This window comes from Anabrus simplex, chromosome 3, assembly GCF_040414725.1.
Source record: "Anabrus simplex isolate iqAnaSimp1 chromosome 3, ASM4041472v1, whole genome shotgun sequence".
NCBI lineage: Eukaryota > Metazoa > Arthropoda > Insecta > Orthoptera > Tettigoniidae > Anabrus > Anabrus simplex.
The window spans coordinates 3,901,480-4,176,879 of record NC_090267.1 but is presented as its reverse complement, the minus strand read 5'-3'; the positions used below and the strand labels follow the sequence as shown (position 1 = coordinate 4,176,879).

The following is a 275,400-nucleotide window of genomic DNA, read 5'->3' as shown; positions in this document are numbered from 1 at the left end:
GTCTGTGTCTGGCCTGCTTCCAGGCGGCCGAGTATTCTACCCTACAGCGGGGTCCAAATGGCGTCGTTCCATTAGGTTGTCACATTCACCACGAGGCTACACTCTGCACACTATAACAGGGCAAACACAACTGAGGGAATATGGGGCTCAGGCACTGGCTGTATTTACCTTGCATTATGCCATTAGTCAAAGCAGGGAACACTCTTTCCGTATACAGAGAGAGTACTTAAGGTTGGTAGGTTCATATGTCATGCGATTTGCGGTCTATTTCCTGTTGCCCTGCTTACTCGTAACTTATGCTTAACTTTTGGACACTAGTATAGTAATGTAAGCAAGTACTTAGTGGTAGTTAGAAATATGTGTATACAAAAGTTACAGAAATGGAGGAGTGATAGTACTTAGCTATAATTAAACAGTAGAAGATTATTGGAGGGCGGTAAAAGAGTATATAAGGGTAGGTAATTTAAGTGTGTATTTAAGTGAAGTGAGGGAATTATGTATAAAGAGAAGTAAGTGTACAAGTGATTCGTGAGCAGGGACACTTGGACACAGAGCAGAGTTATTGTGTGCGAGTACTGCAGTGTATTACCGTTGTGCAATGATGTAATGATATAGAGCAATGTACAATGTACCTCAGCAAGCATATGCGAGGGAAGTTGGTTGAATCAGCAAATGGTCTTAGATAGACAAGATACGCTGATTCAACCAAGGTTTAACATGTATAGGCCCTATAACTTTTGCCATTTGCCGTGTGATCAGTCATGCAATTATTAACCAGCTGTTCATGCAATCCATTACTTAATTCATTCATAGGTCTGCTCTGTACAGACTTGTTATATAAATAAAGGATACAGTTTGCTTACGTGAAATAAATAAAGAGGCACTAAAAATGCCACAACAGTTTTTGCTGCTGATGATAATTTAAGCAAACCCATTGAGCACACATCCAGTGTAGACTGTACTCTGCCATACATTCCCCAACTTCCCATTAAACTAAGCCACATATTTTTCAATTGAACGTGGTACCATTAATGGTGGACTTTAAATAAGGTAAGTTTTCACTAGGATTGTCAACAGCCACATTCAATGGGAAGAATACATGCTCAAAGTTTCTGGAAATTATTTTGCTTTTAAACCATGATTACTACTGACTGACTCCAAAATTATAAAAATATGCATGCAGCATCATGAGAACTGAATAATTTCTACCGTATTCTAACAGACAGAACTAAGTCTTGCTCTTCAGAAATACTTTCAGAGTTTTACCCCAAACATACCAGTACACTTTGTACATCCTTAATATCAACTGGAAACTACAACTTAATTGGTACTTTCTATGGTGAAGGTTGCAAAGGTTCTTCCCATTGATATTTTCACTTAAATTCTTCATAGTAATAAGAACAAGAAATAGTATTATCCGTCAAGATAAGTGGAAAATATTTAAGTTTGAGAAATTTAAGGCAAATAAAAATCTGTAATTTAAAAGAACCAGAAACCACATATTAATGTAAAACTTCCATGTGCAAAAAAGGAAATATCCTGAAGTAGCAGATATATTTCACTTTATCCTGTGGGAGTGCAGCTCTCAGATGAGCCAAGATTTGACCAATGACAAAGCATCACCCATGTCAGCAGGAATATTAAATAAAAGAATAAATATTCAGGATGCTTGAAGCAAACCACAACTCACTCACTGCTCATCCAGCAAAGAAAGAATGAGCATTAAACTAACTTGACGGAAAAAGTAAGTAAGAAATGCAACTTAAATACTGAAGAACTTTTTAAGATTTTAGGAAACTAGTGACAAGCTTCTTGAAGAAGTGAAATTGAAGTTAAAGAAAACTGTCAATTTTTTTTTTTTTTTGAAATGATTGTGGCCTATTAAACAGGCACAGTCTGATAATGCATACGGGAGATAAAACTCCACAATGGAATTAATGCCCACCTAACAATTCCGAATGGAAATTCTATGTTCCCATGGAGGGAATTAAATATTTTTCCACCAATAGAGCATATCAAAAATCAGATCAAAAATTAATAGGCTTCTGATAAGTTCACCTGCATACACCTCAGCGTCTGTGGGTAGGGTCTGACACATCCCTCTCTGATGAGTCTAGTGTCAGACCTAAGACGAAACGCTGGTTAATAGAGCAAACGCCTGAAAAGCCTTACATCTAATTTTTGATATGCTCTATTGGTGGAAAAATATCTAATTCCCTCCATGGGAACTTAGAATTTCCATTCCTTGTATGATTCCTTCAATAAATGTAAACATCACTTATATTTTTCTTAACTAGCAGTACCCATTGTAAAGTACTTAGGTATTCATAATAGGATATCTTGCAGTTGATTTTGATGAGAAAGACTTTGGTAGAGGAAGGTGGTACAGTACTGTTGTACTGCACCCTGAAGATAATCTCTTGCTCTGAACAGAGAGTGGTACAGCCCACAAGTCTATTGTAAAAGGTCTAATTACGTTAAATTTTTAGAATGTAATATGTTATGTATTCCCTCTCTCAAGTAGATCTCACAAAATAGCTTTACCTCTTTTTCAACGTGCAACATTTTGCCCTCTGAAAGGTCAACTATAAAGTAAGTAAGTTAAAAGTAATTATACCCAGCAAGTTATGCATGACCTCCATCATAATGTTTAGTGATCCTTCAGAACAGTACTTCTGAGTATTTCAACTCAAGAAATAAATAGTAGTTTGAATATGCCTAAATGTGTTTATTCATGATTAAGTAAAGGATCTCAAATCTGTATCACATGTTCCTGTGTGTGTGTGTAGTCGATATAGGATTACTTATCAATATTACAAATGATAGTGTTATGGTGATGCTCATATCTTCCACTCTTTGCATTAAAATCCTGAAAACAATGATTGCTTAGTTCTGTGTAGTTATTTACCTATATATTGATTACATATTTCAAAACATTCTAAACCATTTTCTTTACAACAAGCCACAAACACATATCTTATCTAACTCACTACCACTGATATCACAACATTTGGGGCTGATGACCTAGATGTTAGGGCCCTTTAAACAACAAGCATCATCATCATATCACAACATTCTAAACTACTCATTACTAACTGAAATAACAACTGATTTTGATCTGGAACACTCAAAGCAGAATGTTCATAGTCACTTTAAATCATCTGTTGCATGATACTACACACTCAGTGACCTAGCTACTAGGTGTGCAAGACCACCCCTATTTAATTCACAAAAATCTAAAAATTGAAAGTTATTAGTCTTTGAGTGAATGAACTCCAGAATATTGCTGACTTAAATTATGGAATACATTGCAAACAACATTATCACCAGCATCAAATTCTATAGATTTTATGTGCAGCATAAAGCATCGACAAAATTCTGCCATCAGGTTCTGTTCTGTGTCGTGGCCTTGAAATGTAGCCAAGTTTTCTGTGGTTCATTACTCACTTCTTCCATACAGCTTTTCATCCATATCATCTTCGGTCTGCCTCTGGATGTGGTACCCTGGAGATTCAATTATAGCCCTTGTTTGTCAAGGAGATTTGTATTACTCCATAGTGTGTGCCTGATCCACTTTCATTTTCTGTATCGGATTTCAGTGTTGATAACAGTTTGCTTTGTCCTTTTCCACAGATCTGCATTTGAAATAACCTGCAGCCACCATATCGTCAGAATGTTACTCAGACATCTGTTTACAAAAGCCGTGAGGTTGCCCCTGGTTAGTTCCCACGTTTCACAACCATACAGTCGGACAGACTTGAGTTTGAAAGTTCACAACTCTGTATTAATAAGCAGCTTGATTGATTTCCATACAGGTTGCATTATTGCAAAGTTCCTTTTGCCTTACTGATTCTGTGTTGTGTGTTGGAGTCATCAGTCTGTAGACTGGCTTGATGCAGCTTCCATCCCACCCTATCCTGTGCAAACCTTTTCATTTCTACATAACTATTGCATCCTACATCTGCTCTAATCTGTTTGTCATATTCATACCTTGGTATACCCCTACCGTTCTGACCCCTACACTTCCTTCAAAAACCAACTGAACAAGTCCTGGGTATCTTAAGATGTGTCCTATCATTCTATCTCTTCTTGTTGTCAAATTTAGCCAAATCAATCTCCTCTCACCAATTCGATTCAGCATCTCTTTATTTGTGATTTGATCTATCCATCTCACCTTCAGCATTCTTCTGTAACACTGCATTTCAAAGCTTCTATTGTCTTTCTTTCTGAGCTAGTTATCGTCCATGTTTCACTTCCGTATAATACCACGCTCCAGATGAAAGTATTCAGAAACATCTTTTTAATTCCTATATCAATGTTTGAAGTGAGCCAATTTCTTTTCTTAAGGAAGCTCTTGAATTGCTTGTGCTACTCTGCATTCTTCTCAAGATCTTCTGCTGTCTCAGATAAAATAACAATATCATCGGCAAATCTCAAGGTTTTGATTTCCTCCCCTTGGATTGTGATTCCCTTTCCAAATTCCTCCTTGATTTCCTTTACTGCCCATTCTATGTAAACATTGAAAAGGAGCAGGAACAAACTGCAGCCTTGCCTCACTCCTTTCTGGATTGCTGCTGCTTTTGGAAAGCCCTCAATTCTTATCACTGCAGACTAATTTTTATACAACTTGTAGATAAATCTTCGTTCTCGGTATCTGATCCCCATCACCTTCAGGGTCCTTAATTCGGTCCTCTAAGATCAGACGTAATGTCAGGGTTTCTTCACGTGTACCTACATTTCTTCTAAAGCCAAATTGATCATCTCCCAACTCAGCTTCAACTTGTTTTTCCATTCTTCTGTAAATAATACATGTTAAAATTTTGCAGGCATGAAATGCTAAACTAATGGTGCAGTAGTTTTCACACTTGTCAGCACTGGCTTTCTTCGGAGTAGGTATAACTACATTCTGCCAAAAATCAGATGGCATTTATCCTGTCTCATACATCTTACACACTAAATGGAATAACCTTGCCATACTGGTTTCTCTTAAGGCAGTTAGTAATTCAGAGAGAATGCCATAAATTCCAGGTGCCTTGTTCCTCTTTAGGTCTCTCACAGCTCTGTCAAAATCTGACCCCAAAATGAGGTCTCCCATTTCATCAATATTAACAGCCGCTCCTTGCTCCAGAATCCCGACATCTACTTCTTTACCTTGATACAACTGTTGGATATATTTCTGCCATCTTTCTGCTTGACTTCTCTCCCTACAAGTGGCTTTCCATCTGAGCTGTTAATATTCATACACCTAGATTTCCTTTCTCCAAAGGTTTCCTTTCCAAGGACCATACAATCTTTGACATCCTTGCACTTCTCCTTCAGCCATTCTTCCTTAGCTACCTTGCACTTTCTATCCATTTCATTCTTTAATCGTTTGTATTCCATTCTACCCTGTTCATTTCTAGTATTCTTGTATTTTTGTCGATCATCAATCAGGTCTAGTATCTCGTGAGTTACCCACTAATTCATAGTTGATCTTTTCTTCCTTCCTAACATTTCTTCAGCAACCCTACTGACTTCATTCTACATGATTATCCACTCTTTCACTATTGTGTTTCCTTCAGCCTTTTCATTTAGTCCTTGTGCAACATGTTCCTTGAAACAATCCCCCATACTCTTTTCTTTCAATTTTTCTAGGGCCCATTTCCTTGCATTCCTTCCTTTCTTCAGTTTCATCAACTTCAGATGGCATTTCATGACTAACAGGTTGTGGTCAGAGTCCACGTCTACACCTTCGAAAGTTTTGCAATCCAACAACTGGTTTCTGAATCTCTGCTTAACAATAATGAAGTCTGTTTGATACTTTCCAGTGTCTCCAGATCTCGTCCACGTATAAAGCCGTTGTTTGCAGTGTTTGAACTGAGTATTATCAAGGTCTAAATTATGATCAGTGCAGAATTCAACCAGCCGACTTCCTCTTTCGCTCCTTTGTCCCATTACAAATTCTCCTACCGTATTACCTTCTCTTCCTTGGCCTACCACTGCATTCCAGTCTCCCGTCAGTATTAGATTCTCGTCACCTTTTACATATTGTATTAAATCTTCTATCTCTTCGTATATTCTTTCAATTTCCTCATCATCTTCATAACTAGTAGGCATATAGACCTGCACTATTATGGTGGGTATTGGTTTGGTGTTTATCTTGACGACAAAAATTCTTTTACTCTGCTAGTCGTAGTAGCTTACCTGCTGCCCTATTTTCTTATTCATTATTAAACCAACTCCTGCATTCCCCCTGTTTTATTTTGTGTTGATAATTCTCTAGTCGACTGACCAAAAGTCCTGTTCTTCCTGCCAACGTACTTCACTTGTACCAACTACATCTAACTTTAGTCTATCCACCTCCCTTTCAGATTCTCTAACCTACCACAACGATTCATACTTGTAACATTCCATGCTCTGTCTCGTACAATGTCATTATCCACCTTCCTGATGATTGCCCCTCTCATGTAGTCCCCACCAGGAGATCCGAATGTGGAACTAGTTTACCTCCGGAATACTTTACCCAGGAAGAAGCCATCATCAGTGCATCATGGATACAGAGAGAGGTGCATGTCCTCGGGAATTAGTTACGGCTGTAGTTTCCCATTGCTTTGAGCCGTGTAGCAGTATCATACAGCTAAGCCATGTTGATTATTAATACAAGGCCATATCAGTCAATCATCTGGACTGCTGCCCTTGCAACATCTGAAAGGCTGCTAACCCCTTTTGAATGAATCATTCGTTAGTCTGGTCTCTCAACAGATACCCATCCGATATGGCTGCACCTGCGGCTCGGCTAACGTTTTCATTGGGACACGCAAGCCTCCCCACCGTGGCGAGCTCACATGGTTTGCAGGGGATTCTATTCTTAGCATTATCTATAGTCTATATCTTCTAAGTGATCTGTTTGTCCACCCTTTTAACTCTGTTTTCCTCCAGTGTCTTTTCATCACAAGATGAAGTTCCATTCGGTGCAGCATCTGTGACAACAAACACACTTATTTTACACCAGGTGACTGGGATGGGATCAGTCAATGATCCTTGATTCTGGACCTGACAAGTGCAGTGTAATACATGTTTCTTAAAATGCTGCTAATTTCCTGCAGAATTCAGAACGTTTCCACACTTTTCCACATCTTTGTTTTCACAGTGCTGTCAGAGCCCCTCTTTGAGTCATTGAAACCTATCTGATAAGAGGAGTTCTGTGGATTGTTCCATGATGATTTGCAAGGCTATTTTTCTGGTCCATACATAAGTCGCCTTCTCTGAAACCTCCTTGATCCCTTGTCAGCTTTTGGACACATGCTGCTTGATGTGCTTTTGGAAAACTTGTGAGGGACCTTAATTGGGACAGGAAAATGACTGTTATCTTGCCACTTGATTCAGTTCATGGGATTTCCTTTTTTTTGGCAGCTTCATCAGCAGAAATTTCTTCCAGTCCATAGGTAGCTTTTGTGGTTCCACTGAATACTGGAAGCAGGATATCTGTAGAATTTCCACATTGGTCTTCACTGGATCTGTAGTAATGTGAAGCTTTAAAATTTTAAATTTGTTTGATGGCCTTGCTACTATTAAGAAATCCTGCTGGACCACCTCATTAATGAGTTTGGAGAGTTATAGTTGCTGGTAAGGAGGCCATGTTCCAGCAGTCTTTAGTCACCAGGTGATGGTCGCTCTCCACATCTCCTCCTTTCTTGCTTTTTCCATTGAATATAGGTACTTGCAGTTCTACTGATGGTGTCTTGATTTGATTGCCCATATTGTGGTCTGGGGAACCCAAAACACCTTCTGGTAATTCTTGTGAGGAAAAATGGAGCCACTGTCCATAACTGTATAGTTTGACACTGTTGTTATCAATCAATACTGATCTGCATTTAGGGCAGTCGCCCAGGTGGCAGATTCCCTATCTGTTGCTTTCCTAGCCTTTTCCGAAATGATTTCAAAGAAATTGGAAATTTATTGAACATCTCCCTTGGTAAGTTATTCCAGTCCCTAACTCCCCTTCCTATAAATGAATATTTGCCCCAGTTTGTCCTCTTGAATTCCAACTTTATCTTCATATTGTGATCTTTCCTACTTTTATAGACGCCATTCAAACCTATTCGTCTACTAATGTCATTCCACGCCATCTCTCCGCTGACAGCTCGGAACATACCACTTAGTTTCCCACTCTAGCATTCAAATCTGCGTTCATGACACAGGTGCCCTTCTCTTTACTTTGAACAGCGTTAAGTGCAGCTTGTTGTATAACTGATGTTTTCCTTTCTTCTCTCAATATTGCCAAGGAGTAGCACTTCACCCTTATAATTGGTCTCAGTCTCGATGAAAACCAAGCCACAGTGGCTTTTGCTGAGAATGGATAAAACTCTAGCAGACTCTTTCTTGCTTTGATTATAAGTAAAAGTCCAACTCCCTCGCTCTGCTGCTCTCTCCCTGAAAATAGCAGTGTTTCCCCTTCCTCAGTCCTTACTTCACCAAATGTGTTGAATATAGACTCACTTAGGCCCAGAATGACTAGCTGAAACCTCCTATGCCTCTTGTTACCTCCGTGAGTCTTCCTAGATGCCACATTGACCGCACATTCTATATTCCAACTTGAGGAGTTTCAGTTTTCATGTTGAGAGTTACCTCCTTATTATCCATTAGGTTTCTGTTTGTTCATGTTTTAGTAATAATGTTTTTCTAGTTGTGCAGGTTACTAAGCCATACATCCAAAACATATGGAGGAGTTGCTTCCTGCAGCATCAAAATCTCCATATTTTATGTACCTTCCCAAAGGCTGTAGAAACCCTCTTCTACCCCACCTTCAATGCAGTTGAGGTCTTTTCTCATAACCCTGGGTTGGAATGAATTTCACAAGCATAAACAGCACATTCTGGGACTTGTGGGCAGCATTGCTCTCCTCTCGACATGTAGTTGCATCTAAAGAGGGTTCCTACTATCAGTCACCTCAAGAGTCCATCATAATCTACTATCGCCTCAACATAATCATGCTAAAAAATCAATCAATCAGTTACTACTGATCTGCATTTAGGGTAGTCGCACAGGTGGCAGATTCCCTATATGTTGTTTTCCTAGCCTTCTCTTAAATGATTCCAAATAAATTAGAAATTTATAGAACATCTCCCTTGGTAAGTTATTCCAATCCCCAACTTCCCTTCCTATAAACGAATATTTGCCCCAATTTGTCCTCTTGAATTCCAACTTTATCTTCATATTGTGATCTTTCCTACGTTTAAAGACACCATCCAAACTTTTTCGTCTACTGATGTCCTCCCATGCCATCTCTCCACTGACAGCTCAGAACATACCACTTAGTCGAGCAGCTCGTCTCCTTTCTCCCAAGTCTTCCAAGCCCAAACTTCGCAACATTTTTGTAACGCTACTCTTTTGTCGGAAATTGCCCAGAAGAAACTGAGCTGCTTTTCTGTGGATTTTTTCCAGTTCTTGAATCAAGTAATCTTGGTGAAGGTCCCATACACTGGAACCATACTCTAGTTGGGGTCTCACCAGAGACAAATATGCTCTCTCCTTTACATCCTTACTACAACCCCTAAATACTCTCATAACCGTGTGCAGAGATCTGTACCCTTTATTTAGAATCATATTTATGTGATTACTGCAATGAAGATATTTCCTTATATTAATACCTAGGTATTTACAATGATCCCCAAAGGAAACTTTCACCCCATCAATGCAGTAATTAAAACTGAGAGGACTTTTCCTATTTGTGAAACTCACAACCTGACTTTTATTCCCATTTATCATCATACCATTGTCTATTGTCCATCTGACAACATTATCGAGGTCATTTTGCAGTTGCTCACAATTTTGTAACTTATTTATTACTCTGTACAGAATAACATCATCTGCAAAAAGCCTTATCACTCATTCCACTTCTTTACACATATCATTGATATATATAAGAAAACATTAAGGTCCAATAATACTGCCTTGAGGAATTCCCCTCTTAATTTTTACGGGGACAGATAAAGCTTCCCCTACTCTTAATTCTCAGAGTTCTGTTTTCTAGAAACAGAGCCACCCATTCAGTCACTCTTTTGTCAAGTCCAATTGCACTCATTTTTGCCAGTAGTCTTGCATGATCTACCCTATCAAATGCCTTAGACAGGTCAATAGCGATACAGTCCATTTGACATCCTGAATCCAGAATATCTGCTATATCTTGCTGGAATCCTACAAGTTGGGCTTCAGTGGAATAACCTTTCCTAAACCCAAACTGCCTTCTATCAAACCAGTTATTAATTTTGCAAACATGTCTTACATAATCAAAAAGAATGCTTTCCCAAAGCTGACATAAAATGCATGTATTTTCTCACAGCACTGGAGTGTGTATCGTAGAGATAGGATAGGAATGGTGGGAGGGGGAGTGTTCATTCTGGTGAAAGAAGAATTCGTAAGCTACAAAAAAGTTAAAGATGAGACACATGAAATTCTAGGTGTAAGGCTCATTTCTAAAGATAATAGGCAACTTGATATATTTGGAGTGTACAGATCGGGAAAGGGTAGCACTGATGCGGATTCGGAATTATTTGATAGGATAGTCAGCTATGTGGGAAACGACGTGGAAAGAAATGTGATTGTAGCGGGAGATCTGAATTTACCAGATGTAAATTGGGAAGGAAATGCGAACGACAGGAAGCATGACCAACAAATGGCAAATAAGTTAATATGGGAAGGACAGCTGATTCAGAAAGTGATGGAACCAACCAGAGGGAAAAATATCCTGGATGTGGTGCTGATAAAACCAGATGAGCTCTATAGGGAAACTGAAGTAATAGATGGTATTAGTGATCATGAAGCTGTTTTTGTGGTAGTTAAAAATAAATGTGATAGAAAGGAAGGTCTTAAAAGTAAGGCTGTTAGGCAGTACCATATGGCTGATAAAGCAGGCATGAGGCAGTTTCTAAAAAGTAACTATGATCAGTGGAAAACGGTAAATAAAAATGTAAACAGACTCTGGGATGGGTTTAAAGAAATTGTTGAGGAATGCGAAAACAGGTTTGTATCTTTAAGGGTGATAAGGAATGGTAAAGACCCACCTTATAATAATAGAGAAATAAAGAGACTAAGAAGGAGGTGCAGACTGGAAAGAAATAGAGTTAGAAATGGCTGTGGAAGTAAGGAGAAATTGAAGGAACTTACTAGAAAATTGAATCTAGCAAAGAAGGCAGCTAAGGATAACATGACGGCAAGCATAATTGGCAGTCATACAAATTTTAGTGAAAAATGGAAGGGTATGTATAGGTATTTTAAGGCAGAAACAGGTTCCAAGAAGGACATTCCAGGAATAATTAATGAACAAGGGGAGTGTGTATGTGAGGATCTTCAAAAGGCAGAAGTATTCAGTCAGCAGTATGTAGAGATTGTTGTTTACAAGGATAATGTCCAGGTAGAGGAGGAGACTAAGGCTAAAGAAGTAATAAAATTTACTTATGATAACAATGACATTTACAATAAGATACAAAAGTCGAAAACTAGAAAAGCGGCTGGAATTGATCAGATTTCTGGGGATATACTAAAGACAATGGGTTGGGATATAGTACCATATCTGAAGTACTTATTTGATTATTGTTTGGTCGGAGGAGCTATACCAGATGAATGGAGAGTTGCTATAGTAGCCCCTGTGTATAAAGGAAAGGGTGGTAGACATAAACCTGAAAATTACAGGCCAGTAAGTTTGACATGCATTGTATGTAAGCTTTGGGAAGGCATTCTTTCTGATTATATTAGACATGTTTGTGAAATTAATAACTGGTTCGATAGAAGGCAATTTGGTTTTAGGAGAGGTTAATCCACTGAAGCTCAACTTGTAGGATTCCAGCAAAATATAGCAAATATCTTGGATTCCGGAGGTCAAATGGACTGTATCGCGATTGACATGTCTAAAGCATTTGATAGGGTGGATCATGGGAGACTACTGGCAAAAATGAGTGCAATTGGACTAGACAAAAGAGTGACTGAATGGGTTGCTATATTTCTAGAAAATAGATCTCAGAGAATTAGAGTAGGTGAAGCTTTATCTGACCCTGTAATAATTAAGAGGGGAATTCTTTAAGGCAGTATTATCGGACCTTTATGTTTTCTTATATATATAAATGATATGAGTAAAGGAGTGGAATCGGAGGTAAGGCTTTTTGCGGATGATGTTATTCTCTATAGAGTGATAAATAAGTTACAAGATTGTGAGCAACTGCAACGTGACTTCGATAATGTTGTGAGGCAATGGTATGCTGATAAACGGGGTTAAAAGTCAGATTGTGAGTTTCATAAATAGGAAAAGTCCTATCAGTTTTAATTACTGCGTTGGTGGGGTGTAAGTTCCTTTTGGGGTCATTGTAAGTATCTAGGTGTTTTAATATAAGGAAAGATCTTCATTGGGGTAATCACATAAATGGGATTGTAAATAAAGGGTACCGATCTCTGCACATGGTTATGAGGGTGTTTATGGGTTGTAGTAAGGATGTAAAGGAGAGTGCATGTAAGTCACTGGTAAGACCCCAACTAGAGTATGGTTCCAGTGTATGGGACCCTCACCAGGATTACCTGATTCAAGAACTGGAAAAAATCCACAGAAAAGCAGCTGGATTTGTTCTGAGTGATTTCCGACAAAAGAGTAGCGTTACAAAAATGTTGCAATGTTTGGGTTGGAAAGAACTGAGAGAAAGAAGAAGAGCTGCTCGACTAAGTGGTATGTTCCGAGCTGTCAGCGGAGAGATGGCGTGGAATGACAATAGTAGACGAATAAGTTTAAATGGCGTTTATAAAAGTAGAAAAGATCTCAATATGAGGATAAAGTTGGAATTCAAGAGGACAAACTGGGGCAAATATTACATTTATAGGAAGGGGAGTTAGGGATTGGAATAACTTACCAAGGGAGATGTTCAATAAATTTCCAATTTCTTTGGGATTCACGAGTCACTTCGTGATTGTTTAAAGCATGAATCATCTAAGCCCTTTCAGTTCGACACTTTACGAAGCCGATTCTATCACTCTTATATTGCTGTTTGTACAGATCAGTCACTATAGTTCGTCTCCTTCAAACTCACACGACGGTAAAGTCCTAAGGTCGCACTTGTAACACTTAGAAAGTTTAACTGAATCACTCACGTGCTGTCATCAGCCGGGCAGAGTAAAGATCTCGAGTACAAATTCCACAGCTGGCCCGTACAACGTGGCAGCTGGGATACGAAGACACACACACTGTGCCAGCACGCTTCCTGGGACGGAGTGCGAGGCTTCAAATACAAGATTCTTAAATAACTCGGCTATTCTTCTGCCGATTTTCTTGAAATGGGGTACAGTATTACCTCTTATAAGGATCTACACGATCACGTGGTTAAAATTTTGGTCGGACATTCCAGTCTGGAGATAACAAAATGGAAGCAATGGAATGTTCGATCGTGACGTCACTTGGCCTTGGCTGGCTCCCCGCGGTGAGCGATCACCTGCCTCGCTGTCACAACCACTGCCGGAGCGCTCAGCGGTCTTTTCGAACACCAGCAGACGGGTGTTAACGCGAGATGCGTAAGAAATACTTTGACGTCGAATGTCGACAGGGCATTCCCTTTCCAGTATATATACTTACATAATATGAGTAAAGAAATGGAAGAAGAGCTAAGGCCTTCTGCTGATGATGTTATTCTGTATTGAGTAATAAACGAGGTACAATATCGTGATAAAATGCAAAATGACCTCAATAACGTTATGAGATTCAGGTTGTGAATTTTACAAGTGGGATAAGTCCTCTCAGTAATAATTACTGTGTTGATTGTATGAAAAGTCCTTACAGGGGTCATTGTAAGTACCTAGGTGTTAATATAAGAAAAGAACTTCATTGGGATAATCGCATAAAAGGGATTGTAAAGAACGGGTACAAATATCTGCTCATGGTTATGAGGTTATTTACGGGTTGTGTAAGGATGTAAAGGAGTGGATATATAAGTCTCTAGTCAGACCACAAATTAGGGTATGGTTCCAGTGTATGGGACCATCACCAGGATTACTTGATTCAAGAACTGTAAAAAATCCGAAGTAAAGCAGCTCGATTTCTTCTGTGTGATTTCTGACAAAAGAGCAGCGTTACAAAAAATGTTGCAAAGTTTGGGCTGGGAATACTTGGGAAAAAGAAGACGAGCTGCTCGACTAAGTGGTATGTTCCGAGCTCTTAGTGGAGAGATGGCGTGGAATGACATTTGTAGACGAATAAATATGAGTGGTTTCTTTAAAAGTAATATGGGAAATTAATGTTGAATTTAAGAAGACAAGTTTGGTGAAATATTGGTTTATAGGAAGTGGAGATGGGTTTCGGGATAGCGTACCACTGGATATGTTCAATGCATTTTCAAAATCTTTGAAATCATTTCAGAAGAGGCTAGGAAAACAACAGATAGGGAATCTGTCATCTGGGCGACTGCCATAAATGCAGATCAGTAGTGATTGATCTAGAAAGTATAAAGCTGTTGAAGAGAGAGCCTTTTTGATCGACGTTATTAGACTGAAAAGACACATTCCAGAGTGGTAATCCAGAAATTGTTTGCGTCAAATTTACTGAAGTCTCGGCAAGAGCTATTTGGCGTGGATAAATTGAATACAGGTACAGGAAGTCGTGACTAGAAAACCGGGAGCTGGTTCCTGTCCATATTCTGCTACCAAATCATTGCCGTTGGATGTGATTTTGTCGAGAGTGACATAGGAACTTGCAGCATGAACGGTTCAATTGAATGGAAGACAGTCGAATTTACAACCGTTGAACACATCACGTATGGTTTTGCTTTCAAATGTCCCAGTACCAAATTGCACACAATGGTCATTTTTTATAATAAGATAATAAGCAACTTGATGATTCTGCAGTGTATAGACCTGGAAAGGGTGGGACAGACCCTGATTCGGAATTATTTGATAAGGTAATCAGGTATTTGTGAGACGATATGGGGAGGAACGTGATTGGAGCGGGTGATCTAAATTTACCAAACGTCAACCGGAAAGGGGTTGTTAACGACAGCAAGCATGACCTACTAATGGCAAATAAGTAAATTTGGGAATGGCAGTTAAATGAGAATGTAATGGAACCAACTAGAGTGAAGAACATTCTGGACGTGGTGCTGGTAGTACAAGATGAGTTCTATACATAATTAAAAGTAATAGATGGTATTAGTGATGACAAAGCCGGTTTTTGTCATTGCTAAAAATAAATGTGATAGACAGGAAGCGCTTGAGAACGGTTGGCTGTTGAGAGAGCTCTTGCATTATTGTAGTGATAAAGTAGTGAAAACCTATTGAAATAGCTTAATTTTGTGTATATCTGATTCATTTAGTGCTGTTTATATAGTGGTGTTTAGTGCTTGTTGGTAGAAATTGGGAGTAGTGATATTTATTTAAATTTTGTAACAAGTAATTCAGTTGGTCTTCAGTAAATTACGTTTTCTACGTTAAGTAGGCTAGCTAGGTGTACCTTGTTTCGAATTTAGGTTTAGGAAATACTTTAGGTAGGTAATAATAACTTCAAAAATATTTGTAAGTATCTGTACGTTCGCTGGTTGTACTTACAAAGGCACATTATCATAAGGAATAGTACCGTAACTTCTGCAGCAACTTCTCCGGTATTTCGTATAGATATACGTCCAAACTATCGCGAAGGTAAAAATTTACTACATTAAAAAACACGATACGCCTGTAAACTTCCATTTAAAAAGAAGTTAAAGAGATTACACGGTAATAGTTAACAGTCGTTGTATTGTTATTGATTATTATCGTTCCTCATATTCAAATATTGCATTGTTGGCTACAGTCGTGAACAATGGGTGTAGTGTAGTCAAGTAAATATAAATAAAAATCAGCTGACCTTGTATTCCATTCATTTGTACTTCTGAGTAGGTAGTTAGTATCCGTAATTTATATTTCGCTCCCTCGATCTTTCATTATTCATGAGCGGTTAGCTAATAATAATAAAATTTATATATCCCAGTAATTGCACTTAAAGTCCCTGAAGTAGTAGTAGTTTTGATAGAAATATTTGAAAAATTATTGTAGACAACTTCGTATTTTTCAGTAGGCCTAATTAAGGACACTTTTTTTTCTCCGTCCCGTGGAGTAGGGAAAATAATAGTAATCCACCAGCTGTAATAAACACATAACCACATTTCAGTAGAATTGTAGTGAAGATAAGGTATAATATATTAGATAGTATCTTGCCAGTTATATTCGTGTTTTTCTTCGTGTACGGCAATCCTTTTGATACTTAAGCATTTAACCAAATGCAGTGTAGTGTAGTGTAGATACATTGTAGTATAGATACAGTATATTTAGATAGTGTCGTATCTTGCCTGCTATATTCGTGTGTTATTTTTCGTGTGTATCTGTTAGACCGTAATACTAATAATAATTTGTCTAAGCATTTAGCTTCGTTGGTAATCTTTGAGTACAGTAGTTCTTGCACATTTCATTTCTGTTGTGCTTAGTAGTGACATACGGTACGGTACCGGTATCGTAACTAGGATACGTCTGAAAGTAGTTTAAAAATTACTATAGTGTACTGTACAGTAGTATACGAATAATATCCTATTAGAATTTAGTGTGCTTATTTTATTATTGTAAAATATTTGTGTAGTACTGGTGTAGTAGAGGTATCCGTAGAAACAGTTACTAAAATACTGTTGTTGAAATTAGGATAGGCTTGATTGCAGTTTGGAATTGTGTAGTTCTTGTGTATTACTTTCGATATTCAGTAATTAACAGCAGTTTTTATCCTGTTAGGGTTTGTAGGATTTAAAAAAAATAGAGCACGACTAAGTAGTATTGTAGTGTAGTCGTATATTAATTACCTTATTGTTGTGTACTATCCCAGACAATATATCCCTCCGTTCACTTTTTTGCAAATAAGTTATTTTATTTTTAATTTAAAATTTTTTCCCCGTAAAGAATGGCTAAGGAGCGCGAGTGTACTTATTGTGGGTGTGGTGAGGCATTGAGGGGTATGAAGGAGGAGTTGGAAAGTTTGTGGGAGATAATTAGGATTCTCACAGAAGACAGGAAGGAAGATAGGACTCCCTCAAACAATGTACAGGTTACAGAATGTGTACAAGAGGGAGGGAAAGGAAAGGGAGGAGTTGTAGAAGACAGGTGGTCTAATGTTCTAAGGGGAAGGAGATTGCAGACTAAGGGCTCTATTCAGGATAAGAATTCAGGACAGGTGTCTGTGCGAAATCGGTACGAGTCACTCCAGGTAGAACAACAGAGGGAAGATGAGGGACAGGGAACTGTTGCTGAGATCCGTGGAAGTAGGAGGAAGGGGAAAGGTAGGAAAGGGAAATGTAGAGTAGAGGATAGGAAAAGACAGGTGGAACGGGGTCATGGGAAGGAGAAAAGGGAGGAGGAAGTAGCTTCTGCAGCTATCAAGAAAGATAGGGCTGACCAGGAGGGGAGGAGATCAAATGAGGTGGGTAGGGTTGAGGCTCTGGTCATGAGGGATTCCATCGTTAGATACGTGGGGAAAGTGTGTGGAGGAAAGGGAACCAAGGTAGAAAGTTATCCAGGAATTAGGTTGAGGCAGATGTTGGGGAAAGTAGAAGAGAGGGACGAGGGGAAGGAGAAGGTGGTAGTGTTTCACGTTGGTACCAACAACGTAAGGCAAGCTGATATAAGTACCAACATAGTTGGAGTTGTGTGGGATCTGGTAAATGCAGCACGGGTGAAGTTTAAGAAAGCGGAGATTGTTATTAGTGGAATACTGTGTAGGAGGGATACTGACTGGAGGGTGATTGGGGATTTAAATGACACTATGGAGTGGGTATGTGGGGAAACTGGGAGTGAAGTTTCTAGATCCAAATGGGTGGGTGGGAGATAGGGATCTGCGCTCGGATGGCCTTCATTTAAACCGCAGTGGTACGTATAAGTTAGGAAATTTGTTTGGAAGGGCAATAGGGAGGTACATTCAGGGAAACGGGATGGCCTAATGAGCGGTGATAAGGGAACAGGGAACTGAAAATCAAGTAGGGATGACATAAAATTGTTAGTGTTGAACTGTAGAAGTATTGTAAAGAAAGGAATAGAATTAAGTAATTTAATAGATATATATTTACCAGATATTGTAATAGGAGTTGAATCATGGCTGAGAAATGATATAATGGATGCAGAAATTTTCTCACGGCACTGGAGTGTGTATCGTAGAGATAGGATAGGAATGGTGGGAGGGGGAGTGTTCATTCTGGTGAAAGAAGAATTTGTAAGCTACGAAAAAGTTAAAGATGAGACACATGAAATTCTAGGTGTAAGGTTCATTTCTAAAGATAATAGGCAACTTGATATATTTGGAGTGTACAGATCGGGAAAGGGTAGCACTGACGCGGATTCGGAATTATTTGATAGGATAGTCAGCTATGTGGGAAACGACATGGAAAGAAATGTGATTGTAGCGGGAGATCTGATTTGCCAGATGTCAATTGGGAAGGAAATGCGAACGAGGAAGCATGACCAACAAATGGCAAATAAGTTAATATGGGAAGGAGAGCTGATTCAGAAAGTGATGGAACCAACCAGAGGGAAAAATATCCTGGATGTCGTGCTGATGAAACCAGATGAGCTCTATAGGGAAACTGAAGTAATAGATGGTATTAGTGATCATGAAGCTGTTTTTGCGGTAGTTAAAAATAAATGTGATAGAAAGGAAGGTCTTAAAAGTAGGACTGTTAGGCAGTACCATATGGCTGATAAAGAAGACATGAGGCAGTTTCTAAAAAGTAATTATGATCGGTGGAAAACGGTAAACAAAGATGTAAAAAGACTCTGGGATGGGTTTAAAGAAATTGTTGAGGAATGCGAAAACAGGTTTGTAACATTAAGGCTGGTAAGGAATGGTAAAGACCCACCTTATTATAATAGAGAAATAAAGAGACTAAGAAGGAGGTGCAGACTGGAAAGAAATAGAGTTAGAAATGGCTGTGGAAGTAAGGAGAAATTGAAGGAACTTACTAGAAAATTGAATCTAGCAAAGAAGGCAGCTAAGGATAACATGATGGCAAGCATAATTGGCAGTCATACAAATTTTAGTGAAAAATGGAAGGGTATGTATAGGTATTTTAAGGCAGAAACAGGTTCCAAGAAGGACATTCCAGGAATAATTAATGAACAAGGGGAGTGTGTATGTGAGGATCTTCAAAAGGCAGAAGTATTCAGTCAGCAGTATGTAAAGATTGTTGGTTACAAGGAAAATGTCGAGATAGAGGAGGGGACTAAGGCCAAAGAAGTAATAAAATTTACATATGATAACAATGACATTTACAATAAGATACAAAAGTTGAAAACTAGAAAAGCGGCTGGAATTGATCAATTTCTGGGGATATACTAAAGACAATGGGTTGGGATATAGTACCATATCTGAAGTACTTATTTGATTATTGTTTGGTCGGAGGAGCTATACCAGATGAATGGAGAATTGCTATAGTAGCCCCTGTGTATAAGGGAAAGGGTGATAGACATAAAGCTGAAAATTACAGGCCAGTAAGTTTGACATGCATTGTATGTAAGCTTTGGGAAGGCATTCTTTCTGATTATATTAGACATGTTTGTGAAACTAATAACTGGTTCGATAGAAGGCAATTCGGTTTTAGGAAGGGTTATTCCACTGAAGCTCAACTTGTAGGATTCCAGCAAGATATAGCAGATATCTTGGATTGTGGAGGTCAAATGGACTGTATCGCGATTGACCTGTCTAAAGCATTTGATAGGGTGGATCATGGGAGACTACTGGCAAAAATAAGTGCAATTGGACTAGACAAAAGAGTGACTGAATGGGTTGCTATATTTCTAGAAAATAGATCTCAGAGAGTTAGAGTAGGTGATGCTTTGTCTGACCCTGTAATAGTTGAGAGGGGAGTTCCTCAGGGCAGTGTTATCGGACCTTTATGTTTTCTTATATATATAAATGATATGAGTAAAGGAGTGGAATCGGAGGTAAGGCTTTTTGCGGATGATGTTATTCTCTATAGAGTGATAAATAAGTTACAAGATTGTGAGCAACTGCAACGTGACCTCGAAAATGTTGTGAGATGGACAGCAGGCAATGGTATGTTGATAAACGGGGTTAAAAGTCAGGTTGTGAGTTTCACAAATAGGAAAAGTCCTCTCAGTTTTAATTACTGCGTTGATGGGGTGAAAGTTCCTTTTGGGGATCATTGTAAGTATCTAGGTGTTAATATAAGGAAAGATCTTCATTGGGGTAATCACATAAATGGGATTGTAAATAAAGGGTACCGATCCCTGCACATGGTTATGAGGGTGTTTAGGGGTTGTAGTAAGGATGTAAAGGAGAGGGCATATAAGTCTCTGGTAAGACCCCAACTAGAGTATGGTTCCAGTGTATGGGACCCTCACCAGGATTACCTGATTCAAGAACTGGAAAAATCCAAAGAAAAGCAGCTCGATTTGATCTGAGTGATTTCCGACAAAAGAGTAGCGTTACAAAAATGTTGCAATGTTTGGGTTGGGAAGAACTGAGAGAAAGAAGAAGAGCTGCTCGACTAAGTGGTATGTTCCGTGCTGTCAGCGGAGAGATGGCGTGGAATGACATTAGTAGACGAATAAGTTTGAATGGCGTTTATAAAAGTAGGAAAGATCACAATATGAAGATAAAGTTGGAATTCAAGAGGATAAACTGGGGCAAATATTCATTTATAGGAAGGGGAGTTAGGGATTGGAATAACTTACCAAGGGAGATGTTCAATACATTTCCAATTTCTTTGAAATCATTTCGGAAAAGGCTAGGAAAGCAACAGATAGGGAATCTGCCACCTGGGTGACTGCCCTGAATGCAGATCAGTATTGTTTGATTGATTGAACAAGTTCCAAGAAGGACATTCCAGGAATCATCAATGAACAAGGGGAATGTTTATGCGAGGTTCTTAAATGCGCATAAGTGTTCGATATGCAGTATGTAAAATTGTTGGTTACAAGAATGATGTCCAGACAGAGGAGGTGACTAGTACTAGGGAAGTATTTAATTTTACCTGTGATAACAATGGCATTTATAATAAGATGCATAAGTTGGAAACTATAAAACAGCTGGAATTGATAAGTTTTCAGGGGATATACTAAAGACAAGATGTTTGGATATAGGAAGTATTTATTTGATTGATGTTTGTGATGCACGTTCGATTTTTAAATGTATTTATAAGTAAATAAACCAATGTTAAACACACAACATTTAATTTATTAACAAATTTACATGCGTGCTCTCATGTTTATTCTACTATTCTTTTCCTTTTCACTCTCTGCACTTAGTTATCGCGAAATCTTCAGTTCTATATTTTCTTTCATAGGGCCAGGACGCTACAGTTTTCTGCCCTGCCAGTAACAGTTACGATACTCTTTTTTTGCTATTGTCTTTACGTCGCACCGACACAGATAGGCCTTACGGCGACGATGGGACACTAAAGGCCTAGGACTGGGAAGGAAGCGGCCGTGGCCTTAATTAAGGTACAGCCCCAGCATTAGCCTGGTGTGAAAATGGGAAACCACGGAAAACCATCTTCAGGACTGCCGACAGTGGGGTTTGAACCCACTATGTCCCGAATACTGATACTAATTCTAGAGGCACTGTTATTCCAAATAAATTCCATTAAAATGAACAGTAACTGTGAAAAGAAAGCTAGTACTAGCAATATTCCGAATACGCCAAGTACACTTCAGCTTAGTCCAGAAAATACAGCACTCTCGTCCCCCGGCATGAGAAGTAGCTTCCTTTAATAGTTGCTGGCTGAGGATAACTGTCTTTTCTTGAAGCCAAAATAAATGCTGGCTTTAACCTATCTGCCCTTAATGCTGATAGTGAAGTGCTTACAATATCGTATGGAGGTTCGAGTGATTCCTTCACTAACACATGGGAAATACCGAAGAGAGCTTTATGAATGAAAACATTTTTGTTAAATTTGCTGCAGGGTGTGTTTGGTCCCAGTTGGTCCATATGTCGCCGCAAATCCGCGACAAAGGTTGCTGGATTGACATCTGAAGTTTTCTTCTCGAAGAATTCTCCAGGCAAGCGGATTGTGGTTCCGTAGACCATTTCTGCTAATGAATACGGAGAATCTTCTCTCGGTGCTGCCCTTAAACCAAGGAGGACTGTGGGAAGTGACTCTGTCCACCTTATGGTATTATAGGCTCTGCTTTTAGAGTTCTATGCAACGGCTCTATTTAGCCATTGGATAGTGGGTGGTATGGAGAGGTATGTTGTACTTTAGTTCCGCATACTGCAGCTAAACTTCTGAACAGTTCAGACTCAAACTGCTTGGCCTGGTCCGTAATAATGCAAGCTGGTATATCAAATCGAGCTATCCAGTTTGCATAAAATAATCTTGCGACTGTTTGGGCAGTATTTTTTATAATTGGATAACTTCCATCCAGCCACTGAATCTGTCGATACAAGTCAAACAATATATATATTCTTCAGATGGTGGAAGTGGTCCTAATATGTCCACAAGAACCATGCATAACTTCTCATCGGGTTCTTTCATTTGATCTACCGCTGATTTTATATTCCGCATAATCTTATTCTTCTGACAAGCTGTACAAGACTGTGTCCATTTCCGGACATCATTTTTGTATTAGGGCACATAATTTTTTATGTCACTTGTTTGATTAACAACTTGATGAGCTAAACTGTGGATTTGCTCGAAAATTTGAAAGCGGAATTGTTTAGGTCTGTAGGGTCAGATATTGCACGTTGAAGTGTCACAAAAAAGGGTGTTTCCTGAGGACAATTGCCATTGCTTGAAATCCAACGAATGATTTGTCTGAGTCAAGCTATTTAGTTCTTTATCATTCTGTTGATCTCTTTCCATTACTTCATAATCAGCTGCTGTAATTTCAGTCGGTCGTGACGTCGTATCAGCAAATATGTTATCTTTTCCACTAACATGTCGAATGTCTCGGTAGAAATTTATAACACCTACAGAAGTGTGAAATTCACGAACTGTTTCTGGTAGCTTAAAACCTCTTATAGCCATAATTTACTCTGGAACTGGCTTAGAGGCTTCAGGTGTTATGAGGTAACTCAAAAATTCAAGTTCCTGAACACCAACATTTATTCTCAAACCAAATTTAGATAGTCTGTCCAACACAAGGTTTTGATGTTCATAATGTTCTTCCTCTGACTTTGATGCGACAAGAATATCGTCAAGGTACCGAAACACGAATTCTAAACCCTGCAACACATCACTAATTAAGCGTTGAAAAGTTGATTGGGCATTGAGTAATCCGAAACTCATCATATTGAATTGGAACAATCCAAATGGCGTAATTATGGCAGTTTTCGGTTTCTCTTCTTCAGTCACTGGGATCTCGATAATTGCCTTGAATAAATCAATTTTAGAAAATAATTTTGCACCTCTCAAAATCTGTTGAAAGTCATCTATCCTAGAAATAGCATATCGGTCTGGAACAGTTCTATCATTCAAACGTCTGTAATCTTCACACCGTCTTACGTAACCATCGCTTTTGCTGACCATATGGAGTAGGCTTGCCCATTCTGATTTTGATGGTCGAATGACGCTGTTGTCTAACATGAACTGGAATTCCTGTTTGTTCTGAGAGAGATGTTGCGGATCCAGCTGCCTCGGTCTGGGAAAACCATTCGGTCCGTTCGTTGTAATACAGTGCTTAATATTGTGGGTCACTTAGCTGGGCACTGGGATTTGTTTCGTAATGCCACGATACTGTGTGCTTAGTGCTTCCACAGACAATACTCAAGGAATCTTTATTTGATACAGTCATCACTTCATCTGAGGTACCAATTTTTGTTATGCCACAAACAAATCTCCTTTTCTTCATGTCGACCAACAAATTGAACTGATTTAAAAATCATCTCCTAGTATTCCTTTCTTCACATCAGCAACAATGAATGGCCATCGAAACTGCCGGCGTAAGTCGAGATCAAGGTTCAAGACTTTCATACCTCCAGTTGAAATTGGAGTTCCTTTCGCAGCATATAATTTAAAACTGTTGTCTAATTTATCACCTTTGGATGCTGGAATAATAGAAACATCTGCTCCACTATCAACAAAAAACCAGTTCTTATCTTGCTAATATAGGCGGTGTTTGCGGCTCCTGTCTTGATTCTCAGCAGCAGAACCAACCGCTATGGTTACTCCCGATTGGAGTTTTCCAGTACACCCCACTGGCAAGGCTCCTTGCATTTATCAGGAACGCACTTCCTTCCTAATTCAAAATGGCAATAGCATAATTTACCGTTAGGATCGAATTTCCTCCTACTGCGACTCGAATTGCGGCCTCTGCTTGCAGATCTGCGACATGAGCTTCTGTTTCGGCTGCACCATCTTTCTGTTGACAATGTTGCTATTTGTTGCTGTAGCGGTGATATTTTAGCATCTAACTCTGTAACTCACGCACCTTTCGTAGATTCTCCGCCGACACTAAACGCTACGCTGCGAGGATTCATTTGTAGCATTTTGTCGCCCATGACGGCAACTCTGTCAAGGGATTCCTCACTTACAGCGAGGATGCTTTTTATTGAGTCGGGGAGTTTCTCTGGACAAAGAGTGCGAAGAACTTTGTCCTTAGTAACTCGCTCGGCTTATAATCTCCTCGCTCGATACCAGTAACGAACATCTTAATTCTTTTATCTTCACTTTCTTTTAAAACATCAAGCAGTCGCAGATTTACAGCAGAAGACTTCTTATCTCATTTCCGGTTACTATGTCCCGGATATTCTCCACATACTTCGGTTCCAGTTGGGCCATTAGGTAATTGAATTTCGTTTCTCCCCTAGTTATCTTATTTACGGCAAACTGCGCCTCCACCTGGCAGTACCATATATCTGGTTTCCCCGACCAGAATGGGGAATCTTAAGACTAACTTTATCAATATCACACGTTTTGCCTCAAGCTCACTTTCACTGTTACTTGCCGCGTTGGGATTATGTGCTGCCACTTACCGGTAACACTGAGGGATGGCAGAATCACGTCGTGGTCATTACTTGATGCACGTTGGATTTTCAAATGTATGTATAAGTAAATACACCAATGTTAAAAACACAACATTCAGTTTATTAAAAAATATACATGCGTGCTCTCATGTTTATTCTACTATTCTTCCTTCCCTTTTCACTCTCTGCCACGTTGATCTCGCGAAATCATCAGTTCTATTAGTTTCTATATTTTCTTTCATAGGGCCAAGACGCTACATTTGCATGAAGGAGCTATACCAAATGAATGGAAAGTGGCTATAATAGCTTTTCTGTACAACAGAAAGGATGATACTTACAAGACTGGAAATTACAGGCCACTCAGTTTGGCATTTGTTGCTTGTTGGCTTTGGTAAAGCATTCTTTCTTGATTATATTAGACATTTTTGTGAAATTAATCACTGGTTCGATATCAGGCAGTTCAAGTTTAGGAAAGCTTATTCCACTGAATACAATCTTGTAGGATATCAGCAGATATCTTGGATTCAGTACGGTAAGTCAAATGGACTGTATTGTGATTGTCCCATCTAAGATATTTGACAGGGTGGAACATGTGAGATTTCTGACAAGAAATGAGTGCAGTTGTTCTAGACTGACTGGGTGGCTATATTTCAAGAAAATTGAATTCTGAGAATTAGTGCAGGTGAAGCATTATTGGACCTTTATACTTTCTTATAAATATAAATGATGTAAGTATAGTACTAGAATCAGAGAGTCGTACTACAAGAATCATACCTGCAGGAAATGGGTACGAGATAGGGATGGGCGCGACTGAATCCGGGAATCGAGAGTGTCGACTCCATCGACTCCGAACACCGGGCTTGGTTCGCATGAAGTCTCGTGACTCCAAGTAAACCTGATGCGCATTGCGGGGCGGCTAGCATTAGAAGCGCGGAAATATCATGAATGTGTTTACTTATGTTCCCGCTGGGTATTGTGGCGAGCGTAATGGTGTAGTTGAAACAAAATCAAACCTGTCAAGTCAGAAAGTAGACCACGAGTATTTAATTTCACGTCCTTATTTGTCGTGATCAGGAAATTGATAAAGAGGTACTGATAGTAAAGCATTATGAACTGCACATGGAAGATGAAAATAAATCTAATATGGGTAAAGCCACTAACGTAATTTGACATAGATAAATATCCTGAAGATGGATTTCCGTGGTTTCCCATTTTCACACCAGGCAAATGCCGGGGCTGTACCTTAATTAAGGCCACGGCCGCTTCCTTCCAATTCCTAGGCCTTTCCTATCCCATCGTCGACATAACACATATCTGTGTCGGTGCGACGTAACGCAAATAGCAAAAAAATATCGTGTGGCTATTTCTAGCTGGGTGCAGCCTTGTAAGGTAGACCCTCCGATGAGGGTGGGCGGGGTCTGCCATGTGTAGGTAACTGCGTGTTATTGTGGTGGAGGGTAGTGTTATGTGTGGTGTGTTGGGGACAGCACAGACACCCAGTGCCCGAGCCATTGGAAATAACGAATGGTATAAAAGCCGTGACCCGGACGGGAATCAAACCCGGTACCCTCTGGCCTCTGAACGGAAGACCAGGACGGTGACCATTCAGCCAGCGAGTCGGACTAAAACAAACACTGTGGCGCATGTTTCACTTGGGAGAGTTAGGTATGCCTCCAGCTTCTTCTCACGTCACATGCTCTTCCAAACAGTAACCCTATGTGGAAAGATGTACTCACTCTTGCTTGTTTGCGTGGTGCTCGGTAGTGAGAGTACGAAAAGGAATGTGTTGGAACAAACAGTCCGGTGTTCGGACTCTCACAAAACTCTAATTTTGCTTTGCTTCTTTATTCACAGTACATACGTAAGTGACTACTCAACTGATTCAAGTGCAATCTCTGCAGAGTTTTGCACTAGTGAAACATATCATATCGCCCCAGGGACTGTGGAGGCGTTATATTTGAAAGACTTTGTTTGCGAGGTGGCAGACGAACGGCTTTGTTCTAGGCCGCGCCCTGAAAGAGCGGCTGGTAGCCAGGTTTGAATCGGACTGTGGTTTGAAAGTTTGAACGAGGCTGCGGGTGTGTCGCGGCGTCACCTAACGCGCGGCGAGTTTGAAGGGAGCCAATCGCGAGCTGTGAAAGCGAGTCCTACGGTCATGGTGTTGTTCCAAGAGAATTGCGCGGGATTGCTATAGTGCCGACCTGCTAGAAATATGGGAGAAATCTGATAGATAATCCGTGCTCCACGGTTTACATACGCCTTTTGGGTTGTAATTGAATTTAGACCTCTTTATCTGTTCATTAATCGGCTAACTTCAATCTATATATTTGAGTGGCAAGGTTCCAAAGATTGTGGACTTTGTATTGAGAAACCGGTTGAAACCTCGAGCCATAGTGGACTGGGCCACCCCCTCTTTTGAAAGACGGGTGGGTCCATAAAACCAACAGTGGCTTGGGGAAGCTTGGTCTTTCGTGAGTTGTCCGTGGTACAGAAGGTAGTCTCCACGCCAGTCGAGATCGCCATCTTTCTTTGTCCGATATCAAAGTGCTACAGTGACGGTATTTCTTTATGACTGCAATATGAATATTATGCACATAGAAGCGTACCCAGACTACATTAAAATGTATCGCCCTGGTGTGATTTACATTTAAATAATACGGGAGTTACAAGTCCGTATATGTACATTTACCGCTATACGTGTGACGCTTCGCTCTTACGCCGAGTGTGGTAGGTACCACGCATGTTTGAGGGCGATAGACCAAAGGGACGATAGCTGTGCATACCGGTATGATCACGTGAACTGACTAGCTGTGATACACGCCAACATTTCGGGTCGGTTTCGCGGACGCGGAGAAAACGTGTGCGATCGTATCGTAATTGCTCTTGCGTACGGACTGATCCGGGGCGTATTCCATGATGCTTCGATTCTGATCAAAGAATTATTTATATCCATGTATGTGTGTTAAGCAATATATGCTTAAATAACGTGCGCGTATGCAATTGAGCAAGTGAAGTGTTAACCTATTTTCCATTCATTGTAGGAGTGTTATCTTCAAGGACAATCATGGAAGCCACAAGTGTTATTCATCTATGTTGTGACGCCATGAAAGGTTATATGGTGGCTGAGTAATCTCCTGACGCAGCAGTTGTGCAGATGGTGTGAGGGCTGAAGACAACGAAGTTAAGTGGATATGTCAGATTTTTAAGCATGTGGATAACATTTGAGATCAGCTCAGTTTCATCCCATTCGAGTGTAATATTAACGGTATATATCAGTTTGCTAGAGCTGAGTCTTTATTTGTCAATTAAACAGTGGGAGATCCAGGGCAGCATGCATGCTAATGCCCTTATTATTGCTTTGATTCATGGTTAGTTTAGTTATGGGAAAAAGGGTTGTGAATAGGTAAAGTTAGGAGTGTGTGTGCATGAATATTTTATCTTTCAGAGCATTCCAAGGTACATGTGTTAAGTGTAAGGCAGGAAGGTAGTTTCATCATCTACGAGGCCAGACCGCCTTCTTATTGGGGGATAGTTATCAGTAAAGACAAGTGTAGGCCTCTTCGATTTTATTTGTGCGCGATTTCAGGTATATATTCGCTGCCTCGGGAACGCCACATCATCGTCGTTGGGTGGTTAAATTCTTTTAATGAGCAGAGACGACAGGAGATCGGGGTGGAAATAATGCGAGGGTTGAGAAAGGCTGAGATCGCCTGATATATGATGCAGAAGTCAGATAAGGATTTGAATGCCTGTGAGCATGGCAATGAAGGGATGTTAGTAGGGAAAGCTGCTTTATACAAGAATGGGCTTGGATATACCCGCAGAGTAAAGAGACAGAGTCGAGAATCGAACTCCCGAGCCGCTAAGACGGAAGGCCATGTGTGACGTCTTCTTTGAGAGCGATTTTTGCGGTATATGTATTGAAAGGTGAAGAAGAGATGTTTCTGATGTCGCAGAAAGTTTTATAAACGGGAGAAAAATTAGTTTACGTAATGAGGCAGCAGTATTTAAGAGACAAACCTCCTTTCGTTGTGCGAGCAAGTCTGGCTGGGATAGCCGTGAAGGAAGCAATTACTTTCACCCCGCCAAGTGTAAGCTGCACCCCGATCGCCTGGAGTCCTTTGCGAGGTAGTATGAAGCACGTTCTAGCTGTGTTCCGGTCCTATGAAAAGTGAAAGTTTCTACATGTCCAAGGGGGATGTCCTGACAGCCCGGCGGGAGGAGGGGGCGTGCCACTAATGACCTGGTGATGAGGAAGTGCTCTGACTGCATGTATATATTTTCTTTATATTGTAATTGTGCTGTTATTTTACAGGAGTTGTGTTTGTTTATTCATGTACCTTGTATGGGAGTGCCTTGTCGTGTTTGTTGTCAGCGTGTTGTGTCTTGATGAATTAATCTTTGTCTCTTAAATTTAGCCCGGAGCTAATTTTCTCTGGTGGTATGCAGCTTCAGGCTAGTTGTTTGCGACAGATCGGATCTGTCAGCAGAATCTGTGTAGTGTATAAGTTAGGATCCCTGGATTTTCCCTTATTAGGATTAATAATTTTGTATATGTAAATAGGTGTATTATGGAATGGAACTGGCGTGACTTTCTCTTGTCGAAGCATAGCTTATGGACGGACCCCTCGGGGAAATCGGCATATTCACTTGGCGGCGTTGCCTATAATTAACGACGTAGATCAGGCCAAGATTTAATATTTTGTTTGTATTTGGACCGACCTATTTCAGTAATGTAATGTGTAGTTATTTCTAATGAGCACGGCACATTATGCTTTTATTATGACAGTTCGCGTCATGTTTTATTGTATTTTGTGGAATTTCGTTAGCATGAATATTAATTTTGTGCTCTATTGAATAAATCTGCCTCTTATTCACAACAAATGCAACTGTTTCCCGTTCATATACACCACTGGTGATGTTTTTATAGAAGTTAGATTTTAGAGACCGAACGAACCACGATGCTCACCGACTCAGCCCGGCATATGTGATACTGATGGATGGGGACGGTTCACTAGAGTGCAGACAACAAAACAGAGAATTCTTCCTCGTTGGGAAAAAACTTGAAGACGTCGTCGTACATTGCCCTATTTTTCTCAGCCACGAATAGCAAAAGGACACATTGACTCCCAGGCGGGTGATTATTGTACGCTCAGGGGTGTAACGACAACAGCACACGCATCAGACTTGTACCGGGAGGTACACCTCAACTCCGCGCATTCAAAAGAAGCGCCTAAAAACTCTATCTAGCAAACAAAATGTGAAACAGCTACTGCGTGAAGTTGAGACGTTAATCAGAAGATGTCACCATGGAAGTATTGAGTAATTGTGTTATTGTGAAGTTGCCTAAACTGACTGGATTCATTTACTTTGTGTTTGTTTACTTTAAGAAGTTTGAACTTTCCCCCATAGATGTCATTACAAAAAATGAGATCATGCATTCTGGTATAAGGTGGAAGAACTTGTGATTTAAGGAAGTCTTGTGTTTCTACGTTTTCATAACTGAATCAATCTTGACTTATTTTTGGTTTGGCAACTCTTCTTTTTCATTCCGCCAGTTATGAATCTGGCCAATTAGAAATTTCTGTAATTATTTTTCAGCCTATCATAGGCTTCTTGTTGGTTTTTAAGTGTAACTGTTGATTCGGCCAATAAATTTGAGAGGGTGTGTCCGGATTAGTCCAGAATCCTCTCCAAACTTCACTTCGGGTATATAAGTTGCGCCTTTTCAAGTTTACTTGTTTCTTGGTAGCCGTATTTCTGAGAGTGTGCGTGTGTGTGTGTTAAGGCAGGAGGCGGGGCGCCTCATTCTTCGCCAGGCAGACCAACGGCCAAGGTAGTGACCATCAGTCTTATTTTTCTGTAGCTACCTTCGCAGACTTATACGAGGGGAGCAGTGGCGGCTCGTGAAAAAATCGTCCTACGTGCTACAAAAAACAAGCTAAATACGCTGTTTTAAATCTGCATATTGCCATGATGAACAACGCATACTTCAAACTTGGTAATAATACTATTACTACTAATAATCATAATAGAAATAATAATAATAATAATAATAATAATAATAATAATAATAATAATAATAATAATAATAATAATAATAATAATAATAATACAACTTTTCTCGCAATTTATTACTCAGAACAAACAAAAACAACATTAATTTGGAAGCGATGAATTCTTCGACAACTGTCTACGAGATAAATAATTCATTGAAGAAATATTGTTTTTACTAACCTAATGGCGCAACTTACATCAGTGCAAATAGAATCGTGGGAATATAGATCCCCACTAAGAACACTAATTTAATTTCGCTTTATATACACTGCAGTGGATAAATAATTTGATAAATCTTCGTATAAACTTTAGCACTACCGGTAACACAATGACAGGAAAAACACGCACCAGTAATATAACCGCGAGATTAAAAACTGCACAAAGCAACTGAAAGAGCTGCCAACTGATTCATTGAGACCTCCCCTATTAGGTTACCAGAGTAAATGTCCGGCTCCATGGCTAAATGGTTAGCGCGCTGGCCTTTTTGGTCACAGGGATCCCGGGTTCGATTCCCGGCAGGGTCTGGAATTTTAACCATCATTGGGTGTACGTGTTGTCGTCATCATCATTTCATCCTCATCACGACTCGCAGGTCGCCTACGGGTGTCAAATCAAAAGATCTGCATCTGGCGAGTCGAACATGTCCTCGGATACTTCCGGCACTAAAAGCCATACGCTATTTCATTTCACCAGAGTAAATTACATTGTAATGCGGGATAACATTTAGGGTCAGTCAAAGATTCTTTGACTCACCTACGAATTCCTTATTTTTGACACAAAAGGAAGATGGATATTTTAATAAGCATGTGTGAGATAGATTGCCTCCACTTACGCTTTACTTTCGAACCCAGACGATGCTACTCTCTAGTGGCAGATTCGCTTACCACGTTCAACATAAGCACGGCCGACTGGATCCCTCGCTGCGCCCCGGGTAGCAGGAAACATCGAGTAGTTCTACCCCCTTGCGGGAGAGGAAGTAACTATAGACGGGATCAGTGAAATTTGATCCCGGTTTACGGTATACTCCGCCGGCTAGGGGGAGTGTTGCAAGCTTGGCTGCGCCTGCGTATTGCTTCCTTCAGGCTACAGGCAAGGGCTCACTTCACATGAGCACGAGCCTTGTTCCCCGGGAGAACGGCGCTAGGTGTTCGACAGATCTCGTCCTGATTTTCACAAAACACAAATTCATATCGTACTCAAAACAACGAAAAGGCACCAGGATAATTGTACTGTACATAAATAATATTCCTTACAGTTCCAAGCTACGTGCTGGAGCCCGGTAGCACGTACTGACCGGCCGCCACTGGAGGGGAGGGTTCGAATTTATAACTATGTAACCAACCTTTTATTAAAGGTAAATTTTCCTTCGGCCAATGTAATATTTCATTAAGTCTTCACGGTAAATCGGGGACAGAGAGTGCGTTACCCTCTCGAGTTCCCCTTCAGCTTGGTTTGAGGTGAGTACGATTTCGTAACTGTTTATCTTTCCAGTAATGCATTAACTTAACTTTCTTTCGAGTCACCTCAGTAACTTGGGATTAGCCCCTGTATCAGCAGGCCGAGAGCCCAGTTAGAATTTTAGTCTTCATTATCTAGGATTGCAATTTGTGTTCGTGCCATTAATTTAACCCGTTCTTTTTCCACAAAGACCCAGTAGGTTGGGTACTAGATACCGCTGTGTAAAAGAAAAGTAAATTGTAAATTGTGCCTAGAGAAGCCAGATATCGTAGTTAATGTTGGAGAGCATGTAAGCTCTTTTCTAAGTTTCCTGTAATTGTGAGGGGTGCCTCGGGAATGCTTTCGGAGCAAAGGGCTCTTGAATTTGGGAGATTTCTATCTTTGTCTAAATAATACCGCTTTTGAAACTGTAAATTTGTAAACTAAGGGCTTGTAGCCCAAACTTGCTTGGGTTTTCCAATTCTTGTATCATGATTGCTATTTGTACGTGTCACCTAGTGAACAGCTTGTTAAGTTTTGATTTTAAGTTAAATATAACCTATGTTACAGTTTTAATTTAATTTTTGATATCGTAGATAGAGCCATTCAACCCAGCACCTCTTTTCACCTCTTTCTGCGATCCAATAAAACACTGACCACTACCATGGTGTTAACAGACACTCAGAACGCAGGGTATTGTATAAGTTCCTCGCAGGTTCCGTTCACTTTTCGACCTGTAGATGTCATGTGGGTAGCTACAACTTTTTTATCTGCATAAGTTGTAAGGAATATATTATAGACAATACTTGGTGAAAAATATGTTGTAATATTCCATTAGTAAATGAAAGTTGTTTATAATATGTGGTTCAAGTTCACGTTCGCGATTACTTAAGATTATTCCCTCAGAATATAATATTTTTATTTATCTTCTTCACCTTATTATTATTATAAAATAAAAGTTTCACCACAGAAACAATATTACTAACAGATAGAAGTAGGGCGTTATTATACAAATAAAAACCACACTAAGAGACCTCCAGACTGACGGCAAGCGGTGAATCCCATGGCCTTGGCAGAAGAAAACCTGCTACCCTTCCTCACTACTTGCTGTAGCGCTGCGCCGCCACGAGCGACATTCTCTGCGTATTTCCGCAGACAATTTTGTTAATAATTGAAGTATATATGCTGGCCCCGTGGTGTAGAGTTACCGTGTCTGCCTCTTACCGGGAGACTCCGGGTACGATTGTCGACCAGGTCAGGGATTTTTACCTGCATCTGAGTACTAGTTCGAGGTCTACTCAGCCTACGTGATAACAGTTGAGGAGCTATCTGACAGTGAGATGGCGGTCCTGGTCTAGGAAGCTAAGAATAACGGCAGAGAGGATCCGTCGAGCTGACCACACGAAACCCCGTAACCTGCAGGCCTTCGGGCTGAGCAGTGTTCGATTTGTAGGCCAAGGTCCTTCAGGGCTTTGAGCCGAGGGGTTTATGTTATTATTGATATTCTTATATTATTATTATTATTATTATTATTATTATTATTATTATTATTATTATCAATTGTTACGAGGTCTCTGTGGAATGGAGAGGTGTAAGAACCTACGGGCTTGAAAGCATGGACAGAGAAAGATGAGAGCATAATTTAAGACACTAACATTTGAAGTTTTATTTCTTTCCTTCTTATTTTTCTGATTTTAAAATTGATAAATCACAAAGAACATTTAAACTAGATTACGATGAGCTCGTCAGCACTTACAACATGGAGTCCTTTAACAATCAGCTACCATAGAAATGATTGTTGACACAGAGATGAGCTTTGTAGCTCAAACGTTACACAGTAGTATAATGGGACAGTTCTGCGGCCTCCTCCTCCCCCGCCCGCGGCGCGGGAAATTTGAATTTTGGCGGGAGATTTGAATTTGTATACAAAGCCACGTGCTTTTTGACAGCTGTCATCGACAACAACGCATCGCTAACCTCACTGCTGCCATCTTGACGGGCCTAAACCTCACTAGTGCCAACTTAACCTAACTAGCATGAGGTAAACAAAGCCACGTGTTTTTTGACAGCCACGTGCTTTTTGACAGACAACAACGCATCGCTAACCTCAGTACTGCCATCTTGAAAGACCTAAACCTTAGAGGTACCAACTTAACCTCACTAGCGCGTGGTAAACAAAGCCACGTGTTTTTTGACAGCCACGTGCTTTTTTGACAGATTTGTAAACAAAGCCACGTGTTTTTCGACAGCCACGTGCCTTTTGACAGACAACAACGCATCGCTAACCTCAGTACTGCCATCTTGACAGGCCTAAACCTTAGTAGTACCAACTTAACCTCACTAGCGCGTGGTAAACAAAGCCACGTGCTTTTTTGACAGCTGTCATCCGCCATCTTTAAACACTGTGCTGCCCTCTTGCGTCACCTGTCATCGGCAGTGCTGCCATCTTGGCGGGCCTAAACCTTAGTGCTACCAACTTAACCTCACTAGCGTGAGATAAACAAATCCACGTGCAGCTGTCATCCGCCATCTTTAATCACAGTGCTGCTCTCTTTAGCTACTTACCTTTGAAATGTGGTGGCGGATAATTTGAAAAATGCTTTTTGACAGCAGCCATCTTTGAGCACCGTGCTGCCCTCTCTAGCTACTTACCTTTGAAATGTGGTGGCGGTAAATTCCACGTGCTTTACAAACCCATACGATTTTCTGACAGCTGTCATCCGCCATCCTTAATCACAGTGCTGCCCGGTGGCGGCAAATTCCACGTGCTTTACAAATCAACAAACTTTTTTGACAGCTGTCAACCACCATCTTTAATCACCGTGCTGCCCTCTATGTGGTGGCGGTAAATTCCACGTGCTTTACAAACCTATATGCTTTTCTGACAGCTGTCATCCGCCATCTTTAATCCAGAGAGACCAGTGCTGCCCTCTTTGTGGTGGCGGGAAATTCCACGTGCTCTTGTTTGGAAACAAACTCACGTGCTTTTTTCTGACAGTTGTCATCCGCCATCTTGCATCACAAACCTCAGTGCTGCACTCTTTAGCTAGATGCCTTTGAAATGTGGTGGTGGCAATTTGAAAAATTATATGTGCTCTTGTTTGGAAACAAAGCCACGTGCTTTTTTGACAGCTGACATCTGCCATCTTTAATCAATAGAGCACTGTGCAGCTATCATGCGGGCAATTTCGACAGCTGTCATCCGCCATCTTTAATCCACAGAGCACCGTGCTGCCCTCTATGTAGTAGCGGGCAATTTGAAAAGTTCTGTTAGCTATCATCCGCCATCTTTAATCAAGAGAGCACCGTGCTGCCATCTTTAGCTAGATACCTTTGAAATGTGGTGGCGGCTATTTGAAAAATTCTATGTGCTCTTGTTTAGTAAACAAAGCCACGTGCTTTTTTGACAGCTGTCATCCACCATCTTTAATCAATAGAGCACTGTGCTGCTATCATGCGGACAATTTCGTCAGCTGTCATCCGCCATCTTTAATCCACAGTGCACCGTGCTGCCCTCTATGTAGTAGCGGGCAATTTGTAAAGTTCTGTTAGCTATCATCCGCCATCTTTAATCAAGAGAGCACCGTGCTACTATCTTTAGCTAGATACCTTTGAAATGTGGTGGCGGCAAATTGAAAAATTCTATGTGCTCTTGTTTAGTAAAAAAGCCACGTGCTTTTTTGACAGCTGTCATCCACCATCCTTAATCAATAGAGCACTGTGCTGCTATCATGCGGACAATTTCGTCAGCTGTCATCCGCCATCTTTAATCTACAGTGCACCGTGCTGCCCTCTATGTAGTAGCGGGCAATTTGAAAAGTTCTGTTAGCTGTCATCCGCCATCTTTAATCAAGAGAGCACCGTGCTGCCATCTTTAGCTAGATACCTTTGAAATGTGGTGGCGGCAAATTGAAAAATTCCACGTGCTCTTGTTTAGTAAACAAACTCACGCGCTTTTTTGTCAGTTGTCATCCGCCATCTTACATCGCAAACCTCAGTGCTACACTCTTTAGTTGAAAAATGGTGGCGGATAATTTAAAAAGAAAAATTCTACAGCAGCCATCTCTCGGCGCTAATTGCACAAGATGGTGGCTATACATGACTCTTTAAATGTGCTTATGCAAGATGGTCGCTATACATAGACGCCCTTGGGATGCTTACGCAAGATGGCGGTTATACATGGCTCCTTATGAGGGATGCTTGCGCAAGATGACGGTTGCTCTTATGAGGCGGCTTAAGGATCCTTGGCTAGAGACGCCCTAAGGATGCTTGCGCAAGATGGCGCATGCAAGATGGCGGCTATACATAGCTCCTTATGAGACAGCCAGTACTCAATACAACATGTGATCAGAACATTGATTGATGTGTTCAGAACACAAAATAAGTAGAATCGAACACTGTACTCGATACAACATGTGATTAAAACATTGTCTGGTGTGTTCAGAACACTGCATAAGTAGAATCGAACGCTGTACAACATGTTAGGGGATACCTTTGTTCTAAGAAGATCAGATTGAAACATAACAAGACTAGAATTGAACACTGCACTCGATACAACATGTAATCAGAACATTGATTGATGTGTTCAGATCACTAAACAAGTAGAACCGAACACTGTACAACATGTTAGGGGATACCTTTGTTTAGATTGAAACTAACAAGACTAGAATCGAACACTGCACTCGATGTCGTTACATGTGATCCGATACAACATGTTAGGTGATACCTTTGTTTAGATCGAAACATAGCAAGCCTAGAATCGAACACTGTAAGAACATTGTTTGATGTGTTCAGTACAACTTCAATGATTTACCTAGTGTAAAACACACACTGTGCACATATCGCATAGCTATCTCAAAATAAAAAAACACACTGTGCACATATCGCATAGCTAACACTTCAAATGATTTAAAATCTATACCGCGTAGCTAACTCGTTCATCGCACTGCTCAGACGCTTAGTAATTGCGAATACACTCATACGAAAATCAAGAAAGCACACTGCGTAGCGAACTCGCTCGGCTCACTCGCTTAGTAATTGCAACACTGATACACACACGGAGAAGAAAGTTCCGAGATAATACATACTTACATTTTTTTTAAGGGGGGTGAAAGATCATAAATTATATGTACACATGTTGTCTCCTCCAAGTTGTAAGATGAAATAGACGCAGTACTGCGAGTTTCCGCTCTAGCTGGTGAACGGAAGTAGCATGATATCTCAGCAAAAAATAATACGCGTGAGCTTGCAAGTCAGACACAATGATGGATACCGCGATTCAAATCCTGGCAACTTATGCCGTCGGGAAGGGCATCCGGCGAGCATCAAGCTGTAAATCCCCGATTCTTGACAGATTCTTAATCCGAGTTCTTTGACGTCAGGAAGGGCAACCGGGCGAAAACTATAGTGTATGATGTAAGAAGCTAGATACTGCTTGTTTTGCGTCAGGAAGGGCAACTCAACAAATTCTTGCGATTTAAAATCTTAGCCAGGAAGGGCATCCGGCTCTAGTGATACAGCGATTTAAAATCTAAGAAGAGCATCTAGCTGTAGATCTCCGATTCTCGACAGATTCTTAATCCGAGTTCTTTGACGTCAGGAAGGGCAACTGGTTGAAAACAATTATCGAACACGCATCGCGAAGGCAAGAGTGTGCAGCGATATGCATGATTAGACTTGCAGATTACGAAAGAAACATAACAAGACTTGAGTCTTAAAACAAATTCTTGCGATTTAAAATCTTAGTCAGGAAGGGCACCGGCAGTAAAACAATAGTTCGTGATACAGCGATTTAAAATCTAAGAAGAGCATCTAGCTGTAAAACCCCCGATTCTCGACAGATTCTTAATCCGAGTTCTTTGACGTCAGGAAGGGCAACCGGTTGAAAACAATTATCGAACACGCATCGCGAAGGCAAGAGTGTGCAGCGATATGCATGTTTAGACTTGCAGATTACGAAAGAAACATAACAAGACTTGAGTCTTAAAACAAATTCTTGCGATTTAAAATCTTAGTCAGGAAGGGCATCCGGCAGTAAAACAATAGTTCGTGATACAGCGATTTAAAATCTAAGAAGAGCATCTAGCTGTAAATCCCCCGATTCTCGACAGATTCTTAATCCGAGTTCTTTGACGTCAGGAAGGGCAACCGGTTGAAAACAATAGCGTATGATGTAAGAGCTTAGATACTACTAGTTTTGCGTCAGGAAGGACAACTAGTCTTAAAACAAAACAGATTCTTAATCCGAGTTCTTTGACGTCAGGAAGGGCAACCGGTTGAAAACTATAGTGTATGATGTAAGAGGTTAGATACTGCTAGTTTTGCGTCAGGAAGGACAACTCAACGAATTCTTGCGATTTAAAATCTGTAAAACACATTTTTATTCCCAAGAGAATCGAACCCGAGACTACCGGGTGAGAGGCATGCACACTGTAGGCTATGGATTTGTTCTACAGTCTTTGAAGTTGTATCGACGTAGTCATTCTGAGCGAGTGTGGAATGCATGTGTTAGCTGAAATTGTACACGTATCTTCCGGCTGTAGTAGTAACCTTGAACGAAGACACGGTGTGCTGATAAGCGCCTTGTAACTCACGAACGTCTTCTTAGCTGAGTAGCATTCAGCTCTTAACATATTATGATTGTACGGAGAGGATAAAACACAGTACTAATTAAGGTTGTAAAATATTCTGAAATAGTCCTCCTCTGTGGTGTAGTAGTTAGTGTGATTAGCTGCTACCCCGGAGGTCCGAGTTCGATTCTAGCCTACTCCTACTGAAGTAGCCAGCACAAGGCTTATTACCTCCATCCGACAGATGAATCACCATCAACGTCTTGTACTCAAAAATCATTTTCGAAGGAGTCTGCACAAGGTTTAACGCCCCCTATCAACAGCCCTTACTTAATGCTGGCTTTTTTGCACACCCCGCCTCTTAGATCATACACCATAGTTTTACGACCGGTTGCCCTTCCTGACTAGGATTTTAAATCGATAACTAGATATCCCGACATAGCCTACTCCTACTGAAGTAGCCAGCACAAGGCTTATTACCTCCATCCGACAGATGAATCACCATCAACGTCTTGTACTCAAAAATCATTTTCGAAGGAGTCTGCACTAGGTTTAACGCCCCCTATCAACAGCCCTTACTTAATGCTGGCTTTTTTGCACACCCCGCCTCTTTGATCATACACCATAGTTTTATACGACCGGTTGCCCCTTCCTGACTAGGATTTTAAATCGGTAACTAGATGTCCCGACATAGCCTACTCCTACCGAAGAAGCCTGCACACAGCTTATTGCCTCCATCCGACAGATGAATCACCCTCAACACTCTTCAATCATTCTCGCTACTTCGGAAGATAGCGGGTTCGAACTAGAAGCCGTGAAAAATAGCAAATGCTAGACGAGGGACCTGCGCGATCGTCATTACATGATCTAGCCGGATGCCCTTCCCGACGGCATAAGTTGCCAGGATTTGAATCGCGGTATCCATCATTGTGTCTGACTTGCAAGCTCACGCGTATTTTTTTTGCTGAGATATCATGCTACTTCCGTTCACCAGCTAGAGCGGAAACTCGCAGTACTGCGTCTATTTCATCTTACAACTTGGAGGAGACAACATGTGTACATATAATTTATGATCTTTCACCCCCCTTAAAAAACATGTAAGTATGTAGTATCTCGGAACATTCTTATCCGTGTGTGTATCAGTGTTGCAATTACTAAGCGAGTGAGCCGAGCGAGTTGGCTACGCAGTGTGCTTTCTTGATTTTCGTATGAGTGTATTTGCAATTACTAAGCGTCTGAGCAGTGCGATGAACGAGTTAGCTACGCAGTATAGATTTTAAATCATTTGAAGTGTTAGCTATGCGATATGTGCACAGTGTGTTTTTATTTTGAGATAGCTATGCGATATGTGCACAGTGTGTGTTTTACACTAGGTAAATCATTGAAGTTGTACTGAACACATCAAACAATGTTCTTACAGTGTTCGATTCTAGGCTTGCTATGTTTCAATCTAAACAAAGGTATCCCCTAACATGTTGTATCGGATCACATGTAACGACGAGTGCAGTGTTCGATTCTAGTCTTGTTAGTTTCAATCTAAACAAAGGTATCCCCTAACATGTTGTACAGTGTTCGGTTCTACTTGTTTAGTGATCTGAACACATCAATCAATGTTCTGATCACATGTAACGACATCGAGTGCAGTGTTCAATTCCAGTCTTGTTATGTTTCAATCTAAACAAAGGTATCCCCTAACATATTGTACAGTGTTAGGTTCTTAGGACAAAGGTATCCCCTAACATGTTGTATCGGATCACATGTTAAGGTTAACGACATCGAGTGCAGTGTTCGATTCTAGTCTTGTTAGTTTCAATCTAAACAAAGGTATCCCCTAACATGTTGTACAGTGTTCGGTTCTACTTGTTTAGTGATCTGAACACATCAATCAATGTTCTGATTACATGTTGTATCGAGTGCTGTGTTCAATTCTAGTCTTGTTATGTTTCAATCTAAACAAAGGTATCCCCTAACATGTTGTACAGTGTTCGGTTCTACTTGTTTAGTGATCTGAACACATCAATCATTGTTCTGATCACATGTAACGACATCGAGTGCAGTGTTCAATTCTAGTCTTGTTATGTTTCAATCTGATCTTCTTAGAACAAAGGTATCCCCTAACATGTTGTACAGCGTTCGATTCTACTTATGTAGTGTTCTGAACACACCAGACAATGTTTTAATCACATGTTGTATCGAGTACAGTGTTCGATTCTACTTATTTCGTGTTCTGAACACATCAATCAATGATCTGATCACATGTTGTATTGTGTACTGGCTGTCTCATAAGGAGCTATGTATAGCCGCCATCTTGCATGCGCCATCTTGGGCAAGCATCCTTAGGGCGTCTCTAGCCAAGGATCCTTAAGCCGCCTCATAAGAGCAACCGCCATCTTGCGCAAGCATCCCTCATAAGGAGCCATGTATAACCACTATCTTGCGTAAGCATCCCAAGGGCGTCTATGTATAGCGACCATCTTGCATAAGCACATTTAAAGAGTCATGTATAGCCACCATCTTGTGCAATTAGCGCCGAGAGATGGCTGCTGTAGATTTTTTCTTTTTAAATTATCCGCCACCATTTTTCAACTAAAGAGTGTGGCACTGAGGTTTGAGATGTAAGATGGCGGATGACAGCTGACAAAAAAGCACGTGAGTTTGTTTACTAAACAAGAGCACGTGGAATTTTTCAATTTGCCGCCACCACATTTCAAAGGTATCTAGCTAAAGATGGCAGCACGGTGCTCTCTTGATTAAAGATGGCGGATGACAGATAACAGAACTTTTCAAATTGCCCGCTACTACAAAGAGGGCAGCACGTTGCACTGTAGATTAAAGATGGCGGATGACAGCTGACGAAATTGTCCGCATGATAGCAGCACAGTGCTCTATTGATTAAAGATGGTGGATGACAGCTGTCAAAAAAGCACGTGGCTTTGTTTACTAAACAAGAGCACATAGAATTTTTCAAATTGCCGCCACCACATTTCAAAGGTATCTAGCTAAAGATGGCAGCACGGTGCTCTCTTGATTAAGGATGGCGGATGATAGCTAAGAGAACTTTTCAAATTGCCCGCTACTACATAGAGGGCAGCACGGTGCTCTGTGGATTAAAGATGGCGGATGACAGCTGACGAAATTGCCCGCATGATAGCAGCACAGTGCTCCATTGATTAAAGATGGCAGATGTCAGCTGTCAAAAAAGCACGTGGCTTTGTTTCCGAACAAGAGCACATGAATTTTTCAAATTGCCACCACCACATTTCAAAGGCATCTAGCTAAAGAGTGCAGCACTGAGGTTTGTGATGCAAGATGGCGGATGACAGCTGTCAGAAAAAAGCACGTGAGTTTGTTTCCAAACAAGAGCACGTGGAATTTCCCGCCACCACAAAGATGGCAGCACTGTTCTCTCTGGATTAAAGATGGCGGATGACAGCTGTCAGAAAAGCATATAGGTTTGTAAAGCACGTGGAATTTACCGCCACCACATTTCAAAGGTAAGTAGCTAAAGAGGGCAGCACGGTGATTTAAGATGGCGGTTGACAGCTGTCAAAAATGCATGTTGATTTGTTTCCAAACAAGAGCACGTGGAATTTCCCGCCACCACAAAGAGGGCAGCACTGTTCTCTCTGGATTAAAGATGGCGGATGACAGCTGTCAGAAAAGCATATAGGTTTTTAAAGCACGTGGAATTTACCGCCACCACATTTCAAAGGTAAGTAGCTAAAGAGGGCAGCACGGTGATTAAAGATGGCGGTTGACAGCTGTCAAAAATGCATGTTGATTTGTTTCCAAACAAGAGCACGTGGGATTTGCCGCCACCGGGCAGCTCTGTGATTAAAGATGGCGGATGACAGCTGTCAGAAAATCGCATGGGTTTGTAAAGCACGTGGAATTTACCGCCACCACATTTCAAAGGTAAGTAGCTAAAGAGGGCAGCACGGTGCTCAAAGATGACTGCTGTCAAAAAGCATTTTTCAAATTATCCGCCACCACATTTCAAAGGTAAGTAGCTAAAGAGAGCAGCACTGTGATTAAAGATGGCGGATGACAGCTGTCAGATAATCGCATGGGTTTGTAAAGCACGTGGAATTTACCGCCACCACATTTCAAAGGTAAGTAGCTAAAGAGGGCAGCACGGTGCTCAAAGATGGCTGCTGTCAAAAAGCATTTTTCAAATTATCCGCCACCACATTTCAAAGGTAAGTAGCTAAAGAGAGCAGCACTGTGATTAAAGATGGCGGATGACAGCTGCACGTGGATTTGTTTATCTCACGCTAGTGAGGTTAAGTTGGTAGCACTAAGGTTTAGGCCCGCCAAGATGGCAGCACTGCCGATGACAGGTGACGCAAGAGGGCAGCACAGTGTTTAAAGATGGCGGATGACAGCTGTCAAAAAAGCACGTGGCTTTGTTTACCACGCGCTAGTGAGGTTAAGTTGGTACTACTAAGGTTTAGGCCTGTCAAGATGGCAGTACTGAGGTTAGCGATGCGTTGTTGTCTGTCAAAAGGCACGTGGCTGTCGAAAAACACGTGGCTTTGTTTACAAATCTGTCAAAAAAGCACGTGGCTGTCAAAAAACACGTGGCTTTGTTTACCACGCGCTAGTGAGGTTAAGTTGGTACCTCTAAGGTTTAGGTCTGTCAAGATGGCAGTACTGAGGTTAGCGATGCGTTGTTGTCTGTCAAAAAGCACGTGGCTGTCAAAAAACACGTGGCTTTGTTTACCTCATGCTAGTTAGGTTAAGTTGGCACTAGTGAGGTTTAGGCCCGTCAAGATGGCAGCAGTGAGGTTAGCGATGCGTTGTTGTCGATGACAGCTGTCAAAAAGCACGTGGCTTTGTTTACAAATTCAAATCTCCCGCCAAAATTCAAATTTCCCGCCAGAATTCAAATTTCCCGCCAAAATTCAAATTTCCCGCGCCGCGGGCGGAGGAGGAGGCCGCAGAACTGTCCCATTATACTACTTTACACTACTTCAAAGAGCACTTTTCGTCCATTTAATTACAGTCTAGGAGACTGAGCTCTAATCCACATTCTACAACAGATTACTTTGAAAACAGTTCTTACTGTCTTTACCGTCTGATTCACAATTCACACTTAAAGCAGAGGCAACAAGTGGACAAGAGAAACGGTTTAAGAAATCGGCCATAAACAAAATGCTAAACCCTGTGTGGGCTTATGGCCTGAAGTTACAGAGGCTAAGAGGGTTATTAGATGGTAACAAACATTAAGTTCCAAAAATAGAGTTAACATTTAAAGTTTTGAAAAATCATAATCACGCCAATACCATATTGAGTGGGAATTAAAAGAGGGTTAACGAACTTTATTCCCTAAGTTACCATCTTTCCAAGCACAAATTCGAATAGAGTCCTCAGGCATGGCTGAAAATTACATTTATATTTAGAAATTTACATCAAGAAATAATTTAAAGACATTCCCCTCAAGTCAGCTTTCTGGTGCTATCACGTATTTGTAAGAGGTCTGCCATTACCTTGAGCTGGAGGGCCTTCCGACGGCGGGCAAGGCTTACCCCTGCCTCGACTAACGTATGCACTCTACACTGCAGCAGAGAAGAAGGCAATATGGCCCAAAAGCTCTCCGCTTTCATAGTTTAGGGGAAATTTCCAGATCTGTCTAGGCTTGTGGCCTGTACACGCCTACAACTTTGATTGGTTATCAAATATATGTACAAAATTTCCGATTGGCTAATACTTTCTGAAAGAAAGAGGCAATGCATTGCCGACAACTTCAGGACATAAGAAAGCAATTTACAAACACTTCAGGTTAACAAACATATATGATAGAAAGTTAACTGTCCATCCTCCCACCAGAGGGGGCACATAAGTCGACAGTAGAGACAACTGAAGGTTAAAGTTCAATACTCCTTCCAATACACAGTCCAGGGTTTACATCACAAATGACCTTCTAAAAGGCGCTCAGTTCAAATGCACGCAGAAAATGTACGCCTGGTACTATAACAATACCGTTAAAATAATAAAGATAATCATAATCATAATAATAATTGTAATAATAGAAGATAAGGATTTTTGCGGAGATTTTTTCTGTATAGAGTAATAAATAAGTTACACGCTTGTGAGCGACTGCAGAAAGACGTGAGACGGACAGTAGTCAATGTCTAGTTGTGAGTTTCACTCATAGGAAAAGTCCCCTAAGTTTAATTACTGCGTTGACGGAGTGAAAGTTCCTTACGAGAATCTTTGTACGCACCTAGGTATTAATGTAGGGAAATATCTTTATTGGCGTAATCACATAAACGGGATGTAAATAAAGGTTACAAATCTTTGCACATGGTTATGAGGGTATTTAGTGGTTGCAGTAAGGATGTGAAGGAGAGGGCATGTAAGTCTCTAGTAAGACCCCAACTAGAGTATGGTTCCAGTGTATGGGATCCTCACCAGGATTACTTGATTCAAGAACTGGAAAAATCCAAAGAAAAGCCGCTCGATTTGTTCTGGGTGATTTCCGACAGAAGAGTAGCGTTACAAAATTGTTGCAAAGTTTGAGCTGGGAAGACTTGGGAGAAAGGAGACGAGCTGCTCGACTAAGTGGTATGTTCTGAGCTGTCAGTGGAGAGATGGCGTGGAGTGACATCTGTAGACGTATAAGTTTGAGTGGTGTCTTTAAAAGTAGGAAAGATCACAATATGAAGATCACGTTGGAATTAATGAGGAATATTCTTCCCTTTAGTTGGTTCCATCACTTTCTGAATAAGATGCATTTCCCATATTGTCTTATTTGCCGTTTGTTGGTCACGCCTCCTATCGTTCGCATTACCTTCCCAACTGACATTTGGTAAATTGAGATCACCCGCTACAATCACGTTCCTTTCCTTATTGTTTCCCACATAGCTGATTATCTTATCAAACAATTCTGAATCAGCGTCTGCGCTACCCTTTCCCGGTCTGTACACTCGAAAGACCGCAAGTTGCCTATTATCTTTAGAGATAAGCCTTACACCTAGAAATGAAATGTCGTATGGCTTTTAGTGCCGGGATATCCTAGGACGGGTTCGGCTCGCCAGGTGCAGGTCTTTCTATTTGACTTCCGTAGGCGACCTGCGCGCCGTCATGAGGATGAAATGATAATGAAGACAACACATACACCCAACTCCCGTGCCATTGGAATTAACCAATTATGGTTAAAATCCCCGACCCGGCCGGGAATCGAACCCGGGACCCTCTGAACCGATGGCCAGTATGCTGACCGTTCAGCCAACGAGTCGGACCTTCACCTAGTATTTCATGTTCTTTGTGACGTTTAACTTTCTCAGTACCTAGATAATAATATAAGGAATAATCTTCAGTGAGTTAACCATATTAACGAGGTTGTTAAAGAGCGTTGAAGATCTCTTTATATGCTTATGAGAGAATTTAGGGGTTATAGTAATGATGTAATGATGTAAAGGGGAGGGTGTATAAGTCTCTGCTATGACCGTAATTAGAGTATAATTCCTGTGTATGTTGATACGAGATCTGGAGAAGATCCAAAGGATTTGTTCTTGGTGATTTCTGATAGAGGAGTAGTGTTATGAAAATGTTGCAAACTTGGACTGAGAAGTCTTAGGTGTAATGAGACGAGATGCTCGACTACATGGTATGTTCGAGTAAGCTTAGGCATAGCTTTTAAAGGTAAGGGCCAAATACGACGAGCAGGTGCCTGGACTGTATTTTCAGGTATGGGCTGGATCTGTCTCATCCTTGGCTTTAAGATTATGAAAGTGACTGAGGTACGAGCGATGCTAGTAATGCCATTCCTTTCACAGTCACTTCCTGCTATGAACGGTGTGAAAATGTTGCTGAAAGGGGTGGTTGATGCATGGTTGGCAGCTTGCTATGTAATAGCAACTTCTGCTCAGTGAGGAAAGCAACATTCATCTCCTTAGTAGTCCTCTTCAGTGTTGCCTAGGCCATCTATGGCAGCTAATGGTACAGCTGTTGAGGACTGAATCAGAGTCAAGGGAAATGTTTGATAAATATCGAAGTTCTTTGGAAACGTTTAAGGAAAAGCTACCTGTAGCCTAGGTGAGCAATTGGTAGGGAAGGTCAATGATTGATTAAATCGTCCAGTTTTTATCCAGGGTTTCGTATCAATCAATCAATCAATCAATCAATCAATCAATCAATCAATCAATCAATCAATCAATCAATCAATCAATCAATCAATCAATCAATCAATCAATCAATCAATCAATCAATCAATCAATCAATCAATCAATCAATCAATCCCGATCTGTATTTAGGGCAGTCGCACAGGCGGCAGATTCCGTGTCGCTTTCCTAACCTTTCCTTAAAGGAGTGCAAATAAATTGGAAATTTATTGAACATCTCCCTCGGTAAGTTTTTCCAATCTTTAACTCCCCTTCCTCTAAATGAATATTTGCCCGAATTTGTCTTCTTGAATTCCAACTTTATTTTCATATTGTGATCTTTCCTACTTATAAAGACACCACTCAAACTTATTCTCTACAGATATTGCATGAGTGGTCACACATGGTACATGAAAGGAAATAATTCAATATTCATTCTGTCAAAGGGAAGTCTTACAGCGTCTCTTTCGTGTACGTTTCGTGTATCTCTGCGCCTGCTTAGAGGAAGCGCGGTGCAGTCAAAGCAACACTAGCACTGCCTGGCGCCAACGCCTATTAAATGCCAGAAAGGACTCACTTCATCACTGCCTTCGTGATATACAGGCCGTACTGTAGAAAGCGCGCCAAGCCCATCAGCTGATCAATTGAGGCGAGCTATGCGAACTTTACAAATTGTACTTGTGAATTTAATCCATAAGGATTGGGGGCATTCTTTAGATAACTGTGGCTGTTGAGAGACAGAAATGTATATTTAAGTATATCGCATGATTTTTCTTTAAATATATCACATCCGAATTTACGTAAACAGCTGTTATTAATATAATGAGACCTCATAGTTTAGGTTAGGTGTGGTATCTTCAAGTGGTGAGTAATGTAAATTTAAGGGACGTAATTCTTCTCGTGAAAATTATTCATTTAATTGTTATTGTATAATACGTTCTTGTGGAAACATAATGTGCTGCAAATTTAAATACAGTGTGTGAATGTTCGCAGTTGCCACAATGCTAAGAACTTGTGTGTACCATGGCAAAATACAACTATACAAACCGATATACATCAATATTTTTTTTTCTTCGTATGAGGGCAGGTTACCATTATGAGAAAGGAAAATTCCAACGGAAAAGAATACCTCTTACGTACAATAAAGGAGTATGTTTCACTAATTTTCCAGAGCTGATGATGAGTTCGGCTTTTGACTTTCTCGTAACACAGTTTTACAGCGGGGCGTTTTATTGTTGATACAGACCAAGTATAAAAGTGGACAGTAACCAACTGAACCTACAAATGGTTATTTCTTGGGTTAGAAAGGTTGAGTATGCGCTGCCTTTTCTCCCCATATTTTATGCGAGTAAAAACAATTCCTAGGCAATTTCCTTGAGTGTGGGAAGTAACTAATTGATATTTGGGATAAATTCCTCGAAGGATAGTGCCAGATGTGTCACAAAATAAACAAGAAAAATACTGTACATCTAGAGGTATGGAAGCAAATACTGTTATCATGATTGTATCAGAAATAAATTCGGGCACAACTCTCAATAATATGATTGATTAGAAAAAATTATTACAACATTCTGTCTCAACTCAACTCTACACTCAACAACACATTGCGCCATTACTCAGCACAAGAAAAATATCACAATTTTAGTCATGGAGTAAATATAAATTTAGCACGGTTTCAGTGCGAGAAGGTTGGCGACACAATTCTGGATAAAACAACTGAATAATCTAAAAAACACTACCATAGATATGAAAAATACTACACACACTACGAACTGTTTTTCTCATCATGTCAAAAATTTAATGCAGATTTTCGTTCATTGTTGGCTGCCATATTGAATATAGTCGGAAGAAAAACAAGCTCCTCAAATAAATACCGAAACTAGTAATTACGCAAACTAATCTTGTGAAAATAACTTTCCAACATCTTTAACATCTAGACACGGTTGTGCTGTGCTCGCTGTGTCGCTTTGCTTTCTAATGCTCGCTATCACCTCGTGCCCGTTGAACTGTGTTTACAGAACTGTTCTTTCAGTGTGACTGTATTGAATAATAGTATTATATAGACACGTGCACATAAGGGATTAGTGTTACCTGTGAGTGGGGACGAGGGTCCCCGGGACTTAGTGAGGATGGAGGAATCATCAGACGGTGGCCTAGGTACTCTATCTAACCATAATTCACTTAGCTCAGCTATAGGTACCGCACTAAACTTGTGCTATTCAGACGGACCGTTAAGTGATGTAGACCAAATACCTTCTCAAATATCTACACTACGTAAACGTGGTCTCCCGGACGAGCGTCCTGATTACTGGAATGAAGAGGGCCTAAGTGTGAAGAAGCTATCAGTGTCAATAAGTGCCAGTGAAAATTCTCATGAACATCGAACTAGCTGCCCAATTCCGCCAGCCCCATCTGTGCAGCCTGTGCAGTTGAATACGTCCCAGCATACAGCTAGCCAGCTTGCTCCAAGTCAACAGGTACGAAGCAGCGCTTAGCATGAGAGGTCCGTTCATAGTGTATGCTGAACATAAACCCGATGAGGCAGGTGCGGCAACTAAACATATCGGCCGGTTACATCCAATGTCCGTGGGAAAGTGTATTAGGGCCTTAATTCCAGACATGCGTACTTCTATAATGAACATTACTACAAAGGGACGTAATAGGGTTCAAATAGAACTTTCTTCCGCTACCTGTGCAAACAGGCTTGCTCAGTTACAATCCCCCTCACTCAGTCTTTACATACCAAGGCATCTAACGGTGAAGACAGGTCTTATTCGTGCAGTAGATACGTCCTTCTCATAGGAAGAATTACTTTCAGAAATTCAGTCAAATAAGAAAATATTAGAAGTACATCGCTTTCACCGTAAACTTGTGCGAGACGGACAGACTGTACTAGTGCCTCGGCAACTGTTGCGTGTTGTATTTGAAGGTCGCACTTTACCTCCTTACGTGTATATATTTAACACTCGGTGTGGTGTAGAACCGTACGTCCAGAATGTAACCCTTTGCTACCAATGTCTTAAATACGGCCACGTAAATAAACAGTGTCGTAGCAAAGCACGCTGTGCATGCTGCGGCGACAGTCACATCACTGCAGATTGCCTTACTCCAGGTCCGCTTAAATGTATTTACTGCTCTGGCCCTCATCGTGCAGATGATCGATCCTGTCCAGAATACGAACGACAGCATAGGATTAAATATAATATGGCCCATTTAAATATCACCATTGAGCAAGCACTCGAAATGGAATCTACAAGCACATATGCTAAAACTGTGATGCAAAATAACACTCCTCCAGCAAGTATATCCTATCATAAGGAATTTCCATCCCTTCGTTTCCCTGCACGTGGGCCACTTCCCACCAATAACCTTTCCAACTCTTCTTTCCCTAGTACCTCTAAGGTGTCCTCTCGTTTTACACCCAACCGTCCTTCCACCCCAAAGTCTAGAGTTCCAGTTCACAACCAGTGGAAAACATACTACAATGGACAGCGTTCTCCTGCCAACTCCACTGGACCTATATACCCTACACAACAAGTTCAACCAAGTCAACAGCCTCAAACAACATCACAGGCTCTACCTACAACTCCACTGCTTGAAAACATTGTCCAGTTTATTTTGACGCTTAAAAACACGGCCTCCTCGGAAATTGATCCCTCTCATATACGTGACGTTATTTGATCACTTTTGAATCAGAATAACCATGGATACCGCACATCAACTGAATAAAATAATACAGTGGAACTGTCACTCAATACGAGCACATAAACTTAGCCTTCAGACTCTACTGCGAGATTACTCCATTTCAATGTGTGTAGTTAGTGAGACCTGGCTGAAGGATACTACCCCCTTTCAGCATCCAGGCTACAATTTTATAAGAAGTGATCGTGGTGATGGTTATGGAGGGGTTGGAATTCTCCTCCAGAAGAACATCATTTATGATCAAGTAACTCTTAATCTTCGAGGGTCTAAATTGGAAACATGTGCCATCAAGGTTAACTACAGGGGTTCACCGTTAACTATTGTTTCCGTATACCGATCATCTAACCAACTGGTATCTGTTCACGAACTGCGTCGACACTTTTCCCAACTTTCACAGCCTGTACTTATCTTCGGAGACTTCAACTCGCACCACTTGAATTGGGGAAGTTCTTCTACTGACTCACATGGAATACAACTCATGGGTGTAGCTGAAGAAGGAAACTTAGTGCTACTGAATGATGGGTCCCCTACCCGAATTTCCCCACCTAATCAAGCTCCTTCGGCTGTAGATGTTACTTTTGCATCTCCTTCAATAGCACTCGACTTCTCCTGGCAGGTTCTACAGGACACTCTAGGATCTGAACACTTTCCAATAGTATTAACATCGACTAATACATCAACCATTCCTCATACCATCTACCCAACATATCGTTGGAAAATTCGACAAGCTGACTGGGCAAGTTACAAGGAGGCAATAGATCTCATCCTGGAAGAATACCACGAAACGAATGACATTGTCAGAGACTACGAAACATTCTGCGATTCCATTAATCGAGCAGCCTGCCTTGCAATTCCACAGAATAGACCATATGCATACAGCAAACGACCTCCAACTCCCTGATGGGATAACAAATGTCAAGCTGCGCTGCATGACAGGCGTGTGGCACTCCATCATTATAAACAGGATGCTTCTGAAGCTAATTTCCTCACCGTACAACAAACTCAAGCGAAAGCAAAACGCTTATTCAAGCTTAAAAAGCGTCAGGGTTGGCGCCAATATTCTACTTCTCTCAACTCATCTATCTCTCCTGCTACGATGTGGCGGAATATTCGTCGTTTCCGAAACTCACAGAACTGCCCTCAGTTTACATCTACATGTACGATACCAATAAAAGAGGACATCCTGAGAAAAATGGCCCCTCCTTCAGCTCATATAGGTTATTTTCCACGCAATGGCCATGTAGATAATTTCCATCCACTACTTCGTCCATTTGAATTTCAAGAACTTATTAAAGCCTTGAAAACGAGTAATAATACTTCCCCAGGCCCAGATAACATCCATTACCCAATGTTACTCAACATGTCTAGTGATGAACATAAGAAACTACTTAAGCTGATGAACAGGATGTGGTTTCAAAGAGTGCATCCTCCGTCATTTAAACTTATTCGTCTGGTACCATTATTGAAGAATGGGAAAAATCCACGACTGTCTTCATCCTATCGCTCACTGTCCTTGATATCCTGCTTGTACAAGACTATGGAAAGGATGATTAAGCATCGATTAGAATGGTGGGTAGAGCATCACAAGCTGCTACCACCTCAACAAATGGGTTTTCGACGAGGGAAAGGTACAATAGATACACTTGTACATCTAATTACAGACATCCAACTTGGTATGAGCAATAACAATTACGTTGTGGCATTGTACACTGATCTGTCTTCTGCGTATGACAACGTGCTTATTCCCATCTTAGAAGACAAATTACGCTTCCTACATCTCCCAGAGGACTTTATTGGGAACCTCAGTTGCCTTCTACAAGATAGACATCTCATTATGTTTCACAATGGCACGACAATTGGTCCTCGAATGACATGCCAAGGTCTTCCACAAGGCTCTATATTGTGTCCGTTGCTTTTTAACATATACACAGCAGACCTCACATCAGGCGCGGTTCTGCCTTTAGGTCACATGGTCACGTGCCCCTCCACCGATTAAAACTATTATAAATCAGAACAACATTATGCACGATTACTGTCACGACCACCTTCAGTGAGTTCAAGAGACTATGATTCACCACGGTTGTTCTTGTTCTAGCAGCCCTGGACTAAACTAGGCAACATTGTACAGGTCTAATCCCGGATGGGACCGACTCGTTCTTATACCTGAACATCATCCCCTCATTCTGCGAGCTGTGTGGGGTGAAGGGGTTATGGCAAATTCCATTGACCAGGTCACAGTATTTCTACGACGTGACACTTCAGCGCTATATCGTATTTTCACGGCCGACTGGATACCTCGCTGCGCTCCTTATACCGGCCTTGACAATCGCTTGTGAAGCCCAGCATAAAGCTGTAATTGGAAAGTTTCACCATAATGCCGCTGGAGCGCTGGCCTACTACCCATTGACAGGATGCTGTATACCGCAAATTGCCGCATTTCCAGTTTTATTTTTTGGTTTTGCTGTCGTAAATGTTAGCAAAGTGTTCGCAATGAGGTGCTTGTTGGCTTGATAATGAAATCTGATAGTTATGCGCTAGTGAGTTTATTTTTTATTGTGTAGTGTGGTGATTATATTTTTTTAAATTGTGTTTACAAATCTTGAAATTTGAGACATTCTTGTGCACCTTTTCGTACTTCGAGCAGAAATTTTATGGAAACAAGAACAAAGTGATTTCTCGCTGTAACTTCGTCCTGAACAAGGATTTTAATTTTTGTGCTCATTCGTTTTTTAATGGTGTGTTGATTTGCTTCTCTTTAACTGTGTTAGAAAATATTCGAATATATATTGCTGTGTGCCTTTTTTGTATTCCGAACAGGAAAAAAAGCAAAGGGACACTATCATTTTACGAATTCTCTGTAGACCAGGACAAAACTACGTCTTAGTTTTCCGTTTCTATGTCGGATATTTACCTTCGTTCTTTCTTTCTCTTTTCTTACTCTGTTTACTCCTCCAGCGTTGGCTTTTCTCTCGGACTCAGTGAGGGATCCCACCTCTACCACCTCAAGGGTAGTATCGTGGAGCGTGAGACTGCGGGTCGGGGATACAACTGGGAAGGATGACCAGTACCTCGCCCAGGCGGCCGCAACTTCTATGCTGAACAGGGGCCTTGTGTCGGGGATGGGAAGATTGGAAAGCATATCCAAGGAAGAGGGAAGGCATCAGCCGTGGCCTTAAGTTAGTTACCATCCCGGCATTTTCTTGGAGGAGAAGTGGGAAACTATGGGAAACCACTTCGAGGATGTCTGAGGTGGGAATCGATACCACCCTCTACACAGTTGACCTCCCAAGGCTGAGTGGACCCCGTTCCAGCCTTAGTACCACTTTTGAAATTTCGTGGCAGGGCCAGGAATCCAACCCGGGCCTCCCTGAGTGGCCGCTAATCATTTTTACCCATGAATTTTCTTTCATAGAATAATCCTTTAGGCGGTGTCGTATTTGCTATATGACAGCAACACAACACATTTTTGTTCAAGATAATCTGAACTTTAACATTTAAACATTGACAAGTAAGAATCACTACTGCTATGACGGTAAGGCCAGCGTATGAAGTGTTGTTACCTGAGCAATGGGGCCGATGACCTAGATGTTAGGCCCCTTTAGACAACAAGCATCATCATCATCATCATCATCATCATCATCATCATCATCATCATCATCATCATCGAGCAGAGAACAGTTTACATTTTATTTACTCAAAATAGTTTTCACTCACTGAATTTTTATTTAAAATCCTTCTTCTTTCGCTATTTGTTTTACGTCGCACCGACACAGATAGGTCTTATGACGCCGGTGGAATAGGAAAGAGCTAGCAGTGGTAAGGAATCGGCCGTGGCCTTAATTGAGGTACAGCCTGATGTGAAAATGGGAAACCACGGAAAACCGTCTCCAGAGCTGCCGACAGTGGGGTTCGAACCCACTATCTCCCGGATGCAAGCTCACAGCTCCACGCCGCACGGCAAACTTGTTCTACCCTACTGCATTTCAAGTAAAATTTATTTTCTGAATTTAGCATGGCCAGCTTGCCCGGTATTTAATATTCTAGTGAAAGGTATGAATGAAATATAATCTGAAACTATATATATTGAAATTAACATTTAAACATGTTTGAGTCAAAATATTTATGTTATGGATACAACGAATATGGAAAAAGTAAGACTCTTATGTTTTGTCCAGCCCCTTCCTGAGAGCAGCGCTTGAAAAGAATTTTAAAACTCTAATTGAACAATGACTCTTAATCTCAATATTAACATCAGAAGACAAAGGCATTGTGGTAAGTTCTGCTATGTATCTAAATACCATGGTAATAAAAACGATTACTATTATTCCTCACAATTAAGGAACGTCAGTTGGACTACTCCATCCTCCGCAGTTTCATTTCACGACGTTGTTTTGGCACATATCAATGAAAGTAGCCTTTAGGATTAATCATTTTAACAATATTAGTCAATGTAACATACTATTTTATTCCCTAAATTAAGATACATCGGCAATCAGAGTCAATATCAGAACGTCAGCTGGACTAAGTCATCTCCCCGCAGTTTCATTTCACGACATCATTTTGGCAAATATCAACGAAAGTAACCTTTAAGATTAATCATTTTAACAGTATTAACCCATGTAATATTCTCCATAACTCTAAATTACGATAAATCGGCAACCAAAGTCAATATATTTTCCATAAAGAAGTATGCATTTCTACCGCAAATAGGTCGGCCGCCAGCGCCACGTGTCGAGTTGTGTAACTACTCCGATTACAGTACGTGGACCCGATTGTCAAGGCCGGTAAGGAGCTAGCTAGAGCGACGCATCAAGTCGGCCGTGGTATTTTCAACTTACTTCTCCCACAGCCTACTAGATAGCACCCAGCTACACTTTCTTGTCGGCATATGTTTAATTAACGCGCTCAAAAGCAAACCTATGCTTACCTTGTACGTCTGTTAGATTAATAGTGTCCATCCGTGTCGATGTTCATTGTAAGTCTGAAAAGTGTGTGAATATTAGTGTGATGTATCTGAGTGTATTCCTGTGCGAGCGTACGTGTTTTTAAAATGAATCAAGTGAGCTACTTACAAACAAATTCTCTTAATTACGAAAACAGATTATTAGCTAAAGAAATGGGCCGACCAAGGCCAGAGCTTAGCATAAATCAAGTTTTCAAAGATAAAAATAGAACCTACAATCGCAGTTTTAATAAGAACGTGTACGAAAAGTAGGAATGGCTGTGTGGTTGTCCAATAAGTGATTCGCTGTTTTGCTTCCCGTGTATATTATTCGGCGGAGAAGAAACATGGACAAAAACGGGAGTGAAAGACTTAAAACATCTACCAGAAAAGAGCAAGAAACATTGTTTGTCGAAAACACATTTAGATAACGAAATGAGTTTTGCCGTATGGGGCAAGGCTGACATCAGGTTGCAACTCGATGATGGATATAGGGTGTCTATCCGAAAGCACAACGAGCTTGTAGACAAAAATAGATATATTTTGTCGCGTATCATTGATGCTATTAAATTTTGTGGGGAATTTGAGTTGGCTTTGCGTGGTCATGACGAGAAAGAGGATTCAGATAACCCTGGTGTTTTTAAAGGACTGATTAATTACACCGCTGCTCTTGACAATGTTTTGAAAGACCACTTAGAAAATTCAAGTGTGTTTAAGGGAACATCCAAGGCCGTTCAAAATGAACTTTTGGAAGCAATGTTGGCTGTTTGTAAGGAACATATGGTATCATAAATAGGAGATGTAGACTTTTTATCCATCCAGGCTGATTAAACTACAGACAATTCATGCAGAACACTTTTATCAATAATTTTGAGGTACCAGATCGAAGGGAAATTGTTTGAAAGGTTCTGGGGTTATTTTGGGATCAGTGATAGAAGTGCCGGTGGTGTAGCAGCGACAATTCTTGAACAGTTGCGTGAAATTGGAGTAGAAAAATTCCCTGAAAAATTAGTCTGTCAAACATATGATGGAGCATCAGTTATGAGCGGTCAGAATGGCGGGGTTCAGTGTTTTGTCAAAGAAAAATATCCCAACGCAAATTATATTCACTGCTACGCTCATCAAGGCAATCTTATTCTTCAGAAAGCGACATCTTCATCCTCGCACAGCAGAATATTTTTTCAGGACTTGCAAGGTATAGGGACTTTTTTTTTCAAGATCTCCGAAAAGAATGGATTACCTGATCGAGTCAGTTCATAAGAAGTTAGGCAGTGTTCCACCTACACGATGGTATTTTCAACATCGCACTCTGAACACTGTTTATGAACATCGTGATAATTTGCTAAAATGTTTCGAAGATATCAGAGACCATGAAACAAGTGACAGGAAATCTTTCACTGAAGCTACGGGATTTGTTCGAACTCTGAATGATCCTCAGTTCACCTACTGGCTTAATTTCTATCACAAGATTATGCCACATGTTGCAATATTCTTTGATTGCATTCAGAAAAGAGACACTGATGCTGTGAAGATGAGAGAGTTTGTCACAAATTTTGTTAATGCGATAGCCAATGTTCGCCAACTGTACGAAACGGAAGAAAGCCTTTCAACAGAGCCACTTAGAAAACGACAATGCGTTGATCATGCAAACAGTTCAACCAATAGGCTGGCAGCCGTGGAAGTTTGTGATGTTATTATAAGTAGCATCAATGGTAGATTTCAGTTCACTGATCATCTGTGTGCATCTAAGCTTTTTTTCATAGATAACTTTCCGCAGTACTGCAATTCATTCCCTGAACATGACTTCCAGACGACCCTGAAGCTGTATCCTGCGATAAACGGTCCAAAATTGAGAACCGAATTAGAAGTGTTGTACAGTCGTGAAGATCTTCGCTGTGCATTCGGTGCTTTGCCTCTTTTGCAATTTTTCTATGAAAATGGAATGACACGAACATTTTCCGAGTGTATGATTGTTAATTGTCACCATAACAATGACGACTGTTGAATCTGAACGGTCATTCTCCACTCTGTAAAGAATAAAGACATTTTTGCGAAGTTCCATGGGAATGAGAGGTTGAATTCACTGGCGATGTTATCGTTCGAGAAGAAGATGGTACATTCCATACCGGACTTCAATAATCGAGTAACTGAAGAATTTGCTACTGCCAAAGACAGGAGAATCGAGCTGATATACAAGATTAAGATTAATTTAATTGATTTAATTGATTCCTAGTGTTCCTGATATGTTGAATGTGCCCCACCCATTTTTATCATCACGAGCCGCCACTGCCTCACATCTATATTTTCTCCTGAGATTCAAGTTCTTCAGTATGCTGATGATATTTGCATTTATACAGAAGCTGAATCCTTGGACAAGTGTCAAGAACAGATGACAGTTGTCATGAGGACTTTCACTCCTTGGCTTCATAACCATGGATTAACGATATCTGCAGGAAAATCAGCAGTCTCTATCTACACTCGACATTCGAGACCCCCACTGGACACGATTCATCTGGGTTCCTACTTATTTCCCTACAAGGTGGTGGTGCCTTATCTAGGACTTCTCATCGATTACAAATTGACATGGTCTCCACATATTCATCATGTGCTCCATAAGTGTGATATTTCAGTCAATATCTTACGAGCCATTAGCGGCTCTTGGTGGGGCTGTGACCCGAAAATTACGCTGCAGCTGTACAGAAGTTTGATTCGACCTCTCCTGGATTATGGAAGTGGATGCTTTGCTACGGCTTCCAAAACATTGTTAACTAAACTAGACAAATGTCAGTATAAGGCCCTTAGACTCTGCATAGGAGCAATGCAGACTACACCTACAAATGCTCTGCTACTTGAAACACTCGAACCTCCTCTCCATCTACGAAGGCAGTATCTAGCGGGGAAATATATTTTCAAACTTTTTCAATACAGGAATTCTCCAATACTTCACAAGATATCCAAGCTGACTACCCTAGTACTGACTTCACGCTACTGGAGAAAGAAACGTCAACCGATCCTAGTGGATGAATTTACCAATCTCAGTGGTTGCAGACGTATTATAAGCACTACAGATACCCATCCCAGTTTTGACTATTATTAAGAAACTGGATATTCGACTAGAAACATCATTTGAGATCACTGTGAATTGTAACGATGTCAGTCTGAAACGTTATCTGGCAGAATGGCCACACGCCCGACACATCTACACAGATGTATCAAAGGACTGTAATACAGTGGGTAGCGCCTATATCGATGTCCAATCCGCCAGTTGTGGTAAATTCAAGCTACCTCCGACAGCATCTATATTTACGGCTGAGCTTAGAGCCATTTTGGGGGCCCTCGAATACGCTGCAAATCTTCCTGAGCGGTTGATTGTGGTGTTGTCTGATTCTAGATCAGCACTGCAGAGTCTACAAACCATTAACTCACGGACATCATCCTTGATTCTCGTACACGAGATTATTGCACAGGTACATCGACTTGAGACACAGGGGAAGAAAGTTTCATTTGTGTGGGTAAAAGCCCATGTAGGAATCCCAGGCAATGAGCTAGCAGACAAAGCAGCACGATCTGCTGCCACTGAAGGCCAACAGACCTACACGACAGTTCCAGCATCGGATTACACCTCCTTGCTTCGTCGATGGCAATTGACGGCGTGGAACAACGAGTGGCATGATACCTCCCAACAACGCGGAAAACACTATGCCACTATCCATCCAGATATTCCAAACGTTCTTTGGCACCATCAGCGTCCCTATTCGCGTCAATTCAGCAGAGCAATCGCAAGAATGAAGTTTCATCATGGTTGTTTCCCTCAACATCTGCACAAAATCCAAGTACTACGATCTCCCTTCTGTTCATGTTCAGCTGATACAGTTGCCGATCTTAATCATATATTCTTTGGATGTCCACACCATTTTGTACGCACTACTTGCCTACTTCAAAATTTATTGGCATTGGGATACCAATTACCTCCTATTCTTTCGTCAATTCTCCACAAAAGTGATCAATCTGCTTACTTTGAGTTATATGCATTTCTTTCGGACATTGGACTGCGAATCTAAGTCCTTCATCTAACATCGAACTTACCCTATAGTACTACAACACTTCTACCTTCTTCTGATCCACGGCCTAGTCACGCGTACCACTGGATGTCCTCATAGGCCTTCTGATGAGAAGACGAATCCATCTCTCCTGTGTTCGAGCAATAAATAAATTAAAACGTTTCCTATAAAAATCCCTTCCATTCATAATTCACTGGCTGAGTGGGCTTCGACCCGAATGCCAAAAAAAAAAATAATTTAAATGACACTCAATACAGAAGTAAAAATATTAATTCCAATACCTCCCCTTGTCATAAAAATTTGACCACAAACACAAATAAAAAAATAAGCAACATACATAGATAAACATGTGGACACTAATCAACAAGTCCTAACAAGTTCCTAAATTTAGAAGTTCCCTCCCCTGACAATACCTTTGTGAAAACGTCTGCCACGTATTCATCTGATGGTACACACACAAACTTTACCAATCCCTTGGCCACAATGTCCTTTACAAACAAATAGCGAACATCCATATGTTTAGTTTTCTCAGACACAACATGAGTTGAGCTCACATGTATAGCACCTTCTTTATCACAAAGAATTAGAATTGGCACTTTAACATAATTACAATCATCAAACTCATTGAAAAAATTATGCAACCACAACATTTCCTTTGTGCACACCACCATTGATACAAACTCAGCCTCCACAGTTGAAGTGGCAACATTCTGTTGTTTCTTACTAGACCATATAACTGGACAACCAGCAAATTTGCACACATACCCAGAAATAGATTTCCTGTCCTCAGAGTTAGCATAATCAGCATCGCAATAAACATTCACTGAATCATCACTAGCTTTGTAGCATAATTTCACACCTCTTGTTTTCTTCAGATATCTAAACACCTTCTTTATTCTTTGTCAATCTTTAACGCTAAGGTTTTGAGAGTACTGGCTCAACTTGCAGACCGCACAGGAAATGTCTGGTCTTGTATTGTTGGCTATATAAAGTAGATTGCCTACAGCCTTTTGATACAAAGTCTGTTTACATCTATCAGCCTCCCCTGAAATCCTCTTGTCCCCTACATCCAACGGAGCAACACATCCTTTGGCATTTTCTAAGTTATACTCGTGTATCAGATTACGAATGTATTTGCACTGATAAACATACACCGCAATTTTGGTTACAGTCATAGACATTGATAAAAACTCTTAATTTGCCCAAGATCCTTGAAGTCTAGATAGCGACACAACTCTGACTTAAACCACTCCAAAACTTCTGCAATACCAGTAGCTACCCTATCATCAACATACACTCCAACTAGCATGTTTTTACCGAAGTACACACATGGTTCACAAACAGATCTCTTAAGACCGACTGACGTCAAGACACCATCAAAACAAATGTTCCAGTCCTTTGAACTTTGGTGTAAACCATACATGCTTTTCTTTAACTTGTAGACACAGTTGGGTTTTCTTTCAAAACCACTTGGTTGCTCCACAAACACTTCCTCCTTAATGTTACTCTTTAGAAATGCCGCATCTACATCATAATGTTCAATATTCCAACCTTTGACAACCGCAAGAGCAATCAGGATTCTGACAGTCTGACGCCTAAAAAGAGGACTATAAGTATCATTATAATCAACACCTTCTACCTGCTTATAACTTAAAGCTACAAGCCTAGCCCTGTAAATGTTCTCATTATAATCAAGTCCTTCTTTGATTCTGAACACCCATTTTGTCCCAATAATATTCTTTTCCTTTGGTCTCTCTACCAATTCTCAACACTCATTTTTCTCAAAATTACTTAGCTCCTTCTCCATTGCTGATTTCCATTTTTCACATTCAGGACCAATCAAAGCTTCCTTGGCACTCTTTGGTAAACTGTCAGTTACAGCAGACCAACATGTAAATTACTTCCAATGCAACCCACACACTCTCGTCTGTTTCTGATTCTCTGTGACCTACGTAGTTCAGGAATTATGGGTTCTTCCTGCACTTCAGCATTGGTGTTATTCACACTGATTTTAGGACCTATGTCTGACTCATCAGTTCTGTGCACCAAGTCATACTCATTATCACAGTCAAACAAACTTAGATCTACGACCAATGGTTTCTCACATGACTTAACAGGTAACACAGTAGCAGGTCCTTCCTTAGTTTTCATGGGAAACACTCTTTCCTCAAATACTACATTTCTGGACAACACAACACACTTGTTTTCCAAGTCCCAGAGCCTATAACCTCTTATATTGTCAGGATAGCCCCCAAAATACACATTCCTTTGCTCTAGACTCTAATTTCTCAGCTTTGTTATGTTCCTCATATGCCCAGGCACGACATCCAAATACTCTCATTCTACAAATGTTCTCATCAGACAATTTTTTGTTAAACCACAACTCATAGGGTACACTGTTTTCAATATCACCTATTCTTAATGTAACAGGCAGTATAGATCGCCTCACCCCAAAAATTCAAAGGCATACCTGCATTCAATAACGTACACCGAACTAAATTCAGAAGCTGTTGATTCAGCCTCTCTGCCACTCCCATTTGCTGATGTTCTCCTGGTGATGATAATGATGATGCTTGTTGTTTAAAGGGGCCTAACATCGAGGTCATCGGCCCCTTTGGTACGAAATGTAATAACAAAAATTTCAAATTCATCCACTGACCAAAATAAAATAAAAAATATCATGAAGAATGAATGGACGGACACGAACCTTACAAAAACAAAAACAAACAAACAAACAAACAAAAAAAAAGCAGTGGATCAGACGCAAAAGAAAGGTAGTTAATTAGAGTATTACTGTAAAGTAGAACCATGGTATTTGTCATGTTGGAGTACTAATCAAAAGTAGCGAAGACTCACGGTGTTCCACACAAGATGGTACTACTCACAAGTATTGCAATTCGTACAGGGAACGCAGACCTATGGTGTTTCTCACACAATGGCGCCACTCATAGCCAACGCAAACCGATGAGGTGGTGGTGGTGGTGGTGGTGGTGATTATTGTTTTAAGAGGAAGTACAACTGGGCAACCATCCTCACAAACCGATGAGGTTCCTCACCTAGGTGTACTAGTCACGGGCGCCGGTATTCCCGTGGTGTTCCTCACATAGTGGGTACCACTCACAGGCAACGCTGACCCACGGTGTTGCTCACATGGGTACGACGCACGGGTACTGGAAACCACCAGGCCAGGCTTTTTACTGCAACTAATCACAAACCTATTTCGTACCAATTTAGTGATACTACACGCAAGTACATGCAACCCACAGTGCATAGTAGATAATAATTGTGGCATTAGTTTAATATTTAATACCATTTTGAGATGGTATTAATCATCATCATCATATTCATCATCATCATCATCTGTTTACCCTCCAGGTTCGGTTTTTCCCTCGGACTCAGCGAGGGATCCCACCTCTACCGCTTCAAGAGCAGTGTCCTGGAGCTTCAGACTCTTGGTCGGGGGATACAACTGGGGAGTATGACCAGTACTTCACCCAGGCGGCCTCACCTGCTATGGGGAACAGGGGCCTTGTAGGGGGATGGGAAGATTGGAAGGGATAGGCAAGGATGAGGGAAGGAAGCGGCCGTGGCCTTAAGTTAGGTACCATCCCGGCATTCGCCTGGAGGTGAAGTGGGAACCACGGAAAACCACTTCGAGGATGGCTGAGGTGGGAATCGAACCCACCTCTACTCAGTTGACCTCCCCAGGCAGACTGGACCCCGTTCAAGCCCTCGTACCACTTTTCAAATTTCGTGGCAGAGCCGGGAATCGAACCCGGACCTCCGGGGATGGCAGCTAATCACGCTAACCACTACACCACAGAGGCGGACTCTTTGAAATTACTGGTGATAAAAATAAGCAAAATGCAAATTTTGCGGTCGCATTTACGCGACGGGTGGTGGCGTATCAAATTTGTGGGATTATATCAAGAGGCATCACAACGACGAAATGAGCAGGTCGACTTCTCCAGCAGAAAGCAACATGGATATGTTGTGAGAAAAGGGCATTGAATTTACGTTGCCATACCAATAACGTATTTCAACGTGCCGCGACATTACACTCACTCGGTAGTTTACTCGGTACTACCGGGTTATGACGTCACAACAACTGCTCCGCTCCGCTCCGTCCCCGCCACTAGTCTGACAATCAACATAGCTGCCTGTCATCAGCGCTCCCTGCTTGAAGCAAGTTGATAAGGGGCAGCCATGTTAACGGTTGTCAAAACAAAGCTAATTGGCGCGAGAGCATATGTTGAGGTGACAGGGAGATCGTGCATGCCAGTTTAATTCCCTAAGTTTTAAGAAGTGAAAACATAGATTCTCGCTTTCAAGAATGCCAGCCGTAAGCTCAGCGTATGGTTGTACTAATCGGAGTAATAAAACCAAGGATATATAGTACTTTAAGTATTATCCGCACACTTTATCTTGGTGCATTTGTGTACGGGTGTGAGGAGTAAGGAGGGAGCTGTCCCGGTATCGATAGTGCTGCCTGGTGCTGCCAACTGAATTAAAATGAAATCTGAATTGAATCGAAAATATGATCGATCGATATGACATTTCTAAACCGTTATCATCTTAAGCCAACAACTATGTCACATACACATTATATAACATTATAAAACATTTCTCGATGTGAATCTTGTTCCTAGCATGAATTCTATACTTTGGCTTTGTTGTGTAAACAACAACAGTGCTAGTACGTAAAGTGTACGCCAGATGTCGCACAACGATGCTTAAGCGATTCATAGTTTGTGTCTCAAAGGTTGCCAGTACGAATCTCGAAGATCGCCGAGGTCGACCGATTCAGCACTAGGGTGTAAATGCACCAAGATAAAGTGTGCGGATAATAAGTATTACTGAATTATAGCCGAGATTCCTTTTTGTAATTTCTGTTTGTAATGAAATCTATTTTATTGTTTACTTAGCGAAAGTACGGATAGCCAAGGTAATTATTTGTCGAATTTTGTTTTAGATTTCGTTTAAAGAACAAGGAATTAACGGAACAATGCGTTGTGAGGGCGAAAAGAGATAAATAGTATCCCACTCAATTCAGTTGCTTATGCTCTGTACATTTCCAGCCCTATTTAATTTTCATTCACATTTACAAATAAAGGAAATGGAGCGCCCACAACCAAGAAAACGTAACCACAAAAAAAAACAAAAAAAAAAAAAACCACTTATTTCGTTCAAACGTACACTAAGTATGGTAAATACAGTATTTTACTGCTATTTTTGAAATGTATACAGCCTTTATTGTAGACGTCTGTTGCCTTGGTTTTTAAAACTATGCCACACTTCATAATGGACAACTTTCAAGCTTACCTTTCAGCTAGTAATCCCAGTATGATATGGTAAAGGGAGAAACATGATATCCCCCCTATATTATAATAAATATTTACACTAAACGATTATTGTGGTAAAGTATTCATGGGCTGCCTCTGTGGTGTACTGGTTAGCGAGAGCAGCTGCCACCCCTGGAAGCCCGGGTTCGATTCCCGGCTCCGCCACGAAATTTGAAAAGGGGCACGAGGGCTGGAACGTGATTCTATCAGCCTGGGGAGGTCAACTAAGTAGAAGTGGGTTCGACTCCCACCTCAGCCATCCTCGAAGTGATTTTCCGTGGTTTCCCACTTCTCATCCAGACAAATGCCGGGATGGTACCTAACTTAAGGCCACGGCCGCTTCCTTCTCCCCCGCAACAGCATAGCAGGTTCAGCCCTTCCTCACAGTTATATCCCCCGACCCAATGTCTCACGCTCCAGAATACTGTCCTTGAGGTGGTAGAGGTGGGATCCGTCGCTGAGTCCGTGGGAAAAACCAACCCGGGAGGGTAAACAGATTAAGAAAGGAACACAGTACTAATGAGGATGCAATAATTTAAAAAATATGAACAGAATGAGGCTGTAACCTATTATAGGTCCCTATGATTTTAAGGCTTCCTGTCAAATATTTATGTCCATCGTTTTTATTCAATTTTTTTTTTTGCTAGGGGTTTTACGTCGCACCGACACAGATAGGTTTTATGGCGACGATAGGATAGGAAAGGCCTAGGAGTTGGAAGGAAGCGGTCGTGGCCTTAATTAAGGTACAGCCCCAGCATTTGCCTGGTGTGAAAATGGGAAACCACGGAAAACCATCTTCAGGGCTGCCGATAGTGGGATTCGAACCTACTATCTCCCGGGTGCAAGCTCACAGCCGCGCGCGCCTCTACGCGCACGGCCAACTCGCCCGGTTATTCTAATTTACGCTTAACCACAACAGCCAAGCAGGGTAACGCTCTTGTTCCGATTTCGAGGCCTATCCGTACGTCACTGTGCGATGATTTCGAACTACCCTACAATCAACTGATCGTGATGTTGGCTTCGTGCCGCAATATGATGAAGTGGCGGTATTCGCTTTAATGCTTCATGCCATCGGCAACGGTCTTTAATTCTCCCCCAGTGATTCTAAAATGCGTATTTTCTAAACTTTTCGTCATTTAAAGGTCATGCCCCCTTGCTTGTGTGACCACAGGAAACATGGCGGACTTTCGTTCTATTAGCTTCACCCAGGCAGCGCTTCCGCCTCTCTATGTTATTCTAGCTCGTTGGTGATAAAACACTTGAAAATGTAAAATTGTATTTTTAAGTTTTAAAGTGTAGGGAGTAGCGCTAGTTTGGTTTCGAAATGGTTGGATTGTTGTTTAATGTTCATGTTCAATTTTTTTGTATTGTTTGAATTGGTCATATCGCAATAGTTTGCTCACTTTTCTTTCGCAGACTGTGCTATTTCTCTTCGATTTCCTTCAAGTAATTGAGATTATATCTATTTGAAACTCTGTTCACAACCTTTAATATAGGCCTACTGTTGATAAAGTTGGAATACTGTAGCCAGCCTCCTACATCACAACGAAGAACTTAACATCGTACGGCACCTCTTACAAAATCAGGTAAGTTTTATTGCCCAACACATATTTTCATACAATAACATTTTTTAAAAAATACCGGTTTTGATGTTTCTTTCACCGTTTGAAAGATAATAATTCCCAGTTATGTAGGCTATGTGTCATCCGGGATTCCCTCGAGAACCGTGATTTAACGAAGAATGGCAGCAACAGAAACTGCTTATAGCGAATACATGTTAGGTACTGTCACGCTATGTTTTAAGTGGCTCATGTGAATCAAATGAGAGGAAAACATACGCTCGCTACCTTTAAAATTGAATACGCTCCTATTGAACAGAGAAGCACACCAAATATACCTGAAATTCGATTTCCTAGAAAATAGTTTATACAACCTTTCTACATATCTCAATAGTTTTCTAGAGAAAACTCAGGCCGATGACCTTAGATGTTGGCCCCTTTTAAACAACAAGCATCATCATAGAGAAAACTCTTTTGCTGTGGTTTTGGTGGTTGTCTTACCCTTGGTTTCTCATGTAAAAACTATCTGAGATTTGGCGAGCATACAACTGGTACATTTGATTAATGTAGAGGCTACTTACTATTACAGTGTATCTTAAGGGTATCCTGCAGGGAAATGGAATGAAGGCCAAGTCATAGGAAAATGTACATTTGGGAACCCTAAAAGTGAATACCCTTCCTACGTACTTATTCTATTAAATAATGGAGTCAGGGAGTGTACTTAGAATTCTATTCCCTAGAAAAATGTTCCTAAGTAGTTCCTGAAAAACATACATTTATATGTTTTATTTTCACATCACCTTTTAGGCAGCCATGTAGTAAAAGAAAATGTGAAGCAAGTCAGAGGAAAACATTTGCCACAGGCTCTTAAAAGTGAATGAGCTGCCTGAACAGTTAGTTCCTACTGTACACTGGAGTAGAGCAGGTATACTTAAAATTTTATTCGCCAGAAAAGAGCTAATATGAATTTTCTTCATAACTGAAATAATTTCACAGAAAATAATGTTTCTGTTTTGGTGCATACTTTTGACGTTTGGAGTGTTGTGTCATTACGTTGATGAATAAAATGACACACAGGATGGCAGAAGCTGTATTATTTAATTTGAGAACTGCTGCACATATTTGTGTGAGATTCACTGCACCCACTTACCCTCTCATCCTTTTTTTTTTTTTTACTTTTTGCAGTAACCAGGTGCAAACCATGTCATGTTGGGTTCCACGTGATGCCATACGGCGGCACACAGGTCTTGAAATCAGAGTTGGTGTGACACCATATGGTGGCACAGCAGAGTTTTGGGCGATGTGCTGTAGAAAATCAGCTGTGACATCTATGCGCGTAAAACTGGTACTGCATGAAGTGCGAACTACAGGGTCTATTCCTGCTATTTATTGCTACTATGTGCCACCATATGGCGCCACAGTATTCTTCCATAACCACTGACTGGCCCGTGATCATTCTTACATGTGAAAGCACCCCAGGTATTGTTTTTTTCCTCATTTACGTGCGAATTATCATTTGGTTTGTATAGCTGTGCAAAAATATAAAGAAATGGAAGATATTGGCAATATTCTTGGTAGAAATGGTGACTTACCAAGAAGAGAATTAGTGAATTGGATATTTGTGAATTACTTATGGATTCTGATGGAGAGAAAGATGTAAGTGTTGATGACAGTGAGTATAACGCTAGTGACGATGAGTGCCCTGACAGCATGATGAATGTATCGAGTGATGTGGAAGACAGTTATCACATTATAGGTGGGGATGATGCTGGTGCAAGTGGTGTACACAATCATGTGAACAATGATGACTGAGGTCCGTGTGTAGGGACACAGAAAGATATTCCATTTACAAGCCAGGAGCATCTAAATCTTCAAATTGATACTTCTTCAGCCACAGGAGCACGCACATCAAGAATTTTGAATCGGTCTACAACTAAACCTCAAAAAGAATAAAGAGCAGACCGATGGCCACATGACCCTTTTAGTCACCTTTTACGATGGGCAGGGATTACCTGTGGATTTATTCACCTCTTGCCATCCACAGGTGGTCCAACAGATGGTACCAAACCACAATCTGTGTCCGCGCCTAGCTCGCCCCTTTTCAGTTGCCTCTTACGACAGGCAGGGTATACCGGGGGTGTATACTTCATCTGTGTCCCCCACCCACAGGGGGTAACAATATGTAATGTAATATAAGGACTTGTTTTGCATTTCAGCAGGTTTTTGTAAATATTGTGTTAGTTTGAATTATCACATAAATTTGACATATTTTAAATTTGTGTTGTACATTCCATTTAAAACATCAAAAAATTCTGTGACACCGTATGGCATCACGCTATATTTTATGCTTAGAAAAAATTGATGTGACACCATATGGCGTCACACATGACCTTGGTGTGATGAGATAAAGTTTACTTAGTACATCATATTAATATATCCCAAGATTATATAAACAGCCTACAAGACATATAATTGCTGTGGCACTAGCGGAATGCTATTGAAATTTATGCCTGGCACCAGTGGAATAGTGTGCTACAATCGGCTTGGCACTCAACATGATATACCAACTGAATCTGTTTCAATTCAAGGACAGTATACTAACGCCACTTGTGAGTCTCTCATATTTTGAATGCTTTTGATTGGAAAGAACTTGAATGGATTAAACAAATGATAAAACAAACATAGGAAAACACTCGGTCAGCTATCACAGCATGGAGGTTTACTGCAACATACATCACTAGTATAATATAACATTAGATTGTTTAACATCCATTAAGTCACAGCCTTCCAGATTCTTAACATTCTCCAAGTTATTTTGACAAATTTTAGTGATATGTCTTGGGAACATACTGTTCTTTAGAGAACCGTGTTACACTATATTTATATGCAGGCTGATTATCCCATATATATTCCATTATTAAAACATGAATATTAATCATTTATAAATTTTGCTTTGAATTTGTACTTACAGAGAAACATTAAAAACACTCCCTTGTGTGTGTTAATAGTCTGGTTACGTTGGTTTTCTGTCCTTGAGTGTACACACATGGCACATGTTTGGGAAAACAACGGAGACAGTCTTTCTGAGGTCATAAAAAGGCAGGTGTGGAGTGAGTGTCTGCCATTGTTATGACAACTGCTGAACTCAATTGTGACTTGCAGTAGGCAAGGGGGCCTGCCATTACAATGAAACTTCTCTCACTGGGGCTTTGCATAAGAAACGGCATATGGCAATTTTCCCATTGTGTTTCTGGGGTAATGCTAAGAGCTATGCAATTTAATAAATTCTTTCAACATGTACACTACTTCACCTAGAATTCCTTAGTGAGGCATGGGCACATCAGCTAGTAACATTATAGGGAAGTGAAAATTATTTAAATCTTACATGGAAATCCTTTTAGACGTGAGACGTGTTCATTACGATGTCCTGGGATTCATCATCCTGCCCCCAGAAGTACATTTAGTTTTATAGCCTGATGAAATGTAACATGCACCATTCTCCAATGCTGAATTAGCTACTAGCATTGTTATTGACTAATAATCAGATATAATGTCATTCCCAGCAATGATGGGAAATACCTTCCATTTCTTACTTGGGAAGCATAAGAGCATAGTAAATAGGACCTATCTTTGCACATCCAGGCCAATCTCTGCCATGAGAACAGTGGCCCTTTTGGGACAACACTCTCTGCAGGATGTTTTCTGTCCACACACCAAGAAAAAAGGTCATTTAGTCATTTTCCTACACTTAATAATGTACATCAATCATCTTGTCCCTACTTCCTAATTAATTTACCTTAATGACACAGACCTAAGTGCAGGAACATGGCGTCATATGGCAGAACTTACTTCATTGATAACAAATGTAATCTGTATGATCTGAGGAGCACACCAACTCGCCCTGAAAATAAAACTCCAGGTCACTACACATCATAGGAATGGTTCAGGAGTCTAGCAAAGAGTTTGAAATTTCCAGGTAGCTGGTTTTTAATGTCTGTACGCTGAGGTGGGAAATATTAATTTGGGAGGGTAATACCAATGCCCTGTTTTTTATAATGCAGTAGACTTCTTTTACACTAATGTATACTCTGTAAAGTACATATCCACCCATAGAAGATGCAATAAGTTCTAGGAAGAACCTGGTTTCATTTACTAATAGTTAGCATATGCCTTTTAATGCCAGTATAGTCAGGGGACGTGTTGGGTTTGCCTTGTGGAGGTCTTTTGTTAACCGTATATTCCGAGGACTTGTTTGGCTCACCTTGTGGAGGTTTCTTATTGCAGGTATGTTCTGAGGACATACATTAATTCAATACGGAACCCATAATGAAGTTTATAACCTTGAATGTTCTGAGGACATGTTGGGATCGGCTTGTGGAGGTCTTTTGTTGCTGGTATATTAAGAGGACATGTTCGGCTCACATTGTGGAGGTCTCATATTGCCAATATAGTCTGAGGACATGTTCAGCTCACCTTATGGAGGTGTTTTATTGCTGGTATAGTCTGAGGACATGGACGGCTCGCCTTGTGGAGGTCTCTCGTTACTGGTAGTGTCCAAGGACATGTACGGTTCGCCTCGTGGAGGTCTCTTATTGCTGGTAGTGTCCAAGGACATGTTCGGCTCACCTTGTGGAGGTCTCTGGTTGCTGGTAGTGTCTAAGGGCATGTTCGGTTCGCCTCGTGGAGGTCTCTTATTGCTGGTAGTGTCCAAGGACATGTTCGGCTCACCTTGTGGAGGTCTCTGGTTGCTGGTAGTGTCTAAGGACATGTTCGGCTCGCTTTGTGGAGGTGTCTTATTGTTGGTATAGTCTGAGGACATGGACGGCTCGCCTTGTGGAGGTCTCTGATTACTGGTAGTGTCCAAGGACATGTACGGTTCGCCTCGTGGAGGTCTCTTATTGCTGGTAGTGTCCAAGGACATGTTCGGCTCACCTTGTGGAGGTCTCTGGTTGCTGGTAGTGTCTAAGGACATGTTCGGCTCGCCTTGTGGAGATCTCTTATTGCTGGTGGTGTCCAAGGACATGTTCGGCTCACATTGTGGAGGTCTCTTATTGCTGGTATAGTCTGAGGACATGGACGGCTCGCCTTGTGGAGGTCTCTGGTTGCTGGTAGTGTCCAAGGACATGTTTGAATTGCCTTGTGGATGTCTATTATTGCCGGTAGTGTCCAAGGACATGTTCGGCTCGCCTTGTGGAGGTCTCTTATTGCTGGTGGTGTCCAAGGACATGTTCGGCTCACCTTGTGGAGGTCTCTTATTGCTGGTATAGTCTGAGGACATGGACGGCTTGCCTTGTGGAGGTCTCTGGTTGCTGGTAGTGTCTAAGGACATTTTCGGATTGCCTTGTGGAGGTCTCTGGTTGCTGGTAGTGCCCGAGGACATGTACAGTTCGCCTTATGGAGGTCTCTGGTTGCTGGTAGTGTCTAAGGACATGTTTGGATTGCCTTGTGGATGTCTATTATTGCCGGTAGTGTCTAAAGACATGTTCGGCTCACCTCGTGGAGGTCTCTTATTTCTGGTATAGTCTGAGGACATGGACGGCTCGCCTTGTGGAGGTCTCTGGTTGCTGGTAGTGTCTAAGGACATGTTTGGATTGCCTTGTGAAAGTCTCTTATTGCCGGTAGTGTCTAAAGACATGTTCAGCTCACCTCGTGGAGGTCTCTTATTGCTGGTATAGTCTGAGGACATGGACGGCTCGCCTTGTGGAGGTCTCTGGTTGCTGGTAGTGTCCAAGGACATGTACGGTTCGCCTTATGGAGGTCTCTGGTTGCTGGTAGTGTCTAAGGACATGTTCGGATTGCCTTGTCAGGTCTCTGGTTGCTGGTAGTGCCCGAGGACATGTACGGTTCGCCTTATGGAGGTCTCTGGTTGCTGGTAGTGTCTAAGGACATGTTTGGATTGCCTTGTGGATGTCTATTATTGCCGGTAGTGTCCAAGGACATGTTTGGCTTGCATCGTGGAGGTGCTTTTGTTTCATCCTATGGACACCCTCTGGGTGTAGGTATGTGAGAGTGCAACCCGGTGTCAGCTCATAGCCTCCTCCTGTCATTAATAATACCCAGGTGTCTGCTCAGAGCTTAGCATCACCATCCAAAGGATGAATCATTGACAACAGTGTTATAGCCATCACCCCATCCTTAAAATTAAAGAAAATTTTGATGATCTGACATCTTGTAGAAATGTACACTCATACAATACACAGAGAAGGAATAATTTGGATTTACCATACGTTAGATTGAAAAAGACACAAGAAAGTTATAGATATACCATACCGTGGCCCAACAGCCCCAAAGGGCCATGGCCTCCAAGCGACCACTGTTCAGCCTGAAGGCCTGCAGATTACGAGGTTTTCATGTGGTCAGCATGATGAATCCTCACGGGTGTTATTTTTCGCTCTCTAGACTGTGATCGCTATCTCACCGTCAGGCAACTCCTGAATTGTAATCATGTAGGCTGAGTGGACCTAGTAAAAGCCCTCGAATACAGGTAAAAATCCCTGGCCTAGCCGGGGGTCGAACCTTGGGGCCTCAAGTTAAGAGGCAGGCATGCTTTCCACTATACCATGGGGCCTGCAAATTATAGATATAATGGAATTAAATTATTCAATAAACTATCTACCAAATGGAATGATATGCCCTTAACTAAGTTCAAAACATATCTAAAAAGGCTGATATTAAACAGGTTTTACTCACTAAGTTATCTGAATTTGAAGAAAAAGTAACATCATTTTCAAGTGGCGAATATCAAAGTCAGCACCTTCCTAACAGGTAGGTAAGACTGGTAGTTATGATTAGCTCCACGGTTACTATTCAATAGCCAAATAGCCCAAAGTGTCATGATAAGCTTTTATTTTACTTTTTAGTGTATATATACCTTGTATGTGCAGTGCTCTCATTAATGACAATTAGATGTATTTATATTTTTAAATCTGTAATTGATAAAATGTATCTGACTTTGTATGTTGCAGCTGTATGTTGTCTAGCAGCATTAAACTGTATTATTATTATTATTATTATTATTATTATTATTATTATTATTATTATTATTATTATTATTATTGGTATTATTATAACACTGCAGAGAAGTTTAGAACTGAACCCAGACTTCTTATATGCAATCTTGTGAATTAGTAATTGAATACTACCACTTCTCGTAACCAAGTTTCTGATGGTGAAACTTTTTCCATCAGCAGGACTTGAACCACCTGGGACAGTGTCAGACAGTAGGAATAATCATGGCCTCTATGTGGGCAGTTTACTAATGGTGTATTAAAAACAAACCAAACCTCATGGCACTACAGCCCTTGAAGGGCCTTGGCCTACCAAGCGACCGCTGCTCAGCCCGAAGGCCTACAGATTACGAGGTGTCGTGTGGTCAGCACGACAATTCCTCTCGGCCGTTATTCTTGGCTTTCTAGACTGGGGCCACTATCTCACCATCTGATAGCTCCTGAATTCTAATCACATAGGCTGAGTGGACCTCAAACCAGCCCTCAGGTCCAGTTAAAAATCCCTGACCTGTCTGGGAATCGAACCCGGGGCCTCCGGGTAAGAGGCAGGCACGCTACCCACGCCACGGGGCCGGCAGTGGTGTATTACTAAAGAAAAATATTGCTTTAGAAAACTAAAATGCATTTCAGAGTATTGTAATAGGCAATTCAAAATAACATTAAAATCAGAAGTGATGTGGCAACAAGAATAGCTTATAAAAGGTATGTACTACCAGTAGAACAAGGTATATAAGATAGTAAAACATTTCTTTGGCTTATGTAAGTAAGAAAAACGTATGGGGGCCGATGACCTTAGAAGTTAGGCTGCTTTAAACAGCAAGCATCATTATCATAAAACGTATGGTATTTTCATTGTGTTAAAATACTGCAGTGATATATTAGAGCTCTGGGAATGATTTCTTTTGGATTTTATTAGATGTGTTTGTGAAAATACCAACTGGTTGAATAGAGGGCAGTTTTGGTTTCAGAAAAGTTACCTCAGTGATTTGAGCCTCACCGTCATAATCTACTAAAGGCCTTGTCACTGTAGTCACATCTGGCTATCTTCTGCTAGCCTCTTCATGTTGCTATATGAACCATAGGCCAGTTCATCAATAGAATTCCTGCTGTATGATGTTCTTCATTGTATCCTGTGTCTCTTTCCCAGTACTTTACCTTTGATGACTGTTCGGAGAAGAGATTCATGTCTCAGTACGTGTCCAAGGAACTTTGTTTTTCTCTTTTTAATTGTGTTCAGTAAACATCAGTCCTGTGTTATGTTTAGGTCATTTGTGTTTTTATCCATGGAACTTGTTTCTCCAAGACCACATTTCTGCAGCCTCAAGTTTTGTATAACCTGGACATTAGGGAAACAGGAAGAACAAAACTTGAGGATTTGATCCTCTATTGGGTGGCTGGAGAGAGTTGGGCGCATCCTCCTCACAAGGCAGTATTGTTGCAACTTTGTATTCCTATGCAAATAGAAGATATGAGGAAAGAATTAGAATCAGGTGTAAGGCCTTTTGTAGCTGACATTATTCTGTAGAGAGTAGTAAATATGACATGGTTTTGAGGTGGACAGCCTGAATAATCCTGGCCATTAGTGAGGGTTAACTTCTGATGTAATAAGAAAAACAAAATTATGAAAAGAAAGCACATTTCAGAGTATTGTAAATGTAATGAAAAGTCATTCTTTAAGTTACACCTAGGAGAAGAGTCTTGTTGATTGGTTGTTAATGTCTAGCAAGGATCACCCTAATTACTTCAGTGTTGGGAAGTAAAAGTATTTGAATTACAAGTAATGATTATTTTCAGAGCAATCTTTACTCATAATTTACTTCTAAAAATAAAATTGTAAGCATTACATTTTAGTAAGCAATAAGCATTGCTCAGGAGTTGGGCATCTTTGGAATCCCAGCGGTCGCAATGTGTCATGACAAGGACGTACGCTCATTCGTTTACTCACAGGTTATTTTGTACTACAAGGTTGAGATTACTGGGCAACCATCATCTATTAGCACTAATGTCTGACACCTGGAAAGTCAAGATATCAACAAAAGAAACAAAAGGGCTCCCCAGGCTTCAAGAAACCTAATAACTTTAGGGTCAGAAAAGAACAAGTATTAACCAAGAGAGGTCGGATAGGAAATATTTAACACAGGGAAGTGGAAGCAATGCAAGACTCAGCTAGTGGAACTGTGGTCACCAACCCACACTCCCAAGTTGAGAGACCCTGGTCCCACTTATGACAGGCAGGGGATACCATGGATGTTTTTCTACCACCCCCACTCACAGCAGTTACCTGGCTGAGAATGTGACAGTGAAGGGTTAAAGAATTTCTATTTTCCTATCTGAATATTTGAATTAGTTATCATGAAAACACGAATGTGACTTGCGAACTTTGCTTCAGAGTTTGTTTGGTCTCACCTGCTGGTGGTAGACACTTAGTCCATATGGTATAAAGCACAAAAGAGAGTATTGCCAGTTTGTTTGCAAACTTGGGTACCATTCAATCCCATGTGAAAAACTGTCAGTGATTCCTTAAAGGACTTGCATTCTGTGAATTACATCATAATCGTAATGTTACAGATTACATGTTGAAAAAATAATATTAATAGGGGCTTGCACCAAGTTTAATTGATATAAGAACTGGAAAAGAGCCAACTTTTTCTTGGTGGGCTCTGAAGACTTGGGAGTAAGGAGATGAGATGGTCGAGCAAGTGCATTCAGGGCAAATATTTCAGGTACCCTGTGGGAATCAACATCTATATCATCTGATGGCCAGGCAGGCATCAATTTTTGGTATTGAGACAGTCTTTCATAGTGTTTTGGCACTGCCGGTGGCTCCAAGTAGCCTATGCAGTGGCCTTCACTGTATGCACTAGCCATGTTTCTTGGTAGGTGTGCTATTTACCAACTTATGAGCCCAACTTAGCACACTGGGGTGAAACGCTGGCAACCAGGATTGAGTTACCTGGAAAATTTATAATGTCCAATAACCTACCATTTTATCCATGGAATTTACTCATTCATGACAAATAATTCAGATTCCCTATGGGAATCAACATCTATATCATAAGTGGTATGTTCCAGTCTGTCTGTGGAGAGATGGCGTGGAATGCTGCTAGTAGATGATTAAGTAAGAGTGGAGCTTTCAAAGGTAGGAATGATAATATGGTGATGAAGTTAGAATTCAAATGGACAAATTGGTTCAAATATTCATTTATTGTTGTAGTTTGTGAAAGGAAGGCACTAGTTAACAAATCATAGAATCAGCCCTAAATGCAAATCAGTGCTGACTGATTGATGAATAACAAGGGATAATGCAGAAGTATTTGCAAATTTGTTATATTTGGTAAATTCTCCAGATATTGCATGATGTTTGTCTGACCAGCCATGTGCTAATACAATCTGATCATCAGCGCCATAACCATAAAGGACTTTGGAATGATGATAAAAAGAAAAGTCAGTGAAAGTCATCCACAGGGCAGATCATGTATCACCTTATGTAATAAAATGTTGTATGGACCTACGTAGGTACCTCCTTCTCTTCGGTTACAATTTAATTTTCAAAACATCAACATTTACATCCTTGTGTAAAGTGTCTTAAGTTTGCCCAATATTTCAATCAGGTTAATCAGTCCAATTAATTGTCTGTATTGATGGGTGTGGCAAAGGTATATTATAGAATTAGTACATAAGAACTGCAGGGTCAAGTAAACTGCATGGGTTTCCTTCAGATTGATTTACAGTTAGAAATGGGGACAACTGAACAAGAGACTGTGTGTTTTCGGTCAAGTGGCAGCCCTGAAAATGGTGTTCAGTGTTTTCCCAATTTCACCTCATGCAAATGCTGGGGCTGTACCTTCATTAAGGCCAGGGTTGCTTCCTTCCTGCTCTTGGCCTTTTCCTACCCATCCTCGCCATAAGACCCATCAGTGTTGGTGCAACATATAGCAAATTGTAAACTTCATGCAGTCGGAACCAATCAGACAGATGTTATATTCTTTGATTTTGAGAAGGCTTTTGACAAAATTAATCATGATGTGTCTGAATAAATTAAATGAGATGATGTGTTTTCTCTGTTGCTGTCTGAGGAGGGTGGGGAATAATACATATGAGGAACATTCAGCTTAAACGTATATAGTAGGTAACATTCAATTGAAATTTTCTCACTTTTCACAGGGTCTTCTTAGCTAAACTTCTGCATGCATCATTCTGAAATCACCATAAACTTATGTGATTATATTTATTTTACAAAATAAATATTGTCAAGATAGTTTTTGCATGTTACAAATTTTGCAAATATTTTCACACACCACCACCATTTTCTCTTGTCATACAAATATTTAGTTTTGTTTTATTAATTAATTATTGTACATAGTCGAAAATAAATGAGGAATAAAATAAATTAAGGCCTTTGAAAGTATTCTTTCTAAGATATTTTTAAGACAATATTTCATGTTTTCCATTTCTGAAATGTTTTCATGATATATTTTTAAAAATAATTTCTATCAATGATACTATTACAAAATTTATTCAGTTTATAAAATCCTAGAATAGAAGTAAAATACAGTTTTTTTGCTATATCTTTGAAACTTTTTATGTTATACAGAAATCTGTTTTCAAAAATGCTAATTGTTGTAAACGAAATTACAGCAAAATGAAAAACTCATCCCTTGTGAATGTATGATTCATTCTTATTAGGTTCTATAGGCTTTCCAATGAAAGTATATGTCTATGAGATTCAGATTCCATGTAAATCTGGATGTCCTGTGGCTATGAGCATAATATCAACAGTCATGTGGACTGATGAACCTAACAATAATATTAGTAATAATAATATGTTCCTGGCTCATGTTTCAGTGGATCTATTTAACATCCCTTGCTCTATTTAAAACTACACAAGCTTTGTGAAATGGACTTGCAAGTAACTATCAAAGAGGAACCAGTCTGCCTCGAGGAAACAGGAAATACTTCACCTGTAAGTATCAATCCAGATAATTTTATGTTGATTAGATTTTAACCATCAGCAGTCGATCAAGTTGACTGGTTGTGTATCAGTTATTGAGAAAATATATCAGCATATTGCTATGTATTCTAAACTATCAGTTCCCACTGATCTGCATTTAAGGCAGTCACCCAGGTGGCAGATTCCCTATCAGTTGTTTTCCTAAATGATTGCAAAGAAATGGGAAATATATTGATCATCTCCCTTGATAAATTATTCCAGTCCCTTGTTCCCCTTCCTGTAAATTAACATTTGCCCCAATTAATCCTGTTGAATTCCAACTTTATCTTCATATTGCCCCCTTTTTCCCGGTCCAGCTCAGTCTGCACACGAGGGAACATGGGATGTCCGTCTTTAGGGGCAATTAAAAGGGGTATGATTGACGACCAAAGAAGCCACGGATTTACATTTATTACATGAGCCATCTTTAAACTATAATTACAAAACCTTCATGCTGACTCCAAATTTTAACATTTCATGTCGACAATATTGGATCTGACTGCACAATTGATCTGGAATTGTTCTTCAGTTCCGTAGGCAAAAGATTATCCGCTATAAAAATAACAAAATCAAAATTAGGCCTCCACTGGCTCCAAAAATCAAACTATTGAGGAAATGTTGTCCTGACATAATCATTTCCTAACAAAATCACTCTATCTACTTCCTCATGTGTACAAACTAACGCAGACTGTCAGTCAACCACGTGGAGAATAACTTGTTTAAATTCTTGTTATTAATTATTAATTTCCATTACTGCTCCAATCTAGGTAATTGTTAGCTACATTAATCAGTTAACATACTTCTGGCAAGTTATGCCATGACTCCAATAATTAAGAAATTACTTAACATTGGTAATTAATCAATTCCCTAATTGAAGATTAATTATGTCATGATTTGACTTTAAGATCACTGATAATTTTAAGGATAAAATCCCTATTCGTGGATTATTCACTACTAAAACCTTATTCATGACTACACACATTCTCATCTAATAATCGTTTGTTGACTTGAAATGATTTACTTTAAATTAAACTTTTTTACTCATTAAATTTTATAAGCCTACTTTAAATTTCCAGATAGTCAGCTCTTACATGGTTAAATCATTGCCTTTATAATTGAAAAAAAGATCTTTCCTCATATATTTAAATTCATTGGCTTCAAATCCTATCACTAGAGTTATTTAACGGCAATAAATGTTGAAATAAACACTTCCACAACAAGAATTTGACCAATACAACGCTCGAATACTCTACATCATTACGGTGAATGCATGATCAGACTACAACACAATGCACAAATTTCTTATCTGAAAATATAACTATCTACACCACTCATTCATTCACACAGAGGATACATGACAAATTTTATATACATATTATTTACAATCAAATCCTAGTCGAGGTATTATTCCTTAGTGATTTGTAGTACTAATTGGGGTTACCAGAATTGAATAGACGACCTTTGAGTCCATGAAGCTGTTCGGCAATATGCATGACACATGATTGAATTTAGGTGATCACTTGAAATAAAGTAACCATAATATTTCGACGGCGATCGATATGAATTAGATGCAACTATAGGATCTGACAGGAAAATATTCATCACCACCATCAGGTTAGGTAATGACTTGAATTGACAAACACATGGCCAGTAACTTTAAGTAAGTTGCTGCTAATCACAGATCATATTATTATGGAGAGAGGATGTTTCACCCGTTCTACAACACATACTTCATTGAATTTTTCATGGGTGCGGAGTCGAAGAAACTGGGTTTTATCATCAAGGATCAGTATCGTGAATTCATCTGAGAGGCAGACCTAAAATATACAATGCCAGTGTAAGAAAGTATCTTATATCATGAGAACACAAGAAATTGCATGTACAATTTTACAGACCTCATTCCAATCTTTCTCTGGCCAATTTTTGTGATCCGTAGCCCACTGAAGCCTGGTTGGTTTCATAGCAGTTGTTAAGTTAAGTAAGGAATGCGGAGTACTTAGTAATAAGAAGCCGAGTGAAAAATTGCATGAAATCCGTTGTTATTCCCTGTTTAACAAGTATTTGCCTTTTTGAAGAGCAAAGCTGTAATATTTTCCATTGTTAGTTCTACAGCTTGTCCATTCATGAGTTATTTATTCTTTTGAGACTGCTAGATATATCAAGAGGTTGGCAAGTCCTGAAATAGTGTCGTGTCATTGTTGGTAAGCCTGGAACTTCAGCACTATTGGCGCGCAAGTTGTGTATTACTATTGTCCGTTGATGTCCTATAGTTATTGTGGTCTATTGGTTCTCTTGTAATGTTTGTAACTACAAGTTACTTTTACAGTAAGGAATGCGGAGTACTTAGTAATAAGAAGCCGAGTGAAAAATTGCATGAAATCCGTTGTTATTCCCTGTTTAGGGATTCTAACCTACAAATTGAGACGGGGAAGCATTGTGACATAACTCTTCGTAAGAAAGCCATAATTTCTACATTATTGCCCCACTATCAGTATAAGCAATGGCAGATTGCATCAATCGTGGGGGTTTCACAGTCATCGGTGAGAGATATCGCCAAAAAATGAAAACAAGCACACCTCTTGACTCATGTCGCAGAGGTCGGTGGGGCAGAAAAAGGATAACTTCACCCAGAATTGACAGAATAATTTGAAATTATGCAACACAAATTTGTCTTACACCTGCTAAAGTGTTAACCAATAAACTTTGGAATGCTGGGATTGCTTTATCGCAAAGAACTTTTGAGCGGCGTTTCAAAGAGATGGATCTGAAGTGCCACCACCCTTTAAAGAAACCGAACTTAACAACTGCTATGAAACCAACCAGGCTTCAGTGGGCTACGGATCACAAAAATTGGCCAGAGAAAGATTGGAATGAGGTCTGTAAAATTGTACATGCAATTTCTTGTGTTCTCATGATATAAGATACTTTCTTACACTGGCATTGTATATTTTAGGTCTGCCTCTCAGATGAATTCACGATACTGATCCTTGATGATAAAACCCAGTTTGTTCGACTCCGCACCCATGAAAAATTCAATGAAGTATGTGTTGTAGAACGGGTGAAACATCCTCTCTCCATAATAATATGATCTGTGATTAGCAGCAAGGGTAATGGCCCTCTGTATATTATTCAAGGCACAATGGGGAAGGATCAGTACGAGCTGGTGATAAGGAACAAACTTTTGCCTCAAGTCTCAGAATGGTTCCCGAAAAATTATTTTACCTCCATGCATGAATCAGCACCATGCCACAAGGCTAAATCGGTAACAGCGTTCGTACAGAATCAAAAAATTCATGTATTGGACTGGCCAGTCAACTCGCCTGACATGAATCCAATAGAAAATATTTGGAAGGCACTGAAAAAAGAAATGACCAAACAAGGTGTCATTACAAGCAAGAACATGCTCCTGGAAAGACTTAATAAGGTTTGGAACAGCCCATATATGGAGGGACAGGCAAGAAAATGCATTACGAGTATGCCAAGAAGGGTCTCTGCACTGCTTGTGGCTACGGGTGGCTTCACAAAATACTAAGCGTTTGATCATTACAAAGACAATTGTAGTTAAAAACTGTTTTTTGTGTGGAAAATGGTAAATAGAATATGTGAAATACAAATGAAATAAGATAATGCATGAAATATTCCCAGAAATATATTTATTTTGCCAAAATGTTAGCAAATCCATGTATTTTCAATCTGAGTAAAATAATTTGGCAGACTACTGTAGTATCACAACACAGTGTTCCCAAGACACATGCTTCTAAATAACTGTAATTTAATCCCACAGCATCCACCAATATTCCAGGTAAATTCAACATTAAGAGCACAATAACTTCATTCACAAGAATAATCAATTATCATTTATGCTTACGACCTTTAATTTAGCCTTTAACCCGGTCTTGTAATTGGAGTTTATTATTATAATTAATGATTACTAAATCTATCGTTGAACTCAAAATAAATCTGAAATTGAGAAGACATCTTCTTGCCAAAGTCTCGAATGACACGTAGATGAATCTTAAGTCAATTCAGTGCTTTGGAATAACACTCCATCCAATCTCATAATCCCAAAATATCATATTACTGGTTGAACTCAATGTTAAGTGAATGGTGAATTATTTTTAAGCTTCAATTAAGGTTAGGCATAGATTGGAAAATATTCTGAAGACTAACTATGTCTAACTACAGCAATAGAATGTCAAAGCTCAGTCATGGATGTAACTAACCCACCATTACCTCGAGAATAGGATGTGTGAAAATATCACTAAATATGTCAAAATTAAGCAAAAATACAAATTAAGGAAGAGAGATCATCTAGTTTCTACATAGGTGGAACAGAAATGTTTCAAGATGGTATTTAAATTTTATGATGGGTTCAATTCTCAATCAACACCTCCATTATGTCAGCACGTCAAAGTTAGAGGTGCCTCACACGTTTAGTACTTCAAGGTGGCAGGAAGGTTGATGTCCCACAATGATCTTGATGTTCCTCTTGAAGTGGTGAAGTGCATATTGAAGAGGTGACGATTCCTGTTGAATAGCTGCATTCTTCACGTACATATTTGAACGGTAACAATAACTGACACAATAGAATTTTAGTATATTTTTAGCCAAGTAATATTCACTGAATTAATGAACACAGCACATAACTGAAGGCTTGACGTTCGTATAAAATAATTAGGAGTTATTTTCTTAAATTAGATGATTTAGAAGATAACTCATTGTGTTAAAGTAAGTTAATGTTTGTGTTAAAAATGTAACAAAGTCCTCGTTGAATTTAGCAAGATGCAGTCCAGTAAGCAATCATAGGAGTACGTAATCTGCTCAAAGCCTAGTAGAATAATAATAGCAGAAACTTCAGAGTGTAAGCATTTATGAGTAGAAGAATATAGGAATATAAGATCAGAAGAGTAGAAGAATAAAAAGTATAAGAATATATGAGAGTGATTTATTATCTGCAAAATTTTTTATAACCTTTGGCTCGGAAGTGACAAGTCATTGGTTCACTGGGCCACTGTAATTTTCTCGGATTATTCTAGGCATGTTGGCAAGCGCTCAGCTGTGCACAAGCGCAGTGCCTTGCTTTGAGAATCCAGTTTGTCATCTGATGAATAGGCTGGCTTGATCGAAAATTGTCACGCCAATCAATACTTAGCTCAAACAACTTGTTATATGCTGGGAAGACTTGATGTTAATAAACTCTAACCCCTTCACACTGAATCAAATGATTTATGTTGGCTCACAAGTAAATATTAATCGGTCGCCAAACTTGTCGGGCACATTTCTCCCTTGGTTGGAGAATAATTTTTACAGTAGGGTAAATAATGATGTATCTGTCTCTGTTTAGTATTTTTCCTGCAAATTAGGAGTAAGTGCTGCACATTTATAGTGTTAACTTGACACAGCTGCTTGTTCCCTTGGTTCTAACTTCTCGCTAGGAGCGCGGCTCCTCAACATGCTGTCTCATAAGTTCAGACATCTGTCTATAAATTTCCTCAGCATGTCTACCAGTTATCATACGAATGTTATATGTGGTTTCCGGGACTCTCCCTCAGCGGATGATTTTCTTTTCTAAACATATGTTTACCTGACCGCTTGTTCTCTATTTAGGTGAATGGTAGACCTTTAAATTATCCGCGTTGTGGACCGCTTCATAAGACTTGTCCAAGATTTGAATCCTGTAAGAATTATTGCCAAATAACTTGATAATCTTGTAAGGTCCAACAAACAATGGTGCGAACTTAGCGTATATCTTACTGGTTGGTTCGGACATAGTTGGTTTCTTGAGTAGAACGTTCTCATTTAACCTGAGAGATCGATGGAATTTCCTTTCTCGTACCCTTCCTTGTCTTCTTTCAGCATGGTGCTTTGGAGATTTAATGGCATTTTCAATAATCTCAAGTGGAGTCTGTTTTGGAGTACTGGGACAAGAAATAATGCTATCCCACGGTCTCACAGCATATTGGTTAAAATACAGCACTGAGGGAATCAGAGAGGTGGCTTCGTGTCTTATGCCATTGGAACATTCCATAATAATAGCAAGTACATCCACCCATTTCCAATATGCATCTCCACAAAATATCCGGCAAAACTTTGTGAATTCCTACATCACGCATTCCACTGGATTACTAGATGAATGCCGGACTGCGTTCAAGGTGTGCTTAATATTTAGCTGGATCATTGCCCATTTGAACTCTTCTGAAGTGAATTGAGGACCATGATCTGTTAAAAGCGCTCCAGGTTTCCCGATGTGAGGGATGATGATGTGAGTGATTCTCCTCAGAACTGATATAGAGTTCACCTTCTGGATAGGATACAATGTTACATACTTAGAAGTGGGGATCTGGCCAAATAAAGCAATTGCATACAACTCTCTTGGCCCAGATGGTAGAATTAATGTAGGATTCTGCTGTAACAGATGGGAACTTGCTTTGACCCTCTGACAAGTGTCACACGTCCTCACGGTGTTCTTCACAAATATCCTTAACTCTTCCCATGTATTTGATTCTTGGATGGTTTCAATGGTCTTATCCACACCACCATGAACCGTAATTCGATGTGTGTGCCAAGATAATGGTCCGTGAAGTTTAAATGGAATTACAATCTTTAATTTCAGCTTAGCGGAATCTACAATTGTATAAAGTGTTCCATTGAAGTATCTACCTGCCTTTGAATTTTCCTGTGTTCCGGTTCGGCTGGAGTAAGCCTGTTTTCAAGGAAATTAATAACAGACCGCAGTTTAGAGTCTCTTCTCTGCGCTTGTCGAAGATAACGAAGCTTACGTAGGAATTTATGGTCTTCTGGTACTAGCTCAATTTGATGAATACCAAGAGCTTCAGAATTTGGATTCCTGCTTAGACAATCTGTCAAATGATTATTCTTCCCTGAACATTGTTCCAGTTGCAGGTTGAATTGTTGTACAAAGAATGTCAATCTGAAAACTCGTTCGAAAGCCATAGTAGTCTTAAGCATAAAAGTTCAGGCATGTTGTCCGGCTACATGGCTAAATGGTTAGCATGCTGGACTTTGGTCACAGGGGTCCCGGGTTCGATTCCCGGCAGGGGCGGGAATTTTAACCTTAATTGTTTAATTTCGCTGTCACGGGGGCTGGGTGTATATGTCGTCTTCATCCTCATTTTATTCTCATCACGACACGCAGGTCGCCTAAGGGAGTCAAATCAAAAGACCTGCATCTGGCGAGCCGAACTTGTCCTCGGACACTCGCGGCACTAAAAGCCATACGCCATTTCATTTCAGGCTTGTTGATCGGTTCTGATTATGATGGGAAATCTATAGCTTAATTTCTGCCAGTACTTAAGAGCATGTACGATTGACAGCATCTCCAATTCAGTGACAGTAGTGTTTTTCATGTTTCCGGGTTTTCCTGTTAACAAGTTGTCTCCTTTGGGTCCACTTCTTGAAACAACACAGCCCCAATTCCTCCGTCTGGAGAATAAAGGGTTTAGTAAAATCCGAATATCCTAGTTTAATGTTGTTTAACAGCATCTCCTTTGCTTGATCAGATTCAGCATTCCATTTACATCTGTTCCCTTTCCTCAGTAACTCTTGTAGTGGAGCAGCTGTCTGGGTATATTGCGGCCAGTTGTTCGCAAAATTGAATTGTCTCACCTGTTTAACCCGAATCGGCTTAGGGAAGTTATTGATGGCTTCGATCTTAATAGGATTTGGTCTCACTCCATTGCCATCGATGATATGTTCCAAGAAGAGTATCTCAAACTTACAGAAATTATATTTATTCAGATTGACATGGAAGCCTGCATCTGATAAGTTCTTCATAAGTTTCTGTAGCTTTACATGGTGCTCCACTAATGTTTCCGTGGTTATTAACAAATCCTCTATGTACTGGGTAGTGAAACCCTTTACCTCATCAGTTAAACATCGATCACGCGCCCTGATGAGTGCGGCACCAGCGTTACGTAATCTGAAAGCTCATCTGCGGAAAACGTACATCTGTTAGTTGTACACGAACCTCGTGAGAAGCCTGGATTTTTCTTCCAACATGATGTGGTAGGGCAAGGAAGTGAACTCGAATGAAGAGAAGTACTTCATGCCCTTAAATTTACGAATGACGTCGATAATATTAGGAGCCTGTTCAATCTCCGGGATTAGTTTTTCGTTGAAGGCACGCGCATCCAAACATACACGTAGTGATCCATCCGGATTAGAAACTACTACTAAGAATTAATAAATGGGTTTCGGGCTTTCATGATAGTTCCGTCCCTTTCCATCTCCTCAATGATCTTGCCTACGCTGGAGTTATATTTCTCTGGTGTCGGATAAGGTTTCTTCTTGAACGGCAACCAGTCAGTCACAAGAAGTGAATATTTGAAACTTGGAATTACGTTAGGTTTGGAATCGAAAAAGTTGTTATATTTCCACAATAAATTTAGAGTAGAGTTCGATCCGCATCTGTTCCGATAGCTTACCTTCACTTTGTTTGAATTAAGTCGAAAGGATGTGTACCATTCTCGCCCTGTTCTGAAATTATATCCATGGCCATAACAATTTCTTCGGAGACAATCTGGTCTTCAGTTTCCCTCAGAGATAAGGCGTTTAGATCTCTATAAAAGGAATGTTGATCATCTAGCTCTAAAGTATTGAATACATCGGTTTCAGACGAGTCAGTTTTCTTGAAATCAACTGAGTTTAATTTCATATCGACCTTGGCCTGGTATGTCATTAAGAAGTCAGCCCTAAGGTAATATTAAATTTAATATTCTTCATAGCCATAAATGTATGGGAAAATTTTGTATTCAAGATCTCAATATCTAGGAATGTTTGCTGTTTACAGGAAACTCATTTGTCGGGGATAATACCTTTAATTTTCACATGAGATACCGGAATGATTGGTATATCATTTCTACTTTGCAAGTCCCTTAAGAATGATGTCGAGATCACGCTGATAGTCGACGCAGTGTCTATCAAACATTTGAATTTTACTTGTGCTGAATTGATAGGTAGAATAGGTGAAGCTTCATGGTGGAGTTGTTCTGTTTCCTCCAATAAGTCCTCTGCCTTCGTCATCCAGGAATCCACCTCCACGACGATCCATTCATAGCGTCGGTCATTTACCGTCCTAGGATTCGAACTATCTTCTAATTCAACTCAATTTTTAATGGCACTTTGATTGTGTACGTTTCTCGCTTGATTTGGACATTGTGCTTTTAGCCTTTCTTCATTATATTGTAAGCTTTCCGCTCCCATAATATCAAGACTGGTGTCCTGGTAATGGATTGCACTTCTCCATTTCTCCTTCTCTTGCTTCTTATTCTGGAGATCCTTCACATAACGTAATATTTCTTTTTCTTGCTGGTCTCTCTCTCTCTCTCTCTCTCTCTCTCTCGGTTGGCGGTAGTTCCGTTTACTTCTCTATTCTCTACTGTTGTCCAAGTAGGGTCTTGCTCTGTTATTCCTACGTGAATTTTCATTTCCCCTGTTTCTGTTGCGATGGACTGGTGAACGATCGCGAGGTGAATTTCTAGTGTCACGGTTGCTTCTCCTGATTCTCCCTTGGTTAGTTGAGGTGTTCGTTCATCGTTATTAATTGTTGTCGCCTGATGAACTTGTGGTTCTGAGATGCCAGTACTACGGACTGGTTCTAATTGTCTTAACGTCGCTTCGGCCTGAACAGCTGTCTGCACATTTGAGGCAATCATAATCCGTAGTACGTCCGCCGGTAGTTGATGAATTGTGACTTTCACTACTTCTTGTTCAGGTGGAGGGGAGTCTAATTCTCTGAGTTTCCTCAATTGACTTGAAAAGAAGTTTGAATATTTAGTAGGCATCGAAGATGCGTCCTTTCGGGGGTATAGCTCAGTCTTCCGGTTGTGCTGAACGTCACTATTCCAGTACTTTTCCAAGAACGCCTTTTTAACCCTTCGAAATCTTCGAAAGGGAACCTAAATGCCATAAACCAGGTATGAATTGAGTTTTCCAGTATCGTTCAGTGACTCGAATTTGTCTCTGGCGGTATTTTAGCGTCGCAAAAATAATCCTGCAACTCGTTAATAAAGCTTTTAGGATCTTAGAAGTGAAGCTTTCACGGTGTGAAGAATTATTTAATTTATTTTCCGGGTTGAACCGTGTTGTACCAGCATGTGTAAGACTGAAATATCACACCAAGAACCGACGGACTGACCGTATTCTTCACGAAACCAGCATAAAACTCCTCAGAGAACGGATCATTGACACAAGACAGACTCTGGACTACCTCAACAATAAATTATTTCATCTCCACCTGCAACTTGCCAGCACTCTGTCGCTCAATGATTGGACCACGTTAGACAGCATTAGCAACACACAATCCCAGCGTACACTGGAACTAGCCACTGCCAAGCAAAACAAGAAATTCAACCGCCTCTTACAAAACAGAAACCGAAACCACCTGCTCCACTGAAGAAGAATGTAATAGTAAACCTCACAGACAAGCCACTCAGTGAACCCACTACCTCCGTCTTGAGAAAAGGACTCAACTACGCAGTAACTCCGAATAGTATACCGGTAGAAGAAATAATTAGCAAAGTAGAAATTGCAATCCGGCACCTTCCTACCGAATCTGCAGAGGAGATCAGACAGGATATATCATGTCTACTGAGATCCGCAAAGCCGCCGCCATCCAGTTTGACTAAAGAAGAAATTCATGCCCTAAAAACACTACGTCAAGATACGGAAACAATTATCCTACCCGCAGATAAACGCAACGCTACGGGGATAATGACACGCACAGACTACACTCGGAAAATAGAACAATTACTCACCGATTCTACATACAGGAAAATTAGGAACCCTACCAACCGCATTAAGAACAAACTCCACACACTAGTAAAAAATTCCAGTATCCCAGCCGAAATACAGAAGAAACTGATATCCTCGGACCCGATACCTCCAAAATTGTATGGCCTGCCTAAAATCCACAAAGAAGGCATACCTCTGCGACCTATCGTGAGCGCTATAGGCTCTCCCACGCACGAGATCGCCCGTTACCTAGCTGGACTACTTCAGCCACATACAGGAAACACTGAAACCTACGTGAAGGACTCCCGACCTTTCATCCAGCTCCTTAAGGACCAATCAATTGAAAGTACGGACCTATTAGTAAGCTTTGACGTCACGTCACTTTTCACCAAGGTGCCGCTAACAGAAGTATTTCCGCTATTAGATCAGAAACTTCCAGAAGACCTGTCAACACTAGCTAAAGAATGCCTTAGCGCCACTTATTTCTATTTCAACGGGGAGTTCTACGAACAGACAGAAGGGGCCGCGATGGGGTCGCCACTCTCTCCAATAATAACAAACATGTATATGGAACACTTCGAACAGAAAGCCTTAGCTACATCTGCCCTGAAACCGAAATGTTTTCTGCGTTTTGTGGACGACACTTTTGTAATCTGGCCTCACGGGAGCAATAACCTACAGCTATTTCTCGACCATCTCAACTCCATACACGTAAATTTTCAGTTCACCATGGAAATAGAAGTAGACGGAAAAGTACCGTTCCTGGATGTGCTAGTAATACGTAACCCCAATGGGACGCTGAGTCGCGCAGTATACAGGAAACCCACTCACACAGACAGGTACCTACACGCCTCGTCTCATCATCACCCATCACAAAAGCAGGCTGTCCTAACATCACTAGTGAACAGGGCCATAGCGATATCTGACGCAGAGCACCTCGAGGAAGAAAAAGAACACCTCACGGAAACCCTTAGGAAAAATGGCTACTCGCTCAATAACATCCGACGAGTCTTTAAAAAATCAGAAGAGAAGAAAGAAAAGACCGCCGCAGGAGAAAACAACGGGAAAGAAGAACTGACCCGCCAGAAAACAGCGACACTGCCATACATTAAAAACACTACAGACAGGATCGGCAAGATACTGGACAAATACAACATAAAAACTATCTATAAACCTCACCGTAAGCTAGCCCGTTATCTACCACCAGTAAAAGAAACAATAGAATTACAGGCCCCTGGAGTGTATCACATTGAATGTAGCTGCGGAGCTTGTTATGTAGGTGAGACAAAACGTCTGATCTCCACCCGCCTAAAAGAACATATCCGTCACACCAAGAACCAAAACACAGATATTTCAGCAGTAGCCAAGCATTCCTACGAAACTAGGCACGGAATATCATTTCACAAGACCAAGATCCTAGCAGCTATCCCTTGGAATCTGGAAAGGAAAATCCGCGAGGCTATCGAAATCAAGAAACATCCGAATAACATAAATTTAGAAGAAGGATACAAAATCAGTAATTCTTGGATGCCCATCATTCATAGTTTAAGACATACAGACCACAACATAAACACACGGGCCACAACCCCATTACATAACAGCGCGGGCAAGCCCCCGCTACCTGGCTGTGACATAAACTTTCCAGAAGCCTCGCGAGACAGCCAGGGCTTACGTCAGCCAGATAGGCTAGGATATAAAAGGCCAAGATCAAGGCCACTCTAGTAGTGTAAATTCTGCCTGGGAGACTGATTACCTCGGATCGAGTAGGGGTATTTCAGTCGCCTTGACAAAGAATACTGCAATGTATTCGAAACGTCGGCAAACTGTACGTGATATGCGTACAAGTACAACACGGTTCAACCCGGAAAATAAATTAAATAAAGCTTTAGGAGTTACTCCGCACGCGTTATTGAAATTTTTCAGTTGGTCTTCCTGGAGTCGGATGATGTTGATAATTTGTGTATGACGGGTGGTGTTTAATTGCGAAGCATTATTCAATATTCCTGGGGAAATGTTAACTGGATTTGTTCTGTTTGGTTCTAGGGTTGCACATGGGTTGAAATATGAGCAGTCCCCTCTAGGAGAGCTTGTTTCTCGAGTAGTGAGTGTATCAGTGTACTTGTGCTCTCATTCTGGATTTTTAACAAGTGCATTTTGTGAGCTAGTTCCTTAATTCCGTCGATATATACTTTCCTACTTTCGTCAGTGGTTTCTCTTCAACTCTCACCTTCTGAATTTCTTTTACGAGAGTCGATTGTTATAGATCTTATTTCATGTTGAGAGCCTCGTAAAAGTAATCAAACCGTTGTGAGCTACTGGTTTGGGCAGTTTTTAGTCCTTCGAGAATACTTTGCTCGAATTGTTTCAGATTCTCGTTAAGACCGATGAACTTTTCCGCCCAAGTCGAATTTGCGGCTGCCAAGTCCGAAATATTATCATCAATTTTCCCTTCGTCATTCTGGAAGGATTGTTCGACCTCGGTCTTGTGTTTATCTGTTGTCATTAGACTGTCTTGCTGAGCATGCGCTAATCGTTTACTAAATTCGTTTGACATGTCCGCCATCAATATTCTCCTGTACTTCATTTTTCATGCTCGCAAAATCACCAAATCACTCTCTACTGATGCTAACCGGCCACTTTTGAAGTTTTTCGATATTCTCATCATTTTGTTGCTGAATATCGTTTAACATTACATTGAGAGTTTTACAGATATTGTCGTTAAGTGAGTCTTCGATATTGTTTTGTGTCTCACTGAACCTGTTACTGAGTTGGCCTCAGGGACTCTGAACTTTGGAGCGTGGGTTGGCGACCACGGGGTCCTCAGCTGAGTCCTGGCATTGCTTCCACTTACTTGGGCCAGGCTCCTCACTTTCATCTATCCTATCCGACCTCCCTTGGTCAACTCTTGTTATTTTCCGACCCCGACGCTATTAGGTTTGCGAGGGCTAGGGAGTCTCTCATTTTCACGCCCTTCGTCGCCCTTGTGTTTCTTTGACCGATAACTTCATTTTTCGAAGTGTCGGATCCCTTCCATTTTTCCCTCTGATTAGTGTTATATAGAGGATGGTTGCCGAGTTGTACTTCCTCTTCAAACAATAATCACCACCACCACCTGTTACTGAGTGTTTTTTCGAGATGGTTTTTTGTCTCATTAAATCTCTTTTCTATATTATCTTGATTAGCCATAAGATTTTCAGTAAGGTTAGCTATTGCCCCCTGCGTTCTCCTCTCCATCTCTACCAATAATTTTTCGAGATGCTCCATATTTCACAAAATTTAAATGACTGAGTGGCGTTTCTATCCTGAGAGGATGTCTGATTAGGACTAGGCAGTATCGAGAATCCAGCCCATCTAGTAGTAAAAGCAATGATTATGTTATCTTCGTGAAATTTTCTCAGAACAATTTATTTATTTATTTATTTATTTATTTATTTATTTATTTATTTATTTATGTTTGTGAATATCTGACTAACTAACTTTACTGTAACATCACAAATAATTCCAAAAAAGAAAAATATTTCTAGGCATCAGCAAGAATTCCTATTCAGTAAACCCCACAAATACTAACAAAAACTAGTGCTTATGTCAGCCACAAAAATGTGGGCAATAAATGTCTCAAAATCAACCTGGAATATAATTGCTTCGATGATCTTGTCATTGCCATAACACTGGACAGCACAAGATCAATCCTAGATTCGGAAAGCCATTTTAAAACCTGGAAAGGTTTCAAAATCGAGCCCCACGTTCGGATAACCCATTTTAAATGCATCGTTCTTCCGGGTCCAGCTCAGCCTGCACACGGGCGAACACAAAGTGGGCCGTTCGTTCACGGGATGTCCGTCTTTCGAAGCATTTGAAGGGGGTATGTTTGACGACCAAGGAAGCCACAGGTTTTACATTTATTACATAAGCCATCTTTAAAATATAATTACAAAACATTCGTGCTGACTCCAAAATATATTTCACGTAGACAATATTGGATCTTACTGTACAATTGATCTGGTATTGTTATTCAGTTCCCTAGGCAAAGGATTAACCACTGTAAAAATAACGAAATCAAAATTAGGCCTCCAATGGCTGTGAAATAAAATAATTGAGGAAACGTTGTCCTGGCATAAACAATTCCTAACAAAAAATCACTCTATCTACTTCCTCATGTGTACAAACTAACGCAGACTGTCAGTCAACCACGTGGTGAATATCTTGTTTAAATTCTTGTTATTAATTATTTCCATTACTGCTCCAATCTAGGTAATTGCTAGCTACATTAATCAGTTAACATACTTCTGGCAAGTTATGCCATGACTCCAATAATTAAGAAATTACTTAACATTGGTAATTAATCAATTCCCTAATTGAAGATTAATTATGTCATGATTTGACTTTAAAATCACTGATAATTTTAAGGATAAAATCCCTATTCGTGGATTATTCACTACTAAAACCTTATTCATGACTACACACATTCTCATCTGATAATCGTATGTTGACTTGAAATGATTTACTTTAAATTAAAATTTTTACTCATTAAATTTTATAAGCCTACTTTAAATTTCCAGATAGTCAGCTCTTACATGGTTAAATCATTGCCTTTATAATTGAAAAAAGATCTTTCCTCGTATATTTAAATTCATTGGCTTCAAATCCTATCACTAGAGTTATTTAACGGCAATAAATGTTGAAATAAACACTTCCACAACAAGAATTTGACCAATACAACGCTCGAATACTCTACATCATTACGGTGAATGCATGATCAGACTACAACACAATGCACAAATTTCTTATCTGAAAATATAACTATCTACACCACTCATTCATTCACGCAGAGGATGCATGAAAACATTTTGATATACATTATTTACAATCAAATCCTAGTTTAGTTATTACTTAATGATTTTACGTCCTAATCGGTGTTACCTGAATCGAATAGACGACCTTTGACATGCTGGGCAATGTGCATGACACATGATTGAATTTAGGTAATCACTTGAAAGAAAGTAACCATAATATTTCGACGGTGATCGATCTGAATTAGATGCAACTCTACGATCTGATAGTAAAATAATCATCACCACCATCTGGTTGGTTAACGACTTGAATTGACAAACACGTGGCCAGTAACTTTAATTAATTTAGTGTTATTCTCACTTCAAAATGACACTCAAGCGTGCACCAATTTAATATCAGAAGACAGTGTCCCAAGACACATGCTTCGAAATAACTGTAATTTAATTCCACAGGATCCACCAATATTCCAGTCATATTCAACATTAAGAGCACAATAACTTCATTTATGCTTACGACCTTTAATTTGGTCTTTAACCCGGTCTTGTAATTGGAAATTATTTTTATAATTAATGATTCTTAAATCTATGATTTAACTTAAAATAAATCTGGAATTCAGATGACATCATCTTGGCAAAATCTCGAATGATGTACAGATCAATTTTAAGTCAATCCAATGCAATGGAACAACACTCCATTCAATCTCATAATTCCAAAATGTCATGATTACTGGTTGAATTTATTGTTAAGCGAATGGTGAATTATTTTTAAGCTTCAATTAAGTTTAGGCATACATTAGAAATTATTCCGAGGAATGTCAAAGCTCAATCATGCATGTAACTAATGTAGCATTACCTCGAGAATAGGAAGTGTGAAAATATCACTAAATATGACAACATTTAGCAAAAATACGAATTAAAGAAAAGAGATAATCTAGTTTCTAAATAGATAGAACAAAAAGTTTCAAAATGATACGTAGATTTTACGATGGGGTTTAATTCTCGATCAGCGCCTCCATTATTTCATCGTGTCCATCCTCTCGATGTTAGAGGTGCCTCACACGTTTAGTACTTCAAGGTGGCAGGAAGGTTGATGTCCCACAATGATCTTGATGTTCCTCTTGAAGTGTGAAGTGCATATTGAAGAGGTGACGATTCCTGTTGAATAGCTGCATTTTTCACGTACATATTTGAACGGTAACAATAACTGACACAATAGAAGTTTAGTATATTTTTAGCCAAGTAATATTCACTGAATTAATGAACACAACACATAACTGAAGGCTTGACGTTCGTATAAAATAATGTGGAATAATTGTGATAAATTAGATGATTTAAAAGATCACTCGTGGTAAAGTAAGTTAATGTTTGTGTTGAAAATGTAACGAAGTCCTCGTTGAAATTAGCAAGATGCAGTCCAGTAAGCAATCGTAGGAGTACGTAATCTGCTCAAAGCCTAGTAGAATAATAATAGCAGAAACTTCAGAGCGTAAGCATATAAGGGTAGAAAGATATAAGAATATAAGAGAGCGATTTAATATCTCCGAAATATTTTATAACCTCTGACTCGGAGGTGTGTTCGTGGCTTGACAGGTCATTGGTTCACTCGGCCACTTTGATTGGCTCGGATTATTCTAGATTTTTTGGCGAGCGCTCAGCTGTGCACAAGCGCAGTACCTTGCTTTGAGAATCCTGTTTGTCACGTGGTGAACAGCCTGACTCGATCGAAAATTGGCACGCCAATCAATACTTATCTCCGCCATAACTCGTCATACAACTTTTTATATGCGGGAAGCCTTGATGTTAATAAACCTTAATCCCTTCACGCTAAATTAAATTATTTATTTTTTCTCACAAGTAAATATTAAATGATCGCCATGGTACTAAAACATTCAAAGGTAGATACTCGTAAAGGCATAACTGAAGCATCAGTTGAATTATTGTAGAAGAAGTGGCCCTTTGTACCAGGAGGAAATATTGTCAGAGACCTTGTCGAGAAATGTCAGTAGATGCTGGGATAATGTTCTGTGTTTGTTGAAAGTTGTTAGTTGTTATCTACCGTTTTCTTGGTAGCCGCCTTTCTGTTGGCTCTGAGTATCGTACTGTAACTGTGTTCACTACCGCCTCTGAAATTGGTAATAGCTTGAGACCTGCAAGTGAAATAGAAGTACAATTCAAACAGTAACCAGTATCTTCTGTGGGTACGCATTCGCGAGTTATGAATATATCGTGTGTGTTCCGCTGATTCTGATCCACAACAGAAGGACGAATATTTAGTGGCCCTAGACCCTTAATCTAATGAAGCACAGGGCGGAACAAATACTTGCGCGTAGGGTAAGCCAAATATAGCCTAGCATTAGAATCAATATTGTGTATTCGTGCACGCAAAAGTGGTGAAGAGGAGATCTTAATCCACAGCATGATTGTAGACTTTTCCAGGCACGAGAAGAAGACAACAATGGCTGTACGTGGAGTCAGCTCCAGGACAAGTTAACTTTCACGCATCCCTGTCATGATGTGCTAAGCAATCGTGACGCAGCGGAAATTTGATCTGTGGTGAATGACAGCTAGTTGCAAATGATAAGTAGGATGTCCACTTAAACATGTTTCCGGAAAGACTAGTATATTAGGATAGAGAACATTTCAATCTGTTGTTAATTAAATGTAAGCCAGATTGGCAAAAGTCTTGTTCAAGTTTATTTAACGTTAGATGTTCGGCCAGGGTTGATGTGCATGCTATAGCCCATGTGCTGTGCGTGTATGTATATATATAATATATATATGTATTAGCCAGATGGGAAAAGGGAAAATGTTAGGAAAACTGTAGTTGGATTTATTTGTTTGTCTACTGCATTTATGTTTTCCTTTGTGTGTCTTTCTTAGAGATATTGTGGATAGAGTTCTTTAAAATGTTAAACGGGCTATATGCCCGCTGTGTTGAATAAAATTCGGAATCTTGTTACGATAAATATCTAGGATGATTTTTCTCTAATGCACACTGCAAGGATAATTTCAGTGCCTACAAGATGTGAAGTGACAATAAATCCACCATTGGGTCATTTTGGGATCACTTGCATTGGGAAGAAGGCAGGTTCGGGAAGATGAGGGTTCTCGAACCAATGATATGTGATGTGGAAGGCCAGTGATGCCATGCGGTATTTAAGAGGGCTGATTTTATATGACAAAGGCAATTGTGCTGAGATATTTACTGGGAGGACTGATTTAAAATGCATTGTGAACGGAGTCTGTGTTTAGCTTGAGTATGCCCAGGCTGTCCGTTTGTAATGGTGAGAGAATGAAGAAAGAAAGTCGGCCACCCCAACAAGTGAATAAGCTCCCGGGTAGCCAGCTTTAGTAATGAGCCTCTCCGTGAAGATGAAATTCAAGGTCGTGTTATGTCCCGTGATCCATGTCGCCCTTACCTGTCGGAGTTCGTTTTGGTTTCCCAACAGCTGATCAACCCAACAGCATGTACCTCAAGTGACGGACGATTGTCTCTGTTGTAGATGGAAGCCTGCGTTGCCTGCAAACGTCGGGTTCGACCCCCGATATCTCTTTGATGTGTATGTTTTGTGTGTGTGTATTTTGTCTGCAGTTTTGTGCTATTTATGTGTGTGTTTTTGCTGGTTATTATATGTCCTGTGTTGTTTTAATTAAGGGATTATCAGCTCGATAGCTGAGTTTTGTTGGGAACAAGTTCGGCGTGGTATAATTTGCATATGGGTGCAGACTCATACAGTAGAATCAGTGTTACCTTTAAGATATATAAGGGAGCCTCCCTGTGCCAAAGTGCTTAGTTATTTGTGTCCGAATATGTCGGAATGTAAATATAGAGTGATAGATGTTTGTACTAGTGTAATAGTATTTCCGAAACATCAAATGAATGTCTTTATATTAATGCCTGCTGGCAAAATGGACTTTGACACTTATCTGGTGCAACTACAAAATGATTACGTAGCACGGATCAATTCTCAATGTAAATAGGCTGTTTAACTTTGGTTTTTGGGTCGTTGCCCACATTTCCGTTTAGCTTTCCACGTTTGTTGTCACGTTATTTCATTTATGCACGTATCGCAGTTTTACGACCGATTTGGGGTTAGTATTTTAATTTTTGTTCTTGGTTTTTCAACTAGTATAGACCATATCTCTGTTTTTGCACCAATCAATCATTCTACCCCTTATATAATTTCTCATTTCAATATATGCCTCCATTTCTCCTGTCCATGTACTCATTAGTATAAGTTTATTTAGGGATTTTATTTCGCCCATTTTCGGACAGCACCATGTGCTCTACCCCCCTGAGTTAGTCGGATTTCAGGACAGGACATGGTGCAATAATGTAGTCTGTTTGATACCTTCCAATGTCTCAGGTCTCTTCTAGGTATACAGCCGTCCTTTGTGGTGTTTGAACCAAGTATTAGCAAGGAAAAAGTTATTTTGAGTATAGAATTAAACCAGATTTGACACATTTGACCATTTTCGGTTTAATTTGTCAAATCTGAATATGCCAGCCAGGCAAAACGGTTAATAAATTTAAGAATGTCATAATCAAGATTTCCAACATTTCTAAAGATGTCTCAAAAAATGCTTCACACACAATTTATTTCTAAACACCTAACATCTTTTCAGGGGGAAGGTAAATAAAACTCAGATTAATGTTAATCAGATTTTGCTCAGAAAAGAAATTAATTTTTTGTACTTCAAAAACTGAAGTGAATAATACACTTTATGAACTACGTTTGAAGATAACGAAAGAAATACCCGCCTTAGTATGGGACTCGGCCTAAGTTAATATAAAACATTAATGTTCACTTACTAAAGAGAAAACAGACAACATTGGATAATAAATATGACAGATTACTTGGGGAAAAGTAATAAACATTTCAATTCGACAACCGATTGAAAGAATATTGAATACACATTTTACTCACCAGTCAGAAATTTTACCATAGTCAAGTTTAATAAAAAGAAATAATAATTTTTAAAAAAGGTCTAAAACATAACTGGCATTACACTAAGAAAGAAATGATACAGAAAGAGGTAGTGAAAATTGTAGCAGAAACTGAACTGGCTATAACCAACAGGAAGCGGCCAGGTGTGAGGCAAAGAAAAACTATCCAAAATAATTGAATATGAGGAGGTAAATTTCGACAAGACACATAATAATGATGATGATGATGATGCTTGTTATTTTAAGGGGCCTAACATGGAAGGTCATCAGCCCCTAAAGACATAATAATGTACAACATATTAATAAGAAAATTAAAGAGACTGAGATATTAATAACCAAAGCGGATAAGGGCAATACCACCGTCTTATTACATAAAGAAGTTTATATTAAGAGAACAACAGATTTTAAAAACAATAATTTTAAGGTGTTTAAAATACATCCAGTCAGTAGAATGCAAAAGAAACTGAAGAAAATCTTAAATGAAACTAATTTTCTACTCGATGCTAAAGATATAAAAGGATTGATGACTATGAACCCAGGAATGCCCACTCTATGAGCACAGCCAAAAATCCATAAAGAGAATATACCGATCATGCCAGTGGTAAATTAAAAAAAGTCTGACCTACAAAATTGCACAATTTATACAAAAATGTCCTAAGAAACATTTTTAGGTTCAATAGTAAACCTAATTAACTAATATCTTGTAGTAGAACATCACACTGTTGTATTCCAACATACCAACAACATCATAAGAAATAATCTATTTCAACACAGTGGATTAAATAAAGTAGAAATCAAAGAATTCACATGAATTATAACTTTCACGTTGGAGAATAACTTCTCATTTGATAATATAATTTACAAACAAGGAAAGGTGGTAGCAATGGGCTCACCTGTGTCAGGCATTTTATCAAATATTTCTAAGGATCACCTGGATTTCAGTAAGATTGTAGATATAATACAAGGGTTAGAGCTGTGGCTGAGATATGTGGATGATATTTTTATCATTATTAATGAACAAATACTAAAGCCAAAAGAACTATTGGATATTTGAAATAACATTGGGAAGCATATTAAATTGACGTTAGATTCAGAGAAGAACAAATCTTTAAATTACCTTGATATAATAATCTCAAAGCAGAATAACCACTTTGAATTCCGAATGTATAGAAAGACAATACAAAGCAATACAATAATTGGAAAGGATTCCAACCACCCAGGACAGCACAAGAAGGCCACTTTTTATAGTTTAATTAATGGGGTGATAACCACACCACCTCCAGAAGCAGGACGTAAAAAAGAAACCAAACTAATTTATGATATAGCCAAAGGCAATGGTTACACAGGAAATGTCAATAAAATCAAGAATAAAATCAGCAACAAACTACAAACACTTCTCAAAAAACAGAAAGAAGAGAAAAAATGTTAGTATTCACATATAGGAACAGGCATTAATTCGATCTGTCTAACACTTTCAAGAATTTTGATATTGAAATAGCATACCAAACTAATAATAATATAAGGTTTTTGCAAATTCAAGTAATATTAACACAGGCAATCAATTCAGTAAATGAGGGGTATACACACTGATGCATCACAACACATTGGACAATCGGGAATAAATTTATCAGTTAGATGTAAAGAACATATCTAACACCAAAATGTATGGGATAAGCGAACATATGCACGAAAATAATCATTCATTTACCAGCATAGAACAAGACATGAAATTAATACATTCGACAAATAAAGGGAAATATATGGACGTCCTGGAGAAATCGGAAATATACTTAGAACAGACACAAAATATAGACAATAATTTAAATGAACATTTTAATGAAGAAAATCCATTATTTAAGTTTTGTAACCAATATGTGAAAAGAAAGAAAAGGGTAAATAGATAACAACAATTGTAACTTCTTAGCCCACACCCCTCCCCTCCTCTCCGCTTGTAGCCTTATGTTACCGCAACATACGTACTAGTAAGTGTTTCACTGGCGAGCGGGAATGCTTCCTCCGCTTCAACAATTTATGTCAGTTCAATTGCTTTCATACTTAAATAATAGTTTTGCACCTGTTTTAGTCCATTTAACTTAGTTTTTCTTATTTTAGTATAAGAAGAACAAATTCAAGGACTTGACTGGAGGTTTGATCCACTCTGGTTAAAATCCAGTCCAACAACAGCAAGGCACGACTTCATCTGGCCTGATATAATTAATTACACAATTAAATCCTAAAATGTTATTTAATTTAATGATAATCAGTTTTCCTAGAAATGGTTTTAACAGTAACAAGGTGAAGATTTTAAATCCAGTAGTATGATAGTTGTTTTTAAATGGGCCTACAACAGAACAGACAGTAACAAGAAACATTTTATCTTTAGCCGACTCTTCTAAGAAATCCATCTGAAGTTTTAATACATATTTGAAAGTGTTTAACAACATAAGAAAAAACAGTTAAACTATTTATAAGTGTTTTAAGGTGTTCTACTATGTTTTAATGTGTTGCATCATCAAGAAATGGACAGTGTGTGTATGATGTTTTATGTAAAATACAATAATGTTAGATCTCGAGATATGGGAATGTTGATATTGATGTAGAAATCGCTGATGAAGGGAAACATGTACGTGTGAAATGTTGTATAAAATCAGATATTGATAATATATTGACGGGACGGACCAATCACCCATTGTAGATTATATAAAGAAATCAACCAGCTGACTTCCTCTTTCGTTCCTTGGTCCCAGTCCGAATATTCCTACTGTATTACCTTATCTTCCTTGGCCTACCACTGCATTCCAGTCTCCCATCACAATTAGATTCTTATCATCTTTCTTCATATTGTATTTATCTCTTCATGTATTCTTTTGATTTTCTCTTCATCCACTGAACTAGTAGGCATATAGACCTGCACTGTTGTGGTGAATATCTTGACAAGAATAATTCTTTCACTATGCCTGTCATAGTAGCTTACCCGCTGCCCTGTTTTCTTATTGATTATTAAACGAACTCTTGCATTTCCTTGTTTGATTTTATGTTGATAATTCTGTAGTTGCCTGACCAAAAATCCTATTCTTCCTGTCAGCGTACTTCACTTATACCAGCTACATCTAACTTTAGTCTATCCATCTCCCTTTTTCAGATTCCACCTCCCACAACAATCAAACATCTAACATTCCATGATCTGACTCAAAGAATGTCAGTATCCATCTTCCCGATGATCGCCTCACTTGTGCAGTCCCCACCCGGAGATCTGAATGGGGGACTATTTTACCTCCCGAATATTTTACCCGGGAGGAAGCCATTATCAGTACTTCATTAATACAGAGAGAGCTACATGTCCTCAGGAGTTAGTTACGGCTGTAGTTTCCCATTGCTTTCAGCCGTTTAGCAGTATTAACACAGCTAAGCCATGTAGGGTACTATTACAAGGCCATATCTGTCAAATCATCTAGACTGTCGCCCTTGCAGCTTTCAAAAGGCTGCTACTCCCCTTTTGACGAACCATTCATTAGTCTGGTGTCTTGACAGTTACTCATCCGATATGGTTGCACCTGTGGCTCGGCTATCTGCTTCATTTGGACGCACAAGATTCCCCACCGTGGCGACGTCACATGGTTCGCAGGGGAGGGGAACAAAGATAGGAGCACATAAACGCAGCGATGGGATGGTAAAGAAAAATGGATGGCATTGCGTGGAGGTTTTCTTTCTCACTGAACTCCCTTCATGTGCTGTCCTGTTATATATATCCTGTTACATGTTCCTGTTCTTGCTCCCACCTCTCAATGTTATTACAACTTGATTTGATACTTGTTCCTTCCTTTTCAGTCTTATATTCTTAAATATCGAAAGATAATATATCAATTGTAAAATTACAACATTTATTTTATCAGGTTTTTTCTTTATTAATATATTTTTATTCTTGTTACATCTTCATGTTATTTTTCTTAAACCATTTTCCTTATTTATAGCCTGCTGAAGACATCAAACATGAAGTCAAAATAGAAGAACGGACAGTTGATCAACTGGTCCCATGTGTCAAAATAGAAAACAAGTAAGTAGCTTAATTAGATTGTACACCCCTGAAATTGTTCACTAGCTCTCTCTGGAGATCAGTGGAAGAGTGCCCATCACCGGATCCCAAGATCACCAGTTCAGACACAGCTGAGGTAGTCTGAATTTTACAGGGGGATTAAAGTAGTATAATTGGACAGTTCTGCGGCCTCCTCCCGCGGGAAATTTGAATTCTGGCGCGAAATTTGAATTTTGGTGGGAAATTTGAATTTTGGCAGGAGATTTGAATTTGTAAACAAAGCCACGTGCTTTTTGACAGCTGTCATCGACAACAACGCATCGCTAACCTCACTGCTGCAATCTTGACGGGCCTAAACCTCAGTAGTGCCAACTTAACCTAACTAGCGTGAGGTAAACAAAGCCACGTGTTTTTTGACAGCCACGTGCTTTTTGACACACAACAACGCATCGCTAACCTCAGTACTGCCATCTTGACGGACCTAAACCTTAGTGTTACCAACTTAACCTTACTAGCGCGTGGTAAACAAAGCCACGTGCTTTTTGACAGCCACGTGCTTTTTTGACAGCTGTCATCCGCCATCTTTAAACCACAGAGCACTGTGCTGCCCTCTTTATCGTAGTAGATGTAAAATTCGTCACCTGTCATCGGCAGTGCTGCCATCTTGGCGGGCCTAAACCTTAGTGCTACCATCTTAACCTCACTAGCGTGAGATAAACAAATCCACGTGCAGCTGTCATCCGCCATCTTTAATCCAGAGAGCATCGTGCTGCCATCTTTAGCTACTTACCGTTGAAATGTGGTACGTCACAGCTGTCATCCGCCATCTTGCATCCGAAACCTCAGTGCTGCACTCTATGTAGTGGCGGCAAATTCCACGTGCTCTTGTTTGGAAACAAAGCCACGTGCACCTGTCATCCGCCATCTTTAATCCAGAGAGCACCGTGCTGCCCTCTTTAGCTACTTACCTTTGAAATGTGGTACATCACAGCTGTCATCCGCCATCTTGCATCGCAAACCTCAGTGCTGCACTCTATGTAGTGGCGGCAAATTCCACGTGCTCTTGTTTGGAAACAAAGCCACGTGCAGCTGTCATCCGCCATCTTTAAGCACCGTGCTGCCCTCTTTAGCTACTTACCTTTGAAATGTGGTACGTCACAGCTGTCATCCGCCATCTTGCATCGCAAACCTCAGTGCTGCACTCTTTAGCTAGATACCTTTGAAATGTAGCGGCGGCAATTTCTTTATGCCCCTGTTCGGAAACAAAGCCACGTGCAGCTATCATCCGCTATCTTTAATCTAGAGAGCACCGTGCTGCGCTCTATGTGGTGGTGGTAAATTCTACGTGCTTTACAAACCCATGTGCTTTTCTGACAGGCAGAGAGCACCGTGCTGCCCTCTTTGTGCCGGTGACAAATTCTACGTGCTTTTTGACAGCTGTCATCCGCCATCTTTAATCCAGCGAGAACAGTGCTGCAATATTTAGTTGAAATGTGGTGGCGGCAAATTCCACGTGCTCTTGTTTGGAAACAAAGCCATGTGCTTTTTTGACAGCTGTCATCCGCCATCTTGAATCAACAGAGCACCGTGCTGCGGGCAATTTCGTCAGCTGTCATCCGCCATCTTTAATCTACAGAACACCGTGCTACCCTCTTTATGGCTACTACCTTAAGCACGTAGTAGCGGGCAATTTGAAAAGTTCTGTTAGCTATCATCCGCCATCTTTAATCAAGAGAGCACCGTGCCGCCCTCTTTAGCTAGATACCTTTGAAATGTGGTGGTGTAAATTTCACGCGCTCTTGTTTGGAAACAAACTCACGTGCTTTTTTGACAGCTACCATCCGCCCTGCTCTCTGTAGTAGCGGGTAATTTGAAAAGTTCTGTTAGCTGTTATACGCCATCTTTAATCAAGAGAGCACCGTGCTGCCATCTTTAGCTGAACTGTGGTGGAGGCAAATTCCACGTGCTCTTGTTTAGTAAACAAACTCACGCGCTTTTTGTCAGCTGTCATCCGCCATCTTACATCGCAAACCTCAGTGCTACACTCTTTAGTTGAAAAATGGTGGCGGATAATTTAAAAAGAAAAATTCTACAGCAGCCATCTCTCGACGTTAATTGCACAAGATGGTGGCTATACATGACTCCTTAAAGGTGCTTATGCAAGATGATCGCTATACTAGACGCCCTTGGGATGCTTGCGCAAGATGGCGGTTGCTCTTATGAGGCGGCTTAAGCATCCTTGCACAAGATGACTAGAGACGCCCTAAGGATGCTTGCGTTAGATGGTGGATGCAAGATGGCGGCTATACATAGCTCCTTATGAGACAGCCAGTACTCGATACAACATGTGATCAGAACATTGATTGATGTGTTCAGAACACAAAATAAGTGATCAAGACTAGAATCGAACACTGTACTCGATACAACATGTGATTAAAACATTGTCTGGTGTGTTCAGAACACTACATAAGTAGAATCGAACGCTGTACAACATGTTAGGGGATACCTTTGTTCTAAGAAGATCAGATTGAAACATAACAAGACTAGAATTGAACACTGCACTCGATGTCGTTAACCTTAACATGTGATCAGAACATTGATTGATGTGTTCAGATCACTAAACAAGTTGAACCGAATACTGTACAACATGTTAGGGGGGATACATTTGTTCTAAGAAAATTAGATTGCAACATAACAAGACTAGAATCGAACACTGCACTCGATGTCGTTAACCTTAACATGTGATCCGATACAACATGTTAGGGGATACCTTTGTTTTAAGAAAATTAGGTTGAAGCATAGCAAGACTAGAATTGAACACTGTAAGAACATTGAAGTACAACTTCAATGATTTACCTAGTGTAAAACACACACTGTGCACATATCGCATAGCTATCTCGCCTATCACGAAAATCAAAAACACACTGTGCACATATCGCATAGCTAACTCGGCAACACTTCAAATGATTTGCTTAGTTCGAAAATAAAAAATCTATACCGCGTAGCTAACTTGTTCATCGCACTGCTAAGACGCTTAGTAATTGCAAATACACTGATATATGTCATACGAATATCAAGAAAGCACACTGCGTAGTCAACTCGCTCGGGTCACTCGCTTAGTAATTGCAACACTGATACACACACGGATATTAATGTTCCAAGATACTACATACTTACATGTTAAAAAAATAGGGGGATGAAAGATCATAAATTATATGTACACATGTTGTCTCCTCCAAGTTGTAAGACGAAATAGACGCAGTACTGCGAGTTTCCGCTCTAGCTAGCGAACGGAAGTAGCATGATATCTCAGCAAAAAATAATACGCGTGAGCTTGCAAATCAGACACAATTATGGATACCGCGATTCACATCCTGGCAACTAATGCCGTCAGGAAGGGTATCCGGCTAGATCATGTTATGACGATCGCGCAGGTCCTCCTCGCCTAGCATTTGCTATTTTTTACGGCTTCTAGTTCGAACCCGCTCTCTTCCGAAGTAGCGAGAATGATTGAAGAGTGTTGAGGGTGATTCATTTGTCGGATGGAGGCGTTAAGCTGTGTGCAGGCTTCTTCGGTAGGAGTAGGCATGTGCCGGTACCGCGGCATCTAGTTATCCATTTAAAATCCTAGTCAGGAGGGGTAGCCGGTCGTAAAAATATGGTGTATCATCTAAGAGGCGGGGTGTGCAAAAAAGCCAGCAATAAGTAAGGGCTGTTGATGGGGACGTTAAACCTTGTGCAGACTCCTTCGAAAATGATTTTGAGTACAAGATGTTGATGGTGATTCATCTGTCGGATGGAGGCAATAAGCCTTGTGCAGGCTTCTTCCGTAGGAGTAGGCTATGTGCCGGTACCGGGATATCTAGGTATAAAACCCGCTACAACAAATTTATCGCGTATACTGCGATTTAAAATCCCGGTGTGTGCAAAAAAGCCAGCAATAAGTAGGGGCTGTTGATAGGGGGGCGTTAAACCTTGTGCAGGCTCCTTCGAAAATGATTTTGAGTACAAGACGTTGATGGTGATTCATCTGTCGGATGGGGGCAATAAGCCTTGTGCAGGCTTCTTCGGTAGGAGTAGGCTATGTGCCGGTACCGGGATATCTAGTTATAAAACCCGCTATAACAAATTTATCGTGCATACTGCGATTTAAAATCCTAGTCAGGAAGGGCAACCGGTCGTAAAACTATGGTGTATGATCTAAGAGGCGGGGTGTGCAAAAAAGCCAGCATTAAGTAAGGGCTGTTGATGGGGACGTTAAACTTTATGCAGACTCCTTCGAAAATGATTATAAGTACAAGAGTGTTGAGGGTGATTCATTTGTCGGATGGAGGCGTTAAGCTGTGTGCAGGCTTCTTCGGTAGGAGTAGGCTATGTGCCGGTACCAGGATATCAAGTTTTAAAACCCGCTACAACAAATTTATCGCATATACTGCGATTTAAAATCCTAGTCAGGAAGGGCAACCGGTCGTAAAACTATGGTGTATGATCTAAGAGGCGGGTGTGCAAAAACAGCTAGCGTTAAGTAAGGCCTGTTGATGGAGAGGTGTTAAAATTTGTACAGGCTCCTTCATCAGGAGAAGCCTACATGCCGGTGCCGTGCAGCCTCTTTCGATAGGAGTAGGCTATATGCTAGCACTGTGTGTTTTAACCTCTCCGTACAATCATAATATGTTAGGAGCTTACACGGGCTAAATGGTACACAGCTAAGAAGACGTTCGTGAGTTACAAGTCGCTTATCAGCACACCGTGTCTTCGTTCAAGGTTAGTGGAGCCGGAAGATGCGTATACAATTTCAGCTAACACATGCATTCCGCAACTCGCTCTGAATGACTGCACCGATACAACTTCAAAGATAGTGTTCTATGCAGTAGAACAAAAAATGTAACCCGTTCCTAAAGCTTAACACTGTAAATGTTTGAAGCTCCCGTTTTTACATGTAGATGTGGTTCCTAACGTAACAGGACCGGGATTAAAAATATGTTTTACAGCCAGGATTTACAGCTAGATGCTCTTCTTAGATTTTAAATAGCTGTATCATGAACTATTGTTCTACATCCGGATGCCCTTCCTGACGCAAAACTAAGATTTTAAATCGCAAGAATTTGTTTTAAGACTAGTTGCCCTTCCTGACGCAAAACTAGCAGTATCTAGCCTCTTACATCATACACAATTGTTTTCGACCGGTTGCCCTTCCTGACGTCAAAGAACTCGGATTAAGAATCTGTTTTACAACTTCTAACACGAGAATCGGGGATTTACAGCTAGATGCTCTTCTTAGATTTTAAATCGCTGTATCATGAACTATTGTTTTACAGCCGGATGCCCTTCCTGACGCAAAACTAAGATTTTAAATCGCAAGAATTTGTTTTAAGACTAGTTGCCCTTCCTGACGCAAAACTAGCAGTATCTAGCCTCTTACATCATACACTATTGTTTTCGACCGGTTGCCCTTCCTGACGTCAAAGAACTCGGATTAAGAATCAGTTATACAACTTCTAACACGAGATTCGGGGATTTACAGCTAGTTGCTCTTCTTAGATTTTAAATCGCTGTATCACGAACTATTGTTTTACAGCCGGATGCCCTTCCTGACGCAAAACTAAGATTTTAAATCGCAAGAATTTGTTTTAAGACTAGTTGCCGTTCCTGACGCAAAACTAGCAGTATCTAGCATCTTACATCATACGCTATTGTTTTCGACCGGTTGCCCTTCCTGACGTCAAAGAACTAGGATTAAGAATCTGTTTGACAACTTCTAACACGAGAATCGGGGATTTACAGCTAGATGCTCTTCTTAGATTTTAAATCGCTGTATCACGAACTATTGTTTTACAGCCGGATGCCCTTCCTGACGCAAAACTAAGATTTTAAATCGCAAGAATTTGTTTTAAGAATAGTTGCCGTTCCTGACGCAAAACTAGCAGTATCTAGCCTCTTACATCATACACTATTGTTTTCGACCGGTTGCCCTTCCTGACGTCAAATAACTCGGATTAAGAATCTGTTTGACAACTTCTAACACGAGAATCGGGGATTTACAGCTAGATGCTCTTCTTAGATTTTAAATCGCTGTATCACGAACTATTGTTTTACAGCCGGATGCCCTTCCTGACGCAAAACTAAGATTTTAAATCGCAAGAATTTGTTTTAAGTCTAGTTGCCGTTCCTGACGCAAAACTAGCAGTATCTAGCCTCTTACATCATACACTATTGTTTTCGACCGGTTGCCCTTCCTGACGTCAAAGAACTCGGATTAAGAATCTGTTTGACAACTTCTAACACGAGAATCGGGGATTTACAGCTAGATGGTCTTCTTAGATTTTAAATCGCTGTATCACGAACTGTTGTTTTACAGCCGGATGCCCTTCCTGACGCAAAACTAAGATTTTAAATCGCAAGAATTTGTTTTAAGACTAGTTGCCTTTTCCTGACGCAAAACTAGCAGTATCTAGCCTCTTACATCATACACTATTGTTTTCGACAGGTTGCCCTTCCTGACGTCAAAGAACTCGGATTAAGAATCTGTTTTACAACTTCTAACACGAGATTCGGGGATTTATAGCTAGATGCTCTTCTTAGATTTTAAATCGCTGTATCACGAACTATTGTTTTACAGCCGGATGCCCTTCCTGACGCAAAACTAAGATTTTAAATCGCAAGAATTTGTTTTAAGACTAGTTGCCGTTCCTGACGCAAAACTAGCAGTATCTAGCCTCTTACATCATACACTATTGTTTTCGACCGGTTGCCCTTCCTGACGTCAAAGAACTCGGATTAAGAATCTGTTTTACAACTTCTAACACGAGAATCGGGGATTTACAGCTAGATGCACTTCTTAGATTTTAAATCACTGTATCGTGAACTATTGTTTTACAGCCGGATGCCCTTCCTGACGCAAAACTAAGATTTTAAATCGCAAGAATTTGTTTTAAGACTAGTTGCCCTTCCTGACGCAAAACTGGCAGTGTCTAGCCTCTTACATCATACACTATTGTTTTCGACCGGTTGCCCTTCCTGACGTCAAAGAACTCGGATTAAGAATCTGTTTACAACTTCTAACACGAGAATCGGGGATTTACAGCTAGATGCTCTTCTTAGATTTTAAATCACTGTATCACGAACTATTGTTTTACAGCTGGATGCCCTTCCTGTCGCAAAACTAAGATTTTAAATCGAAAGAATTTGTTTTAAGACTAGTTGCCGTTCCTGACGCAAAACTAGCAGTATCTAGTCTCTTACATCATACACTATTGTTTTCAACCGGATGCCCTTCCTGACGTCAAAGAACTCGGATTAAGAATCTGTTTACAACTTCTAACACGAGAATCGGGGATTTACAGCTAGATGCACTTCTTGGATTTTCAATCACTGTATCGTGAACTATTGTTTTACAGCTGGATGCCCTTCCTGACGCAAAACTAAGATTTTAAATCGCAAGAATTTGTTTTAAGACAAGTTGCCCTTCCTGACGCAAAACTGGTAGTATCTAGCCTCTTACATCATACACTATTGTTTTCAACCGGTTGCCCTTCCTGACGTCAAAGAACTAGGATTAAGAATCTGTTTTACAACTTCTAACACGAGAATCGGGGATTTACAGCTAGATGCACTTCTTAGATTTTAAATCACTGTATCGTGAACTATTGTTTTACAGCCGGATGCCCTTCCTAACGCAAAACTAAGATTTTAATTCGCAAGAATTTGTTTTAAGACTAGTTGTCCTTCCTGACGCAAAACTAGCAGTATCTAGCCTCTTACATCATACACTATTGTTTTCGACCGGTTGCCCTTCCTGACGTCAAAGAAATGGGATTAAGAATGTTTTACAACAAGTTGCTCTTTCTAACATGAGAATCGGGGATTTACAGCTAGATGCTCTTCTTAGATATTTGAATCGCGGTATCCATCATTGTGTCTGACTTGCAAGCTCACGCGTATTATTTTTTGCTGAGATATCATGCTACTTCCGTTCGCTAGCTGGAGCGGAAACTCGCAGTACTGCGTCTATTTCGTCTTACAACTTGGAGGAGACAACATGTGTACATATAATTTATGATCTTTCATCCCTCTATTTTTTTAACATGTAAGTATGTAGTATCTCGGAACATTCTTATCCGTGTGTGTATTAGTGTTGCAATTACTAAGCGAGTGACCCGAGCGAGGTGGCTACGCAGTGTGCTTTCTTGATTTTCGTATGACATATATATCAGTGTATTTGCAATTACTAAGCGTCTTAGCAGTGCGATGAATGAGTTAGCTACTAGGTATAGATTTTTTTATTTTCGTACTAAGCAAATCATTTGAATTGTTGCCGAGTTAGCTATGCGATATGTGCACAGTGTGATTTTGATTTTCGTGATAGGCGAGATAGCTATGCGATATGTGCACAGTGTGTGTTTTACACTAGGTAAATCATTGAAGTTGTACTTCAATGTTCTTACAGTGTTCGATTCTAGTCTTGCTATGCTTCAGTCTAATTTTCTTAGAACAAAGCTATCCCCTAACATGTTGTATCGGATCACATGTTAAGGTTAACGACATCGAGTGCAGTGTTCGATTCTGGTCTTGTAATGTTTCAATCTGATCTTCTTAGAACAAAGGTATCCCCTAACATGTTGTACAGTGTTCGGTTCTACTTGTTTAGTGATCTGAACACATCAATCAGTGTTCTGATCACATGTTAAGGTTAATGACATCGAGTGCTGTGTTCAATTCTAGTCTTGTTATGTTTCAATCTGATCTTCTTAGAACAAAGGTATCCCCTGACATGTTGTACAGTGTTCGGCTCTACTCGTTTAGTGATCTGAACACGTCGATCAATGTTCTGATCACATGTTAAGGTTAACGACATCGAGTGTAGTGTTCGATTCTAGTCTTGTTATGTTGCAATCTAGTTTTCTTAGAACATAGGTATCCCTCCTAACATGTTGTACAGTGTTCGGTTCAACTTGTTTAGTGATCTGAACACATCAATCAATGTTCTGATCACATGTTAAGGTTAACGACATCGAGTGCAGTGTTCAATTCTAGTCTTGTTATGTTTCAATCTGATCTTCTTAGAACAAAGGTATCCCCTAACATGTTGTACAGCGTTCGATTCTACTTATGTAGTGTTCTGAACACACCAGACAATGTTTTAATCACATGTTGTATCGAGTACAGTGTTCGATTCTAGTCTTGATCACTTATTTTGTGTTCTGAACACATCAATCAATGTTCTGATCACATGTTGTATCGAGTACTGGCTGTCTCATAAGGAGCTATGTATAGCCGCCATCTTGCATCCACCATCTAACGCAAGCATCCTTAGGGCGTCTCTAGTCATCTTGTGCAAGGATGCTTAAGCCGCCTCAAAAGAACAACCGCCATCTTGCGCAAGCATCCCAAGGGCGTCTATGTATAGCGATCATCTTGCATAAGCACCTTTAAGGAGTCATGTATAGCCACCATCTTGTGCAATTAAGGTCGAGAGATGGCTGCTGTAGAATTTTTCTTTTTAAATTATCCGCCACCATTTTTCAACTAAAGAGTGTAGCACTGAGGTTTGCGATGTAAGATGGCGGATGACAGCTGACAAAAAGCGCGTGAGTTTGTTTACTAAACAAGAGCACGTGGAATTTGCCGCCACCACAGTTCAGCTAAAGATGGCAGCACGGTGCTCTCTTGATTAAAGATGGCGTATAACAGCTAACAGAACTTTTCAAATTACACGCTACTGCGTGCTTAAGGTAGTAGCCATAAAGAGGGCAGCACGGTGTTCTGTAGATTAAAGATGGCGGATGACAGCTGACGAAATTGCCCGCAACACGGTGCTCTGTTGATTCAAGATGGCGGATGACAGCTGTCAAAAAGCACGTAGAATTTGTCACCGGCACAAAGAGGGCACACCGTGCTCTCTGCCTGTCAGAAAAGCACATGGGTTTGTAAAGCACGTAGAATTTACCACCACCACATAGGGGGCAGCACGGTGCTCTCTAGATTAAAGATAGCGGATGATAGCTGCACGTGGCTTTGTTTCCGAACAGGGGCATAAAGAAATTGCCGCCGCTACATTTCAAAGGTATCTAGCTAAAGAGTGCAGCACTGAGGTTTGCGATGCAAGATGGCGGATGACAGCTGTGACGTACCACATTTCAAAGGTAAGTAGCTAAAGGGGGCAGCACGGTGCTTAAAGATGGCGGATGACAGCTGCACGTCTCTTTGTTTCCAAACAAGAGCACGTGGAATTTGCCGCCACTACATAGAGTGCAGCACTGAGGTTTGCGATGCAAGATGGCGGATGACAGCTGTGATGTACCACATTTCAAAGGTAAGTAGCTAAAGAGGGCAGCACGGTGCTCTCTGGATTAAAGATTGCGGATGACAGGTGCACGTGGCTTTGTTTCCAAACAAGAGCACGTGGAATTTGCCGCCACTACATAGAGTGCAGCACTGAGGTTTCGGATGCAAGATGGCGGATGACAGCTGTGACGTACCACATTTCAAAGGTAAGTAGCTAAAGAGGGCAGCACGATGCTCTCCGGATTAAAGATGGCGGATGACAGCTGCACGTGGATTTGTTTATCTCACGCTAGTGAGGTTAAGTTGGTAGCACTAAGGTTTAGGCCCGCCAAGATGGTAGCACTGCCGATGACAGGTGACGAATTTTACATCTACTACGATAATGAGGGTAGCACAGTGCTCTGTGGTTTAAAGATGGCGGATGACAGCTGTCAAAAAGGACGTGGCTGTCATAAAGCACGTGGCTTTGTTTACCACGCGCTAGTTAGGTTAAGTTGGTACCACTAAGGTTTAGGTCCGTCAAGATGGCAGTACTGAGGTTAGCGATCGTTGTTGTCTGTCAAAAAGCACGTGGCTGTCAAAAAACACGTGGCTTTGTTTACCTCACACTAGTTAGTTTACAAATTCAAATCTCCCACCAAAATTCAAATTTCCCGCCAAAATTCAAATTTCCCGCCAAGATTCAAATTTCCCGCGGGAGGAGGCCGCAGAACTGTCCAATTATACTACTGATTAACACTTCATGCTGTACATTATCAGTGTGAAAAAAATAATTAAGACTCTGGAGTAGAAAGAGATTCAGGTCACTGACATGTAGAGTGACAGGCAGTTAGTGAGATAGCCTCTATGTGATATTTGAGGCTATTATTATTATTATTAGCTGTTCACCATGCTCAGGATTGATGTTTGATCTATGGAAGTAGGTATTGTTTCATTTTAATACTTTCTCACATTTAATTTCTCAAGAAGCTGCTTTCTAATGAGTAGCACCAATCAAACTCATAACCTGCATGGATCAACTTGCTTGCCGTGGATCTCATAAAGCTAGAAAACAGCTGTAAGGAAGAGCATTTCTGTCCTGGTCTTCCTTCCCACACAAAGGGAAAGGTGTCATTCATTAGGAGGTGTGTACACCTGCTGATAGATGGCTGAAGGTCTGAGAGGTGTTGGTGAGTGAAAAGAAGCCATCAAGATGACAATTCATCACTGCTGTTAGAATTGCACCTGGCAAGTCCCACTGTGATTATGTAACATTTGCATATGTGTTAGCTTCTTGCTAATACAGTGAATCACTGCATAATTTGAAGCACCAAAATGCAAGATCTGAGATTGCTGTCTCTATAAGGGAAGAAGATTTTCTTGTTCACAAAGAAGACCATAGTGCAAGTCGTATCTGCATGATGGTTGTCAACCCTGATAGGAGAATGGGTACTATCAGAGACCCAAGTGTACGAAGAGAATCATACCTCCAATAACCATTACATGTGCACACAGAGAAATGCTCCACATATAATGCAACAGTTCCTTACTAAAAGCGGAAGCATCAACATGACATCATTAAGGTTATAGGTTAAATGGGGGTGTGAGAGGTAAGATCCTTTGTTCTTCACAATGTTCTCTAAGAACTTCCATCTGGATAGTGCCCTTGTTCTAGGAATTGCAATCACTTCCCTCATAGGCTTAACTGCTATGTTATGAACTCTAAACTACAATGATTTTTAATGATTTTCCTAACTCTCTTATTTTTAAATTACAAAATCATGATATTCAATATTGAATTTGGTTATCCATGCACGGCCAGAGCATATTGTTTCTTCTGAAGCAATAAATTAAAAAATTCTTGAAATGAAATATGTTGGAAATATTTAATATTAGTACTGTATGTTAAATTATTACAGTTCAGTGGACGCCGCTTATTATGATCACTCTCACGCACAGATAATTTGATAACATTAACCGATTGATAACAGTAGCTGAAAAAAATAAATGAAAGGTAGCCTACTGCATTTATTCGTAACCTACATGCACTACAATGAAACAGATACCGGTACACTGCACTGCAATACTGTTAACTGTTTTCAGCTATGTGAAATGGTCTCTAATAATTGTTGTTTGCTTCTGGTTGTCTCAAAAGTCCATTAATTAATCTTTCATATTCGTAATGTTTTTGCAAGTCCACTGACTTACGCCAAACCCCTCTTTGCAAGATGTCCAGCGCCTGTCGCATTTCATCATTTGTTGGTGTTCGGGAAGTTTCGGCAACATCGTCATCATCAGCATCACTATCTTCTGCTCCGTGTTCTTCACTTCTCCTATCTAATTCTGCAGAAGTAAATGCTTTTATTATCATTCTTCTTCTTCTTATTATTATTATTATTATTATTGTTACCGTGTTTTTGCGGTAGGTAGAGGTGAAAGAAGGTGCGGGCTTGAACGGGTCTCAAACTACGGAATCAAAGTTAATGTAAAATTTAACAAGGTTATATTTTCTTTTCAAAATTAAGAAATAACAAGCACGGCAGGTACAGAGTAGCAAGGCAACAAAAGGTGCAATTACAGTATTTACAGTATTTGGGCTTCGAGGCCCGAATTCACACTTCTAGGGCAATTAGCCCAACTTTACTCCAAAATAAGTTTTAACAGAGGGGCAGAAAACCCCATTCATGCTCAGGAGCACTTGCTCCAAACTACACAGAAAAGCCTCCTCGAGGCATACAACCCTCAATTTTCAAAAAAAGAGCCACACGCTCTCAAACTTTAAGCCTCTCAAAGGCCACACCAAACTCCACCTTCAAGTTGTCCTCTCAGGACATAGACACAGGGGTAAAATACCCAACCTACTGAGGTCTATTAAGTGAGAAAAGGATTAATTACATGACCTCTAAAATAACAGCTTGAGAGGAGGCGATCCGCCCTCCTAATACCTTTTGCTAAAAACCTAACCTGGCTCTAGGCCGCTAATGCAAGGGCTAATCCCATACTAAAGAGGTGACTTATGGAAGGAAACAATTTACCTTACATTAAGGAAGAATCGGTTGAGAGAAATAAGTTCACCTCAAAGCAATATGAGTGGGAGCTCGAGAGGGTTAAGCACTCTCTATCCCGATATGCAGTTTAAAAGATAGAATAGATACTAAGTGTCTTTACATTTTAAGGAAGGTTACATTATGGAAAAACTTCGGACCCGCCCCGAGAGTTAAACTGCTGAGCTAGCAAAGGAAGGAGTTATTAATCGGCCATTACCTTGTTGTTGACCGCTGCCGAAGAAAGAGGCGCTTCCCGCCCCCTGCTATGTACTTTACACACTAAAAGATGGAACAGAAGTGGCGCAGAGACCCAAAAATCAGCAGTTTATATACTCTCGCGGAAAGTTCGAGGCGTTTCAGGGAAGAAAACACCCGCCCACAATCACTTTATTGGTTAGGGGTAAGCAGCATATTCAAGTTGGGGGAAGATACATCAGATTGGTCAGAAATTAAGTAAAGAAATTCGGGATTGGCTAAATTCAAAACAAGGGGAAAGAAAGGGTTATACAGCCAAGTTAAACAATAACAGAAAGAAATTTAACAAGGAACAAACTTTTGAAATAAAAATTTCTCCAAAAAACAGTTCTTTCACTTCGCACTAGGGTGCACCATTGTAGTTCTTCGGTAGTGTCCTCTAGAAGAGAATGTTCACACTTCTTACTACAGGCAAAACAAAAATACATCGAAAACGACCCGGTTCAGAAACTTCAAAATTTCCAAGTAGTGACATCTTCTGAGAAACTTGAAAATTAGCACATTAGATAAAGTTCAGACTTCCTCCAGTAGGGGAGTTTCAACTGGCACAAAGTTTGAATTAGCGACGTTGAGGTGTACCGCCCGTTACAATTATTATTATTGTTATTAAGTGTGTGCTGATACGACTGTATATATCAATAATAATAATAATAATAATAAAAAAATAATTACGTCAGCACTGTCAAAATGGCTTTGATATTATAACAAGCAAATGCCTCCTGTTTTGCATCAGTAATGATGAACTCATCTGTGTTCATCCATTCCTGAAATTCATCTTCCATTGAGCCTGTTCGACAAAGTTCAACATTCTCCTCTACTTCTGGCAACTCTCTTAAAAATCCCCCATGCCGGAAACAGTTCCTTATTGTATGTGCTGAGACAGACATGGCTAGAAGATGCAGGACATCGAGAAGGCTGCCTGTTTTGGCAAGGGCGTTGGCACTAGTTTTCTAAGATTCTTGTGCGCATTTCGTGGCGATAATACGTTTTCATGGTGTGAATGATTCCTTGATCGCGTGGTTGAATGAATGAAGTCGTTGTTGCCAGTAAGAAAACCATACTGATGTTCTTGAGCTCACAATTCACAATGTGTGCTGCACAGTTGTCAACCAGCCTATTATCCCAACTTTAGTAGCCATCAGGGCAGTCATCCATGCGTTACAGTTGGAATGATAGTCCACTGGAAACTTATTGATGCCTTTAAAGCAACGTGGGTTCTTATGTTTCCCAATCACTAACAGTCTTTTCTTTTTAGCAGACATACTCACATAGCAAAACTGTTACTCATTACTTGGAGGTTTTACAGCCTTTAGCACTTTCATTTTTGATTGATTGATTGATTGAGTGAGTGATTGATGTTCGTTGTTTAAAGGTCAAGGTCATCAGCTCACTTTCATAAGTAAGTGTGTTCAGGCAAGGCCCGATAATACAGTGCAGTCTCATCAGCATTATGCACATGCTCGGGAGGGAATTCAGAAGCAATTTTAGGCCACTCTACTATCCATCTCTCAGCAGCGACACAATCAGTGTTGTTCTGCTCACCTCGCATTCGTTTCTACATTGGATTTTCCCGTTTCTTCCAAGACAGGCACAGTGTGAAAACGGGTTTTAAAAAGTAGGGAGCGTTTTCTTTGTGTGCACTCTGCTCGCATACTTCAGAACAAAATCCTTGAAAACAAACGTGATAAGATAACATAAACCGAATTCATGATCACAATAAATGGAAGATTTTCAATGCTTCAGTATTTGTCCGTAGGGGACTTCATGAAAGTGATTATATAATACTGTACCGGTAACGGCGGTACAGACTAAGCCCCGTTATGAAAATCTTAAACTTACGTGTTATGCTCCGGTCCGCTTACGAAGAACTGACCGGGCAGCGAGCACCAGCTGCGCGCGTGTGACGTAGTGAGCAGATGACGTCACAGCATGCCTCGCTGCACTACGAAGCCTGGATTGATGCAGAATGTTCTACAAGTTTCGGATCAAATATAAATACGTGCTGCTTCGCTCAGCAGATCAGAGTGTGTCAGTGTGTCAGTGTGTGTTACAGCTTGTTATAGTGAGCAGCAGTGCGCTGCAGAATGTGATACCAGTTTGCGGCCGGGATTTCTATAAGCACATTAGACTGTAATATTCGCACCGTCAGTTCGCGGGTGTGGTAACCGAACGTGAAGCCGCTGCTAAGTTTCAAGTTCGTGGACTTTAATATAGTCATGCTGAATGTGGACTTATTCAGATTTCCTTATATTGTGATAACCTTTTACTCCGATAGGACGTGAGGTGAATTGTGTATCGTCTGGACATTATTTATTGACTGTTACTCTATACGAGTGTCCAAGACCCGCAAATATCTTCGAGTGTTCGAAATTGAAATTTGATGGACTTAAAACTGATTGCTCCTTGCCGAGGACTCGATACTTTAAGTTATAAACTGTGTTTAATCCAAATTTAAATTACCAATCCGTAAATTGTGTCGACATTTTTGAACTGTGCAGGAGTGAACAGCGCATCTCCATTTTAATGAACAGTGCATTTCTACTCTAATGAACAGTGTATTTCAATTCTGGGCACCTTTAGTTTATGAACAGTCAAACCAAGGACTGTCAGTACTCAGTTAATTTCGTCTTTTGGTTTCAACACGTGAACGAGTTTGATTCACGAGCGGAACATCTTTATTTCATTTAAATTGAACAGTGCTTCAATGAACTTCCTTCACGTTGTCATAGGTGCAACAAACTTTAAGTAACTTTAAACTGGACAATTAGTTCCGAGTGGACTTTATTTTGTGAATGTTTCTTTCACTTGACACGTGATAAAGTTAAGTGACATTTCACCGAGATATTTTGTGTTTGGACTTTGTCAAAAGCATTTATAAACACTCTATCATCTGTGCAGAAGCAGCCGTTGCACTAACTCGCCCCAGAGCTGAACGATGTTCATTTATGTTCACCATTTACAAGGACTACCTCGACGCCATGGATCTTCAAAGCACCGAATAGATCTTCTAGAACTTCCATCGGGGGACGAATGGTGGTTCGTCGCTATGGAATGTGGAGCTGCCGGAATCCAAGGACATCGCCAGCCATAGGTCAAGGAACGTTTTCGACTGTATATACTGTACAGAGGTGATATTAATTTAAATTTTTTAATAAACGCTGAAACAAAAGTTTTTAGGATTTCTTTTAAACAAAACCCTCTCCCTCTGTATGCACTTCAGCGACTGGTACACGCCCTGCGTCTCATCTCTACCAAAGTACCAAATTTACTGTTACAGAGGAGAGGGGTAGAAATTGGCGCCCCAGTCGTATCGGGGCCGATTTGGAGTGCAGTAAAATTAGAAATTAGCGCTTCAGCAATATCAGAACTTAATTATGAGTGCAGTAGACATTAAATTGACACTTAACCATTCTAGACTCAATGTTGAAGTACTAGTAATAATTAAGAAGTGCAGTGATAGACAAAATCGCACTAAATCGTGTGACTTAGTAATTTAATTCAGATACATTTCCAGTGCTTTATGTGGAATAACTATTAATATTACAGTGAACTTTCTAACAAGATTTAACTTCTCCATAATAAGAAGTGTTATCAATGATATGGGATCATTTTTGTGTGTTAAATGTCTTGGAAATTTTTCTCTTTGAATGACTTTGAACATGAACTTTTAACCATTGGACAATAATGGTGATATCTGAATTTTTTTCAAGTGATTTATGATTTTCTTGTTACTTGATTTAAATGCATTACCATCAAAATGGAAAATATTTTAGCTGCTATTGAAGCTCTTAAGATTAGCTTAAATGAACGTATCGCCAAATCGCATGCTCAAGTAGGTGCTGATTTACAAGCTCGTATTACCGAGGCTAATGCCGCAACTGCTCAAGTAGGTGCTGATTTACAAGCTCGTATTACCGAGGCTAATGCCGCAACTGCTCAATTAGGTGCTGATTTACAAGCTCGTATTAACGAGGCTAATGCCGTAACTGCTCAATTAGGTACTACTTTAGAATCTCGTATTAATGAGATTAACACTCGTATCAATGAGACCAGTACCGCAACTGCAGCCAAAGTCGTATCACACAAGTAACTAAAGTAATTAATACCAAGTTTACCGAAGTTAATGCTAATTTGGAAAATAGGCTTACTAAAGCTGGTTCTGAGATTGAAAAACGCTTCTCAGAAACTAATGCGAAGATTAATTCTAAGTTTACGGAAATAAACGAACGCCTCACCCGTGACTTAGAAACAGTAAAACAGGACCTTAAACTACAAATAGTTGAAGACTTAAAAGCTTCTTTTCCTACCTCACATCAATTGATTAAGGAAGTTGAAAGCTTAAAGGCAGAATTCAAAGAATCTCATGGTCAGTTATCACAGGCACAAGCAAAAATAGCCTCTATTCAGGATAACATCCATGAATCTTTTAAGACTAACTTTCAGAAAATAAGTAATGAGGTTAATTTACTTAAGACAAGGCAGGAGGAAACAGATAAGCATGTAAAAAATCAATTAGATAGCGCACATACTCAAATCATTCGCATAGGCCGCGATGTAAATGAAGTGAAGCAGGACCTCGAAAAGGAAGTCCAGAGTGTGGAAAACTCCATCCGTGGGCAAGTTAAGACTATCAAGGTCGAATTGCAAGGAAAAATAGAGACGATTGATAATAGAATCTCTCAGGTGGAGAAGGAGGTGTCTACACACCAGTGTCAAGGGTCTAGTGGAGATACTTCTAGCATTTCCACAGTCTTAAAATTATCAGACGATAAACCTGCAAAATTTTCCGGAAAGGAAGAGTACACAGCGAAAGAATTCCTTCTCAATATTGAAGAGTACTTTCAAGAGAATAAAGTACGATCCGATCATCAATTGAGGATAGCTTCTAGATTATTGGAGGGGAAAGCACTAAATTGGTACACAGCATTTAAATTTAACATTAAAACCTATGATGAGTTCAAGGAAGCCTTGTTGAAGAGGTTTTGGAATTCGGAAATTCAGCATTTGATTAAGTTACAATTATACTCTAGGAGATACAACACAGCTATTAATTCTTCACGATATTCTGATTTCCTCATTTCCCAATTAAAGAAGATGCAGTTCTTTGATCCTCCTTTGCCAGAACAGGAGTTAATACAGGTAATAACTTTACAATTTCCGGCGCATGTACAAGAAATTCTTGTGGCAGCCAATGTTCAAGACCTAGAACAACTTGATGATTTATTAAGGAAACTTGACACTGCACATACACAAAATCTACCTAGGGCTACTAAGACGAAAGAGGTTGCAACTAACCATGTCGAAGTTAATAACCCGCCGAGATCGAATCCCGAATCCCGTGAGGAAGTAGAACCACGGAGAGATCCGTTATCTCATTTCCGACGATTCAGGAGACGTCCATACAGGCAAAGTGCGCCTTATAGACGTAATCAAACGTGGAAGAAACCTACCGAATCACTTACTCGAGATAGAGATTCGCCGAGAGCCGAGATCGAAAAAAGATGGAGAGAAACTCGCGAATATATCCAGAATCGAAACCGGGATGAAGGATTACCTGGCGCTACCTCTTTAGAATATCAAGAGCATGCCAGAAGACAGAACACGACGCCTGCGACCAACCTCGAATCGACAGGCGCAATTAAAAAAAAAACTTCGACAACACAACAATAAGATTGCCTGAAAACTGTAGTAGAGGGGAAATAATTTGTGTCACTAATATTAATTACTGGTACTTGGATGACTCAGATCTCTTGTATGAAGATCCCACTCCTACAACACCGAAGGTCCAACGAAGCCTTCCAGTTATTAATATTACTTTGGATACCCTTTACGTAACTGCCTTAATTGATTCTGGAGCTCAAGCTTCGTTAATGTCTGAGAGGTTAATTGAAATGTTGAAGGGAGGAGAAGACATGTTATTGATACCAGTCGCACAGATTAAAATTAAAGGGATAGTACCGGACAAGCATATCAAATGTAAATTTCAAGCTTTTGTTACATTTGACATTGAAGGTGTCCAGTTCGAGCATATATTCCTAGTTATTTCGCCGATGAAATTCAACGTCATCCTAGGGTCAGATTTCCTAGCCAAGTATGGGGGAATCATTGATTATCCTGCCAACGTCATACGATTTTTTAATATCGACTCTGTAGAGTTGCAGCTGGTAGACTGTAATAATTTGAAGTGCCAAGGTCTGGGTACCCCATTCATAGAAACCGGAGGCAAGATGAGCGATGCTTTGCCTGCCGATGAAATAGATTGCGAAGAGGGTAGACCCGGTCAAGAGGGACCCGTCGAGGGCCAGAAAGTGCCCATTTTTGAGGATATATTCGACGAAGGTCGTGATCACTTCATATTTCTCACCAGTGCGGCTGAAAGCCTAGAGTTCGATTCCCGCGTGGCAGAAGCAACTCGACAAATATTTGAGAAATTCCCTGAAGTTTTTGATGACAAACCAGGCGTTATTAGAGATTTTGAATACCAATTGAATGTCAAGGACACCTCTCCTTATAAAAAACGGCCCTATCCAGTTCCTGAGAAGTACCGAGAAGAAGCCAGGACTGTGATAAAGGAAATGGAAAATAATGGTATCATTTCTAAATGTGTCACTCCGTATCTAAATCCCTTGGCTATTGATAAGAAAACCAGCTGTTTCACATCCCGAACTTCGCATTTATGCAAAGTTTTGCCCGCTTTATGTAGGACCATATAGGATTGCAGAGGTTCTCGAGAACGGGGCATACAAAATTAATAAACTGGATGGAAGCATCGAGGGTATTTACAATGCAGCCAACCTAAAGAAATATTTCAGGAGAGAATATCATTAAAAGAAAATCCTATTGAATTTTCTTTTCCCCAGGAGGAGGGGGAGATGTACCGGTAACGGCGGTACAGACTAAGCCCCGTTATGAAAATCTTAAACTTACGTGTTATGCTCCGGTCCGCTTACGAAGAACTGACCGGGCAGCGAGCACCAGCTGCGCGCGTGTGACGTAGTGAGCAGATGACGTCACAGCATGCCTCGCTGCACTACGAAGCCTGGATTGATGCAGAATGTTCTACAAGTTTCGGATCAAATATAAATACGTGCTGCTTCGCTCAGCAGATCAGAGTGTGTCAGTGTGTCAGTGTGTGTTACAGCTTGTTATAGTGAGCAGCAGTGCGCTGCAGAATGTGATACCAGTTTGCGGCCGGGATTTCTATAAGCACGTTAGACTGTAATATTCGCACCGTCAGTTCGCGGGTGTGGTAACCGAACGTGAAGCCGCTGCTAAGTTTCAAGTTCGTGGACTTTAATATAGTCATGCTGAATGTGGACTTATTCAGATTTCCTTATATTGTGACAACCTTTTACTCCGATAGGACGTGAGGTGAATTGTGTATCGTCTGGACATTATTTATTGACTGTTACTCTATACGAGTGTCCAAGACCCGCAAATATCTTCGAGTGTTCGAAATTGAAATTTGATGGACTTAAAACTGATTGCTCCTTGCCGAGGACTCGATACTTTAAGTTATAAACTGTGTTTAATCCAAATTTAAATTACCAATCCGTAAATTGTGTCGACATTTTTGAACTGTGCAGGAGTGAACAGCGCATCTCCATTTTAATGAACAGTGCATTTCTACTCTAATGAACAGTGTATTTCAATTCTGGGCACCTTTAGTTTATGAACAGTCAAACCAAGGACTGTCAGTACTCAGTTAATTTCGTCTTTTGGTTTCAACACGTGAACGAGTTTGATTCACGAGCGGAACATCTTTATTTCATTTAAATTGAACAGTGCTTCAATGAACTTCCTTCACGTTGTCATAGGTGCAACAAACTTTAAGTAACTTTAAACTGGACAATTAGTTCCGAGTGGACTTTATTTTGTGAATGTTTCTTTCACTTGACACGTGATAAAGTTAAGTGACATTTCACCGAGATATTTTGTGTTTGGACTTTGTCAAAAGCATTTATAAACACTCTATCATCTGTGCAGAAGCAGCCGTTGCACTAACTCGCCCCAGAGCTGAACGATGTTCATTTATGTTCACCATTTACAAGGACTACCTCGACGCCATGGATCTTCAAAGCACCGAATAGATCTTCTAGAACTTCCATCGGGGGACGAATGGTGGTTCGTCGCTATGGAATGTGGAGCTGCCGGAATCCAAGGACATCGCCAGCCATAGGTCAAGGAACGTTTTCGACTGTATATACTGTACAGAGGTGATATTAATTTAAATTTTTTAATAAACTCTGAAACAAAAGTTTTTAGGATTTCTTTTAAACAAAACCCTCTCCCTCTGTATGCACTTCAGCGACTGGTACACGCCCTGCGTCTCATCTCTACCAAAGTACCAAATTTACTGTTACAATACGGTTGATAACATTATCCGTGATTACAATAAACGGCGCCCACTGTATTTACTTGTACACTGCTCTGCAAAACTTAAGGATGAGGAGATGAATGAAAGTGTGGTAACATGTTCCAGATATCTCACACACGTGCATAGAAACCTGGCATGATGTCAGCGCGACCAGGCAGTTGAAGGAATGGGACAAGACAGCGTGAGTCAAACAGCGAGCTGCTATTGTGTACTGTGGAATTATTCATTACAGCATGGCCCGGAGACAAAATTTGGATGAGTTCAAACGGGGAAGAATCATCGGGAAACGAAGTGTGACAAATGTTGCCTACGAGTTTGGTATTGCTCACAGCATTCCGAACCACCTGAATGAGAGAAGGTGGTCGATGATGATGACTACATAGTTCAGCAACCAAGAAGGGATTCACATCAAACAGCGGGTTCAATTGCAGCCAATCTCACACTCCTCAGTTGTAAGGTGACTGCATGTGGGTGGTCTCTTCGTCCGATGACTATTACGTTGTGTTCCATTAACACCCGCACATCGGCGATGGTGGACCGACGAGGAGCGGGGTCACGTGCTCTTCTGAGATGAGAGCAGATTCAGTCTGAGTACACTCATCTAGCAAGAGGGAGAACACGTAATGCATCCAGGAACATTTTGGTGGTCGAAGTGTTATGGTGCTGTGAGGCATACTGACTTCCAAATCTTTGAATGGGATACACTCACCAGTCAATGTTATTGTGACAGTGTATTGCTTCCCCATGTATGTCTTTTCAGGGGTGCATTCAGCCCTGATGTAATTTTTATGGAAGACAATGCACGACGGCATCGAACAGCGCAGGTGGAGGAGCTCTTGGAATGAGAGGATGTTCGGCAAATGGACTGGCCTTCCCATTTCCCCATCTTAAATTCCATTGAGCACGTGTGGGACATATTGCAGCACGTCCACTGTGCTGCTGGAGGAATGGAACACCCTACCACAAGAACTCCTCACCAGTCTTGGGGCCAGCATGGAAACCTGTCGCTGTCTGTGGTGATCTCGCACCCTGTTAAGAACCATGTCCCTTCTTTTGTGATGTCCATTGACTGACGTATAATTTGTTGTCTCTGTATAAAAGTGTCATTTATTTTTCTGTCATCACATATTCCTTTCAATTGCCCACAGTATCATACTGTAGCAGTTCTATGTATGGTTCAAGTTTCATCGAGTTACATGACTTTGCAGTGACACAACCTGCAAAAGTTAGTTTTCTCCTAAAGTTTTGCACAGCAGTGTATATTATAATGCACTGTTTAGAAATATTTTCCTCTTTGTAACTTTCACTTTTGTATTAAGACAGAGTAACATTCGCTTAACTACAAAAATCTGTATATTCTTTTATCGTAAGGAATTAAAACTGCTGGATGATGCGATATTGCACCAGCATGCATAATCATCAGGGCATTTGCATAGCACCAGAGTCTTTATCTTTGCAGCATAATGCCAATTCAAAAGCATTTGTAGCACCTGAATGTGACACCAGGTTCTCCTGCTTCACTACCTGTATCTTCAGAATTGCTATTGGGTAGAAGCTCTTCCTCAGAGACAGTTTCTTTGTCACTGAAATTGATGACCATTGATGTTGACTGCTTTGAGTATTGAAGGCAACTTTTCCCTGCATCTTTGCATCCCAGAATTTCTTGAACAAATTGTAGGCTATCATAATTGTTCTTTGTTTTAACGCTAGAACGGCAGAGAATCTGACATTCCTAGAACAGCGGTAAGGGGTCATTTTGGCCCATCATAAGAAATGCTTGGAAACATTCAAAATAGAACACAATAAAACATGTAGTTTCTTGTACTGGGTTTTCACAACTTTATTTTACACATAAGAACATGACATTAGTGTATGCACCTTTTATATTACTGATGGGCACATGAGTAATCACACAACTGTACCATGTTTCTGTTTCTCTAAGGAGTTTTCACAAAATTAACCAATTGAACACCTTTTCTTAGTCAGTCGTTCACATTGCTACAATTATACATTTTCAGTAATTCTTTAGGCAAATTATAAACATGCTAAACACATTTTGCACACACAACTTCTATTTTTCGTGCACTTTTTCCGCACACTGCTTTGAGGCACTTGTTGCCTTTACAGAGACCAACTTGGCATTTCTTCCGCTTTTTAGATGGACACTGTCCCACAGCCTCCTCCTGTTGTTGTCGTTGTTGCCCTTGCTCATCCTGCCTTGTTAGTTCACTTGCCAGCTGTAGGATGAACTTCTTCCGCTTTATCTTCCTACCCTACATGCCTCTACATGACCCAAGCATTGATAGCTCTTAGATCTAGGATATTGTAAAAGACATGCATTGGCCACATCCTGCATGCACCCTTGGTGATATATATATACTTATGACATTTGGTCAACCACTCAGGCGTATTTGTCGTGAATTGGGTAAATATTCACTTGGTTTTGCTGGGGAGTCATTTTTCATCGACTGTAATATTTTCACTTGGGCAGTAACAGTGAAGGCAATTTTCCACGAATTTGTCCCAGATTTCAGAAACAAGAATGATCTTGTTAGCTGGCAGGTGCTCAGCTCAGGTTGATTTCTTGTCGAAACGGAGGAATCTAGGAAGCTCGAGAAATCTATTTGTTGACATTGTTTCCTTCATGAATTGCTGTCCATAAGGACGCGACCCTAGCTCATCCACAGACACACCTTTCGAACACAGGACACCGCGGGTATACATGATGGCAATCATAGCCTCCAACTTCTCGAATGACATGGTCCCGTCCATGAGGTTCATTCTGAGCATTTAATTCTGTGTGTCATTTCATTAGACAAAGCACCAATTCATCAAAGAGGAGACGAAAGTCACTAATGGGAGAGTCGTAAATTCGGTGAAAAGAATATGTTGTGGGACCTCTCCGCTCCCTCAGGACGTTCACTGAAGCCTGCCTTCCAGATGAAAAGTTTGAATCCAAGACCTGCCACTCCGTTCCATCTCGGGCAACCATCTTCACTGCTGAAACACCTAATTGAGAGTGAGACATTTGTGGCGAGTTCAGAGATAGATGAGCATTTTGAACATCTCCTGCAGATAATTCATCCTGTGTCTCATTGTGATCTTCGTCCTCACTAGTCTCTCTTGTCTCAAGCAAAAAATCACCAACATCTGAATTTTCTAACATACGAGACACCTCGTCAGCAGAAAGACGATCGTAGCACGACATACCTGTAAGAAGAACACTTTCTAAATAATGAGATATATACAATAATCCCACTAACCAGAACACTCATCTGACAGTAATAATGTTATTTGCTTCCCGTTCTACTAACTACTCTTTTACGGTTTTCGGAGATGCCGAGGTGCCAGAATTTTGTCCCACAGGAGATCTTTTAAATGCCAGTAAATCTGCAGACATGAGGCTGATGTATTTGAGCACCTTCAAATACAACCAAACGTGCCAAGTTGGGGTCAGAAGGCCAGTGCCTCAACTGTCTGAGCCACTCAGCCCAGCTCATCTGACAGTAAGAGCTCAACAATACTAATAATCTTGGCCGGATACACACAGTGCAATAAGTAATATTGTACAAGTGTCAAAATGACCCCTCCGGGGTATGCTATATCAGCATGAAAATGAAAATATTTTGCTGGGTGCGATACATCACCATGAATGGGACGAAAAAGAATGAAAAGTCAAGATATTTGAAGAGAAATTATACAAGAGTGCACACGTTATTAAAGAAAAATTGACAGTAGGTGTCATTTTGACCCCTTCTGCTGTTCTAGTGTTGATGGACAGTGTTTCTTACATCATCAAATGTTTGCTACAATTATCCCAAGCATCAGTAGATGACATCCTGTCCTCTTGCACATCTCAATCAAAAGTTTTGGAGATTGTTAGGAAAAAGATGCCTGTTTTTGTCTCCATTCACTAGCTGCTTATTCAAAGGATGAACTGGAGCTTCGTCAATTGTCAATTAGGAGTACCTTAACTTTCGAGTGGGGTATTCTGTTTTGTATTTTGAACCTTCTAATTGAGGAAAGAAATTTTTCCTTAAACCAGTCCTTAAACAGAACACAGTTCATCCAAGCTTTGATTTGACTTCTGTAATAAACAAGGAGAGATTTCATGTCCCTTTTATTTAGGGTTTGTGGAATTGCAGACTTTCAATTAGTACAAGCAGAAATGTATTTTTTTCCATGGCATTGCTGCAGGCTAAAAGAGTGAGACATGCACCTTGGCGTTGGTGCAGATGACTCATCTTGGGAAGGAAAGTGTTTTGTGCTTTGAAATTCAGTTCAGTCTCATCAGCACTCTAAATTAGATGTGGTGAGTAATTTTCTGACAAATTAATTCTGCAAATTCTCGTAAGTATTCTTCCAGGATGGCTACATCAGCTGTAATTTCTCTTCATGAATCATTAATTGCTGGATCATGTGCCTACTTTCCAACGATCTAACCAACCATTCCTAGCAGCAGGAAATGATGGAATATCATTAATAACTTTGTTGAGCTATAGAGGATTTTCTTGAAAAGATGTGCTGCGAATATGAACATGTTGTCTTTCTTGAGTAAACAACAAGAAAGTTGCTTTGTAAAGTTTACCTTGCATAGACACGGGTTGTGGCATTGTTCCAATCATCTTTTACTTACTGTTACAAAAATTTTCAGGTTTTTTTTTCCAGTCACTGACAGGGGCTTTCAAGTCCCAAATTCACTAACACGTTGTTGCACTTTCTCCCCTGCATTGTCATTGACAGTTTTTAGTTTCTTCTTTTAATGGAAATGACCTGTATTTCTTTCTGCTGGTAATTTTACTCTACGATATGACACAAACCTCTGTATTCAGTTACTTTAACACTTTACTCGTCTCGGCTACCGGTAGCAAACTCTCTGCTGTACTGCAGATACTCCTATAGTTCATGTGATCGGCTACCATCTACCGATCGCTGCACTCACACTCATAACTTTCACTCTCCTTTCTCATCATTACGCTACGTTGCCAAGTGGCTCTGACAATTTACTCTTAGAGTATTTTTGGGATATTCTGAGCAACTGCAGACTTAATTAGTTCAGATTCCCATGTGTCTAGTATATGTGGAAATAAGTTTCTTATGTTGAGATAAATTATGTTAGATTCAGATTGCAGTAATGTTCATCTCGACCATTTAAAAGATCATAACTCTATTCATCATCTTCATGATGGATGTTTGATGAGTGTAGTGGATCACACTGAACCCTGACAGTCTGCATGCTAGGTGTCTGTGCTGATCATCCCTATCTACACCACTGGTACACACAAGTCTTTTGACTTGTTTCAAGCACTCCATGCTATATTATCTTGTGTAAAATCAGTTATTAATAACAATAAAAGCAAATATTAAAACAGTTTAAGAAAAAGTTTGTCAGAGCAAAAACAAGAATCTTGAGGTTAAAGCCAGGGTATATTCAGGTCCTTCAGCTTATGCTGATTGTAAGAAATCTCCAAATGATGGTGGGGATTTAGTGGCTAAACACAATCAATCAATTAATCATCAATGATTGTCATTTAAGACTGTTGCCTAAATGGCAGATTCCCTATCAGTTTTTTACCTAGCTTTTTTTTTAAACATCTTCAAAGAACTGGGGAATTTATTGAACATTTCCCTTGATATTTTATTCCAGTCCCCTACTCCTCATCCTGTAAATGAATATTTGCCCCTATTTCTCTTTTTGAATTCCAACTTGATGATCTTTCCTACTTTAAAATCTGTGCTCTTTGTTTATTTATGTCATTCCATGCCAACTCTCCACTGACAGCTCATTCCTACACTCATCTGTGACGAGGATCCTCTCCCACCTGTACCGGTGCTGTAGGCAGGGATGATAGCCGCAGATTACATAGCATGCTGATTCATATCATGGTGCAGATGGTTTGTTATGTAATCTCGGGGGTTCCTGAGGACCTAAAACAGGAGGTATCTGCTCTGAATGAAAAAAGGACCATTATGACATTAATTTAATAATTATTATTGTGATCACAATTCTATATGGATCAAAACCATGAAGTTTATGTCCTATGATCTATCATGTTCCCCCATCACTTGGGCCACAGTTTGAACAGACAGCCTTTACTCATGCATTGTCGCAATGTGGATCCAGTCAAATGGTGTGGAAGCCCTACAAGGCATGTGGCCATCTAGTTCTGCGTGAAATTATCCAGTAGTTGGAGCGCTTCATGGCACGAGTGTTTCGTTGCCCATGAGAGTACGTACCGGTGTGTGTGTCTACGTTCTTCTGTGCTGTTAAAGCTTACACAAATCAAAAAACATACTCTAAGAAATAACCATGGAGCCTGAATAACTGCAAAGAGTGGCAAGGTGCAACTCTGAGAGATTTTATGTAAATTGTGTATTGTGGCATTATTATGATGTGCTCAGGATCTTTGAAACAGGAACTATTGCTGATATATAGGCCTGTATGCTGGATTAATGCTAAATTGCAAGGATTACTCATCTCCCTTGATTTTGTAGTCCGTTCACCCGTTGTTTAAGGGCCTTTTCTTCAGGCAGCATAATGACCTTCTATACTGTTTGAAGGAACGCCACATCCATTGATGTATTCCTTGGCAGCACTGAACTCGTGATGAGCTTCCATCACAAGACTCACAGCAGTAGTTGGTTACCTTCCCTCACAGTTACAGTAGTTCTTTTTTCATTGCACATGTTAAATTGATATCAGAAGTCATTTTTTTATAATCATAGCTTTCTTCTTCATAAACTGCATTTTATGCCATTTCAGTTCAGGAATTTCTGTTACAACTCAGGATTTTTTAAAAGTAGTTATGCTCAAATGCGAGTGATGGATTTGGCTGATTTAGTTAATGCTACAATACAGGCAGCACAATCATATCATCGTTAAGTACAGGATATTGAATCATTGTATTATCCAGATATCACTGTAGGTAATGTCTCAGTCACAGAAATTATTATTTATTGGTGACAAAAGGTCCCATGAGCCTCTGGCTCGTGATAGGGACAATACAGTACATACTTTTTTCAGGCGACACAATAATTACATTTCATATACAATAGCTTTTTCTGTAAAGTGACAAGTACATTTTTGGATAACTAAGACATTGCCATTTTCTTTTTAGATGGTAGGATCATAGTTTTTCAGAAGTATATTCAGATATTGCATGGCTGTAATATATTAAATATGGACAATATATATATATATATTATTGTATTGAATAAAGCAAGTTATACAGAGATTATATTAAGATATCTGTAAAAGAGTTATATTCCTTCAGTTTTTTCTTAAAACATATAACTGATTTAGAGTTCTTTATAACAGGAGGCAACACATTGTATTCCCTAAACATTCTATGATGATTCTATACCTTTCACTCCATACTTTACTGAATAAGAGTGAGAGGGATATACCGTTAATGATCCTCTAGTTTCATATCCATGAATTTCACTAAAATGGGAGAAGTTAACAGTAGAATGGGTTAATTTCCTGTCTAGCTTATAAAGACTGCTGATGAAAATGCAATTTGTTTATGGAATGGCAGAATATTTGACTCTGAAAAAACTTCATGTGACGGTTTGAGGAAGGGGAATCCATACATGATTTTGATGGCTCTTTTCTGTAGGATTTCCAAATTATTAATGTAATCTTTCTTACATCTTCCCCAAATAAAGCGTGTGTATGTTAGTTGTGGGTGGATCATTGCATAATATATTCCCTTCAATTGTTGATGAGAAAAATTACTGAATCTTAATCTGTGCATTATTCCTATCAAAGGGGTAATTTTGCTGATTACATAATCAGTATGGCTTTTCCAGGAAAGTGTTGAGTCTAATATTATGCCAAGATACTTAGCCGAGTTGACTCGCTCTATTACTTGGTCCTTTAGGGTAACAGTGTTAGCTGCTGTGATCTTATGGGCTGTTTTATGAAAGATTAAGTATTTTGTTTTAGTCACATTTATGATCATTTTTGAGATAAAGCCCAGTACGATAACTTATCCAAGTCACAATTTATATCTTCCATAATTTGTGTTTCACATAGTCCTTTGTAAGTTATTGAGATATCATCAGCAAATACTTTACATTTTCCCCTTAGTGTTAAAGATTGTATGTCATTAATATAAATCAAAAAATAGAATAGGACCTAGTACTGAGCCCTGCGGTACTCCTGTTTTTGTTTGCTGCTTAGAACTTTTAGTATCGTTAATCATCACATATTGTGTTCGGTTTGATAAATAATTTTGGAACCATTTGTGTGCTAAACCCCTAATTGCTGCTAATTTTAACTTGTTCAGAAGTATTTTGTGGTCAACCAGGTCAAATGCTTTTTTAAGTTCTATGAGTAGCCCTGCTGCTAATTTATTTTCATCTAAGGTCTTTTGAACATCTATTACTGTATCAAATACAGCATTATCAGTTCCTATATTTGGGAGAAACCCATATTGATTATTGGGAAAGTAATTAGTTTTACACAGAAAATTTACCAATCTAATTTTTACTACCATTTCTATGAGTTTCCCAATTGCAGATAATGTACTAATTGGTCTGTAATTGGATGGATCTGTGTTATCTCCTGATTTTAAAATAGGTACAATTCTGGCATATTTGAGTAATTGGGGTATTTCTCCACTGAGAATTGAACGGTTAATAATTTCCACAATATATGGTACTAAACTTTCAACACAGGTTTTGAACATGACATTGGTTATTTCATCTTCTGTTAAATTATTTTTATTTTTTAGAGAAGTGATAATTTTGAACACTTCACATTCATCAGTTGGAGACATGAAAATACTATTAGTTTGACTTTCAGCTGTCCAACTGCCATGAACTTGCTCATGTTCAGGAAGACCTTTTCTTATATTTTCAGCTACGTTAACATATAGTTCATTTAGATTATTGCATATTTCCTCTGTGTTTGTAATGCTGACATCATTTACCACCAGATGGCTGATTTCATGTTTATGTCCAAGCTTCCTATTTAACACTTCATTGACTACATACCATGTTTCTTTTTGGTTTTTGCAATTCTGTAATATGTGTTCATAATACCTTTTTTGTAACTCTCTCTTCAATTTGGTTATTTTATTACTGATTCTTTTGTACTCTTCAATTACTTCCGCAGAGGGGTTTTTACTTTAGTTTTTGAAAACAGTGAGTCTTCGATGTGAATCAGTGTTAGTAATTCTTGGGTAACCCAAGGTTTTAGGGGAATGTCTTTGGGGTTCTTTCTTTTTATTGAAATTCAGCTGGTTTCAATTCCTGTGCTAATATACTCAATAAATTTATTATAATAAGTGTTTATATCCATTTCCTCACAGTTCAATTTATTTTGTAGGATATACTGATTTAATTTGTTGTAATTTACAAATTGCTTATCACTATCTTTGACTAGAAATTTCACATACCAGTAGGTAGTGATCACTTAAGTTATTTGTTATATTGAATACATGACATTTTTTACTACTATTTGTGACAAGTATGTGATCAATTAATGTGGAGGTTGTTTTCGTTACTCTAGTTGGGTATTTGTTATTACATGTTATATAGCCGTAAGTTGTTATTAAATTGTCATACAAAATTCTGTTTCTGGAGGTTGAAAGCAAGTCTATATTTGTTTCTCCATGCATTATTGAAGTATGCCCTGAACTACTATTTAGGACATTTTCTAGATCAAACATAAAACTTGGCGAGTTACTTTCCTGTGGGTTATAAATGGTAATGATTTCATATCTTTGATTTCCTTTTGTAATCATGACTTACAGTATGCTATGAGATTTATTTATTTCATTTATGACATTGCTTTTCCATTTATTTGAAACATAAAGCGAAACACCCCCACCTATCTGCTCCCTTACCACATGATGAGAAGTGTAGTTTTTTATTCCAAAAGCGTGGGTTAGTTTGTTGGTTAACCAATTTTCAGAGATTGCAAGAATATCTACTTCTTTAATCTGATCTAAGATAATTTGGATATCATCAAATTTATTTTTCGGGACCGGGCGGGTTGGCCGTGCGCGTTGAGGCGCGCGGCTGTGAGCTTGCATCCGGGAGATAGTAGGTTCGAATCCCACTATCGGCAGCCCTGTAGATGGTTTTCCGTGGTTTCCCATTTTCACACCAGGCAAATGCTGGGGCTGTACCTTAATTAAGGCCACGGCCGCTTCCTTCCAACTCCTAGGCCTTTCCTATCCCATCGTCGCCATAAGACCTATCTGTGTCGGAGCGACGTAAAGCCCCTAGCAAAAAAAAAAAAATATTTTTCATGCTTTGTGCATTTATGTGTAGGCCTTTCAAATCACATGATCTACTTTCTAAAACTATCTTTAATATAATTATTTTGGGTTTCACATTTAAATTCGTCTACTATAAGAAATTTGTTTTCAGGATCCATGTTTGGTTATGTAAGGACAAAAATTTGAAATTAACAAAAAAAAAAAGCTTGGAATTGAAGCGGGTACAACACAAGGAAAGGTTACCTCGTTGTTTCTAGATCAGCTGGAGTGAGCAAGTTCATGCAGAACTTCAGGATTTGCCACTAGCCTCGAAGGACCGTCCTGGAACTTACGGATATACACTTTACAGTCCCTGACCCATGTGCCAAATATTTTCCCCTGTTGCCGTAGCTCGCGGCATATTTTGGCTAGGGTCTCATTCCTAGGCGTTAAGTGCTCGTTGATATAGATGTTGTTAACCGAACTATATCCGATTTCGTTCGTTTTAGTGTCTTTTTTGTCATCTGCTACTGAGGATTTCTTCTTTCTTCCATTGATTAACAAACTTGACGATGATAGGTTGTGGTCCAGGTTTCTGTGTGCAGCGTGAATATCTTCGGGCTGTATATCGACTCCCAGCGCCTTGCCAACTTCAGCCTTGCCAATCATATGACCAAAAAGAATTTTGACTTTGGAAGAGAAACAGCGAGGTTAGATGAGTAGTTTGATCATGAACCACTGTTACTTTCCTCTACACAAAACCAAATCATTGTGTGGGCTTACCTTCTGGACAATTCTCTGGGAAAGTGAAATCAAGCGATGATATTTTTAAGTTGTAACAAATATGTTCCTTTTACTTAGAAAAAGCATTCTCTAAATTATTGTAAAATAGAGATTTCTTTACATTTTTAATAATATTGCACCCTTTGTGTCAGGGTGACCACAGTTATTTTCCCAACTAGTCAGATAAACGTCTCAGGGTATCTATGTTTCAAGAAAAATGGTTAATTTTTCTATAATTCCGTTTAACGTGCGTCCAAAGAGAAATAGTGACACCCTACGCAGTTCAAAATTCCGTAATTCAACGCTCAATTGTGAACTCTGCATACGTGTACATCAATCAACATTTCCTAAGACATATCCGCTTATCGGGTACCTTATTCACTAAATACAACCACAGTCTATCACTACAAATGAGAACTCATTCAATTATATAAAACATAATCAAGAAACATATTTATTATATTACTGAGACTCGCGAAAGAAATGGTTAAATGTCAAAATAAGTTCGTGAACTTTCAGTCATTAACCTAATAAAACAAGTAGTTTAACTTCTGAATCAATAATTTTAAGTCAGCGCTGGCTTATTTCTAATCTAAGTTTGCATATCACAACATTCTGGGTTGAGTATTCCTGAAATGAATTCACATTCTGCTTCATCTTCCTATCAAAACTTAAGTCTGGTCGTTTATGTACACAAGTACATAATCTTCTGACCAAAGTCAAAGTTCAGTATTTCAATAAATAATTCTATAACTTGCGGTGTTAACTATTCACCATCATCAAAAATGTTACCATTACAGTATTCATATCATTGTAAGAATGATCTGAATTTCAATAAAAGTGTCCTGAATTCTAATATCAATGATCGACAACTGGACGGATCCTTCATCTCTGGTAGCTCAGGTTGAGTGACCTCCTCCTCTCGGGTCGGGTGGTTTTAACTGCCAGGACGACATCTCTCTTCAGGTTGGTCTATGCCGATTTAGCAAGCCATCATTTCCTCAGGAATACAGTCGATTATATACATCAATTCAGAAACATATGTATTCATTATGGTTCTGTGAAGTTTTAGTATTTATCGTTGATAACTGTATATATATTTGCTAGCCTTCTTCTGCAGAAATATTTTCTTTTTCCTTGAGGCCAGTAGACTATTATTTGCTTCGTCTAATCGTATATTCAAAGTTAGCTTATTTTCCTTTGGGAAGTGTAATTTTCCAATGACCGCCTCTTTATTTACGATATCGTTGCTATTATTTTCTCCTGTTGTAGTTCAATCTCCAGCTCTCGCGTCTCGGTCAATCCTTTGCTTCAAGACGATTAGTGTATGAGTATCCGGACAAACTTTTCCGAATTTCCGGGGTTTATATCCTCCTTACTGTATTTCAGGGTTTAGCACTTCGTTTCCTTCAATATTACCGTTGTCTCAACTTAATATTCTCGTTAGAAACTATCAATCTTGCTTAATTCTTGAGAGCTTTGTTCAGCACGTCTTGTCGTTACGAAGTCAATTTTTTAAGTAAGTTTTTATAATAATCCGTTCGATCCTTCTTATTTTTTAAAAAACAATTCAGTCGATTCTACTCTGTTGTTCATTGCCTTCATAGTGGTAAATTTAAATCAGTCATGGCCTTCTAACATACATAAATATCGATACTCTGCTACACATTCCTTTGCCTTGGCTGGTCTCTACCTTCCGTAGGCGCCATTTTGGAATACGTCCAGTAAATGCATCGGGTACAATATATATAAGAAACATTTTTAAAAAGTCATTTCAGAAGAAATTGACCTTTTAAGTGCTGATTTACGAGCTGACTGTTTGGTACCACAGTGCTGAGTTTTTGCATTTGTATGTAAAAAAATTGTAGACGCCTCAATTTTTAACATATCAGTGGGGTGATTAGCTTAAAATGTTAATAAATGCTAGTTCTTTATAAATCAAATGCAAATGGGAAATCCTACACTTATATTCAATATTATTTTGAGAGAAGTCAAAGTTACACTTTTGTGCCCACGCGTACACCATTTTTATACAAAGTTGAGAGCCCAAAATAAAGGATTTCCCAAATCTGTAGGCAACTGATACATGTAACTTCTTAGAAGTACATAAGTTGATATTTTAAAATACTTTCTAAACCTGGATTGTGGTAAAAGTTAAATGTTTCCTACTGTTTGTTTGTGATGCCGATTTGTTCAACTATCTGCACCAACTCCACTGGCACAAAAGTTTTTAAAAAACAATTTTTTTTCAAATTGTCATCAAACACTACTTGGACCTCAGAGTCTGTGACAGTTACTTGAAAGTCTGGCAGAGAAAAATCATCCATCCACCATGAAAATAGTAATGGAATAGCTTTTGAACTCACCGTGTTTATCTTATTTTGTTTAGAAGCAGGCTCTGTTACTCTCTCACATACAATACTTTCAGCACTCTCTGTATCATTCTCACTTTCAAAATCACTTGACTATTCATTAAAATCATCTCCATCAACAGTGTCTGCTGTGGATAATAACTGAAAGTTTCTTTGATCTGAAATAACATCGCTACAAGGGCAACTGGATTGTTGTTCCGGCATTGTTGTTAACATCCCAGGTCAACTCCACAGACATCTACAAAAAGCTATGTAAGTTAAATCCTGAAGCTTTAATCTGTAATCCATTTGTTCTACATAATGCCCAACAGATGGCAGAATATGTGAGAGATCAAATTGGCACGTGACAATGAACCGAGAAACTAAAAAATTTAAAGTTCTCGCGGACCAGCTATAGACTGGCGTAGCAGTGCTGGACCGGCCACGTCAGCCTGTCTATAGGCGGCGTAGTACTCATCGGGTTAAGAAAATGTTAATTTTTACTTCATTTAAAACATCTATATATGTCTAAGTTATATACAATTTTTTTTACGTATGAATGCAAAATCTCAGCACTGTGGTACCAAACAGTCAGCTGGTAATTCAGCACTTAAAAGATTAATTTCCTCTGAAATGACTTTCTTAAAATGTTTCTTATATAGATTATTAAAAAATATAAAGAAATCTCTATTTTTACAATAATTTAGAGAATGCTTTTTCTAAGTAAAAGGAACATATTTGTTACAACTTATAAATATCATCACTTGATTTTACTTTCCCAGAGAATTGTCAAGAAGGTAAGCCCACACAATGGTTTGTTTTGTGTAGAGGAAAGTAAGAGTGGTTCATGATCAAACTACTCATGTGTAATAGTTTCCCCTGGTAAGTCCACTTACATCGCTAAATAATGTGTCATTTTCAGTGTCCCATGATACACCGAGAACAGGAACAACATTTTAGCTCTCGCTTGAGGATTGACCTAATTTGTGTGCCATTACCCAGTTTGTAAGCTCAAATTTTCTGGAGTGGCTTCCTTCACGAACTTACTAACAGATTCTTCAGATTTGAGGCTGGTTATACAGTCATCAACATGAAATGCGTACTTCCAAATAACAGCAGTCTATCTGAGTTCTCTGAAGCGTGGTTTAGATCATGAGTGATGGTAGCATCTAATAGAAAGGGAGCTGATGAAACTCGAAACACTATACAATGGAGCATCAACATTGCTCCACCACATGAACTTGAAGAAATCCCTGTCACTGGATGATAGACTAATATACAAACATGCCTTCTTAATTTCAGCACTTATACCAATGGCATGCTTCTTCAACTGAATGAGTACCCTTGGAATTACCTCAGTTAAGTTTCACCCCTTCTCTGGGCAATCATTCAACAAACTCCCCTCGTGGTACTTAGCTGAAGCATCAAAAACTCGGATTATGTAATCTGGCTACTAGGCTTAGTTACATGCTGTTGCAGTTAGGAATGTCCCTTTCCTCACATTCAGGAATTGGCCTGGCTGTAATTTGCCCAGTAGAGAGGAATTAACGCCCTTCCTTTCACCTCTTATCTGATGCCTTTTTACAGTTTCATTGAAAAACAAAATGGTATCGGTAACTTCATAGCTTCTGCTTCACTAAAACCTTTATCTAAATTCCAAAAGCCTGATAATTCCAAGGTGCAGTTGGATGTTAAGTTGGTCAGCAGTTTATTCAGATTCTTCCCTCGGTCTTGTAAGGTCTAACCCGATTTTATCTGAATCGCTACCAGTGTTCCATCCATCTGCACATAGGGACTGGTCATAAACAGTCCTGAAATGTCAGCACCTATCAGCATCTTATGTCTGGTGGATTCTTCCCCATATCAGAGGGAATCATGTTTTCTCCCTAAGCTTAGGATACAGGTCTTGGCTTTCCACCCTAGATACATAACCACAATTTTGTGCCTGATCCAGAACACTTAAAGATCCATAAAATTTACCATCCACACATCGGGCAATTGTATCATGAATATTCAGCGTTTGTTGATTGGTTTCAACTCCTCCCAAAGAGACTATGGCTTAATATCTCCTTCCCAGATGGCTTCATATCATGCTGCCCCACATCTTTGGAAATGTAGGACCTTTGTACTCCACTGTCAAAAGGGATACGTTTCCTTAAATGTACCGTTAAGCACAGCTTCAACCATCACTGTCTGTATAAAAGTAGCACCTGATTTCTGAACCACGAGTGTTTGAGACTCTCCACTCTTTTCTTGAAGAGATTCAAAACTTCAGCTTTTGGACTGCATGATTATTTCTGGGCACATAATAGTTAAAGAACATCATTCCTCGCACATGTTTTGGCACTATGACCAGACTTTAAGCATAAGAGACAACAGTTTTTCTTCTCAAGTAAACGTTTTTCCTGATCATATAACATAGCTCTAGCTTTAAATAACAGTCTGCCTCAGCATGTGAAGTCATGTCGCACCACAAAAATTAAACAACATGCTGCTTAGAATCACTAGAAAAGATACATGCTGCAGTGGGTACTTTTTCTCATAAATCTCTCAGACTTAACTCTGATACACTCATGGCCAGAAATACTACTGTGAGCTAACTGCAGGTGATCTTCACTCTCAAGTTCAAGTTTCAAATACTGTATTAAGTTAGATAAGCCATCACTAGCATCACAAATTTCAGTTCTAGTGACAATTTATGCTCTTTTCCATGCCCTCAAAATGTCCTCAGCTGAGGCTGATTCCACCAGCAGATATGTCATGGCAGCATATTTATCTCTTATTACTCTTAATGTTTCTAAAGCTCTGTGTTGGGTCGTACAAATGGTTCAAATTCATGGTTTTGTTATCTGCAGCTTGAATCATTAGTAAACCAAGCAATTTGCGGACATATGTTTGTCACGGGCAAACTTTCTACGAGTTCTCTAGCACTTGATCCTGGTACTATAGTCTGGATTGAATACTGGAACTTATCCTCATCAGCTATAGATGTATCATCATCCATCTTGCGAAACTATTCCTAGAATCATAACCCATTTCTGACATTGCCATCAAATGCTGGTAACTCCATTTTTTTTGCTAGTTGCTTTATATCGCACCGACGCAGATAGGTCGTATGGTGACGATAATTCCAGTTTGGGTAGTTGTCAGTTTCTTATTGGAGAGCTAGAGAAAATGCTAGGTGTGTTACTTTCAGGTTTAATATTTAATGATTCAATAAATATGTTCTCTTACCTCTTCCTTCCTGTTATCCATCTGTTTGTACTCTTCAGCTGTTTTATATTCTTTCTCACATACCTTCTCCCCGAAATTTTCACCTGCAAATAATAAATCTTAAACACTTTCTTCTGTTTTGAGGAAATGTAATGCATCCAGCTTCCATTGACCGTGTCAATTCTCTAATGACTATAGCAGGGGCTTTGGTTCCACCTAATCATTGCCAATTACTATTATATTATGTATAAATCTGTACATATGGAAATAGTTTTGACCCAAGAGTTGGGTCATCGTCAGTCATTTAACATAACCTTAAGGGGGAACGTCAATCAATATACATGTACATGGAAAATACCATACATCTCCAGTACTGCAATTCACATACACATAAAAATTGACAGGCCTATTACTAGTTCAATTAGCTACAAATTCTGCTATTTTCAGATTTCTATCCCATAATTTCGAGTTTATATTGAAATTCCCCATTTTAAGTTTGAATACCAACGTATGTACCTTCTTTCAAGAAACCTTCAAATAAAATTTTCTGAACATTGAATTTAATCTCACCTATAGTGTTTAAACAAATGGGCACAGGGATATTTTTCTTGGAATAATATCAACGTTTGTTTCAAACATTTTAAAATTTTGCATTAAAAATCAGTGAAAAATACTTAACAAATGCCTTTTAAAATGTCATTTTATCAGATATACCATTTCTGTTGCAGTACAGTGTAGTTGATTAAGTGTAAAGAATTTCATTCAGCTATCTTTCATATTGCTGGAAAAACAGGAACCTTTGTTTAAAAAATGGAAGTACTGAAAATCATAAATGGAGGTTTGTCATTCACAAAACTCTATTTATTGAGGAAAAATTATCCAGGTCTGCAGTCCTTGTCTTCTTCTTCTGCTCTTCTCTTTTCACCCCTCTTTTGTTGCCTTCTTTCTTTCATTCCAGCCAAAACTTCAGTTTAGGCTGCAGCAACGCGTATTTGGTCAAGAGTTCTGAAGATGTGGCATGTGCAGACTCCATTCTTGAGGCCCATATTTTGAATTGTATTAATTCTTCTTTCATTTCTATCATTGTGGACAAGAACAGCATAATATGAGGTAAATTTGATAGTGGTGAAGGCACAAAAGGTGATTGTAGGACATCCTACTCATATCATTGAGTTCAGGGATTCATTGGGATTTTGTGTCTTTCCACAGAAACATTGGCAGAGAAGACTGGGATATCAAACAGTGTTGGTAAACCAGCTTCACTGTTAACAAAACTGGTTCTGCTACACTTTGTGACTAGATGTCAACCAACTTAAATCCACCATATTCTTTGAGTTCATCACTGTAATAATTTGTCACTTTCCAGGTGTTTCTTCAGCTTAGATTTAGATGCACTTAGAGGTCTGAAGGTACCACATTGATATTTATGTCACTTCCAGGTTCATATTTTATCCTGGGTACATTATTGATCAGAGATTTCTTGTGTTTCCTAAAAATTCTGTTTCTTCTAAGCATATTAGCTGTTGCCATGAACACTGCTCAGATAAACAATCAACACTACGTAGCAAGTCACATGGCAACCACAGAGATGTCAACTAAACCAATACTCGTGCCAGTTTCACAGCGTTGTAAATCATAAACACAGTCATTGTGAACTTTACAGTCATGTTGTAGTTTTCCCTTGCAGTATGGAATTCAGTTAGTATACACGGATAAATATAAATAAATACAAGAAGTGGGCGTGGTTTATGTGCATCATCAGCTTTAAATTGTTTAGAGATTTAATTCACATTCCAAACTTTGGGAATATAATCTAAAGGCTAAAGGGGCCCATAGACGTACAATATTCCTGCGCAATATCGGGGTTTGTGCAATATAATTGATAGTCTGTATTTAATATTGAAGGGTTGTGCAATATATTGTACGAAATCAAAAGAGTTTGAAATATAGTGCGCAAATCGCAATATACTGTGTCGTGTGTTGGCAATATTGTGCAATATCGCGTCCTCTCGCCAGTTGGTATCAACAAGTGGGGGAGAACGTATCGTGATGGCAGAGAAACAGGTAGTGAAGAAGTTATTTTGGAGTTTATCGAAGCCTTTCGGCTCTATGGGACGTTAAGAGCAAAGATTACAGTAATCGCGTTAAAAAAGTGAACAGAACGAGATGCTTATTAAGAAATATCGCGATAAATACCCGAACGCCGACAGGCAAGAAGTTTTATCAGTTCTCTGCGTACAAACTTCCGGAAGGATGTGAAACCGCATCTTGATACAGAAAAGAGTGTTCATGGACTGACTCTACATTGCCACGCATATTGTACGTCTATGACCCCTTTTGCACAATATATTGCACAACCTGCAATATTATCTCCACACGATTCTATTTATTGCACAAACCCGATTGTTGAGCAATAATATTGTACGTCTGTGGGCAGCTAACAGTATATTGTACAATCCAATTTGCGCAATAATATTGCACGTCTATGGGCCCCTTAAGCAACAGAATATGGGAATTTAAAAAAATCTGTAATTTGGCGTATTTCATTGACTAGAAGTGAAAATTTGTGATCCTAGTGATGGCTTATCTAAGTTCCTGAAGCTTGAAGAGCGCCTGCATTTAGCTCCCAGTGACTATATCTGTGTTAGGTCTGAGAGCATTATAGGGGAAAACAGTACCGACTGTATGCACCATGCTGTTATCAGCAAAATATTTGACCATGTTTTTGAATGTACGTATTGCACCCGTCCCCTCCCTAAATGGCACCGGCATGGAATCTACAGGGTCGCACATGGGTCAAGAAGAATGAAATAAATAGGCGCTGAACTAAAGTAAACTTAAAGGCGTACAGGGGAGGAGAAGCGGGGCATACATAACTAAAATGAGAACACATTCGAATTAAAATATTTAACTCACAAACCGGTTTATTCAACCTTAATGATGATGGGAAATGGCGCATTAAATAACACGAATGAATTACATTAAAATTTATAAATGTTTGTTGTGACTTGTTATGTGAACATCTGTCCGTTATGCTTGATAGAAATGAGTACGTTGATCGCGAAGCGGTGTATCGTGACATGTAGCGAATGGTAATTTTATCATAACACTGAGGCTATATTATCACTAACACATAAAACTAACATGCACCCGACAACACGTCTGAGCAATCCCTATTCTAATGAAGACCTAGATTCCCCAATGAAATGACGTAAAAGAAAATACACACATATGATACAACATCTGGGTTCGAACCGACCCTCGCTATTATAGACATCGCCAAGCTGATGGACAGAACCACCACTGACCTTATTTACAACCACACATGACATAAAGAACACATGAATCATACATGATATGCAACAAAATACGTAAAGGCACTTTGATCTTTCTTCTCACGCTGTATGCCTCCTATGCCTACGTTGAGCATCGAACTGACAACCTCTTGCGATGAAGGCAGGGTCCTGTAATCCCTATCTATATTATACTCGAACAATTAACAATGATTCATTGGCAAACATCATTATCGGCCGAGTCGCTTGTTAATACAGTAAATACACTGCTCTGGCGTGTTAGGTAAATCACATACTTCCCCGTTCAAAGAAGCCAACTTCTCTTTAACAGCAATGTCCCTCCTTCCTCAGCTTACGGGACACCCGAACAAAACGACACACAACTGGGGCAAGGTCAGACGGCCGCGTCCGCCACCCCAAGGGTCAACAGCCCACATAACACGCGTGACATTCCCTTTTCAAAGGAAACAGTAACACTTCACTCGGAAGTACGTCTACAATAAACTGCGGTCTCAAAGACTCGCGCAAATCACCTTGAATTCAACGCATATTTACCCAACAGTATCACGTCATTTTCACAACGCGACTCCGGTATTACAATGCTAATCTTTGCCCGATCACTACTACTATTATTATTATTATTATTATTATTATTATTATTATTATTATTATTATTATTATTATTATTCCTGCCGTCCTACATGGCTTACCCGCTACATTAATTATACATGGTCATCGTGCGGAATCTATTCAGCAATTACAACACAATTAAGTGCTCGCGCGGCAATTAACATCTGATTACTGACTGCTAATTAATCGATGGTCAGCACATGGTTACTTTATCGTCACACGGCAGTACATTAATTAATTAATTAATATTCACACGGATTGATATTTGACACACGCATTATGATCACTTCCTGGTAAATTTAATCACATAATCAATTTAATCATATCACTTCCTATCTAAGTATTTCAAAGGGTGGGGTTTTTGGCTGTCAGTTCGGCCGCTGAGCCTCGTAGTTACGTGCCCTACGCACTGTAGTACTTACCGTTTTACTTGCCATGCACTTATCAAATTAATGATCACTCTAATTAATACCTACTCTCACTGCACTCCCCTAAACTGATTACTCCTGGTCTTCTGAGGCCAATAAACAAACAGAATCTCCCAAGAAAAAAATAATTGAATAAATCTCTACCCCATGCAAAGCTAAAGTATTATATTCCCTAAATTATTTATAATCAATTACTCAGACCTGTCGTCGTTTTCCTAAACTAAGAATTAACAACTACGCGCCCATTTCGGCGCTCTATTTCAACAGGACTACATCTTTAATCTCTTATAGCGCCAGTTTACAATAAAAATTTCTCATCCCCTCTATGCATGCCAGATATTGAAACTTTTTACTCATCTCTATCACATGATGACACCTTCGTCAGCTCAGGAGGTCCATCCTGAGCTTACTCCTGGTCCATGGGCACCGCGATGATTACTTCCATTTCCATTCCATCTTGAAGTTGAAGATCCATTGTTCGATGCTGGTGGAGCCGCTGGCAGTTAATCCTGTACACACACAACGTCACTGTTTAATTCACACTCTGGTTAACAGCGTTCACTGTGAACGTCCGGTCACGATCTCGTAAGCGACTACGTAGTCCGCGGTTCAGTACCGAATCTCGTCTATCTCTCGGCCACTATTCAGTCTGCTGCTACGTAAGATTGTTATACTATAGTAATGATAATAATATTACTTTACACATCACGGTTTTATAAAAAGGTTAACACTGGCGTCACAGAGACCAAACTATACACTGTTTATGCGAATTCTATTATTTCACTTAAAATGGGAGTTAACTTCACTTGAACAAAGAACTAACGAGGGCTTAACCGAGCACAGCTTCGCCGTCGATGAGCCGCTAGCCACGAATGACGCTCGTCCCTTACTGCAGTGGTTTTTACAAGGGAGCGATACCCCTTCCACTCATTTGTGTATCGCCTATTCACGGCATACTCGAGGTATAATAGTACGGCTAATCGGTGACCAATATTTAGTTGATGCGATTGAGACATAACCATTCAATTATCCTTCGATGGATCTCCTTCAATTAATTAAAATCTGTCCGCTTCCCCCTCCTTGCGTGGTGAACTCCCTTCTTCGAGGACGTGTCATGAGACTAACCAGATGGCCCAGTACTTTTCCACACAGTATTCTTTCTTCTTCTGAAAGTTATCAAGAAAAGGGACATTAAACACTCTAAATAAATGTCCCAGTGACATTTCTCCCTTTTAAATCGGGAGACGACTCCATAATTTGAGTTTCATTAATTTTCTGGATCGTAGGTAATTAAGTTGGCTAGTCCGAGTCCAAGATGGCTCCTATATTTCGTTTCGAAAAAGTTGGTTTCCCCTCGTTCTCTGAGTCTTAAGGAGGGATGACTTTTCTCGAGTGATGTCACGGGGAATCCCCATTCATAACCCCTCCCGGGTCTAAGTTGGCTTGGCTTCCTCTCCGGGCCCCCGCTACACAAAGGATAATACTGCGCAATAAGTCGCAGACAAAGAAATCTCGTAGAATAATTTTTAAAGGACACAATTTATCTATCTCAGTGGTATGAATATTAATTAGTTTCGGTATTACCTCTATCAATGATATGAATATTAATCAGTTTCAGCATTATTTCCCTTAAATAGCATTGCGTGTATAATTACGAAGATCAATATCAACCAAAGGTCCTTGGATCATGCCCCTGTCGGGTTCAGTATTGCCACAAGTATGTTTCCAATTCAGTGTTTTGGATATGCTATCATGATTACAGTCGGCCGCCAGATATGTTTTAGAGTTTATAAACATCATATTATTATGTGTGTTCCCAGTTGGATTGAAAGTAATGTTAAATAGCTGATGATGTGTGCATAATACAATAGTTTGGGTATTGGACTGATGGAACCAAAATCTATCATTATGGAATGTGAAACTAATCTGCTTTGACTTAAAAATGTTTGCTTTCTCTTTAATTTCTCTTAAGCCCTGTCATGGTCACCAGATGGAGATTCTACAAATTATAGAGAAAACGCACAAATTTTACATCGAATCACACAGTGGACAACCATTTTATTACACTCAAAAACAGAACAAAAACAGGCCATCTTGGCAAAAACAAAACCAAAGAAATTAAAAAGAGTAGAGATAATAGTATTGTACCATTTCATTGCCCTGATTATATTGAAATGAGTTGTTATGGCGCCAATGTTTGCCATGCATCGTAATAAAATGACAAAGATTACATAGTGGAGAAATACATTAGAAGAAAGTACAGACATACAGAATTAAATAGGCCACGATTATGTTATAATAAATGTACAGACATATAGAATTAAAGAAGCCGTGAATGTGTCGAAAAGAATAGAGACTTAACGAATCAAGTAAGCCATGGTCAATAAGTAAGACATTCAGACCTATAGAATCCACGCGGCCGTGATTAAGAAAAATGCAGAATATTTTAAATTGTTAAAATGGCAAAGTGAACAATCACATTTTACGTTGAGTATCAGAACGAAGTTTTCACGCGAGATTCCACATGTAAAGAAGGAGGAAGCTGTTTTACGGAAGATGATTTGATGAATAATTGGAAGAATGAATAATATTATAAAGATATTATGCCAATTCCCAAATAAATATCAAGGTTATCAAGGGTAAAAACTAAAAGGAGAAGAAGAGTTAAGCTATCGGAGACCAAGGCTCGGATTGAAAATTAACACGAGTTACATAGAGGAAAATAAAATATCGAAAACTCAAAGTACATTTATGTCAAACTAGAAATTATCTAAAGTACTTTACAAGTCTTATAACTGGAGATTTTTATTGAATTTTGATGGAATAACCTGCTTGAAAAATAGAAAATAGACACAGGAAAATTCGTTGTGTAACTGAATTGTGGAACTAATGACGATGTTAAATATGTTTTTATCGCATGTATACGACGGCATCGAGATGAGCAACTAAGCCGAAGATGGGGTTGACAACTGATGGACACCGACCAGCTGTTTCTGCAAGCCCGAAACTGGTAACCACTGCCCATATATGACGCAGCCATCACCTCGACCCAGGGGACCAAAAAAGATCGAGTTGGAATCCAGCCCAGTCCAGTAGCGCGAGCAGATATAAACTAAGTTCCATGTAGTTGTATCTATTGAAAGTAACCATATATATTTAACTTTGAGAAGTAGTGCGTTGCATGTTAGTAATGTGATTTTAAAAGGTCGACATTTATATGTTCGAGAATTGATTTTAATGTACAGTGTCCTCACAAAGAAATTATTATAATTGTTTTAAAACCATGGATGTAGGTAGTCTTCGATTACGTAAGTCAACATTCATATGTAGGGATGCTTATAGTCAATTGTGGAGAGATTTGAAAACGATACTTCGATTAATGGCAAAGAAAAGTGCTATACATAATGTGATTTAATCCAGCTATAATGCGGAATGGAAATAGATGGTTTCATAGGATATTAAGACTTGGTTATCGCCAGATCGTCACTGCATATAAGTAAATACGAGGTGGTGGTGGTGATTATTGTTTTAAGAGGAAGTGCAACTAGGCAACCATCCTCTATATAACACTAATCAGAGGGAAAAATGGAAGGGGTCCGACACTTCGAAAAATGAAGATATCGGCCAAAGGAAGACAAGGGCCACGAAGGGCGTGAAAATGAAAGACTCCCTAGCCCTCGCAAACCTAATAGCGTCGGGGTCGGAAAAGAACAAGAGTTGACCAAGAGAGGTCGGATAGGATAGATGAAAGTGAGGAGCCTGGCACTAGTAAGTGGAAGCAATGCCAGGACTCAGCTGAGGGCCCCGTGGTCGCCAACCCACGCTCCGAAGCTCAGAGCCCCTGGGGCAAGTAAATACGAGCCTGATACATTCATACATGTATTTCTTTTACAGGAAAAGAGTGATTATTTGTATTTGAATAGAAATTAAACCCATTGATGCATCTTTGTCATATGATAATGGAATATTGCAATGATACACCGCTAAAGGAGAAATGATTGATATTTATATGTGTAATTAAGAGTACATACGACGTAATGATGAGATTATAGGTATGAATATTCTGAAGGATATATTTGTTGATATGACTATGTGTAGTTATAATGTTTACGATTAGAATATGATGAGAGATATGTATTTATGATTTATTGGTGGTAATTATGCGACATAATACTAACCATAGGTTATAGTTGTGATTGCGGCATGATTTTAGTAGTGGCATAGGATGTTTTGGGTTGATAAGATATTCATAAGGTGAAATAGTTACAGAATCCGTAGGCTGATAACTATATACAGTCATCAAATTAAATTTCCAAATAATAAATATGAAGGTGTAAACCTGATATCTTCTAAGAGAATTTCACATGTTGTACTAAGTCCTGTTTGATTTATGTCGAAGCCACGTTTTGATGGGAGAAAGCATCTTCATAATTTGAGTTTCTGCCATTGACAAGTAGATAATTATCACCAGCGGTGTTCTCTATAATTCCGTGATTTAGTGATTGAATTTAAATGCGATTGTGAATCTTGGTAGATGTAAGACCTGTTAGGATAATGATTAGAATTTATCAGACGATTCCTACATGCATTTTAGGAAATAATACCCATATATTTATCCAGTAACAGGCGAAACTTGTTGATTTTTTTATTTATCGGAATATTATAAGAATACCCATTTGAAGCGATGACATTTGGAACTTTGCTTTTTCTGCTAGGGTTACAATTGAAATCAAGCAAGGATATAAGAGAAGATTAATGACTTGATGAGAGGATAAATAAGCACTTTTGACTTTATTCACACTTTTGATTTTATTCATACTCTTGATTGTATTCGTATTTTTTTAAAATTTTCTTGACACTTTGATTTGTTACTTAATGAGATGATAATTGTGATAAATGATCCTTCGTAAAATTTTTCTTTACATTTATGTTTATTAAGAACCACATTTCTTTAACGAGATAATGATTTGATTTCAGTCAAGGACTTTATTGATTAATTCTTTGAATGAGGATACGACGAATGTAATTAGATATTTTAATAATTGAATAGTTCATCGCAAGACAGTTCATGATCATGAATAAAACAAGAATTTAAGAATTTAAATTATTATTATTGCAATTTATTTCATTATTATAGCACATTAGTTTAAATTGAATTTTTTCAGGATTATTGGTTGGATGAATTTAAGCGATGATTTTATTTATATTTAAGGAAAAACGGATTTGCTGGTAAACTATAAGAGAGGATATGTGGGTTCCCAGTTGATCTCACATTAAAAATATATATTTTTTATGCATATTAGTTACCCCTGAGAGGTATCTTGTAGCAAATCAGAGAAAAATTTGACGCCTACAGTGACACGTAAAAAGGAGATTAATACCCTAATCGAAAATTATGAAGGCGCAAAGAAAATTTATTATTGACGGATTAATGGGGATAGATGTAGCTGCCGATACATAGCATCATATTTAATGCACGATGCATAAAATTGACTCCAATACATGGAGTAGTCTGAAGAGAAGTAGTCGGTGCAGTATTTTCTGTCCATACCGATACAACAGATGTGGACAAGGGAGTGGTAATGAGAGTATATGGTGTTGGGAGTCAAGTTAGTAAAGCCAAGTACAATTCTTAATGTTAAACTAGAAAATAATACAATTAAGTAATTTAATAAATATATATTTACAAGATTTTATAATAGGAATTGAATCATGGCTGAGAAGTGATATTAGGCAATTTTCCTACAGACCTTGAGAGTTTATTGTAACAGTAGGAGGGGAGGATTCATACTGTAGTTGACACTTCACTGCATAGTGTTGCCACGAGGCAAGATATCACTTTTTATCTATGTAAGTGAATACAGCAAAACCTACCTCGTCAACGCCCACCGTTTATTTTCTGTGGGCCCTCCCCATCACATTACCATAGGCTTCAGGAGTTCAATCTCGAAAGTCATTACCGACCTACAGTCGGGCAAGTATACTTACGCCTTGCAATACATACCTATGTCCAGTACCGAGTAATGATTGGGAATGGTCTTTGAATGTTAAAAGCTTAAGCATAAAATCGTGAAAAAATCATATACTTTTTAGGGCAAACCACATCACAAACAAGTGTTAAGATATTAGCCTCAGTTATGTAATTGAAGTTTAAAGCTTGATGTTTTTGTCATGAAACACAAACAAAACATAATTCATGCAGTAGAGGGTTAAGGACAAGAAACATGTAATTGATGATGATGCTTGTTGTTTAAAGGGGTCGAACATCTAGGTCATCGACCCCTTTGGGTACGAAATGAGATGAAATGTAATGACAATTTAAAGTCCAAAATTCCTCCACTGACCAGATTTCAAAACGTGATGATGATAAATGAATGGATGAATATGAATTTAAAATAATTAGCGCCTCCAACCCACCATACTGAAAGTTAAAAATAATTCCAAAATCGATCTACTGACTAGATTCAAAAAGACGATGATTGTGAACTGAAACAAAGAATGCCCAGAAACTGTCTTAGTATTACTGAGGAAGGGACTGCTACACCCCTACTACTTATCACATCGTACTACTCACAAGTATTGTACGTCACACAGACCTGTGATGTTTCTCACATAATGGCGCCACTCATAGGCAACGCACACCTATGATATTCCTGACCTAGATGTGGCGCTGGTGCTCCCATGGAGTTCCTCACATAGTGGTTACTATTTACAGGCAACGCATATAGGCCTTCGCTTTGGAATTAAAGATATAACTGGATGAAAAAATGTTGACACTCCAACACAGGGCGGCACACAGCCGGTATCGACAGGCAGACAGCCAAGGCCAACTAATCTATCTAGTACGTCACATATTAATACTAAGCGATGACCCGTGTTTTTCTTGGGCTTAAAAATTTCCTTAAAGTCCAAATTAATTTTTAACATCAATTCCCGAGAAAATGTTGAGGGAAATTTTTGAGATATTGAAGAAAGTAAATGGAAGTTCAGAGGAAAGGAATTTGAAGTGCAGAGAGCATAAGGCGGAGCGCACATTGGGACGCAGGCGAAGCAGCTAAAGCAGTGCAGCGCAGAGCAGATTTTTGTGAAGGCGGAGCGCACATTGGGACGCAGGCGAAGCAGCTAAAGCAGTGCAGCGCAGAGCAGATTTTTGTAATCCACACAAATCATTGCACCATCGCAAGTTCTCGCAACATATAGAATTTAAGACAAAGACCTAATGCTGATTATGGAGAGCATCATCGCCGACTCCGTCGCCGTCATCCATCATCACATTTATGTGAAGAGATAAATACGGAAAATCATTTATCATGTCTTGTCAAATATAAATGCAAACGCGTTCACAACAAATTGTCAATGTTGATTGATTTTAGTATCTTGTGTCTTGTGACAGCTAGATGAAAATCTAGCAGTACATTTGTAAATACATATTTTTCCCTCTCCCCCACTGTGATCCTATTAATGAATTTACCATGCAAGTTGGTCGTGCGGTTATAATAATTTCGTATGGCTATTTCTAGCCGATTGCAGCCCTTGTGAGGCAGACCCTCCGATGAGGGTCGGCGGCGTCTGCCATGTGTAGGTAACTGCGTGTTATTGTGGTGGAGGATAATGTTATGTGTGGTGTGTGAGTTGCAGGGATGTTAGGGACAGCACAAACACCCAGCCCCCGGGCCATTGGAATTAACCAATGAAGGTTAAAATCCCCGACCCGGCCGGGAATCGAACCCGGGACCCTCTGAACGAAGGCCAGTACGCTGACCATTCAGCCAACGAGTCGGACGGTCGTGCGGTTAGGATCGCCTTGCTATGAGCTTGCATTCAGGAGATAGGGGGTTCGAACCCCACTGTCGGCAACCGTGAAAATAATTTTCCGTGGTTTCCCATTTTCACACCAGGCTAATGCTGGGGATGGGGCTGTACCTTAATTAAGGCCTCGGTCGCTTCCTTCCCATTCCTATTCCATCGTTGCCATAAGACCTATCTGTGTCAGTGCGACGTAAACAATATAAAAAATAATCATGAATTAAATTCTTTGCTTAGTCCATATGAACGCCGAACATCGGTAACATAGAAATATTGTTCAGTCTTGTAAACTGGCGAAGGTGGTTGTTTTTATTGCGATTGTCTTAAGCTGAATAACCGCGTTGCCATGAGCACAAGGGAAATTGTGAAGATGACTAACAAAATGAGAAAAATCGCGAATGCTTGAAGAAAAAGAAAAAAAGAGCCTCTTTATACTGGATGCCCCAGTATCCCAGAGTCTAAAGAAAACATGTTATTTCTGAAAACCGACGAGACCCTGCGTGTCAATGTGCGCTCACGTCCACTTCGCAATTTCGTAAACTTCGCGCTGTTCTGCTCTGCTCTTCCCTGCTCTGCGGCCAACTGCTTCTCAATGTGCGCCCGGCCTAACAGCACGAAAGTACAACAATGTATTCATCCAGTTATATTTTTAATTCCAAAGCGACGACCCATATTTTTCTTGGACTTAAAAGTTTCCTTAAAGTCCAAATTAATGTTTAACGTCAATCCCCGAGAAAGTGTTGAGGGAAATTTTCGAGATATTAATTACTCACTAATTACTCACAATACAGGCCAATACATTCAACTGGTAAAAATATTCTTGAATTGGTTACTTTTAAACACCTGCACTGCTATTGTAATCGTGTTATGTGTATTTTATATTGACCGGAAATATCTTAACCTAAAAGCAGCCTTTAACGTGATTATTGGGCGCGAATTTCAGTGTTCCGACTATTCGTTCACGTTCCCTGCAGCTTTATGCTGGACCATGGCCGTACAGGCACACTCCCAGTTCCCACTGGCGCGGAGCATGTAATGTTGCCTCTCGAAGTTCACTCTACACTGCGCGGTTACAGTCCCGCGTCCCGTGCGCCCGCTGCACAGTTCAACTAGTAGGCGAAGGGCAGTGCATAGTGGCGCTTCTAATGGGACAGCGAGTCATTGTCTCCAGCTCGCTTGAGAATGTTTCGGAACAATTGACACTCGGTGTTCTGAAACAGCGGAACACAACTGTGCACCGGCACCTTGTGCCGAAACAGGGACATAGTGCCCAACCCAATAACATAGTGGTACAACTCCCAAGTAAAGTCAACCCATTAAATTCCCTACTTCATTGTACAAGTAGTTTCATGTTTGTAATTAAATCATCACTTTGTCACCCCTTTTAATCACCTCTTAAGACAGGCAGGGGATACCGTCAGTGTATTCTGTAGGCAAACTCTCTATCTGGCTATGTAAGGAGTAACATGAGCACAATACCACATGTTAGTTAACATACTGGTTTATTCAACATCACATCATCATAAGCGATACTGTATATCTGTACTACTTCACTCTGCTAGTACTCCAGCTTACTACATCTCGCTACATGTACAACTGCCATCCACCTGATACATCAAACAACCGTCACATACATTGATAGTGGGACACAGCTGGCTGAGTCCACAGAGTTTATACAATATCCCAGAGTAAAAGCCTCTATCAAAGAATACACAGTATGAGGGAACATTGATCCCAAACATTCCCCCCTCTCGTTGTTAAATTTATATTTACATTTTCATAACCTGATCATCTCAACATTTTAACAAACGAAGACCTTTCTTACAATTTTTAAGGATTACATTGTTTACAGGCTTAGTTAACATGCCAGCTAGTTGCTTGTCCGTTTCAATATATTCTACAAATACATGAACTTTCCAGTTGATGTTTTACTTAATGTTGGTGTGCTTCTTTCGCTTTTGATCCGGATTATTCTCAACCTTTATTGTACTCTGATTATCTTAAAATATGGTTATTCACGCTGTATCAATATTTAAGTCTACCAAGACTTTTTGAAGAACATTGAATTTTCAATATCTTGACACAATGAGATTAATTCTGCTTCTGCAGTGCTTAATGCCGTAACACTTTGCTTCTTAGATTTCCAAACTACAGTATTATTGAACACCTTAAATACACATCCCGAAGTTGACTTATGATCAACGTCTCCAGCAAAGTCTGCATCTGCATATCCAGTTAACACATTATAGTTGTTTGATTTACAATTCTTCATTTTTATATCCAAAGTTTACATATCTAAATACTCTTTTCAGTGCTAACCGTAGCTCATCAGATGGCTTGTTTTGAAATCTACTTGCATAGGACATTGCAAAAGCTAGGTCAGGTCTTAAACCATTTGTTGCATACAATGCATGATCTACATAAATTTTCCTTATCAGGAGTAACTACACACTGTTCACTGATTCTAAAATTATTGTCCATAGGTGTCTGTACCATTCACACTCAGACATATGAAATCTGTGTATGACACTCGTCAAATAGCTTGTTTGATTCATATACAGACAGTTGTTAACTCTTTCAATGCCCATACCTAGGTATTTACGTTTATTGGATCCTAGATCCTTCATCTTAAAATTCAGGATATTTCTGCCAAATCATTAAAAAATAACGGATCATCCACATAAACTAACACACCCAAACTCTTCCATTTTCTCCCTAAATTTTTCTTATGAATATTTTGGTGATTTACAGAGCCCATATAGTGACTTTTTCAATTTCAGTACAGAACCAGACTGAATTACCACACTAGGTGGGGGTTTCAAAAAGATAGTTTCCTTGATCTCTCCATACGAAAAGCACATTTTACATCCATTTGATGAATTTCCAAATAAATTTGAACTGAAGCTGATAACAATATTCTTAAAGTTTATAATTTTTCAACAGGTGAATAAGTATCCTCATTTATCCTACTCTGTAAAAAAACCATGTGCAACTACTTCTTTCTTAGTAAATACCCACGTAGTACCTTTTATCGTGATATTGGAAGAGCAGTCAAGAGGACATAACTAGTAACTCGTTTCTTTTCTTATTTATTGTTATCAAAAATCTATAAAACTAAGATATGACACTTATGACACAATGATATTAAATAAAGATATAAAATATAGCACAGTCCAAAGAATGATCTCGAGTAGTGTCTATCAATTCCCAACATTCTCCCCACCCTGGTCAACCTCTAGGGGGATGACCAGCTGAATTGGTCGGGATACTTTGTGTCCCTGTGGGGTTCGAAGAACCACAGTCCTTATCTTCTGGTCCCTTCCTTCTAGTAGCCTCTCTATTCTTGCTCTTTTCCATAATTGGCGTGGTCGTCCATCTTCTTGAATCAACGCCAGATCTCCGGGTCGAAACTCAATGGATCTCCCAGACACACCTCGAGCTTCATGAAAGCTCTTGAGTTCTAAGAGGTACTCCTTGATCCATCTTCTCAAAAGTCGTCTGAAAGTTTTTGTCTCAGTCTGAATTCTCTTGTCAAGACAAGTCTGGTAGTCGGTTCTGGTCCTGTTGGCACGGTCATGAGTCCTTCATTAACAAGAAAGTGTGCTGGCGTCAGGGGTTCAGCGTCATCTCCATGGGAGATCGGTCTTGAATTTACCGCAGCTTCAGTGTTGACTAGAGTGGTGTTAAGCTGTCCCAGCACCTTTCTTAGGCATCGCTTAACTGTGTCTACCATTCTCTCCCGCCATCCTCCCCACCAAGCTGCCCGTGGGGCGATGAACATCCAAGTTATACCGTCTTTGGCGAGGAATCGATTGGTCTCTGAGGATGACAGTGCTTTACAAAGTTCCGACAGTTCTACATTGGTGGCCTGAGTTGTCCTTGCGTTGTCTGTATGTATGGTATGTGGCAGTCCACGCCTACCAGAAAACCTTTGAAGGGCCATAAGGAATGTGTCAGTGGTCATACTGGAGCATAACTCTAAATGCACCGCTGCCTCTGTGGATCCGTGGTAGAGTGTCGGCCTCCGGATCCCAAGATAGCGGGTTCAAACCCGGCAGAGGTAGTCGGATTTTTGAAGGGCGGAAAAAAGTCCATTCGACACTCCATGTCGTACGATGTCGGCATGTAAAAGAACTCTGGTGATACATTTGGTATTTACCCGACAAAATTAATTAAATCTCAGCCATAGACGCCCAAGAGAGATCCGGTTTACTCTAGGTCCGCTAGATGGCAGACAGAGTAAACCGGAACGTCGAAATTGACGAGCAGACAGCCAGATGGCGTCAAATCGAAATGTCTGCAAACGGTAGCTGAGGCCATACGATTATTATTATTATTATTACCGCACGTGTAACAGCACAAGTGAATAGCGCTATGTAAGCCTTTTCCATCGTCATGCCTATTTTGATATAGAGGGGACCGGCGAAGTCTATCCCGGTAATTGCAAAGGGTTTCGACGGTCTCACCCTATCCGCAGGTAGTGGAGCTTCGATTTGCTGCCCTCAAGGGTTCTTCATGATTCTGCATGGGAAGCAGGCGTGCAAGACCCTCTTAACAGTTTGACGAGCTCTAAGGATCCAGAACTCTTTTCGGAGCTCCGACAGTATTACCCGAACTCCAAAATGATGTAGTCTGATATGTGTTTGTCGAATGAGTAGATACGTGAATCGATGAGAGCCGTCTAGAAGTATTGGGTGCCTTCGCTCCTTAGCAAGGTCCGCACAGTGCAATCGACCCCCGAGGCGGTGGAGTCCGCCTTCAATGAAGGGGTTGAAGGGTCTTATTTTGGATTCTTTAGGAATTGGTCGACCGCCTTGGAGTGCTTGAAGTTCTAGTGCAAAACACTCTCGTTGAACAGCTCCTGTCCATTATCTACGTGCCTTTGCGAGCTCCACCGCTGTTAGTTCTCCTGTAAGCTTCTCTCGATTGCGAGAGTTGTGTGTAAAGCGAAGAATGCAACCAGTAATACACATCAGTTTCCAGTAGGAACTGAACTTAGAACTGTCTATAACGCTGGAATATGTGGTCGTTGTCATTACATGTTTTATGTTTCTTTTCTTCTCCTCGGGAAGTTGCTCGCTTGGGGTTTGAGCACCGGATGGCCAACATTCCTCACGATGTGCAAGCCATGTGGGTCCATTCCACCACTTGCGCTCATTCCGTATCTGGTCACCACGAAGTCCTCGTGTAAGGTGGTCAGCCGGGTTCTCATGTCCAGGGCAATGCCTCCACTGACTTGGAGTTGAGTACGATTGAATCTCCGTTACTCTGTTGCAGACGAAGGTTTTCCATCGGTTTGGGTCACTGTGTATCCAACCCAAGGTGACAGTAGAATCCGTCCATAGTATTGCCTGAGTGATATCGTGGCCTGTAGCTGCACAGAAATAGAACAGTAATCGTGCTCCCACTAGCGCTGCTAGTAGTTCGAGCCTTGGCAAGGTTACTTTCTTGATCGGGGTGAGCCTATTCTTGCTGCAGGCCAGATGGACGAGTACGTTGCTTCCCTCGTTCGTGCGAATGTACAAAACCGCCCCATATGCCCTTTCTGAAGCATCACAAAATACGTGGATCTGAACCTTGCTCGTCGTTGAAGTAGCTAGCCACCGCGGAATTTGTACCGTGAAAGAGAGGATAAGGAGGATGCCCAAGTGTTCCATGATGCTCCAATATAAAGAGGTAGCAACTCGTCCCAGTCAATTCCCCTGTTCCACGTATCCTGGAATAAGAGCTTACTGAGGAGGGATACGGGGGATAACAGTCCGAGTGGACCATAGAACCAAGCCGTAATCTGTAATAACTTCCTCTTGGTGACTGGTCCTCCAGGTAAAGCCTTGGTGATCTCCTCTGGGTTAATGTAAAGGTTATCCGTTTCTGTATTCCAATAAACGCCTAGTACCTGCGTCTCTACGTTGACCTCTTGACCTTCTGCTCTCCAGATGGCCTTTAGCGAGTCTAAATTAGTGGCCCATTTCGCTAGGTGGAAGTTCATCAATTTCATCAGTGCAGTAAGTTCGTAATACAGGCCAATCACACCATTGTAAATCTCTGCGCCGGACACGAAGTCGTCCTTAAAGGTATTGTCATCTATGAGGGGTGCTGCAATAGGAAATGTCGTCTTGTATCTGTCGGCGAGTTCCCCCAGTGTTGCTGAAAGCAAGAACGGACTGCAAGTCAGGCCGAATGGGAGCCTAGTGAAGCGATAGGTCACTACCTCGTCCTTCGTGTGGTAACTTCCGTTACAGTCCTGGGTGACCCTGTACCACAAGAATCTGGTCATGTCCCTGTCATCCAGCTGTCATCCAGACCAGCTGAAGAAATGTCTGTGTAATATCAGTAATGAAGGCCATGGAATGTAGCCTGAATCGTAGTAGAACAGCCAGTGTCCCCGGTAGCAGATTTGGACCTGCCTCTAAAGCATCGTTGAGAGACGGAGAGTTGGTTTCGTGAGAAGATGCGTCGAAAACTATTCTCCATTTTGTTTTTCCCAGTTTCTCCGTCTTTACAGCTTGGTGGGGGAGATAAAACGTGGTGTTCTTTGGATCTTCAGTAGGTGAGTAGTATAACACAGGGATTCGGCCGCCTCCTCCTCCTCCCGCGGGAAATTTGAATTTTGGCGCGAGATTTGAATTTGTAAACAGAGCCACGTGCTTTTTGACAGCTGTCATCGACAACAACGCATCGCTAACCACACTGCTGCCATCTTGATGGGCCTAAACCTCAGTGGTACCAACGTAACCTAACTAGCGCGAGGTAAACAAAGCCACGTGCTTTTTGACAGACAACAACGCATCGCTAACCTCAGTACTGCCATCTTGACGGGCCTAAACCTCAGTAGTACCAACTTAACCTCACAAGCGCGAGATAAACAAGTCCACGTGTTTTTTGATAGCCACGAGCTTTTTGACAGACAACAACGTATCGCCAACCTCAGTGCAGCCATCTTGACGGACCTAAACCTCAGTGGTACCAACTTAACCTAACTAGCGCGAGGTAAACACATCCACGTGTTTTTTGACAGCCACGTGCTTTTTTGACAACTGTCATCCGCCATCTTTAAACTACAGAGCACCGTGCTGCCCTCTTTATCGCAGTAGCTGCAAATTCGTCACCTGTCATCAGCCGTGCTGCCATCTTGGCGGGCCTAAACCTCAGTGGTACCAACTTAACCTAACTAGCGCGAGGTAAACAAATCCACGTGTTTTTTGACAGCCACGTGCTTTTTTGACAGCTGTCATCCGCCATCTTTAAACTACAGAGCACCGTGCTGCCCTCTTTATCGCAGTAGCTGCAAATTCGTCACCTGTCATCAGCCGTGCTGCCATCTTGGCGGGCCTAAACCTTAGTGCTTCCAACTTAACCTCACTAGCGCGAGATAAACAAATCCACGCGCAGCTGTCATCCGCCATCTTTAATCCATAGAGCACAGTGCTGCCCTCTTTAGCTACTTACCTTTTTTAAATGCGTAGGCGGGTAATTTTTACGTCACAGCTGTCATCCACCATCTTGCATCGCAAACCTCTGTGCTGCACTCTTTAGCTAGATACCTTTGAAATGTAGTCGCGGCAATTTCAAAAATTCTTTATGCTCTTGTTTGGAAACAAACCTATGCGCTTTTTTTCGACAGCTATCATCCGCCATCTTTAATCCAGAGAGCACCGTGCTGCCCTCTTTAGCTACTTACCTTTGAAATGTGGTACGTCACAGCTGTCATCCGCCATCTTGCATCGCAAACCACAGTGCTACACTCTTTAGCTAGATACCTTTGAAAAGTAGTGGCGGCAATTTGAAAAATGCTTTATGCTCTTGTTTGGAAACAAACCTATGCGCTTTTTTGACAGCTATCATCCGCCATCTTCAATCCAGAGAGCACCGTGCTGCCCTCTATGCGGTGGTGGTAAATTCTACGCGCTCTTGTTTGGAAACAAATCCATGTGCTTTTCTGACAGCTGTCAACCGCCATCTTTAATCCAGAGAGCACCGTGCTGCCCTCTTTGTGCCGGTGGCAAATTCCACGTGCTCATCTTTGGAAACAAAGCCACGTGATTTTTTGACAGCTGTCATCCGCCATCTTTAATCAATAGAGCACTGTGCTGCTATCATGCGGGTAATTTCATCAGCTGTCATTCACCATCCTTAATCTACAGAGCACCGTGCTGCTCTCTGTAGTAGCGGGCAATTTGAAAATTTCTGTTAGCTGTCATCCGCCATCTTTAATCAAGAGAGCACCGTGCTGCCATCTTTAGCTAGATACCTTTGAAATGTGGTGGCGGCAAATTGAAAAATTCCACGTGCTCTTGTTTAGTAAACAAACTCACGCGCTTTTTGTCAGCTGTCATCCGCCATCTTACGTCGCAAACCTCAGTGCTACACTCTTTAGGTACATACCTTTGAAATATGGTGGCGGATAATTTTAAAAGAAAAATTCTACAGCAGCCATCTCTCGACACTAATTGCACAAGATGGTGGCTATTCATGACTCCTTAAAGGTGCTTATGCAAGATGGTCGCTATACGTAGGTACTTATGAGACTCCCTTGGGATGCTTGCGCAAGATTGCGGTTATACAAGGCTCCTTATGAGACACCCTAGGGGTGCTTCCGCAAGATGGTGGTTGCTCTTATCAGGCGGCTTAAGAGTACCTTGCACAAGATGGCTAGAGACGCCCCGAAGGATGCTTGCGCAAGATGGCGGACGCAAGATGGCGGCTATACATAGCGCCTTATGAGACAGCGTAGGGGGTGCTCGCACAAGATGGCGGCTACTCTAATGAAGAATGCTAGCTTAGAGGCTACTGCGCAAGATAACGGTTGCTGTTATGCATGCGGTGGAGAGCAAATTGAAATTCTATGTGCTTAATCAACAGAGCACCATGATGCACTCTTTAGCTGAAATGTGGTGGTGGAGAATTTGAACAATTCTTTTGACAGGTGTCATCTTTAAACAATGGCGACTATACATAGGCTGTTAAGACCTTATCAATCTCCTCCTCCTTCTCTACCTCCTCCTCCTCCTCCGCCTCCTATGTCAAGGCATAACTTTATATCGAACAAGTTTAAACCTGCATCGCGAAGGCAAGCGTGTGCAGCGATAACATTATTGTACATGTTTAGACTTGCGAAACATAAGAAGAGTAGAATCAAACGCTGTACTCGATACAACATGTGATCAGAACATTGATTGATGTGATCAAAACTAGAATCGAACACTGTACTCGATACAACATGTCAGGGGATACCCTTGTTCTAAGAAGATCAGATTGAAACATAACAAGACTAGAATCGAACACTGTACTCGATGTCGTTAACTTCAACATGTGATTAAAACATTGTTTGGTGTGTTCAGAACACTACATAAGTAGAATCGAACGTTGTACTTAATACAACATGTTAGGGGATACCTTTGTTCTAAGAAGATCAGATTGAAACATAACAAGACTAGAATTGAACACTGTACTCGATACAACATGTCAGGGGATAACTTTGTTCTAAGAAGATCAAATTGAAACATAACAAGACTAGAATCGAACACTGCACTCGATACAACATGCGATCAGAACATTGATTGATGTGTTCAGGTCACTAAACAAGTAGAACCGAACACTGTACTCGATACAACATGTCAGGGGATACCTTTGTTCTAAGAAGACCAGATTGAAATATAACAAGACTAGAATCGAACACTACACTCGATGTCGTTAACCTTAACATGTGATCCGATACAACATGTTAGGGGATACCTTTGTTCTGAGAACATTAGATTGAAACATAGCAAGACTAGAATCGAACACTGTACTCGATACAACATGTGATTAGAACATTCTTTGATGTGTTCAGGGCAAAAGTATAACTTCAATGATTTACCTAGTGTAAAAATCAAAAACACACACTGTGCACATACCGCATAGCTATCTCGCGTATCACTTGCCTAGTACGAAAATCAAAAACACACTGTGCACATATCGCATAGCTAATTCGGCAACACTTCAAATGATTTGCTTGGTGAGAAAATAAAAAATCTATACCGCGTAGCTTACTCGTTCACCGCACTGGTAAGACGCTTAGTAATTGCAAATACACGGATATATGTCATACGAAAATCAAGAAAGCACACAGCGTAGCCAACTCGCTCGGTCACTCGCTTAGTAATTGCAACACGACTAGAACACTGATACACGTTAATCTTTTTTTGTCTCGAAACACACACACACGGATAAGAATGTTGCGAGATACTGCATACTTACATGTTTTTTAAAAAAAATACGGGGTTGAAAAATCATAAATTATATGTACACATGTTGTCTCCTCCAAGTTGTAAGACGAAATAGACGCAGTACTGCGAGTTTCCGCTATAGCTGGCGAACGGAAGTAGCATGATATCTCAGCAAAAAAAAAAAATACGCGTGAGCTTGCATACACGCAAGTCAGACACAATGATGGATACCGCGAGTCAAATCCTGGCAACTTATGCCGTCAGGAAGGGCATCCGGCTAGATTATGTAATTACACGTTATGACGATCGCGCAGGTCCCTCGCCTAGCATTTGCTATTTTTTACGGCTTCCGACAGTAGGAGTTGGAACCAGCTATCTCCCGAAGTAGCGAGAATGATTGTGGGTACAAGAGTGTTGAGGGTGATTCATTTGTCGGATGCAGGTGATAAGCCTTGTGCAGGCTTCTTCGGTAGGAGTAGGCTATGTGCCGGTACCGGGACATCTAGTTATAAAACCCGCTACAACAGATTTGTCGCGTATACTGCGATTTAAAATCCTAGTCCTTTAACGTCAGGAAGGGTAACCGGTCGTAAAACTATGGTGTATGATGTAAGAGGCTAGATATTAATAGTTTATGCGTCAAGAAGGGCATCTATCTATTAAACAATAGTTTGTGGTGTGGGAGACAATTTAAAATCTTGTTTCTCTCATCAAAAATAACACCCGGCTGTAAAATTAATTCTTGCGATTTAAAATCTTAGTTCTCGCGTTAAGAAGGGTATCTAGCAGTAAAACAGATTCTCGCGAGTTAAAATCTTAGTCCTTGCGTCAAGGAGAGTAAATAGCCGTAAAACTATGGTGTATGATGTAAGGGGCTAGATACTGTAATTTAAAATCTTATTTCTAGCATCTCGAAGGGTAACTAGTTTTAAAACAAATTCTTGCGATTTAAAATCTTAGTTCCTGCACCAAGAAGAGCATCTAGCTGTAAAACCCCGATTCTCGTGTTAGAAAGGGCAACTAGTTGTAAAACACATTCTTAATCCCAGTTCTTTGACGTCAGGAAGGGCAACCGGTCGAAGACAATAGTGTATGATATAAGAGGCTAGATACTGCTAGTTTTGTGTCAGGAAGGGCAACCAATCGTAAAACAGATTCTTGTGATTTAAAATCTCGTGTCAGGAAGGGCAACCGGCCGTACCGTAAAACAATAGTGTATGATGTAAGAGGCTAGATACTGCTTTTTAAAATCTAAGAAGAGCATCTAGCTGTAAAACCCCTATTCTCGTGTTAAAAAGAGCATCTAGTTGTAAAACAGATTCTTAATCCCAGTTCTTTGACGTCAGGAAGGGCAACCAACCGTAAAACAATAGTGTATGATGTAAGAGGCTAGATACTGCTATTTAAAATCCTAGAAGGGCATGCAGTTGTAAAACAGATTCTTGTGATTTAAAATCTCGCGTCAGGAAGGGCAACCGTCCGCAGCGTAAAACAATAGTGTATGATGTAAGAGGCTAGATACTGCTTTTTAAAATCCTAGAAGGGCATCAAGTTGTAAAACAGATTCTTGTGATTTAAATTCTCGCGTCAGGAAGGGCAACCAGCCGTAAAACAGATTCTTGCTATTTAAAATCTCATGTTAGGAAGGGGCACTCGGCTGTAAAACATATTTTTAATCCCGGCCCTGTTACGTTAGGAACCACATCTAGCTGTAAAAGCAGGAGCTCCAAACATTTACAGTGTTAAGCTTTAGGAACAGGCTATGGGTTACATTTTTTGTTCTACCGCATAGAACACTATCTTTGAAGTTGTATCGGCGCAGTCAGTCAGAGCGAAGTGCGGAATGCATGCGTTGACTGAAATTGTACACGCATCTTCCGGTTGCACTAATCTTGAACGAGGACACTGCGTGCTGATAAGCCACTTGTAACACACGGAACGTTTTCTTAACCGTGTAGCATTTAGCTGGTGTAAGTTCCTAACATAAAATATTAAGATTGTACGGAGAGGTTCAAACCCAGTACCAGCACATAGTCCACTCCTATCGAAAGAGCCTGCACGGCGCCGGCATATAGGCTACTCCTGTTGAAGGAGCCTGTACAAGGTTTAACACCCCCCATCAACAGCCCTTACTAAATGCTGGCTTTTTGCACACCCTCGAAGCTGCCTAAGAATGTAATATACTACCGTAGGGAGAGGGTAAAACCCGGTGCCGGCATATAGCCTACTCCTTCCGAAGAAACCTGCACAAGGCTTAACGCCTTCATCCGACAGATGAATCACCCTCAACATCTTGTACTCACAATCAGTTTCGGGGAAGCCTGCACAAGGTTTAACGCCCCAGTCAACAGCCCTTACTTAATGCTGGCTTTTTGCACGCCCTCGAAACTACCTAAGAATGTAATATACTACAGTAGGGAGAGGGTAAAACTCGGTGCCGGCACATAGCCTACTCCTACCGATAAAGCCTGCACACAGCTTATCACCTCCATCCGACAGATAAATCACCATCAACATCTTATACTCACAATTATTTTCGAAGGAGCCTGTACAAGGTTTAACGTCCCCATCAACAGCCCTTACTTAATGCTAGCTTTTTGCACGCCCTCGAAACTACCGAAGAATGTAATATACAACAGTAGGGAGAGGGTAAAACCCGGTGCCGGCACGTAGCCTACTCCTGCTGAAAGAGCTTGCACAAGGCTTATCGCCTCCATCCGACAGATGAATCACCATCAACATCTTATACTCACAATCAGTTTCGGGAAAGCCTGCACAAGGTTTAACGCCCCCCCCCATCAACAGCCCTTACTTAATGCTGGCTTTTTGCACGCCCTCGAAACTACCTAAGAATGTAATACACAATAGTAGGGAGAGGGTAAAACTCGGTGCCGGCACATAGCCTACTCCTACCGATAAAGCCTGCACACAGCTTATCACCTCCATCCGACAGATGAATCACCATCAACAACTTATACTTACATTCATTTTCGAAGGAGCCTGTACAAGGTTTAACGTCCACATCAACAGCCCTTACTTAATGCTAGCTTTTTGCACGCCCTCGAAACTACCAAAGAATGTAATATACAACAGTAGGGAGAGGGTAAAACCCAGTGCCGGCTCATAGCCTACTCCTACCGATGAAGCCTGCACACAGCTTATCGCCTCCATCCGACAGATGAATCGCCATCAACATCTTATACTCATAATCATTTTCGAAGGAGTCTGCACAAGGTTTAACGTCCCCATCAACAGCCCTTACTTAATGCTGGCTTTTTGCACGCCCTCAGCCTGCACACAGCTTATCGCCTCCATCCGACAGATGAATCACTATCAAGATCTTGTACTCACAATCATTTTCGAAGGAGTCTGCACAAGGTTTAATGTCCCCATCAACAGCCCTTACTTAATGCTGGCTTTGTGCACACCCTCGAAACTACCTGAGAATGTAATATGCAACAGTAGGATCGCCCCCATCCGACAGATGAATCACCCTCAATACTCTTGTACCCGCAATCATTCTCGCTACTTCGGGAGATAGCGGGTTCCAACTCCTACTGTCGGAAGCCGCAAAAAATAGCAAATGCTAGGCGAGGGACCTGCGCGATCGTCATAACCTGTAATTACATGATCTAGCCGGATGCCCTTCCTGACGGTATAAGTTGCCAGGATTTGAATCGCGGTATCCATCATTGTGTCTGACTTGCGTGTATGCAAGCTCACGCGTATATTTTTGCTGAGATATCATGCTACTTCCGTTCGCCAGCTATAGCGGAAACTCGCAGTACTGCGTCTATTTCGTCTTACAACTTGGAGGAGACAACATGTGTACATATAATTTATGATTTTTCACCCCCCTATTGTTTTAAAAAAAACATGTAAGTATGTAGTATCTCGGAACATTCTTATCCGTGTGTGTGTGTGTTTCGAGGAAAAAAAGAGTAACGTGTATCAGTGTTCTGGTCGTGTTGCAATTACTAAGCGAGTGACCGAGCGAGTTGGCTACGCAGTGTGCTTTCTTGATTTTCGTATGACATATATCCTTGTATTTGCAATTACTAAGCGTCTTAGCAGTGCGGTGAACGAGTTAGCTACGCGGTATAGATTTTTTTATTTTCGCACTAAGCAAATCATTTGAAGTGTTGCCGAGTTAGCTATCCGATATGTGAACAGTGTGTTTTTGATTTTCGTACTAGGCAAGTGATACGCGAGATAGCTATGCGATATGTGCACAGTGTGTGTTTTTGATTTTTACACTAGGTAAATCATTGAAGTTGTACTTTTGCTCTGAACACATCAAACAAAGTTCTAATCATATGTTGTATCGAGTACAGTGTTCGATTCTAGTCTTGCTATGTTTCAATCTAATGTTCTCAGAACAAAGGTATCCCCTAACATGTTGTATCGGATCACATGTTAAGGTTAACGACATCGAGTGTAGTGTTCGATTCTAGTCTTGTTATATTTCAATCTGGTCTTCTTAGAACAAAGGTATCCCCTGACATGTTGTATCGAGTACAGTGTTCGGTTCTACTTGTTTGGTGACCTGAACACATCAATCAATGTTCTGATCGCATGTTGTATCGAGTGCAGTGTTCGATTCTAGTCTTGTTATGTTTCAATCTGATCTTATTAGAACAAAGGTATCCCCTAACATGTTGTATTAAGTACAACATTCGATTCTACTTATGTAGTGTTCTGAACACACCAAACAATGTTCTAATCACATGTTGAAGTTAACGACATCGAGTACAGTGTTCGATTCTAGTCTTGTTATGTTTCGATCTGATCTTCTTAGAACAAGGGTATCCCCTGACATGTTGTATCGAGTACAGTGTTCGATTCTAGTCTTGATCACTTATTTTGTGTTCTGAACACATCAATCAATGTTCTGATCACATGTTGTATCGAGTACAGCGTTTGATTCTACTCTTCTTATGTTTCGCAAGTCTAAACATGTACAATAATGTTATCGCTGCACACGCTTGCCTTCGCGATGCAGGTTTAAACTTGTTCGATATAAAGCTATGCCTTGACATAGGAGGCGGAGGAGGAGGTAGAGAACCTTAGTGCTACCAACTTAACCTAACTAGCGCGAGATTTGAATCAGTAAACAAATCCACGTGCTTCTTTGACGGCTGTCATCCGCCATCTTTAATCAAGAGAGCACCGTGCTGCCCTCTTTAGGTACATATCTTTGAAATGTGGTGGAGGATAATTTGAAAAATGCTTTTTGATAGCAGCCATCTTTAATCGACAGAGCACCGTGCTGCACTCTGGTAGCAGGCAATTCTACGTGACAGCAGCCATCTTTAATCAAGGGAGCACAGTGCTGCATTCTTTACTTGAAATGTGGTGGCGGCAATTTGAAAAATTCTACGTGCACTTGTTTGGAAACAAAGCCACGTGCTTTTTTGACAGATACCATCCGCCATCTTTAATCAAGAGAGCACCGTGCTGCACTCTCTAGTTGAAATGTGGTGGCGGCAATTTGAGAAATTCTACTCGCTCTTGTTTGAAAACAAACCCACGTGCTTTTTGACAGCAGTCATCCGCCATCTTTAAGCAACAGAGCACCGTGCTGCCCTCTTTAGCTACAAACATTTAACATGTGGTGGTGGACAATTTGAAAAATTCTTTTTGACAACAGCCATCTTTAATCAACAGAACACCGTGCTGCTATCTTTATCGTAGTAGTAGACAATTGCTACGTCACAGCTGTCATCCGCAATCTTGCATCGCAAACCACATTGCCGCACTCTTTAGTTGAAATATGGTGGAGGATAATTTAAAAAAGTTCTACAGCAACCATCTCTGGACGCTAATTGCACAAGATGGTGGCTATACAAGACTCCTTAAGGGTCCTTACGCAAGATGGCTACTATACATAGATTCTTATGAGACTCCCTTGGGATGCTTGCGCAAGATGGCGGCTATACATGACTACTTATGAGACGCCTTATGGGTACTTCATACCTGCCAACCCTTCCGATTTACCCGGAAACTTTCCGGTTTTTAACTCGTCTTCCGATTTTCCGATTTATTTTAAATTCTTCCTATTTTCGACCAATATAACTTCTGGTTCGGCCAATACTCTTCCTCTAGAATAAATTCTTATGTGCTTGTGTAATTTCCGAAATCTCATTTTCAAGCGTATTTATTTGATACTTATTTCGTGTTTCGTCCGGCGCCTTCGTGTATCGTGTTTCCCGCTCACCACAGCAGCGTGTGCGCTTTAATGCAGCTGGGGATTCGGGGCGGCAATCGTCCTGCAATCAAGACAGGCTGGCGCGCGGTAGCGACTCAGTCAATCGGGATGAAAGAATGAGTTTGTTATTGTTGCTCGCGCGTTGTTAACATCGTTTCTGTGCGTAGTTTTGTTGGAGTTGTAATCCACGTGTTTTTTCTTGCATTTCTATGCTTTCCCCCACTGCCAAAGTCGTATGTCAATAACGTATGGGACATACTGAATTGTTCTGTATGTGGTAGGTTTCACGTATTTAAGTGCATAATTTTAATGAGTTGAATGTTTTAAGGGGGTTGTGTCGGTGACAGATACTTTATTTTCTCGTTATGGCCAAAAAATATAACAAACCTTATCTCCAAGTGGTCAGAGAAACCTATAAATTTCCGTTTATTTTACCGTCTGATAAATAAAGTACCGTATTCTCTCGCGTAATTAACGCCCTTGCATAATTTACACATCCCAATATTTTTGGGTCCAAAGTGGAGAAAAAGAAATGTTCACGTATTTGACGCACCCACAACTTCGAACATCCATCACTCAGCTCCGGATGCGTTTCGAAATGAAGATGTCAACAACTCAAGTAGCAGGCTTCCTATTTCGAAAGCGGGCATTTCAAACACAGGGCAACGTGCTGTTATTAGCCGGAAGGAGATGCCACTGCACTAGTTTTACGAGTGTTTCGGATACGGGACACTCTGTGATCTCAAAATTGTTTGTCAGTCCACAGTATTCGAGTAATACTGCATCCTACTAACTCGCGGTGATCAGTTACGCCGAAACATACGGGAATAGGGCAGCGGGCAGAAAGTATTCAATGCCCAAATGAAAAACTTGCGCTTCCGCGGTAACAAACGTGAACTTCAAGCGGCCAACAAGTCTCGCAAAGCATTTGGCGGACCAAAAAGCGGCAAGTTTCCGCAAGTAGAGGAAGATCTACTTAAATATATGATTTCGTTACTCAACGTTGGATAAGCCATTTCTCACGAAATGCTGTATTTTAAAGAATGTGAAATAACCGCTGCACATGGAATCAGTGTCTCGGATTTGAAGGTTAACCGAGGCTTGATTAATTTTATGAAGAGAAATGGACTTCCTCTTCGGCGAAGAACATCATCATGCCAAAAAATTACGAATCATTTAAACCATTTTCATTGCTTTGTGATTGAGAAGCGTAAAGAGGAGGAATATTTGATCTCCCTTATAGGAACCGCAGGTCAGACGCCAGTCAGTTTCCATATGCCACAAAGTCGAACAATCGATAAGAAAGGAACATAGTGTTATCGTACGCGCTACCGGAAGCAAAAAACGACAATGTACTGGAAGGCTTGCTGTAACAGCTGATGGCAGAAAACTTGCACCTTACATTGTTCTAAAACGAAAAACAATGCCTAAAGCAAAATTTCCGCAAGTGATCCACGTTCGTATTCAAGAAGAAGGGTGGATTGACACGTCACTCGTACAAGATTGGTTACGAACGGTTTGGGGTAATATAGCAGGGTCCCTCCTTCGATGCCCGGCTCTCTTCATCTTGGACAGTTTTCTTTTTTGATGATTATTTATTTATTTATTTATCGTATGGCAAGTAAACAAAAGAAAAAGAAAATTTACACTATATACAAGAACAAGAATGCTGGTAGCGTTCACATTTACAAATCAATGTCCAGTTGCCGTAGCCATTCTAAGAAGGGGGTGTTGCACTGATGACATCTTGGCCTGGTCCACCATACTTCCTCAGAGGGCACTCCTCAATAATGGGCTTGTTTAAAGGTGCCTAACATCTAAGGTCATCGGCCCGTTTTATTTTTTGCCGGTATGTCATTTATTTATTTATTTATTTATCTATTTATTTATCGTATGGCATATATAGATATATACAGAAACAAGAAAGCAAGTACATTATATTTTAATGTCCAAAGATGTTATCCATTCTAGAGCCTCTGTATTGGCCTCTACAAAATCAAACCAATCTCCAGGGTAGGCTCTTCTGTTACACTCTTTTACAATGTGTTCGATGGTTTGAAAAGGAGCACCGCAGTCACACTGGGGGGATTGTATCTTTCCCCATGTATATAGGGAAGCAGCACAGACACCATGACCACATCGAATCCTATTAAGGATGGTCCACGTTCTTCTTGGGAGATCAGACCTCAAATTAGGTGGGAAGAAAGGCCAGAGATGTTCACCTGTTTTTGAGATCCAATCTTCCTTCCATTGGTATGTCATTGTTATGATATTACATGAATTGTACTTTTATTAGTTCATGCTTATTTCACTTCAGGTCGTATTGTCAGCTCGTAATGGGAAGAATATTTTCCAGTGTCGGTACTTCAATCCCACGTGCCTAACTTACCTGATGTGCCCTATTTGAATTTTCAGAAAAAATCACACGCCGGAAATTTACGCCAAATGACGATAACCGCAAACGAGTTGAACGAATTGTGTTTATATTATATTTGATGTATCTTTTAAATGTAAATGAATTGTAAATATCTGAATTTCTTGAATAATTTACGTATCCGAAGTTTTCGCCTGTATTTTTCGTCAAAAAGTGCGTTAATTACGCGAGAAAATACGGTATTATGCATTTTGTTGCGTGTGTCGGTGTGACATAAATATTATTCTCCTAAGTGTCATAAATGAGAATGATTGGGTACATTTTCTTGTAACCATTTTTATGTTTTGGTAGCTTAAGATTTTAAATGTAATGGCCAATTCTTATTTTAACTGTAAATACCTTTTATCTTGACCTTTTTTCACCTAGACCGTGAAGGAATATATGTGCTGAAATCCAGGAAATAAAAAACCTTCCTATTTTTGGTTTCTAAAAGTTGGCAGGTATGGTGCTTGCGCAAGATGGCAGTTGCTCTTATCAGACGGCTTAAGGGTGCTTGCACAAGGTGGCTTGAGACGCCCTAAGGATGCTTGTGCAAGATGGCGGACACAAGATAGCGGCTATACACAGCTCCTTATGAGACAGCCTAGGGGTGCTCGCACAAGATAACGGCTGCTCTTATGAGGAAAGCTAGCTCAGAGGCTACTGCGCAAGATGGCGGCTGCTGTTATGCATACGGTAGAGAGCAATTTGAAATTCCACGTGCTCTTGTTTGTAAAATTCCACATGCTATTTTTACAGCCCTCATCCTTAATCAACAGAGCATCGTGCAGGTATCTTTACAGCACTAAACCTCATATCTTTGAAATGTGGTGCTGGTTAATTTGAAAAATCCTACGTGCTTTTTCTTGACAGCAGCTATCTTTAAACAATAGCGGCTATACATAAGCTGTTAAGGCCTTCTCTTATGTCGAGGTATAGCTCTATCGTACAAGTTTAAACCTGCGTCACGAAGGCGAGAGTGTGCAGTGATAACATTATTATGCATGTTTAGACTTTCAAATCACAAAAGAAGTGATTGAAACATAACAAGACTAGAATCGAACACTGCAGTCGATGTCGTTAAATTCATCATGTGATCGGAACATTGATTGAAGTGTTCAGAACTATAAATAAGTGATCAAGACTAAAATAGAACACTGTACTCGATACAACATGTGTTTAGAACATGTCCGGGGATAACTTTGTTCTAAGAAGATTAGATTACCGCACATTCCTTGTAGAGCTAAAGGACAAAAGGGCTAAAGGGCTAATGGGCTAAAGGGCTAGGGTGTTTCTCCTCTCTTTATCCGGGCTTGAGACCGGCTCTACAACTAGAGGCGGAGTTAACACCCTAAGGAAGGGAGAATGTTGGAAAATAATCTATACGAATATAAGTACTCGATCGACTCTATACTACAGAGTGATCACTTAGGTGAGTGTAAGCGCTTACTTAATAATACCTACACGACGTAATTCATGCTCTATTTCAAAAATATCTGCTTTGTACTGTATGTAACCAGCATCATGATAGGCTCTTAGCAGTTGTAAACGTTTTACGAGTACGTTGGGGTCTTCACAGTATCTTATACACTGACTGACAGAGCAAATGCAACACCAAGAAGGAGTGGTCAGAACTTTATGCCAATTGCAGGGTAGACTGACGTCACTGAGGTATGCTCATGATGTGAAATGCGCCGCTGTGCTGCGCACGTAGCGAACGATAAATGGGACACGGCGTTGGCGAATGGCCCACTTCGTACCGTGATTTCTCAGCCGACAGTCATTGTAGAACGTGTTGTCGTGTGCCACAGGACACGTGTATAGCTAAGAATGCCAGGCCGCCGTCAACGGAGGCATTTCCAGCAGACAGACGACTTTACGAGGGGTATGGTGATCGGGCTGAGAAGGGCAGGTTGGTCGCTTCGTCAAATCGCAGCCGATACCCATAGGGATGTGTCCACGGTGCAGCGCCTGTGGCGAGGATTGTTGGCGCAGGGACATGTGGTACGTGCGAGGGGTCCAGGCGCAGCACGTCAGCACGCGAGGATCGGCGCATCCGGCGCCAAGCGGTGGCAGCCCCGCACGCCACGTCAACCGCCATTCTTCAGCATGTGCAAGACACCCTGGCTGTTCCAATATCGACCAGAACAATTTCCCGTCGATTGGTTGAAGGAGGCCTGCACTCCCGGCGTCCGCTCAGAAGACTACCATTGACTCCACAGCATAGACGTGCACGCCAGGCATGGTGCCGGGCTAGAGCGACTTGGATGAGGGAATGGCGGAACGTCGTGTTCTCCGATGAGTCACTCTTCTGTTCTGTCAGTGAGTCACCGCAGACGAGTGTGGCGTCGGCGTGGAGAAAGGTCAAATCCAGCAGTAACTGTGGAGCGCCCTACCGCTAGACAACGCGGCATCATGGTTTGGGGGCGCTATTGCGTATGATTCCACGTCACCTCTAGTGCGTATTCAAGGCACGTTAAATGCCCACCGCTACGTGCAGCATGTGCTGCGGCCGGTGGCACTCCCGTACCTTCAGGGGCTGCCCAATGCTCTGTTTCAGCAGGATAATGCCCGCCCACACACTGCTCGCATCTCCCAACAGGCTCTACGAGGTGTACAGATGCTTCCGTGGCCAGCGTACTCTCCGGATCTCTCACGAATCGAACACGTGTGGGATCTCATTGGACGCCGTTTGCAAACTCTGCCCCAGCCTCGTACGGACGACCGACTGTGGCAAATGGTTGACAGAGAATGGAGAACCATCCCTCAGGACACCATCCGCACTCTTATTGACTCTGTACCTCGACGTGTTTCTGCGTGCATCGCCGCTCGCGGTGGTCCTACATCCTACTGAGTCGATGCCGTGCGCATTGTGTAACCTACATATCGGTTTGAAATAAACATCAATTATTCGTCCGTGCCGTCTCTGTTTTTCCCCCAACTTTCATCCCTTTCGAACCACTCCTTCTTGGTGTTGCATTTGCTCTGTCAGTCAGTGTATATACATATGGTAACAGAGGCTTGTTGTGAACTTTGAGTCTATATGCAGACAGTTGATGTGTAGGGACTTGTTTTGATGTAATACGTGCTTCGGCAGTAGCGTTTCTGGGTACAAACTTAAATTGTTTCGAATGCGATGAAGCGTTGAAATTTCCTTCTTCTTTATCTTGCATCGCTTCTTGAGATGTTTGCACTGCGACTGAACGTGTAGTAGGCTTAGGAAATAAAGTAAAATCATCAAGCTGTAATGGCAATGAAACATTAAGATTTCCTTCTTCTTCTTCTTCTACTTTCCCTTTACAACTGTTTTGATTATCATTATCCTTATTGTCGTAATCATGATCTTGTCTCTCTTTATCTTGAAGTTTGTGCTTAGTAACAGAACTTGTAGCAGACCTAGACAACAAGGGAGAATTAAAAATCTCTCGCAGAGGTGTACTTTTTAAAAATTAATCAGTGTTCGCTTGAATACGGTTGAGCTCTTTGTATTTTGTTCTCGATGAAGCTACATTACACGCGGCTTCATGACGTTGAGCGTTCTATGCGTTCTTGAACTACCTTCTACAATGTTTGGATTGAAAAATTGTCCTACATGATATCTCATGACGTCTCTTGTGATAGCTTCGGGAAAATGCTTTTCCACACTCTTTGCAAATATACCTAGAAATAGGTTTTTCCATGACGGACTTTTATCTTCTGCTAACAGATTCTTCTTTAAATCTACTTGACTCTTGTCACTGTCTAGTTCGATGATGCGAGCAGCTTAGCAATTAACAGTAAACTAACACAAAAGCGTATAACCAAGGTAGCAACAATAAAGTTTAAGCCCGTCAAGGTAGCAGCAGTGAGGTTAGCGATGTTCTGTTGTTGGATTTTAAATTCCGTGCTACGACATCCATAAGGCGGCAGCCTTGAGGTTTAGCGCCGTAAAGATGGCAAAAGTGAGGTTAGCGATGCTCTATTGTCCATCAAATTGAGGTTAGGGTCCGTCAAGATGACAGCTATCAAGAAAGCACGTGGCTTTGTTTACCAACAAGAGCACGTGGTCGTGACGTCACGGTTACGCTGTATGCCACGTCAGTATGCGAAGTTCAATGTCTACAACTACGTAGTTAACACTCTGCTATGTTCGCAAGATTTTACACATAACTATCCTTTATGCTTTAAGTTCGTGCACATTCTTTGTACTTTCACTTCATGTGTATAAGTTATGCTAAGATAGCAGCACAATTTAGTAGCCATCAATGTCAAAGGGCCATTAAACTACTTTTTTCTTATGCTATCATGTTTCTCATACTGCTACCTCGGTATTAGGCAGAAAACGTTTGCCCGTTTTGCTCTACGATGCACCGTTTTCGAGATATTTAACACTTGCATTTAAGCCTCAAATTTAATGAATCGAAGCAGCACAGTACGTTATACTCTCTACCATAGCTAGACCTGATCATGTTACGAAAACTTGCTTCAATACAAGCGAAAACAGAGCAAATGCCAAAGGGCCTAAGTAGGAACCGAACCGTTGATCTCATCATTAGACTATGTTTTTCTTATGCTATCATGTTTCTGATACTGCGAACCAAAGTATTAGGCAGAAAAAATTGTCCGTTTTGTTCTACGATGCACCGTTTTCGAAATATTTAACATTTTGCATTTAAGACCCAAATTTAATTAATCGAACTGGCACGGTACGTTATACTCTCTACCATAGCTAGACCTGATCATGTTACAAAAACTTGCTTTAGTACAAGCTAAAACAGAGCAAATGCCAAAGGGCCTAAGTAGGAACCGAACCGTTGATCCCATCATTAGACTATGTTTTTCTTATGCTATCATGTTCGTCATACTGCGAACCGAGATATTAGGCTGAAAAATTTTGTCCGTTTTGCTCTACGATGCACCGTTATCGAGATATTCAACATTTTGCATTTAAGCCCCAAATTTAGTGAATCGAACTAGCACGACACGCTAACCTCTAAGCTAGCTTTCTTCATAAGAGCAGCGGCCATCTTGTACAAGCGCCCTTAAGGCGTCTCATAAGGAGACGTGTATAGCCGCCATCTTGTGCACGCCATCTTGCGCAAGCATCCTTAGGGCGTCTCAAGCCATCTTGTGCAAGCACCCTTAAGCCGTCTTATAAGAGCAACTGCCATCTTGCGCAAGCCCCTAAGGCGTCTCATAAGGAGCCATGCATAGCAACCATCTTGTGCAATTAGCGTCGAGAGATGGTTGCTGTAGAACTTTTTTAAATTATCCTCCACCATATTTCAAGTAAAGAGTGCGGCACTGAGGTTTGCGATGCAAGATTGCGGATGACAGCTGTGACGTAGCAATTGTCTACTACTACGATAAAGATAGCAGCACGGTGTTCTGTTGATTAAAGATGGCTGTTGTCAAAAAGAATTTTTCAAATTGTCCGCCACCACATGTTAAAGGTTTGTAGCTAAAGAGGGCAGCACGCTGCTCTGTTGATTAAAGATGGCGGATGACAGCTGCATGTAGATTTGTTTACCGATTCAAATCTCGTGCTAGTTAGGTTAAGTTGGTACCACTAAGGTTTAGGCCCGTCAAGATGGCAGTACTGAGGTTTGCGATACGTTGTTGTCGATGATAGCTGTCAAAAAAGCACGTGGCTACAAAAAGCACGTGGATTTGTTTACCGATTCAAAGCTCGCGCTAGTTAGGTTAAGTTGGTACCACTAAGGTTTAGGCCCGTCAAGATGGCTGTACTGAGGTTAGCGATCCGTTGTTGTCTGTCAAAAAGCACGTGGCTGTCAAAAAAAGCACGTGACTTTGTTTACAATTCAAATTTCCCGCAGGGGGAGGAGCAGGCCCCTGGGAAGGCCTCCCGGGAGGAGGAGGAGAAGCAGGCCTCTGGGAAGGCCTCCCGGGAGGAGGAGCAGGCCCCTGGGAAGGCCTCCCGGGAGGAGGAGGAGGAGCAGGCCCCTGGGAAGGCCTCCCGGGAGGAGGAGGAGGAGGAGGAGGCCCCTGGGAAGGCCTCCCGGGAGGAGGAGCAGGCCTCTGGGAAGGCCTCCCGGGAGGAGGAGCAGGCCCCTGGGAAGGCCTCCTGGGAGGAGGAGGAGGAGCAGGCCCCTAGGAAGGCCTCCCGGGAGGAGGAGGAGGAGCAGGCCCCTAGGAAGGCCTCCCGGGAGGAGGAGAGCAGGCCTCTGGGAAGGCCTCCCGGGAGGAGGAGGAGGAGGAGGCCTCTGGGAAGGCCTCCCGGGAGGAGGAGGAGGAGCAGGCCTGTGGGAAGGCCTCCCGGGAGGAGGAGGAGGAGCAGGCCCCTGGGAAGGCCTCCTGGGAGGAGGAGGAGGAGCAGGCCTCTGGGAAGGCCTCCCGGGAGGAGGAGGAGGAGCAGGCCTGTGGGAAGGCCTCCCGGGAGGAGGAGGAGGAGGAGGCCTCTGGGAAGGCCTCCCGGGAGGAGGAGGAGGAGCAGGCCTGTGGGAAGGCCTCCCGGGAGGAGGAGGAGGAGCAGGCCCCTGGGAAGGCCTCCTGGGAGGAGGAGGAGGAGCAGGCCCCTGGGAAGGCCTCCCGGGAGGAGGAGGAGGAGCAGGCCCCTAGGAAGGCCTCCCGGGAGGAGGAGAGCAGGCCTCTGGGAAGGCCTCCCGGGAGGAGGAGGAGGAGGAGGCCTCTGGGAAGGCCTCCCGGGAGGAGGAGGAGGAGCAGGCCTGTGGGAAGGCCTCCCGGGAGGAGGAGGAGGAGGAGGCCTCTGGGAAGGCCTCCCGGGAGGAGGAGGAGGAGGAGGCCTCTGGGAAGGCCTCCCGGGAGGAGGAGGAGGAGCAGGCCTGTGGGAAGGCCTCCCGGGACGAGGAGGAGCAGGCCTCTGGGAAGGCCTCCCGGGAGGAGGAGCAGGCCTGTGGGAAGGCCTCCCAGGAGGAGGAGGAGCAGGTCCCTGGGGAGGCCTCCCGGGAGGAGGAGGAGGAGGAGGAGGAGCAGGCCTCTGGGAAGGCCTCCCGGGAGGAGGAGGAGGAGAGCAGGCCTCTGGGAAGGCCTCCCGGGAGGAGGAGGAGGAGGAGGCCTCTGGGAAGGCCTCCCGGGAGGAGGAGGAGGAGCAGGCCTGTGGGAAGGCCTCCCGGGACGAGGAGGAGCAGGCCTCTGGGAAGGCCTCCCGGGACGAGGAGGAGCAGGCCTCTGGGAAGGCCTCCCGGGACGAGGAGGAGCAGGCCTGTGGGAAGGCCTCCCGGGACGAGGAGGAGCAGGCCTCTGGGAAGGCCTCCCGGGAGGAGGAGGAGGAGAGCAGGCCTCTGGGAAGGCCTCCCGGGAGGAGGAGGAGGAGCAGGCCTGTGGGAAGGCCTCCCGGGAGGAGGAGGAGGAGGAGGCCTCTGGGAAGGCCTCCCGGGAGGAGGAGGAGGAGGAGGCCTCTGGGAAGGCCTCCCGGGAGGAGGAGGAGGAGCAGGCCTGTGGGAAGGCCTCCCGGGACGAGGAGGAGCAGGCCTCTGGGAAGGCCTCCCGGGAGGAGGAGCAGGCCTGTGGGAAGGCCTCCCAGGAGGAGGAGGAGCAGGTCCCTGGGGAGGCCTCCCGGGAGGAGGAGGAGGAGGAGGAGGAGCAGGCCTCTGGGAAGGCCTCCCGGGAGGAGGAGGAGGAGAGCAGGCCTCTGGGAAGGCCTCCCGGGAGGAGGAGGAGGAGGAGGCCTCTGGGAAGGCCTCCCGGGAGGAGGAGGAGGAGCAGGCCTGTGGGAAGGCCTCCCGGGACGAGGAGGAGCAGGCCTCTGGGAAGGCCTCCCGGGAGGAGGAGCAGGCCTGTGGGAAGGCCTCCCAGGAGGAGGAGGAGCAGGTCCCTGGGGAGGCCTCCCGGGAGGAGGAGGAGGAGGAGGAGGAGCAGGCCTCTGGGAAGGCCTCCCGGGAGGAGGAGGAGGAGGAGCAGGCCTCTGGGAAGGCCTCCCCGGAGGAGGAGGAGGAGGAGGCCTCTGGGAAGGCCTCCCAGGAGGAGGAGGAGCAGGTCCCTGGGGAGGCCTCCCGGGAGGAGGAGGAGGAGCAGGCCTCTGGGAAGGCCTCCCAGGAGGAGGAGGAGCAGGTCCCTGGGGAGGCCTCCCGGGAGGAGGAGGAGGAGCAGGCCTCTGGGAAGGCCTCCCAGGAGGAGGAGGAGCAGGTCCCTGGGGAGGCCTCCCGGGAGGAGGAGGAGGAGCAGGCCTCTGGGAAGGCCTCCCGGGAGGAGGAGGAGCAGGCCTCTGGGAAGGCCTCCCGGGAGGAGGAGGAGGAGGAGGAGGAGCAGGCCCCTGGGAAGGCCTCCCGGGAGGAGGAGGAGGAGGAGCAGGCCTCTGGGAAGGCCTCCCCGGAGGAGGAGGAGGAGGAGGCCTCTGGGAAGGCCTCCCGGGAGGAGGAGGAGGAGGAGCAGTCCTCTGGAAAGGCCTCCCGGGAGGAGGAGGAGGAGGAGGCCCCTGGGAGCCGCTGGAGGTGGAAGCGTCCGAACCATCCAATTATACTACTGACGGCTGAGCCGTGTAGGTCCAGTGATTCTTACTTGAGCTGTCTGCAAGAATGTGAAACGTAGTGTGGTGATACCTATTTTTCCTACAGAAGCTGTGTTGGCCTGATCTTCTGAGGTCTTGTGACTCCTTCCGTTGTCGCAAAGGGACTTATGGTGCGACCTTTTGCAGTTAGCGCACTGTGCCTTTCCTTTCTTTCGACAATTGAACGCTGTATGCCCTCGACTGAGGCACAGGAAGCACCGGTTAGCTCTCTTCAGCCTCTCCTTTCGCTCCGTAACGTTTGTGATTTTCTTACAGTCCTGAGCCCAGTGACCTTTCGATTCACAAAAGACGCAAAATGGTTCCGGCCCCTTAACCTCTTTTCCTGCTAAGCCTTTAGAATCGGCACGGACGTGAAGAGCTTCCGCCGTAGTGGGGTAGCTTGATGATATGGAGGCTTCACCACGAATCTTTTGTGTAGTAAGCGCTCCGTCAACTTCCTCACCGAGAAACTCCATTAGTTTGAGAATGTTACCCTCCGAAAGGTCTTTTCGCTTTGCGTGAATGATCCAGCGACAGCATATTTCGTCTGGAAATGCTCGGAGGATCTTCGGTGCAAGTACTCGGCCATGGGCGTTCACATCTTCCCCGAGAGCGCGCAGAGCTTGAATGCGGCGATTGCAGTCAATAAACGTAGAATTAAGTGCGTCCGGTGTGGCAAACTGGATGGGCTTAATACATTCTGTGTAGTCCAAGTGGGCCTGTATGATTCTATTCTTGTCGCCGTAGCGAGCTTCAAGAATTTTCTTAGTCCCTTCATATGTCTCGGCCGTCACTGCGATGCCGTCAATCAACTGCTTCGGTTCCCCCCCTCTAAATTACTCCGCAGAAATATATGTTTATTAATAGTAGAGTGTGATGTGTCCTTATCGATTGACTGTTCGAACTGTTCCCAGAAACGTGCCCATGTTTGTATATTACCTGAGAAGGGTTCTAGTCTTATTGGAGGGAGTCTTTACGTGGTTGAAGGAACAGCTGAGGCAAGTGTTGGTACCGTCTGTGTGTTCGTGAGACTAAGATTCGACATCGCGCTTTCAAGTTTTTTCGCCATCCCATGTGAAATGCAAACGATAGCGCGCTTGGCGTTCTCTATGTATTCCTCACATGTTCTTATGTCATCAGCGTACGCGGTGTCATCCAGGAGGTCGTGAACCTCATCGTCCAGGGCTCTTAATTTATCCAAAGTCTCTTGTAACCTTTCCTTACAGTACTCGTAATCCTCGGGAGAGGTAGACTCAGTAAACTCTCGTGCTTTCTCCACGAGACGTGTGATGTTTGCTCTTTCCGTAGCACGTCTTCTTTTCAATCGGTGTAGTCGTGTGTTCGCGTTGCTGCCTTCTATACTAGACTTCTAGACGTGAATTTGCTATAGTAAAATAGTGTATTTGATAGGGACTTCGTAATAGCGTGGGAAATATTTCGTTACTTGATCTATTAATAATCGTACTCTGACGTAGTTCAAGGAAAGCCAGCAGATGGCAGCACTTGTAACTTAGTCGTGCGTGAAGTCTTCTCCAAGTGACGGAAATAAACAATATGGCTACCCTTCCAGCTTAACCAATAAACTATCTATGCGTTTATACTACAAATACTATCTATGTCCCCTTTTTATCTTACTATGCCTTATGCGGTATTTGGAAGTTCCTTAAGTATTTCAGATATTAACAGGAACAAAAATACACATCCGAGAAATGTTACCGTACGTTGATGGCTTGGCGTGATAGGTTTTATTTCCACGGCAGCAATTTTCCCGTAGTCTCCTTACGGAACGTGTAGTAAACCAATTCTTATTTAGTCTCTAGTATAATGCCCATCGCGCTGGAGTGTAGTTCTTCCCGTGTTTCCGGCACCAAAGTTATATCGTGATATTGGAAGAACAGTCAAGAGGACATAACTAGTAACTCGTTTCGTTTCTTATTTATTGTTGTTATCAAAAATCTAAAAACCTAAGATATGACACTTATGACACAATGATATTAAATAAAGATATAAAACACAGCACAGTCCAAAGAATGATCTTGAGTAGTGTCTATCAATTCCCAACACCTTTCAGTGATTCATTTGGTTTCTTTCCTTCTACCCATGAATGATTTTCTTTTAGTGAATGTAGCTCTTCCTCAGTAGCTCTTTCCCATTGTAATCTATCCCTACAAAACTTAACATCACTGTAACTTGAAGGGACATCAACCTCTGACTGAACAAATAATGCGAATAGCATCTCTACTTCAACCACCTTATCCACATCTGTGACATAATCATCATGCCACACTGGTTTCCTCGTAACTCTTTTCTCTTCTACAGTTTGATCGGAACTACCTCCTTTACCTTCATCTTCATTCCCCATAGTGACTTTAACTGATTGAACAGTAACTTCTTGAGTTTGAGACTGTACTGATACAGGTACTACGTTCTTATTCCCTAATTTATGTTCATAAAAATCACATGGTGACCTAGAACAATCTTTCTCTTTTTACATCCCGTAACCTCAAACTTCCAGCTGGAGCATAGCCTACCATAACTAGCTTTTCAGTTTTTGGGTCTAGTTTTCTCCTGAACTGTTTAAAGGCATTACTACCAATAACTCTAACGTTACATAAATTGGGTTTCTACCTTCCCATAGTTCACTCTGAGATTTGTTACAAGAAACAGTTGGACTTCTATTTGTTAAATAAGTTGAACAATACATGCTTCTCTCCACATTTGTTTGGGTAACTCAGATTCAATCAATAAAGTTCTAGCCTTTTCTATTAAGGTTCTATTCATTCTTTCTCACACAGGATTCATTTCTGGATTGTGTGGAACTGTCTATTCTAGCTTTATACCCTTACTTCTGCAAAAATATTTCATATTATTACTATTATATTCACCATAGTTGTCTGCTGTAGGTTTTAACAAGTTTTTTAGAGAAATGATTTGTTGCATAATTATAATATTCAACAAATTTGTCCATATACCTCATGCTTCTTTCTTATTTATTATTTATTTTGTGTCTTTGTATGTGGCCACGTTAGGGCTCACGGCCCTCTCTTACACTTAACCACTACGTACAGTACATACTCACATAACATTAACAGTCCCTAGGAGCTACCTACATTTATAGAGTAATATTATAACAGATTATAATTGTTATTTTTAATTATTAATATTATCTAGCCTATCTACTTCTAAATCACCTAACAATAGTTCTAAATCACACTTGCACTCATACACACTAACATTCATACAAGCTGATGACGTATTTAAGAGGAAATCTCGACAAGACCGTTTAAATGAGACTGTTGAAGTGCTATTACGTATACTGACAGGGAGTGTGTTCCATAGCCTTGCCCCAGACACTTGGAAAGAGTAGCTGTATACAGAGGAACGATTAACCGGTATCATAAGGGTAAAATCTGAGGATAGGTATTCAGGTGTAGATTCGTTCGGAAGTTGAAAAATTAGTGTCGCAGTATGTAGATTTCTTAGTTGATCGATTTTCAGCCAGGATAGCTTCTCATAATAAGGGGAAATATGTGACCCAAAGTTCAAAGAAAATGTAAATCGTATGCAAGATTTCATTGCCCTTTGAGGTTTCATAGTTTGTTCTGCAGTTGCATCGGTTTATACGACATCACAGGAATAAAGTAGTGGAAAAATGAGATTTTGAATAAGTTTTATTTTCATGCTGTGTGGAAGAATAAATTGTTTCATTTTTACGGGGTGAAGAGATGCATATACTTTTCTGCAGTCACTTATTATATGGTCATTCCAGTTTAATGTGTCATTCATGACAACGCCTAGGTTTTTTACAGACTTCTAAAAAGGTATAGTTTCACAACAGAGCATGGGGTTAGGCTGTTGTATGATGTTTAGCGTATTTAAAAGTCTAGATTGCGTTTTATTCGGGTTAATTAATAGGCAGTTATCTTCAGCATACGAGCTAATTGAATTTAAAGTCGAGTTCGTATGGTGGATTGCTTTGTCAATATCGGGGACTTTAAAGTGTCAGTATATCTGAAGATCGTCAGCATAAAGATGATAGTTGCAGTCGTTCAGATGAGAAGAAATGTCATTAATATAGATTAAGAATAAAAGAGGTCCAAGAATAGACCCTTGGGGAACGCCAAATAGCTTAGTTCTTTATTCTGTAGTCTTCATGTTTGATACAACTCGCTGTCGCCTGTTTTTGAGGTATGAGCCGAAGAGCTGAATAGCAGAATGAGCCATGTGAAGTTTTGGTAACTTAGCTAACAATATGTCCATATTTACAGTGCCGGACGCACTGCTAAAGTCTAAAAGGATAAGTATAGTCAGTTTTCGTTTGTCCGTAGCCCGTGTAATATCATCCGTGATTTTGATTAGTGCCGTTGCAGTACTCTGTCCTTTCTTAAAACCAGACTCTAAGGGATCAAATATAGAATGTTTTTCCAAGTATTCAACAATTTGTTTATGCATTATCTTCTCCAGAACCTTAGAATGTGTTTACAGTAAAAATAGTTGTGGCGGGAATTACAATCGTTATAACGTTCCCTTGAATTTTTCACGTTAATTCTGCGATAAAAAACACTTATCTTCATAACACCTAAGCTCGTACAATAGAATATTTTTTAACATCTCCAACACGATGATAAAAAATTAAATCTGCGGTTATGAATTGAGGATTTTTCCAGTTAGTTCGCACTTTTCCGCTTTCCAAATAAATATTTAAATGGCGTCAGTTATCTAATCAAGTTGAGTTGTAATGAGCCGAAAAAATGCTTACAGTCCATTTGGTTTGGTCAGATTATCAATTGCATTTTCCCCGTATAGCTTCGCACATAATTCCTGGAACTATATCTTAGCTTCAGGATTTTAAATAGACAAGAGGATATATTCATGGATGTAACATATAGAAATCTAATGAAATAGTCATCATGGTTACGAACCAACAATCGCGGAAAACGAAGACCATTATTGGGTCTCGTAACTCCAATATCTTTGCATACTGTTGCCGTTGGTCAACATATAACTTTCACCTGTATAAATGGATACGGATCGTGGATAGAGGTAGTTTTACGGCACACCTTCAACTGTACAGTCAAACACATATACCAGTGATGGCTTGTTCTTTCTTTTACATAACATAATGTAGAACAGCGCTACAACCAAAGGTACTCCTTCCACCCCGTCAACATGGTTCTTCAGGGCTGTTGCGCCACGGGTTTTGTAGATGATGTGCGCACCTCGGGATCGTTTTTCCAGAGTGACTACTCTATCATACAGTACAGTGTAGCTCCGGTGGTCCTGACAGTAGGGCGGAAATACCTTCAAGTGCCAACGTGTAGCAGAATGTCGGTTCCTGCATTATCTCATAAACATGGTATACATACATTTCTAACCGTCGATATTCGCATTAAATACAACGGGTTATATAATCATCATACACGAAGACTCTATTATCAACGTTTATAATCTGTAAATCCCATTATATTGTTATATGTGAGAACACAATGTTTCAGTGCCCATCAATTCACGAAGATAAAAGCTTCATTTGACCTTCATAATTCAACATACATTACATTCCTGTTACACTGTTTACTAGTGCATGGTCGTGTTGCTCTAATACCAGCCATCGGCCATGTGTGAAGAAGATTCCTCCAGGCTTTATCTTCATTAGGGTCAAGCACGTTGTTCACTTTGAACCACTGTGTCCTGCTTGGTGTACATTAGTCAAGTCCTGCACCTGGAATCGGAATTAAGCTTTCCAATAATCTAGTTTGCTACAGAACGCCAAAGGCTATCTGTTGTTTGTGATCATGGATCCTCTTTGATTCTGCATATAGCTTCCTTGTAGGCTGGGTCCAAATAACTAACACATTGAGTACCTGGTGAAAGGACTTTTTAGGCAACAATTGAAATAGGTGTTCTGCACAGCTTGCTGTTGTAATGGCAAGACAAATCGGCTTTAAGCTCACTTCGGAAGTCTGCGTGCGCGTCAATGTATCTTTCCTGTCTGTGTTTGATTTATGTGCAACACCTTGTGAATTCTGTGTGATTTGCCTCTTATCTTCACCAGACACCTGGAAAAATACATTCTTAAATAACGATATGACATGATTTTTTCACTTGCTAGATACTGGAGAAATCATAGCATATCAAAGTGTTAGTATGCTACACTTGCCAAGTAATTTCACCAGTTTAATATCAACCAAGCTGCTGCTGATTAAATTTTCAGTATTACGGTGTTCAAGATGCGCACACTTGATTCTGGAAGTCAAGTTGAGAAGGAGATGTGCCATTTCTATTTTGGTGAAATGTGGCTGTGTATTTGGGTTACGTACCTTTAGCTTGCATTCGAGAGATAGTCAAATCAAATCCCACTGAAGATTGTTTTCCGTGGTGTCCAATGTTTACTGCAGGAAAATGATGGGGCAGTACCTTAATTGATGTCATGGTCGCTTCCTTCCCACTCATGGGCCTTTCCTATCCCTTTCGCCGCCATAAGAGCTTTCTCTGTCGGTGTGACGTAAAGCAGATTGCAAAAAACAGGGGTGGTGGTAGTGATGATTACTGTTTTATGAGGAAGCGCAACCATTCTCTCATAACACTAAACAGAGAGATAAATGAACGGGATCTGACACATCGTAAAGTGAACGGTCGAGCTTCAGGCACTGTTCTTTTGTGTCGCACAGTGTTGTCATTTCCAAAGGCGGTAAGGGTTGTCATCTGTGTTAGAGTGTAAGCAGTAGAAACTGTTCAGAAACTCTAGTTGATGGATGTTTAAATATAAAGCAGGCTCTAGTATCACATAAGGTATTTTAATATAAAAATATCATAATTTACCTAGTTGTCCTTCATGAACCTAAATGCTTAACAACAAGCTTTTCTTTGTTGAGGAAAAAAGTTCTTGTTTAAATTCCACGGTCTAGGAGTAGTACTTATTCTTAGTTTCTCTAGGGATATCTGCTCCATTTGCTAGCTGAACTTTGCTTTTAGGCACTGGATGTCCTGCCTTGTGAACGGTTGGTGCCAGTATTTATTTACTTCTAGCCTGAGATCGGACAAGGGTTCTAGCTTGTATGCTTTCTCCATCAACTATACCCCTCCCTAGCAAAGTCGTCAGATATTTCCACATAAATGTCTTGTTAAATTTGTAACTAAATGCTAGATCCTGGCTGTAGAGCAGATGAGGAAGAACAGTCCACTGAAGTTTTGCGAGTTCCTCTTGGATGCGCAGACTTGTGTGAGGTCCTGCGTTGTCCGAAGATGTCCGAAACATACCTCCACTTTTTAAACCGAAATTGACCGAGAAGTAACATGTGTTGCATTTTATATTCAACGCCTCTTGTATTAGTAAACAACATGATTTGAAACAACGTCCCTTATGCACTAATAAAATTACACCAACTTGAACGTGTATGAATTCTCCGTATATCAGTCAGGAGTTTTCCCTTTCACATGGAGGCATTTATGATATTGTTTTGTTTAGGTCGACTGCCTGTCGACTTGCGTGTTCTATTTTATTTTACCAGGGAGGACTAACGTGTGTGGGCTATTATAGTTACGTTTATATTCAAATTTGTCAGTTACACACCGAAAAATCTGTGACACCATATGACATAAACTAATCACATTAGCAAGCCAGCCTGAGGATCTTGACACATCAAAAAATTGCATAAAATAGCCACCGTCAATTTTTTCGAGCAAAGTGAAGATTAAAATCCACAGTTTCCAGTAATTCCACTGCGTTAGGAATGAACTGAATGGCGTCCCAATTTAACGGCAGGGATAGGAATTGTGTCGTCTGCCGGAGCCTGCCGCCTGGCGCTCTGCCGCCTGAGGTATGCAGGCTTGCTTTCGGGTAAAGTAACATGTTGAATTGAAACTAGGTATTGCTTGTATAATATATACTGATCAGGCCATCCGGAAAATTTGACTACTTTCGTATTCGATATTGATGTACAAAGTTGTTCATTATCATACCTGCCATAATCATGGTGAAATGTCTTATTTACATATTTTCGAACATTCTTCTGGGTCTTTTGATATATTATAGATTTCCCCCATTGGGTGGATGTTACAATTCTGAATACTTAATGATGTTTTAGATAATAAAGAATTGGGTCCATAATGCACTGGTTGTCTTACTGGCTATTTGCAAGTACTCCATAAAGATTTCTTTAACTCATAATCGCTCAATTTTTTATACATTACATTATCATTATAGACTGTTATGCCTTTCAGCGTTCAGTCTGCAACCCTTTGTGAATTTACTAAACGTCGCCACAATCCTCGTTTTGCAATTAGTGTTGTAGCTTCATTTAGTTCTATACCTCTTATCTTTAATTCGTTAGAAACCGAGTCTAACCATTGTCGACTGGTCTACCCCTCTCCTCTTACCCTCCACAGCAGAGTTTATTAATCTCCTAGGTAACCTATCCTCCTCCATTCGCCTCGCATGACCCCACCACCGAAGTCGGTTTATGCGTACAGCTTCATCCATGGAGTTCATTCCTCAATTAGCCTTTATCTCCTCATTCCGAATACCCTCCTGCCATTGTTCCCACCTGTTTGTACCAGCAATCATTCTTGCTACTTTCATGTCTTGCTTTTAAGCAAGTCAATTAATTATTTGTGACAGTATTTGATATTTTCTAAGGAGATGGGGAATTGAACACAAAGAATTACTACACTTCATATTAGGGGAATATCATGCAATTCTACATTCTGAGGTAATCAACATTAAAGTTTGAAGGTACTTTTACTCCTAAAAATGTTAACTTGTCTCGAGATAATTAGCGTTGAAGCTAAAAACTGAAGTTATTAATTGGTAAGCTGGCATCACCTAACAAGTAAAGTGGGAGCAAATGTGCAAGTCAAATATAACAATACTCGACTTTATTCATTGCTCATTGCTAAGCTGGCATCACATAAAAAGAAAAATGAAAGCAAATGTGCAAGTCAAATATAACAATACTCGACTGTCTAAGAGTAGTTAAGCTATATATACAGTTATATTATCGTATGATTAATACATTGGTAGTTTTGATTTTGACTTAATTTCTACATTTAAATTATTTTCCTACTTAGAAATTATAACAATTTTTTTTATATTTCAGTGTGGAGAAATATGCAACATCGATGAAGGCTCCACAAAAGCCGCACCATTGTACAATATGCGGTAGATCATATTCTCGGGGAGACTACCTTAAAGGTCATATGTTAATTCACTCTGAAAACAGAGCATACGTGTGTACAATTTGCAATAAGGGGTGTTCGTCAAGTGGCAATCTGAAGAAACACGTCTTCACGCACTCTGGAGAGAGACCGCACCATTGTAGTAAATGCAATAAGTCGTTCAAATGTCAAAAGAGTCTCAAGGGCCACATGGTTACTCACTCGAGTGAGAGACCCTTCCGCTGTGAGGAATGCAGTAAGGCATTCTCTAGAAAATTATGCCTAGAGAAGCACATCCTCGTACACTCTAAGGAGAAGCTATACTATTGTGACATGTGCGGCAAGGGGTTTTCAAGGCGGGGTCATATTCAGTCCCATTTTTTAATCCATTCTACTGATAAGCCGTTTCAATGTAGTATGTGCAATCTTTCCTTTACTTGTGAGAGTTACCTTCTTAAGCATAAGCTTACTCATTCCCCCGACAAACCTTTCATTTGTGCTGTTTGTGGGAGAGCTTTCACGCAACGTTCATCTCTCAAGGAGCATCTTCCAGTTCACTCAAAGGAAAAAACGCATGCGTGTGATGTATGTTACCGTAAGTTTCATAACCAAAAGCGTCTTTCAAAACATAAGCTGACACACGCTGGTCTTAGGCAATTAGAGTGTGATACGTGTAAAAAAAGGTTCGGTCATCGGGGTCAGTTAATAGCTCACATGGCAGTTCATTCCACTGTGAAGCCACACTCGTGTGATATTTGCAGCAAGCCGTTCTCAAGCAAGGTTTATCTGAAACAACATCGCTCAATTCACAATGAAAACTGGCCACGTCAATGTACATTGTGCACTCGTACGTTCGCGAGTAAGGGTAGTGTTAAGAAACACATGAGATCTCATTATCGAGATGTACTTTAAAACTGTATTGCACACGATAGGAAGTTTGCACTCAGGATCACCATCAGATTCGCCTCTGGAGAAATTCGTACTATTGAAACTTCTGTGACTATACATCCGCCAAACAGCTGCTCTTGCAGCCCTTCCATTCATTCTTTAGGAGATTTTAACAAATAGCGACAGCGTTCAGGATTTCTTCCCTCATGTAGCAGAGACTTGTCAATCCTGTGCAGTGTGTGGAAGAGAATTCGTGCTCAAGCGCAGGCTTTGGTTCCTATGTATCACGTTCGGGAACATTTACAACACCAGAAGTAGTTTTACCATCGTTTGCACATAATCTTAACTTATAATGCAAAGTGTGTTCTGGAAGATGTGAAGACTGCCCTTATATTCAGTACGGACGTAGCAGCTCGGAAATGGGGAAACTTTTTTAACTATTGGAAAATAATTTGTTTATTTTCTGAAGATATGTAATATTTGGGATTTACTGGCAGTGTTCATGAAGATTTTGTTTATGTACTAGTAAATGCTACAGACATTATACAGGTATTCTTAAGAATTTATCTGTACCCTTATTAAGTTAATTAGATTAATCATGTAACTAAAATATATCTTTTTGTCAGAGTGAATGAATTAAGTTTTAAATAGATATGTAAACTGAACTCACTTATTAGAAAACCGGATTTCAGCAAAAAGAAGAAATAGCTACAGGGATGGAAGTTGGTCAATAACAATTCATTTGGATAATAAATTTCAAGGTATTAAAGAAAATATTCCAAATTGAGCAGAGAAATGCGTTACATTTAAGCAGAAATCACACGCGGAACCTGGACAATCTACATTTTTTCAATTCATAATTTGGTTTAGAATTTTACTTTTCACAAAAAAATCACCCATTTTAGTAAAAGATCGAAAGTTAATATATCTATAATATTTAAAAAATTAAATAAAAATGGCTAGTCACAAAAGTAACCCATATTATTACAAAATAATGAATTAATATTTCTACAAGTTTAAAAATCACTGTTTTGTTGATTGTGATATATTATAAAAATTCAAATTGAGATCGAAACATTGCTAATAAATATCCAATGGAGTTCTTCTTGTTGCTTCTCCATGCTATTTATCTAATAACCTGGTGTATCAATGTATTTAACTGTAATTGTACTGTTTTTTTATAATATATATTGAACCAGATCATCATAAGCTCCAATTAATTACCATTTGGTTATGTATAACACTGTGGGTTTATTTAGTAAAGCATCATTGCATGGTAGTCAGACAAAGGCCGGAAGAACGGGAGAGCCGCGCCTGAGAATTACGACCTACCTGGGTATATAAATATTGACTACCTGTGTTGTATTAAATCTGATTTTCATTTAACAGAAAGTTGTTTGAACTTGTGTAGCCGTTGAGAAAGACGCTCTATCGTACGACGGGGAGTCCCCTTTGCTAACAGTTTTCTGTGAGGCTATACAAGAGCGGGTAGTGGGGGAACCATTCTAATTCGATCTTCTTCAGTCACATCCGCTGCTAATTCGGTTGTGAACTGCTTGGGCGCTTTGTCGATATATTTGAACTTAGCCGCACGCTAGAATCGAACTTCTTTTCTTGTGACTACATTTAACCGAGTGCAAGCTGTTTAAATCGTTTGTGAGTAATAGTATATGTTAAAGAAAGATAGTTACGTCTATCTAGATTTTGATAATTCTGTTGACGCCAAGGTGCGTTTTGGCGCGTAAAGTACATATTGCTAGACAATAACTGAGATCGGTGCTCGATATTTCCGAGTGCGATCACATCTAAATGAAAATTCATTGATTAGCAGTATAACATTCTGGTCGCGTTCGTGGATCGCGAGAATACATGTGCATTCCATTATCCAAGTGTCGCTGAGAAGGACTGATTATGCCTGGGCATTATACCCTTAAATTATTGGTGTTCAGATCGGAAAATCTCGTGTACGAGCACGACAAAGCGGTGAAGTGGACGAATCCTAACTGCAGGAAGTTTCAGAATCACCAGGACAGAAGTGCCAGTACCTGGAGTCGACAGGATGACCGCTCAACGCCAGGGATTCGCCGTCATGATGGTCTAGGCCATGTCATGTGAACGTCGCTGGTGGCCCATGTAGACGCAAGGTAAGTGTTCTATGTCCAATTTTTAACATGCCATAGGTAGATAACAGACACCAGACAGGATCATTTTTAAGTTGTAGGTTTAAAATTAAATGCCAGCCAGAGAGGCACTTGTTTCGTTTTGATTGAGTTATGTAAATGTTATTCAGGGCTATCTGCATGCTCTAGCCTGTGATAAGTGCTTTTAATATAGATATATGGGATGAAGGGATGAGATAGTTGTAGGTGTGTTCTTCCATGTATGTTAATTAGAGTATTCAATATTTTGTGTGTGTGTGAATTGATAGAGAGATTCAAGATAGTGTCTTTATTCAGTAAATAGGCTGAACGCCATTAGCGTTGCTGTGGGAAAGAGTATTTTAACATCACTAGAGAAGGATTTACTTTCCATGCACGTAGAATGTTTGTTTACGCTATGGACTGTAAAGCCGCACACGACGTTGACTAAGATAGGGTCTTTAAACATGCAAGGAAGGCAGGTTCTGGAACGTGAGGGGTCGAACCGAGGAATTATCAGTGAGAGGCTAAAGTTGCCCATGTATTGATGAAGTAACGGGCCGAACCATGGAGTTAGTTGAGAGGCCCGTGTTGCCTATGAGTGGCTAATGAAATTGTGTAACCGTGAGGTAGGCATGAAGCAGAGTTATGTTAGCCAGCTTGTGTACTTTGCTTATTGAAAGCAGCGGCTGTGTCTGGTGTCTCGAGTTTGAAGACGAAAGAGCGCAGGTAGCCGGTGACAGCTGACTAGAGCTTTTGGCCCTCCAGTGAATGTTAGACCGTAGCCTATACTTCCTTAGCCAACCAGTGATTCGCGCTAGGTCACAGTTGATCGACCGACCCTCGTCAAGAGGACTGCTAAAATTATGTCTTGCTGTAGACGCATATCCTTCGCCTACCTTTATCGGATTGAGATACCGATAATATTCATCAAGAAGTGTATATATTTATGTGTTTATTTACAGGCTCATGGTGTAGGTGTTTTCTTGTCAATGTATTTTTCATTGTCCTGAGTTTATGTGTCATGTTACTCTGCGTGTTTTAGCTTGAAAGCTAATTGTTGGATGACGGTTTCTGTACCGGTCAGTTTGCATATTGGACGGCCTATACGTGGATTCAGTGCTGTTGTTGAAATGAATTAGGAAATGGCCGTGAACGAGATATTTCATTTATCTTTGTATCGGAGTGTACATAATATGTAAAGTTGGATCACGTGCTAGTGTATTGTCTTCTTACCGAGGCAGAATGCGAACGATTTAATTATCGCGCCCTTTCAGCACGGACATAGAAAACTTAGCAAAGTTCATAATGTAGCGATACTCAAGATTTCCAATGTAAAAAAATGTGTATATTTTCCGGGTCGTCACCCGAGTTGTTCAATATTAATATTATCCTGTCAGATACATTTTGCTTATGTGCGTGCCACATTTTTCATGTCTCTTTCAGGTCTATTTTTTCATTTATTTGCTCAGTTACCATATTTTAGTGTGAATTAAATATGTGCCTTAAGTAAAATAAATACATCTTAGCACTTAATCTGCTTTCTTATTCACGAATTAATGTAGTCGTAATCTCGTCCTCGTATTCTTTAGAGAGAGAGAGAGAGTTTACACGTCGCCTTTCCCCTGAGACTAGCCCAATTTTAGGACGGATACGGTGCAATATAAAACAGCTGATACTTCAAAGATATTAAAAACATTAAAAACAATATACAAAACTTCATCGGACTGCAAATTAAACTCAATGTTATGAATGAAATTATCTTTAATTGGCGATTTTCCCTTATATATCATTTTCAAGCTAGTGAGATGTTTTATTGTATCTTCATCTTCTAAAAATATTTTTGTATATCGATCTGGCAGTATTATTTTAAATTTGCTGTCTAGCATTAACGTTTTTGTAGTTGATATAATTTTAGCACTTGAAATACTGCCTTATTTTTCCAATTCTGTTAATTGTAGAACCATTTCCTTCTTTGAAGTTATTGCGCTCGTCTTTTATATTTTCAATATTTTGGTGGTTCATTAATATAGATAAAAATTATATTCCTTATTCCTTAGATTCAATTTGTTTTAATTTATAATGACCCCAAGGTAATGTATCAGTTCCATTTTCTAATACGTATCCTTATTCGTCATACACGTAAAAAAGCACCTTACTTTATTTTCTCCAACAATATATCAGCTACCTCTATTTTATGATATACTCCCTCATGTAGAAGCTGCCTTGCGACAAAGTATACTTTTACATTTACTTTTAGAAGAGGAACAGATATGTTTGAGAAATGTTCAAGGTAATCTAATTGTAACAATGATATCTTAGAATTATCAGTGAACCCCTTAAGGCTATGATGGCAATCTCCCGTAACGTTGTAACTGGCAGAGACATCTGTTTCCAGAAATTAGTGGCAAAAACAGGAATTGTTCCCCTAGATCCAATCATCGTACCTACTATGTCGATTTCCTCTTGCTGATATTTCTCCCTGTAGTAAGGAATTGTGGGTATGTAATGCATACAAGTTAACAAAAACTTTTAACAAATACATTTCCAGCTACTTTTCTCCCTCTAACAAATAGAAGCCGAAAACAGAATATCTACTACACAAATAAGTACTCTACAACAGAACTTCTTGTATACAAAACAAAGCCAAACAACGAAATATTTCGATTATTATTACTAAGAGAAAATTTAAATAACTCTAATCTTATTAAAATTATTATAGGTATTAATCAAACAAATGGAGAAAAAAGTATCACAAGAATGTAGACCAATTACAGAACCCCTTTGCGAGAACATTATGGTTGTAAAAATAACAGACTTTATAGATTGCTTTGAAGAATGTGAAAAATTATAAATTTCTTGTAAAAAACGAAGCTTGGGGAGGCTTTAATAGTATATAAAAATCTAGATGTTATAAATTTAATTTAGCAGAACATGTAGTTAAAGGAAAAATTCCATATTAATTAGATTCTAATGTACAAACAATTCAAGGTGTTAAACAAATTATTAGTAAAGATGTAGAAATTGAAGACCTGAAATAAATAAGGCTGTAAGCGCCGAAGTTACACAATTTGAGATACCGAGAAAAATAGAATCTACACGCCAAGCCTAACAATGTATAAAAGGTTCGAACTGCCATGAATGATTGTGTAGTTCAGTAACAATATCTATCAACAGATAGCATGCTCTATGCTCCACGCTGGTGCCTTCTATACTTTAAACTCATTTCCTCAAAAATATTATTTTGGAACATAGAGCCTTTTTTTTCAGTCTTCAATTATTGAGCAAAATACTCGAATCCAGTTGCCATTCCTTATAACATTGAATTAGCAGTTGTTGAACTCGATAGACTATTAAAAGAATTACCATATTTTTAAAAGAACATAAACAATAACATTACTATATCTTAGACGTAGATATAACACAAGATTTTGCAGGAATTTTTATCAAGAGAGAAATGATTAAATATTTAACAAATTTTAATTTTCGTATACAAGGAAAATATAAAGAAGAATATAATGTAATAGTTAATAATAATAACTCTAGCGGAATAGACTGTTTAACATGGATAAAGTCCTGCAGTTAGTAAACAACTAGGAAACCATATATTATATATATTTAAATTAGCCAGAATAAAGATTAAGAGAAACATTTTCTTCCACATTAGCTAAAGTGAATGGAATAAACAGATTAGAAGCAAAAATTTATAGTTGTACGAAAGAAAACTTCGTAGAAGAAAAATGATTTGATCCTTTAGCAGATTGTTTAGAATACGACGCACCATTTTATAAGCTAAAATGTGGCAACAGTCTGTTAATTCGGGCAATAAAATGATAACAAATTAAGAGGAATAAAAATAAAAACTCGAAGAGACAATAAAAAGGAAAGGGAAAAAGCAGTTAAGTTTGATTTATCTGCACATAGTTTTAACTAGTTGCCTATTAACTATATGCACATTTTCGAAGAGACGGAGTGTGTAATTTCTGTAAAACAAACATGTTTTATAAAATTTGGAGAAACATATTTTTTAAATCCAGTTGTTCGTTTTCTACCATTTCTAATGTTATGAATATAGAAGAACTGGGACTAATATAAACAACTAATATTACTCCTCTGTGTAGAAAAAGAATAAAGACCCTTAGCAAACTTTGTCCATACCCTATAAAGAAATAAAACCAATTAATTTGGCATGTTTACAATCTACTAAAAACGAGAACAAGAACTCGTAAATATATAAGAAAATACAAATATGTTGGAGAATGAGAAAAATAGAAGAAACAGAAGAACTGCGACGTTATTTCAGCAAACGTTGGAAAGATTTAGATATAAACAATTTTAATTGTAATATACTTGCTTTTGTCGTAAATAATAAAAATAAGTGTCCGTAGGTTGGCTTATTATGCGCAAAAATGGAAATAAGCCTGTTTATTTTATTAAAGGTGTCCTTAAAATAAAGAAATAAATATGAGTAAAAACAAAAGATTTAAGTACAAAAGGATTTGTTTTATCTCTTATAATGGGTTAGAAACAATTTTTGTCCTGCAGAAAACTTTTTATGGAAATAAAAGTAAATGGAACTAAAAATTATAATAGAAATTCTTATCATAATGTTGACAAATATAAACTCTATAATGCGTTAAAAAATTAAGAAAATAATTTGTAAAACGGAGAAATAAGTCAACAAATATATGATAAAAAATTGGGGAATATTAGGAAAAATAGAACCTATAGAGTGTAAGACAGTAGAAAATTTAGAAGAAGGGACAAAATAAATTATATCTAGCTCATCTAGAATAGATTATATAAATAAGAAAGATATATATATTTAAATTCGAATATATAGAAAATTATTATGTATCTATTTATTGGTTAGCAGTCGATTGGAGCCCTGCAAACGAAGCAGACGTGTGTGCGGAGTGCTGAGTGTTGTGGCGTAAGCATAATGGGAATAAGCATAGAACTCTATCGAGCGGTCATCGGCCGATGTAACAATCGAATAAAATATCAGGTATGTGGTTTAAAATGTGATATAAAATACTCTGAAATTGTGCTGGCAGCGTTAGTGATTGCTGCATTATTAGTAATTGGAGGAGTGGAAAGCAACCCTGGGCCACTGAATTGCGAAGATATAGCTAAGATCAAGGAGGTGATAAAAGAGGGCAGCCAAACAGACACAACGAGGGAGCTCATTATGGCACAGAATAAAGATATTCAGGATATGAAAGACAGCCTTCGGGGTGATATGGCAGGTATAAAAGAATCTCTAGATAAATACCAGGAAGAAATGAAAATTGCTAAGGAACACCGACTGGTATTGGAGCAGCGCACACGGGAGCTGGAGATGCAGGTCCGGAGTTCAGTGCTTGCCCAACGTAGCAAATGTCTGGTCATACATGGGATTAAGGACAATAGAAGCGAGGACAAACTGGCGTTACTAGATGCTGTGTTGGAAGTGTTCACACAAGGAGTGAAAGTAAATTGCACGGAATCCGATGTGGACGACGTGCAGAGAATTGGAAGGATCCAAGGGAACAGGCCGATTAAAGTACAATTGGTATCTGGAATGAAAACCCACCAAATTCTCCGGAATGCCAGGAATTTAAAAGGGACGGAAGTCTGGATCCAGAGAGACCTGGGAGTTGAAGAAAGGAAAGAGGTGAAAATACTACGATTTCACTTGGGGAGAGCAAGAAGGGAGGGCCTTACAGCGTTTATTAGAGGCAAGAGACTATTCATCACAGGCGATGGTTGGAGAAGGAACTACACGCCATCCCAGCTGGAAGCCCTGGCGCGAGGAGGAAGTGCGGTACCGGCGCAACACGGAAGAAAGAATGATGACGTGCAGGAAACAGGAGCAGAGCTCGTGTCGCCAATGTTGCTGACACCTACTGACAGTGAGGGCGTTGCCACTACTACGGAGAAACGACCTGTAAGTAAATGTTCAACACCTGATGAGGAACCGGGTAATAGCTCGTGTACTACTCCGGTAGCTGGAAAAAGCAGCTGCAGGACAGAGGACGATAAGAAAAAGAAGCAGGGACAGAGCCTGAAGGACTTATGGGCTAAGAAGGGAGTGTTCTCAGATGGAAAAGGTAATAAACGGGAAGGAAAGAAGTTAGGGGAAATTTATAGTTCCCCTCATGGAAGTATAGTACAAATTGATAAAACAATAAACACACGTAGTAAAACAGGTAGTGTCTCAGATAATAGGAAAATGAAATAACTAGCATTGAAAATTGGTTTTGTAAATATAGAAGGCATATTAAGTAAACTGGGGAATGATGGAGTGTCTGAGCTTGTGGAAAATTTTGAGATATTTGCTTTCTTAGAAACATGGATGCCGGAAGGAAAGATTTTAACATGGAAGGGCTATGTTACGAGAAGTGTAATAAAAAGAAAACGAGGGACTCGAGGGAGAATTCCGGGAGGAATAACACTTCTGATAAAGGAAGAGTTTAGTAGTCAGATAGAAGAATTGCCTAACGATATGCAAGATGTAATTTGGATCAAACTTAAACTGGAAGGGAGTAAACAGAGAGACATATGCTTAGCCTTTATATATAACCATCCGATGGGGTCACCATATACCAATGTGAACTTTTTTGAGGATTTAATAGAGGAGATTAACCTAATGAGAGGTAAATATGAAGAAGCAGGAATCATTATGTTGGGGGATTGGAACGCACGAATTGGAGAGTCAATTCCAGCATATAGTAAAGAAGGAATAGAGCCAGTGAGAGGTAGCAGAAACAGTCGGGATAAGGAACGTAATGTATATGGGGATAAACTACTAGAACTATGTACCGCAGAGAATTTATATATTCTAAATGGATGGTGGCGGGGAGATGAAACGGGAAAGCTAACATATATTACAGCGCAGGGAGGTAGTGTAATTGATTTGGTTGTGTGTACGGGAGATATTTTAGAGATGGTAAAGGAAGTAGAGGTATTAGAATGGGCCGAATCACATCATTCCCCGGTATCTGTTACCCTAGAAGTGTATGAGAAAGAACAGGAGGAACGTAACACTGTAACAGAAAAAGATAATATTAGGATAATCAATAAATACAAGAGGTGCGAGAATACCCCAAAAAGAGTAGAGTCATATTTAAAGGGAGAAGAATTCCAGATAATTAAGAGTGGAATAGAGGTTGCGTTACTGAGTAGTAAGGTGGACTTAGCGGTAGAAATGGTAGAGAAACCCTTTAAAACTATAGCTCATGTGAAAAGGAAACAGAATAATAATAGTAAAGATAAAAGGAAAGGATGGTACAATGATGTGTGTAAAACAAAGAAAATGGAGGTGATTAGAGCCCTAAAGGCATATAGAAAAGAGGGGGACCCTAAGGTTCGGGCACACTATTGTAAACTAAGAAAAGAATATAAAGTGTTGTTAGTAGAGCAAAAGAGGATATGGCAACAGGAGGAGGCAAAATTAATAAACATAGACTGTAAGAATAATCAAAGTGATAAGGTATGGAATAGAATTAACAAAATAAGTAGAGGTGAGAGAGGATATGCCAATGTTAAAATTGAGAATGGAGTCTGGATTGATTATTTTAATAAATTGCTAGGAGGACAGGATACTTGGATAAATAATAGAACATGTATGGATATCTCGAGGGGCTTAGAGATTTGTATCCCCTGCTTAGATGAAGAAATAACAGAATGTGAGGTTTTAGAAATGATTAGAAAGGTCAAATGTAGGAAAGCGGGTGGCTTCAGTGGTATAACTAATGAATTTTGGAAAGAAGCAGTAAAAAGTCAACAAATGCTGGAAATATTAGTAAAATTGTTCAATAGGATATTTGATTCTTTGGAGTTTCCTAAGGCATGGCAGACAGGTATAATATGTCCAATTTACAAGAAGCGTGGGGAGAGAAGTAATCCAAACAACTACAGAGGTATAACACTATTGGACTCCCTAAGTAAATTATATACAGGAATTCTGGCAAATAGACTGATGAAATGGGCGGAAGAATTCTCCATCCTCTCGAAATATCAAAGTGGTTTCAGAAAACGCAGAAGAACAATAGATAACATCATGATTGTAAAAACAATAATAGATAAGTATATAAAACCGAAAGCAGGAAAATTATATATATCGGCTATAGATTTTGAAAAGGCCTTTGACACAGTCAGCAGGAGTGCATTGTTCGCAAAATTACGCCTATTAGGGGTATCTAGTAAGATGGTACAAGCATTGGAGGCAGTTTACCGAAGGGTGCAATGCAGTATAAGGGTAGGTGACGGGGTAGCATGTGGTCAAATAGATTCTTTATTGGGTTTGAAACAAGGATGTAAGCTATCTCCTATTTTATTTCTGTTATTTATAAACGATATATTAAATGGACATGGAGGTGATAACTGGATGAGTCCAGTCTTAGTAAATCAAGAAATACCAGGCCTAATTTTCGCGGACGATGTCCTGCTGATGACGTTAACGGCCGGAGGCATGCAAAAAAGCATTAATGCTGTGACAGAGTATGCTAAAATATGGTCATTAAAAATCAACATTTCCAAGACGAAAGTTCTGATCTGTAAGAAAGGCTGTAAACGAGCGAAGAATGAACAATGGACGATTGATGGTTGTCAAGTGGAGGTCACAAATAGATTAGAGTACCTGGGAATATATATAGCAAACAACGGGAAGTGGATCCATCAAATAAAACAAGCCAAATGGAAAGGTCTTGCAGCATTATCAGTAATTAGAATTCTTGAAAATAAATTCCCAAATATAGACTATAAGATTCAGAGAAATGTCCTGCAAGCCGTAGTTAAAAATCGAATGCTTTATGGAGCTGAGCTATGGGGTGTAGAGAAAGAGTGTGAGATGCTGAATCAGGTTATAAGTAAGTTCTGTAAAATTGTAATGGGGTTACCAAATTGTACAGCAAATTGTGGAGTAAGATTAATATGTGAAGAAAATATCCAAGTAGATGTTCTTAAGAGAGTTCTGAAATATCTGTTGAGATTGAAAGGAAGAGAGGGTGGCGAGCTTCTGCAGATCGCATATCAACAGCAGAGAGATAATATCCAGGGAGAGTATTGGTTAACGAAAATCAGAAGTATATTAGATAGGTTGGGATATGGAAGTTATTGGGAGAGGTTGGAAAGATCAACGAATAAACTAATCATTAGACGACTCAGAGATATTCAAAGACAGTGGTTGGTATCCGAGTGTAGAAGCAAGGCGACCCTCTCAGAGTTTATTAGGATAAGGCAGGATATGAACATAAATATTGTGAGTGTAAATAGAAGAGAAATCAGGGGTTTGATATGGTGGTTAATGGGAATTTACAAGAATAGGGGATGGATTAAAGTGAAAGATGCAACAAGGTGCCTTCTCTGTGGTGAAAACAGAGAAGAATTTCACATGTTGAAATCATGTAAAGAAACCATAGCGGTGAGAAGGAAATTTTTGAATAACAAGGAACAATATATGATAAATGAGGATGAGAATGGCTATAGGATTATTAAGATGATAAGCAAAGAATGGTATAAACCTGGTAATCTCAGTAAATTGTTAATTGTAATTAGAAATTCATGTAGAAGAGTGTTGAAAGAGCCTACAATGAGGGTAGGTCATATTACGGATGGATGATTGTGTTGCGAACCGATTAGTTAAGAAATTGCCATAGGGCTATGTAGTAAAAGGAATATTAGTATATATAGCACTGTAAAGTCGATATGTTAGTAAGCCATAACGTAATTAACTGTCAAACTGTTTGTAATGAGACAGGGCCCAATGGATATGTTTCATCCTCAGCTGCTGGTGATCCGTGGCTGTAGGTTGATAACATTCACTCATTCATTCACTACTCATTCCACATATATTATTCATTCAATCATTTATTTAATTCATAATAAGGGCTCTCTCCCCAGTTACTGGTTATCCGTACTGGGAGGGATGAGTATTTTTTCCTAACATGCATGCATGAATATCCATATACCCATTCATAAATCCATCCATACATGTTTTCTCAATACAGTTAGGGAATTGGTAATTAATTAATTAATTCATTTATTCATACACTCATGTAGATAATCATAGGCGTGGCCCTTGCATGTGGAATGGCGATCCGCCTGTGCAAAGGGCACTATTTTAGATAGGGAATCATAGCCAATTATTTAATTCATTCATTAATTCATACACTTATGTAAGGCTGTAACCGAAGTAGGACGGGATAGGACGGGCCTATCCCAATCGAATATGTAGAGTGATCTAAATGCAACAGAGAAAGAAGAATAGGGAGGGGGCACATGGGGAGCGGGATTTCCGTTTACGTGTGCCTCGCAGAAATTAGGGAATGGTGAGACAGCTATTAGATCAGGTGGGCCTCAAGGGAAAGGGCCGGACGTGTTATCCTTGGGAAGGTGGCTCACCAGGGGTGGACAACACGACCGGGCAGTACTCATACATTTATCCTGCCAACCGAATGCTCTCTCCTCAGTTGGTGGCTATCCGTGCATGCATGACAATATTACTCGGTCATGGAATCATTAAAAAAAACTCATTCATGCATTTATGTACACCCATGTATAGTGTCTGTGAAAATGGAGGAGAACTCTGTACAGACTTATGATAAATAAATAAATATTTATTGGTTAGAAAAAGTAATACAATATAGAAAAATATATTATAATTGTTACCATGTTTTAGCGGTAGGTAGAGGTGAAAGAAGGTGCGGGTGTGAACGGGTCTCAAGCTACGAAAGTAAAATTAATTTAAAATTTAACAAGGTTATATTTTCTTTTCAAAATAAAGAAATAACAAGTATGGCAGATACAAAGTAGCAAGTCAAAAGGGTAGTTACAATATTTACAGGATTTGGGCTTCGTGCCCTGACTTCACAATGCTTGGGCAATCAGCTCAGTTTTACCCCAAACACAAGTTTCAACAGAGGGGCAGAAAACCCCATTCATGCCTAGGAGCCCTTGCTCCAAATTACACTGGAAAGCCTCCACGAGGCATACAACACTCAATTTTCAAAAAAGAGCCACTCGCTCTCAACTTTAAGCCTCTCAAAGGCCACACCAAACTCCACCTTCAAGTTGTCCTCACTGGACATAGACACAGGGGTAAAATACCCAACCTACTGAGGTCTATTAAATGAAAAGGGGTAATTACATGACCTCTAAAATAACAATTTGAGAGGAGGCGATCTGCACTCCTAATACACCTGTTTTTAAAACCTAATCTGGCTCTAGGCCACTAATGCAAGGGCTAATCCCATACTACAGAGGTGACTTTAGAAAAGAACAATTTGTTTTACGTTAACGAAGAATAGGTTGAGAAAAATAAGTTCACCTCAAAACAATATGATTGGGAGCTCGAGAGGGTTAAGCACACTCTATCCCGATATGCAGTTTAAAAGATGGAATAGATACAAGTTCCTTTACATTTTAAGGAAGGTTACATAATGGAAAAACTTCGGACCCGCCCCGAGAGTTAAACTGCTGAGCAAGCAAGAAAAGAAGTAATTAATCGGCCATTACCTGGTTGTTGACCGCTGCCGGAGAAAGAGGCGCTTCCCGCCCCCTGCTATGTACTTTACACACTGAAAGATGGAACAGAAGTGGCCCGGAGACCCTAAAATCAGCAGTTTGTATCCTCTCGCGGAAGGTTCGAGGCGTTAGGGGAATGAAAACACCCTCCCACAAACTCTTTATTGGGTAGGATACAGCAACATATTCAAGTTGGGGGAAGATAGATCCGATTGGGCAGAAATTAATAAAAGAAATTCGGGATTGGCTAAATACAAAACAAGGGGAAAGAGAGGGGTATACAGCCAACTTAAACAATAACAGAAAGAAATTTAACAAGGAACAAACTTTTGAAATAAAAATTTCTCCAAAAATAGTTTTTTCACTCCGCACTAGGGTGCACTATTGTTGATCTTCAGTAGTGTCCTCTAGAAGAGAAAGTTCACACTTCTTACTACAAGCAAAACAAAAATACGTCGAAAATGACACAGTTCAAAAACTCCAAAATTTCCAGGTAGTGACATCTTCTGAGAAACTTGAAAATTAATACCGTCAAATAAAGTTCAGACTTCCTCCAGCAGAGGAGTTTCAACTGGCGCACATTTTAAATTAGCGGCGTGGAGGTGTACCGCCCGGTACAGACCTCCCCCCCAGAAGTTCCTCCAGGGGAGACTCATGCAATTGTTTGGAGACAAGGTCCAAGTTTTGATGTTGATATGGAGATTAATTGCAGAAGCATTTATAAGATTTTCTTAATTTGGTTTGATTCAGTTTCAAAAAAAATCTTGTAGTAACAGCGGAAGTACTGTCTTAATGTTTGTAGAAGGTTGATTTGAGAAGGAAAACTTTAGTTTTAACGTTGAGGAAAAATTTTCTAAGTCCACCAGATTTTGTTGTTGAATTCCCAAGTGTAGTCATTGCTTATAGTAACTGTCCATGTAGTTGATGTTGATTAAGTTGGATGGCTAGACCGGTCGTTGCAGCTTGCGTCCAAAGGAGGCCGCTCGGACCCCTCAAGTACCCTGAGATACCGCTCGCCCGCACTATGAGGGGAGCAGTGGTGTTGAAACACGCCGCGCCCGCGGTGAACATATACAGGCTGCGGGCAAGTAGCAGGTCGTGCGCCGCACATCAGCCTTGGCCGGGAGGAGAGCTCCGGCTCGCCGTGCACATGTTGTCCTCGCTGGGGTCGAGGGGGCCCTTCCTCTAGCCCAGTCGCGGCACGGCGCCGCGCAGCTGTGGGGGCACTGAAACATTAAAGCTAGGCGGCAGAATTGTTGGACTATCATCATTTTTTGAGGGCACAGGCTTGTTGGAGAGGTTGAGGGGCCAGCGGCGTGCAGAAATCCATGGCATTTAATATAAGCAAGCCACAGTGTGTATAGCAGGAGACGGGAGCGTGGTAATGGCCGTGGTAAGGACAAAATGGCAGTTTAACGGATCGGGGAAGGTTTTACAAAAAGCTTACATATAAAACAAAATATTATAGGAGGAGCAGAATGCCTTAAGAGTGGAAACTCAAAAAAAATATATAACCTTCATATTCCTATCAAAATAATATGAAGCAAGTTAACACAGAAATTACACCGGTTTCACCTGTGACAGGTGAACCCTAAATATCCTCTCGGTGGCTGGATTACTTAATAACAACGTAACCGGCGTAAGAAAATCGAGAATGATACAAGGCCCATGAAATCTGGGGGCAAGCTTGCCCGCGGGAACAAAGTTCTTGACCATGACTTGGTCACCTACCTTCAAAGGGGTGGGTCTCCGTCCACGATCATACCTTTCCCTAACCTTTTCATGAGACACTTTAAGATTGGCTTTAGCCTTCTTCCAAAGATCTTTAATGTTGTCCGGATCTATTGTCTCGGGTAGAATGTCACTCAGAGACCAGAGGTTAGAGAGCGGCGTGTTGGGAACAAACTTGAACATCAACGAGGCTGGAGTAAATTTATGTGATTCATGAACCGCCGAATTCAAAGCAAAAGCTAACCAATGCAGGGACGTGTCCCACCTGGAATGATCTTCATGATGATAGGCAATAAGCTCGGACCTGAGATTACGGTTAACCCGTTCAGCCAGAGATGGTTGAGGGTAATAAGCAGAAGTAGTTACATGAGAGATGGACAAGTCAAAACAGAATTTACGAAAAAGATTTGATGTGAACGCCTTAGCATTATCAGATACAATATATTGGCACGAACCAAAAGAGGCAAAAATAGAATTTAGGCAAGTAATGGTGGACTGAGCGGTAGCCAGCTTAGTCGGGAATAACCAGGAAAATCTAGTAAAGCCATCTACGCACACAAAGATGAACTTGTTAGCATTTCCCTTTGACTGGGGGAAGGGTCCTACATAATCAATGTACAGGCGTTCCATGGGGCGCGACGCTTGATGCGAAGACAAAAGGCCTACCTTGGTGGACATGGTGGGTTTGCTGAGCAAACAAGATTTACAAGCTTTTACAAGTTCACGGATTTCACCGTCCATACCTTTCCAGATGAACATTTCACGAATCTTTTCACGAGTTTTAAATATTCCCCAATGGGGTCTCATGATAGTATTTGAAGATCATAGGCACAAGAACAGCTGGAACGACAACCTTCATCATCTTGTCATGCCTCGAAGGGCAACATAAAACACCATTCCTCAGAACATAAGGGACGACATGATCCCCAGAAGAAAGGGTTTCCATTATCGGAGCCAGCGTCGGATCTTCACGTTGGTATTTCTCGATATCCCTAAAGAGCATGGGAGCATCTGTTAAGATGGCATTAACATCAGATAGCATAGACTCGAGAGGAGATGAACTATCGACCGGTTCGTGGTTCTCAACGTCGTTGGAAAACATACGGCTGAGTCCATCAGCAACAACATTTTCGGTGCCTCGGATATGCCGGACATCGAATTGGAAGGCAGAAATACGGATGGCCCAACGGGCTATACGACCAGTACGACGCGGCCTACCTAAGACCCAGCTTAAGGCTTGATTATCTGTCTCCAGGTCGAATTTGACGTGTTCCAGATAGAGACGGAACTTTTCTAAGGCGAATAAAACTGCCAAGCCTTCGAGCTCATAGATAGAATACTTGGCTTCTTGAGCCGACGAGGTCCTAGATGCATAGGCGATGGGTCACCTCCCTAGTTCAGTCTCTTGAAGAAGGACTGCAGCTACTGCTGACGACGACGCGTCGGTTTGGACGATGAATTTCTTGGATAAATCAGGCATAGCAAGTACAGGGGCATTACAGAGAGCTAATTTAAGATCTTCAAAAGCGGCTTGTTGAGAAGGACCCCACTCGAATTTGATGTCTTTCCTACGAAGAAGGTTTAAGGGCGCCGCTCTATTAGCGAAGTTAGGAATAAACTTCCTGAAGAAATTCACCATACCAATGAACCTGGCGATACCTTTAATGTCCTTGGGAGGTTTAAAATCACGGATGGCCTGTGTTCTGGAATGATCGACTGCTACACCATCAGGTGACACAATATGCCCTAGGAATGACATAGAGGGCTTAGCAAAGGCAACCTTGGACAACTTAACAGTTAACCCAGCCTTACGAAGGCGATTGAGAACTTCTCGCAGATGATCTAGATGTTCCTCAAAAGTCTCTGAAAATACGACGACATCATCCAAGTAGTGATATAAGTACTCAAATTTGATGTCGGAGAAGACCCTATCTAGCAGCCTAGTGAGTACAGCTGCTCCCGTGGGGAGCCCGAAAGGCACGCGGTTGTATTCGTATAAGTTCCAGTCCGTGGCAAACGCTGTAAGATGTTTAGACTCTTCGGCAAGAGGAATTTGATTATAGGCCTGATTCAAGTCCAAGATAGTAAAGAACTTGGCCTTACGAAACCATGAAAAACAAGAATGAAGGTCAGGAAGGGGCACAGATTGCAACACCACCTTCCGATTGAGAGCCCTATAATCAATGACAGGCCTGAAGCCTCCTTGGGGTTTCGGGACTAGAAAAATAGGTGACGAATACGCCGACTTAGAGGGCCTAATAATACCGTCCTTCAACATCTGATCGATAATTTCTTTCAGAGCCTTCATTTTAGGTGGAGATAGCCTATATGGTGGAAAACGGACAGGAATCGAATCCGTGACCTCAATTTTGTATTCAATAAGGTCAGTAACACCAAGAGTATCAGAGAACACCTCTGGAAATGACTGACATAATTTACGAATACTATCAGTCTGCTCCTCAGGTAGATGTCTAAGGTCTAACAACATCTCATCCTGGGTAGGCGAAATAGATGAACATGATACAGAATTACACTTTAACAAGGGAATTTTACAATTGGACGCAAATTTGAATGTGCACGACTTACTCTGAAGATCGAGCACAAGACCAGTGTGAGAAATGAAGTCCGCTCCCAATATAATGGGGCAAGACAAATGCTTAGCCACAAACAGTTTGGTTTTCCATGTAAATTTAAAAATACGAATTTTGACCAGTAAGGAACCTAGAATTTCTAATGGGGATGAATTAGCCGAAACATATTGAACAGGAGATGAGACATAGTCAGGTAGTTTACAAACAGATTTCAATTTAGAATACCATTCAGCCGAAATAATCGAACAAACACTGCCTGAATCTAAGAGAGCTGTTATAGGCTCGTTATTTAACTCAATCTTAAGAAAAGGAACAGGTGCGGGGGTATCCGCCGCAATCCTAAGACATTCTTTAGGGCATTCAAAAGATGAATTTGAAGACTGATCGTTCTCTGAATTCACGACCCTTTTGCCAGGGGCTGAGCCTTGGGAAGCAGAATTAGTTGACTCAGCCGAAGCCGCTAGTCACATTTTATTATTGGCATTGGTGGAATTTGCACCAGAAGTTGAGCAGGAGGGGGTGCTATTTGAGTTTGGGCAATTCTTGGCGATATGTGAGAAAGCCCCACATTTAAAACAGCCTTGTGATGAACCAGCCCCATTCCTTGTCCCACTCGACTTGATCAGTGGACACTTATTGCGAAGATGGTCAGGCGACCCACAAGCATAACATTTACGGGGATTGACTGGTCGGCGAGGTGGAGGCCGAGGATTACTAAAAGAAGGCGGGGGTTCTTTCGCGACACGCAAAGAATCGGCGTATCTCACTCCTTCCGCTGAGACGGCCAATGCTTCAAGTTCAGAGAAAGTTTGCGGGCACGCCGCGAAACACAAATATGACCTATAGGATGGTGAGATACCTTCCACAATGGCTTGTACAATCTGATCCTCAGGGAAGTGAAGAGCAAACACCCTAGTATAAAACTTAATGTCCTGTATGAAATCAGCCAAGTTCTCATCCAAGCGCTGTACACGATAATAGTACTTCTGAATCAGAGATGACCTCGCGCGAGCAGGAATAAAATTTGCAAGCAAGTGTGCGTGAAAATCTTCAATAGATGACTGTTCAGCTATGGCTCTTACTATTTTGTCAGAGAGAATACCAATTGCATAAGGATAGATGATTTGCAAAATTTGACATGGAGAAAGAGAAAACACAAGGGCATGATCGTGAAATTCAACAAGAAATCTTAAAAATGAAATTACTTCACTGGTGGTATTAACGGAAAACTTCGATATACCTCTTAGCAACATTGCCAATGGATGAGGCAAGCTGCTGAACCCGGGTGACATAGTAGGTAAAGGTTTCAATGGCAAGGAAGCTAATTCCGAACGGATGTTACTCAACGATGCACGGCGTTCAGATTCGTTGTCCAATGGGGCAGAGATAGTTTGAGCAGCAACGGTTATCCTATTGACTTCTCCCTTATGAGGCTCTTCCTCGCTACCTACATTCACTGTGGTGGGTAGATCGCTTTTGGGAGGAACCTCCCCAGTTAATAATTGAGTGACCTTGCTAGATAATTCAGAAATATTTTCAAGCAGCGTACTAGCTTCTTTCTTCTGAACGTCATTCAGCTTTAGAGACAACAGATCGTTAACTCTATTTGAGAAATGAAACAGCCTAGCTTGCACACGCTTAATTTGATTAGGAGAAGGATCATTTTCATCAAAAAAACTAACTACAGAAGCTAGCCCAGTTATATTCTCGACGATCGTGGAAAGAGAGTCGTCAACTTCTTTCTCTCCCAAGGTGGGGATGGAAATGGGCAAATCAAGGGACTCTCTAAGCTTATTTGTGTCTACTGCAAGCGTGCCTCCAGATTGCACATTTCTAATAGTTAATTCGTAGATTAACTCCTCTTTGCGCAAATAGTTAAGATGGAGAACATCGCGAGGGCCGGGCATGATGACAAAACAATTTTGAAAAAATCAAAAAATTCCAGCAACTGAGAAAATTGTTAGAGTTCGGAACAAAACAATGTTTAGCCGTCAAAAGGGGCTAAATTGAGACCCATTCAACCACGCTCTGCTACCACTTGTTACCGTGTTTTAGCGGTAGGTAGAGGTGAAAGAAGGTGCGGGTGTGAACGGGTCTCAAGCTACGAAAGTAAAATTAATTTAAAATTTAACAAGGTTATATTTTCTTTTCAAAATAAAGAAATAACAAGCATGGCAGGTACAAAGTAGCAAGTCAAAAGGGTAGTTACAATATTTACAGGATTTGGGCTTCGTGCCCTGACTTCACAATGCTTGGGCAATCAGCTCAGTTTTACCCCAAACACAAGTTTCAACAGAGGGGCAGAAAACCCCATTCATGCCTAGGAGCCCTTGCTCCAAATTACACTGAAAAGCCTCCACGAGGCATACAACACTCAATTTTAAAAAAAGAGCCACTCGCTCTCAACTTTAAGCCTCTCAAAGGCCACACCAAACTCCACCTTCAAGTTGTCCTCACTGGACATAGACGCAGGGGTAAAATACCCAACCTACTGAGGTCTATTAAATGAAAAGGGGTAATTACATGACCTCTAAAATAACAATTTGAGAGGAGGCGATCTGCACTCCTAATACACCTGTTTTTTAAAACCTAATCTGGCTCTAGGCCACTAATGCAAGGGCTAATCCCATACTACAGAGGTGACTTTAGAAAAGAACAATTTGTTTTACGTTAACGAAGAATAGGTTGAGAAAAATAAGTTCACCTCAAAACAATATGATTGGGAACTCGAGAGGGTTAAGCACTCTCTATCCCGATATGCAGTTTAAAAGATGGAATAGATACAAGTTCCTTTACATTTTAAGGAAGGTTACATAATGGAAAAACTTCGGACCCGCCCCGAGAGTTAAACTGCTGAGCAAGCAAGAAAAGAAGTAATTAATCGGCCATTACCTGGTTTTTGACCGCTGCCGGAGAAAGAGGCGCTTCCCGCCCCCTGCTATGTACTTTACACACTGAAAGATGGAACAGAAGTGGCCCGGAGTCCCTAAAATCAGCAGTTTATATCCTCTCGCGGAAGGTTCGAGGCGTTAGGGGAATGAAAACCCCCTCCCACAAACTCTTTATTGGGTAGGATACAGCAACATATTCATGTTGGGGGAAGATAGATCCGATTGGGCAGAAATTAATAAAAGAAATTCGGGATTGGCTAAATACAAAACAAGGGGAAAGAGAGGGGTATACAGCCAACTTAAACAATAACAGAAAGAAATTTAACAAGAAACAAACTTTTGAAATAAAAATTTCTCCAAAAATAGTTTTTTCACTCCGCACTAGGGTGCACTATTGTTGATCTTCAGTAGTGTCCTCTAGAAGAGAAAGTTCACACTTCTTACTACAAGCAAAACAAAAATACGTCGAAAATGACACAGTTCAAAAACTCCAAAATTTGCAGGTAGTGACATCTTCTGAGAAACTTGAAAATTAATACCGTCAAATAAAGTTCAGACTTCCTCCAGCAGAGGAGTTTCAACTGGCGCACATTTTAAATTAGCGGCGTGGAGGTGTACCGCCCGGTACAATAATTATAAGTTAAAACAACGTCTCACTAAAACAAGAACAACCCCAAATAAACACAATGATAGATTAGCATTTATTGTTTAGTTTTTAATGTAATCTAATAATTCCTTTTTATTTTGTTTGAGATATCTAGAACCAATGATTTAAGCCCTATAATTCTATAATAAATAAGGAGATTAGTATTTATTACTTCGATTTTAACAACTTTGAATTCTGGAATAGTCATAGAGTTTTCTTTAAAATAACCCAAAAGTGCTTTTGGCTAATGCAGAAGAAGTACTTCTAAAACACTTATGTAATTGTTAATATAATATTTTTCACTGAGATGCCACGGAGCTAAACCGTTATTTTCGTCTTTATTATAAATTTGGTAAAATTATAATTTAAAAGTGTAAATAATAATAACCATCATTTATCTTCAATATTTGGTGGGTTCCCAGGTTGCTATATCTTTAGGTGATGTTAATTCCTACATTTATTAACGAAAATGTTGGTAGTTAGGCAGCTTTACATACAGCCGTTTGGAGGCTTAATTCGCATACTTGATTAAAAATAAAATTTCTTATGAAGCTGAAGTAAAGTGTGAGTTAAAATAAGAACTCTTTTGGATGTGATGTTGACAATGAGGGTAGCGAAGGCAGGTCCAGTTTCGCCATATTTTTTTCGATATGGATATGGAAGCCATGGAGTAGTTGACGAACAGTACGAAGAACAATTCATAATCGCTCGAAGACAAGAACACTCCAGTATATGATGTAGGCATGAAGGACTGGGGCGGAGTAGTACAGAGATCAATGAAGTGATGAACGCTTGAGCATGAAGGTAAACAAGGGCGTGCAGAAGTCAAAGGACAATTAAATAACTTTGAGGAAAAATTAAGGAATTTTGAGGTTTGGTTAGAAGAGAACCGTACAGAGACAAATTGAGGTAAAATGTAGTGAAAATTCAGGCGGTCCAACAACTATGCGAGAAAGGTGCACTGGAATTAATACTGTGGTCGAAAAGAAAGTCGAGGGAATAGTTGAGCGATTGAATCAGGTTGAGATCAGTATCAAGAAGGATGTAATTAACATTAATCGTGAAGTCAAGAGCGTCAACGACGAAATGGATAAGGTTAATGACAGTACTGGCAGATAATCATGAAGCTAAGATTTTGGATATCAAGGTACAGATTGAGGAGATCAATACAGATGTTCTAGAGAACAAGGACAGGATTCGAGAGAATGAAGTAAACGGACAGAAAAGGCATTGGTTGTGATTGCTATGTTGCACGTCGGTGGAGAGGCAATTACATCTGACGTACAATTGAATTTTGCTAAAGTACCTACGAAAGGAGATTTCAGGACAAATAGTAGGAGAGACGGCCAAGCAGATATATGAATGGCGAGAAGAAAAGGGTTGCAAGATCAAGTTGGAGATTCATGAGGACCAAATTAAGCAACTTCGGTAAAAATGGATGGTTTGAAGAAATCGAATAGTCGGAATATTCTCGCTTTGTTTTTCAACACTGGTCATTTTCTTTAAAATGCTATTTATTTGGGGCGTCGACCCATGTGGATCTTTTGCCCCTACTGGCGCCATATTGTGTGAACCTGCGTGTAATTGGAATGGCGGTAGTGTGGAATGTTGTGTGTGAGGAAAGGAAGATTAAGGACGTCACAAAAACCCAGTCCGCAGGCCAGGGATATTAATAATTACAATTAAAAAGTACTTGACCCGGCTGGGAATCGAACCCGAGGCCGCCGGTTAACAGGCGGAGGCGTTGCCCCCTACAACGTGAGGCCAGACAACACTTGTTTTTTTAAAAATGAAGCCATGTTTTTAGTGTTGACTTAGTTAAATGTTACAAAGGCTTTTCAGTCTGTCAAACACACAGCAAATACAATGTAAATTAAAACACTATACACATACCTGTAAAATACACACTAACATACAAAGAATGACATGTTTCGTTCTACAAGAACATCTTCAGATTCTATCAAATCACTTAAAAACAAGCTTATATATGTACAGTATTGCTTACGTAGCGTAAACTTGTCAATGATAGAGAGATTAGTGATAACATGAAACAGTAATGCCAAAAAATAAAATATATACAATTATTAATATAATTAAAAACTTACGTATTTATCTAGACTGCGATGTTAAGTCCGTTGTCACCAAACACTATTTCAGGACTGTGGTCATGGAAAGTTTGTGGTGAGCCACGCTGCGCGTGGAGAGGGGAGGGCAAGAAAGGGAGGGGCCTTGTAGAGCGATGTGGATCTCTCCTATTGGATTATTAAATCGAGTAGATTATAGAGGGGAGAGGGGAGGGAGATGTAGGGCGGAGCGGCTGGAGCGCTGTGGAACCTTCCATTAACATTGGAGAGGGGAAAGATGTTATTGACCTATTTCATGTTAATTGTACCTGTATGTAATATGGATGAATGCAAATTAATAATTTTTTATTTATTTTTATAAGTGAATAAATTAAGGAACGGTATTATTATTATTATTATTATTATTATTATTATTATTATTATTATTATTATTATTATTATTAGTATGAAAAAAGGATTTCACCTTCCATCAACATTGGAGAGGAGAGAGATGTTATTGACCTATTCCATGTTAAATGTACCTTTATGTAATATGGATGAATGCAAATAATAATTTTAGGTGAATAAAGTAAGGGACGTTATTATTATTATTATTATTATTATTATTATTATTATTATTATTATTATTATTATTATTATTATTATTATTATTATTATTATTATTACGATAGAAGCTATTTAATGAGTAGTTGTTGTCAGATATTAGTGGTTAAGTGTAAGAGAGGGCCAAGAGCCCTAACTTCGCCACCTACAAAGGCATGATAAATAAATAAATAAATAAATTATGTGAGTAGAGCGAATAGGTGGGAGTTATTTAAATGTGTATGCTCATTCAGGTTATTGGCATTATCATTTTTTGCGACGTAAATTTCTATTGCTTCTTTTATATTCAAAGATTTACTTTTATTTTCGAAGTGTAAAATTTTTAGATCAGTGTTGATGTCTGTGAAATGGTGTGAACTGTCCTAGATGTGCTCCCCGAAGGCTGAATGCCGATTATATCTGATCGCATTTTTGTGTTCTCTGTATCTTGTATGGAAATTACGTTTTGTTTGACCTATGTATGTGGCGTTGCAGTTAGGTTCTTGGCACTTGAGTTCATACACTCTTCACTTTGAGAAAGGGTCCTTTTTGTTTAGGTTGCACCTGCTGAAGTGTCTCTGCAGTGTGTTATTCGTTCGAAAAGCTACTTTTAAACCTTGTTTCTTGAAAATGTTGGCTACTTTGTATGTGTTATTGTTAACATAGTTGAGAACCATGTAGTTTTCTTTGTCGTGTGTGGTGCTTTCCCGGCGACTTTTCTTATGTTTATTTAAGTTTATCCACTGTGCCTGGAGAATGGTTGTTTTCTTTCGCGATTTGTTTAATGATTTGCATCTCTTCAGTGAAATCTGTTGTGCTCATTGGTATGGAAATAGCTCTATGTATCATTGTATTCAGTCCTGCTATTTTGTGTCTGTATGGGTGGTTCGAGTTGTTGTCAATAGTGTGCGACGTCTGAGTGGGCTTTCTGTATACCTTGTAAGATAGGTTGTCATTATTCCTGTTGATTGTGATGTCTAGATAGTTTATTTTCTTGTTATTTTCTGGCTCCATTGTGAAGCTGATGGATTTGTGTAAAGAATTTAGAGTGTTTAATAACTGGTCTGCATTAGTGACGTCATTATCATATGTGCATTTGACGTCATCCACAAATCTGCTCCAATGTAAGATTCCTTTTGAAAGCTGGCCCATTAAGAACATGTTTTCGAAGTTATTCAGAAAAATGTTTGCTATTATACCTGATAACGGTGAGCCCATGGCTAGCCCTTCTTTTTGGTAATAGATTTTGTCGTTAAATGCAAAGCAATTTTGGTGTAGTGTTGTTCTAAGAAGGTTAATAATTTCTTTGTTTTCTTGTAGAGAGGTGTTTTCTTTAAGAAGGTTTTCGATAATTTTAATGGATTCATCTATTGGTATGTTGGTGTACATGTTAGTGATGTCAAAGGATATCAAACGTGTGTTCTCTGTTATTTTAAGTTTATTTAATTCTTTAATTAGTTCTAGGCTGTTTTTAATTGATCTGTCTCCTTTAAGTGAAACTTTCTCTTTTAGAATGATGTTCAGTTGTTTGCTTACATTGTAACTTGGCGCACCTTTAAAATTTACTATTGGTCTAATGGGACAAAGCTCTTTGTGTATTTTGGGCAGGGCTCTTAGTGTGGGGAGTTTAGGATTTTTGATGGTGAGGCTTTCTTTTTCTTGTTTTGTGAAAATTAAGTCTGTTTCCTTGATAGCTTGCTTTATTTGGTTTTGAAATTTATTTGTAGGGTCGCGTTGCAATTCTTGAATACCGTTGTTGTTGATAAATTCTATTGTTTTTTCTATGTATTCGTCTTTCTTCATTATGACTGTGTTACCTTTATCCGCTTTCGTGATGATAAGGTTGTCGTTTTTAATTTTGTTCTTAACTGTTTTCATTGCCGAGTATTGAGTGGCGTATTTCGGTTTTTTAGTAGAATTTTCATGTGCGATTATTTTTAGGGCTTCGTTGGTGGCTACGTTTTTTGTTATTTCTCTTTGTGGAGAGGGTATTTTGTCGCAAGCAATTTCTACGTCAGTGATGAGCTGTTTTATGTTGTTTTCGTTATGACGTTCCTGGCAGTTGAATTTGAGACCTTTCTCTAGCAGATTTATTTCATTCCTTGAAAAGGCAGTGTCTGATCTGTTAATTAATCTAAGGTGAAAATTCGCGAGTTTGTTGTGCTCAGCGTTTTCTGGACTTTTCTGTTTAATCATTAGGTTACGTATTTTATTGTCAATAACCTTCTGTTTCCGGATTGCTTCCTTTTTAATGTAATCGTGTAAAAAGTTGGAATAGGATGTCCATTGTGTGCGGTGCCAGAAGTTGCTTAGGTTTAAATGGATGCGTAGAATTTGTTTATTGATTTGCTGTTTCTTTATGTACGCGAATTTGATTTCGTTTCTGATCCATAGTAACTGTGATTGAGATGTTGATATTCTAGCCGAAGTTGTTGTGGGTTTAGCTTTCATGGGTATGTAATTAGGAACGAGCTCTAATTCTAGACATTTCTTATTAAATGTAATCGATTTGTCAATGTTCATGATTTTAATTTTAAGCGATTTTCGCTTTTTGGCTTCGTAATTTGCCTGACTGGCGGAATAATTTGTTAAAAATGAAGCCATGTTTTTAGTGTTGACTTAGTTAAGTGTAACAAAGGTTTTTCAGTCTGTCAAACACACAGCAAATACAATGTAAATTAAAACACTATAAACATATCTGTAAAACACACACTAACATGCAAAGAATGACATGTTTCGTTCTACAAGAACATCTACAGATTCTATCAAATCACTTAAAAACAAGCTTATATATGTACAGTATTGCTTACGTAGCGTAAACTTGTCAATGATAGAGAGATTAGTGATAACATGAAACAGTAATGCCAAAAAATAAAATACTGTATATACAATTTTACAATTTATTGATTTGCTGTTTCTTTATGTACGCGAATTTGATTTCGTTTCTGATCCATGGTAACTGTGAGTGAGATGTTGATATTTTAGTTGTTGTGGGTTTAGCTTTTTTGGGTATGTACAGTAATTAGGAACGAGCTCTAATTCTAGACATTTCTTATTAAATGTAATCGATTTGTCAATGTTCATGATTTTAATTTTAAGCGATTTTAGCTTTTTGGCTTAGTAATTTTCCTGACTGGTCGCGTTGTAGTCGGCAACGCCTCCGCCTGTTAATTGGCGGTCTCGGGTTCGATTCCCAGCCGGGTCAAGTACTTTCTAATTGTAATTATTAATATCCCTGGCCTGCGGACTGGGTTTTTGCGACGTCCTTTCTTGCCCTCCCTTCTCCACGCGCAGCGTGGCTCACCACAAACTTTCCATGACCACAGTCCTGAAATAGTGTTTGGTGACAACGGACTTAACATCGGCAGTCTAGATAAATACGTAAGTTTTTCATTATATTAATAATTGTACATATTAAATCAATAAATTGTAAAATTGTATATACAGTATTTTTTTGGCATTACTGTTTCATGTTATCACTAATCTCTCTATCATTGACAAGTTTACGCTACGTAAGCAATACTGTACATATATAAGCTTGTTTTTAAGTGATTCGATAGAATCTGAAGATGTTCTTGTAGAACGAAACATGTCATTCTTTGTATGTTAGTGTGTATTTTACAGGTATGTGTATAGTGTTTTAATTTACATTGTATTTGCTGTGTGTTTGACAGACTGAAAAGCCTTTGTTACATTTTACATCAGACAACACTTGTCATAGTCTACCATATATATTACACTTCAAAGGTAATATAATGAAAACGGTGTATTCTATTTGCATGGACTTTTATCGGATATATATATATATATGTAATTAAACACTAACGATAAATGAGAATGTATATATTTCATATATTCGCCTTCTTCTTACCGTCAAATGGGGTGAATAGGGACAGATTTTTCGGTTCTTGCTTAGTAACTTTTGAAGGAATTGGTTAACTTTAGTGGGGTAATTTTTTCTATTAAAAAGGAACTTGCGTGTTTATAATTTATACGTACAGAAAATTCTCCTGTAGTTCTTGAATATATATTATTTTAAAGGGCTGTCCCTATTCACCCCAGTGATGGGGTCAATAGGGACACTCGGTATTTTAAATGGAATTTCCCTATTCTAACCGGTGTTTGGGTTGATTGGGACAGAATATATGTTCCTAAACAGCTTTTAATGTACAATGTATTTATTATGGATGCAAAGTTTACATATTTGGCACAACAAACAAACAGAAATCTTTACAAATCACTGAAAACATATCTTCCCCTTCTTACAACCGGTGGCTTCAGAATGTTGTCTCCTGTGTATGCTCAAAGTCATCAGTTACATTTGGGAACAGATAAATACCAGACACTTTCGTGGACTGTCTGAGAAATTTTCCTAGGTAATTTAGTCCTTGGTTTATCACTTTCAGTACCTTTCCTACAAAGACCTTTTCCACACATCGATCATATAAAAACTTCACTTTCACCCAGCTTCCTTTCCCCTATTCCTTCTTCTACAACATGTCAGAATACACTCTACCAATTCCTCCTCGAAATCGTGTGATAAAATTGTCTGCCCACCTTTCTTCATGGACGCTACGGCTCCGTCCGTGTTAGCAACAAGCAGATTTTGAAATGCTGAATTTCTCCGCTGCTGAAAGTATTAACATGCCACTTTTCACCTTCAAAACTGCCTGTTCCACTATTTCAGCATCCACAGGTAAACGATTATTTTTGAATGAGGGTCTCCCTTATACTTTCTTCCCATTGTCCCTATTCACCCCACTTTCAAGTTATACGGTACAAGTCTCTAAAAAAAGATTAAATAATGCACAGTTTAGTCACAGGAATGTTCTATAAACTTCAGAAGTAGTTCAAAGAATATCACCGAATGTAATTTTAATACTAACACACCGTTTCAGCCTCTGAAATTAGCTCTCCAAATAAAGTTTTTGTGAACCAAAAAATTGGCGCCAAAACATCAGTTGCCTTACAGGCTGGCCACCCTGAAAGAAATATTGTTTTTGCATAAGTCCTTAGATTTTCTGAAAAGGTAAAAGAATGAAGAACACTTGAATTCCCCTTAAATACAAAAATATCTTTTGTTGATATTTTGAAGAACAAATTATTATTTATTCCTTTTTTGTCCCTATTCACCCCCTTTGGCCCTATTCACCCCATTTTACGGTACTTAAAAAGCAGTATTTACTACGTCGCTACCACAATCCGTTTGCGCTCCATTACTGGACCTGCAAGCTAGCACGCATTCAGTACTGTTCCTCCGTCCACCGCTCGCCCACCGAAAACACCGATTGGTTTCCAAACAACAGTCTACTACCGGAGAAAACCGGAGGGAGCGCTGCACTCGCACTACCGATTGCAATCATAGCACGGGTGGCCCAGATTGGTTGCGCAGTAGATGTCCTGCTCGTGACGTCACCACAGGAGCACCGTCACTGTGCAGCACACAGTTGTCTGTCTTCCACGTAATAACTATACGTCATTGCTGTTGGTTTATATAGTATTTTGCGTAGTCTGTGTGTCATAGTTCGTTTCTGTGAGATCTATGTTAAGTTGCTGTGTTTCGTGCAGTGAGGTGCACTTATTTTCTTTTCGTTAGTTGCGTGAACTGTGTAATAGTAGCTGGAGTGAAATTTATGTGTTCATAGTAAAGTATCACTGCCATAGAAAACCGTGCCGTTAATGATTCACCGCAATCTACAGCGACACCTGATTGTTCAGCAGAGGGATTTCGGTACCTGGCCGGCTACATCGCCGACCGTGAAAGAAAATATGACAGGTCAATGGGAAGTCCCACTGGGGAAATGCTTTCCATTTCTTCTGGTACAGGCCCTGTGGAATGGATAGAGGTGTTATCTCGGGGAGGTCTACTCGTTCCATCGGAAGAATGGTAAACCAAATAAAGGAATTTGAGTTAATTTTCACGGACACTCACGGAGGTGATGAACTGTGACGCATACCTAATATACGCAAAGTGTGTCAAATAATTAGCAGTAAATTCCCCGCTGTACCACCAGAAATAGTAAAAATGTATTTAGAACGAGAATATTTATACGCATAGACAAATGAACATTCGGGCAAGAACTGAAAAATCCATAGCAGCTCATCGGCAAAAGGCACGACAGTGGATTTCATCTTCAAAAACAACCACTTCATGACATCTAATCTCACAGGTAGTACTCTGTTCTAATGAAGTGTTCTTCCTGTTCTTTCTTACTGTTTAATTTTTAAAAAGTAGACTATCTATGCGGAGCCTCCATGGCTCAGACGGCAGCGTGTCGACTTCTCACCACTGGATACCGTACCGTGGTTCAAATCCCGGTCACTCCGTGTGAGATTTGTGCTGGTCAAAGCGGAGGCGGGACAGGTTTTTCTCCGGATACTCAGGTTTTCCCTGTCATCTTTCATTCCAGCAACACTCTCCATTATCATTTCACAGCATTTTTGAGTCATTAATAAATTACTTTGGGAGTGGCGACCCCATTGTAATAATAGCCCATATAGAGTATGGTTCATTCATTACATCCCTGACCCGGTTAAAGACTGAAAAACAGGTTGTAGGCTTTCCAGGCCTATTTATGCATATTTTTGAATATGAACTTACTTCTGCTGCTGTTCTAATATGTGTTAAGCTCTAAACTCGATACCTGTGGAAGTAAATCAGTATATCGTATGTTAACATACGGTAGTTCCATCACAGAAGTTCTGCTGTAAAGATTTAATATTACAAACATTTCATATCTCTAAATGTTTATGTTTACAGATTTGAGAGCGCGTATCCTTCCTCAAACCAAAATAGAGGAACTTGGAAATGTTACTAAATATCAAGCGTTGGTCAATGTGCTGTCACGTTACATTTACGCCTTATTCGTAATAGAAATAACGGAAAGTTACTATGCTGTATCTTTTTCAATCTTATAACAGCAGTAATCTCTATGTCTGGTCTGCAATTAGTTCTGAGAAACTGTAATGTTTGCTGGTATTACGACGTTCCAACTGATTTAGTGTTTAAACACTACTAAAGGTTGGGCCCAACGCGAAACGAGCTGCTATTGGTTAACGAAATGACGTCACAGTAGGAGCCCAGAGTGCGCAGATCAGTAGGAATGTCGTAATACCAGCAAACATTACAGTTTCTCAGAACTAATTGCAGACCAGACATAGAGATTACTGCTGTTATAAGAGTGAAAAAGATACAGCATAGTAACTTTCCATTATTTCTATTACGAATAAGGCGTGAATGTAACGTGACAGCACACTGGCGAACGCCTGAAATGTATTAACATTTCCAAGTTCCTCTATTTACTGTAGTTTGAGGAAGGTTACGCGCTTTCAAATCTGTAAACATAAATATTCAGAGGTATGAAATCCTTGTCATATTAAATCTTGACAGCAGAACTTCCGTCCTGACTCACTTCCGCAGGTATCGAGTTTAAAGCTTTACACATATTAGAACAGCAGCAGAAGTAAGTTCATATTCGAAAACCATGCATAGATATTCCTACTTTTTAGAATTAAAGAATAAAAAAGAACAGGGATAACACCTAATTAGAACACAGTCCTACCTGTGAGATCAGATGTCATGGAGATAAAATCCACTGTCGTGCCTTTCTCCGATGAGCTGTTCAGTCCTTGCTCGAATACTTATTTGTCGTATGCGTACAAATATTCTCGTTCTAACATACATCTTTATTATTTCTGGTGGTACAGCGGGGAATTTACTGCTAATTATTTGACACACATTGCGTATAATATTAGGTATGCGTCACAGTTCAGCACGTCCGTGAGTGTCCGTGATCTGTTCTCCATTTTTTGCTCCGAAGACTGTGGAACTGACGAATTTCTCAGGAATAAATGCTACCGAGGAGGTTCTCTGTAGGTACTGCATCTTTTTTCAAGATCTTCTTGGGAGGTAAATGCAGTAACTCTGCTCTTAAATCGCGAACATAATCCACACAGTAGAAGTAGCCACATTGCAGAAATCCTTCCTTTTACATGTTTGTATCCAAACTTTTTGCAGGTCTGAAGCTGCCAGCCATTGTTGTCAGTTATTTCGAACAGACATCATCTGCTTTAGCCTAACAAATTTAAGAAATTTATTCACACTCAAAATTTCGCAAAATGACACGCAAGTGGCACGAGGGCTGGAACGGGGTCCACTCAGCCTCGGGAGGTCAACTGAGTAGAGGTGGATTCGATTCCCACCTCAGCCATCCCGGAAGTGGTTTTCCGTGATTTCCCCACTTCTCCTCCAGGCAAATGCTGGGACGGTACCTAACTTGAGGCCACGGCCGCTTCCTTCCCTCTTCTTTGTCTATCCCTTCCTTCCACAAGACTTTTTGTTCAGCATAGGAGGTGAGGCCGCCTGGTGAGGTACTGGCCATCCTCCCCAGTTGTATCCCACGACCCAGAGTCTGAAGCTCCAGGACACTTCCCTTGAGGCGGTAGAGGTGGGATCCCTCGGTGAGTCCCAGGGAAAAACCAACCCTCGAGTGTAACCAGATTAAGAATGAAGAAAGAAATATATAGCCTACACTACAATGATGCTGTGAACACAGAAATTTCATTCCAGCTACTGTTACACACTTCACGAAACTAACGAAAAGAAAATAAGTGCACCACCTCACTGCACGAAACACTGCAACTTAACAGAGATCTCACAGAAACGAACTACGACACACACACTACGCAAAATACAGTACGCCACTATATAAACCAATGTCAATATAGGGAAAGAAACTACGTATAGATATTACGTGGACATCCTTTATTTATAAGACAGACAGTGATAAACAACGAAATAAGATACACGTGCGGTTGTATGCTACACAGTCACGGTGCTGCTGTGATGACGTCACGAGCAGGACGAGAGAAAACTAACATCTACTGCGCAGCAAATCTGGGCCACCCGTGATAAATACTGAGCTCTGGGAGCAACTCTGATCTTGGAAGTGCGTAATGTGTGTCGGTCGCGCTGAAGAGTAATTTGTGTAACAAAGTATAATCATTTGAACGGTGTTTGATAGTTGGAGAATTTTCTTTGTTTTGGACGGTTAGAATACCGGTCAGTTACTTCTAGGCTGAATTGTAAAAGCAAACAGCAATCAGATAATCATGTTTCGAGGTAAAGACTTTCTTAGTCTAGCTAGGATCGCCCGCTGTGTAGGCCTAACTACAGTAAAGCTAGATTGCTAACTTTGCTGTAAAGAACTGTGCTAACTCAGACTAAATCGCACAAATTAGAAGTCTCGTTAATTGGGCTTTCCATGTGAACAGAAAATAATCTGCGGATCGTCATGGCGCGAAACGAGCTGAAGCTGGAACAGTGTGTAGGAATAACACTAACATTAATAAGCATAGCAGTGAACCAGCATCAAACTCTGAGCCCGTAAGGGAAACGATAGGAGCAACGGTGCTATGCTATAGTAATGGGAGATGAACATAGACGAATATGAACGGTGATCCATGAAATTCCACTCGCGGGCGGACAGGTTCAATTAGGCACCGGTTACATTAGCGCGTCATCATCGTCTTCATAAGATACACTTATACAAGGAATCAATTTTAATATGAAAGATGTTCCGCTTTAATCAAATAAATTCATTGATAAAATATAATTAACAATAATAATGAATGAAATCTTGCAACAGGGATGGTTTAGTCAAATGTTGAACATAGTAATCAACGCAGTTAAATAATCGCAAGAACTGTGAAATAAAGAACAACATAATCCTGGTGTTCTCAAATCGCTGCAACTAAAATAAATTAGACATTCAGACTACAACATACCATCATAAACAATCATGATATGAGATTATTAAGACACTCAGCATCTGGATGCGTCAGTAAGTTTCCTCCAAAGATCGGATTTTCAATGTGTCTGGACGTATATTTTCACATGATTCCAAAAAGCTTCCATACTATCATAAACTTCAATGATTCCTTCATCTTCGACTCGGAATCTACTGAGAGGTTATCATACATACATACATACATACATACATACATACATACATACACATCACCTAGACAAAATCTCCTCCCATGGACTCATAATCGGTGCTCGGAACACAGTCCCCAAGTTTCTTGTACAATTGTGGGATTCTCTTTAAAACTGCCTGTGTCATTCGTTTAGTGTAGTAAGTAATGTGTCTATAGAAGTGACTGTGTTCGCCAATTTATTGTGAGAAGTGTGTAAAAAAGGGGTGCGCATGTAGTGATACCTGTCATCTCCCTGGACGACTGTGACCACTGCTGGAAATCTCGAGTGTGTTCCAGACAGTAGGCTGGTAGTGCTGTTCTGGGTCTTTGAGTCACTCAGTGGACAGTGAGTGTGTGGAATCTCGTGTCTTTGGTGCAGCGTGAGTGTGCGATGTATCCAGTCTCTGATATTGTACAGCGAGTATAATAGTGGAACTAACTGACAACAGTGGAAAAGTTCCTAATGTGTATATTACTTTGTAAATGCTGCGATGATCAACCAGACTTAGTACGGAGAGCACAGACTGGAAAAATTGTGTGTCTGCGAAGTGTGTATGAATTAGTGGTTAATAAACCTTACAAAGAGAAGCCAGACCCTGCGTCCAACCGATTTCAACGAGTTTCAATGTACCCATGAGGGGACACTCCACAGTAACTCGAGTTTAAGACTTTAGTTCAATACGGTTTCGTTTTCGAATAAAAGGTCAAATGCCATGAGGTAGGATCCGTTTTTGACAAAGTGGAGATGATAGAACACGAAAAGGCGAATAAATTTTACTTAAACATATCAGGTCCGCAACCTAATAATTTGCGAAAAATTGATGAATCTCCAATTCCAATGCAACGCATGTATACTCGGAGAGTTTCATCGCAGTCAATCGGAGTGATGGCCCAGTCGTCACCGTACTTGCCTGCGAGCCTCGAAGACCTGAGTTTGAGTTGTCGCAGCTATATCTCTTGTAGAAATAAATTAATATCTGAGGGAACGAGAAAATAAGAATCGGAACAAAAATATTACGGAGTACATTTTATTTTCGGCCTAAAATTAATATAGACCTAAACGTTGCTCTCCATGCAGTATATAAATTTCAAGTAGAAAATAAAGCAGCTCTATATGTTCTGGGTGATTCCCGACAAAGGAGTACCGTTACGGAAATGTTGCAAAGTTTTGTCTGGGGAGACTCTGAGCCGTCAGTGGCGTGGGATGACATTAGTAGACAAAAGTGGGAAGATGAAGTTGGATTTCACGAGGACAAATTTGGGACAAGAAGGGAGTTAGGGATTGCAATAACTTTGATGCAGCACTAGAGAATAATACTCGTTCACGGATTCAAGTACAAGAATAAAAGACGAATACGAGGAAAGAAGGGACATATACCTTAGAAATGCATCACTGACAAAATTCTCACATGTATTTACAAAATGTTCTTAAAATCTACACCACAGAAACAAGCTAGTGAAAGAAAAAGTATGAACAGTATGCCCCAGATGGCATCAGGAATGTTTACCAAAAAATAAAGTGAGTTAAGTGTTATGAGACACGTTCTGCGTTACCAGCAGAGTAACGCAAGGGCCACCAGTCTAGTGAGTCTCCCTCACTTTCCTATGACGGGTCCAAACGAACAAGAATTAGAGGAGGAAGATACGATTAACGGGGATGATAAGGGGGAAACCATACTGAGAAGAGAGATCAAAGCATCACTGAACGAAATGAAGTATAAAAAGGCAATGACAATGGATGAGATTCCTGTTGACCTTGTAAAAGCGTTAAATAACGAGAGAAGAATCAGATATACATCACACGAAATGGCCAAATGACGTTCTTAATCCCAATGGAAGAGAAAAAGGACAGTAAAAATGTGAAGAACAAAAGACATTGAGTTTAATTTCACATGCAGCGGACGCTCAACGTGAGAATATAATTATAAAAAGCTGAATAACTATATAAATGAAGAACAATTTGGTTTTAGGCGAGGAGATGGAACAAGTGATGCAATTGGGCTACTGAGGGTGCTAGGGGAGAGCTATATAGAGAGAAACAGGAAGGTTTATACCGTATTTATTGACCATGACAAGGCTTTAGACTGTGTCAGAGTAAACAGTCTTCCAGACTGATTGACTGATTCGCCGCTAGGTTAAATAATGTGGCCTAAGAAAGAAATATTAGACTTAGCAAAGGAAACCTTACACAGTTTAACAGTTAGAGTAGCCTTCCCAAGGCGCTGTAGAGCTTCAGTAATATGTGTTAGGTGTTCCTCAAATGATTTACTATACTCAAGGACGTCGTCTAAATAATGATAGACGTAGTGAAACTTGACGTCAACTAATCTGGCGAGTACGGCCGCTCTAGTAGGCAGAGGGAATGGCCCTCATACATGTCCCAAATGCTGTGAGATGTTTGAACGCCTCAGCTAATGGGACGTGACAGTAAGTACCCAGCCTTGCGAAACCAAGTGAAAGTCACGAAGATGAAGGCTCTATGACCTACCACTGTACGAAAACCACCGTGAGGTTTAGTCACTACAAAAACATGTGATGAATAGGCCGAAGCTGATGGACGGATAATTCCATCGCGAAGCATTTGATTTATAATCTCCCTCAAGGCGTCAGTCTTTGCAGTAGCGGACGATATGGATAAAACCTTAAAGGGATAAAATCCGTCACTTCAATCTTATAGTCAGTCACATTAGTGACCCCTAATTTTTCTGAGAATACATTAGAAAATATTTCATATCTACTCTGAGCACAATTCGTCTGATCCTTAGATAAGATGCTAAGATCTAATGACATCTTGCTCTGAGGTGGCGATGCAACACAAGATGAAACAGAATTACTATATGAAAAGAGAAGTGTTAACTTATTTAAAAATTTGAACCTGGAAAACACGGTTTTTTGGTCCAATTTTTGACCCGAATGACAAATACATCTACCAACCAGAATAACATTGCATAAAACGAAATTCGAGGTGAAATTTTCAATCCTAACTTTAATTAGTTTGAAGCCCAAAATCTCCTAAGGTTGAAGAATTAGCCGAAACAAAATTTGGGAAATAGTGAAAATGTTTACAAGAAGACTTCGCTCTCTTCAATCAATCAATCAATCAATCAATCAATCAATCAATCAATCAATCAATCAATCAATCAATCAATCAATCAATCAATCAATCAATCACTACTGATCTGCATTTAGGGCAGTCGCCCAGGTGGCAGAATCCCTGTTTGTTGTTTTCCTAGCCTTTTCCTAAATGATTGCAAAGAAATTGGAAATTTATTGAACACCTCTCTTGGTAAGTTATTCCAATCCCTAACTCCCCTTCCTATAAATGAATATTTGCCCCAGTTTGTCCTCTTGACTTCCAACTTTATCTTCATATTGTGATCTTTCCTACTTTTATAAACGCCATTCAAACTTATTCGTCTACTAATGTCATTCCACGCCATCTCTCCGCTGACAGCCCGGAACATACCACTTAGTCGAGCAGCTCTTCTTCTTTCTCTCAATTCTTCCCAACCCAAACATTGCAACATTTTTGTAACGCTACTCTTTTGTCGGAAATCGCCCAGAACAAATCGAGCTGCTTTTTTTTGGATTTTTTCCAGTTCTTGAATCAGGTAATCCTGGTGAGGGTCCCATACACTGGAACCATACTCTAGTTGGGGTCTTACCAGAGACTTATATGCCCTCTCCTTTATATCCTTACTACAACCCCAAAACACCCTCATAACCATGTGCAGAGATCGGTACCGGTACCCTTTATTTACAATCCCATTTTTGTGATTACCCCAATGAAGATCTTTCCTTATATTAACACCTAGATACTTACAATGATCCCCAAAAGGAACTTTCACCCCATTAACGCAGTAATTAAAACTGAGAGGACTTTTCCTACTTGTAAAACTCACAACCTGACTTTTAACCCCGTTTATCAACATACCATTGCCTGCTGTCCACCTCACAACATTTTCGAGGTCACGCTGCAGTTGCTCACAATCTTGTAACTTATTTATCACTCTATAGAGAATAACATCATCCGCAAAAAGCCTTATCTCCGATTCCACTCCTTTACTCATATCATTTATATATATAATAAAACATAAAGGTCCGATAATACTGCCTTGAGGAATTCCCCTCTTAATTATTACAGGGTCAGATAAAGCTTCACCTACTCTAATTCTCTGAGATCTATTTTTCTAGAAATATAGCAACCCATTCAGTCACTCTTTTGTCTAGTCCAATTGCACTCATTTTTGCCAGTAGTCTCCCATGATCCACCCTATCAAATGCTTTAGACAGGTCAATCGCGATACAGTCCATTTGACCTCCTGAATCCAAGATATCTGCTATATCTTGCTGGAATCCTACAAGTTGAGCTTCAGTGGAATAACCTTTCCTAAAACCGAATTGCCTTCTTTCGAACCAGTTATTAATTTCACAAACATGTCTAATATAATCAGAAAGAATGCCTTCCCAAAGCTTACATGCAACGCATGTCAAACTTACTGGCCTGTAATTTTCAGCTTTATGTCTATCACCCTTTCCTTTATACACAGGGGCAACTATAGCAACTCTCCGTTCATCTGGTATAGCTCCTCCGACCAAACAATAATCAAATAAGTACCTCAGATATGGTACTATATCCCAACCCATTGTCTTTAGTATATCCCCAGAAATCTGATCAATTCCAGTCGCTTTTCTAGTTTTTAACTTTTGTATCTTATTGTAAATGTCATTGTTATCATATGTAAATTTTATTACTTCTTTGGCCTTAGTCTCCTCCTCTATCTCGACATTATCCTTGTAACCAACAATCTTTACATACTGCTGACTGAATACTTCTGCTTTTTGAAGATCCTCACATAAACACTCCCCTTGTTCATTAATTATTCCTGGAATGTCCTTCTTGGAACCTGTTTCTGCCTTAAAATACCTATACATACCCTTCCATTTTTCACTAAAATTCGTATGACTGCCAATTATGCTTGCCATCATATTATCCTTAGCTGCCTTCTTTGCTAGATTCAATTTTCTAGTAAGTTCCTTCAATTTCTCCTTACTTCCACAGCCATTTCTAACTCTATTTCTTTCCAGTCTGCACCTCCTTCTTAGTCTCTTTATTTCTCTATTATAATAAAGTGGGTCTTTACGATTCCTTACCACCCTTAATGGTACAAACCTGTTTTCGCATTCCTCAACAATTTCTTTAAACCCATCCCAGAGTCTGTTTACATTTATATTTACCGTTTTCCACCGATCATAGCTACTTTTTAGAATCTGCCTCATGCCTGCTTTATCAGCCATGTGGTACTGCCTAACAGTCCTACTTTTAAGACCTTCCTTTCTATCACATTTATTTTTAACTATCACAAAAACAGCTTCATGATCACTAATACCATCTATTACTTCAGTTTCCCTATAGAGCTCATCTGGTTTTATCAGCACGACATCCAGGATATTTTTCTAGTTCAAGACACTGCCCGATCTCAATGGGCCAGATCCACAGGTGTTGAATTAGATCTTTAAAAATTCAAGAGGGCATGAAATAGCTCTAGAAGTGGTGTTAGATGGCGGGTCAATGCAGCTATCCATGCCTGAGTCAGAGACCAAACACTCTTCTTCGCGGCCTAGTCAGGTGTAGTCGGTTCAAGATCTACCACTACATGAAGAAGATTTACAGTAAATACAATATCTAACAATGTTCTGAAGGAATCCACTCTTAAAACACCCCGCTAATGCAGACGTTCCCCCTTGTCTGGGTTTAGAACCAGACTAAATAAGTAGCATGTTGTTCTTTGAGTCATCAGTCCATAGACTGGTTTGATGCAGCCCTCCTTGCCGCGCTATCCTGTGCTAATCTTTTCATTTCTACGTAACTACTGAATCCTTCATCTGCTCTAATCTGCTTGTCATTCCATACTTTGGTCCACCCCTTCTGTTTATACCTCCTGCACTTCCTGGGTGTCTAAAGATGCGTCCTATTATTCTTCTCACCAAATTTAGCCAAATCAACCTCCTCTCTCCAGTCCGTTTCAGTCTCTCTTCATTCGTGATTCTATCCATCTGCTACACCACTTTTCAGAAGTTTCTCTTCTATTTCCTGAGCCAGTTATCGTTCGTGCAATGCCGCGCTCCTATATCAATGTTCGAAGTGACCTTCCTTGCTTGTGCTAGTCTGCCATCGTTAGTCATCTTACGACCCAAGTAGTAATTCTTCAAGTCTAAGTCTTCCTGCATAACCTGACTTTATTCGACTGTAGTATGTTACTTTTGTATTGGACTTCTTTACATCTTGTACTAGACTCTGTCAGCAATTCCTCAGGGTATTAAATTTCTCTCCTTGGATTGTGATTCTCATTCCCATTTACCGCCTGTTCTATACAAGAACATTAAAGGAGGGGGCAAATTGCAGCCTTGTCTTTCCTTTCTGGAGTGCTGCTTCTTTTTTCAAAGTCCTGAATTCTTAAAATTTCACACTGATTTCTGTACAGATGCAGTTCTCGGTATCAGAACCCGACCACCTTCAGAATCTCAAATAGCTCGATCACATCAACATTACCGAATGCCTTTTCTAAATCTATGAACGCATTGCATGCGATCTTGTCCTTCTTAACTCGATCCTCTAAGATCAGACTTAATGTCAGGATTGCTTCACCTGTTTCTACATTTCTCCTGAAGCAAAATTGATCTTCTCCCAACTCAATTTCAACTTTCCGTTCTTCTGTAATTAATACGTGTTAAAACTTTGCCGGCGTGTGATACTAAACTAACGGTGTGGTTAGATTTCACACCTGTCAGCACCAGCTTTCTTGGGAATAGGTATAACAACATTCTACCGAAAATCGAATGGCATTTCTCCTGCCTCATACATCTTGCACACTAAATGGGATAACCTCGCCAAGCTGCTTTCTACTATGGCAGTTAGTAATGGAGGGGAATGTCAAAATTCCATGTGCATTGTCCTATTTAGGTCTCTCAAATCTCTGTCGAAATCTGACCTCAAAATTGCGTCTTGCATAACATCAGCATCAACAGCTTCTTCTTGCTGTAGAACCATACCATCTACTTCCTTACCTTGATACAACGGTTGGATATGTTCCTGACATCTTTCTGCTTTGTTTTCCTTCCCTAGAAGTATTGCCTTGATAGGTATGACTAACAATTCAGAACCGTCAGCTCTACGGCGAGTGCGAACCAGACGATGATCCAAGAAATCTGTTAGCTGTGAGCGCAGGGCCAAATCAGAACCGACAAGGAGGGAGTCTCGGCATGACCTGTACAGGTCTCGAAATGGCATTGCAGGGAGTTTGGATGTCTCTTTTCATTCAACTGATATTGAGCCATCAGCAAGAAGATACTCTTGGCGTTGCTCGTAAGAGAGCGGAAGACATACTGCAAAGAGGACAGAGCTAAACCGCCTGAGCCGTCGAAAGCAGTTTCAAAGTGTTGTAGCATCCCACCAGAGGAAGTTGAATGCCTGGTCCCACACTGATGACACCGACAGCTTCAAAGAGATCTTCATTCCCTGCTGATGATATCCAATACCTCTTGAATGGTCAAAGTAGGGAAGAAACCGTTCACGACAACAGTTGGGTCTGTAAACTGCAGGCGGAAAGCACTCGTCAGCTTGCGCTTTGACCCAATGTTCAATCACTCCTCCTAAGCAAAAGTCCACTTTGCATAAAGGGCTTGATAGCAAAGCTCTTTTTGCTTTGCTTGGAAATGTGAGGGTTTGTCCTGAGCAAGGAGTTCATCGAACTGCGTGGTGTACGCTCTGTCAGAAGTCCGCTCCTTGGATGACGCGTGGGACAAGAAGTAACCTTCTGGTAGGAATGTTTTTCTTTAAATTTCTTCGCAGACTGTAGGGAGTCTTGGCTTCTCTTCCGTGCATTCACCATTTTTAATTGCCCCCGTAGTCTTGGTTCTCTTGGGAGTCTGGAAACCAAAAGCCTTCTGACCCTGATGTCTCCAACTTCAAAAAGAGCTGAAGGCTTTCCACTTCTACAGAGATCTAGCTCTACTTCTGGTTCAGGAGCACCCAACAATTCGGTTGGCTTCATCTTGGTATTTGACTTGCACCTTTTACTAAAATTTACCCTCTCGGAATGCATACAGTTTTATTTCTTTATTGTGAATAAATCACACTTCAGCCAACTTCTTGGTTTTGGTTGTCATTTTCACTCGTCTCGAAAGTATCACAATAAGATCTGCTTCATTACAAAGAGTGGATCGAAGACAGTCAACAAAATCACAATTTGAACACAAATCTTCATCCGCATTATTCTCTCATTTTCATTCATAAGTAACTTATTCACTTATCTTAATCAGTAAACGATAGAGATCACAATGCTAAGGCGCATGTTGTCCACACATTGACTGCACGAAGCTTCGCGCCACCGTACGTGACCAGGCAACATGGCCGACACATCGCTGCCTTAGTGCTGTCAACGACATAAACAAAGGAAAATGCAAGAGAAGAGACAGGAAAGTTAAGTTAAGTGATATGACCGGAGAAATGATAAGGTATGTAGGTTCTTGTTAATACGTGTAGAGAAGGACCTTTCAGTAAGAGAAGGCTGGGAGTAAGTCAGTCCGGCGCTAAGGAATGGGGCGTGAAGTGGGAAGAAGGAAGTAATTCTGGTGACCTGAGCAAGCCATTAGCAGCTTTAGGTCAGCACCGGCTGGCTTATATTTGGTTCGGGGTTTCCGTGGTGTTGGTGAGGGCGAGAGCGATGGCTACGGTCCTGGGGTTTCGTCTCCAGCGTTGGGGCGTGATATCTGCTGGATGCTGTGAACGTGTGCTCCTCGAGAGGGTGGGGTCTCCGTGGAATGGGGCGGAAGAAGGTGTGGCCGGGTCCCGTACCGGCAGATAGGGTAAAAGCGGCCGTGGTCTTAATGTGTAGCTTCAGGAATAAAATCCGTGAACTTTGGGCCATCGAAAATGCGGGACATCTATGAGCACTTTTTGGGAAGGGTAACGAGGTATCACATTGAATTGAAAATATGTTCCATGCTGGGCGCCATTTGTAATCTAATGAAACATGCATGAATTATGGCCGCCGGAGTTCACCAGAGCAGATCCGTCCAATTTTCATACAGCATGATAATCCTCTTTCCCAGGGCGTGTACATAAAGTTGCGTACTAACATGTTCTTTGTGCCTTTCACATCCCTCCGGAAGAAATGGACTGGACACGTAGGTACTCTAATAGCTGTTTACAAAATAACTGGTTTTTTGTGAAGATATCAGCACAAAAGCACAAAATATACCGTCTACACTGAGAACATTTACAAGTGCTGGAAGACTTAGAGCATTGTGAAACGACAGCGAGGACTGAGCTCGATGAGCAGCAGTATTCACTGTACCTCTCTAAGCACTGACACCAACACACGTTGTTGCCATGCGATATAAAAAACCGCGTTTTCCCAACATTTGTATAATTATTACCAAGTAAACTACAACACTGAACGGTTCATAGTTCTTAATGCTCAATAGTTATGGTCCTTGGATGGCGTCTTCCGACATATATATGGACCATCTCCTCCTAACTCTGTCCCGGTATGTGCAAGTTCGTTCAGCGTGTCTGTCCAAATATGATGGAGTGAATGTAGCTAAATCCCGAACGTGCCCCTGCCATGTCTCAGATTTGTAATCCCCGTACGGATCACAGAATTCTTCCCGGAAATTTTTCCAAGCCTGGAAATAAGTCTGCTTCCCAATTACCTGTACATAGTAAATTATTAGTGCCCAGCTTCGAATATTCTTATATTAATACATCAATAAAATAATAATGATAATCAGTATTACCATAAGTCGTGATAAATCCAACGCGAGGGAGTGTGATTTGTGGACTATCAGAACCCTCGCAGGGGCCGCGATGCAGGGACTCGCTTGAGCGAGTTCCGCGCAGCTAGTGTATGTCTTAGGACTCTTCGGGATTCGCATTCTGGATTTCTTTTGCGCTGTATATTCGGTGCTTTCGATAGTCACACCTGTGTTCTTGTTAACTGCACATCGTGCGGGGCGATGTCTGTCATCGGAGATTCTGAGCTTTATCCAGCCTCCTGGCTGGGATTAATGTTTGTAGCCCTGACAAGATGGTTAGTTTTGGCATCGTGTCCGTTTTTGCCGGCGAAGCATTTGGAGTTGCAGTTTGATGTCTGGTTGAATTGTTTCGTTCCTACATCTCGTCTCCCCATAGCCATTGCTTAGGGGCTGCATGCTGCTGGGGGATGTCAGATTATCTGCAATATGGGGGGCGGCAGTCAGTGTCACCTTCGGGAGGCCCTTAAACTTGATTATCGAAGTCTCTACAGGAAAGTATATACGAGGTCTAAACTGGGAGGGTTAGGCAACACTCTGCGCTCTAATCCAGAGCGCTGCCGTGAGGGTTGCGCTTGATGGGGTGTGCGTGTTGCTGTGTCCACGTCTCCGGACGTCCCTCTGGGTGGAAGCGGGCCCTGTTCATGAGAGCCGGGTGGCCCGACAATAGGAGCTTTACAAGAGGGTTGTGGGGACGGCAAATGCGTTCGTGATAAGCATCTGGGCCATTACGAAAACTTTGGAGGGGTGTTAGAGCGTCGCGCATGCGGACACGTTCTAGAGCTGGGGCAGGGTCATGTAATTTGTTCCCTGTTACTGAAGAAATTTTAATGTCAGGAAGGCCAGGCGCAGTTTTAGCTCCGGCTGGGGAACAATGGTGTCGGTCTTATTTCGTCCGAACGAGGGCGTCTGTGCTTTCTCCTTATCCTACTGAGAGACGGGCTTCTTTTTGCCGTCAGCCGGTTTCGCGGTCGTGTCTGCCGGGATGCTGTGAGGTGGTACGGTGCGGCAACAGCCCCGGCGCGGAATGATAGCTCTGTACGTCCTACACGCACACACCTGGGAGGGATGCGAGGCTCTGCAGGTGCCTTCTCTCAACTATGGGGGAGCGATAACTCACTTGTTCTTTCATAATTTACAACTTTCATTCCCGTGTTGAAATTTGACTTATATGATAGGAATCAGTCGAGGCACCATTCAACACATTACATAATGCGCATCACTATACCTTTGATATGTGTGTATGTTGGGTATTCAGCCCAGAGGTTGGTTTGATCCTCCACAGTTCCACCAACAGCTGTCATAGTTAGCCTAGGTGTCACGGAAGAGGCAAATGAAGATTAATTTAGATTCTTTTGGAATCATCATCAGTTCAAATAAATACATAGTCCAGGGAAGTTATCAACATTAACACACGGCATATCCCACCCTTAAAGTTGTCATAGAAACGCGTTAAACTTCCATAGAGTCACAGTAATTGAGGACGTAAGCACATTTGTAACCTTTTATTTTTATTTTAACCAATTTTAGTTTGTAACACAATTTTAAAGCTATTTGACGGTTCGGCTACAGATAAGTGAACCAAATCAAGTGTTCACATTTTTAATGTGTATTTTCATATCTATGGTTACATCCACAGCATCACAAGAACTACATAAGACCCTTACCACAAGTGTTATATCATATTTCAAAACTGTGATTAAACTTGTGCATGCGAGCTCAATTACTGTGACTCAGGCTCCAAGTAAGGCGTCTAAAATTCATATGATATAAAACTCATTTTAACAGCTTTAGGGGTGTTTTAAAGGCATATTCTATAAAAAATGTATGTTGATCCTGATACCTTTCCTGGTTTATGTGTTTGTTTGAACTGATGATGATTGCAAGAAAATCGAAACTAGTCTTCATTTATTAAAGGTATTAATGATACGCGTTATATAATGGGTTGAACGATGGAACATCCTTGGACTGATTCCTATCATATATCAGTCGTTCTTGTCATATCATCTCGGCAGGGTTCCCGGGGAATAGTTGGGGCATCGCAGTAACTGACGTATCAGCGGGGACCATCATATGGCGAAGACGTCAAAGCTTAACAGCTTTTATTGTTTATATGTTTTTCTTGATCATTTATGTCCTGGCTTAATTAAAAAAATTGACGTTCATAAGAGAGGAGTAATATTGTATCCCGCTTTCTACGAAGGAGGTTATTATTCTGGTTTAACATCCCTGCTCTTATTTCCGTGTGGTATGGATTCTGCATCAGACTGGAAGTCCGTTTTTATGATCACACACCGAAAATCAGCACAATTACTGCATGTATTTTTAAATTAAATGTACTAGGATACTTCTTATGGAATATTACAACCCCCTAGTGAAACATGAATCTGCTTCTCACTGACACAGATAGGTCTTTTGGCGACTCAGTGTGTCTGCTACCTGCTTGCATCGCATTGGAGTGTATTCACGTCTTCGAATTTGTACTTCCCTGTTTTGAATTTCATTTAATTCCTTGAATTGTTTCCTCACATGACGTTTAGATTAGCTCTGGCTCCTTTGTCCGTCATATATGGAACTTCTATTTACCCATATTAGGTACAGAAAGTTCATCAAACATGGTTTGGTGGTCATGACGAGAAACCAAGTCAAATATCATCTTGCAAGTGTGATGAACAATTATGGGACAAAATCACTGAATCAGATACAATATATTTCCCGGCGATCCGGGAATGAGTGATGCCTGCATTAGCTTACTCAATGACTACGCTACGCAAGTAATTTTTTTGTATATTTGCCTATTTTTCTGCTTGATGTAATGTAGAATATTCCTTGTTATGCGCATGAGGAGTGACGTACCACGTTCAGCAAGTGATTTCCACAGTAGGAACTGACACTAACAGCGCCTACTTCAGTAAAGTGTGCTGTTTGAAGTCATGGCACGAGTATACTTTAAAGAGTTTTGGACCGTCTGGGGTGCGGCTGTTACTGTTACTGATATCTTCGAGTTCGTTAATGTTGCCTGAAGACAGGCTTTATTTTACATTCTTTCCCAGGTACACTGAGTGGCCAAATGTCATGGAAAGACACTGAATGTGATGTTGCTCCCGCGCGAGCCCTCAATACGGCAGCAGTACGACTCTACGAGGAGTTGCAATCGTTATGGAGGGATCGTGCACTGCTACCTCTTGTGTAGTTGTTGTGGGATTCATGGAGCATACACCAGCATCGACAGCATCCCATAAATGTTCGGTTCGATTAAGATCGGGAGATCTGGAGGGCCAATCCAGGGTCGTAACTTCACTCGAGTCCTACTCTAACCACATTCGTGCCACATTGTCCTGTTGAAACACGGCTTCTTCTATTACGGTACTCTAGGGTCAGATGGTCTGAAAGGATGACCACAGCACTCCCTGCAGCCGGAACACGTCGCCCTGACCAGACATTAACCACCTCCGCCTTGTTGACATGCATGAACTATCGATTCACCGTTTCGCAAGTTCTCCGCTATGAATTCATGTGTAAAATGTGGTAAAACTATTGGCAAACGGAATAGTTCACAGAAAATTAAGTGCAGAGCATGTCAGGGTTGGTACCACAGCAAATGTGTTGATTTAACAGAACAGGATGTGGACATTATAGAATCGGAGGGACGGTTATGGAAGTGTAAGGCATGTCAGGTTGTAGCCAGTGGTGATAAAGCCCAGGCGCCATCTGTTAGTGATATCTACCAACTACTAGCTGAGTTGAAGAATGAAGTAGCAAAAGTAAAAACAGAGATGAAAAGTGTAAAGACGGAACTAGAGAACGTGAAAATAAAGAACATGGAAACAGAACGGGAACTGGGCAAGAGTTTAGAATTAACTCATGAGAAACTTGACACCGCCGCGGAGCTAATTAAGCAACAATCAAAAGAAATAGCGCTGTGCTTAGAAAACATTGACAAACTGAAAGAGGAGAACCTTCAACTTAAAACGCAGCTTAATAACGTAACATTGCAGCTTGACGATTTAGACCAGTATGGTAGGAGGAATTCCATCGAAATTCATGGAATTCCTGAAACGAAAACAGAAGACACGCTGGAATTAGTGAAGGTGTTAGGTCGAGCATTGGACATTGAAGTGAATAACGAAATGATCGACACCTGCCACAGATTAAAGAAACAACCCCATCAGTCTTCAGCGGGAATCATTGTGAAGTTTGTGCGGAGAACAGATAAAGAAAACTTTATTCGGAGACGTAAAGTGAAGAGGAATCTGAACGCATCCCAGCTTGGCTTTCCAAGTAATGGAATAATCTACATAAACCAGAACTTAACTCCTTATCGTAAGAAGATTCTTGGACATGCGCGCAGATTGAAGAATGAGAAGAACTACGCGTATTTGTGGGTTGATCCTTCAGGCAACATAAAGCTTCGCAAGCGGGAAGAGGACCAGTACGTGTATAATCTGAAAACACTTGAAGACGTCAGCAGGTTAAACTAAAATGACTTATCTCTCAAACTCATAATGGACTCTAATATAATTTCTATTTATTATCAGAATGTGAGAGGACTCAACACCAAACTAAATGAATTTTGCGTAAATAGTACCGATTCAGAACATGATATATTGTTAATTTCCGAGACATGGTTGAGTAGTGACGTCAGCAATAGTGAACTCTTGGATAATAGGTATAATGTTTATCGTAGAGATAGAATGGGTACCAAGAGGGGAGGAGGGGTACTTATTGCTGTCAATCAGGAGATCATGTCACAGCAACTAGATGTAAAATTTAAGGATATTGAGGCAGTATGTGTTAAAATAGTGTTGCACCATCATACATACTACATTGTATCTGTATACTTTCCACCTGCCAGTGATCTAGAAACATACTTAACATTTTATAATTTATTTGAATCTAATTAAAAACTTCAAAGGCAGGATATCATACTTGTAGGCGATTTCAACCTTCCATTAATAGTTAGTTCAGATTATAACATGTTAAATGGTGGAATCGCATACAAGTCCCTAGCTAATTTTATGTCTCTGTATCAATTGAAATCTCTCAATAATGTTTTGAATGTTAATGATAGAACTCTTGATCTCGTTTTAACTAATGTAAGTGGTGTTACTGTGAGTAGAGAGCAATATCCGTTAGTCCCAGAAGATCCACACCACCCTGCACTAACAATTCTTCTAGAACCAAGAGGTGAACGTGATCGAATAAAGCAAACTCGTACTATAGCGTATGATTTTCAGAAAGCAAATTTTCTTGGTATATATAACATGTTTCGAGAAACGGACTGGTCTGAGTTGGAAAAAATCGAAGATGTAGATGAAGCAGTAGAACATTTTTACGTGAAAGTAAATTCTGTATTTGAAGCCACGGTCCCCAAAAGAGCATTTTTTTGTAGAACTAAATACCCGGTTTGGTTTACTTCGGAAATAATCCGTAATATTAAGTTGAAAGAATTGCATAGAAGACGACAAAAAAATTCTGATCATAGTAAACAAATATATAAACAACTCAGGAAATATGTTAAAACCTTAATCAACAAAGCGTACAATCGTTATATCTCTGAAATTCAAAACAACATCACGAAAGATACTAAATCATTCTGGAATTTTATTAAAAATAAGCGAACTCAAAAAGATCCACCCTTACAGAGTATGAAACTTAATAATATAACGCTAGATAATAGTCAATGTATCTCCAATGGTTTTGCAACGTTCTTTAAATCTGTTTACTCTTCTTCTCCACCTTCTGACGCTATTCCTGATACACCGCGATTACTGGTAAACGATTCCCTAGGAGTAGAATTTATAACCACAAGTGAATATAAAGCAGCTATTATGAAATTAAAGTCCAAAAAATCATGTGGCCCTGATGGGATACCTCCCTACATCCTAAAAGCATGTTCTGAAGTGTTACTCATTCCTCTTCTGAGACTGTATAATCTGATACTTAAGAAGCAGACATTTCCCAAAGCCTGGAAAATATCGAGAGTTTGTCCAATCTTTAAATCTGGGGACAATAAGATGATTGAGAATTATCGACCTGTCTGTATTTTATGCGCTCCGTGCAAAATCCTAGAACAAATTTTATATTGTCGTATTTTCGCTCATGTAAAGAGGGCTATAAGTGAATATCAGCATGGCTTTATGCCTGGTAGATCAACAATAAGCAATCTTGTTAATTTTGCGCAGTATTCTTTTAATGTTCTACATAGGCAGGGAACTGTTGATGTAATTTACTTGGATTTTTCGAAAGCCTTTGACAAAATTGATCACGATATTTTATTGAAAAAGCTCTCTGAATTTGGAATGACTTCGCCATTGCTATCACTGATTTCATCTTACCTTAGAGACAGGCAACAGTATGTAGCATATCGCAATTGTAATTCAGACATTTTTTCTGTCTATTCTGGTGTTCCACAGGGTTCAAACCTGGGTCCGTTGCTGTTTAACGTTTATGTCAACGATCTCCCATCTAAGGTTAAGTTTTCAAACTGCCTTTTATATGCGGATGATGTAAAACTTTACAAAGAAATAAAATGTGATGGAGACATCGACAAACTTCAAAGCGATTTAAATCAATTATACGAATGGAGTATAGAAAATAATTTACATTTCAATATAAAGAAATGTTGCTTCATGAAAATTACACACGGAAAATTCCCTAAAGAACACGTGTACTCTATCAACAACGAATTACTGACGCAGGTTAATTCAATTAATGATCTAGGAGTACGCATCACAAACAATTTGTCGTTTAACTCACACATTTTTTGACACAATTAATGATGCCTACAAAAAACTGGGCTTCTTAATCCGACACACGAGAGAGCTGAATAATATCCAAGCCCTCACACTTTTGTTCAACACACTTGTGAGGTCCAAACTTGAGTACGCGTCGGTAATTTGGTCTCCCATTTACAAATCTTATCAAAACCATGTGGAGAAAGTTCAAAAACGTTTCTTACGTTATCTTTACTTTAAAAAATATAACAGGTTTGTTCCTAGCGGCATAATTCACTATAAAGATCTCCTGAAAGAATTTAACATCACTTCATTATTAAACAGACGTATAATAAATGATCAAAAATACCTCCATACAGTTATCAATAATGTGGTACATAACAGTTACTTTCTACAACAATTCTCGTTCAATACCCGGAAAGGAAGTTTAAGACACAGACATCTCTTGTTTCTTCCGATTTCTAAAACAGTATTTTATAGAAGCTCACCACTGTTCAGAATGTGCACTACTTATAACGTCACAGTTCAAAAATTTCCTGATCTTGATCTAGACTTTGCTGTTAGATACAATTATTATGTAAAATTATTGAAGAAGGCACACAGTTGAAGTAATGGTCACACTATGCTGGGCACTTTGAGTTCAGTTCACTATTTCTGAAGGTTTACCCTATAGGTGTATATATGTACTATATTTATACTTATTTCTTGGTTAATTTGTGTTTCATCTTCGTGTTTTATTTTATTTAAATTCATATAATTTTATATAGATGAAGAAAATGTAAGGAAAACTGCAAACAAATTATCATTACTAATGTCTATCTGCACTTAAGATTTAATGTGCTGTTCATACCTATTGCTACAACTCATCTCTCACCAAACACATATATTTCATGCGTTACTTTCTATGATTTTCTTTTTGTATGTCAGTTTCTTTAACTGGCGTCAGTCTAAGATTGGAGTTATTTCTTTTGTAGATCCTAATTCCTAATTTATTTTATGTTTCTGTTTTTCTAATTTTTAATTCATTTTTAGATATTAAGTATTTTAGGTCATAAGTCCACTTCGAACCTGAAAAAGTCTACTTTTTAAATTAATTTTTAGATATTACAGTAAGTATATTTAAACTTGAAAAAGTATTAATGTGCTGTAAATTCTGTTTGCTACTCTACTTGTTAATAATGTTGTATATTTTTATTTTTAGATATTAAGTTCTTTCTAACAATTGTTATTTTTAATAATTAATGCATAATGACTAAGCCACCTGTAATTGGAGAAACATCTCTGTTGGTGGTATGAAATAAATAAATAAATGATCCATAGCCTCATGGGGCATACGCCGCACTCTCACGTGCCCATCAGCTCGATACAACTGGAACCGAGATTAATCCTAGCATACCACACTTCGCCACTGTTCCATGGTCCATTGCCTATGTTCGCGGGCCCATGGACTTCGCTGAGCTCAGTGTGGAAGTGTTAACAAAGGGACACGAGCTGGTAGTCGGCTGGTGAAGCCTATGCGATACGGTTTCCTCCTTACAGTTCTGGAAGAAATAGGTGCCTGACTCCCAGCATTCAACGGGGTGGTGATCTGACTCGCAGTAGCCCCTCGAGCGGCCATCATGGCTCTGCGGGTGCGACGTGACGTCGGTTCGGTAAACACCTCTGCTTTTTCCCGTGCGGCGGATTACGCTGGTGGTCGCGATATTGAAGATGCACCATCGAAACTGTTGACCTCGGAGACCCGAATTCGCGTGTAATGTCCGCAATGCGCCGTGTTGCCATCTTCACGTCACTGCTCAGGGTCATACACGGCGACACCCCTTCCCGTGTCTTTTGGCCACTCAGTGTACACTCACATCAGCGGATGATTCTTGCCCCTCTTATTTAAATGAACACAGGTATTGAATTATCTGATGATAATGCGCGTAACTCTAGTAACTATTGTCCCACAACGTAGTGATTACTGCGGTTCCCTTCAAATTGGACAACTCATAATGTAGAATAGTTTCGCCTATTCAGTATCACTCTTCCTCGCTTCGCAATTCAAACTTCATCAAAACTGGACATTGTCGCGTTCGAGCGGCAGATTCAGAACTAACATTACTCGAGTTCATGACTACTTTTGTCCTTGTAACAAAGCCTGTACTTGCATTGCAGACTTCTAATTACGATATTCGCACTCAGCATCACAAATCGTAAGATAAACTTTATGTTACTATCCGTCGTCCAAACCTACTAGCGCCCAATATATCGCTATTCAAAATCATAAAGTTGGTCAGTAACGCATGCAGTTAAAGAGTGTTGCATATCCATCGAAAACACAAGACGACCTAATCTCGCTGATTGGCGCGGAAGCCAACTACCACGGTAGTCTTGCTATGTGTGACACCTGATATCCCGTGTGACTATTGCAATTCCCTAAATGAATCATAGGACTATCGATAGTAAGCTGCATATTATAACACTTGGAATTAAATAGATGGCTACTTAACTGATCCACACCTTTAACAAAGACGGCTCGATATTCGTTCCTCGGCTACGTTAACTTGTGCAAGCTCCTTATTTTCGTGTACAGTGATGACAACAACCAATAAACACTATGAGAATTCATACACTTAAAGTATTTCCCCGACGAACTGCGACTGTAGTATCTCATCTATTAAACTGAAATTCGTGACTTTCTTGGGCAGCAACATAAACATTCGGGATGACGTTAAACCCAAACATGGGCAAGTGCCTCATGAAATAATACCGAAGGAAAAGGTCATATATCGTATGGAACCCGTTGTAGTAAGTTAAGTTACTCTTGCAAGGGAGAATTGCGGGCGAGAATTTCAACGAATTATTCGCCTTTGGAATATGATGGTTCAAGGGCAAATGCGGAATGTTTCTCCTGATACAGCAACCTGGAGGGACATTGTAACCCAGCAGTCGAATATACTATTCACAATACTATTGTGGAGAGTTGGCTGTATACCACCACTGTATCACGAAGTGCGGAAGGTTACAAACCACTATTATAGAACCCTTATAGTTCTAACCTGAAAGTTCCTCGTCCACAGCTCCACAACACATCCACGTAACTTTATTAGAACTCATCCCGTCCTCGAAAGAGTAAGTTATTATTGCTTCAGTCGTCAACACATTTTCTAACAACAAAGTACAATATTTTTCTTGACGAGTCATTACAATAACATATCATGTTTGACGGGTGCTTATATTTATATAAACTCACTCATTTTGGTCAAGTTAATGATTCGCATCTGATAACTTTCTTTAACGGTAGTAAAAGTGAAAACAATATGGTATGCCAGTTTCCTCGGATACGAATTGATATTGTTGATATTTCAGTAGGCTATATTGTTGTACAATTTAGATCACTTTTGCGGCTCTCACAAATATCAGTCTTAACAAGTGGGGTTCAGAAGGAAGATAATTTTCCGGAGCAGTGACCAATTGCAGTCTTTTAAGTACATATTACGGATTTATTAAAAATCGCATCTCACGTGTGCTAAAATAGCTCACACTTTTCCGCGAGAAGTACGTAGTTGTGCAGGTCTTCCGCCATCTGCCGATTGCCACTGAAGTATTTCTAACTAATCGTTGATTTGCCGGATAGAAGACATTCCAAGTCTTCTATTAGCACAAAATTTTCCGAACTATAATCGTCCCTTTAGAAATGCTTATGCTATGGCTATTAAAATATCATAAGAGCATGGCTGTACTTGCGCAGTCAGCAGTTCTTGCATGGACACATTTATGTAGCCTTCTCTAGCTCTTTCCGGTCTAACTGCGGGCCTAGCTCGTGGCGGCCGAAATTACGCTCAGGCCGCGCTGCGAACATAGCCCGTAGTGAGGTTTGACAATTCGCTAAAAATCGAGAAAGCGCTATGCACGCATTTTGGTGGTTACATCGTGCTTCATCATGTATTAGGTACGAGACTAAGTAAGCAGATGGCAGTGTTACATCTCCAAGTTAGACAATTTACGATATTTTCGATCAACGTAAATGTCGTCACTCAGTGAGCTCTAAGACATGGCTTCTCGCGGCAAACATGTGCTTGACGAAAGTGATATTTTATGACACGTTATAAGTTTATGAACATATAATTGACATATGAATTCGAAACAACTTCTTACATTTCATTATGATTGGAGTTCGTTTTACGGCCTAGCGCGGGTTTCCGCATATTTCAAATTTGCGTGAATACGTAAGATTGTCTACATATTAGTACAGTTGTCTGTTTAAAAGGCTGTATTTTCTCTTTCTCAGAAGTTCTTTTGTGGTAAATGGAACCATATTTTTACATTTGAGTAACTTTTGACTAAATTTATCAATTAAAATAAAATTTCATAAGAGCTCCCATTTTCATTATTGTAATTACCATTATTATTAAAAATTATAAGTTTTATATCGTACTCATTATTGTTGTTTTGTAATTGCAATGCACAATTTATATTAGCAAAATAGGGTAAATATAACAGTATTTCAGAAAAGTGTACTTGCTTGGTTATCCGTCAGACCTTTTCTCCATTCGCAAAACATGGTATAATATATAAAGAATTTTAAAATCTGAAGTGATTGCTGACATAATACAAACAGAGTTTTTCAAAACTAGATGCTCAAACAAGCACAAAGAAAAAGAATAATGCAAATATCTCCTACAGGTACAGAGATATAATGTTTTAAATATCCTTAAAAATGCCCAGTCCTGAACGTCTGTTGGGGATATTAAGGCCCAGACTGGAATGGGCTAGAGTGATCAGGTTTTCTAATATTTCGTACCTATTACGGAAAGCCAAAAACAAACCGTCAAGAAGACCATCGTTTTTCCAATGTTGTTTTTAAGGATGTGTTGTAGACTATTATCTCCAAGAACTTTTGTAATTTTTTTTTTTTTTGCTATTTGCTTTACGTCACACCGATACAGATAAGTCTTATAGCGACGATGGGACACGAAAGGCCTACGAATGGAAAGGAAGCGGTCGTGGCATTAATTAAGGTAAATCCCCAGCACTTTCCTGGTGTGAAAATGGGAAACAACGGAAAACCATCTTCAGGGCTGCCGACAGTGGGGTTCGAACCCACTATCTCCCGGATGCGAGTTCACAGGTGCGCGCCCCTAACCGCATGGCCGACTCGCTCGGTGTAAATATTATTGAATTAACGTTTGCGAAACAATGTTTCAAAAGAGTGCATATATTAAAAGAGTTTATTGTGCAGTTCTACTGGACGGATTTGCTTCTTTCTCCGGAATTAGCTGCCTGTGACTCATCAGATCTCTTAGTTGAGCCAACTATCGCAACACTTAGCGGGTTGCGCGCATGGCTTTAAACTATCTGGAGAGAAATACTGTACGAGTGAGAAACACCTAGAGGGGGGGGATGGGGAGGAAGTCAAATAACCTACATGGATGTCGGCGTCGCTGCGATGAACCAAGCAATCAATCAATCAATACTGATCTGCATTTAGGGCACTCGCCCAGGGGACAGATTCCCTACCTATCATTTTCCTAGCCTTTCTTTTAAACGATTGCAAAGAAATTCGAAATTCATTCAACGTCTCCCTTGGTAAGTTATTCCAATCCCTAACTCCCCTTCCTATAAACGAATATTTGCCCTAATTTCTCCTCTTGAATTCCAGCTTTACCTTCATACTGTAATCTTTCCTAATTTTAAAGGCACCACTCAAACTTATTCGTCTACTAATGTCAGTTCACGCCATCTCTCCAATGCCAGCTCGGTTACATACCAGTTAGTCGATCAGTTCGTCTCCTTTATACGAAGTCTTCCCAGCAAAAACTTTGCACCATTTTTAACACTAATCTTTCGTCGGAAATCACCCAGAACAAATCGAGCTGCTTTTATTTTTAATTTTTCCAGTTCATGAATCAAGTAATCCTAGTGAAGATGCCATACACCGGAGCCATACTCTAATCGAGGTCTTACGAGAGACTTATATACCCTCTCCTTTACGTCCTTACTACAATCCCTAAATACATCATATCCATGCGCGGAGATCTGCACCCTTTATTTACAGTCATATTTGTGTGATTACCTCAATGAAGATCTTTCCAAAAGGAACGTTCGCCCCCTCATTGCAGTAATATTAAAACTGAAAGGACTTTTCCTATTTGTGAAACTCACAACCTGAATTTTAACCCCACTGCCTACTGTCCATCTCACAACATTATCGAGGTCATTTTGCAGTTGCTCACAATACTTTAATTTATTTATTACTCTGTACAGAATAACATCATCTGCACATAGTAATAAATGAGTTAAAAGATTTGTGAGTAACTGCAAAATGACCTCGAATATGTAGTGAGATGGGCAATGAGATGGAAATGGATAGTAGTTTAAAATTACTGTAGTGTACTGTACAGTAGTATACGAGTAATATCCTATTAGAATTGAGTGTGATTATTTTATTATTGTAAAATATTTGTGTAGTACTGGTGTAGTAGAGGTATCCGCAGAAACTCTTACTAAAATACTGTTCTTGTAATTAGAATAGGCTTAATTGCAGTTTGGAATTGTGTAGTTCTTGTGTAGGCTATTACTTTCAATATTCAGTAATTAACAGCAGTTTTATCCTGTCAGGGGTTGTAGGATTTAAAAAAAATAGAGCACGACTAATATTGTAGTGTAGTCGTATATTAATTACCTTATTGTTGTGTACTATCCCAGACAATATATCCCTCCGTTCATTTATTTTTTGCAAATAAGTTATTTTATATTTAATTTCATTTTTCCCCCGTAAAGAATGGCTAAGGAGCGCGAGTGTACTTACTGTGGATGTAGCGAGGCATTGAGGGGTATGAGGGAGGAGTTGGAAAGTTTGAGGGAGATAATTAGGATCCTCACAGAAGACAGGAAGGAAGATAGGACTCCCTCAAACAATGTACAGGTTACAGTAGGTGTACAAGAGGGAGGGGAAGGAAAGGGAGGAGTTGTAGAAGACAGGTGGTCTAATGTTCTAACGGGAAGGAGATTGCAGGCTAAGGGCTCTATTCAGGATCAGAATTCAGGACAGGTGTCTGTGCAAAATCGGTACGAGTCACTCCAGGTAGAACAACAGAGGGAAGATGAGGGACAGGGAACTGTTGCTGAGATGTGTGGAAGTAGGAGGAAGGGAAAAGGTAGGAAAGGAAAACGTAGAGTAGAGGATAGGAAAAGACAGGTGGAACAGGGTCATGGAAAGGAGAAAAGGGAGGAGGAAGTAGCTTCTGCAGCTATCAGGAAAGATAGGGCTGACCAGGAGGGGAGGGGATCAAATGAGGTGGGTAGGGTTGAGGCTCTGGTCATGGGGGATTCCATCGTTAGACACGTGGGGAAAGTGTGTGGAGGAAAGGGTACCAGGGTAGAGTGTTATCCAGGAATTAGGTTGAGGCAGATGTTGAGGAAAGTAGAAGAGAGGGAGGAGGGGAAGGAGAAGGTGGTAGTGTTTCACGTTGGTACCAACAATGTAAGGCAAGCTGATATAAGTACCAACATAGTTGGAGATGTGTGGGATCTGGTAAATGCAGCACGGGAGAAGTTTAAGAAAGCGGAGATTGTCATTAGTGGAATACTGTGTAGAAGGGATACTGACTGGAGGGTGATTGGGGATTTAAATGAGACTATGGAGTGGGTATGTGGGAAACTGGGAGTGAAATTTCTAGATCCTAATGGGTGGGTAGGAGATAGGGATCTGCGCTCAGATGGCCTTCATTTAAACCGCAGTGGTACGTATAAGTTAGGAAATTTCTTTGGAAGGGTAATAGGGAGGTACATTCAGGGAAACGGGATAGCCTACGGAGCGGTGATAAGGGAACAGGGAACTGGAAATCAAGTAGGGATGACATAAAGTTGTTAGTGTTGAACTGTAGAAGTATTGTAAGGAAAGGAATAGAATTAAGTAATTTAATAGATATATATTTACCAGATATTGTAATAGGAGTTGAATCATGGCTGAGAAATGATATAATGGATGCAGAAATTTTCTCACGGCACTGGAGTGTGTATCGTAGAGATAGGATAGGAATGGTGGGAGGGGGAGTGTTCATTCTGGTGAAAGAAGAATTTGTAAGCTACGAAAAAGTTAAAGATGATACACATGAAATTCTAGGTGTAAGGCTCATTTCTAAAGATAATAGGCAACTTGATATATTTGGAGTGTACAGATCGGGAAAGGGTAGCACTGACGCGGATTCGGAATTATTTGATAGGATAGTGAGCTATGTGGGAAACGACATGGAAAGAAATGTGATTGTAGCGGGAGATCTGAATTTGCCAGATGTCAATTGGGAAGGAAATGCGAACGACAGGAAGCATGACCAACAAATGGCAAATAAGTTAATATGGGAAGGAGAGCTGATTCAGAAAGTGATGGAACTAACCAGAGGGAAAAATATCCTGGATGTCGTGCTGATAAAACCAGATGAGCTCTATAGGGAAACTGAAGTAACAGATGGTATTAGTGATCATGAAGCTGTTTTTGCGGTAGTTAAAAATAAATGTGATAGAAAGGAAGGTCTTAAAAGTAGGACTGTTAGGCAGTACCATATGGCTGATAAAGAAGGCATGAGGCAGTTTCTAAAAAGTAATTATGATCGGTGGAAAACGGTAAATAAAAATGTAAACAGACTCTGGGATGGGTTTAAAGAAATTGTTGAGGAATGCGAAAACAGGTTTGTACCATTAAGGCTGGTAAGGAATGATAAAGACCCACCTTATTATAATAGAGAAATAAAGAGACTAAGAAGGAGGTGCAGACTGGAAAGAAATAGAGTTAGAAATGGCTGTGGAATTAAGGAGAAATTGAAGGAACTTACTAGAAAATTGAATCTAGCAAAGAAGGCAGCTAAGGATAACATGATGGCAAGCATAATTAGCAGTCATACAAATTTTAGTGAAAAATGGAAGGGTATGTATAGGTATTTTAAGGCAGAAACAGGTTCCAAGAAGGACATTCCAGGAATAATTAATGAACAAGGGGAGTGTATATGTGAGGATCTTCAAAAAGCAGAAGTATTCAGTCAGCAGTATGTAAAGATTGTTGGTTACAAGGATAATGTCGAGATAGAGGAGGAGACTAAGGCCAAAGAAGTAATAAAATTTACATATGATAACAATGACATTTACAATAAGATACAAAAGTTAAAAACTAGAAAAGCGACTGGAATTGATCAGATTTCTGGGGATATACTAAAGACAATGGGTTGGGATATAGTACCATATCTGAGGTACTTATTTGATTATTGTTTGGTCGGAGGAGCTATACCAGATGAACGGAGAGTTGCTATAGTTGCCCCTGTGTATAAAGGAAAGGGTGATAGACATAAAGCTGAAAATTACAGGCCAGTAAGTTTGACATGCGTTGCATGTAAGCTTTGGGAAGGCATTCTTTCTGATTATATTAGACATGTTTGTGAAATTAATAACTGGTTCGAAAGAAGGCAATTCGGTTTTAGGAAAGGTTATTCCACTGAAGCTCAACTTGTAGGATTCCAGCAAGATATAGCAGATATCTTGGATTCAGGAGGTCAAATGGACTGTATCGCGATTGACCTGTCTAAAGCATTTGATAGGGTGGATCATGGGAGACTACTGGCAAAAATGAGTGCAATTGGACTAGACAAAAGAGTGACTGAATGGGTTGCTCTATTTCTAGAAAATAGATCTCAGAGAATTAGGGTAGGTGAAGCTTTATCTGACCCTGTAATAATTAAGAGGGGAATTCCTCAAGGCAGTATTATCGGACCTTTATGTTTTATTATATATATAAATGATATAAGTAAAGGAGTGGAATCGGAGGTAAGGCTTTTTGCGGATGATGTTATTCTCTATAGAGTGATAAATAAGTTACAAGATTGTGAGCAACTGCAGCGTGACCTCGAAAATGTTGTGAGATGGACAGCAGGCAATGGTATGATGATGAACGGGGTTAAAAGTCAGGTTGTGAGTTTCACAAATAGGAAAAGTCTTCTCAGTTTTAATTACTGCGTTGATGGGGTGAAAGTTGCTTTTGGGGATCATTGTAAGTATGTAGGTGTTAATATAAGGAAAGATCTTCATTGGGATAATCACATAAATGGGATTGTAAATAAAGGGTACAGATCTCTGCACATGGTTATGAGGGTGTTTAGGGGTTGTAGTAAGGATGTAAAGGAGAGGGCATATAAGTCTCTGGTAAGACGCCAACTAGAGTATGGTTCCAGTGTATGGGATCCTCACCAGGATTACCTGATTCAAGAACTGGAAAAAATCCAAAGAAAAGCAGCTCGATTTGTTCTGGGTGATTTCCGACAAAAGAGTAGCGTTACAAAAATGTTGCAATGTTTGGGTTGGGAAGAATTGAGAGAAAGAAGAAGAGCTGCTCGACTAAGTGGTATGTTCCGAGCTGTCAGCGGAGAGATGGCGTGGAATGACATTAGTAGACGAATAAGTTTGAATGGCATTTATAAAAGTAGGAAAGATCACAATAAGAAGATAAAGTTGGAATTCAAGAAGACAAACTGGGGCAAATATTCATTTATAGGAAGATGAGTTAGGGATTGGAATAACTTACCAAGGGAGACGTTCAATAAATTTCCAATTTCTTTGAAATCATTTAGGAAAAGGCTAGGAAAGCAACAGATAGGGAATCTGCCACCTGGGCGACTGCCCTAAATGCAGATCAGTAGTGATTGATTCGGATGACATCACTGACTGTCCAACACGGAGCTTCTAGATGAGTGTTTCATTGCCTTGGTCTGTTCTTACGACTGGTTGTGAGAGATACAGAATGCGCGACGTGGTATTATCTAGCTAGAGTGCAGGCTGTGACGAATGTCCATGACTGAGAGACATATACGAAGGTTACAAAGCGTGCAGTGAAACGTGGACGTCACATTTCATGCAACCAAGGCAGCCAACTGATAGAACATACATTAAGTTATTTTTTCGATATAATTTCCAGATCGGTTTAGACAGTTTACGCTTTGTGGGATGAGTCCTGTCCTTGCGTGTTCAGTCACGTTGTCACGTCCTCGTCTGAAGAGAATCGTTGTCCTGAATCAGTTCCTACACGCGAGCTGTTGATGCCGGCGACCTTCTCTACCAGCTGCAGATGAATTTCAGCCGCGGTTACATGGTTCGCACACAGAAATCGAATAACTGAAGTACTTGCACTCCCGAAGCCTGAGGTAATGTGATGGGGAGGGCCCACGTAGAATAAACGGTCGTTGGTACGCGTGGATGTTGACGGGGTGGAAGGAGAACCTTTGGTTGTCGGGATGTTTTACCTTATGTATCACTGGGATATGTGTTTAATTGACTGTACTAGCTCTGTCCACAGTCTTGTACGGGCAACAGTATGCAGTAGAGGGTTAAGTTTTCAAAATATTACCAATTGTGCTGCAGGTATACTGAGCCGATTTTGAAGGTGGGGCTCAATAAGTGACATGCCTAAGTCTTTCAGGAACTGTCTACGATTCTTATTTCATCGTTGCAGTTCCGAATTGGCAAAATAAAGAGAGCGGCCTCCGCTTTGTTCTTCTACAGGTAGAGTATGTCACAGAGCAGCTGAGATAAAGGTTCCCGAATGAACCAAGGTTACTTTTCCTTTTTCTTTTCTTTTTTAAATTTGTATTTATGTTCCATATTTCATCACCCCAAATACCATAATATGGCCATCATTCGCCTCAGCACAAGCTGCTTTTTACATGTTTCAAGAATCTTAGCATAAAGCGAGTAAATGATGAGGAGTGCCCAGGACAAGGGAGCACTGCAATGTAGTAGCTTCAACATTAAGGGAAATGGAGTGGCAAGACATTCACCGTCTTCCGTCTACGGGTTCGAATCCAACATGATTGTCATTGCTTTAGTATTGGATCTATAAGCAGTAATCTGCAACAGCCAGGATCAATGTCTTGAAGAATTTGGAACAAAATATCAATCCAACATGGAAAATTATCCCTTTAGTAATGACAGGATGCGTGTAAGGGAAGTACAAAAGTTCACTGAACTGATGACCAAGAGGCCAGGAGCAGAAATAGGAACCTGAAGAGGATAAGCGAAGAAACGGAATCTCATAAAGATGTACATTATGCAGATGGGATGTCCGAAATTTAAGGTAGCTGCGCTAAAATATTGTTACGTTTGCCAGCTGTTTCCTATAACCGTACATTTTGAATAGTTGTGTACCTATAACTATGAAACCAGTTGAGATAGAAAGCTAATATTTTCTACATGAAATTATATAACAAAATTATTGAATTTTAACGAAAAAAATTTTCAAAATTGAGTAACTGGCTGAGAGAAAAAGAAGTACCTATTCACAATTTTTTTAAAGTTGAGAAGGAATATTTTCTTAGATTCTATTACAATTCTAATGAAAAAAGGTTACTAAGCTGAGAATTCTATTTCCAGTATGTGTAGAAGTTCATAGAGCCTTGGGTTGAAAAACAACTGAGATAATTGCTCCCGCATGAACCAAGGCTGCTTTTCCTCTGATATTTATTTTTATAATTTGTATCCAGATTTCATAACCCCAAATACCATAATATGGGCATCATCCACCTCAACATAAACTGCTTTTTACATGTTAAAAGAACCTTAGTTCGGTCTTTGAAAGTTAAAACTTAGCGTAAAAACGTGAAAAGTCGTATATATAAGCCATTGTGGCAATCCACATCACATACGAGTGTTAAGCTATTAGCCCCAATTAAGAATTGCTGGTATATCTAAAACACTGAAAGAATATTGAACATTAAAGCATGAAATTTTTTTATTTACTTCTATTTTCAATATGTTTAAATAACCTTTCCCCCTTTTACATAAATCATTGTATTTACAATAATGGAAGTACCATGAATATTATTTGCATTTTTAAAAATCATGGCATAACAAACAGCTATATGTTTTTGTATTATTCACCAAACGAAAATGAAAAATAATTTATGCAGTAGAGGGTTAAAAGTGTCAATCCAACGTGATGTTAGGAGGAAGCTTCGATGTGCCATCTGTCCAAGGCAGAATGACAGAAAACTAACGCAGTCTGCTCGCAGTGTGCGAAACCATTCTGCCATGGTGTGTGGCGATTGCGAACATCTCCTGAGAAGCATTTGGTATCCTCTCACTAAGGTGAACTATCAGTGGTATTAATTTGTAGTGATTGTTTCATAACTTTTTAATACCTTTACTGCAAAAATGATCCAAAAATTGATGAAATTTATCCATTGTCCCAGCAAAAGATATGTATTTACTTTTCCCTGCAATTTCCAGGCTGTAACTGCTTTTATAATTTAATTAATACAAATATGTAAGCGCTAAAGATCATATTAGTCATTTACCGGTGTCCTCTAACTATACAGTAGGCAGCTAGAATAAGAACAACTGGTAAAATTCAAAGGATATGATATGAATGATTGGGTCAAGGAGAGATTTCTGTATGTGTTTTGTGGGTGTGACGTTCCAGGACTAATAACACCTGTTACCCCGTCTTGCTACAGATATACTTACGTTACGTTACCAAACGTGGTGTAGAGTTGCCCTCTTGTTCCTTTCACCTCCTAATAAGATGTGTCGCCTAAGTTTTACTCACCCTTTTTAAACTTTGCCTTGGATAAAAGAAGAGGAGGGAGCTGTAGATGAAAGAGGAAGGTGCGGTAAGGAGAAGGTGAAACTCTTTTATCCTTTTGAATTTTTTTACTCTTTCATAACAGGTTTTACCACATGATAATAAAATCATAATTAGATGGATAAAGGAAGAGATGTGTTATGTTAGTAAAAGTAAAACAATATAGAAATTTTTGTATTATTCATCATCATCGTCATCATTTGTTAGTGATTTTTTTGAATATTTGAAATAAATATTATTTTTACTATTTGTGATTTTATATAAATACAGAACTGTTATGATTTTCTGGAAATGTTTTTACATATACATTAAAATAAACATGATGTTACACATTGAGAAACACTGTTTGTGAGTTTCATAACGCAGATAAATCCAAAAATCTACAGAATATATATTTTACATATTGAATATAGAAATAAAAATAAAATTTTAAAAGGAATGATGATGTAATAGTTTTTTGTTTTTACTTCTATTTTCAATATTTTTAAATAACCTTCCCCTTTTTATATATAATCATTGTATTTACAATAAACAAAGTTTCATGAATATTATTTGCATTTTTAAAAATCATGGCATAACAAACAGCTATGGTACAGTCGCACGAGAATCACTATTCCACTGACGTTTATAATCAATAGTAAAGACATGATGTCTGCGTGAAAGTATTCTCATCTGCCCACAAAAAGCAGCATTTTTAGATGCTAGTACATTACGAGAGTGTTGAACATGTAAAAGGCTAACTACACTTGAACGAACGCCTTTTGCCTTTTTCAGAGATTGTGAATTTTCTGTCACATATGCATACATTTTTGGTGCTAAACTAGTAAACTCAGTCCTAATATTCATACTACATTCATCTTTCACAAGATCAATGACTTGCTTATTAAGTGGATTAATGTCAAATTGTTTGCATGGTGAAGAGGAAGAAGTGTCGAAGTATTTAGAATGATTGCGGATTACATTGTAGACGTTCGTATTCCGAATACGATAAATAAAACTATCTGTACCCATAAACAAAAGGGCAAGATCATTAAACTGCCGCTTTGCAAAACCATATTGAAAATCATAAACGTTTAGTTTTGAGAAATCTGGTATGACCATTCCCAAATATATTGGCTTCCCCAGTTTTTTATTTCAACAGCAATAAGGTCGCGATAAAATTCGGGTTCGCGATGTACTTGCGCGCCCCACACCGTCCCTCACATTCATTCACAATGTTTGCGTACATTTTGCATACTTCGCCATAGAGGGAGTACTTCCAAATGTTGAGGCAGCACGCTGACGATGCTCTGTATTTAAATCCGCGTACGGTTTAAGCCATGCTTCCTGCTTAAATGCGACAATACGGTGAATACACTCTAACTGTAAGCCGTATTCTAGACATTGAATGAGAATAACATAGCGCTCTTTTGGAAATAGTGTAGCTAGCAGTTTAACATGCTTTGAGGTGTTATCAGGGGAATCATCTTTTAATACTAAAAGGAAGGTCAGAATGTGAATTATGCCGATTAGAAGGGTATGTAAGAGAAACCTCAAACACGAAACCGCATTTAGGATCTTTAGCGGCCAGATGAACATCAAAATGCTCAATTTAATCTTATGTACAAAATCTTTATATGGTAAAGCCTGTGACATTGCATACCCATAAGATGGAAATCTTCTATTTCTGAATCATAAGTCACGAGGTATGGATTGTTTGCAATTGCATGTCTGTTAAGAAGCGAAACAAGTCCACCGCGAATTCAGCGTTCATCAAACAAGCGCATGTCGACATCAGTTGTGTGTAGAAATAGCAAAGACATTTTAAGGAACTTTTCAAACACATCACAGAGTAAAAGTGCGTAAGACTTTATATTAAATGTTGACCACACATTACATGCACGCAAAGTCTTCATCTGAAATGCTTCTCATACTATGAGGATGCACTTAGTGATGGTGTACTGCTTTCATTTCATGCACTTGAAAATGCAGACTGAGGAGGTAATTTTGTTTCTTCTAACGTTTGAAAACTTTGAATATGGTTAGATTTCAGAATACCATCTCAGTATTTACATGTTGACACCTCATTTCTTCTCCAACCTTCTTCAGGATATACGATCATTGTGAACCTGAGTCAATTAAGTACCCTTACTTTTTGCTTTCTGCCATTTGCAACGAGATTTACCGTGAGTGTTTGATGAAATACCTCTGAGGTACACTGACTAGATAAACACGTTTTGTCGTCTTCGTCATTTTTATCTTCTACAAGTAAATTTTTCTGTGCATTTTCTAGATTTGGACACATGATTGTATAATGTCTTTTGGAGCAGATTATGCAACTTACTCTCTGCTTGCAGTCCTTTGCTCGATGACCTTGTTTTAAACATGCGTAACAACATTTCCCTTTTCTCACCAAGTCTTGCTTGTGGTTAAGGAATAATGTTTGGGAGTGGAAACAATCCTTACTGTCATGAGTTTTATCACAGGACAGACACACAACAGGACTCTTCTTCTTCTTCTCGCCAGAAAATAAATCTGCTGCAGTAATCGTAACATCATTGTCGTCAACTTGCTATCCGTAGTTCTGCTGTCGCTTAATATCTCCACGAACTTTGAAGCCAGCTTTTGCAAGTGCTATTCGTTCTTCACCCTCAGCTTCACGCCGCAAAAATGCTAAAAGACGTTTCAATCGGTCTTCATAGATTCTACCTTCTTCATTCCCTTGTTCGACTGCCATAGGGTTCCTTAACCCCACGCGAAGTAGATCTTCTGGAATACAGGATTCCACAAGTGGAAATAGCATCGCTGCGTATTTATCTGATGTCATCCCGATTGATTCCAATGCTCTCAGGTGTGCTTCTAACTTATCGTAGAGATGAGCTATTTCAAGCCTGGTTTGGGTCTCTGTTACATTTTTTATCACGAGTCGCAGTAGCTCTCTCACGTAATATTCGGTCAACAATTCTTCCCTACCCAATCTATTTTTTAAGCTTTCAATCCCTTTGTTATAATTTTCAGCAGATGCGGAGAAACTCTCTACAATCTCTCTGGCTCGTGAACCTTCTACTGTAGCCTGAAGCAAATACTGACATTTATCTGCATCGTCCACATCCCTGTCCTCATCAATTCTCTTAAACTGATTCCAAAAACCCAAAAAGTCTTTTATATTTCCACTAAATTGTTTCAGCTCTATTTTAGGAAGTTTCAGTTTTCTCCTACTTGAGATTAGGGATGAACTAACCTACTGGGCATCATTGACTGGTCCTACTTGAGCGCATTTTGTAACAAATGTTTCCATCTTCACCTTAACACGATCCATTTTTCTCTATATGCTTCTGCAGTGTTATATTCGGTTTCAAAGTCAGCATTTTCATCATCGAACATCACCGTGGCCATTTCATCGCCAGATAATCTATCTAACGTAGAAAACTTTGATTTCACTATTTCCGTATTCGCATTCTCAGAATCTATTTCTTGTGTAAAACTGTCATAAGTTTTAGTAAAACATGCTCTCACCACTTTACGATAATAGATCTATAATAAGCAGACTGAGACCCACCAGTACATCACATCGGGGTCACCAACAGCAATGAAACTACCCGTCTCACTCCTTCCCTAAATTCTCAAACCGTATATTCAGAGATTCAGCCAATTTCACGGCAATCACATAGCACAACAAAAGGATCATTCTTCTTTGTTTTTAAAACTTAACTTACGAGTTCACCACCTTCTTGATTCACAATAACATTGCTTGTCCAGACGCAACAGTGGCAGTGAACCGTAACCTTCGTCTCTGGGAATGTAATAGACTATTTGCAGATGAGGCATTCATCTGTTATATCACGCATAACCATATCATCAAATGACATTTGAACTGGAACTGGATGTCATATAATAAAACGAACACGATGTGCTAACTCTTGCAATTCATTTAACAGTCATTCTATACAGTTTTCTGCGCGAAAATCTTAAAATGTGATAATGACGAATCATATGAACAAACTACTTCGTATGCTACAGAAAACGATGTATGCTTATGTATATAATCAGTATATGGTTCAGTCAATTCTGGTTGATAACGATGCAAAATTAGTGTAAATCATTCCAAATCTGCATAAACAGTAAACGGAACAGGTTCCTGTCGATAATAATTCTCAAATTTCATTTCTGCTTTTTCACTACAGTAGAATATACTTTACGGCCGGGTGTGTTGTACAATCAATTAAGTGTGTAGCTAACATGCTTTCTGTTGAAAATTAGGCCTGCTGCAAGCATCTGTCACGTATTAACTTATTTTCTGTGTGCGAGGAAATTTGAGAGTTTAGCAATTGTGAAAGGCTTATTATAGGACAGTAGTGACTTGTGCCTTCACTGCAAACATACAAAAGGTGAATACGATGTTGTTTATGTCCAGAAGCTGTATAATGTGGACCTGCGATTCTTTCGCACTTTACACCGCACGCAGAAAATGAAATATCAGGATTGATTTTCTCAAATTTGTTTGTTATGTTCATTGGAAAAGTAATATAATCAAAAGTTAACGTATGTTACAACTCAATAAACATACTGTGAAGTTCTTCACGGATTATGTGTTGCTTGGTTTAATGCCAATAGTCTTCATTATTCTGAATATTGATAACAGCTTTTATATCTGCAATTGCTTTCGGAAGTGCGATATATTGTCTTCTTGAATTTATTGGATCAAACTTACAGACATGAAGCTGAAGATAAGAAATACTTTGTAGAGCTTTACTGCTCGCACCCTCTTCAAACTTTTGAAATTTTGCAAGCAATTCGTCTACAATGTGTTCACGAAACCATTCTGAAATATTATCAGAACCTAACAGCTTTGTCATTTCTGATGTTACATAAAGAGTTTAATGTATTTCAACCTTATCTTTAAGAACAATAAATAAACATTCACGTGAGGCATTTATTTTAAATGCAGAACATGCAGATAGTAAGGAAGATTCTTTATCTTCAAAAACATTATAGCATGATATTAAAAACTAATTTGATCTAAAATATTCATTGAATTTTTATAATACCACTTATTATACGCGATGAAAAACACGTATTAATAGTATTCCAGTTAGTTGCCATGTTAAAAAATAATAAAAATATGTAGTTAATTCATATTCTATTCATGCTATGTTTGGGTTAATGTTTTACTTAGGTATCGTTAAAGCTAAGAATACATGTGTTGTTTCCTAATGTGTGATATGACAATGCAACTGTTCGTTGATTTACATTCTGAAGAAATGAATCGGTTAGCGTATTAAATATATTAGGTAGAAATACCTTAAATTTTTCACAGCAGCATAATATTCTATCTCCAATCTCGTAGATATTCTCTGAAGTGAAATAACTCTAAATTGTTTATTAATAGGAAGATCAATTAATTTTATTGTCGGTGTTCTTGTGAATCGTCCGAGATCGTTAATAGTTACCATTCATCTAGAAAATCATATACTAATATTAGACTATTTTTAGAATTAACAAACGCATGTTTGTTTACGGTAAAACATACCTTCGAAAGATAAATGACTTACGCGGCGAAAGTGGTTACACTAAAGCACTCAGTACTTTACTGCGATGAGGATATAGCAAAAAATACTCCAATCAGTAAACGTTTCTTCATACAACGTTTGTCGCTCTGATATTATGGGTCTCCTTTTTACAAAATAAAGATAATGTCTAAAACCAAAATATCAATTAAAAATGATCAAATAATAGTATTTTATACATTTCAAACTCAACTTACTTTTCCAGATGAAATGTAGAAAAATCAGGACACAAGATTTTTGATGATAAGCGTAGAGAGCAGATAACAATCACCGATGATGATTGCGATGATGGTGATGATTTTCTAAAAAGAAAAATTCGTAAAAGTATAGTTCATTTTTACATTTTTAAAATAAATATATCTATTCTTTTTACAATCAGAACACGCTTGCTTACCTTAGCTCGAAAGCTGCTTTGATAAAAGTGAGAGAGATTGACCACTTATATATGCACGTATCGATCCAAGTTCATTATCCGTCAGCATTTTTTAACAAACGATGAGTACATTGGATTGAGTCCACCTCCACGTTTACACACACAGGTAATATAATTGTACGCTGCTGTTCACGAATAACCAAAATAATAATTATTAAATTTACAATAAAATAAAATGTTCACTGATATGCACAACCGAACAGAGCGAGTGTATCTGCTTAACTGAACAGCGCACAAGTACTGCTCTCCTGTCTTTTGTTCTCACAAACGAAAAACGACATGGTATACACGTCAGACAGTTGTAGCCAGAGAAGATGGGTTTGCTTGTCACAACACGAATAATCCATACAATTATCATTATTTTTACAAGTAACGCTAACTATTCAGAAACCTCGTAAATCTATCCTCAGAGCTAATAGCATTAGGGATCAAACTGCCCGGATACAGGCTTTCAGCTGGGACAATGATTAATGACTAGCAGATAAAATAAGATGACATAGATTGTTGCTGGAATGACAGAGAAAACCGGAGTACCCGGAGAAAATCCTTCGTGCCTCCGCCTTGTCCAGCATTCAGTGACTAGGATTAGAACCACGGAACCCAGCGGTGAGAGGCCGGTGCGCTGCCGCCTGAGCTGTTTCAGAAAACGTAGAACACTTCAAATATTAGGTTGCAGAAAAAGGAGTCCAGCCCCATGGCAGAATGGTTTGCGTGCTGGTCTTCGGTTCAGAGGGTCCCGGTTTCGATTCCCTCGGCCAGGTCGAGGATTTTAACCTTATTGGTCAATTCTAATGGCTCTCGGCTGGGTATGTGTGCTGTTTTTATCATTAGAATGCATTACAGGTAGGACCCCGTCGTCATAGACGCGCAGGTCACCCATATGGCGTCAACTCAAAGGACCTGCGTCAGGCTTCCTTAGAGGCTACGCCATTCAATTATTCACGTACAAGGGCAAAGTTATCGCATAAACAGTTCTAAAAAAATTCTTCGCATTGATACATTTCCCCCTCTACGTAGAAAATCATAGAATCGTGGATACTTTTTCGGCTTACAAGACGAGAGGGCGAGAACAGTTCCCCTCTTAGTAGCTTCTTACGACACGCGCGCCGCCATTTTGTATATAAGCGGTGTCCGGGGTCAGTTGGTCGTGGGAAGTGGTTCCGGACCTTTGTAGTAGTTTCCACAGTGCCCCCCAAACCGTCTGGATCAGGCATACCGGCAGACACGCAAGTTCGGATCAACTCTTCCAGCATGTGTAAGTCCACCTCAATCACACCTCTTGTCACTCAGTCAAGGAGTACCCAACGCACCGAATCCAATGATAGCATCGTCTCTCTTCTCGACGATGTCCAGCCAGAACACGCGGCATGTAGCAACAGGACATCGAAATTCTCACTCAAGGATCTGACTCAACGTTTTCAAAACGTAGAAGCAAATGTGGTCCTTTTTAAAGGGCGACCACACCGAAGACGGAGGACTTGTGTCTAGGGAATGACGAGGTGCACCCATAATCGGCTATACTCGGAACTGCTCGGGGAATCTCGGCATTTAGCACGTCCCACGACTTTTTCAGTATCCAGTAGCACGAGTACAAACAGCGGGTGTACTGGCAATCAGTTCAATAACCACAGAATCTCTTTTGATAGTGTAATTTATATAAGTTGTTGGTCTCGTCATTCCCTAGACATAAGTGAGAGAGTACATGCTACCTCGTGGATCACTTGGAAATTTGAAAAGCGCTGTTGTTATTAACATAAGTCGGAAATCATATTATATAAGTACATAATATACTGTACGTCAAATAGAGTGAGTGTGATAGTATGAAGCTTACCTAAATACAATTCTGGGCCCCTTCAGCTGAACGACGCTTGCTGGTTAACGTCGTTAGCTCATCACTTTTAAATTCTTTTCACGAATACTTTAGCTTTACCACAACGGATACAGGGTGAAGCGAAATTCGCGCACTCGGGCGTCGCAACGTGACTCCTCACATGCCAAGAATAAAAGAAATGTCTCAGAAAAGTTCGTCCTGCGAGTATATCCGGCAGAAAAAGACCGTTGAAGAGTTGCAATCTGGCAACACTGTAACCACATGTAGGGTAACTACCTCTGTCAGCACGCACTAGCACCGCTCTACATTTGGTGCAGTGGATAGAATTTCGGATTAGCTTGCATGAGGTCGAGGGTTCGATCCTGGGTTGAGGCGCTTTTTTATCTGCTAACTTCCATCGGACATTACATACTGTAATAGAGTAAGACACCGTTTATTAGGTCACATGTGTCCTACATTTACAAAATTTAGTGACGCTGAACACGTTGTGAAGCATGTAGAAGATGAAGGGCGTCTTTCAGAGGTGACCAATGAAAACGAATGTTGGTCCATTTCTAGGATCGTAGTATGAGTGTGACGCTGCAATCGCTGTTGAAGATACCATACCAGCCGGACACGACCGACCCCTCGCTAACTCCAAGTGTACAGCACGACAGAGGTAGTGGTCTTCAGCGACCTTTTTCTCCCGGATATACTCGCAGGACGAACTTTTGTGAGAGACTTGTGAGGAGTCGCGCTTCATCCTGTATATACAGTTCACAAAATATTTACACAATTCACCCATACAGTAGTTGTTACCGTAGCTGCAGTCTTTAGGATTGCTCCTATAAAACAGTTTATTGCACTGAATTAGGGCCTATACCATATTTTGTTTAGCGGCATAACAAATTTGCAGCAATTACCTGTTGTTCGCTCTCGGCAGGCCTTGACAAGGACGAAGAAGTTTTCTTATGGGGCTTTTTCGTGGAAAATAATTAATCTTTGCAGTTGACGGTATTTGTGCTATGCTGATCATTGCTTTTGTGCTGTGAGCTTGTATAGTTAGGATTATTGGTTGGAGGTGTTTTTCAATTATGTCTACATGTTCTGATGATTCCATTGTTGCGAGAATGCTTTCAAATTTTTCTCGGAGCTTGGCATTGTTCTCACTTATACAGCCTTCTTTTCAGGGGATTACGCAATTCCTTCACAATAATTTCAAGTAAGGCGGGCAGTCCAGTCTCTTACCCTCCATGTATATGCGCTCTAGATGTATGTTAGTGTTGAGCCCGGCATTGAGACGTTTACAATAGGCCCAGCTAGTTTCAGACTGTATATAGTTGGCCTCGAAATACGCTGACTGAGCAAATGTCATGGGATAGCGGAGCACTGATGCGCAGGTGTGTTGTCTGCGCACCACGCGCCTCCTGTGCCAGCTGCAGTGGTATAGGAGACCTTGTGAGCAGTGGCTGTGCATGTGGCAGATGTAACATGGAACGTCGTCGTGAGCTAACACTGTTCGAACGGGATATGGTGGTCGGTGCCCGACGGATGGGAAGTGCGATTTCGAAAGTCGTGCGGGAATTCGGCTTCACACGATCAACCGTGTCCAGGGTGTATCATGAATGGTTGAATGGATGAACGACCGGCCATCCAGCCACCCTCGATGACAGTGACAGGTGACATCTGAGACTAATTGTCAATAGTGACAGACGGGCAACCGTGCAACAAATCTCGGCCGTGCTAGACACGTCTGCCAGTGGACAATCCGTAGGAACATGGGTTCCATGGGGTATGGGAGCCGGCGCCGCACACGGGTGCCACTGTTAACCCAACGTCATCGGGCACAACGACGCGCATTTGTCACCAGTCACCAGGGATGGACACTGGAACAATGGCGTAACGTGATATGGTCGGGCGAATCACGATTTCAACTGCACCCTGCCGATGGGAGGCACCGTGTTTGGGGCAGACTACATGAAGCGATGGATCCCGCCTGCCTCGAAGGTGTGGTCCAGGGCGCTGGTGTCTCTGTTATGGTCTGGGGTGCATTTTCCTGGCATGGAATGGGCCCCCTAGTTGTTCTGAAAGAGACTTTGAATGGTACGCGGTATGTTGAGCTGCTCGGAGACCAACTCCACCCATTTTTGGCCTTCCAGCGCCCATATGATTCTGCGGTGTTTCAAGATGATACCGCGCCGCCACATCGCTCCCACGTCGCCCAGGAATGGTCCCAGGAAAATGCAGCGGAGGCCCAACGACTGCCGTGGCCACCCAGGAGCCCCAATATGAACCCTATCGAGTATATCTGTGATGTCCTGGAACGCAGGCTCCGTGCCATGGATCCTGCACCCACGAACAGCCAGCATTGGCGGCCGCTCTTCAAACGATTTGGTGTCAGGTGCATCCAGAGGACTACCAGGGACTTGTCGACTCACTTGCACGGCGTCTCACTGCACTTTGCAGGGCCAGAGGAGGCCTCAAACGCTATTAGGTGACTATCCCATGACATTTGCTAAGTCAGTGTAAATACCACAATCTGTAGTGTCAGAGTAACTTTTTAATGTATCTATTTCTTGAAAGAGCATTCTCGAAAAAGCAGCTTCTTCTCTTTCCTCAAACAATACTCTCAGCTCCTTGTACACCTCCACCTGTCTTTCTCGGCTTTTAATTGTAGAAAATTTTATTTCTCTACTTCCGTCACAGATGCTTCCGTCCTATATGATAGCATGAACACACACGGAAATCCTTGGCACTTGTCATCTGTGACTAGGAGGGTAGTTAGTTCAAATCCGTACTTATTTAAACCATGGGTGCTGTCAATACAAATGAACATCGTCGTACTCCTGACATTTCTTGCCGCCCTTCGTTCATTATAATTTGAACGAAATACTTTGTTTTAATTGAGGGTACGTCTGACATTCTTAGGCTTCTTACCCTCCATGTATATGTGTTTTATCACTCCATGCGTGCGCTCTAGATGCACGTCATTGAGACGTTTAGAAGAGGCCCAGCTAGTTGCAGACTGTTTATAATGGCCTAGAAATAAATACCAACGTCTCTTTTGGCTGAGTAACATTTTAACCAATAATCCCAACTATACAAGCTCATAGCCAAAAGCAATGATCATCACAGCACAAATACCGTCAACTGCAACACAGCGACGATTATTTTCCTCGAACAAGCCCATAAGAAAACTTCTTCGTCCTTGTCAAGGCGAACAACAGGTAATTGCTGCAAATTTGTTACGCCGCTAAACAAAATATGGTATAGGCCCTAATTCAGTGCAATAAACTGTTTGATAGGAGCAATCCTAAAGACTGCAGCTACGGTAACAACCACTGCATGGGAGAATACACTGCTGTTTGTATAAAGTGAAACACCAAGACCGAGAGCTGTGATCACTCCACACATTAGGGACATGACAAGACACAAATGATTACAATTACAGAACAGCACATGCACGGTGACCGTGGAAATTCAGTATGGCATAGCGCCATCACGCGCTGCAATCAGAGCCGCTAGCCGTCGTGGCATGGAATCAAAGAGCGCCTGAATATACCGCTGGGAAATACTCTGCCACGCGGTTTGTAGGCGCGTCCACAAATCATCAACAGTGGCTGGAGGAGGACCTGAACGAACAAGGTGTCGACCGACCATATCCCAGACATGTTCAATGGGTGACATATCCGGCGAACGGGCAGGCTAGGGAAGCAGTGGTATCCGTCGTCCTTCGAAGAACACTGGCATATTCCTTGCCATATGCGGCCGGGCATTATCCTACTGGAATATGGCGTCTGGAACGGCCTGCAGGGGGGACAGGGCCTCGGGCTGTGAAACCTCCCTGATGTGGCGGTAGCTGTTCAGATTGCCCGCAAGACGTAGGGGGCGAGATCGCATGTTATAGGCAATTATGCCCCAAACAATCACACTTGGCGTTTGTACGCTATGCCGCTCAACAATACAGTGTGCCCGACGGCGCTCACTACGGCGGCGTCTAACGCGTTTGCGGCCATCACTGTAGGACAAGTTGAAGCGGGACTCGTCCGAAAACATTACATTTTGCCACTCAGCACGCCAGTGTCAGTGTTCACGTGCCCATTGCAGTCTACGGCGTTGGTGGTTGCTGGTCAATGGAAGCCGGCGCAGTGGCATGCGTGCCACCAGTCCGGCCCTCAGAAGACGGCGTCGAACCGTCAATGCAGACATCCCCACACCCGTTGCAGTGCTCCAACGTCGTGCCAACACCGTGGACAAAGCTGTTCTGTCCGTTACGGCCAAGCGGACAAGATGGCGGTCACCTCGCGGTGTGGTCACATTGTGTCATCCGGTACCCTGTCGCTGCTGTGTAAACCCCTCTTCTTTCCACTGATTCCACATACGCCTCACCGTTGAAGCAGCAATATCACGTCACGACGGACCCATCTCCCGGAGCCTATCATTCTGCCCAGTTCGAATGCACCCACATGCTGATATTCCTTTCTGTGATGTCGGCGAGACATAGTGGCACTTATGTGCACGTTTCCACTTCGTATGACGGCTCCGCACTGACTGAGCGTTGCGTAACACTGCCCTGGCCGGTCACACACAGAAGGGCACTGCTGGGCCTACGTGCACGCCATCTCTCTGCAATTTTAAACATTTATTACGGTTACACGATTCTACACGTCCTCTGATTTTGGCGTGTTTCAGACAATTGCTTCTGAGTGTTTCACTTTCTACAAACAGCAGTGTATTTTGTGAACTGTATATATACGTTGTTGGTAAAGCTAAAGTATTCGTGAAAATAACTTAAAAGTGATGAGGTAACGATGTTAAACAGCAAGCATCATTCAGCTGAAGGGGCCCAGAATTGTATTTAGGTAAGTTTCATTCTATCACATTCACTCTATTTCATCTACAGTATATTATGTACTTAGATAATATGATTCCCTACTTAATAAAAACAGCGCTTTTCAAATTTCCAACTGGCCTACGAGGTAGACTGTCAAGTGAAATAGAATGCACCCTCTCACTTGTGTCTAGGGAATGACGAGACCAACATATGGATAACTGAAGTATACTTATGTACATTAAACTATCAAAAGAGAATCTGTGGCTATTAAACTGATTGTCGGTACCTAATTTTTAAAAGTAACAGCTGTTTGTACTCATGCTACTGGCCATTGAATAAGTGCTGCTGGCTGTACCTCGCGGATATGCTTGGTGGGGCGGGCTAAATGCCGAGATTCCCCGAGCAGTTCCGAGTATAGCCGATTATGGCTGCACCTCGTCATGCCCTACACACAAGTAGACTAATGCGGCACGGAGACTCCGCACCTCGACCAGGCCCAGAAGAATCTTTAATCGTGCCATCCTGCTTTATCCGCTTCGAACGCTAGCGTTGCCACGTCCTGGGGGCCATCTGGTGGCGAATGAACGTACCATTTTCCCACTTCAATTATAACGTTCAAATTTAAAGTGTTATTGTTTAAGAAACCTTTCTCGTAGACAGTAGAGATTTTTCTAAGTACGCAGAGCACAGTTCCCTGCGAAACGTTAAGAATTTCACCTTAATTTCTTGACACGGCATAAGCCCAAAAGCCTATTCAGTATCATGTCTTTAAGTACGGGCCGTGAAAGCATTAATGCCAACATGTTATATGTTGCCTGCAAGAGCAAGACATTGCTTTTCGTCAAAACAAAACCTGAACTAAGACGTGTAGATGATGAAAATCTGCTTCGTAATGCTATGCAGTGTGTGACGTCACCTACTGCTACAGCTGCTGAGAAGATAACAGCACTTGTCGTTACCGGTACAATGAAAGGTGAACTGTTAGTGGGTGGTGGCATTAAACAGCGAAGACTAGAAATAATCTATGAAAGGAAGGACACAACAGATTTACTTGAAGAAAGAAAAATGTATATACAACCTGTGACAATAGTCCTGAACTATCAACATATATGAACAATGCACGACAGTGACCTTGCACTCTGCACTGCTGAGATCGGCGGTTCATGTCCTGGAAACTTTGCAATTAAGATTGCTTTGGGATGGTGTTCAAAGACTCGTCACGTTTCGTTAGATGTCAGGAGTATCGTCAAATCTCTTTCCTTTCAAAGCGAGTTTGAGTCGTGGGAATAGGAAGAAGTCTGGAGGATTCAGATCTGGTCAGTATGGGGGTGTTCAAGTTGCACCACCCCCTTTTTTACCATGAACTATTTGACGATGTTGGCTGTGTGTGGGCGAGCGTTGTCTTATACAAAAAACCATGAACATTTTTGTGCGTACTGGGGTCGTACCCTGCGTAGAAGTTTCATGAAATGGGTCAAAATTTCAATGTACCGTGTAGCATTCAACGACGTTCCCTTAGGTAGAAATTCTTTGTGGATAATGGCTTGAATATCGAAAAAGTTGATGAGCATTGTTTTGATGCGTGACTTTTCGGCTCTGACCTTTTTCCGACGAGGGGATCCCGGAGAACGCCATTCCATGCTTTGCCGTTCCGTTTCAGCGTCGTACCTGAGACACCATGTATCATCCTCAGTGACAATACACTTCAAGAAATTTGGTGTCGCATCCACCGTTTCGACAAAATCCTGTGAAGCCTCTAAACGTGCCTGCTTCTGATCGTCAGTCGAGTGACGAGAACACGTTTTCCTGTTCCCTAACTTCTGGGTACCGATTTGTCGTACGGTATATCTGCAGTTCATCCGCTATCATGCGCACAGTTAATCGCCGATCGTTCGTGATTAATGTCCTCACCTTTCCAATGTTTTCGTCACTGATAGCGGTCACCGATCTTACGCTGTCAAAAACACTTTCCCGGTCTCCTCAAAAACGGGGAAACCACTCGTACACACTTCAAGGACAGTGGTTGATCTTGATAAACACGTACCAGCATCGCATGCGTTTCTTTCGGTGTCTTGCCAAGCTTCAAACAAAACTGTACATTGATCTTTTGGTCGTTCAGGTGGTGGTGATGATTATTGTTTTAAGAGGAAGTACAACTAGGCAACCATCCTCTATATAATACTAATCAGAGAGAAAAAATGGAAGTGATCCGCCACTTCGAAAAATGAAGCTATCGGCCAAAGGAAGACAAGGGCCACGAAGGGCGTGAAAATGAAAGACTCCCTAGCCCTCGCAAACCTAATAGCGTCGGGGTGGGAAAAGAACAAGAGTTGACCAAGGGAGGTCGGATAGGGTAGATGAAAGTGAGGAGCTTGGCACAAGTAAGTGGAAGCAATGCCAGGACTCAGCTAAGGGCCCCGTGGTCGCCAATTCACGCTCCAAAGTTCAGAGCCCCGTTCGCAGTTCGTAACCAACGCACTAAACAGTCACTCTGTCAAACTGGTCTTACACGATACACACACGATGCTCAACTGAACAACGTTGGAGCAGGTGGTCAAAACCTGCTCCTACGCAGGTGTCACCAGTGTTGCCGGACCGACCGTTCTGACTTAATTGCCACAGGTTGTTCATATATTACCGTACACCATGTCCTCAATTAACTTGTAGTAATAATATTTTAACTTGTCTTATGCAGTAGAAGAAAGGAGAGGTGGAGGTGTAGGTTCCAGAATGAAAAAAAGTCAAGTTTTAAAGTGCATCCTCTTTATTAATCCATGAATTAAAGTTATTAAAACCAAGCTATTTCACATACAGTTTATTGCCACGACGTCGAATAACACGTTCAACTAAATAGTGATCAGGATGTTTTGTTTTCTGCAGTTCTTCGATGCAGAAACCTCCTCCAATAGTCTTTCCTGAAAATCGCGAAGTAAATACGTAACGTAATTAGTAAACCTAGCACTCCTGATTTGAAAAACGTGTGTTCTCCATTTAGGTGTGTATCCATTTGCAAAAATAAACTTGTGTTTGCTGATGCGAATGAAATCACCTTTCTTAAAGCGATGGCTCCGCGGATCAGCCGTTTTGATTACAAGATGAGTTGCATCTAAGCGTGGTGTATTCCATGTAAGAAGACGTGGCTTTGTTCCGATAGTGTGATGAGGTGTATCGTTGTAGGTAAACGAGCCCAGGTAGCAGATCAATCCAACGATATGAACCTTTTGCTGTAAATTCTCACCACATCATTGTTTTGAGTGTATGATTAAAGCGTTCCACAACACCGGCCTTGAGATTGCTGAACGTAGACTAGTGTTGAATGCCAAGTAACTTGAGGTAAGGAGAAAAATCCTTGTTGTATAACTCTTTTGTTCGATCGGTTTGAAGAAACCTTGGGCGGCGTTTCTATTGTTCAACAGTATGTTTAAATGCGTCTTTGACTTGAGCTGCTGTCTTAGAACGCACAGGTTGTGCAAAAGCAAACTAAGAGTGCACATCGATGACAGTAAGTCGATACTTAAACCCCTTATTGTTAGAGGCATACGGAATTATTTCTACTAAGTCTGCTTGCCAGAAATCATCTTTTCCACGTGCAATATCGCGTCTGCGACAGTAGTTGTGACGAGCTGGTTTATGAAACTCCTGTGCAATACTTATCTGTACGGGTGGCGTCTTATCTTCCCGAGCCATTAGTGAATAATATCCACATGACGTAATTCTCTCTCTATTTCTAGAATTCCTATTTAGTGACTGTGTGACCATCATTTTGCGATGCTCTTAGAAGTTGTAATCGTTCTACGAGTAAGTTCGGGTCATTCCAGTATACGACAACAAAGGCTTGTAGAGAGCATTAAGACCACGTGTAGTAAGTTGCTGTGAACGAAGCAGCTTAGAAGAAAACTCTCGACATTTGCATTTACAGCTTCCGTCCTCTTGTAATTACGCCGTGTTGAGTCAGTAGTAAGAAGTATTGCTTTCTATTTTAAGATCATTTGCGAAATTATATCCATGTCAGATATTCGTAGGAAAAGAAGTTCTAAGAGACCTTTAGTAGGTTTATAGGTAAAACCTTTTACGATGAAACTGTTGGTGTTAATGTTAGCTGGGTGTATGTGTTATCTTCATCATCATTTCATCCTCACCACGACGCGCAAGTCGCCTACGAGTGTCAAATCAAAAGACCTGCACCTGGCGAGCCGAACATGTCCTCGGACACTCCCGGCACTAAAAATCATACGCCATTTAATTTTTACCATAGGTTGTGTCAGTTTGTCCTGTGAAGAGTTCTCCTATATAAGGAGCAAAGGTAGATCCATAGGTATTTTGAATAAACTGTTTACTCTACTCTGATGTGATCGTAATTTCAGACAAAGTGTGGATCTTGTGTTGTTGCAGTAGGTGTTTCAGCAATAATAAACTTAACTCGCTTAGATGGTGAAGTATCGTTGAGATATTCTTTCTCATCGTCTTCCTCATTCTGCTGCTCTTCTTCTTTTTCAGGTTTTTCTTGTTCTTGCTTCTCTTTATCGTGAGATGTTTGCAAAGAAACAGAACTTGTAGTGGTGTGCGGCAATGAAGTGTCTGCTTTCAGTTTTCGTCGAGCACGGATTATGCGTTGTGCAACGTCTTTGCTGGATATTGTCATGATGACGGGTTCTTGATCAAGTGGAGTCTGTAGATGATCAAAAGCCATGTGACACCGTCCGTAATGAAAATGGCTTTCTTCATCAATAAGTAAAATGTCGTAACGACGTGATGACCAGCATGTAGCACACACACACAAATAAAGTCATTGAATGCCACATCAGTGTTAACACGATCATCACACAAATGCCGCATGATGCGCTCATCTTGCCGATAAAACACAATAATAATAGTATTGTCGCGTATCAACTTCTTAGGCACACTAGAATATGTTTGACATAAATAGAAGTAATCTACATATTTGTGTCGTCCCATACTGAAGTACACACGAATAACGTTTCGCTGTTCTGCAGCGAAATCGTCAAAGATCATAAGAGAATTGGGAATCACATCATGCGGTGATGGTACTTGCTCATGTGCATTCACCTGAAAATATTTCAAACCAGCTTTAACCAGATCGTGTATTATAATTTGTAGAATAGTATATAGCGGTTGATAGAGTGACTTTGGGAAAACGTAAATATTCTCGAAGCGTATGCCATTTAAAATGTAATGAGTGTGAGTAAAAGGTTTGTCTTCTTGCAACCCGATGAGCCAGTTATAATACATCGAATAGTAAAAGGAAGCAATATCCCATAATGTCTTTATGTAGTTATACCAGAAAAATGTAAGAGATGTGGCACAATGTCACTAACAGGCAGTGTGTCTTGCTGCTTTATAATCTTCGTGGTAAATGAATAAGAAAGTAGCCCATAGTAACATATCTCAAATGAAACAAGAAGTAACTGTCAGTCCATAAATCGCTGTTGACGAGTGAAGTCGCGTACAGAATGGAAATCAACGATATTCAAACGTTATGAAGAAGAAAACTAAAACTGTTGGCTGGAAAGAAGTTATAAAGATTGCACGAAAAGCTAATCGAGGGGAATACAATCCGCAAGTAGCCTTTACTAAGGCACTACACGCAGCAAGAGCGAGAATTTCTCCAAAGTATAGAGCGATGTTAGTAAACGTGCACGAATTATTCCTGTACCACGACGAAGAGGATTGCTTCCTTCGCTGTTTGTTGGACTAGCAGCTTTAGGATCTTTGCTGGGTGGTGCTAGAGGTGTAGCAAGTACTGTTAAGGCTGTAGAAGAAGCGAAGCAACAGTTGAAAGAGAGTGAACTTCATAACAAGACGATGGACGCAATTGCATTACGAGGGCTTGGCATCCACATATCACCAAAATACGTCTACTGAATGCATTGCCACATCGAGCTCTAACCTACGTTTACTGAACGTTCATTATTTCCGCGGTTTGTATGTGCGCGATCGATTACCAGCGTGATGTAATTAACTTTGACAACAGTCGCTCATTGCGTTCCCTACGTAAATCGTAAATCTAATGTATGGTATTTCGATAGCTATGGAGACTTACCTCCTCCATTTGAGCTCATACGTTATTTCGGAAGCAGTGCAGGCATTGTTTACAATAAAAACCGTGTGCAAAATTCCAATACACGCATGTCATTGTTCTTACATCAAACCCAGAGAGTAGAGAAAGAGCATTAGTGTGCACGTGATAACCAACGATGTAAGAACGATCGCTGTACACGAAGAAGGACCTGAAACAACCGTGTACTTTAATCCACCGATCTATCAGCCACATAGTTTTGGACTTGTGTCGTTTGAAAGCTACAATAAGATCTGTAATGTGCTTGAAAGTGTACGATGAGTATGTGCAACGCTACTGTCAGGTATATATTCAGTAGACGATATTCATGACTACATTGGAAGTACGTTCATTCAACAGTTTAGAGAAGACAGTTCTCAATTACTGTGAGCAATGTGTTATTGAGTCTTCAAACCACAATCTGATTCCATTGGACCATTGCTCCTACCGAACGAACGTTATGAGTTTGATCAACCTTTAACACTCTTTGATGATCATCATGTAAACATCACTTGTATAGTCATCAACAACCTGCACGACTTTATTATTATAGAGGAAAGTGGTTATACTATTCGCGAGAAACCGTCAGCATTTCTTTATCATCTTGTCTGTAAAACACATCATTCTTTGGCTTGCGAATGCTCATTAATTTAGATCGACACACGTACACAACTTCATCTTAAACCAGTATGAAAAACCTACAAAACACAGTGTACATTCAGGAGACATACTACATGTCTGCGAAGTCAACGAGTTAACAGATGACCATAAGCAGATTCTCCAAGATTTAGGTTATACGCTACTACAACAAAATGGAAGAAATGCTAGACGTTATGAACACATCAGAAAGTCATGGAGGTGTAGTACGAAGTGAGCTTCATTCTTATCAACCTTTTGCGTTTCGACTCAATAACCATGATGAAATTCGCTTTATCGTTAATCAGCAAGATGTATACACCCTACTATACAAAAGCTACCTCCATATTGAAAGACGCCTGGATGAGATCGGTGGAAGTGGACGAAGCACATCTCAACTTTGCGTTATGAAATAAATAATGTGGAAACAGATCGAAGAATGTTGGTATTACAAGTGCAATGAATCTCTACTGTACCCTTCTTATAGTGATGGGGAAAGTAAACTTTTACGCTTGGCAAGATGATGTCCGAAAGCTAAAAACAACTGGATGATTAATGA

At 40.3% G+C, this 275,400-nt stretch overlaps 1 protein-coding gene across 1 annotated transcript; it reads left to right on the top strand.

Annotated features, from left to right (window-relative positions):
- The first annotated feature begins 66,620 nt into the window (after positions 1–66,620).
- LOC136866907 (gastrula zinc finger protein XlCGF57.1-like) lies at positions 66,621–192,207 on the top strand. The gene is made up of 4 exons (XM_068226895.1): positions 66,621–66,735; positions 78,561–78,678; positions 103,167–103,249; positions 190,256–192,207. The coding sequence occupies exons 2-4, from the start codon at positions 78,613–78,615 to the stop codon at positions 191,223–191,225; spliced, it is 1,119 nt and encodes a 372-aa protein (XP_068082996.1). The 5' UTR covers positions 66,621–66,735; positions 78,561–78,612; the 3' UTR covers positions 191,226–192,207.
- The last annotated feature ends 83,193 nt before the right edge of the window (positions 192,208–275,400 follow it).

What these genes read in the sequence shown, in the direction of transcription:
- LOC136866907 (XM_068226895.1), top strand. Translation starts at nt 78,613, where the DNA reads ATGGACTTGCAAGTAACTATCAAAGAGGAACCAGTCTGCCTCGAGGAA. An exon ending in AAACAGGAAATACTTCACCT is followed by an intron (nt 78,679 to 103,166) that starts GTAAGTATCAAT and finishes CCTTATTTATAG; the next exon opens with CCTGCTGAAGACATCAAACA. An exon ending in TGTGTCAAAATAGAAAACAA is followed by an intron (nt 103,250 to 190,255) that starts GTAAGTAGCTTA and finishes TTTATATTTCAG; the next exon opens with TGTGGAGAAATATGCAACAT.